General features: G+C 37.5%; 2 protein-coding genes across 4 annotated transcripts; one reads left to right on the top strand and one right to left on the bottom strand.

The window, feature by feature from the left end:
* Positions 1-34,062: 34,062 nt before the first annotated feature.
* On the top strand, positions 34,063-190,217 carry SLC4A10 (solute carrier family 4 member 10; the record flags this gene model as incomplete). Of its 3 annotated transcripts, none has more annotated exons than XM_080346341.1 (25): positions 34,063-34,110; positions 93,007-93,088; positions 102,445-102,591; positions 112,662-112,800; positions 121,054-121,214; positions 131,642-131,830; positions 143,195-143,283; positions 147,772-147,929; positions 150,280-150,367; positions 150,881-151,027; positions 154,527-154,627; positions 156,006-156,180; positions 156,366-156,499; positions 157,507-157,752; positions 168,888-168,993; positions 171,808-171,969; positions 172,216-172,329; positions 172,839-173,000; positions 175,758-176,009; positions 177,240-177,308; positions 179,514-179,687; positions 180,336-180,458; positions 183,410-183,477; positions 185,145-185,261; positions 189,992-190,217. In XM_080346341.1, 25 exons carry the CDS (start codon positions 34,063-34,065, stop codon positions 190,056-190,058), a joined length of 3,318 nt encoding a protein of 1,105 aa, XP_080202467.1. In that variant the 3' UTR covers positions 190,059-190,217. The 3 variants fall into 3 exon arrangements, with proteins under 3 accessions (XP_080202467.1, XP_080202466.1, XP_080202465.1); XM_080346340.1 differs by having other exon boundaries at positions 143,192-143,283; XM_080346339.1 differs by lacking the exon at positions 34,063-34,110 and adding an exon at positions 68,800-68,880 and having other exon boundaries at positions 143,192-143,283.
* Positions 190,218-195,415: 5,198 nt separating this feature from the next.
* On the bottom strand, positions 195,416-235,340 carry DPP4 (dipeptidyl peptidase 4; the record flags this gene model as incomplete). Its single annotated transcript, XM_080346958.1, has 27 exons — positions 195,416-195,514; positions 196,368-196,441; positions 196,684-196,756; positions 201,884-201,948; positions 203,547-203,646; positions 205,681-205,735; positions 206,791-206,985; positions 208,154-208,223; positions 210,215-210,313; positions 210,710-210,757; positions 211,763-211,887; positions 212,351-212,404; positions 212,597-212,664; positions 212,770-212,874; positions 215,519-215,563; positions 215,711-215,846; positions 219,328-219,431; positions 221,312-221,472; positions 221,895-222,015; positions 223,053-223,125; positions 223,227-223,279; positions 225,225-225,299; positions 225,419-225,513; positions 226,072-226,170; positions 234,038-234,122; positions 234,203-234,742; positions 235,254-235,340. The coding sequence occupies 27 exons, from the start codon at positions 235,338-235,340 to the stop codon at positions 195,416-195,418; spliced, it is 2,904 nt and encodes a 967-aa protein (XP_080203084.1).
* Positions 235,341-236,163: the final 823 nt, after the last annotated feature.

Below are 236,163 nucleotides of genomic sequence, written 5' to 3'. Positions count from 1 at the left end.
AATGGTTGTGGGAAATGTGTGTAATAGAATAGTGATAAGGATGGGAGGGTTTTGATTGACAGTATGAGGAAGCAGATGGATGACTAGGTAGGTCAGAGGTAAAGATGCCTTTGACAGCTTTTTAAGTTCCTTTGGCCATTTTGGTCCAATGAATCATGCAAAACATGTGTACATTACCAAACCGATGTCTCTGCATCGTTTACTGTTGGAATCCTCATCTTTTCAAACCCACCCTAACCTTCTTTCATCACCACTTGACGTGCTATGTCTAAACTAGATTGCAAGATCCTAAGAAGGCAAGAATCTGTCTCGTATTACTTGTCAGGGGGAAAAAAAAAAAAGAAAAAGAAAAAAGAAAAAAAAAATCACGTAAACCTATGGAGCTAGAAGAACAACCACGACAGATTGGCAGAATAGGCGTAAGGTGGGACACGTTCTTCTTAATTTTCACTGTCTGGTCATCACTCCCCTCTCCTAGGTAGCGTTCAAGGGAGATGTGTTGAACAATGATTTTTTTTTTCTCCAAACTGCCATAAATCTGAATTTTTATAAGTCTGATAAGAGACCTAATTGCATAATTTTCCTTATAACGTTATGCAGTGAGTGCTGTTGCTATAGTTAAAATGATTTTTGCAGCTTGTGTTTTTAGGTGTTTTGTATGTCCTTCAGAAATTACTTCGTCAACTGGAAATGCTCTGATTTATCCCCGTAAAAGGTTACTGGTTTTGGAAATTGTATTTAAATTACATAGGACAATTTAAAAATTGCTGTGAAACAAACAAAAAAGAAGTGTGTGTATTGGGAAAAGCAGAAAAAAGGATTTTGCATGCAAGTATGCTTTTCAGGTACTGTTTCTGTGCTGAATGGACACAAGTTTTTATTTCAAGCATTAAAACATGTCATGAATATGGTCTCTGGTGGAGAACGTGTCACTTGCTGAGATATGGGGGCCAAGTCAAAGAAAACAAATAGAAATAGTGGAGTGATAAGTAGATGGAAGGCAACAGACTGCGTTCAGTACCCCTGTCTTTCCAGCTAAATAGATGTAATGTATTTGTGGTAGGTCTAGAGAGCCACGCAGCTTAGTGATAACATTGCACGTATTTCTCAGAATGCATATTAATCTGGGAATGCACAAATGAAAGCACCATTTATTTCAGACCATAATCACTGCCCGTTTGTTCAAATACATGTATGTGAAAAAAAATCCATATTGGTTGAAATGTATACATGTATAACTCTCTTGAATTTTTGAGCATATGTAATATTTTCCTCCTTGCAGATATAGAATAATTATTAATTCATAAAGATCCAGGGCTGCTATTGCTGACTAGGTGTAACTTTTAGCCTTATAAAATATACTACACCGTAAAATCTGTGATATTTTATTCATGCTATCACTGCAGTTTTTCATAGCTACAGTATTTCTAACACTAAGAGACTGATACAATTATGAACGATCTTGTTGGTCTTAAGTTGATATTTCAGGTCTCTTTTTTTTTTTTAACTGAAGGCAGAATGGATGAAAAGTTCAGGTACATTTCTTCTGTGTAAAACTATCTATACCATGACATTAGTACTAACGAGCATTTATTTCTTAAGCTTTAAATAAGAAACAGCTGGTAATGACTTTGAATCTGTTTTAAGAGACATTTTAGGTAAAATGTTGATAGCTTGTAAATGTGTATTCCTGCCTTAGTCTCTGATCATGCATGCAAGTTCATATGTGTGAACAACTTAAAGTAAGAGGTCAGTCCTACAAAGACTATTCACTTGTCTAAATATTCACAGACATAAATGTTTTCAGGATCAAGGCCTTTTTCAATAATTGTGATAGTCATGTACCTTGAAGTGACTGACTGATTTAGAATACACTTAATAATTTGAATTTTTTAATATAGTAGAAACACTGCATTGATGATTTACCAAAGCACATCATACAAGCTCCCATTTCAATAATTTTTATATTTTTTTCCTCTTCTCTTATTTGGGTAATATATACATATATATACACACATACGTATATGTGTGTGTATATATATGTATATACATATTAGTGACAGCACTGACACACTATTTAAACTTTCTAAAAGTCACATCTTAGTTTCTAAGTGCCATGCTATGGAAGTGATTTTTGTAAGTAGGCTTCTTCCTTGAATTCTATTTAGTTACACATTGACTGCTTTTGTTTATCTGAGAAATAGATAATATTGGTTGGAGACTGAAAGGTGAGAGAGCAACACTAATATTTTGAAGTGACAGAAATTTTAGATTGCTGAAAGGTGTCCTAGTTTAGATGGAGACACCCACCCACAGAGAATTAAACTGAAATGGTAAACGTAAGCTAACACACTGGTTACAGGTCATTCACCTTTGTGGAAATGTTTGCTGAAGGGCAGGCGTTATTTATTGGGAGTTGACTACAATTAGACTGTCACATCTCTGTCTTCTGTAGACCCACTGCTGGAGACACTGAGCAAATAGGGTGGTTGCTCTCTGGCCCTGCAGAAAGTTGGGGCTTGCCCTGTACCTTCTGGGAATCCCACCCAAGGGCCTGGCAGCAGCAACTCTCACCTCACCTGTTCCTCTAGGACTGGTGCCTACACGTCCCTAAATTAGATCTGTGGTGCAATAACGTGGAGAAGTAATTGTTCCCCACGCTACATCCACTTTCAGCAAACCCTTAAAACATCCCCCCTTCCCCATGTTGCCTCCACCTTACCACTGTACTTCTAAAGCATGATGGTTTTGTACATCAGTATTACTTTAAGCTTGGTGTAAACTCTCTTCTGATAGCTCAGTTTGGTCTTCCACTAAGAGAAGGGAGCATTTCACTTGAATTACGTGCAAGGTATTGAATAAGATGTAAAAGGTTTTGGTTTCTGTTGACAGCTCCTGTATTTCCTATGGATACCGTCATGCATAAATAATGAGTGGTAGAGGCATTTTTCAAAAGTCTCTGAGTGGTTTAGTAGCCCGTGTTTAGAAATGATGACAATCTCACTGAAAAATCTTCAGTGCTCGCAGTTCTAAATTTCCACACTTTTAACAATTTTATTATTGGGCACATTATTGAGCAGTTATTTCAGAGGGCTGATATTTTTTGCAGAGTTGGGGTCAGAATAGTGTGGATTAAACCCCCAACTGGTGTACAATTATGTAATTTCATGTGCTTCAGTGGTTCAGTACTGATTTGTGTCATGTGACTGTTTCCTTTTGTGGTTTAAATACTATCCAAAAGCAGGTGCTGTCCAATGGAATGAATAGGGCCACGTATTAATTTGATATATGTATTTGTTTGTCCTGTGTTAAAATAATTACAAAAATGTTAACCGATAGCTTATTGTGCTTAAATTTTTATTCCTTTCTGTTTAGATTACAAGAATAATTGGAGCTTCATTTCTGCTTATTGTCAAGGTTGATTTTGATGCTTTAATTGTCTTCATAATTTAATCAAAATCAGTTTGGTTGGTGTGTGTTATACAAGAATTTATCCTTTTTTAGGGGCAATATTTAGACCAACTGTATTCCTTTAATACAAAATAAATATTCAGAAGTCGAATAGAAGGAAATTGATCAGATATTTTCAGTCCTTCTTATACATGTCTGAAATTTTGTAATGCCCAAATATTCTTCCACATTCTTCGCAGTCTTATCTAGTGTAGCTCTTTTTCCTTTGTGTTAAATACAATAAAACTCCTGTGATGTCAACATTCAGTATTATATTTTTAAATATTTCAGTGTTTCAGTTGTTGTATTTCCATATATTGTTCACTTATAACTTCTCTCTGATCATTAATACAAAATAAATTTTTAATTTTTTTAAATTGTAAACCGATTTATTAGTATAAGTAGATGTAAACTAAAGTAAAGTAAAGTATAAGGACAGAAATGGAAAATGTGCCTTTAAAAATCAACATAAAAATTTACTGTAGCAACACGGGGATTGTAAGACCACATCTGGAATATATTTCCTTGTGCACCAGTTAGACAGATGTAACCTAGAATGCCATTAGCAGTATATGCTTATTTTCCAAACATGTTATAACTGGAGAAATGACACAAATAATTGTCCTGTGATGGTGTAAAGTTTAGCATATATGTGCACATAAATCTTTGTAGGATCAGGGCCCAAGTCTGTTTTGATTTAGCAGTGTTATCTGTTGTGGGGTTTGGGGTGTTTTTTTCCCTTGGTAATTAAAACGCAGTTCTGTCACTGTGGTCACATTTCCCATCTACAGAGGGACAAGGGCAATGCTTGTGCTAAATACACACTGCACTAAACAGTAATTATATTTCATTTTCACTTTATTTTTGTACCTACAGCTGCCTCAAGATAAGTATCTCGGAGATTTTAAGTGCAGTTTTGTGTACCAAACCCTTTTCACGAGGGTTGGTTTACTGTCAGTTCAGCTCTCTGAAGTCGCTTGGATGGCGATGGTGCCGTTGCACAGGAAAGGCTGCCAGGCTGGTGGGTGTGGGGGCAGGACAGCAGGAGGCTGGTGATCCCTGTCATAGGCAGGTAGGTATGAGATCTGCTCATCTATAACCCGAAACATGCCCTCAAGAAGTTGTGTAGGATAATGCGCACATTGCTGTATTCCTGAGTGACAAAGCAGCAGAGCTCCAAGTTGATGCAAATGCACTAGTAGTCCCCAGGTAGATCTCCCCTGGTAGATCTCCAAAGCCTCCCATGAGCTCCAGCCTCTGCCTTGCTCTCCTCCAGCCTTTTCTGGACCAGAGGGCACTTCACTGGCTCCTCCACAGCTTGTGTTATTCAGAGCCTGAGCATGTAGATGAGTGCTCCCTCCTTAACTCCTTCTGTGGAGGATGCTTAAACAAGGAAAACCTTGCTCAGGATCACTGAAGAGGATGAGATCCGTGGAAGGCTGCTCTCTTTTGTACCATACTTTTAAATTGACATTTACATACAGCTTCTTGCGATGGTAAAAGCTTTAACTCACATAAAATATTCAGCATCACACATTTTTGTAAGAATTGACAATGTAAATATTTTTAGCATTCGTAGTTGCATAACCAGGGTATCTGTTTCTGAGTTTTTTCTTATGTAGCATGTAACAGGTGAAGTCCTAGTTTTATGGGTGTTGCATTATATAATTTGTGGCCTTTTTATTTTTTGTGTGTGTCTTTTACAATTTTAACACCATTTTTAAAGAAGTTTATGAAAGAGCACTGCCCAGAGGATATCTTAATATAACTTGATTAAAATTTATCATTTTATAAAAATATTTAAATTTGTAACAAATTCTAATCTATTCTGTAATTGCAAGAATAAGTATTTCATGTCTAGCCAATATAGATTTAATCTATAGAATTAAATGTTGTCTCAAATAATGTTATGTCTGAATAATAGGAAAACATTCTAGAACTAATATGCGTTTTTTGTGGCTTACACACACACATTGTTTTGCCTGAAAAATACTGAGGTTTATGCTTTTTTTTTGGTTGTTGTTGGTTTTTTTGTTTGTTTGTTTGTGTGTTTTCACAGAAAAGTAGCCAGTGTAATGCAGCTTCAGTCCATTGTCTGTATTTTCCCAGATCTTGGTGTCCTATTTTTCACTAAGATTTAGGAGCAATTCAGCTGGTGCTTTTATTCTATCCCATCACATTTTTCTTCATTTTTTTGTGTGTAAGTTTGGATTATTTTTATATTTGCAGTATCCTTTGCAAAGTTTCATCTTGTATTACAGTGTCTGCAATGACAAACCACAGCTCATCTGAGACCGGGAAGATTTTTCTTGAGCATCTCCACCATCAGACTATGGTGTGTGTATGTCAGTTTTACCGAAAGCTTGGATAGGGTATCAGCTGTCGTTGAATCTTGGCTAGATTTATATTCTAGCTGTAAACCACACAACTGTGTGAAGACTAGCCTCTGCAATCTAGGAGATGCATCTTCTAAATTCTTCCTCACGGCTGTTACTGGTGGCTTTGTTTCTGACAGTTTCTAATCTTCTGTACATAATAAAATCAATTATTTTGCACATATATGCTAAAGCTAGAGGCTGTTTTTTGACTGTGCATGCTACAATTAGTTATGTAAATAGCAGCATATGCTACAAGTTTCCAGTGCTCACCCTGTCTTTATAGAAGTGTTGGCTCAGGCTCTGTGTCAAAGTTAGTTGGCAGAGGTGTTTGGTGCTCTGTGCTCAGGCTCTGAAGACAATGCTTTCTTCATCAGTTCCCTCTTGTGTTTAGTGTTTCCGTCTATATAGTACATGTTTGTACACCAAAGCCAAGATGTGACGTGAGTGCACAGTCAGGCTATTAAGCTTCCCCACGTTTTTCTTGATTAATATATAGAAGTATGCTGTTAATTGAAGGTGTGCTCTTGGACACCTCCTGTCTGCATATCTTAGTCAATCTTCCCCACGGCCCACTTAGGTTATTTCTTTAAGTCTGAATTTGTGTTTCTTCCTAATGATTTTTAAACCATCCCTTTCCAGAGGTTTTTGGGTGTATATAGTTACTTTTTATTCACATATGAAAACTTTATTATTGCAATCTCTTCAATATAATAAAATATTTTGTTGTCTTTTTGCAAAATACTTCAGCTGCAGAGTGTAATCCAAAAGGAAGTTGGTAGAGCAGCAAATTCCAGTAGTGTTTTAAAACTACTCACATGTGAATTGGTTTGTTTTTCATCTTTTCCTAGAAGATCTCATTGGAGCCCCGATCAAGCACCCAGTGTGGAACAGCTTTTGGCACTTTGGCGCTTTGTTTTTCAGCAAGACTTCTGAATCTTAAATCACAAGCTTCCATGAGTCAGAGAAACCAGACAGGTTTGTTGAAGCTTATTATCTGTTACTTTTGTGCTTGCTCCCTGTATAGGAGAGACATTAAAGATGGTTTTGGTTACAAGTGTTTTATATTGCGCCACCTACTAATATAGGATACTTGTTGGATATGCAAGCTCCTCCAGAATTTACCAATAAAGTTAACTTATCTTTTAAGTTAACTTTGTGCTATTATTTTTGAGAATCATGTATTATTTGTAACTATGTGATAACACCTTACTGCTGAGGGCATGTGATAGTAATGTCACAATGTGGTACTGAACAGGAGCTTAATGGCTGGCATGATACCAAATTTAGATACTGTGAAAACCCTTTGAAAAAAGAATTAATACAAAAGTTGCAAGAGAATCCAAGACCCTATTGTGGATTGACCAAAAAAGGCCTTGGATATTTTGAAGACTAGCTGATACACTCATTTCTAAGGAGTAATTAGTTCAGAGTCTGCTGGATGCATAAGGTTAAACATAAAATGTGCTGAGCGACTATATGTCCTCATAGATGAGGAAAGTTCCTAAATATAAGACAGCAAAATAATGATTTCTTTTTTTTTTTTTTTTTAAGCTGGCATAGTCTGGAAGATGGGGAAGGAAAATCCTGTAGCACAGTGTACTTGGTGTGCTGGGTTGGTGGAAACAGAACTGCAAAAGGAAAGACCAATCATAGGTAGGACAATCAACAGTCTTCCATCAAAATCCATCACCTGTTGTCTTCTACCAGGATCAGTAAAAAGTGATTACAGTTATGGGACCTTTTATTTTAGAGAAAGAAAAGGGTTACTTTTTGGGCTGGAAGATTTTGATTCCTGCATGTTGCATTAGGCTTTTCTTTGGATAATGGGGTTCGTTAGCATGCACCTATTTCATCATAAAGTATTAATGTCTTTGTACTTCTGAATATGTATGGTGGCTCAAGAAAGAGTAAATTCCAGTGGCAAAGTGACCTGTTGTTCTAATAGCAGCTACTTTAGTTAAGATGCCAGTGACTATACTTCTTAAAATCAGGTTTTTAGCACTTTGTTCAACTTCAAATTCATGCTTTAAAACCCATTCCATTAAAAATGTGTAACATATATGCCTATGCAAAGACTTGGAAACCAACCATAATCATGCTAATAATATTATTGATATGGTAAATGATAAGTGTAGAAGCAAGTAGGTTCATTTGGCTTGATCAATGGTTCACAATGATGCTTTCATAATTGTTTTTTTTTTAATTTTAAAGTAAACCTATTCTCCAAATGTATTTAAAATGTTAATAAACTATTAAATGAACAAGTAACACTATATTCAACATTTTTACACCATTTCTACAGTGGGTAAAATTGTAGTATAAAGTTGGTGTATACTCGATAACAATTTACATGTTTATTTTACCATCTGGTAAATGTGTAAACGATATTTTGAGAAGCACATTTCAAATTCACTTTAACAACTTATCCCCGACAATATGTATCCTATCTCATGTACTGACTGGAAGGATTTTGAAAACCTCTCAGAGAGAAATGCCGTAACAAAACATATTATTTTTTTTTGGTGATGTTTGAGATCAAGCTTAGTTGGAGGTCTTTCATTATTCAGGAAAGATTTTGTTATGTTAGTGGTGTCAAAGAGAGATTTCAGACTATTTTACACACCACAATATAAAGATATCATAACATCTTCCCTAAAGAAACCATAGGGTGCATAGGTAGTAATAACAAAACAGATACAGTGTGCTATGTTGTTGTATGACTGCATTGTATCATTTCCAGGAGGGCTGAATTTGCTATCTCTTGTGTCTAAATATGGGAAGCTCATTATTAGAAGTGTTACAATGAACCCCAAGTGAATTGCTTTTCTCATGTACTTTAACAGCACTTTGACACTGCAGCCTTCTGCCTTTTTATTTTAGTTTTATGTTTATTGGTCTCTCTGGATTAAATTGCAAGCACTTTCTTAAATATAACTGGAGAATATTCTGTCGTAGCTCAGTTTTTATTCACCCTTTCCTAGCTGTTACTAATCTTAACTGCAAAAAAAAAAAAAAAAAAAAAAGACTTCCGTTTCTCCTCCCCCAACCCCAATAAAATGAAAAAAAACTCTGCCCTGAAAGCAAGTCTGCCTGGAGAACACCTCCACACTAATTACCATCTGGCCAATCTGCAAATGAGGTTTGAGAGCAGATTTCAAATGCAAGCTCCAGCTAGTTTGTGCCTTATATTAGCCCATTAGTATTTACAAGGCTATTTGAAGTCATTTAGGCAACTAGAAAGCAGACAAGTACCTTAACTTTTGGAAATCCAATCAGGAATCTATTTGTTCTTTCCAGGGTCTAAATGCCTTTGACCTGGCACTTGCTCAGTTATGTGGCCTTTAGAGTTTGTGGCAGCCAGCTTTGCTTGAGTATATGTTTTGTAATGGGCAATGGTCTTAAAACATCTTTTAAAATGCATCCGTGAAAAAAATGTGTATTTGTACAAATTCTAGTTCACTCCTGTATCAAAGTTAATGAATTACAACATTCATTTATATTTATTTATGTGCTATTATTTCAGCATGTAGGGAGAAAAACTTGCTTCGTACAGAGTCAAATCCAGATCTTGAGTAAATGGAGAAACCTGTGAGCTGCTCTGATTTTATGTGTGCATCTAAAACCAGGTTTTAGGCCAGTAATAATAATATAAAAAAACAGGTTGTCATTAAACAGCAACTTTAAGCTTTAAAAAAAAAATCTATTTTTGCAAGTTAATTAAGCACAACACATTCAACATTACTCTTTTGTTTCATTTAGATATTAAATGCATTTCACCAATGAATTTCAGGTTTAGAAGCTGTTTTCTCCTCCTCTTCTCCTACAGAGATTAGAAAGAACCTTTCTTGTTTGTAAATCAGTACAATCAAAGACGATAAAATTCTTAGTCGACAGTTAAAGAAATGATTTTGCTTTTCAACTGTCTTCCCTCTGCTGCCTTCTTGATTTGTCTGAGCTCTGTGAGAAGTGCTGTCAACCTTATGTAAACAACAACTTATTATTTTGTTTTTAATGATTAAAAAAACAACCCAGAAACCCTTTCAACAAAAGAGCAGTAGTTGTTTAGGACACCTGCTGCTGTAAAAGATCTTCCTACAGGAGTTAATTAGTTCATAGGTAAAGTCCCAATTGGGAGCACCTGGGAACATGCAAAACTGAATCTGAGTCCTGTAGCGCAAATAACACTTTTAAATATATACTGAAAATGTCTTTCTCTTTAGATTGGCTGCTGATATCTATATTGCAGAAGCAGATTTTCAAGAAATTACTCAGAGGCTTAAAATGGTGTTTAATTGGGATCATCTGGAAAAGTGGGCAACACTTGGAAAATCTACTTGATCGGAATCTGGGGAGGCTTCCTGAAATAAAAGAGATTTGAAGGTAGGTAGATAATAGATTAAGCCTTGAATACTGGGTAGCATTGCTTTTATTGTTTTGTATTAGAATTTTAACATAGCAATTTTTTGATGGAAAATAATTTTGTTCTATAGCTATTTACTGTCAAACATGACAGTTTCATGACAGTCTCATATCATGGTGGATTCCAAGAGGAGGTATCTTGGTTTGCAAAATGTAAGCTGTTTTCCTTTAAGGGAAGAGTAGCCCATTTAAGACAGATTAATAAATAATGACCTTTCAAAAAAGTAAGTTCAAATGATATATTTAGTTCTCATATTGTTAATAACTGCTGCTTGCTGGCCTCAGAAGCTTTCTCCCTCCTCATGCTTTTCTGTGTGTCTGCTCATTTCCAAAAACTGTAAATATCAAACTATGTATTCAGTGTTCCAACTTTTAAAATAAAATTTTAAAATTAAATGTGATATTTTAATAGATTTTGATATTGACTAAAATGGACCTTTTAAAGTGACATAAATATATAAATGGAGATTGATAAGTTTATTTCAGACTACCATATGGGAAGGCTGATTACAAGGGCATGTGGAGCACAAAGAAAATTAAAGATATTCTTACTTCTAACTGTGGACCATCGCTGCCGTCCCCATATTCCCTGGAAGCTAAACTGACTAGCATTTACAAAAACATTAAGCTAAGGGTATCATAATAAATTCTCTCTTTCTGTAGTCCTGTTCTCTGTTGACAGTCAGATTTGCATCATAGAACATGATACCAGTGACTTGCTGGCAGCTTAAGTAATTGGGGAAAAAAGTGGTTATTCATATGGAAACAGGAGTTGGCTCCTTACAGCAAATCACCTGAATAGCAAACAATGTGGTTTCCAATAGATGGAGAAAAAGGCAAGTCTAGTGGAAAACAGGAGCATTTAAAGGCCAAGAAAAGACATATGGCCTGTCTATGCTTGCCTTATATGCCTGGAAATTATAAATTAAGATACAATATAGTCCACCACCTTAATGTGAAAATTCTCCATTTTTTCCCATCTTAAGCTTGAGAAATTTAACAGATTTGGGTAGTAATACTGACTTTGACTTTTGTGTCAGCATTTAAGTTCTATATAAGAATAATGACTGAATCGATTCTTGTTTAATATTTGATTCTGTTGTGGCAATAAAGGATGTACTTTTGAAATAAACTGTTTCATAGTAATTGTAGATGTGGATCTGTTCTGTCCTTGACAGATTTCTGTCTTTTCATGAGGGCAGGCAAGAGAAGAAAACAAATTGTTCTTGGCAGCTACTTTTTATAAGGTAGTCCTGTGATGATGGTATGAAATGACTTGTGTCTTCGAGAACAGCAAATATTTCCATGGATGTCTCTGTCATTTACTGTTATTTGTACTCATAATTTCAATTTATTGTGCTAACGCTCTCTTTTACTCTTTAAGGTATATTGTATTACTCCTGTAATGAAACAACAGTCCAAATCCAAATTGGTCTGCAAGTTTCAAAAGCATGTGGCTTATTGAGGAGGTTACCTGGCCACTTTTCTGGTAGAGCATTAGTAAAAGTTGATAATACATTTTAAAAAAAAATGTACTTGTATTGACACATTTCATTTGAGAGAACAAGTTCTTGAACATCCAAGGGCAGTCTGAATTTTGAAAAGATTTTAGGTGGCTTAAAGACTATGAAGGCTTATAGCCTTTTTCTTCATGAGCTTTTTTTTTTTTTTTAAATAGATTCCTTATTCTAAACCATCCCATGATATGCAGTCATGTGGAGAACAGATGCTGAATTCTGCCCTTTTTAATGTCATGCTCTGAAAGTCAGATGGTTTCTCCTTTTCAGTTAGAAATGCTGATAAAATAACCAACATGGGACCCTAACATAAGCTTCCTGGCCCTTCTCCATTTTATGTACCTGAAAGAGTTACTAAAGCTATTATTTCTGGTTTGCAATCATGTGCTCTGAAAATACAGCATATTTTAGATATTCCAAAATTTATCTGATTGTAGCTGAAAAAAATGAGTCTCTTTTTAGTCTGTAAATAATTTCCAATTTCATCGCAGTGCTATAGGAACAATGAAGCTTAAAACTTTGTTTAGAAGTGAACTTTGGATTTAACGGAGGAACAGCGGATAGCAAAATGGTGTATTATAACTAACATGCATTTAAAATTTGACATCTGATAATGTGAAAGCCATGGAAATTTGAACTGCATAAAAATGTATATATGCTTCTCTGAAATAATTACATCTATAGAGTTTCTAATTTGGTGCAGTTCTAACCAATGTTAGGTCCTTTCACAAGTACTTCTGTTCTCCTCTTTCCTAATGTTTCTTTGCGGGTGAGCGACCTGCTGACTTTGTTTCCCTGACTCATTTCATTTTCAGCACAGGCACAACCAAATCATTCCAACGGGTGACCTTTCTGACAAGGAACTGCAGAAATGAAATTACTTTATCCACTTTGAGTCTGATGTGTGTCCCACAGGGTTATTTTGGGATTTCTGAGGTGCAGGGCAAAGAGAAGTAAATGTTTGCACAATTCTGAAAAAAATGCTGCTGAGAAAAGTTCTTATGAAAATATTACTTTATTTTGGGGTCATCCTATATTTAAAGTAGTACAAACTTCATTTCAAGAAGTTTCATCATAGTGATCTTTTTCATTCAGATCCAAAAATTACCCCATAAGTCTTCAATAAACCCTTACCAGGTAAGACCAGTTTAGGTAACAGAAGCCTTTCCCAACCAGTATATGTGAGCATCACTGTAGCTCCAGTTAATGGCAGTAGAAGTTACTCTTGTATATTTCCCCCATGTGTTAATGAGTGAACAGACCCCCTCCATGTAGTTAACCATCTTCCAGTTACCTGTCTCTTTCCCTATCCCTTGTGAGATCTCAAATATTTAATTAAAGCCTTTTAATATATTTTTTCTTTTTTTCTTTTTTTCTTTTTTTCCACTCCCCCTGCTCTCTTTCATTCAGTTTGTTGAGTTGTAATTCTTGTTGGCCTGATGCCTTGGCAACATTCAGCACTTCTAATTGCCTGTATAGTCTGGCCTAGTCATGGAGCCTTTTAACTTTCATTCAGGCTTCCAGCAATATCAGCCTCACTGGTCACAAGCTTCCCACTCAGGTTCCGTTCACAGCCCTTTTGCTGATTACTTGTTATGTATTTAAAGAGCGCCATACTGTTTATTTCATTTCCTATTTGAGATAGCCTGTTTGCTTAATTTTTTTTCTATGCTAATTTAATTTTAAACATATAGGGCTGTCTTCCTGGTCAAACAAGCCAGAATTTTGCATCCATATGTTACATTAAATAATAATAATGCAACAAATAATAGTTAATGCTTTCTACTTCTATAATGTCTAACATTCAACGATCTCAAAGCATTCTTATTTTACAAGTGGTAAAGTGGTGTCAAGAGACACGAACTACTTGCTAAACATTATGTATGACATCTGTTACAGAGCCAGACATGGGATTGAGTAGCTTGTTTTTCTCTAATAGCAGTTAGTTAAATAGCAGTTAGTTTAATAATTGCAATCTGCTCTAGGAATTATTAGGTTAAAATATACTTTGACTGAATGGGCTGTACCCTTGTAGAAATAGGTATTGTAGAGATTTTTGCTTTCAGAATATCACCTTTATTGGTACAGTATGGACAGTGAAATCCAATGGAAATTCATGTGGACTCTGTAAAGGTTATCAACCCCTGTAATTATAATTTGTGTTGGCTCTGGAGTCACTATTATTCATTACAAATAGCCTGGTGCATTTTTGTCTCATTTTCTGTGTGAAGACCTGGTATTCCCACTTCCCTAGATTTCAGTGAACCTCTGGCTAGCTAAGGCTATGATAACTCTTTTATGTCTCTGCAGTGCCAGCATGCTAATGTTCTGACCTATTCTAATACAATCTGAATAGACCCTCTTTCCCTGTCAGAGACCAGAGACCATACAGAGATTGATCAAAAATAGTCACCACAGTTTTTGGTTTTTAAGGTTGTCCATACCCAGCAGCTAATTGTGGCTCTATGCTGTGAGGGCTACCAGAACTTCATCCATGGCCAAGGTCACATTCCTTTGTATGATCACTCTGCAGGAGTCAATAGCTGATCTTTAATGCCCGCACTTGCCTTTTAGGATGTGAATTCTTATATTTGTTTTCATTACAAGTTTCAAGGAAAATATTACATATGTGTGTTCTTTTTCCCAAGGTCAGTCAGCAGAATGCGAGAGCAATGAAAAACCTATGCAATTGTATTGGTAACATATGTGAGAGGAAGCCAAGCAACTAAAGAGGAGAATTCACTGATGGCTGGGGCAGGTTGCCTAGCATGGTGGTAAGTGTTGTGAAATGATCTTTCATTGTTTTCAGCAGTGAAATTAGCTTAATCCCTGTGGTGTTACAAAGATTACTAGGGACTGCATAGGAATAACAAGGTGGACTGGAATGCTAACAGCTTTTGTGGAAGTGCAAGGTTATACAATATCCTTGAAGAAAAATTCTTAAAATGGAATCTAGTTGTTTTCATAAGAACAACTCAAAGTGTGATTGTGTCTAAAAAGCAACAATATAAACCCCAGTTAGCTAAAGATACAGGATTTCATTTCTGAAATAATAGAATTATTTTAATATTTTTCCTTGTTTGACTGGGGTGTATTCTGAGCTCAGTGATATGCATAACTTGGTGCCCATAGATGCGTTTGGGCTTCTCTTGGATAAGGACTGTGTGGGCTTTTGAACAATAGTCTGCCAAGCAGTGCAGCATGAATCCTAATTGTTTTAGAAAACAGTTGTTCTTTTTTTCAGCAAATACTGTTATATCCACATTATTAACATAGATATGTATAGGCATTTTGAAAATCATTCTTGGTTTTGAAGAATTCTAATGCTTCAAACAGCAATTATGCAAAAGTCTCATGTATAAGCAATACCGATGTTACTGGAAGCGCCTCATACAGAGTCCAAATATAGCAGATCAAATCAAAACTGTGCTACATCTTAAGCAACTGTTGACCCATTTCCATATCAAATTGGTTTCTGTCATAGGAGATTTTGCATTTTCTTTTAGATATATTTACTTGTGCTGCGCTAGCGCAAGTACAGTAACAGCACATTTTATTCTGAGGTCATTTAATGATCAGTCAATTGTTTTTCAACTTTGTTTATTAATAACTTTCTATTTAAGAGACTGTCATAATGAAAGGTTTATTCCTGCTCTGTAACATGTGAATGTACCACTGGCCCCTATAAAATCAGTCGCCATGATTCAGCACATGCAGAGAGCCAGTGCTGAGTGCCATGCCATGTGCCTACCAGTTGGCTTGATAAGCTCAGTCTTAAATAATCTAACTTAAACTGTGGGGAAGAAAATGCTATTTTAAAGATTTCACTTTGTCCATTGTTTACCCGACTTTTTTTTTTTGGGTGGTGGGGGGAACAGCAGAATTAAGAGACTGTGGTATATCAGTAAAATTTCAGAGTTCGCTATAAATACCTAGAGTAGGAAGAAGGTGAGTTGTTAGCAGTGTAACTTGTTGTGTCACTTTGTTAGAACATTAACAGTGTCTTAATATAGATTTTTTTTTTTGGCTTCTAATGATACATTTGCCAGGGAGGGAATGCTGTGTTTCTGGCAGCAATTGTTGGAGCCTTCCCGGGCAGTGGCCAGAGCACCCTCAGATGGCTGTGGGCACTCTGGTGGGACCCAGCCTCGCTCCGGCTGCTGCCAGCTTTGGTAGGGGTGTGCCACTGTGTGCAAACATTGGCATAGGTGACGTAGCTGAATAGTAAATCTCAGACCCATTTAGTATTTTGAAGCAGGATTTATTTATTGCACAAAAAGTGTATAGCCCAGGCTGTAGGCAGCAGCCCAGCTGGGGCTGCAGTGGGTCTGCCAGTGCTTGTGCTCCAAATAATCCGTTGTGTTGCATACTATCAAGCCACGCCTACAAAATTAATTACATCATATCAACAATATTTGAACATTTTGACTTCGCAATTTCAAATACTTTTTTTTTTCCCAATGGTTGGTATTTGTTTTGCCTTTTGTTGTCTAAAATGTAAGCGTCATTCATAGTATAAATGTTATAGAAAATTATCCTATTTGAAGAATACATATAATAGATCGTTTAGATTATTTAAATACCTTAACAGCAGTTCTGTGCTGAGGTCATACATTTTTTTTTTGTCACCAGTGACTATACTGATGATTCAAATGTACAGGAATACAGTTTGTAAACTTCATATATTTGTACTTTTGCAGTCTCTCCTTTGAAAAGTCGGTTCTAGTTGCTTGGGAGAGCAATGCTGTTAACATCAGAGTTCTCACTGAAAGCTAAACCTCTTTTCTGAGGACATGATTTCACTTGCCACCTCCCAAAAGATGTTTCTCATCTCTGTTAGCAGAAGCTACTGTTTCCTCCCCAAATTCATGATCGTTATGTCACATATAGAAACAAAAACATGTGGTTTTACGTCTCATGTCAAAGATGATGCCTTGAGAAAGCACAGCCATTTCCATTATGATGCCAAGGCAGGGTTCAATATTAGCTGACAGGCATGGGATCTTACACTCTGCAGGGCATGTCCTGACAGCAGAACTGGCCTAATTCATTCCCTGCGAGCTGGCAGGTTGCAGCCTGTTCTAGCCACCCTGGAGCTCCTGGTCCTTGGTGGTGTTGAGATCTGTGTCCTCCATCTTTGTGTGTAGCAGATGTCCAGGAGTATGGCGCTGTTCAGGGACTGGTGACCCATAAGACAAGATGCCTGTCCTGACAATAATCTGTAATGGAACATTTTCACATCAGAGAATGCAGATTTTTTGAAAATGGCATTTTTAATGGAGATAGTTTATTTGAAGAAGCAAGAAAAGTCAAGAAACTTCACTGATTCCCAGAGGGTCCCTTGCCAGCCTGGCATTCCAACTTCCACCTTATTGGTAACCTGTGTGTCAGTTTGGTCTCACAACTGCCTCCCTGTCTTACTGATAAGCCTCTTACGGCTGAAGAACACAAGTTTATTGTTGCCTTGCTGCTGTTAGAAGCCCAAGAAGCCTGATGGGAACACAAAAGCTGTGAGGCTTTGAAATTACTGTACCAGCCTGGACTTACAATCTCCTAGTTTTTCAAAGTGGCCTATTATAATTCCCTACACGATTGATTATCAGGCCTGTTTTAACTATGAATGGCTGTGATTAATTCAATTATTGAAACTGTAGTTCTACAATGCCAGAGAAGAAATATCTGCCTTTGTAGTAGTGTTTGAGGTTGTGTCTGGCTGCAGACTGTGAATGTGCTAGATGTATTTAAGAATTTCATGGCAAATACTGGCTAAGAGAAGCCTGACTCCAGGCTTCACTATCAAGTCTTTCATGTCTGTGAATTACAAATCTATTGTATCTGAAAGCAGAGAAAGCAAAACAACCCCTTTCTTAAATCTAAGTGGTATTCTCCAACTGGAATCCTATTACATATCATCAAATACAAATATTGTTTTTAGTGAACTCCTCAAATTAACGTTTTATTTTGCCAAGTGCAGTAGAACATTTCGAAAAGAGAAAAAAAACCCACAACATGTAATTGAAATTTCTTTGGAATAAATAAAGCATAGCTGCTATTCGCATTTAGCCTTGTATATGACAAAAACTATTTGTGTTCAGGTTTGGTAGTGATGCAACTTTGAGTTGTTCTTAAATCAGAGATATAGATCTGAATCGCAATTAAATAAGTCACTTCTTTTTTTTTTTTTCCTTCGGGGATCTTCAGCCTGGCTTTGTTCAATGAAACTGAATATGCCACATTAGAGCACAAGCAGATGATTACCAACAATGTTTATTGATGCTACCACTAAGAGAAAATGGCAGACTGATATAAAATAAAGAGACTTAGCAGATGGGATATTGGCATTTGAATTGGTTAAAATAGATTACTGATTTTACCCCAAACCCGCCCTTTTATGAACACTACAGTATTGTTGCTTGTTGAAGAAATGTAAATTGTATTTGTCCTTACAAAATTATTTATTATTACATATGCAAAGTATGTGTTATTGTCAGGGAAGTCTAAAGTAGTGGTGCCTTGTTACAGCTCCTGTCAGCACTGGCTTTAGACATAAGCTGCTAGCATAGAAAGTTAGAATAAAAGAAACATTTACTGTTTCTAGTCATCCCCTCTTAATATAAAACCAGCAAAACCAGATCTGCAAATATAATTAGGCAATGGGAATTAGGAACAATGTCAAGCAGCCTGCCTTTCACTAAACTCCTGTGCCTGAGCAGTGCTGAGAACTACACGAGCCTGATCAGGGATTCAGAAAGTGCAGCTACGGGGTAGAGCTGTCACCTGCCTCAAGTCTGCTGAAAACTAAATACAGGTGTAGAATGGGCCTTGGATATGTGTAAGAACTTAGTGGAGCTTAGGCTGTCTGAATCTGGCTTTAGACCTAAATCATGTTGTAAGGTCTTGGTCATGGTAACTCCCATAGACTCCAGGCAAGCATGAGGAGGTATGCAATGATTAATCAGTTCTTCGATTTTAATATCTAGTGTTTCATGCTACAATTACCCAGCATGCTCTGCAGGGGCTGTCTTTATTGTTGGTCACCCTTTGTTGTGGGTCAAGGCATGTCCTTCACATGCAGGTCATCAAAACCTCCCTGGCTCACCAATATTTGCTCTTGTGGCTTTTTGTTCTTGATGCATTTGAATTAACAGTGACCCTTAATATCCAGGATGATTCATCACAATTGCCAATGCATATTTATAGCAGCAAAAATTCATTCAGTGCTAGTCAAGGAAATCATGTGTGAATTTAAGTCCAGTTGGCAAGGTAGTACAGTATCTGAAATGTTGGCTGTGCAGCAGCTGTCATTCTATGCCAATCTATTCTATCATACAGTAAGCAGGTGGCTCACACATATTGTTTTTACTACATATCATTTTAATTTTGCAATGTCTCACTGAAATAGGAAATGTGTGCTACTGCTTTCAATAAGATTTTCTTTATTGAAGCCAGGAGAGCATGTTAATAGCATGCAGCAATTTACAGTGTAGTTGGAGTAATACAGCAGCTGGTGAACCTGTTTATTCCCTATGGCTGTAGTTGCATATCAGTCTTAAGTGTAGCTAATTAACTTCTATTCATTAGAGATTTTACATACAATAAATTCAAGAAGAAAAGAAAATACAAGCCCCAAACAGTTTGTGTTCCTTCAGCACCCTTTTGTGATGCTATAATGCAGCAACCCGTCTTCTCTGGAGATATGCGTTGCCCTCAGGCCAGCCGAGGAGGACTCTGTGCTCTTCTGTATTTCTGAGATTGGTAATTTTTTGAGGGCTTATCTGCTGAAGGACATGTCTTTCTTGCAATGTTGCATGCTAGTTGTTTTGTGCAGTAATGATATCTTGATGGATTATTAATAACAGTTTTCACAATATACCACTTTGGTGTTTTCTGCTCATCAGTTAGTGTTTGTGTAGGTTGGGTGAGGCTGGCAGGATCAGGAGTGACAGCATCCAGCTATGGACAGTCTTAGCATCCCTGTGCAAATTGTGATCTGCTTCTGGTATTTGATTATCTTGTTGGCTTGCTTGATTCTCTGTATATGTCTTAGCTTTATCTTTTTCTGTCTGGGCAAATAATATTTTCTTTCAGAATAAGCAGTATCTCCTACTCAATTTTTGTTTCCATTTACATTTTTAATTTTTCTGACATTTGTTGGCATGGGAGGATATTGTTCGGTTTAATTGTAACTTCTATTCATATTATGGAAAGTTCTCCAAAGGTATTTCTGTTTGTGGGAATTATTGTCAATAGAATTGATAACATATTATAGTGGTTTTTTTGTGTGTGCAAGTGGCTTTTTTTTTTTTCCTCTGCAAGTTGAGATAGCAGAGCCCTTATTTTGGCAAGGTACTTCAAAAGTGTATTCTCTGAGAGAGTTTTTACGTTAAAAAATATTAACAAAAATAATTAATTGGAATTAGGAAGGAGAAACTGGGACAATAAAGGAGTATAGTTTATGGGATTGCCTCTCATCCTTTAGGCTGTAATGTGTCTGAATTCAACGTCTTGCATCTAGGTGATGAGTTTTTCCTCAGATGAGCCAAAAGGCCATGACAACCTACATGGCTTAGTTCCTAATTGCTTGTTTCATTGCCCTGTTCTCTTTGGGCTCACTTTGTCCTTATCCCACTTGCACATATTTGCTGGATGTCTCTTCTTGCTCGATCTGACTTTGTCTCGTCTTCTGTGTCCTGCAAACTTCTTTCACTGTCCCTCTCAGTTGTTGATTTATTCTTACAGCTGTGAGAGTTTACCAGTTCGTGTATCATTTTATGCTGAACGTCCAGTTCCTCTGAAAATCCCACTGTGGCTCTTATGTTTTACCCAAACCAGAATTATTAAGGCTGAAGATAAGATCAAATGAAAGATCAAAATCATCCTCTCCTCTAAAATTCAGCCATTTTCTACGCTGTCATGCTACTGGATGCTCTGGTACAGCAGCTCCCTGCAGTTGTGTCATTTGAACACTGAGTGGCACTAAAGCCCATGTCACCGACAACACAAGGTATTCCAAAATACGATCTGTAACTCAGGAGGATGCAGACTAGTATATAACATGTGAGAGGGTTTTTGCATGGCTGGGAAGAGAGGTTTATATATGCAAGCTTATAGGAGGCATTACATAACTTGACATGTTGCCTCTCCAGTTATTTTGAGAAGGAATTTATCTGAAGGACTAGTGGTACAGTTTTGCTTGGGGTCATACCGAAACCACTGAAGAAGTCTGAACATGACATTGACTTTTTTTTTTTTTTTTAAATTTAATTACTTGACTGTAAGTCTTAGCTTCAAGCAGGTTCAATATATTAAAAGCAAGCCATTCTTCCAGAAGTCCTACATCAATATGAAGTTCAAAGAAATTTCTCAGTTTGTTGCTTCAGAGAAGGTGTGGAGAAATGCCCAGTGCTCTAAGTGCTATTGAACAACCTTGATATCATTTCTAAAAATTATTTGCGGGCAGTAATTAATATTTTGCAATACCCTATTGTTCTGGTGAAATTTTGTACAGTTTAAAGTTAGCTGATGCCTACCTCCTACTTATTCAAAACACACAGTTGATCTCCCTCAAAAAAAAACCCAAACAAAACTCAACCCTCCTGATTTTATTGTAGGATCACTGTTTTTGTGACTAGTTCATGACATGAATGTTGCATTCAGTTTTCTTTAAGAGTTCAAGATCATCCATACTTTTCTCGAAGAAAACTCCTGGGATTTGATCTCAGACTTTCTTTGACCATTTTTACAGGAGCTCAAGTCTGGGCCAGATATGGCACATTGGCTTCATTCATCGTGCTGAGGACAGGACTATACACTTGGCTCTGACCTGAAATGCTGGAGGAGTAGCTGTACTATGTGCTTAAAAGTGAAACTCTGTGGAAAACCACCAATTTCAGGCATAGCATAGTGGTCCTGTTTCGAAGTGCGATTGACATGCAGCGAACAAGTCAGACAAATGAAGCTAACTGTAAAAATACCTTCCAGTTCTCTCCTTACTTATTTTACATCTTTCCCTATGACAATACAGCCATTGGAAATTATTTAATCTCAGTGCACTGAATCAATTTCTGAGTTTCCCATAGAACCTGCTTCGGCTTTTAATCCTTTTCAGAGAGTGATAGGACAGAGCATCTTACTGTTTTTCTCACTTGGTCAAAGTTACTTCAGTCACTGAATTGTGAATACAAGTGTCATGCCCAATTTAATTAGTCACTAATCAGATTATGCATTACTATACTGTATTTCTGTTCACAGCTGGCAGATGGTTGCTAGGTACAGAATGATTTTAAGTGGGCAGGGGGGGACTTTAGTGGCATTTTTTGCCACTTTTCGTCTGCACTCTGTGGCACTGCCTTGCTTATTCACACCACTGTGAGGCAGGTAAGAATTTCTTCCAGTTAGGTGAAACTGAGCTAGATGGACAAGGTGTGGCATCACCTAGAAAAGTTAACAACCTATGCTTAGAGCAGAAAAACCTTAACTTCATGTCTGAGCACAACTTAAGTTGGAATTGTAATGATGAAAGTCTACTGTGTCCTGAACTGATTTTTATCAGAGAAAGGTAAATGAGCTTTAATCTACCACAGGGTCGTTCAGCTCTGTGGTTTGCATTAAATTTCTCACTGGCTCTGTATTTGAGATATGAGAAGGTGAGACTGCCAGCATTATCATAGTTTAGTAATTCAGGCATGGCTCAGATACGAACCTATGTACTGCAATGATAGAAATATAGTTATATTCTCTGAAATAACATCAAGAAATACAGGATGTTTCAAAAAGATGAACCAAATTTCAAAGCAGTAGTGATTTCAAATTGGGTCTGTCTTTTGAAACACCCCATATAATAAGCATAAATTATCTCCAATGTCAGGATCATTGACATGCAAAAAAGTGCTCTTTCCCCAAACAGGTTAAACTCTTGACAATCCTGAATACAATTCAAGTGATTTAATGTATTCCAGTTGTGTAGTTGCAGCTTGGCCTGAGGACGTGAGAAAAACCAAAGTCTGTATGGAAAGGAAATCTCTCTCTTAATGTGGTGGGGAAAAATGGATGTACTTCTGAACTTTTTCACTAGATCTAGCAAGAGGCAGCACAATTCAAGCAAAATGTAGGTTTTACAAAGTGATCCAGGTATCATGCCAGATATTTGAGATGTGAATTTTTTGTAGCTGAGACCTGTAGCATTATCCTGTCTTGGGGCAGGGCAGAGCAATTTGTTCTTACGAGAAGGCTCTAGACTCTATGCCTTTTCCAGTCCCTCTGTTTTGAGTGCTTCACAGGGTACCTGGGACAAACCCTGCACTCCTGGTGTCCCCCTTGTCTTGGCTGCAGCCCACTGCAGCTTCCCCATGTCTTAGTTTCCTCTTTGTGGGAACCAGTAAAATGGTAATGTTTTGATATGGGTATATCAGAGTGGGAACCACAGTAGATGAGAAGCAGTCTTTGGTCCTTTCAACAGTTTAGACATTAGTATCACACACTCTAAGTAGTTTGATAACTTGAGCACAGTTTGACATCATTTTGGTCAAGGTTTTAATCAGTCCATCATTGTTTTCAAGACACAAAACCTGACATCAATGTCAAATTATGCAGCAGCGCCCCAAGGTACGTCTCCAGCAGTGCAGTTCAGTCAGAGTGATATTTATCTGTGATGTTTCATGTGATCCTGATAAGCTCACACTTTCACTCTAGTGTGTTTTCATGTGTTCATTGAGAGTACTAGACAAATTGTGGAAACTTTGTCAGTTTCTGGTCCTGCCTGCAGATGGTAACATATTTTACCTGTATCAACACGTTGCTTGTGTTTTTTTAGGAACAAGTGACAATTCCTCAGACTAGAGCACTAATACAGGCATTGCTGGGCATAATGCAATTGCTAGGGAGTGGATTTACATCCCTGGCCTTACACTCACAAATCTACAAATAACGTGGTATTTGCAGAAATGGCAACGTTGCACTAAATGGCTTGTGTGTCTTTTTAAAATCTCTTAATGGGCTTAAAGACCCTATAAATAGATGAGATACAGAAACCCCACACTCACTGTCTTAGAGATACACAGACATGCAGATAAGATTGTTCGAGAACTCTGGTAAGAGTATGTACAAACAATTTTATCTGTGTGTTTAATGTTACAAAAGTAATCCCTGTAATATTGCTGTATTAGTACCTCTCAGTTTTATCTTTATATCTAGAATTTTAATCTTCTGTTTTTTCATCTCAAGGAGGAAAGTACAATTGTATTTGAGCTTATTTTTTTCTGTTTTTCCCAAGCAAAAATTTCCAGCTCAGTTCTATGGTTGCTGTGTTTAATTTTGGTCAAAATCAGATAAGAAGTGGATTTCAGACTTTTTGCTGACATTTACTCTGTAAGTGATCTCTCTTCTTTCATGTGAAATGCAAGACACCTTAGGGTCTAACACTCTGAAAGTGTTAGATGGGTCAAATGTGGCTATTGGTATCTGAGCAATTTGTGTGAAATCCTTTTGAAGTCATTGGAGAGGAGCAGGTACCCTAGATCACAAATCACCTTAGCTGGTTACCTTAAGGTGAAATTAATTATGCTGAGAAATGCTTTTTTTTCTCTCTATAAACTATAAAGTTAGCCTGGATTGCTCATGGAGATTCAGGCTGTCAATGTTGCAAGTATGTAATTTGAACAGACTCCAGTTTGCTGATCTTCCTCTGTGTATTGGGGCCCCACATTGTTTTAGATGTGCCTTTGTGAGCGCCAAGCAGAGGGGAGTAATCACATCTCTGTACATGCTGGCTGTGATCTTACTAATCCAGTATATAGAGCTGACCCATCCCAGGTAGATGACTCTGCACTTCTTGTTAAACTTCATGAGGTTTCTGTCAGCCCACTGCTTCAGTTTGCTGAGATCTTATTGAATGGCTGCCAGGTCCTCCAGTGTATCAACCACTTCCCTTAGCTGAGTGACTCTCCATGGGCTTTGGGAGGACTTGTTCTGTCCCATTATCTGGGTCATTGATATTAAACACTTAAGGCACTAGACAGGATGAGCCTCAAAATTGACTGCCTGGAGTTAAATTACTGCACTACTGCAGTTACATTTTGAATCATTGACCACTAGCCTTTGGGCCAAAAGGCCCATGCAGCTTCTCACTGATTTTATGGTTCACCCATCCAGTTCATATCTCCTCAGTTTCTCTGCAAGGATGCTATGGGGGACTACACTGAAAGCCTTGCTAGTGTCATGGGAGATGATAGTGCTTGCCCTCCCCTTGCCCACAAATACAGCCATTTCATTATGGAAGACAAACAGGTTGGTTAGGCCAAACATGCTTGGTTTAGTTTTGAGCTTTAGGAGAAATGCTTTGAAGTATGCTTGCAGCTTATGAAATATAGGACACTAACAGTCCTGTATTGGAATACCCAATCTATTTTTATATCACTATTATTACTATCAAATATAATGAAACAGGGCTCTACCACATATTGTGTAGCCTTCCTAAGGGAAATCTAATGTGGTGAAATTCTTACAAAACTAAGGAATCCTTATTGACTTCAGTGAGGCCAGAAATTCAGTAAAGGTTTAATTTTCTCTGTCCTATTTACCTTCTTATTGGGAAACATGGATGAATTTGTTCTCTTTGCAGATCTTAAAAGCACAATGTTTCTCTTTAAAGATGCTTTACCTTGCAGTAACTATTGCAGTATATATGAAAGGAAGCAATTACAATTCAGTGGAAAATCTTTCCAAATCCTTGTTTTTGACTGGAGTTGGCTATGTCAGTAAGGAACACACTTTCATCTGACATAGCCCATTTGACTGTACTGGAGCTGTGCCAGTTTATACGATGCTGCTGGTCTTGTGAACATGCAAGCCAGTCAGGATCTTGGATTCTGGATCTCAGGTAAGATATTTTTTGGGGAAATGTAGTAAAGGACACGTATTCCTGTTTCACTAGTAGGTCAGTATTATTATTTTACAGGCAAGAAAACTGAACCACAGCAAATGTTTTTCTTGTACATAGTGGACAGAGCAGCAAAACTGACAAAGGTGATATTTTGAAACACAGGAAGCACTTTAATGGCAACACTGTAATCTTTGTCAATAGTCGGGTTATAGGTTTTGTGAGAAGCGAGCAGAGAGCTAGAAATTACGAAGCTAGTAAAACAAGCTTACAGTGAACACTACTCATGTTATATTATTTTTAAAGTATTTGTAAGAATAACTTCATGTATGGCAAGAAGGTTGCTCAGGCTGGAAGGAATGTGTGATTAGCAAATACAGTGAGAGTTCGTGTTTATTCGTTTTTATTTGATCACTCAGAGTATGGTCTCGGAGGAGGAAAAAATAATTGCATCTGTTAAAAGAACTCCATGATAGTAGGGACAGGTTCCTACCAAAGGTGATGAGTAGGGAGAGAGCTAGATTGCCAGCTCCATAAATTATCTCTACCACTGGTTTGATCACCAAGGAACTTCAGTGTTACAAACAATCTAGAGTGGGATTTTTACTGAAATATTTGGAACTTTAGTAGCTTTTTTTTTAGAATTTTAATTAAGAAATGACATTCTTTATGTGTGGGTATTTTTTTTTCTCTTTAGATTTGACCTATGTTGAATGAACTTTGTATTCAGAAAACTTGAGGAGGAGGTGGGTGTGCTTTTTCTGCCAAGAGTAATTGATTTAGCCAAAGTGGTGTTGCAAACAAACCCCTGGGTTGCCTGCAAATCAAGACACAGTTGAGAATCCCAGCAGTTGGGATAATGCTTCTTACCCAAGCTGTAATGAGAAAAATGGATTTTTCATTTGTCCAATAATATTTCCTCCCCTCTTGTAGGGACTGTTCAGTATCTGATAAGTGGAATATGTTGGAAAGTTACTTAATGATTTGGGGAAATACCATAATAGTATATGAAGTTCTAAGCTTATTAGTGGCATAATCAGAAAAAAACCCACAACCTCCTGAGTTGCAGTTTGATCTTGTACAGCTGGGTCAAAAAGTATCTTCATTAACATATGACCAGGCTACAAAAGCTGCATGTCTGCAGCCCTTTGATTAAATGTGAGTTCAGCTGGTTCATCAACATTGCAAGGAAAGAAAAAAAAAATTGGACTTTACTTGATTTCTGTACCAGAGCACATATCATACTGTATTTTACAAAATGTAACAGGAAAAATATAACCAGTACAAACTTCAATAGATAAAAGGTTTGAGGTGATAAGGTGATATCTTACTGCTACAGAAGCTGATAGTAGAGTTTCCATTGACATCATGGAGTCCAGACTTCATCTTTTGTTTGCTATTATTAGGCTTGTCTGGGTTTACATCAATGTAAGTACATATTACAGAAATATTTTTTATTCTTTTCTTGTTTCTGAAAAGTTTGCATTTTTACTTGAAATACAAATACCAGTAAAAGGTTGCAAATAAACCACCTTTTAAAGGTTTTATTTATGAAAGGATTATTTTTCTGATAAATTTGTGCTAAGCCTAGTCCTCTCATTGTCTGGTTTTGAATATTGTGTGAAATTGTTCATTCTGCTGCTAAAATCTGTTGGCAACCTTTTGAGTGCCTTTTTTTTTTTTTTTTTAAATTATGAAGATGGAGAGAGCATCAGAGAGACAAAAATTACTCAATTAGGTAGATCTAAAACATTTCTACTACCGGGACACTTCAAAATGCATCAGCACTTTTGTTCAGTTTTGTAACTAAGAAAGCTTAGCTCTGAATATCAGACACATTTTTGAGAATCGGATCTCAACTGGAAGAATTAATTTGGATACCTTTTTTGCTGAAACTCTGTGGAAATCTAGAGGTTACTCTTGTGTACAGAAGCTACTAACTGTGCCTTTGGTGTGAATCTCATTGTTAATTCTGTGCTAAACTGATTTTGGAGCAAAGACTGGAGACTCTGGCCTGGGACCATGCTAAGGTGAAGGATAGGGTAGGAAGGGTGAGAAGAGCCAATGCTTGAGACTCCCTGAAGGGGACTGTGACACCACATTAACTAAATACCATTCTAGTATTCCTTTCCTATGCAGTTTTAATTCTCTAGGTGGCTGCAACAAAGCCAAATATCTGTGTAAATTCTCAGTTCAAATCTAACGGCTCAGATGTGACATCATGCACACTGCACTGCTTCAAGGAGCCATGTGGTTTGGGTGCAGATGAGTCCAGTTCTCATGGCTTTGTCCTTCTGTTTCTGGGTTTAACACAGAGAGCTTTGGTGTTCTAGACATGTGTGCAAAAAAGTACTGTTCATAAACTGTACACATCTCAAGGCATAGTTCTTCTGATAGCGGGATGAGTACCTACAGAGAAGCTTCTGGCTGAAGTTTTGTGTCTTTTGCTCCATCACAGTAAAGGCCATGTGATGAGTGTGCTCTGTTACAGACCCCCTGATGAACTGCTTAGAGTTGAAGGCAAGAGACAGACAAAGGATATGATTAGGATTTAAAAGGTGAAAGTAGATACATGCCCTTCATGATACTTTCTTTAGTATGTATTTACAACTTTTAAATATTGCAAACAAATAAAACCACAGACAGCCTCGTCCATTGTTCCCTGTAGGTGGCCCTATTAGGAACTCTCCTTGAGGTGCAATGCTTACAGGAATGATCATGTTCCATGTTGTGTAAAACGGGATGATCCAGAGGTCAAAGGTGTATAGTCTGGCTTCCCAACAATATATTGTTAAGCCAAGTTTTGGAATAGGTCAGAGGAGCTATGACAATAATGCAAAGTCTGATCTTGCAGTAAGGAATGAGAAGCACTATAAAGGAAGAGAAATATTAACACAATACCTGCCTGTATAAAGAAAATGTTCCCGATGTTAGAGGACTTCTTGACCTAGAAATAGGAGATGTAGCAAGATCCAGTGACTTGAAGCTCAATCTAGACAAAGGTTGTCTTACATCTGTAAGATAGATGTTTAGTTTCAGTTTGCTCTTAGAGTAACTGAGCAAGAAACTGTGTATTATCCCACCCTTGCAGGTTTTAAATTACGCTAACCTCATCTTTCTGAAGGATTATTTAGGTCAGTGACTAATCAGGGCTTGATTCAACATATTTTATGTGGAAAGTCAGATTAAATGGATGATATGTCTCAGGAATTTCTTTCACTTGAAAATAACCCTAGAAGGGTAGCTATCTTAGTAATTAGCAAGCTGATGTATTGATTCATTTTATGTATTATTTTATTAGGTAGTGAGTCTTTAAAGCCTCTTGATTTTATTTTAGATTTTAAAATATTTTTCTCTAATATTAACTTAGCAAATAGCAAAAATCAAAGGTCGAGGTTAGAATCAGAATACCATAAAAATCATAACCTTTGGTAGATGATCCATTTTGGGCAAAATTAAGAAAGTAACAAATATTTGATGCTCTTTATCAACACAGATTGTTTCACTGTGTTACAGGAGTTGCAGGATTGGGCTTGTGGACACAGACGTATTTCATTGGCATTACATTTTGGCTGAAGAATGTGAGAAGTATTAGTGAGACAATTATTAGAATACTTTTTTTTTTTTCTGTTTCTGATGCTAATAGAAAAAAAAGATATTATGTCACAATGGAAGAATACATCCCAGTCAGCTCTGAACCTTTTTGGATCATATTTCAAATAAATTAACTTAGAGTCAAATAATTTCAGACAGGGTATATTAGTAAAAGAAAGAACTATTACTGTTTTCCAATGAAATGAGAAACACAACTGAGTACCACCTGTCACAAAGACAGTACAATGATCCAGATGGTTATTTATTTTCAGATAGGGAGGGAGAATGGAGAGAGGACAAACTGATGCCAGAATTATTATTTTTTTTTTTCTTTTCTCCTCCCCTCCCATTTGTTACCTTCTTGTCAGAATCGTTTCTCTAATTGCAGGGGAAAAAATTTCTTAGGAATAGGTTATATTGATGGGATGTTCCTTTTGATATCTAAAGGTAGTTCACCTTTTTTTTTTTTTTTATTACCATGAAATGCAGTTTGAGAGGTCCACCCATTACTATTTCATCTTGTGCAATCTCTAAGACAAAAATAGAACGAAAAGGATTTTGGCTGCTTGGTAGAGATTTCTTTTCCCCTTGAAGCTTAGAGATTATTTTGCAATTTTACTTGAAATAGAAACACCTGCAGCAAGTTCATTTTGGTTCAATTTCATTAAAGAAATATTTTTATGGTAAATATGCACAGTATGAGAATTTGAACTAAGGTGTATCGTGTGTGTATTTTATTTACCAGTGTATTTGAGGCTTGAGCTTAGGAAGGAATCAAGAGAGGGCAAACTGATCTAACTCTAGTCTTTTCTGATTTTGAATATTGTGTGAAATTGTTCACTGTGCTGCTAAAATCTACTGGCAACCTTGTTAGGTCTGACAGAGTGCAGGTTCTTTTTGGAATGAAGAACATGGTGAGAGTATTGGACATAGCTGTAAATGAGTGATTCAGGATTTAAGCATTTCTACCATGGAGAGATTTTAGAGCAAGTAGTTCTCATATTGGGTTTTGTAACTATCAGCTATGTGGAAATCAAGAGTTTGCTCTTGCTTAGTAGCAATTCCCACCCTTCCTCCATCCTGGTAGAGTAACATATTTTATGACTAAACTGGGAGAAGATTCGGATAAATGGTTTAAATAAAGCATTTGTTTTAAATTATAGCTATATTTTGAATCACAAAATGAAAACTGACAGAAAGGTATGACAGTAAAGATGTGAGTGGTACTGGGCCTATAAGTGATAGCAGGCTTCTGTGACAGCTTTTATGCATATATAAAAATATACATATACAAATAGCATTGCTTATTACATGAGAATACCTTTTTAGGACTTAGGTGGAGGAAGTACCTGTCACTTGATAATTAAGGAGTATTCTTTAGGTAGAAAACCAGACCTTTTATTATGAAGACTTAGTAGGAGAAGTCTTGCAAGCCCTCTCATGAGCTTGAATTCTGTGATTTTTAGGTCTTCATTTTGGAGCTGCATCTTATCACACATCTATGTTTGTATATACAGAGCTATGTCCCCAATGTACAAGTCAGTGGGAATTATTTACATCCTTGACCACTTCTATGTCAAGCCCAGATAAGTAGGCATATGCCCCCCAAATCTATGCTATATACCTCCAAAGTACTTTGAGAAGGGGCTGAGCCTCCTGAGTGTATTTGCCCTTCTATATACAATACAGCCCTTGTGAACAGTTTTTAAAGAATGAAACCTATGAGTTACTGGCTGGCTAAAGACCAAAGGGGTAAGAAGTAGTTTTAGGAAAGAGAAGAATAAAAGTCAAATTTCACTGTCTTTATTTCCTTCTGAGAGATGACAGCAGGCAAGGATCAGGTCAGTTTCTGACCTAAATTCAGAATGTTATTGAACAAGAAAAATGTTTCCCCTTTTCCAATTGAAGTTGGCTTTAGGAGCTTTATCATTGTAAAACTATATGTAGAAGCCCTTGCTGTTTCATTTATGTAATGCATTAGAAATGCATATAAAGACAAAATTAGAGTCTGACATAAATATGTCACAAAACTAGTTATTTCAATAGCATATCTTAGGTATTCTTAAAATCTTAAAACTGAAGTGTATCTGCATCTCGTGATTTCACAACATCTGCTCTTCTTGTGTTCAAGTTTCTCAGATTATTGATGACTTAGGAACATCCTCTGACATTTTTTTCCTTTGCCTTTCTGTACAAAAGCTTGAAAATATCACCCAGTTGTGTACTAGAAGTTCAAACTTGATATCGAAGCCTGCTCTATCTCATGATTTTAAAGCTAATTCTTTTGAGATGAAAAGTGACATCACTGCTGTCATAAAGTAATACTGCAAAAGAGAAAATTGGTGGACCTGCCTGCGAGTATGGCTCATATCACACACAATAGTGAAAGAAGCCAATTTTGAGAAAGGGAAAACAGAATTCAAATTCTATTATAAAGCAATTAGAGAATAAATATTATTTTCTCTCTTTGGTGTGATGTGCTACTAGGTTGTTACTAAAAACAAATAGTATCTTAGTTATGTTTGTTTAAAAATAGAACTTTCAGCTTAGTCCTCTATGTTCTACCACTTGTTTGTGGAAAGCCTTTGGCTTTGGAGCTTTTGCATTCAACATTTTGGATCTTCCTATTGAAGCATGTTTGTTACAGCTGTTGAAGGAATGACTTGCACTTCGGCTATTAATTTTGTGGCTTTTTAGCTATAGAGGTCTGTCATATTTTTCTGTGAGTGGAGCAGGACGATATAGAATGATTTGGGGAGGTTTGTTATTTAATGGAGTTTTTCCATATTCCATGTATTGTTCATAAAGGTGAACTGTCTGCAAAGTGCTCTGATGAGATCTTAACTCATGATCTTTGCAAAATCTGATTTTCTCTTGGGCTTTGCTTTTACATGTGTGTATTTTGGGGAGTGAAAAGCGTAAATGCCATTGAACTTGATATATTGCAGTACCTTATTAAAAATGCCCTTGAACAAGCTTGAGATATTTAGGCAGAGAAGACTAAGAATATTTATACTGATGTTCATTGAAATAGCTACCTGTAGACTGAAAGTTTTTGGTCATCCCAGTTTCACAAGTGGTATATTCACTTCAAATCCTTTTTCTTTAAAGAAGGAAAATCTCTTTTAAACACATTCCTTTCTCAGCTTCATCATGACTTTTATAGCTTAATTATAAGCTCCTACAAATAGGGTTTTACTGCACAACTGCTGACACGGCCTTACCTCCAGTGACCTGAATGGCCTCCTATGTTAATTACTGTAGATCAGTCATTATGTTATAAAAATATGCATCTGGATTCTTTTCTAGAATCTGGACCACAGTGTTGCCTATCTGTACAGTGTTACACGTGTATATCACTTTGTACAAAGACCAAATTTCTCAGTTGTGGCTCAGAAAAATAGCCCCTTTCTTTATATGAACCAGCTTTGACACTTCCTGTCCTTTACAGTACCCCCTCAGCTCTGTGTCTTGCTTTCGCTGATGTACAAATAAATCAACCTGGAAGATCTCTAGGAGACTTGAAGAACATATCTCATGGCAGCTGAAATTAAATCAGATTTAGTGAAACTATTTATTGATCTACTTTTAGACTGCAAAGGGTATCCAAAACACAGAGAATGGCCTGCTGCTTTGGCAAGGAAATCAATGTTAACATTAGCAATGTTAACATAACATTAACAGCAACAGGGAGACAGAGGTTTATTTGTTAGCTTATTTTTCCGAGTCTTGTCTCTGTTCATTTTGATTCTTATGCACACAGGTTTAGATGGGCATATTTTTGGGGGAGATGTGCTGGGAAGTGATGAATATGAGAACTTCTCCGGCTCAGCTGTCTTAGCAAGCAGCATCATACTCGTGTACTTAATAATACAGGTGTTGTGGGGGCTCAACTATCCTTATGCTTTCTTGGATATCCAAATTTAGACCTTGACAATTGTTTGTGTAGCTTCCTGGAGTTTTGGTATGTCCAAATGTAACCGTTGAGTTGTAGAGGCACCTAGACTAGAAGCTACATGTGTAGCAGGCTCAAATGATAAAACTGAGTAAAAAAGGGGTAAGGCTCCTATTAACTGTATTCAGAAGGATATGGTAATCGGATATGTGTTTATAACTTGTGAGTAAAAGGGGATGGTGCGGTTATTTTAGCGGAGAATGGGACAGACCTCAATTTTGAAGATGCTGTGTGGGTTTAAAGGTGAAAGCCTGGTGGGACCGAGCAGAAGATCTCTGTTTTTCAGTGCTCTTCTGATGCTGATGAAATGAAAATGAATCTTGGCCCAAAACCGCACTGAAGCCACAATCTCAGGGAGACTGTGTCTCAAGCCTGGCTTAAAGTTGTAACTCCCGGGCCATGTCTTGATGTTTGCAATAGTGTCACTCGCAGGTCTGCGTTTGCGGTCCGGTCCCTCCCGCCGCTCTTTCCTCTCGGGACACGGAGCGCGCTCCGCTATTGGCGGCGCGGACTGGACAGCGCCCGCCGAAGGAAAGGGCCGGCGTGAGGAACCGATGCCACCGGCATGCTCGGGCGCTGGTTTGCAGGCGCAGCCGTGCAGCGGCGAGGTCCGCCCGCCTTTACCGGCCCGCCGGGGGCTGGCGGCGGCGGTTGGATCCGGCCGCATCCCGCAGGTGGATCCGGCTCCTGTCTCCCCCCGCACTGGGGCTGGCGGTGCGCGGGGCCATGTGACTGGTGCGCGCTTCCTGCCTCCGCGCCACCTGATCCGCGGAGGGAGCGCGGCGGCGCGCGGAGCCCGGCGCAGCCCAGCGGCTCCCGGGGAGCGCGGGCGGGCGGGCGGCGGGGAGGGCGCCGCCGCGGCCCCGCCGCCGCATGGAGACCCAGGACCAAGGGGCGCAGATGGAGCCGCTGCTGCCCACGGTACGGCTGCCGCAGCGCGGCCGCGGCGGGTGCGACGCGCCCCGCGGGGAGGCAGCCGGGGAGGGGGGCGTGGGGGGCCGTCTTCCTGCCCGCCTGCGCTGGGGTTCGGAGCCGGTTTCTCGGTGCGTGGGGGAATAGGCTGGCTCGCTCTGGTGCCGGGCGATGCAGCGGGGGTGTCTGGGCACCAGGGCGCTCGGGGATGGAGCGGTGTGTGTTTGTGCGTGTGTGTACGTGTGTTCTGTCGGGACAAGCACCCTGTCCTCCGGCTCCTCCCGCTCTAGGCATCCCCTTTTCTTCGGTACTCCCTCTCTCCGCAGCCCCCTGCCTCCGACATCTGCTTCCTCAGCCTCCCGCTTGCCCCTCTGCTTCCCGGCGGTGGAGCAGTGGGGGAGCGAGCACCTGTAGGCTCCTCTGTGGGGATCCCGCTGGGCGCCGGGGCTGGCTCTGCCGGTCCCTGCCCCCGACTCTTTGCAGACCGCCGAGAGATCAGCTGAGGTCTGGCACTTGCATGGCAGCGTCTGTCTCCCTCCACATCCCGGTCTCTGCTTCGTGCCGCGATGTCGCAGTTTCTTGTGCTCAGACGCGGAGCTGCTAATCCCTGGGGTTGTTGACATCTGGGGGAGTATGCGGTGCGCCCTTGCCTCCGAGCACAGGGTGATTACACGGCTATGGCTGGGCAGTGTTTCTTCAGCAAATATGAAAGGAGTCAGTTGGTGGGGGACCTTTTACACTGTTAGATCAGCGGGAACCCTCTTTCCTGTCTGGCATTCCCCGAACACAGGGTTTGCAGACACACAAAAGGTGTAAGTGTGGGTGTCAGTCTTGATCTTATACTGAAATTCTGTTTGTGAATGGTGGTTACTGCCTTGTGCTGGAAATCAGACAGTCTGGGGCAGGGAGAAGTCTCTCATGTGCATACACAAGCATTTGACTGTATGCACACATCTCTGTGAACACACCGCATAAGTCTGCAGAGGCTTTGCTGGCTCCTGAAATGGCTCTGTGTTAGCACAACGTTGACAAAGCTTGAAAGAGACAAGTCTCAGCTGCTGCAGGTTGATGAGATGCACTTGTGGCAATTCTGTTTTTTGTAGGATCTGTTTTTCCATCATCTGTTGATGTTGCCCATTTTTCAATCAGGTCGCAGGTTGCTACACAGTGTGAGGTTATCTCTGGCATCTCGTTTCTCCTTGTGGCACAGGCAGATTTCCCTGTTGCTCTCTGGATACCTTTTATGAATCCTAATTCGTATTACTTGCTGCTCTTGCAGTTTCTGACACTGGAGTAGAAGAAGGTCCTGTCTTTTACACTGACAGACTGGCTGTCCAGTTCCTTTCCTTAGAGAGACAATTCAGAGTAAATCTGGTTTCCATCTGTAGTTCATGATCACCGATTCTGTGGAAGTCTTAGTCATCAGTGTTTCACACCAGTGCAGTAGTCTGCAGTTGGTAGCAGTCTCACTCTTGCTTGTACCTTGTGAGTCTACATGCTGGTCTTGCTTTGGCAGTTTGTGTTGTCTCTGCTTGTGCGATGGCCGCTGTGCAGGGAGTCTGAGGAGTCAGCTTTCAGAGGGTGCAACGCACAGGATTGCCTTGTGCTGTCTGGTTTTAACTTTGTTCCACCAGGGCTGTGCACAGAAAAAAAAAAGGCTGTTGCTGTGGTTGAGAAGACCAAAGATTGTATTTCTTGTCTGCGGATGAGAGGAGAATTGTCCCTGCTTCCCTCTGCAGCCCTGCTCTGTTGCAGTACCTGTCTGCAGAGCTGCAGGTCCCCATCAGTGCTGTTGCTCATTAGGTTTGTGGCCTGGTTCCCACCTCCATTTACTACAGCTGACTAGTTCAGCAGCTGTTATGTTTGCTTCAGGTAGGGAAGGGACACTTCTGTATTCCATGTAATATTTATTGTCGCTCATCCTCCTCCTCAGTCCTCTCTTACACTTGCTGTTTCTGGTAGAGCCTCTGCAGGTCAACAAGGCAATGTTGCTTTCCTGCCACAATGATGGCAAAGGCACAACTCCTTCAGTCTTCAAGATTTCTCTGTCCTGGTGGCATTTTCTCTGTGCTTCAAGCAATAAAGTGTGTGTGTGTGTGTGTGTGCTCTGGCACTCGGACGCTGGCCAATGTCTAGAGCTCTACATGCGGTAAGGCAGAGGTGGCTTTTGCATGGTGGGAGTCTTGTTCCTGGAGTCATAGCAGAGTTTAAGGAGCGGGAATCAGTGCTAACTCCTGTGCTGTTGGCTTGGGAGGTCACACCGTGACGTAGAAGTACCTTTGGAGTACTTCTCTTTTCAGGATCAATCTTCATCTTGACTGGAAACAAACGGAACAGGAATGCAAGCTGTAAAATGGATATAGTTCTCTTCCCAAACATTAACCCAGTTCGATGGACTCTGGGTATGAAGAAAAAGGTTCCTAGCTGAAGGAACTTGTTTCCTTCAAGAGCTTAGTCTAATGGCTGTAGTATATGCAGCAGACTATTTTTAAACAAAACTGTAACACGTACATTTTAATTGTTATTTATAGTAAAAAGAGAGCGATTGTAGTCCTTGATTAGTTTAATCTAATGGTGCTCAGAGATTGTGAAGCCTCAATGTAATGTCCCACCCAAATCCCACAGTCTGTATGAAGTAGAGTCTATTTTTATTGTAGTGTTAGTCGTATATTGTTATTGATTTATTATACAAGCTTTTAATCAAAACCCCCAATCCCTAGCAATTTGCAAAATGATGAAATACATTATTGCTTGTGGTTTTGAGGAGTGTAATACTTCCTTATCAGTCTCTTTTCACAAACACCTTTTGGAAGCAGTTCTTCCACAGCAACAGCACCTTCGTTAGCGGTTAGGCTACTGCTTCTTGATATTTTTGCAGTGTGGGCAAATTTCTGTGAAAATTATTAGAAATCTATTGCAAATTGCCTGTAAGTGCAATATTGTAGAAATAAATGAAAAAGGAAATTGTTCAATTGGAAACAATTTGTTCAAACTGCTCTTTTTATTGTTCAATACATATACTAATATGGTAAAAAAAAAAGCAGACTTGTATGCTTTCTGTATCATCTAATGTTTTATTTACCAGTCATCAAGTGTATTTTTTCAGTATGATGGTTCAGCGTGCGTTCAGTTACTCACAACTATTTTAAAGATTGCCAAGGAGTCATCATTTGTTTACAGCATGGGACAAACAATCTGCAGATCACGTGTACAAAGATATTTATTGATTTCTAATCAAAGGACCAGATATTGTTAATTTGCCTGTATACATGTATACCTCATTGAATGTAAATTATTTTGCAAATTGTCACTTAAGGCAGTGTATTCATAGCTAAAGTATTTATTCCTGTCTGTTCTGGATCTCTATTGTATTCAAGCAGAAATTGACTTTCAGCATTGTTATCTGACAGAGGGTTGATGCTGCAGATATACGGAGCATATATAGACAAAGTGCAGATATTTTTGTTACCTGTATTTATGCTTAGCATGTTGTTTTCCTGTGTTTTCTGAAGGTAACAGTAAAAGTCATGTATGTAAAGCCAAATTGACTCTTCCTTTCTAATTTTATATTCTCTCACCTTCCTCATTCAGTCTTACAATTCAAAAGCTGTTTCGTTTTATTTATTTGTTTATTTATTTTAAAAATCTGGTAAATACAAGACCTTGAAGCATGATGTTGCTGATATACACACTATGGTGTGATATGGTACATATGCACTAGGTAGATACCGTTTTTTATCGAGTACTGTTGTCGCTGCTGCAAATGGCACGCGGTTATTACTACTTAGGCCTGTGTATGTGGGAGAACGGTATAGCGAGATCTTGGATAGTAACTATTTTTAATGTGGCAGGTGAGTGTGGGAAGCTGCTCACAGTAACAGGCCAAATTCTTTTGCTTTTGTTAATGCTGAGTGGGACCTCCGGCAAGGCGTGCAGATGAGATGTATTGCTCATTGTGAGAATGGAGGGCAGAGCCTGACCCCACAGTTTGTATAACAGCACTAATTCCCAGTTCACGTCACCAAAATTTAGTATTAAAGCAACAGTTAAGGCAAGTTTATAGAGACTACAGGAATGTTGTGATTCCTTCAGAAAAATACAGAGGCAGTATTACATTTTCAAGACGAGTACTGAGATAATGGCACCACTGAAAATAAACCCCCAAACTTAATTATAAGTATAAATTTAACATTGAATTGCTGCTTTGGGTATTTTCTTTTTTACTGCCTGATTGCAAGTTCTGACTGAAAAGAACAAAACCCCTTTTTCCCCAGGAAAATGCTGGAATGAAATTAAGTAACAACAGAGGTACATATTTCTTTAAAAAAACCCAGCTCCCTCCCTCTTGGATTTGCCAGTGTCATTATTAAAAAAGATTTTCCTGGATCATATTGTATGCTGTGGTGTTACTGTTTAAGAATAATTGACAGCCTGATATATATTTGTGCAAAAATAAGAAAAAGTATTAACGCTGTGTAGAAATCATCCCACTTTAATTAATCTATGTCTGGTTTGAGTTCATCCCACTAATTTTAGTTGTTAAATATATGCTTTCAATTTCCTCTGCTAATAATTGCCTCTTCCCTTTCTACTTTTTCCTTTGGCAAAAAATAATAGAGTCAATTCTAAACCAAAATACTTCCACTGACATCTTTTAGTGCTTCTTAAATAAGTAATGTTTACAGTCTCAGTGGATGAAAGGATTTAAGCAGGTAAAGAAACACTTAATCCACTGTAAATCATCTTGAACAATTAGTTGTGTGTCTGATATGAGAAGAGAAAGCCATAGGAACAGCATGTTCCTTTCATTTCTGTAATATGCTGTAACGTATGTGTTCAGGTCTGCCTTTTGAAATACCTGAACTTTTGAAGAACCGTGCCATTGCGACTCCCTTTTCAATAATAATGACATTTTCATGTTGTCCAAATTAATGGAGAACTGAATGTGTTCAACACAATTTTCAGCATTGTTGAAGTTGAAAAGTTACTCTCATGAAATGAAAAATAATCTTTGCATATTTAAGTATGATTAAAATCCACCCGACTCCTACAAGGTTGTTGACTAGGATAGGCAAGGTAAAAGCTGGAATAGATGATAAAGGAAATTTTTAAAAATAGAAGGAAGGAGGTATCTTGGGGGGACAGAAAACAGAAGTTGCAGGGTGAGATGGGGGTAAAATTGAGAGTGTGGAGGGATTCGTGCTAAGTTGGAGAATTGCGGACATGATGGCTGAGGGAGCTGATTAAGTTGTGGGGTGAAGAATTGATTTGGTTACAGCACAGGAAAGGAAATGGAGGAACCAAAGCAGAAAATACAGCTCATGCCCTTGTATAGCTTGGGCAAAACAGGATCTTGAATACTGATTCTTCCATATCTTTGCTGAATTCCCTGCCCAGCTCCTGGAGCCTTTTCACTCTTTTTCATTAGCTGTTTACGAGACATCGAGAAGCTGATTATACATAGGTTTTGGAATTCAGTGGAGATGTGAAAGATATGCCAAGATTTGCAAGTTCTCCATTTTAATCAAGCAGAGCAGGAACTTGGTGCAAGGAAACAGACACATTAGCGTATTTAGGAGAAATGAGGTCATCAAGGTACATGAGGTAATATTTGGCATTTGTAAGGTATTAGCTGATTAGTACAGTACTAAGTGCTGGGTTTCAAGAAAAGAACAGCAACTGTAGAGCAATTCAGGAAGAAAACCAAAATCAGCATGGGCCTAGAAAATATGGAAGATTTGAAGAAACTGAGATTCTTTAGCCTGACCATGGAGACACACACCTTTAGTGTGTAAAAGGCTGCTGCTGCAAAATAGACCAGTTTCTTACTTATATCCCGTCTGAATAGGAAAAGAAGAAAGGGTTATGAGACAAAAGGATGTTAAAAAACTCCATCTAATGCTAAAGACAATACAGCAGTGGAACAAACTGTCTAGTGTATTTGTGGAATCTCCATTATCCATCTGCAAGATGAATATGTGACAGGAAAGACACATATACAGTTAGTGCTGCTTTAGGGCTGAGTGATGGACTAGAAGACCTCCTGAGATCTGTTGCAATCCTATCATTCTGTGACAAGGGCTCACTCATCTTTTTGCAAAGACTATTTTATAGATGGATGATATATTGTGTGCAAAATGAGGAGAAAGGAGCAGTTTATCTAGATTATAAATGTTGATACCTTCAGATAACTTAAGTCCACCTGAATCGTGAATTTACTGTAAACATTTGCATTTACTATAAACACATTACACATTAAAAAGATAGATGCTGACCATTCATCTAATGTTGTGATTGCAAGCAGGTTTTAAAACCACACAAAAATATAAAATGTAACGTTTATGAATTTGTGTCCATGATATGCTAATCCTAAATGTAGAGTTTTAAGCCTTCCTGAAGTCCTGTTGATTTTTACGAGAATGTGTGAGGCTGCAAGACCTTCTAGGATAATTTCACTGGGAGCAATCACTTTGTAGCTGTCACACCCCAAAATGCCAGGAAGTATTGTACCTTGTGTTGCTTTTTGCAGAGATAGTGAAATGTTTTTGCACTTTTTTTTCCCCTGGAAACTTGTATTAAAAGTTTGAAATGTATTAAAAAGCTTAAATGGTATTAAAATGCTATAAATTGAGAAAAACTGATCTGAAACCACTATTCTGAGGAATTATTCCAGATATCAGACACTAACATTTGCACTAGATTCTCTCTAGAGGCATTCATAGTCACTGAAACTATGGAAGGATGGAAAAAAACCCAAACCCTGCTATTAGATTCTGGCAAAAATAGAAAATAGATACTTAAACTGTAATTAGTCTAGCAAACTATGTCATTAAATAGCAAAATGCCATGTCATTTCTGGAGAGGAAGGTCATGTATGCATGTCAACTTCCATGTACAAGGGTTTTATCTTAGAAGTAAGCAGCCATCAGGAAGATTGTGATTTCATGTCAAATATTGCCCAACAAAACACTGAAAATTCTGTGGTGATTGTGTGGCATTAAAGGTGTTTATGATATTATAAGCATAAATAGGAAATAAATGTGCAATCAGGGAGATTGTGTATCAAATCATAAGGGCTTTGGATATTTTTATGGGTACTGAGTAGTAGTTTTCATATTTTTTTGTTATAGAATCAAATAATAGAATACACAGGGGAATAAAAATAACTTCAAGGTTGCAGGATTTTTCTTCTCAAGCATTTTGTTTTTGGGGTTCAGGAACATGCTACTGGTAAATTGGAATAATTGGATTTATGATTGTAGAATACAAATCAGAAATAAAAATGCCTGCATTATATTGATGTGCCCAGTATTTGTAAGATTTAGTAAAATTTTCAACTTTGTGTTTTGTTAGTGGACTGAAACATCAAGTTTCTGAACACTAAGGTGGAACTATTTCCTTCTGCAAAGCTATATGCCTGTTGTAAAATGAAGCACAAAAAAAAAGAGAATAATTCCAGGATAAGATCCTGCAGTCTCTCCTAGATCTGGTTGGACCAAAGATCCAATCATTAAATCTGTCCTGAGTGTATTTCTAGAAAGAGGATTTTGCTTCCAACATCCATCCATCCATCCATCCATCCATATTTTTGACAGTTTTCCAATAACCAAACAGGAGCCCTATCAGTCATATTGCTAAAATTCAACTGTGAAAAATATTGCTGTCTTTCCTCAGAAATTAATTTTTTTTTTTTTTTTTTTTTTTTTTTTTTTTTTTTTACTCTATACTGAAAACTTAGAGAAGAAATATGTAAGCTTTCTATTTTTCTATTTGGAATTAAGCAGTGTAATGATGTCTAAAATCAGCTTGAGGAAGTTGCCAAAATTCCCATATGACAATCAGTAAAGTGTAACTGCAGCTCTAGAAATGTTCATCTTTTTTTCAACTCTGTAGAGTTGAAGATGTCGTTCTCATTCTTATTTAATTATTTCATTTACTTGCAAGACAAAGCCTGTTACAACAGCTGTAAAACAAAAGTGAATCTTGAGCTTTTAGCTAAACCCATAATTATATGCTCTGCTAAATGCAGGGAGTTGATATTTTTCATTTGAACTGCAGCTAAGTGAGGATAGTGATGAGAATGTGAAAGGCAAGTATTAGCCACTCATTTGCTCTGGAAGTTTGTTCAAGGTTGAGCTTATAGATGCACTGTTCCCAAGGGCTGCTAAATAGCTAGGCAGCAGTGGCTGAAACACATTCACAAAAAAATTCTCACCCTGTTCTGCCCAAGTGGGAAATAGATGGAGTTTGATGTAATCTCCTGAGAATGTAGAGCTGTGTGTTGTGAGATTGCACTACCAGCATCTTAAGTATATTGATGCAAAATTGAAAAGATTGGAAGTTTATGATCTGAAAATTCATAAGGAAAAGGATATATTCTGCTGGTATTCTCTATAGTATGAAGAATGTAACAAAATTATAATTTCATGTTGCCTGTGAAGGAGTGGTGGATATTCTTCTACGTTTGATTTAATAAAAATGTGGATAACCTGTATTCTTTCTCAGAAAAGAGAGTATTGCTTTAAGAATTTATTTTAATAATTTTGGTGACCTGTTATATTTAGGCAAGTACTGAAATAGAACCAGAGTGTCCCAGAACAGTACATTATTGTGCCGACAGAAGAGATATTATATGTATTGGTGTATTAAATGAACTTACAGAATAAAAATAGCGTTCCCTTCACCCCCAGCAGTTGCTGACAGCCATCTGAATGCTGTCCTCAGAAACAACCTAAAGTTCCCAGTTCTTTTGAGCTTACTGCTACCTTGTTTGAGACTTGTGTAAATTCTATAAGGCTGGTTTGTTCTGAGACTCTAAGATACTTTTTCTTAGAAAATTTTATAACTTAGGTTGTAACCCATATTATTGATGTCCTTAAATCACTGTAATCCTTTCCCTTTTATTTGAAGAGAAGATAGAAATGCTCAAACATTAGACTTGACTGACTATATAATTATCTTTTAGAAACCTTCTACTTTATTGTGTTTTTCCTCTTAATTATTTTGTTATACTGAAATACTTAACTATGTCCACTTGTTTTTATTGCAACTTTATAATAGCTTTTGAAATTAAATATTGCAATGCAATGAGCTGTAAAAGCAGTCATAAAGCTGTGTTTCAAGCTGTTTCATACTCCTCCATGAGTCTTCTCATGTGAAAATTCCCCCCCCCCCCCCCTTTTTTTTTTTATTGAGAGAAGTATCTGGATGAATCCAGAATTGGTGAACGTGCTCTTAAAATAATATTAAGCTGTAGAAAAGCCTCCATGCTTATCTTCACTAGTTTCATAGAAAGGAGGGTTTTTTGTAGCCATCCAGCTGGCTTCATTGAAATCAAATGTGCCTCTTGCTTGTGGAATAACCCTCAACAGTCCTCATCTTCTGGGGCATGGATTGAGAAAACCCCTGCTATGGAGTACCCATTGAAACCTCATGTAGCTCACAGGACTTTGTTCTAAAATGATGTTAGAAGAAACAGTTAAAGACACTTAAAGTAACTTTTAAAGAAAAAGCCATAATCAGTTTTAGAGAGGATGAAATGTTTTTCAGTGGTTCATAGTTTGTGTAGCTTGATTGTTTTTTCACTTCATCTTGCCTGAAAGTTTAGGATTCTATCCACTGGATCTGAATTTATTTACTTTGTTCAGCCAGCATATACGTGAAATTTTTTTCTATTCAGCCAGCCATAGCTAAGCATAGATGAGAGGTTTCTAAATGCAAGCCAGTATTGCCCAGAGTGACAGAAAACTGCAGTTACCTTTCGAGTGGAGAAGACCCATTGAAGAGGAACTTGAGAAATAAATGTGCAAAAACCTACTTTCTATTGAATATTTGTGAACTATCATTTTTTCCACTTCTCTGTCCAGTGCTTCTACGTTGGCCACATTTGGGCAAAAATAATGAGCAGCAAAACCCTTTTTGCCTTTTAAAGTATTAAGTCCCTAAAGGCTGTGCATGCATTAACAAGGCCTGCAGCTGACAGAGGCAGATTTGCGGAGGAAAAACAGTTGGTTCTGAGAACTGGAGACCTTTGCTGCGCCCATGATGGGGGATTTGCTGTGGGCTTGCTTCTGCTGCAGAACCTGTGTTCCCGTTAACAGTTACAATGAGATGTACATGGTAACAGGATTAGAGCTCGCAAGCCCCAATACATTACAGCCCAAACCCCTAAACCCTAAAGCTACCTTACCCTGCCTCTTTCCCTCAAATTTCTCCATAAACATGAAACTTGTTAGTGTAAGTATGTCTAAGAGAAGAATTATGCTAGAGAGAACAGATAGAACATAAAGGAATCTTTGAAAGAAAGATATAGAAAAAACATTAAAGTGAGGACATCTAGTGAAAGTTATTACCAAAACATGTAAACATATACATGTGTAAAACTTGGCTAAATGTGGGGGGTTTTATGTTTGACTTTTGTTTGTTCTTGTGGTAATGACTCAGACCTGTATGATCCAGTCTCGTGCACATTCACACCACTTACGTGTCTTGGGTAGGAGTGGTGGGAAAGTAGTGTTCTTGTCCTGAATTTTTTTTTTTCTTAAATCCTAGATATTATGATTCCAGAAGTGGTCTGGTATTTAGAGCAACTTGTCACATAAAAATTCTGAGTAGTGTTTCACTAACAATATTAGAAAAAGGTAATCGCTACAAAAGCAGTTACTGGTGATGGTTAGGCTATTAAAATTGCCAGCTGTGGCACTCATCAGAAGTTACTAGTGATTTCATGTTTGTTTGTTGTGTTTATCTTTTCTCCCTTGACTTGCATACACAGAAAATCTGCTGCAAGGTAGGTAGCATGCAGTCCTTCTCTTCTAATTCCTTAGTTGCATGTGCTGACCTTACATAAACGCGAGGCAGGTTTACCCTTGATAAAATTGGGGTAATCTGCTTTGTGCTTGGCATCACATAAGAATAAACACAGTAGTTTATTACAGCGTGGATAAGGTGCTGTAAATGAGCCAAGTTTAGGTGGTTGTATTTTTTGTTTATGTGTTTAAGCAAAAACTTGAGTGAACTTTTTGGGATGAGGACTGTATATTTGTTCTGGGTGGATACATGGTCCATCACAAAGGCGTCCTGGTTCATGACTGGCCAAATCAGGAGCTAGGACAGTACACATACGAATAATGAACTTATTTATTGTCTTGATTACAAACAAATAGATTTCTGGCAATGCAAAAATAGTAGAATCTACTTATTTTCTCTAGTTTGTTATTCTCCTCATTGCTCACAGAAATTACTGAGCTATTGCAGCATGACCATTATGGCTGTAATCCCATAAAGAGCTTGCTGTAAGAGTGCAAATAAGAATAGTTATAAATTGTGAATGGACAGAATTAAAAATATCTCTTAGTTTGTGCTTTAATTTATCAATTTTTTAAAGACTAATAAAACTTGATTTTCTTCACACAACAAACAGAAAACTTTCAGGATTAGGGAAGCACTGTTTTATAGATATGAAGTTAAAAATTCTAGGGGATTTTATTAATCTCGTTCAAATACTGTAATCCAGAGACTGTTATTCTGCTGTCTGCTACACTTCAATCTGAGTCTCAAGATTTTCATTTCACAGTGGTTGCAGAATAACTGCTTGTATAGTACTTCCATTATGAATACTCATTAAAAAGTAAAAAATGTCATTAAAATAAGTCTGGCAAGATTGTCTTGAGCAAAAGCAAGATAATTGATGAACAGTCTGTGTAAACTGGAATACAGTATTGTTAATGCTTTACAGTTATAGTACAGGTTTTAATAACTTATTACCAAGAGTGGGTTTATGTCTGCTTACTGATATATTTTATACAGGAAAATAATATTAATTTATAATTACCAAGTATCAAATAATTATTGTTAATTTTTGTGGTTTTGCTATAGTCTTGCTATCTTGTAGCTTCAACCGTAAGAAAACACCTACATTCTAGATTTTTTTTTTTTTAAGGGTAAAAATAAAATAGTCAGGATTTTAGCTCTATGGTGGAGATGGAAAATGCGAAAACAGTCTTGTTGATAATCCAGAAGGGAAAAAGCATCCTAGATGCCCTTCTTTTTAAATCTTGTCTTTTGACCCAGACTCTTTATTCTTAGGTGCTACTGCTGGCTTTCAGTGTCCTTTTTCTGTAAAAAATTCCGTCTCTCTCTAGGATGGTTTTCCCTCTGCTGTCCAGGATACTCGTTCAGGTTGTGCTCCTCTTCCATGCTATGCTCCACTGGCGCTTTTCATCCTGCCCTTGTTGCTTCTGCTTCACGCAAGGTTTAAGGGGTGGTAAGAGTTAAATGGCTGCTGATGTGGACACAATATAAAAAAACCTTGCATTTTTTTTTTATTTCTTCAAGAAAAAATGTGGAACACTAAATGTTATCAGACCCGTACACAGCTTTCAAGTGGTAGTGACTGTTACTGTCCGGAATGGTCGAAGGTAATGTCATTGATGATAGCCCTGAGTGCTGGCAATGGGAGACTGGGCTTTTCCTGAGCTTTCATTTTCAGGACTGTAAAGTCCGGATCATATTTTGAGGTTGTGTCATTCTGCGCTTCTTGACTAGTGAGGAAATAGTTTCTGTTCAAATTGAAGCCATGTAGATAGGAGCTGTTCTGAAAATGAAGCAATCCAGGGCACAAAGGATGTGATACTGGGAAAAATTAAAGGTGAATACAGAATAAACCCAAAGTATTTCATTAGAACAGAAATAGTGAATTTCAAGAAAATTCTCAATGACTAAGTTAAAAACAAGAGACACTTTTTCCATTAAGTACCAAGCTCAATTGCAAAACTTGGTGTGATGTGGGATATGGTGGAGGCTGTAAGTGTAAATAAATTAAAAATGAGTTAGGCAATTAAGCACAGTGATCCTAATTCAACAGGTGCAATCACCAATTTAGGAAAACTTTAAACTGCTGATTACCAGAACCTGGGACTGAATACCAGAGGAAAGACCATTTGTTAGTTCCCTTTTTTTCTTGTACTATAAGAACCAGGTAGTGGGGCAGTTGAGATGAGGGATTGGATTTCAAAGTTTTCTGTAGTTCTGCTTTTACTTTCCTTCCTGGGGTATATAAAATAGGGATTGTCATTGTTAGCTTGGCAGTGATGGGTTATGTCTTGGATGTATTTTGTGGAAAGAGAAATAATTCTCTTTGGTCTTACCAATGATTTGTTCATCTGTAGATGAGATGATTTAAAAATAGCAGCTGATCCAAAATGAGTTGGGCTTTCCTGTGCACTGTCTTTACTTTCTTGTGCCAGAGAGTTCTTTCTCATCGGTTATGTTTTTTGGGGGGGTTGGATGTTTCAGGAGAAAGATTTTCCTGATTGAGGGGTCCCAAATGTAGGAAAATGTAGCATTTGCCAAATGTTTGCTTTTAGCAGTGGGCAACGGTGACCTGAGGGAGAGGTCTGTCAGACTATGTTCTTACTGAATTCAGTAGAAAAGAAAAAGGAACCTTGTTCTGATCTTCTTATGCCTTCTCATTTTCTTGCAAGCAAACAAGCTCTCTAAATGTGGACATCTTCACAGGCTTGTGAACTGCTGTCCTTCTTCCCCAAAGCAACTCTCCTGGCTAAATTTTTTGAATTTTTTTAAATGTCATTGCTCTGGCTGTCATCACAGATCTGATTTTTTTAATCCAGATTGCTTTAAAGCAGTTTCAACAATTACTGCAAGTGTGTTACCCAGCAATTTATAAGCTACAACTTGGCAGGACATGCCAAATACTTGCTTTTTACAATGGGCAAATAGTTGTGTGTTCTTTCATAGATTCAATTATGAACTTAAAAGGAGGGCACAAAGCTGCCACTGAGCCAGGGAGAGTCACTGAAGGAGCTGATGATGGATGGCAAGTGCTTTCACTTTAATTGTATTAATGACAGACTATTATGTTGGATTTTGCTTGGTTGATTGGTTTGGTTCCCAGCTGTGTGTAATCCAGCTGATGGGCCCTAGATGGCATCTAGTCTGTCTCTTTGTTGCTGCTCTGCACATTCTCTTTGTGTCTTCATTGCGTGCTTTACTTAGGCAGGCAAAGAGAGCTTATTGCGTGGATGACGACAACACATCACTGTTGTGACGGGAAAACAACATTGAGTGTTTCTGGCAGGTACAAAATTTGTTGGTTTCAAAGGTTCCCGCTAGTTTTGCTGCTTCAGTCTTTGGATACTGAAATTGAGATAAGTTTTTGGTCTCCATTTACTCTGTAGTTTCGCATAAGAGGATCCTGCTCTCTAGAATCAAGCAACATAGGCATGCATGCTCTTAGTAAGATCTGTTCTTCAGATGCATAAATATTCAATATGTTGGAAAATCAGCATTTTTTCTGATTCTTTTGGCAGTACAACTGCATGCAAAAATCATTTCATTGTTTCACGTATATCTTCAGATGTATCAGGAGAGACACAAAATTAAGTTTCTAATTTACACCACTGCAAATATTTAGAAAAAACGTTTAAAACACTGTGCAGGGATGCTAGAATAAAAACTGAAAGCAAAGATCTGTAGAAAAGCTATGTTTGTGAAACGTTTTCCTTGCAGGACTGGCTAAGACTAGAAATGTTGTTGTAACATTTGTAAGAAGGAAATCTAAGAAAATATTCTCTGTGTCAGGATTAAGGAATTATGTTCTCAGTTTTGGATTGTATTTTGTTGAGAAACTAAGCTCAGGTTAATGCTCAGGTTTACAATTTACAATTGTAAATTGATTTACAATTTTTACCTCTATTCCAATCTCAATCTTTAGGTTTGGATCTGATCTATAATGAAGAAATATCCAGATACAAAAGCTTTTCCGTGCATGGTTTTTGTTTATTTGGATGGTAAGACTTGGCCAAATTTTGTTCAGGAGTTGTCCAAGATTAATATTAAAGTTGAAAATGGGATTTCCCTCTCAAGATATTTCTATAGTAGTTTTACAGTTTTCACAAACATGTAATAGCACCCTGTTTTCATATGCTAATATCTTTGTTCTTTTCATTTTGTTTTCTGTTTTTCTCATCTTCTTTGGTTCTGTCTTTGTCCATTGTGCCCCACCATCAGGAGCAGGTTATCACTTGGTGTGATTGTGCATATGGTTCTGCACAATTTTGGTTTTCTGATCCTGGCAGCTGAAAGCTGCAACAGCAGTCTGAAATTAACTTAGAAACTCAGAATCCTAATCACTGGGTTTTGTGCTGCTTCAGCTGTCTGCACTTTCAGCCAGCTAAACCAAGACTGTATTATTTGCAGATGTGTAAGTGTGATAGAGCTGATTGATGGGTCAATTCAGGATTTATTCAAAGTTGAAAATCCAGCTGGGAGTTGAAAAAGCAAGAAAGCCTTTGTTCCACACATATACGTGGAAATATAGGAGAAGATGAGATCTAACTTTTGAAATTTATAGGATGTGTACACAAATGTTCAAAGCTATTTAGGCATAAAAAATACATGAACGTTCCTACTGAGGTTGCAAAAAAAAAAAAAAAACCAAAATGTGTAACTAGATCTGGCCTAGTTTTTTCACTGAATTAGACTCTTGGGCAAATTACCTGATTAAAATAAAACCAACAACAGAAAAACAACTAGCAATGAAATGCCTTAATTTTCTGACAAAATAATGCAAAATTAACACTGGACAAATAACATGTTAATAAATATACAGTGACCTAAGGAATTATGTAAACATACATTGAATCCTCCTAGGTTTTAGAAAATGACCAGATCTAATATATCGTGGTTTCCACTTCAGTATGTTTGCAGTCTTATACTAAGGAATGAGAATAGATTTCTTTTTTGGAATATATCTAAAGAACATACTGCAAAACAAGATTAAAATAGATTATAAAATGTCCTACCAGCTCATTTAAATAGTGCTTTTATCAGTTTTCTTTTAAATTGATCTGCTTTGCTCAGGACATACAGTGCTAAGGGGCAGAACCTGGAGAGAGCTACACAGGCAAGATGCCTGTGGCGAAGTCTGCTGTACATTTGGTTAGTCAAATGCTTAAAGATGCTTGTTTCTCTAGGTACCTTTTAGCTTTCATCCCCTTCAGCAGTGATGAGTCTGTTCTCAGACTGTATTTTCTTTGTGATCCCTCTAATGGGATACTTTCTGCTGACTGGTTTTCATCTGGGGGAAAAAAAAATACTGTTCTCTCATTTACTTCTTTGTATGTTAAGAGGTTTAAGTCAGAGGTAGCGAAGATGAGCACAGACTAAAATAGGAGTACATTCTTGAGTGTTCATTTGTTGCTTGAGAACATCTACTGGATCACTATATCCAGAATAGATCCATATGACAGACTTAAAATTCTATATAATTAGTATCTGTATTTCATAATTCTTATTCTTTACAGAGTGTAGGGAAATTTCAGGTCATATTGCTGAAATATAGTATCTGAATTGCTGCTATAATTTGTACTGGTGTTTCCAAAATGTCTTATTTTGGGGACTTCTAAAACAAACAGCAAAAAAGTAGAGGGACTCTCTTTTTTACCTTCCACATGGGTGACCTGGTCTCAGTTTCTTCCCAGCAGCTGTGAGAGCTCTTGAACATGTATCTCCCACTTCCAAGGTGAATAATGGATCCACCTCAGTGAATGGCATCTGGACCCGCTAGTGGACCTTTATGGTACCATGCAGAAGATGGGGATAACTGGTGCATTGCAGAGGTTTCATGTTGTTGCATAATGCATTGAAAAAGTTGCATAATGGATTACATGAGAGTTGAGTTTTTTCTGTGTTAATTTGCCTATTTATAATTCACAGAGCTTCATCTAGTTACTATAGTAATTGATCGAATCTTCCCTCACTGAAGCCTTACAGCATAATTGAGTGTTTTCTGTAGGTATCAGCCTGTAAGGTTGGTTTGTTGTGTGTGAGGTGTGGTGTGTTTTTTTTTTTTTTTGTGGTTTTTTTTTTTTTAAATAATGTTTTAGTATGTTCCTTAGTTGGGTTTTATTACATAAGGGAGGATCATTTTTAGAGAAGAGAGGCTTTAGTTAAACAAGACCACTTTGCAGAATTTCCTAATGGTGCATGATTTGGCTGATCTACTGTGGGAGTTTGTTCTAGTGGTGGATTCTCTCCAGCCACAATTATTTTTCCACCCCTTCCTCAAATACTTTTTGATCAGCGTTAGGAGAGCACAGTGAAGCCTTTGCACTGTACGCAGACTGCTGTTTAGTCCTTGATCTACATATACTTGATTTGATAAGGATCCCAGTCTTCAGTTAGAGTTGACTGCAAATATTTTGAAGAACTTGATAATGGGCCAGGGATGCACAGGTATCTAAATGAGGATAATCAGAGACAGCTGGCAAAAAAATGGGATCGCACCTGTGCATCATCAGTTATGTTAAATTACAGTACAGTATATAGTGCATCTACAGTCTAGATGGAGAAAATGTAACACTTTGATTGTAGTCAAATTTTGAAATGGAAGGAAGTGGTAGCATTTCCAGGTTGCTAGTACATAACTCTTTACATGCTTATCATGTTTGTTTTTTTTTTTTTAAGCTGGTGTAGTTTTTTTGCTGTTCACTATTTGACACCAGTAGCTCCAAAATAGGAACGAAATATTGGGTTAATTATTATTTAGATGGGAAAAATATGGTCATTTTCCTAGCATAAATGCCAAGGCTTTGAAAGAAAAAAATCTTCACATACCAAAGAATTATATTCACTTCAGGAGCCACCAACTAGTTATGATTGGAAAATGGATTGAATAGTCTTTGCTTCCTCTGGAAAAGACTTGATAAGGCTGAATGATATAAAGTTTCTGAAAATAGGGCAACTGTTATTAGAATAAATGACAAAAAATGTAGTGAAAGACATAATCTGAATAATGCATATTTGCTTGGAGGCTTACTTATATTTAGTCTCTATGTTATAAGTATCACAGTTGTAATTTTTTGGTAGAAAAATCACAGCAGTAATTGTTCTGTTACACTAGTGACAGAGATTTTGGCATATTCCTCAGCACCCCATTATAAAATTTAGATGCTGAAATAAGAAGATGGAGATTGATTTTGAATATTGCCTAAGTGATTTTGATGCTTATTGATTTTTAATGACATCAGAAAATATCCTGAATATTTAACTTTATGCCCATATTTTTACATTTTATTTATGACCATTCAAAAATACTTCCCAATTTAATTTTCTTGCTTAAGTTTTAGAGCCTCATATAAATCCTTGCAGACGTCTCTTTTTTATTTCCATTTTCTTGTCTTGCTGACAAGATTAGGTTGATTTTCTGAATTGTGTCACCTATCAAGGAAGGTTTTTCTCTCCTTATGTTATCTCCTGCTAAGGCATAAAAAAAGAAACATCTGTTTGATTATTATTTGATTGAGTCTCTTTACCTGATTCCTTTAGGCCAGAAGTGTTCTTACCCTTTGCAATTAAAAGCTCATTTACCTGTGAGCCATTATCTGGGAAAGGGATAAGATTAGTGAAGATCTTTACTTCTTGACAATGCAGATGATTTCTTTATTGTTTCTAGTGATTTTTCTAGGGAAGAGTCAGCTGTTACCTTGTATTTGTTCAGTCTAGCCCTTCTGGGTGTCTGGAAAGTTGAGTGTTCAATTTAGTTTCATTTGTTGAGTTCCGGAGTCTAATCATCTCATTGTTTGAAAGTTCTTGCTGAAGTTTAACTTGAATTTTACAATGGAAAACTTATGTTGTTTTGAATTATGCCTGCTCAAACCATTCTAAATCATTCTTCTCAACCTTCAGTTTAAATAGTACTTGTTGTCATCTCTCTTTAAACCATTTAAGCTTTATGTTTGTCATCTCTTCTTTTTAAAATGAACACATTTATTGACCACGTAGCTGTCTGGAGTTCGTGAACCTTTTGGGGAGCATTTGAATATAGCTGTCTGTACCTGTTTAGGCTCTTTAAACTAAATTCAAAAGGTGAATTTTAAGAAACCAAATCCTAGCCTACAGCCTTAATTATCCAGATTTGTAAGATGCTTTTAAGAGACTTTAAAAGTTAGCTGTCAGAGCACAGGCATTGGTTGAACATGAACAGAAATAGAACTGGGAATTATCCATCCTTTCCCTAAAAGATTACTTGTTACATTTTTAATTTTTTAAGAAGTATTGTAATGCTTATCATCGTAATACCTGAGCTTCTCTCAAGGATGATGCTATATTACTGTCTGTTGAAAACAGAACCATCATTGTTTTAATCTGTTTAACTTATACCAGGAAGAATGCTATGTAATAGTGATGAGAGACTCGTTGGATTTCCTTGGTTCTTGTTGTTAAGGTGATTTTAAAAATTTAAACAAAAATATCTTGCAGTTACTTTGCACAGCTGAGCAGTAAGTAATACAGTCACTCATTGCATTTTAGTTTATATATCATGGAAAATGCACTAGGAAAATACATCCCATGGAATTGGTTCAAGTTCTACTTTTTGTGTACCTACATGGCTTCATTAAGTCAGTGCCCTTGTTTGAAAATAACTATATGCATAATTGAACTAATTTATAATAAATCTTTTGCAGGTAACTATATTTAGGAGTAGACTAAAGTGCAGAAAGGACCACAAAAGGTGAATGTGCTGAGGGAAACATTCGACCAGTAGAGATACATGAACTCTTGGTAGAATCGTTGATGACGTTTCGTGCGATTGATGCGTTACGGAAATGTGTTACCGGAAATGTTGCAAGTTTCTCTTGACAAAAGCTCTGCAGTTCCAATGCCAGGAATTCTTCTGGATGACAAACCTGAACCAAAAAAAGCTGTTTCTTTAGAAACCTCAGGTAATTTTTAGGGTAAGAAATTTTGCACAACAGTTGTGGATCTTGTGAATTTGAGTTTAACTCATGTTAATATGGTCTGCCCTGCATACTTTGTGTGTTATCCTAAGTAGGAATTTGTTAGTGCTGGGCAGTGGTGTGGTATATGGAAGGAGATTTACTTGAGACTAAATTTTCTCAGAAAGGTCATAACTAGGGGGACATGAAAGACCTTGCAACTGAGCGCTCAGAAGTCGGTGTTAATAGGCTTACACTTAAGCAGTGAGCATTAGGGATAATAACGTTTGTGAACCTCGCAGCCTGTTGTGAGTTTGAGCTGGTTCCAGCAGTTCTTTTAAGGCCTTGCCTGAAGGACAACTGCCATCTTGGTGCAGAAAAACCTGCTGGGGCAAAATTTGCAAATGTTATTTGCATGTTTTTGACTGTGCATTGATGCCAGTGCAGCAGCTCACCTGAAGTCACTCAGGTGTCTGACATTGACAGGACTAAAGCTTTTAAGTTTCCTGGGCATTTATGGAGGTTTTGGCTTTCATTTTCAGGTGCAGATTCCTGAGCTCAGTGTAGGTGTTGGTGCTCAATGGGAGGCTCTGGGTTAGGTGCCTCAGCAGCATGCCCAAGGGGTGGCCTCTTCCCACATATCCCTGTCCCTCTCTTGTGGGAGAATAGTGGCCATGCTTATGGCATTCCTTGTATCAGTGGTTAATATAATTATGCAGGACGTAGGGAGACCTGGGTTCAACTCCTTTCCATTTTTTAAAAGGATAAACCCCTGTTTCTGTTGTCCCTAAGAAGTGTTGCAACCATGAAGCAGCTCTCACCTCCCTCTCCTCTTGGGGCCATTTTCTAGAGGTGTGGGAAGAAAGTGCCTGAATCATTTCAGGCAGAAAAGAGAAGCAGACCTATATCTCCCATATTCAAGTGCAATTTACAAAGGTAGATGGTGTTACAGTATTGCTAGAAAACAAAGCAGTGGTCATCTCTGTATTTTAGGTGGCATGGGATGTGTGTTTTTCAGAGAACAACAGAGAAAGGTGAGCAGACATGGGAGGAAGAGCAGCACCAGAGCCCAGGCTCTGGTTGGCTTTAGGCTCTGCTTAGGCACTGAGTTGAGTATCTTTGCCCTCTTGAGACCGAGATGTCTCACAGCAGAATTTTAGCCACAAATGCAACTTCAGTTATATGTAAAAAAGAGGGCTTCTAGGCCTAGGTAGCTGCCTATCAGTCTGGATTATATTGTTTCTGTTTGTATGTTTGTCTGTGGTGTTTTTATTTTTTTAATATATTTTTTTTTAAGCTTAAGACTTGCTTTGAATTAATCTAAATTATATCCAGATTTCATTGTGAATACAAGGTTCCCTTTCTGAATTTTTCTTAGTCTTTTATACTAGGATTCACTTTTTAGTGACTGGGTAATAATATAAAAAATGTGTGCTGCTGAGCTTAACAAAGAAATTAAGTACTTTGCTTTTGTCCTGAGTAGTTTACTACTGCCAACTTCTATTGTCTTTGTTACTGTAATTATTCCAATTGTCTTCTGAAGAAAGTATAGACCTTTGTTTTATTGAGAGCACTAGCTGGATTTTTTTTTTTTCTTTCTAATAACAGTATATCAAAATGCTTTCTGGGTTTGGTTATGACCTTTAAAATCAAGTGAAAAACAGGGTTAAGATATGGAATGCAAAAAGAAAAAAACCAAAATCCCATGCTTTAACATAAGCCTGGAGTATGTTTTAATTGCATATAGAACAGCACGTGGGCTTTATTCCCAGTGCCAGGCATATGTATGTATATTTCCCGCCACCATTTGCCCCGTGTGAGCTGGAGTTTAATTAATAATTTTTTGCTTCTCAGTTGTTTTTCTATTCAAAGCATTTCATATGTAAGCCTTAATCTCAACTTTCATGAAGTAAAAGACTGGGGAAAATGTTTTCTAGTGCAGGGAGAACAGATAACTTGCGCAAGTAAAATCAGATTTTTGCCATTTTATTAACAGCAGCAACAATTAAATATTGCTTTCTAGAATCTGAATATGTAAAATTCCCAGTGACAGCATGTTGTTTATGGGCTTTGAAATGATACTTTCTTTGTTAGGGTGCCAGTTTCTTTGGTATGTATTTCCTCTGTCACCTGAGGCTATTTTTCCAACACGTAACATGTGATTTTTTTTTTCTACTTTCTGAATAATCAGCTTTTTCTTTTGCTCATTAAGCATAAAAATACGGCCAAGGTATTAACAGAATACAAGGTATTAACAGTGACCAGTCCCTACCAAATACCAAGTTCTTTTTGTCTATTACCTAATTAACATACTTTAATGAATTCACTACATTTAATGAACCTGTTATGTAAAACTCAACATTTTCTACCTTCAGGATAACCATGACATTCAGTCTAATGTGTCAGACTGGACTGTATGAATAATTCATATGGTCTATATTTATTATTTTAATATACAAACTAGCTTGACAGGCTGGGTGGCGGGTGGTGCTCAGTGTGGGGTAAGGCAATAGCCTGCTGGAGGGGGCAGGAGGGGCACCCTGGTGGGGGCTCTGCCTGAGGGAGGAAAGAAAGGATGAACCTGAACAGAAATCGGGACCCCACTGGCACCAGGTGTCTCTGAGCCTGCCTGGGGTCCCCCACTGGGAGGAAGCAAAAGAAATCATTGGCTCTGTCCTCTGCTTTTTGTGCCTTTTGCCTCCTTTCATTGCTTCTCTGGTAGCACTGGTTCAAACCAGAAGTGCTTAATAATAATAATTCATATAAAATGCAATACATGTATTTCTTTAAATAGAGCCTGCACTTGGGCTATTAAAATCAGGAAGATAGTTGTTGAATACTAATTTTTTAAGCTGCTTGAAAAATGAATTTTAAAAAGAACCTGCTATTTTAATAGGTCTGATAGATGCCTGAACTTCAGTATGTCTTGGGTTATGAGAAATGAAATAATGTACAAGAAAAACTATGAAACTGCAAAACAAGTTGAACTATGGAGAAACAGGCCTTTCTTTTGTTATGTCAATGTGTTTTCTGTTTTTTCTGACCAGAGTGGCCTGTTGTGCTTGGTAGCATATGAGAATTTGTGGCTTTCTGAACATCTGAGAGGCTAGTGCTCAGTCAGCCTTTGGCATTGCCTTGTGCACCATCTGGGGGGAGCGCTCAATGCTCCATAATATCCCGTAGGATAAAGTCATCTGAAGATGTGTCTACAAAGCTTGAAGTTGCCTAGAACTTCTTAGAAGACCTAAAGTCTTTGCTTACCTTACCAGTAGCAAAAGTGATAAACAGTGTAAGTTTCCATGTGGGCATAACACCATCTAGCTATAAACACCGGTGGCTGTAAGGCTTTGCACAAAGGTCAGTCTGATGACCTGGAAAATAGGCTTAGACTCAGGAATGTCAAGGTGGTACAGGAGCTTGAGAGCATGAGCAAGGGAAAGCAGTGCCTTTTTCTTGAAATAGATTATGATGGTGCTAGGGATGAGCGGCTCAGACTTTTACTTACAATGCATTTTTCAGCATTGTATTCTTGGGAGAGGTAACGAGGTGAGTATGTGGAGGATCTGCTTTAATAGAAAACTCATTTCTTCTAGTCAGACTAATTCTGTTTCTCCTGATGATGAAAGATGTTTTTTGGGTTTCAAGGTAAGAAAGAGGCAACAGGCCTAGATATAAACTCAAGCACTGATTTGGTTTCCCTAGCCACATTTCTTCCTTGTCAAGTTGATGAGTGGTTTCTGATGAGTTAGAATAGGCTGTGTGTAAGCCCATGGTCTATCGACTGCTGGAGGCTAAGTGGAGTAAGAAAGTAATTTAAAAAAAAATGAAACATTCATGAGAATTTTCTTGTTATGATATGGTCTGAACTCCTTTTCTTGGCTCATGAGGCAAAGCACTGTTTTCTACATTAGCATGAATTATTTCTGTTGCATTTAGTCTAAATACTTCTGCTGTCATTGAGTGAATTTTGTAAGAATTTATTGCTAATTACTTTCGTGAATGAGTTATTTATAGGGATTCATGTTATAGCTGTGGTATTTAAAATGATTTATGGTAAATTGGCTTTTGCATCAGTTGTGTAAGAACTTCAATAATGAGGAAGAATTTAGGAAATAATAGATGGAGGTCTCTCATCACCTTGCTACCAAGTGGGTGCTGGCTGCTGTATTTGTTTTCAAAATAAGTTTGTTTTCTTTGGAGGGTAAGGAAGAGGCTGCAATTGAGATTTGCATTGTCTCTGGCCAGCAATTGGAAAATGCTGTAGATAGTGGAAATGATCAAAACTTTTGCTAGTAGTGCATGTCAGGTACCATATTTGAATGATTCTTTTGATGATTCTCTGTTTACATTACTATTCTCCTTTGAGTTTGCATGCAACACTGAGCATGTTAAACTGTAGAACTTATCCTTAAAAACAAAAATTGTGTTAGTGACTTGATGAAGAGTCATTATGTAGAACTACTTTCTGGGGATTTGCAAATAATCAGACTATTGAAATAACACAGTTGTTCTTGGATTATATCCAAGGTGGAATTAGTGGTGTTGTATGTTATCTTGAAAGGTAATCAAGAAATTACTTAAAAATAGGTTTGGGAGGAACTAACAAAAATATTATCCCTTACATGTACTTAATGAAGTTAGAATATCAGTTATTTAAAACTAAAGTTTTCATGTGTTTTTTAAAGTCTTCTGCTTCACTTCTGAAAAACATAGATTTTAGTAATTTATCTGAAAACTCTTCAAATTTATGAGTGTCTTTGACATTCCATTACTTTTTGTTTTTACGTAATAAAAGTAGAAATAAATCCAAAACTTGGAGGTCATCTGTTAGAATTCAAAGAATTTGTATAAAACAAGCTTCATAATTACAATATTACATGCCACTGTGACTAATGCCTTCATGATGTTACTATGTCATTATAAAATTGCAAACAGCAGGCAATTATAATTTGTATTAGTTTCCCAAAAGTTATTTCATGCATTTCTTATTTTTACCTAAAAGACTTTTTACCTTAAGCCAATCCAAGAACCAAAATAATTTAAAGAATTACCTGGGTTAGTAGTGTTACAGCGATGCAACCCCATATTGACGTAAGGTATTTAAGTTGCCTGATATTTGAGACTTCAGCTATGGCGTGATGTGGCTAAACAAATCATAAAGTGTGACACTATCAACAATTATTTAGTGCATTGATAACAAGAGATTGCTTTATGCAGGAGATTTACAGCATCTTATCCAGCTGAGTTTTGAAAGTCCCAGATAGTAAAGCCAGCACTGTTTCCCATCTGAGACTGGTCTACAGGTGACATAGATCAAAGTCAGTTTTTAACCATGTACTTTTGTGAATTTCACAGCCTTAAGTGTCAGCATTTGTTCTAACAAAGAAAAATTGCATAATATTTTGGAATCAAATTTGGAAACATTTTTTGGAATGATGAGAGCATTTGTGTCTCAGTGACCTGCATGTTAAAGAGGATATTGGAGAATGAGGGAGAGAAGGGAAATCCTGGCTCTGAGTATTTCTCTGACAGTCTGATGTGACATCTTTTGATCAATACAAATTCAGTGTTGCTGTGGGCCTTCATTTAGTTCCTGAGTCTGGTTTGAGAACTTGGTGATCAGGTTTCAGTCCACGTATGTGTGGTCTTTTGAAACCCTGGAGATAGCACAAGTTGAAGCCGTGTACCCTGAGAGGGAGTATAGTGAGGCTGCTAGACAACTGTGTTGTGGTGAGAATGCCCTGGCTTTATAGTTACCCTTTCCTCTGAAATTAGTATGGAAATTGGCTCACGGCTGTAACCCAAGAGGAAGTTTTAATAAGGGTCTTGAGCAGGGGAGATTATGAGGCAGTTTAATAACTGCATGCTCGCAGAAGTGGACTGACGTATTATCTTTCTCACTTAGCCTTGGATTTCTTTCCAAATTCATCTGTTTTTTTTTTTTTCTTACCAACTTAGAAAACACTAAGTCTTTAAGAGAGCAGGAGGGACTGAAACAGGGCTGTGGATCTATGGTGGTGCTACTGGTGGTCACTGGAGGGAGATGAGAGTAGACAAGAAATTGCCTCATTCTGGAGTCTTGCATCTGGCATTGCCACTCTCTGGAGTGGTGGTCGCACAGTTGTTTTTCACCCTCTCCAAGGGAGAAGAGAAAGAAAAGGTGAAATTTGCTGCTACTGAATTTATCTTGGAGGTCAAAGCGGGGGGTTTATTGTTCTGTGTGTATTTAGTCATGATAGATCTGATCATTTAGATTTTTTTAGACTGTCAAAACAATAACTTCATTTTGTGTGTAATGCATACAAAGGCTGTCAGGCAGGCCAAGCTCATGCAACAGTTTAGAGTGAGAGATGGTACACTTTACTCATGTGTCTGTATACGGTAAATATATACCTAGGAGAGAATGACTATGAAGAACCATGGAAATAAAAGCCTTAGCACTTTTGTGAAAAACAAACAAACAAAACCAGAAAAAAACAAAAAACCAAAACCAACCAACCAAAAACAAAACAAAAAACCAACCAAACAAAAAGAAACCCAAACAGTTGACAGTTATACAGCACAGCAGTTAGTATTTTTATTTAAGGGTAAAGAGTCTTTACAGTGGAGTTATTCCAGAAGACCGGCTATTGCACTCCAGGTTTTATAATTTCACTGTGGTGTTTGCAATATTCTCTTTACTTATAATGGGAAACAGTGTTAAACAGAACTAGCATTCAAAATAATTGACTAATTTTATTTTATTTTTACTGTTACTTATCATTGTAAGGCAAGCATATATAAAGTCACCAACCCCTCCTCAAAATCAGCAATGCCTCTATGACTAGAATGTATCTAAGTATTACATTTTCTTCATTTCAGTGTTCTTTATCTTTGTCCTTTACACTTTTACCCTTTCACAAGTGTCTTGTGCTGAAGTAGTTAGCTGAAAGGCAGTTTAGATATAAAAGCAGCAGAGTCTGACTTCTGAAGCTCCTATGGGAGACTCTGTATGTTCCAATGGGCATTTTGTCCTGGTTTTCTATCCTTGAAGCACTCATTGGCTTTTTTTCCTTACTGTCTTAACATTTTTATCTATGTCCTTGCATTATTGGGTGTAAAACTGTGTTTTAAAAGTGTGGGGGGTTTTTGGTGTTTTTTTTTTTGTGTGTTTTTTTTTTTTTTTAAAATATGTGGTCAATTAGATTTTTAAAGCGTTTTGAATTGTTATAGGAAATATCTTCTTCCCAGTTTTATACATAAATATCTATTAATTGGTCTAGTTTATGTAGTTTACATCTCTAATTTTATAATTTAATCTAGAGTATACCAACATCAGCTTTGGGGCCCACTGCTAGTTTGGAGGGACTTTTCATTCTTATTCCCTTTCTGTGTTCTTCCTACATCAACCAGAGGGGGGCTGCCCCCTGCCCAGTGCCGGTTTAGCCTGTGAGTGTCTGGCCCTGCACAGTCATGAAGAAGATGTTTAGTTTGCAGTGCAGTGTGTGCTGCTTGAATAGCTTTTCTAGATCCCCACCCCAGGAATGGATGGCAAAACAAAGCTGGTGCGGTTCATCTTAGCCTGTTTGCTCTCCATGTGCAGCGTTTTGTGAATTTCAGAAGAAAGCAAATGTTTGTGTCAGAGCTCACACTTGGGAATCAATTCTGGAATAAAGTACTTGCTGATTTTATTTATTATTTATTTTTTGTAGCTGCAGGAGTGATAAAATTAGGAAGTAATCTGTCTGATACATTGCATATTTATGTGATAAATTGCATTTATAAAGTACTTTTTGCTGTCTTGCCTTCTTCCTGTCATAAGAATTTTGTCAAGACTACTAACTTAATCTGAATCTATACTCTTTTAACAGCTGTTTTTGCCCATTGCCTTCCTTCAAAGCAGTGGCTTTCCCTCCCAGCCTTTGAAATTCTCATCCCACATCTTTGAAGACTCCAGAGGGCATTTTGCATAGGACCAATGTTAGGTTGTGCTCTGATATTTAAGCACACAAACCCACTTGTTTTACATGACTGAAATAAGCATTTAAACGGCGTGGAAAATTTTGGGTTAACTGATGTATCCAGCAGTTTTATTTTTTTTATGAGCTTTGACTGTGCAATATTGGCTAAAGTTGGTCTTTATCTATTATCATTCTCATTTAGAATCAGTGTATTTTATAGCACATGAGAAAATTTTAAGTGTATGCCTGGGTAGATGGATTTTATAAATATCTATATTTACATCTTTCTATCTTGCTTGTCTGTATTTTCTTGATTAAACTTTCAAAGGACTGTGATGCACAACTGATGTACAATTGCTTAGAAGTCTAGGTAAGCTAATGAGGAGTGCACAGCTGAGTTTGTATTCAAAGTAACAGTACGCTGATTTTTTTATATACAGTGAAGGAACTTGCCTAAACCTGTCATTTGCCTTTTTGCTCCTTTTTTGAACTGAAGCAGGGCTTTATCTGATCTAGAACTAGTTTTGAATATGTTGTAACTGGACAGAATCTTTTTAGAGTTCTTCCTTTAAGAAAAATAGCTGGGTTCTATGCTCACAATGGGTGTATCGGTCTCGAAGCTCTGCAGTGTGTCAGGGTAATTCTTTAAAGCTCTACACAGATCGAAAAGATTATTGAAGAATGCGCAGACACCTTTTTGTGCTGAGTCTGAAATAGAAGAGGCTAAATCCCCGGTGGGTAGAAGTTATATAATTTGGTGATGCTATTTTGATTTATGCCTCTTGAGAGTTTGCCTGCAGCAGAAGCTGGAGGTGATGAGAAGAGATTGGATGAGAGAAAGACCATCCAGGAAAAATTCATCAAATTTGACATTCTTGAAAGGACCATCATAACATATGGTAAGGCATATCATTTACCTCAGGCTCAGAGGAAAAAGATTTCTGCTAGGAGAATATTAATTTTATTTCTTACAGAATCATCTGACAGGGTAGGCTTTCTCCTGGCTGGTCTTCCCCTTCTATTTTCTCTGAAGGGAAGGATGGAAGCTTGGAAATGCCTTATCCACAGCAGACAAGCAATTTGGCAATTTGCCATCATTTTCTGCTAGCAAAGAAGATAATGGTAATTATATGCCAAAATTTAACATTTCTCTTCTTTGAAAGAGAACTTTTAAATGCAAAATATTTAGAAAAGTCAGATCTATTCTGAGTCAGATGAGAAGCTAGGATTAGTGAACTGTCAATTTTTTCTTAAGAAAAAGGAGTTTTTCTTCCTCTTCAGGGACAAGGGAAAGATGAAAAGAATCAAAAGAGAGAAAAGAATGAGGTGTGCAATATAATTAGGTTGCAACTTCAGTACTGTGTAATATTTGGGAGGTACCCAGAGCAGCAATGCCTGTCATGCTGTTACTTATGTGGAAAGGCTGGTAGCACTTACTTTGCTAACAGGTTCCAGCCTTTTTGATTAAATTGTTATTTCTTCATTTATCATGAAAATAAATTTCTGTTGTGCTGTACAACGTGGAGTCCGAATTCCATCATAACATTTTTGAGGAGGGGAAAATGTTTTCTTATAATCAGTTCTAGCATCCCCAGTGGTTGCAAGTTAAGTTCTTAGTCAATCATGTCCTTAGTTAATAAAAGGAGAAAGGTTTTCCCAGGTCTTGGTGTAAGTTACAGTTCTTTTGAGATGCTTAAAAAGGTGGAAAGCTTTACTTTCATTAAAGGTAGAAAAGGCAGGCATGGTATTTTTAAATAGAACCTATTCACCTTCTGGATACACATTTAAAATTCATCATTTCAATCTGATTTTACAACTAATTTTCTAGAATACATGAGTTATCTGAATTTGAATTAGCTAGGAGAATACATGTACAATTGCAAACTTTGAGGAGATTTTGTACTCTTTCTTTTCTGTATTTTTGCAAGAACTAATATAAGTGGCCATCTCGTATATACAGTGTAAGTATAGGATTGCTCCTCAGCGGTCTGAGAGACAGGATGTGTCTGCCTTCTCCTATGTTATCTTACTGGAAATGGGATGCTGGACATTTAAAATTTGTTTTTGAGGGTAAAACACTGGATAGAAATCTTCCTTTCTTTTCATTGTCTTAAAACTGTTTATTATTCTAAATTGTTGGCAACATGTGGTGCAGTGATCTACATCATCAGGGACAAACCTGAGATACGAGCTCGAGTTTTTGTACTAGGATACAGCCACACTGCCAGTGGGTATCTGGAAAGGTAGGTTTGATACGACTATATTATCTGTTAGGCAGAATTGGAACCAAGCAGTTCATTTGCAAATCTTGATTCTGCAGCCATGGTTCAGGTCTGCCTCTGCTTGTTTCCTGGTTTGTTTTACGAAGGTTTTGAGTTTCCTTTACCCACAGTCATGGTTGTCCACAGATGAACTGATTAGACTTACATAACCCCTGTTGAAATAATCACAAAAGGAGAGTCTTTGAATAATATCTCATTTGAGAGAGCATAGAAAGTATGTCCATAAAATAGTAACAAGCTTTTACTGAGTTAATAAATTTAAACTTGTATTTTCTAAATGATTTTCCTTTTTGTCTAGAGAAGGATATTTACACTTTATAAGAAAAAAACCCCAATAATTTAATGAGGGAATTAAATAGGAGATATATATGTAAACTAGTGGAAGGTAATAGAAACAGTCCTGTCATTAGGATTAAAGGGGAATGGGCTATCATTAATTACTTTTGAGCTTATTCCACTCAAGTACAAAGTTATTTTTTAATCTGTGTTGATCTGAGCAATCAGCAGAAACTTAAGAACTGCTGAATTATTTTGGTTAAGAGAAATTGCTGAGCTATTTATATTGTTAATATCATTCTACATATTGAGACAAAAGCTCAGTGTCTTCAGTATAGGATAAACCAACTGTTACTGAGTAGAGTTTTTTCCACTTTTTTTGATTCTGGGTTCTAAACTGATTTCTGATCAGTGTTGGGCCCCAGGGCAATCTCCTGTTTTTTCTTAATACCAGTTCTGCTGTACCTTAAGCTTCTGCTTTTTTCTTCACTTGTCTGCTTTTTCATGATAGTCTCTTGTAGAAACATAGGAGTGAAAGGCACACTCTTGGTCTTTGAGTTTGATTTCCTGCTCTTACAGACCTTCAACCTCTGATAGTTAAAAACCCCCAAACATTAATGAGAACTGTGTATGGCTTTATTCTTATTCCAAAATTATTCTTTCACTCAAATGTGTGGTTTTTTTTTTTAACTTGGCACTTCGGTCTTGACACCTGCACGGATCTCCCCCTTAGTCTTTAGTTTAAGCTAAACTAAGCAAGTGTTTTGAGTTTATTCTCAAAATTTCCCTGACCATTGTAGAAGCCTTTATCTCTTGCAGTTTGAATTTCTTTTTTAGGCATGAATGACCAGAATCAAAGGCAATACAATTTTAATAGAGTTTCATGTTATTGCATTAATGTTGATGTCTATGTACTAGAAGTGTCTTCCCTGATAATTTTAAAATTTCATTTTCGTTTCCATAGGGACATAGTGTTGGTAGCTCTTAATTACTCTGTGATCAGCTTTGTCCCCACAGTTTCATCCACTGTAATTTTCAACTGCCAAGCTCTCAATTCTTAGCAGAAACTTCATAATCTATTAAGTCCACATCTTTGCATTTGGCATTATTAAACTTTACCCCAGTTTTATTCTTGGGATCTTAAAGGTAATCCATGTCTTCCTGGTGATGTTCCGTTCTTCTCATTTTAGCAGTTCTTTCCAGTATCAGAAATTTTTGAACAAACACAAGCTGTGATTTTGCTATCGTTCGTATTACTTATGCTCTTGTCATTAATAAAAATATATAGTAAAATTGATCCCCCAAAATGCTGCTGAGCAATATGTATTAGTATTGTTCTTCCAGCTCTTTTGATACAGTGCTACATCATTTCACCTTACTTTTACCATCAGCAATGCCTTTCATTGACCTCAGATGTTCTCTTCATGATCATTAGTACTAGAAAATGTGATTTAATTTAAAAAGTTGAGTGACAGAGCTTTTATTTGCTCATGGCTTGCGTCAGATCTTTTTGACATGAAGCCGATTTGTGATAAATTCAAAGTAACCATTATTTCACCTTGCATAATCCACAGGAACTCTAAATTTGCTTTTTTCTTTTTATATTTCTTTCTCTTTTCCTGTGAAGAAAATGAAATAAAAGCAAACTATATCTGCAAGTAGTGCTTTTGTAGGTATAAAGTGATACTTGTTGAAATTCTAAAGGGAATGGATTACCAAATTTTTGCTTTAACATGTTTCAGAATAAATATCTATACCAAATAGTATTGTATTTATACCTTCTCTCTGTTACAGCATTGCTAGCAAAATGTTAAAATTTTCACTTTTGCAAAATAGTAATTTTATTGCCATGAGAAAAAGCATGGAATAACTTCTGGGAAAAGATTCACCTAGCTGGGATAATATGCATGAAGAAATAAATGTGTATTTCTCAGTGCATTCATAATTTGTGCTGAGATCTTAATGTAACTCAGAACTGTAGTCTTCTGTCTTTTGCTCTTGAATTCTTCAGATGTCCAGCTGGAGGAGACGTAATGTACTCCTTGTGAGCAGGAACTCTGAAGTGATGTTTCTGACAGCTGTGGTTACAGCTCCTAGCCTTGTGTTTTTTGCTCTTTGAGTGGAGATCAACTTGCAGTACAAGCTTTGCACAGAGAGAGCCTACATAATATTTATGAAAGGTGGCTTGGCAACATACATTTTTTGTTTGGTCACTTCTTACCATCTTCCTGTCCTTTGTATCCTAGTTAGGTGGCTTGTTGGCACTTGGAAGTGGCTGCCAGCAACTTACAGATGAAGGGTTGTACTCACTTACATAGTTGTAAGCCGCTACTGATGGGAATGTAGCATTCCAGACTAAGTGTTTTCATAGGAGTAAATAACTTAATATGTAATGCTGATGTATTTTTTTTAATTAGCTTTGGAAATAAAAATATCACCTTGGGAGATAATCACGTTTCATACTGATGTGGGAAGCTATTTTTCCCTTCTTTTACTGCTGAATCACTCTTACCTGTTTTTTGAAGGGCCTTTTTCTTCCTTGTGTTTATATCCTGTGCACACAGATTTAGCATTATTTTCTTTGTTGAAAGTGAATTAATCAGTTATTGTGGAAAGACTTTAAAAGTGGCAGCTTTCAAGAACATTCACAATCTTTGAAGTGGCACCTTGACCACTGCTGTCATCAGCAGTAAAAAGACAGTGTGAGATTGTTGGGCCTCAAGATGGACTGTCTTGGAGGATCTAAAAAATGGCATCAAGTCCGGCCTGATCTGGTTCCCTGCTGCATCTCAAAGCCTCTGAGGGCTTCACTGATGAAGTCTCTGCTGGGCTGCTGGACACGGCACTGGAGACCTGTAGGAATGTGGGGCTGAGTTCCCTTTCCCTGTAGATGTAGCATCCTTATGTTGAGGCAGTTGCACACTATATGAAGCAAATCAATTAAAAATTGATAGCAGATATTTTCTTTCTCTAAAGGGAAATACCTGGTATTCATGGATGAGACCAGTTTGCTTTTATCAGCTGTATAATGTGAATGATTATAAGCCAAATTTGATTAAGTTACTCAAAAGAGCAATTACTGTAACTGTATAATAATAATGTTAAAATAACAGAATAGGATCTAGGTGAATTAATTTGGAACCACTTACTTCTAGTTTCAGCTTCTGCTTATATTTCAAAGTAAAGTAGGACATCAACATTAATTTGAATAACATGCAAACTGTAGTAAAATCAAGGAAGATTTTTTCCTCCACGTATTATTTGTCTGTAAAGTTTGACGAGTAGGAATATATTTCAATATGCATTGAGAAGATGTTCTATATGTTTAAGAATATGGACTAAGTACCTCAATGGGACTTTCTCACTGTGTGAATGAGTGATTTTTCTGTGGGTCTAGAATTCAGAGGAGTTATTAATAACTTTTTCTGGTTTGATGACACCGTTTTGTCTTAGTTCTGTGATTTTTTTTTTTTTTTTAAATAAGTTTGCCATAATGATAGAAACAATAAATATAAATAATGATTTTTAATACTAACTTTCACTTGCATCAGGTATGTGTTTTCATAAAAAGTCTGATTATTACTTTGTAGTCTTAACAGTTTAAAAATGATGAAGGAGGATACTGTACATTTGTTAGCTTGAAAGGTCTCCATATCAGAGAAAACCCATGCATGATTGTTTTGTTTGATATCAAAACACATTTTTGCTGTCATAATACTGGCACATTTTCAAGGCATGCTGTTTTCTGGCTGCTAGCAGGGAGTAATGGAAACAATGCAGTGATCATGCAATTTATTGAAAATAAACACTAAAAATACTTAGGCAAGCAATGCTTTCAATTTAATAGGGACTAGGATTCATAAAGCTGCATAAAATAGCTGTTTCAGTACCACAGAGGTATTTAAATGCCTTGCTGCCTCTGAATTGTTTGTAATTTATTTCTGATAATTTTCCTTTGGATCAGATTGTGATGCTGCTTCTGAATGGTGATAGTCCTTGTCGAGGAGTGGTCATGCAAACAAAATGTGATAACCTCGATATGTCACTTCATCTGCTGTTTTTCCTTTGTTAGTGCAAAGCTGGTTGCATAATATCTAATTTCTCCTTTAGCTGACCACAGATGAAAACGAAATCTATAATGGCAGCGCTAGGTTTCATAAAAAACGCAAGTGAGGAATTGAAGGATGTGGCTTGTTCTGTTTGGATGATGCAGGATTGCTTTAAGCAGTAAGCTTACTGTTTTCAGATGGCATTAGCAGCATCAGTGATATAGCTGTGTCAGCCTCCTTGACTACTGCATGTCTGTAGGCACACGGAGGAAACTGTATTTAAGATCTGATATCTTGAGGGTAATGACTCCAGCACTTGCTCATGGACAGAATGGCTGCTAATGCTTTCTCTACTAACCCAGAAGATTTTGAAAGATAAATATGTCTGTGATGTACTTTTGTAAGACAGGAAATGGAATTTTTGGGGGTCTCTGGAAATAGAAAGGTCATGCAGCTTGGAACCGGTGAGACATTACAGTCTCTAAGTCATCAGGTATGACCTCATAGTTTATACTAATATTTCTAACACAGGGGTTTGTTTTACATTTTTAGGTCATTTATGATCTCTTTGTCTGTGTAATTGCTTCATGCTGGATTTGCTACAGGATTTATAGGGTAGACTGTTTATATAAGCAGAGCAATGTTTATCTTGGAAATCTACTGTCTTGTTAATTGCTATTTGAACAATGTAAGGTTATTCCATATATTTTTTTCAACCTGTTTTAATTGTGAATAGGATTTCTTTTAACTAATTCATGATAAGAGGTTATACCTTTGCTGCAAAGTAAAATGACAAGATTGTGTTGCATTTTTATTTTGCTTTCTCTTTACATAGCACACAGAGCTATTGTGTGAACGTGTGTTTGTCGTATGGAGTGCAGTATAAGGCAACTGTTTACCTACAGTGGCAGGTTGTTTAAAACAACGTTTCACATTGTATAACAGGACGGAGCTATTCTGCAGGCACAGATCTTGCTTCATTTTGCAGTAGTAGGTTTTTTTTTTTTTTTTTTGTTCCCTTCATTTCAAATCAGTTTTAAAAATAGCTCACTGAATGTAAGAGTGAAAGTTTGGCAAGATAACTCCCCTTTTTAATTATTACACTCAGTGACACATACTAATACTAATGGGTTGCAAAAGAGCAGATTAATGACTTAAATATTTAGAGTGTTGTTTAAAACCTAATTCATTTTACTAAAGCACGTCTCATCCTTTTTGTTTTTAATTTGCCAACTTTATTGCAAGGCTGATAATTTTGTATCTGCCACTGTATTGTGGTGATGGGTAGGAAAGTCAGAGTACATAAAACGTGTACAGGTATTTTACATAGGAAGATAGTGGCCTAATTTAATGTATGGAGCACAAAATGGAACTGGAGATACTGTTATAAATGCTACGTAGTAGCCATTGTTTCCCTTGAACACAGCATAGGACAATTATATTTGAAATTGTTGGAGAAGTTTATTTTTAAAAATGATATTCAGCTCCATCTTAAGAAATTCTAGATGTATTTGCAGTACATTTCCATGGCAACGTGTTTGGCCATGTGTTTTAAAAGCTGAGCCGAAGCCTGAAAGTAGTGTGCAATTTTTCTGTCGCTTGCTTTACCCTTGTGAAACAACAATTTCCACATGTAACTGGAGTGCAGATTGGCAGGGGTGAGTGGTATTTCCTGACCCCAAAGCACAGGATTCAGTGATCAAGATTTAAAAATATTTTTGTATTTCCACCTAGAAATGTAGACATGTAAAACATGGATTTGATTTGCATTTAGAACTGTATTCCAGTTTTACCTTCATTTAATAACATTTTGTTGGAAATGTATGTGTGTGGGAGACCGCAGAAGACCAAACTTAAGAATGCGAAGCAAATTGCTTCACTAAATAGTCTGTCTTTTCATTTTTTATTAATAACATGTTTGTAAAAAAAATGTTGTATTACTTTTACTGGCCATAATTTGTTATTTCCCAGTCTACTTATCCAGCTTACATTCTTATTAATAATGGGGAAAGACTGCCCTGCTTTAAGCTTGATTAGGTTTGGAATGATTTAACTATACCTTTCACTTGCTACAAGATCTTTTTAATCTGTTAGAATTTATTTTCAGTATTTTAATGTATTAGTCACAATGAGTACATTCTGTTTCTTGGCATTGGAATGAAATTCCTGAAAGTATTGGTTTCATGGTATTTTGTTGCTTTGCAGGGTATTCATGGACTGTTTTTAAGAGGACCAACCCTTTCCTCATCTTCTTTGTTTTCCTTATTCAAGTTTAATTTAAAATCTTGACCTACCTGTATTTTGAAGTTATCCCTGAAGTCTCCTTTGCTCATTTAAAATAATTAGATCTCCATGGAATTTTGTGTAACTGGAAGCTAGAGCAGCATGCTGTGTGCTTTTCCTGGACTCTGTTTCATCATTCATGTTAATTCTGCAAACTGTGGTCTGTAGATGTTTTTGAAATGCAACATTAATAATAATCTCCAAATAGTGCAATAGGCATCCATTGTGGCCTTTTAAGGGTAGAAACTGTATCTAAAGAGGAAAATAAATTGATGAGATACACTTGCCTGAGGAAGTGTCTGTGTAGGTCATTCAGTTTTGAAACAATGATATCACTGACTATTGCAAGTAAATTTGAATATGGTTTTTCACTTGAAGGACACAGTCCCATTATAGTTTCTTCTTCAACTAGAGTAATTAGAGAATAATACCTCAAAGGAATGTGTTGAGGAAGTGAAGTCCTTTTGTAGGAGGAGGAGTTGCTGCAAGGTAGAGATATACACATGAGGGCAGGGAATTGGACTGAAGTGATCTGAAAACTTTAAACTGCAAACTATTTTGCTTGTTTAACCATCCCTGCTCTGCCACCGAGAAAAAAGAGACAATTAAAATATCTCTTTTTTAAAATATACTTGCTGATATTGGAACCTGTTACACAAATTTGGAGTAATTGAATCCAGATGCAGGAGTTTTTTTAATGCCTTCTTTAAAACTATACCATCCCTCTTCAAACCAAACTGAATGCAAGTGCCAGTACTTGAGGAATGCTGTGTAGAGAAGGATCTCTTTAACTAAAGAATTCTTTCCCTTTGGCTGTGCATAACAAATACATATCTGTATGTTTCCCTATCTTTAAAAATTCCTGTTTACAGAACTTGGAGATAAAGATCTTATAAAGAAACAAAACTCTGTATGGATGTTTTAGGAACAGTGTTAACTAGCAAGTTGGGCAAGAAGCCAAATATTTGTGTCATTTACCAATTCTAAACATACTGAGTTGTGTAGTTCTTTTACTTATTACTGATTGCTGTTCTGACTCCACACTACTGACTTTTTTCATATGTTTTAGTGCCAGTTTTTAAGGTAATGGCAATACTAGGACAAATAGGAGGTCGTGGCAAAACATTCACAAATAGGAAAATAGCGCTAGAAGCAAAACATACTTTCAGTGTGAGTTGAAGGAATTCAAGTCCTTTTGTCCTACATTAGTCTCCCTCCCAAGAGGTGATCCTGTTCTCTGGTAAAATTCTTTGTGTTTAGTACTTTAATTCGTATAGCAAGTCATTGGACCTAATGACCTGAATTAGGGAAGGCTTAGTATAAGCATGGCAGAAAGTCTAAAACATAAAGTAACATAGCATAAATATGTAATAGCTAACTGCAGGGTCACAAAATGTATGGCTAAATGACTAGTGTTTCTAGAATGGTCTATTCCATTTAGTGTTCCAAGAATATCACCATGTGATCATTCTGAATAAAGGAAGGACTTTTGCTAGGATGCAATATGAAATTGTGAATAAATCCCAACAATAATACCACAGTAATCTGTTAAAAAAAAAATAGAGTCATAGTTCATCCCAACTGATGCCTGTAGAAGTGGGACCACCTAAGAGGGGGGAGTAGGGAAGGTGTCCCTATTAAGGCAGTAAAAGAAAACAGTTTTGTATTACTTAGAATGGCATTTTGGAGAGAAGCAGCAATCTCAGCTGTAGTTCATTCTCTCTCTTGCTCCCACTCTCTTGTTATGAGGCTTATAAATAATGTGACTTCTTCATATTGTTTCGTGTTTTCTTGCAAGACTGTATTTATTTTGCCTTACTCAACTTTTCAATGAAAGTTATTAATAGGAAAAAAACACATTAACATGAGTGATATTACACTACTGTGGTGAGGGACTTTGATCTCACGATGATTTCTTTCAGTAGAAGCTAAATATAAGCTGATCCATAATTCTGATAAATTCCAATAGATTTCTTAATTAGTAAAATCAACGTAGACTACACAGTAAGCTACATAATGCTTTCCATCCATCCATCCATCCATACTGATTTCACCGTGACCCTAAAAGGGAGAGCAGCACTTTCTTGAATACCTTTAAAAAATATATATACCTGATGAAGTTTAAGTGACACTTCTCCTATTTTAATTTGTGCCCATTTCCTTGTGCCCTGTTGCTGGCCAGCCCTGAGGAGCATCTGGCTGAGCCTGTGCTGCTTCCCCCCAGTCAGGCACTTAGATGCTCTGCTAAGGCCCCTCTGAGCCTTCCCTTCTCCAGGCTGAACACTCTACCGCTTTCAGCCACTCCTTCTGGGACCTTTGTAGCACTTTGCTGGGCTTACTTCAGTATGTCTATGTCGCTCTTATAAGAAGGGAGCCCAGAACTGGACAGAATGTTCCAGTTCTGTCTCAGCAGTGCTGAGTAGATGGGCAGAATTACATTCTCTGGGAAGGAAATATGGTTTGTCTGTTAACTATCAATCACATATGGGCAACTGTGGACAGGAGTCCATGAAAAATGAGGTCTGAATGCAGTGAAAATTACAAATACTTATGTTTGGTGGTAATCTTACGGAGAGGAAAAGCTTTGAAAAGAGCTTTGCTTAATTCATAGCAGTTGTTTTACTGAGGAAACCTCCTGTTGGTTTGAAATGTCTTATGTGGAATCTGTGTCCTTCAATGCCAATTGATATAAACAGAAACTAACTCCTAAAGGGAAAGGTTAAGCTTTAATATTTTGAATTAAGTAAATTTTAAAGTAACTGAAAAAAAATACATATCATCTGGTATGATTTCACTGGTTAAAAAAGAACAAAACAGGTGAACTATGGGTAACATGAACTCCAGGGATTCACAAGTTCTGTGTTTAGTCAACTCACCAAAAAATATTTGTTAATTACTAGTGGAAGCTCAGAGTGTGCTCAGAGCTTTCAGATGTTCCCAGCTGATGCAGCAACCATCAACTGATACAAAATATTCAGTTTGGTGCATTGAAGGAAAATGCAAAACAGACATTAAGTGACTTGCGGGTGTGTTGAGGTATTGTACAAATTGCCTCATTTTTATAATAGCTTTCCCCTTTTCCCCTGGGCTGCTCAAATAAAACAAAAATGTATATAGAAGCCTTCAGTGGTTCAAGATCAATCTGTTTCTCTCCTGGTAACATAATGAGTTCACTTGTTTAAATTTTCTTTATTAAAGATTTTATGAAGGCACACAGAGTCATTAAAATATGTGCAAGAAATCATACCCATATGGTTTGCATCCACATTTAATGCAATTAAAAGTATTCTATCAAAAGCAATATCAGGTTTATGTCCCAATCCCACGATTAAAAATTTCCAGGAAAAGCAGTGTCACTTTTATGCCTGAACCCTGCAAATGAAATGACAGAGAAATACCTTATCCTTGCATTAGTGAGTGAAGCTGCAATTGAGCAGTTCCATTCAGGTGTGAAGTGTGTTTGCAGATAGGAATTTGCATGGTGGAGGCCTGATGTCAACCTTATTAGGTGAGGGGATTAACTATGCTTTAAGGCACAGGTGTCAAACTCATTTTCACTGGGGGCCACATCAGCATCACAGTTGCCTTCAAAGCACCAAATGTAATTTTAGGACTGTATAAATGTAGGAGTAGCCTCTGGTGAAAATGAGTTTGACACCCCTGCTTTAGGGGCTTTCTGAGAGTTAGCCATGCAGGTCAGTTGTAGCAGCTGATGTCATCCTTTAGTTCAGTTTTTAAAGGTATTTAAGTGTTTATTTTCTATTTTCCTGCTAAGTTTATCTGAAACACTTCAAACATGGGAAAGTTCCTGTTCCAGAAATAAATTTTGGTCAATATATAAATTTTAGACTTCATGTGTGTATGTGTGTCTTGAATAGGAGTTGTGCAGATAACAACTTAAAACGTAAATTTTGTCAACTCTTAGTATATAAGAACGTGGAGGTTGGTTGGTGTTAGCTGAGTCTTGACTGCCATGTAACGGTTTGAATGGAGTACACTGTATGATCATTAGAAAAGTCTAATACATATGGAAAATACAAAACAATAGGTTTGTAACAATGACAGTACTATAGTGATTTCTTATGGCATTGTATATTCTGTTGAGGATTATTCCTGAGTGCTTAGATTTCACATGACAAGAATAGACCTAGTTCTGTGAGCAATCAGAAAGATGAAGCTCAGTGTCTGGTAATTGTGACTGGATCTTCTCTTCAGAACAACAGTTGTGGTAATTGTGCTAATACATGTCAAAAATACCACTTCTTAGATCACCAGGGCACAGGATTTATTGGAGATGGCTGGATATTGCCAGTAAAGTTTACCTAACACGCGAAATGTGAAACATATGTAAATGAAAAGCTGTCTTGGAATTCTTTTGTTCTGGAAGGAAGTGATGACCTCTTTCTCCAGGAGCTTGGTTGCCTTGTTGCCTTTGCCAGACTTGTCCCCTCTGCCAGATCTCAGTGTTCTGTCACTAGTCCTTCTGCCTGTAGTCAGGAGTGGGTTTCTTATTGCTGCTAGTGAGTGTCTTGTAATGACTCACTGGGCTTGGTTATTGCCCAGTCTGCCTTCTGCTCTCCTCCGCCTCTTTCCTGAGTGCTTTTCTGTTTTGTAGGGTTTAGATATGGCTCTCACCTCTCTAATTTATAAAGCAAAGATGCATATTTGCTGTGGATGCCAAGGAGAGATGTAATCTGTGCTGTCAAAAGTATTTACTAGCACTGTGTTTTGTCCTGAACATCTACAGTAGCAGCAACCTCAGCACAGATCCAAGACATGCTCTAGGTCCTTTTCTTGACTGCTTCAACAGATAAGATGTGTTAAATTGTTTCCTTTTTAGTATCCTTTGCAATTGCGAAGACAGGGATTAAGTTTACATTTTTAGCAACGTCTGTATCATCAGCTATAAACAAATTTCCCTGGTAATCACTTAGACTTTATTTCCCTCGTGGGCCTCTTTTTATGTTCATAAAAATGTCACTAACAATTTCTACTTTAATTTCCTTTTAATTTTCCTGTCTTTGCATGGCTACACTTACACACCTGTAGATCTCTAATTTAATATATGAATGTAAAGAATAGCACCTTTATCTTCCACTATCCACAGCATAAAATTCATTCAGGTGAACTGAAGAATCTCTTTTGCTGTTAATTCACTCATAGCCAAGATGATACAGGCTCTCTGGCATTGGACACTTTTGGCACCTGCTTCTATACAGAGCTAGGCAGCAGGATCCTATAAATTGGCTGAGACCTGGAGGTGATGCTGTTCCAATAATGGATTCTGCTGCCTTCCCAGCATGTTCATCACCATGTATCTTCCCCTCTGTGTCTGCAGTTTGCCTGTTCGGGATAGGTGCAGTGGTGTACGCTGACGTAGCAAACGATTATGGAACAACACTGATCTCAGAAAACAGCAGGGAGTTATATAATTTCCAAAAGAAGTGCCCCATGCTCAGTAACCCTCACTTTGGGAGGTTGTCCATGTTAATGAAGGCAGGATTTTCTTTGCTTTATCAGGTTCCTAGTGCAATTCTGCTGTATTTATAGCTTCCTAGTCTCTTGTCAGAGGACCCCTTGATCAATCTCAGCATGGGTCTGCAGATTTCCTTCAGACACCTCAGTTGCCATGTCTTTCCCTGGAATATAGGAACATAAAAACTGTTGGGCTGTGCCAGACTAAAAGTCCGTCTAGCTCGGTATCTTGTCTCTCTAATACTGGTCAAAAGCCTAGGAACATGTGTGATAGTGGGGCTGGTGCACAATTATAGATCCCCTGAGTAATCTCTTGAGAACCTCAGTTCATGCCTCTAGGACTTTTTGTCATTTTGGATTTGGTAACTTTGACAGATTTGTCTTCCCTGAATATGTCCTCACATTTCTTGAACTCAGGTAAACTTTTAGTATCCACTGGAGTTCCATACCTTGCCAATACACTGTGTGAAGAACTATGTCTTTTTATTTGTTTTGAACCTGGCTCCAGCTGTATTCATTTAATACTACTCTCCTCAGTACTATGTTGGAAAAGACAGTGAAGAGTAATTTCCCTACTCAGCCTCTGAATACCCATCATGTTTTTATAGACTTCTACTATATGTACTTCATACAGTGGATATTCTTGTTGGCTATCTCTGTATCTTTCCAATTTCAGCTCTATCCTTTTTGGCAAGTAGGAACCAATTACACTTAATATTCAGGCTGCAGGGAAATGTAAGATGTGTACAGCGGACATAAGGATATCCTTGTTTTGGTCGCTGTTCATTTTCTGATTTGGAGTTGGTGTTCCACCAGCTCCTGCCTCCGCCCCAGATACTGAACTTTGCTGTTTTTAAGCAAAACAGTAGCTGTATTGGGAGGATGTGCAAATTTAATACCTCTTTACTTCTAGGCTGGCTGAGTCTTCACAGAAAGGTAATGCAGCATAACAGTAACAAGAAAACTGAGGAAGCAGGAACATTCAGAAAGTGTTTAAAATACAAGATAATAGTGTCTCATAGAGTGTCCATTTTTTCATGGACAGATTTAAAAAGTCGTTACGCCTTTACTAATATTTTACAATTCTTTGGCATGAGTGTTACTTTTGTGATTCAGGGTGATGAAAAATGAACAAGAATGAGAATAATCATGAATAACATTTTCAAGGAAATAATAGAAGTATCTATTAATGAAGCTATGCACAGATTTTATTGACTTGATCTTTATGGTATTGAATAGGAGACATTTCTTATTTTTTACTTACTAATTAAATATGTCACTTGCTACTTTCCCCCACCCCTTATTATTTTTTAGCAGATGAATAATCAAGGGGCATAGACAGTGCCAGTTAAGCTAAACTGGCCGTTCCCAGGATTGTGAGGTGAATGGGCAGTATCCTGGCTGCCCTGTGCAAGTCAGATCCACTGCTCAAGGGAGAAGTGGGGACATTTGCTTTTTCTGGTTCTCTCTTCTTTTTTCCATTCCCAGAAAAATTCAGTTTAAGTGTAAGCTGTACAGGGAGACACAATTTTAGTCTTCAGTGGTCTTATAAAGACTTTGGGCATTTTTTGTTTGAAGGATAGACAAAGGTCCAAGGGAGATTTCGGTTCTGTTCTTCTGACTTCCTGTTATTGCTTCTGGTCTTTCATTGACCTTTTCTGTGCTCTGTACCAGTTTAAAATCTGCTTATTCTGTTTCTAAGCAGAGGAAAGCTCTTCTGAGATGTACTTTGTAAAGTGTCCTGTTGCAGTCCATGACAATGCTATGGTTTAAAATAAAAATTACCTGGAATCTTATCTAGCTCTCATCCTGCTAGGTTCCTGTTGACTACACAGGAATTTTGAAGGTGGAAGTTAATGTAAGATTTCACATACATTTTGCGGAGTAACATCTTTGTTTGTCATGATCCAGTCTACTGAGAATTCCACTGCTTGGAAATGGATTTGTAATCCTGATGTACTACAAACCTGCTTCCTTGAGTTTTGAATTCTGCCATGTTTACATCAGGAGATGAGCTTATACTCAAGCATAAATGTTTCAAAGAAAATAAAATTATTACAGGTAACTCTTAATCCTTTTCTAACTGTTGGTGCCCCTTTGTTTTTTAAGTGTTTGTATTTGTGACTTTTGTAGAATATCAGAGTGACAGGAAAGGAGTGAATTTAAATTCAGTTTTTTTCTTTTTATTTTTTTATTTTTTTTTTTTTCTTCTGAGGCAGATCAACTCCTAGAGCTTTAGTGTGTTAACTGAAATCTGTGGTTCACATATATAACAGAGCTGATTGCACCCTTATCTGGGGACTAAAAGCACTCTGTAACTTCCTGGTATAGGTATTGCTGAAAATACATTGGCTAGTCTCATTCTGTTTGCAGGCCTTTGCCTTCAGAAATCTTCAATTTGAAAGTAATTGTTGGTGAAGTTAAGTATCAGACATATTAGCGAAGTATCAGATATATTAGCTGTGATATTAAGCTTGGAAAAGAGTAAGTAGGCTTAAAATAACAAAATAAGCTCCTTAAAAAAACCCTGCCATTCCCTCCCCAAGAACCCAGACAGATGCATGTCCAAGAATGCAGAAGAACACTTAACCAGTGATATTATTTACTCTCTTGTTTACTGTATCTTGAGAAGAACTGAACAATCAGTATGCTATTCTGGGAAACGATCCATAAATACGATTAAAATTCCTGGGAGAATATGGCTCAGATTAGTCCAGTTCTACATTACAAAAGATTTATTAGTGTATATTTGCATGAACTTCTAATGTAGTTACAGAGTTTACAAGTATAAAGCACCCCGAATGGTGCTGATTATATGTATGGACCTGGCATGCAATAAGCTTCAGTAGATTAAATATTTTCCTAGTACAACTGTGTCATAGCAAATGGTCCTTATCAACTACTATTTTAAATCACCATGTAATTTGTTAAAACAGCTACTATATGTCAGAGAGAGTATGTGTAACAGCTTCAGATAACAGAAGTTTAAGGTTAGATGAAAAGGCAACAATCAGTATAGTAGTTTCCTTTCTCCTGTTATTTTTCATTGCTTTATTGGTGCTTGTTTAGCTCTGTGCTTTCTGATGCTTTTCATGCTCTTATATCTACCCATGTCCAGATTAAGCTTCTTTTGATATTCTCTGTCCTTTCCATCTTCCCTTAAACTATATCCGCCTCTGGTTCAGCCTCCTCTCTGTGCCATTCCTGTCACTTCCTTTTTTCCTTCAGGTGCAAATCTCCTCATTTCCTCCATTATCTGCTCTTCCTTTTATTTTCGTGATCTTTCTGGAATGTTACTGGTCTCAAAGAACTCCTGCTATTCTCTCCAGCTCACAGAACTTTGTTCCCTTGTTTCTTAACATTGCCTCATATACAGTCTTTTCCGCAGGCAATGTTACCTCCAACAATATCCACTCTGAATTTGGGTTAAAGAAGTTGATACTTCTGTGCTCTTGTTCCTAAGCTGTCCCTGCTCCTAGTACTTTTTTTTTTTTTTTTTTTTTTTTTCCCCAGTAGAATTTCCTTCTGCCTGCCTTTCTGACACTTTTACAGTCTGCATGCACACAACTGCCTATTCCCATCTCCCTCTCTGACTTGACTTGCAACTTTCTTCCATTTGTAATTTCTCACCCTTCAGTTTCCATACAGATAACCATCTGACTCTTTAGCTGTCCTGGTGCTGTTTCTCATTTGAATTGTATCCCGTGTGCCAAATCAGCACACCCTTGAGTTGGTCATCTCTGAGCATCGTATTCTTTAAGTTCCTTTTCTGTGATAACTATTTGAACTTTTTCAACATTTTGATTCTTCCTCCAAGAATGAGACTTCTGTAAAAACTCTGTTTTGTCAATCTTGAGTACTTGTTTTCTACTCTTATTTCCTTTATTCCTCTGTACTTTTCCTCTGTCAGCTTATCAGTTCCCTTTAGGCTCTATGCTTTTGTTCTTATACAGTTCCAAAACCTTCTGACAATTCATGGTCCTGACTGACTCTCAGTCGTGACTTTCTCAGTTCCTTATGCCATCTGCCATGCTTCAGAGATGCTGCTGACTAACTCTGGTGAAAAATCTTTTTATTCTGCTGATTTACTGTAGTTCTGTAATCTCTGGGATTTTTGTCGTCCGAGTATTTTTACTTGCAGTTTTGTCTGTTCTGTATTTTTTATTAATCATATAGCCCTTCATTCAGCTCATCTATTCCCCCCTTTCTCCAGGTGAACTTCTTAAAACTAACTAACTAAGGTCAAAATTCAAGCTTCCTCCTTGTTTTCTGAAACATATTAAGATTTTTATTTGTAGTCTCTGAACCTGTTCCAACCAACCTGTCCCTGTCCCATTACACCTTCTGACTTTCTGCTGTTCTTTTTTATTAATTTGTTTCTCTCCTTGAATTGCTTTTCATACACAAGAAATATGTCCAAGTCTCCAACATTAAGAAAAAAACAACACAAACCAACCCTTAACTTCAGAAGTTTCTTTTAACCAGATTCATGTCCTATCCCTAGACCTCTCTCATCTCCCTACCTCCTTGCTATGCTTTGTACAATTGTCTTCATTTCTTGTCTTCCAATGCCTCTCCAGAGCTGTGCACTTCTGGTTTCTGTCTTTTACTCTGAAATTTAGCTCCCTAATGTTCCACTTCTTCCTGGAGTAATTCCAGGCTAGTTCTTTATTCTCCTCCACTCCATCTGTCATCTCTCTCCAATGCTATGTTATAGCCTTCACTAAATTTTATTGTTCTTAGACATTTGTCATTTTGTCCTTGTTGTTTCTCTTTCTCTTCAGACTCAGTTTCTTATTGGGTGGGTCTTCCTCTCCCCCTCCTCCTCTTTCTGTATGTAGGTGTGTGTTCAGATCTCTGAGGAATCCATCTTCAGCCTTTGCATCCTCCTCCACACCTTACTTCAGATGATGATCTTTTTGAAGGTATCAGTCACTGTTTTATTTTTTCAGTGGTCTTCCCCCATTCCAGTTAAACTCTACCTATCTCAGAAAATGTTCTTGGTCTTCAGTGGTATCCAGAAAGAGTTTCTACATTTTATTTTCTTTTTTTTTTTTTTTCTTCCCTGATGTGCACTTCTTGCTCTATGCAGTCCTGAGGTCTGACAGTTCCTATTTGTCCACGTAGCCATAAATCAGATTGAAGCCCTGCTCATCTCAACACCATGACTCCTATGATCTCACCTGCCTGTCTGACTTTAGTACTTCGAGCTTTGCTTCACTTGATTACTGGTGTTAATATCATCTTGGCTTATCACCTGCTGTCTGTTCGCTGATCTTCTCAAATACAAACTCCTAGTCTTTCTTTTAAAAGCTTTACAACTTGTCTTTTCCTTTCCAAGAGAGGTATTTTACCACAAAGTTGAATTTTGTATTTACTCTACTGGCAGTATCGATTTTGATTTCCCAGTTGCTATTTATCATATTGTCAATTGTGCACTTTCTCCTACTGCACCCATCTTTGTTGAAGCTTCTCCTCAAAAGTCCTTCTGTAGTCCATGAAGTTAATTATAACCTGTTAATGACTGGGCAGGTGTGTTGTGTGCATCTTCTTATATCTAGGTTGCCAAGTATTCTTAACCTGAGGATATTTATTGTTTGTATACCTACAAGCTATAACATGTCTTTTAAATTATGACTATTGAAATAGTTATACAGTCATATATTTGAATTATTGACAAATATTGTCATGCATATATTTCCAGCTTGTATGTCAATGGAGTTCACAGGCACTATTTTTCTTTCTCCACACATGCATACACATATGTATTTAATAACAATGCTAGTTGAAAGAAAGGTAGGCAGAATTTGCAGGCATATGAAGGATGCTTATGAGACGCAATACAGATCAGCAAATTATTATGATTTGTTTAGTACACTGCAAGATTGTGTCCAGAAGAGAAGCCTATTCTACTAAGCCTGCTACAAACTTGTAATAAATGAAAGACTGATCCAAGTAACTAATGGCATAATGTTCAAATGATAGGGATTTTTTTTTAGTGTTCACCACAAAATTTTCCATTCTTTAATAAAAGGAAGTGGTGTTTTGGCAAGGAAGGGTATGAAGACCATCTGCTGGATATTGTTTTTCATCATGGTGTTTGTAATTGTTTTCACTTTAGAGCAGTATAGTGAAATACAGGTAATGATGTGTAATTAAAAAATTTCATTACTTATGTTGTGCCAGTAAAACTTGATATCTAGTAATTTCTGCCATTTTCTTAAAATACTGAACACTGACATTTAGACCAAGGAGATGGAGTTTGAAAGGTGAAATTTAATGTGATACTAGTTATCTAGTAAATACATAAATAAACAGGTAAATAGTATGCTTATGGGAAAGGTTAAAAAAAATTTTGCTTTGGAAAAGTTTCCCTACCAAAATAGGAATATAGTCCTGAAAATGGACAATGAACATGGAACACTCTTTTCTAACAGTAAAATCCTTTCATATAGAAGCACCAACAAAACTCGTATAAACTGGTAATGCTGTGATCACATTTACTTCCTACTTTATAGTAATGCTTGTCCCTTTCCAGAAGTTATGTTCTGTAATTTCAATATAAAGCACACTGTTAAAGTCATGTCAGTTGTTTCTAACATTTAGTTTGATTCTGTTGTCAAATATCTGGACTAGTCTAGAACAACAAGGTCATGGAAATAATGTTTAAAGCTTCCAGATTACAGCGGACAAGCAGTTTGTAAAAGTCTAGTTTTTAGATCTCTGAGAGGTAGAAAGACCTGTTGAACCACTATTTATATTTCATACTTACCTTAGATTCTTTTCAGTACATTTCAAATTCCTTTAATGTGTATCTTGAGCACTTCTGCTCTCTAGACTTTTAAACTATACAAATCCCCCGTTATCTAGTTCATTGTCATGATCACTTTCCCAATATATTTTGAGTGCATCTTTGACATGAAAATTCTCTTTACAGTGCAGTATCTTATTGCCTGGGCAGAAGTGATATACAAGTAACTGCAAACTTGGAATCTGAAATCTGTTATTTCTCACAATACGTTATCAATTTCCTTATCTCACTTATTTCTTATTTCTTTTCTGCTCTTTCTTCCCCCAACACCCCCTGCCAGCTTCTGGACTATTTACTGCTTTTTTTAATCCCTGTGTGAATTAATTAGACTATCTGAACTTTCAAATAGCTGGTCATATAATCAGTGGCTTGCACAACATAATTATTTTTTATCTTTGTGAATAGAGTGGCTCCTAACTCTTTTCTCTGGCATTGCCCTCCCTGGTCACCATGGTTTACTTGATGACCTGAGACAGATTAAAAGATAAAAATGCCATTGTCTAATTATGAGATGGAGAGTGTTTATTTTCTAATACTGTGACTATATGGACAGTGCAAAAGGTCTCTTCATTTCCATTATGATAACTGTTCATTTGCATGCAACAGAACATTTTGAGTGATACAGATCTGTGTTTTTCAATCATGTCCTGTTAACAAAATCCCTCATGTCAACAAAATCATGTAGGTCACACTAAATCTTCGGAGGTGAGAAGTACTGGCTCACCTGTTCTGGATTTTCTGTTGAAGTTACTCTCTGAGGATGTAGATGATGTGGGAACTCTTCAGACTAAACTCTACATTTAAAGTTATACATTTTGGCAAAGAAAGACTTGTCAGTTGTCTTCAAGGAAGTTATTTACAAGTTTCAGTTAAAAAAAACCACAAGCAAATCAAACACAATCTTTTTTTCTCTTCTGAAGGATAATAGATCGCATAGAAGACAACTCGCAAGGACCGCAAGGAATCTAATTTAATTTTTGGGCATGCAACAGAATGATTTTTTTTTTTTAAGGGATTCTAGTGATATTCTAAGTTATTTTTTTCCTGACAATGGATGACAAAAAGGCCATACTATTTTTTAACTCCTCAGTTAGATTTGGTTCAGTCAGGCTACCTTCACTGCTAGTAAAGCAACAATATTACTAGTGTTGGCAAAATTGTTTGAAAGGTTAGTGATGAGCTTGGCTACGTAGGAATGGTTACAATCAAACTAACAGTCCATCTAGTTTTCTCTCTCTGGATAGTCCTAATTGGACTCTCCTAAGTCTCAACAATTTTCAACCCATCTTCAGTGATGCTCACTCTACTTAAGATCTTGCTTATCCTGTGGAAATGCCCACTTCCTATCTATTAGAAAAGTTGATGATGATGTCATCTCTAGTCAAAGCAATTCAGATAGGTGACAAGAGTCTTATGGAATTAATCAGAGTTTACCTGGAACATCCTTCCTGTTGCCTTGATTAATCCTTGGATTGTGCTTGTAGAGAGTCTTTGTCAAATACAACTGAAAATTGTGGGTAGGTCTGAGACTGAACATTATATTTGTTATTCTGAGTGAGTGAGTTATTGATCATGCTGGCTTGTGATGTCCAAAAAATGGTGATGTTTTCAACTATGTTTGGCATACATGTGTATGTAAAAGATGCAGACTCCAGACCACATCCTTTTTGTGGCTGTAAAGGAAGAGAAAATCTCCTCTCTCTTGTGTTGTAGCTGCTGTTAAAACAGGTTCTGATAAGTTGGTCATGACCTCTTCTTTGCACTTGCTACTTCCACATGAGTAGCTGCTGCAAGAAGACTGCCTTGTGTGATTCTTCTCCCTGACCCTGTTTCTAGGTAGAGAAATCTGAAAACATGTCACCTTTTCTGGGCTGAAGCAGATCCTTTGAGATGGCAGTTGTATCCACTTTAAACCAAATATATCCTACTGTTAAGAAACTAGCAATTAACATAACTTACTTTTTTCGATTTGCTGCCCAGCAGCTAATATCCTCTTGCATACTGGGATAAATCCAGCTCGTTTAACTTCTAACTACACCTAAATAATACTGTTATCCTGGATCTATCCTCACCTGGCATTGGGCCAAGAGAGAGCACAGACAAGCTAAAAGTAAATCTCATTTGGGCTTTGGAAAAAGTTTTCACATCCATCTTCATGCTGTTGGGCTTCTCTGTAGCAGTTGACATAGCTATTGCTAGGAGGCAAGAAAAGAGGATTTCAGCTAATGGGACTGCACTAGCATGACATAAGACATTCAAATAATAACCACAGAAGAAAGTACAACCATGCCTCAGCTTGAAATCTGTGCTGTTCTGGTCTCCATAACTTTGAAGTATTTGACAGTGTAGTAAAGAAAAATATGAAGGAAAGGAAATAAAATCTCAGTCATACAGATGTGACCCAACTTCATCCCTTGATGATCAGCAAGGAACACTGCCTTTTATTTATTCAGAAGTCTGTCTGAGACAAGCAATTGAATAAATATTAGCTTAAAAATCCAGCAGATGTGGTATAGTAGGAAGGAAGGGGAGAAGTTATAAGATTCTCAACGTGACTGAAAATGTTCAAAGAAAAACAATGACCTAAGTTCACTGCTCAGGTTTTGTAAGGCACTCACCTCATTTAGGCATTTCTGATAATTTTACTGAGGCATTCAATACATGACAAACACTGCTGCAATTAAATGCAGGTGCTAAAAGAGGTACCAGAAAGAATTTAAAAGTTCATTATTTCATTATTATATCCAATGCTCCAACAGGTTTATCCAGCCTTTGGGTGGGAACTTTCCCTCCTCCCCCATTTTTTTTCTATCTTGTTTAAATAGAAATCTTGTCTTCATTTCGATAGGTGTATGAATAATAGCTAACGTAACGTAGTTTCCTTGCAAATGTGAGTCATGTTTCTACCTAAAATGGCTAGTCTAAGAAAGAAGATTCTGTATCATATAATAAGGAAATATTTTAGTGTTTATGTATTCATTTATGCATCAGTTCATAGTGACTGTATTGTACATGAAGGTATAGAACCAGCACAGGATGCCTCAGTGTAGATAAACACAGGAATTACATGTATTAGTGAGAATTTACTTGTCTGTAAAACTGCTTTGTTTTATTTGTGTGTGCGTTTTCTGCTTGTTTCATCTCATTAAATTTGTAACAGTAGCATGTGTGTAGATTTAATGTCTGCAATGTTTATATGTTACAGGCATTGCATTATAACATACAATGTGGGCTCAGTTCCGGGTCAGTAGCAAATCAGTTCTTTGGAGCCAGTGCTGATTAGTACAATTTTTAGCAGCATTGCAGAGAATGGTATTTCTTTATTGAGTCATGCTAAACAGTATCTTGGCTTTTGCTATAAAAAGAGAGAAGAGGGAAAAAGAGACAGAGAAGGAGGTTTTTATGCATATGACATGCAGCCCTGGGGAAGATGCAAATCTGGAATGAAAACTAATTGCTTTCTACTTTGTTGCATAGCCTGAACTATGTGGAGCAGAGCTGACCAAAAGGAAAAAGTGCTTCACCTTAACTAGTAGTGATAACCGCAGAAAGGTGCCACAAAAACAGTACAGTCAAAGGGACATTTTAAAAAAACAGTTATTCAGACTTTACAGAACAGACTTTATTGCAATATAAATATGTTTTGATGGGTCTTCCTTGACAGGTGGATAGAGGGGAAAAAGATGATACAGTGTAGATAGTAGAATGGAAAAGCAATTATATATCAGAATGATTTCATCAGAAAGATAAAATTTACTGCACTTGTCACCTCAAAAGATTGCTAAATATGACTGTATGTAGCACAAGCAATTAAACACAATAATATTAAAAAAAAAAAAAAAAGAAAAAAAAAGAAAAAAAAAGGTTTGTTTTGTTTTGGTTTTGTTCCCTCCCCCTGTGCTTGCCTTCAGAAAGAGAAAAGAATTGTAGCATCTAACTTGTGCATTAAACAGATTGTGCATTAAATCAGTTTCGTGTGACTGTGTCTGCTCAAGGACATTTTAAAGGACAAGGCTGAACATGGCAGTCACCAGTGATTTGCCTCCTGCAACAGGGAGGCATCCTTCTACAGAGAACAGCTTTTTAGCCATTTAGGTTAATTGTCTTTACAAAATATTTCCAGTATGCTCTTGGCAGCTTCTGAGTTCAAGTAACTCACTTTTCTATATTTTTAATCACGCCATCTTTATGAAATGTCAAGCTGAACTTAACCAAAATGATCTGAAAAATATAATGTTGTGTAATAGGTCTGTGAAATAAATACTGCACAAAGCAATAATGCTGGAATATCTTTGGACTGAGAAGGTGATCACGGTCTGGATGTGATGTCTGGATAAACATTTAGAATTTCATTACAGACCATTTGAATAGTGAATACACAAGGTTTCTCCCACTAACTTTAAGATCTGTAAACTGAAATGAATATATTACAGAGTTCCATTTTTAAGTATATGTAATTGTTGATAATCTAAAATAACTAAAAGAATTCTATAATACAGTTTTATATTTTTAAAGGAATGCAGTATTGAATGTTTTATGCTGACAGGCGTTCCTTAGTTCCAGATGGCATTTGAGAATTATGTAGGTTGTCTAATCAAGTGGCTTATATGACGAAGTAATTAATACCATGATTATTTTCCTTATGAGTCAGCAGGTGTGTCATATGCATAATTTCTAGCATGGAAAAAATAAAAATGGCTTCTGCTCTGTTACATATTTTACAGAAAAGAATATGCTGAAAAAGGATTCTTTTTGGTTATGTTGTGATTCATGCTCTGGATGCATTAAGACTGTAATTAAAAAGGGAAAGGATTTTACCTGAAGGTTTAAAAACCCTGAAAAATTGTTTTGAATATTAATACTCCTTGTAGATGTTTTTTTTGGTTGTATTTCAAAGAAAAGCAATCATCGTCTTTATTGAAAACACTCATCAAATATCTGAGGCAGAAAATAAAAGTAGCCAAATATGAAGAAAATTAGATAGAAGGGATTAAGAAAAGAAATAATTTCTAGTTTTCCTTGTAAAATGAAAATTTTAGTGTTATCCATTTTGACTTGTCTGTTAAAAATATATTAGCACCAAATATCTTACCAGTGGAGCAGAGTACCTACCAAGAGAAGGACAGAGCCATATTAATTGCAACTATTTAATAATTTCCTATTGTCCTAACAATTTCCTGTTTCCCAATGTATATTTATTGCTATACTATTATATATTATTCATTTACTGTAGCGATCAGCACAGATGATCTTCAGTAAATGTTTGTACAGTATTCTGGTAGCTTTTATGATATATGCAACAGTGTCTTTTAAGATTATGTATTGGTTTTCCTTTTTTTTAGTGAATACCTATAATAAATGTATAGATAACTTCAAATCTGTGTATTGTCACCTAGACTTTAATCCACCTCCTTGTCATCCAGTAAATGGGAGTATGTCCTAATTCCACTGAGAAATATACCGAAGTTCTTCAAGTGTATGTGTCTATGTTAGCACATAGTATTTAAAAATATGCGTCATATGCCTTTGTACAGATCTGCCTTTGAAAGGGGTTACTTTTCTCTTCTTTCCACTTTATCATCTACCCATGATGAAAGCATAGGCAGTTTATAAGCACTGTAACTAAAAGCACACCAAAACATCTGTCATAAAATGACATTTCTTAGCTTTTCTAAATGTATAGTTTCTCAGTTAATTAAATTTATCCGAGGTGTGGAAGGGCAGCGCGCAGTTCTGGGAAGTGACAGGTTTAAGGTACAACATCTTTGCAACAGGTTATGAGTTGAAGTTAGGGCTGTATCATAGCTAAAGAGGGTCAATTTGGGAAGCTTTCCAGAGATCATGTATCTACTGTTGGAATATCCTGAGTAGCAAGATTTAGGAATAAGTAGGTGGAAAGGGCACTTGAGACACTTGTTTTCAGTTTCTAAACCATGGGCCTTTTTTTTTTTTTTTTGTTTGAACCTACATAATTACAGTTCCTGGCTACAGCTGCAGCATCACTTTATACTCTGATAAGCAGGTTGTTGATCTAAGGATTGAAAAGCGGTACCCCTAGAACTCATGGTGACCTTCTTCCTTCTTGACTGCATGCCAAAAAGTAGATGCCAAATGTCTTTGAAGGCAATTTATTTCCTTTTAATTTTGTTCAACTTCAAATACATGTTTCACTGTTAAAACCTGTGGTTGCGCCCTAAAGGATGCAGAGGATGACTCTAGTGTCTGCTTTTCTATTGTCATCAATGCGTTTAAACTTCTAGTACGAAGAGACAAAAATAGTAACAACTGTATTTATAAGACTCTTTCATAAAAATAGATTTTCCTGTGAAATATGTGCAGCAGATGCTGCTGTGTGGTGAAGGTAATTTCACCATTCATTTGGAAAATGCAAGAGGTGAAATCCTGGACTGAGCAGAAGAGTTGCTGAGCCCTAGTCTCTAAGGAGCTTGTGGTTTCCACGTGAAAGCCTCAGCTTTTTCTTACTCTTTTATCCCAGATGCATTATTTAGTCTACTGTGCTTGCTGATACTTTATTGCTTTAGGGAAATAGTTTTGTGCCTACATTTTAGGTAAACCATTGTGTGATAACTATATAAAACCATAAAATATTAACAAATATAATTAAAAAGAGAGCGAAAAAGAGGTTGTTTATAAATATATGGCAAGTTTATGGCACTCTATTTACAGCTTCACAGAAGTGTAGTTCCACTGGCTTCTGTGGCATTGGTCTTGAATTAGGCCAACAGAAACAAGCCCAGTATAATTATTTTTGTGTAAACTTTGTCAAGTTGTCAAGGCTGTGCACCGTAAAACTATTACAAGGTTTTAATGTATGTTGGTTTGATGTAAAAAAAACACTTTATGCCTCAGTGTTGTTTTTTATCAATCTGTTGTTTCCTATCATAATCTCTTCACATGGGTAACTGCGCAATTTCCTAAATCAAATGACTTAGCACTTCTGTAGTGCTTTACACTTCTGAAATGCTGTGTGAATATTAATTGTGGCACAGAGCAGCCTGGTGAGGAAGGTAGTTAAGTAAGTGTTGTTATCCCTATTTTACAGATGGGGAAGCTGAGGCACAGAGATTAAGTGACTTTCCCAAGGCCAGACAGCGAGTCAGTGGCAGAGCCAGGATTAGCACTCGGGGACTGCCTGGATCCCTCTCCCATGCTCTGAGCAGTAGAGCACAGTGTTCACTGGACTCAGCGAGCAACTCATTGCAATAATGGACAGTTCCAAGGACTCGTACCTGGTCAGTGTGTCCACACATTTGTTTGCAGACTGCTCTGCTATGCCAGTATGGTTTGAATACCTCAGTCCTAGCAGATTTATGTACTATGTAACATTTTTGACCTTCATCATCTTCAGATGGGGTGAAAGGAAGAAGTGGTAGAATTCTGGCATAAGCATGGTGTGGCTGTGAAAAACATTTAGTTTTCATGCCTTATTCTGCTCCTGCTGAAACTGATGGGCAAAACTGCAGTGGATTCATGGCTTTGAGGATGTTAGTGTGGAGGTTCATGGCTGCTTAGTACATTAAAAGTCATCCAGAGCATTAATTCTGTCTTCCATGACTGTCTTATGGTTAGTCTTGCTTATACTTTCAGTTTCAAACTCTCATTTATTGCAACATAGTTTGTGTGATGTGCTAATAAGAATCAGAACATTACCAACTGAAATTAAGTTTCTAGTCTTTAGTCACCATGGGAGAGTGGAGTGAATCTGCCACTATTTTTACTTGTATTGTGATAACGCTTACCTCCAAATTGACCTAATGGCACTGAACTGCTAGTGAGCCCTTCCTTCCCTTCTCCGAGGAGGCAGTACAGGAGTCACTGAGATTACTTCTAGACTAAATGCAGTGTGACTCTTGTACTGCTAAGTGCAAGGTGGCTTTCATAGTGCTCCCTGGGAAATGAGTGTATGGTGCAAAGCCTGTTTAATTGGACTTTGCTCAGAGTTTGACAAGTGAATTGGCAGCAACACAATACTCCCAATTAAGCTGTTTTTCCCTGTAATATTAATGAAATAAGCCCACTTCTGAGAATGAGGCAAGGCTGAGACTTGCTGTGACATTACACGAAGAGGAGGCAGGGAAGAAAAATATTGCCAGAAGCTGAAAACTGAACACATGGGAAAGGAGAAGTCAAAGTGTATGAGCATATTTTGATAAATATTAATGAATTAATTTGTACTTAGTTTACTTAGATGATCTGTAAAGGCTTTAAACTGTCCAGCAATTTAGTATTTTTCCCATTGTAGAATTTCCCCTAACATTGCTTCCATAAGGCCTTTTCAGGATCAGTAAAATGCTGATGGCTATGCCTAATGCTAGAGTAGCGCTACATCTGATGTGGCTGTAATACTTGGCCTTTGGCATCCTGCCTGACTATGCACCCAGGAGCCTGGCATCACGCCAGTGTGACAAACACACATCCAACTCCTTAAAATAATGGATTCGTTTTACCTAAGATGATCGAATGGTTTGTGCGAAATGATACTGCCCTGGTACATCTTAACAGATTATTAGCTAATTCCAAATTATTTAAAAGACAAAACAGTTTGACATTGTCAGATTTTAGTTACATACTAGTATCTGTGGGAAAGATCTAATAAAGACACTGTAGCACTCTCAGTCTTTCTTTAACAGCCCACATGCTTGGTGCTGGCATGTTCCTAGGATTTTTCTGTGTAAGATAGCTACGGCATAATGGCTATTTTTAAAAAGAGAGGAGCCTGAAACAAAAACTTACATCCAGAATATACGACATCCAGCCCTAGATGTGAACCTTGTTGCCTGGGGCATCTGCTCTTTAAGAAGAGGTGCTCATGTAATATAATTTCCTGTTATATTCTATTGTATTCTATATCTAGCTATATATTTACTGTGTAGCACCAGTATTCAAGTCCTCTTGCTTCAGACTTCCATTAAAAAACAATTTTTAATATTGAAATCAAGCAGTTCTAGTTCTAATATCACTCACTAAAACCCTTTCAATAATGACAGTATATATTCATGACATCATGATTAATTGATGTTTTTGTACAACTCATCCTTTTTTCTTCATCATCATTTACTGGAAACCACTCTAAATCATGTTGTGAAATATAGGCTGCATTTAGCAACTCTTCTTTTTACAGTTGGTGATGTCAAACTCCTAATGAAGCCAATATTTGTTTTAGCCCAACATCCAGTGCCCTGTTGCTGAACTCCCAAAAGATTTCTCTACTTTGGGAAATGTGATTTTTTTTTTTTTTTTTTTTTCTTGTCAGAAATTACCAAAATCATTAAGTTCTGTAGCTTTTTTAGCCTGAGGACAATACACTAATTTGTCACATTTACAGTGCAGTAGAATGCAGTTAAAATGCATGTATGACTACAGAATAGAATTAAACATGAACTATATGTTGCTAAGGAAGAACAGCTTTTCTGTTTTCTGCTATTACTCTGTACTATCTGCCTTTATTTTAATTACAGCATGGTGTTTGTAAAGAAAAACATAAACTTTGTGATTCACCAGTAGGTGAATCCAATTATTTTAACAGTATTAAAGTTTTATTTCTTACCATGTTGTCACTGAATATTATTCTCTAGCTCTGCCAAAGTACAAGGATTGTTAGTGCTAATAATTTGGGAATTCTGCATGTAGCTCAGGATCCTGGTCTAAAGACAAAAATACATGTGCAGTCCCTTTCTTAAAGAGTACGAGAATAAAGCTGCCTCAACCAGACATTTCTTCTCTCATTTCATTGTCTATTGACTCATGTTTTTCTCAGTTCCCAGTAACCAGTGCTCACTCATCATCTTGTGGGTTTTAACAGGAGAATGTCTTCATGTTGAAGTTGGCTATAATCATACCTCAATAAAAATGGACGCATAAGAAATAGTTCTAAATAAGGAAAATTAAACTCTTAGAAACTTTTTCATTCCTCAGTAGGAGGAGTAAATAAATAACTATTAAAAGCATGTTTGTTTCATAGTACTATACAATCTTGCCAATAGTTTCCAAATGAGAAGCAGCTTACCTGTCCCTTGTTCTGTTTTGCAGAGAAATGATGAAGAGGCTGTTGTGGACAGAGGTGGAACTCGCTCCATTCTCAAAACACATTTTGAAAAGGAAGATCTAGAAGGTGAGAGATTATTTTTCTCTGCATTATGTTCTCTCTTTCTTCTGAAAGTACTGAAATGCAATTCCACTGTGTAAACTTACGGATTTGAGCAGGGATGCAGAAGTGAACAAGATAGTAGAATCTCATAATTTATTTTAAAAAGAGAGATATTACACCTTTCTGACAGCCCTGCTCAGATGTAGATGATGGTGGAAAGAGTTTGCCAGTTTTTAGTAATCTAAATTCAAGTCCCGTAAATGTGCATGTATGACTTCAGATAAGTCTTTCAACCTTTATGTTTCCAAATATGTAAATGCAAACAGGACTGATGATTTATTACTTATAATGGCTTCTACACTTGCTTTACAATCCTCATGTAGTTGCTTAGCCACATCTTCAGCTGAACAAAAACATTCTGGAGTATCAGAGACTGGTCAGATACCTGATGATATACACTGCAGGAAACACCTAAAGTCACCATGTAGAAGAAAGTAAGAAGTTTTAAGAACTGTTTCATGATAGTGACCTAATAATTCAGATGGTGTCTGAAAAGAGTAACATTTCGGTTTGTTTGGTAGATCCCAAACTAATTCTGGTTACTACTGTACTTACACTCTTGCATTGAGGTGTGTGACCGCCCACATCACAACTATTGGATAAAACTGAATTTCTGTTGCACATGTGATGTGTCATCCCTGACACTGGAAATGCTGATTTTAATTGTTAGCGTCTTGTGGTGGGACATAGAAAGTTCTTTGTCATACAGAGTCACAGGAACCAGCCTTCCTCTCTTCTTTCTGGCTGAATTTTGTATTATGTGCTGTGTGATGGCCATATTGACAATTTAGTGTGAATGTCAACATGATGATACACAGCAACTCCCTGTTACTGCTCCCCTCAGCAGTGCCTCAAAAAGCAGACACGACTGCATTTAGAGAAGGGCCTGGCTGTCAGTCTGTAAGAGTTACTCTCTCACAGAAGGATGGAAAATGCCATACATTGTAGCATGTGTGAGGTAGGTAGCTCTCCACTCAGTCTGGGGCAAGTCTGAGCACACGGAAGTGTTGATCTCAGGTAAGATGTTTCCAGGGTGGCATTTAGGGTTTCGGTGTCTCCATGGTTAAGTGTCTGCCAGTGGATCAGGCTGCCAGACAATTTTGGACTTAGGCATACAACCCTCTTTTTGAATCTTGTACTTGGTCTTCTGTAGTCTTCAGTCCCTTGATCACATCCTTGGACAAAGGGAAAGTATTGTATTTGGTGTCCTTAGAAAAACACCTGAGAGAAGAATGGGAGCTCCCTTCCTTCTGTTCTCCATGATACTGATTCACAGAGATTTTTGTGGGGTGAGCCTGCCCCCAAAAATGGCCTTTTGCTGAGTCATTTTACTGATAATGGCAAGGTGACACATCATTATAAAAACAGACTACTTTCTGGAGAGTGACATCTGCAAGTTCAGTCACATTCAAGTATTAAGGCAATCAGAATTACAACGATATTCCTAGGATGTTATAAATAGAAATTGGAACGTGACAGTGACCCCCAATCTGTCCATCAATTTAAATTGTTAGAACACTGAACAATTCTGTAGCTAGCCAATGAGCCTGCTTTTCTTTAAAATAAAATCACGCTGCTTCATAATGTTCTGACAAAACAATTATTCAATGTAGAATCCTTCATAATGCAGTTAGCTTTCTCAGATAAATTTCATGTCCACTCCAAGATCAGATCAGTGTCTTTAAATATATAATCACTGCATCCAGAAATACCAAGTGACATAAAAAGATTTGAAGAGATTGTAAATTTTAATATCCTGTTGCTGTTAATAGCTTTTCCATTTGTTTCACAGCACATCCAGGCACTTTTCCATCTGGAAACAGTGGATATGACTCACAAATGTCACTGTCTTATTCTTATCCGGTGTTGAGTTTTGCTGAAAACTTACCTTTTTCCTAATGACATAACTATAAAATATGAAATTATCTAATCAAGTGTTAATTGCGTAGCTTAGTAAAAACCATATCAGATAATTAATATGTATTATATAACTAGCTTTGACAGACATTTAATAGGGTTTATGTTTAAAAAATATTAATAGCTAACTACTGAATATTTTAGCAAAACCTAGTTTTGACAGGGCTTAAGTTTCAATAGCACCATATCAGCAACATTTCAAAAATTGCAATTCATACAAAGAAATAAAAGCTGTTTAAGTCTGAAAATCAGTATTCATTTTTTTCTGATGAAATCTTAAAATCGTAAGTATTTTGCTGTTTTTTAATTTTAGACTCTCAGCATTCAAATATCAGAAATGCTGATTTAAATCTGTACCAGAATTTCCATCTGAAATTTCTTGGTCCAGCAAATACTTGTATTTGCCTATTTTGGGGCAGCAATTCTGCAAATATATAGCAAGGACATATCTTGTTGAAAGCATGAAAATATCATGGTGATTAATGCTGCCTGGAAGAACATCCACAAGACCAGAGTTTGCCTCAGTCTCTCTAGATTAGTGTTTTCTTTCCCTGAGCAGTGTAATAAAAATCTGTGGAGACAGGACAGGAACTGCAGTATGTACGGGAACAGAAGAGATGTGGTGCTCATCTTAGTGCCAGTAGTGATACTTGAAATGTGTACTTCAAATTGTATCCTTTTGCTTAAGCTTTGTAGTGCCTCAGAGGTGAATTGTTTGCAGACCTTTGGGATTGAGATTTTCAGCATGAATGATTTTTGCACATAATTCATTTTTCCTGAGTGGTAAGGTCCAGGTCAGTCACTGATGCAAAACAGGTCATTTGTCCAACTGTTGCATTAATGAAAGGACAGAGAAAGCATTTCTAAAAGCAAAACAAGAACCCTGTCTCCCGTGATTATAGTCACATACATTGTGTGTTACCTTTCAATGTATGTACAGACAAAATTCCTACTGAAATAAATATGCTCTTACTTTTATCAGTGCTGGAATTCCTAAATGAGAATTGGGCACTGATTCTGGATACTAAAGTACCTAATTGCAAAAGGACAGGTTGTACCTGTACTGGGAGCAGTTACGCACCTTCTTATAAACAGACATGCACATCAACAAACAGTAGCACTCAGCTTACTCCCTGTTGTCATGTCTGGCTGTCTACAATTGCTTCAATGCATGTTCAGTAGTAACGCTTTCCTGACAAAATGGGTATATACCTACTTTTTCTCTCATAGATTAGAAGTATTTGAATTCATCTGTATGTGTTTGGAGATCTCTGGTTCTCTCAGATCATGTGCTGAGACCTTTGGACCATACAGATAATGCAAAAGGTTTGGCACTGAGTGCACTCTAAGGTCATTTGCTTATTCCCATCATATCAGCTGAGAGTGAAAATGACTGTTCTGGGCTGTTCTTGGTAGAGATGGTCAGCTGCAGATCCTGGATTCTTGTGGCAGGATTTCAGAGCTGCTGTGACCAGGTTTGAGAAGCAGCTTCAGTAGGGAGATGGCTGGAGAGAGGATCAATAGGTGGAGGTCCAGGCATGAATCAGGGATGAATTCTGGGTCTTTTGGAGGAAATTGCAAAATGATCCTTGATTCAGAGAAGCCAAGATTTTGCTTAAGCTTTTTATGTTTCATACATTTTATCTGCCTAAGTAGTGTGGGAAAAAATTTGCCTTGTGGGAAATCAAGTTTACCATCTTTAATGTCTCTCAGGACACATAAAACACCATATCCAACAGAGAAATCATTGCACCTCAGAATATGCATTCTGATGCCTTTGACAGAGTTTACATTACATGGACTGATTACTGAAAGTCACAAAAGACTTCAAGCTAAATTAGGAAGTGAACATCACTAGTACAACGCTGAATATGATGCAGCAGCTGGGCATTTAAACTTACTAAACCAAAAATAAATTGAAATGTGTTTGTAGAGATGTTTTGTGTTTAACAACCTGCAAGAAGATTAGTTTTGCTAGTAGATGTCCTGCTGACCCAAAAAGGATAAATCCTAGAGTATTTAATTATTCTCTTTTACAAATGATTATTTTAGTTATTATTTCTTTTTAGATTTGTTCTAGCTTGTGACAATAATATAAAAATTATTTTAGTGGAATTTTGATTATATACAGTTAGCATTAATATAGGAAAAACTTATTGTGATTGAACTCTTACCTCCATTTTTATTTATTAAAAGTCTGATTATCTCCAGATACTGAAGTAGGCTTTTATTCTGAGACGTGACATTTTTAATGGAAATAACATAAAAGTGAACCTGTCTGCCACTGACATTATTTACCTGAAGATTAATAGGATCTAGCAGCTCACAGGACTCAAAAAGCATAAATCTTATTAACCTGCTGGCCTTGATTCAGCCTTTCCCTCATGTGGAAGCAAGTCAGCTGCTAATTCTGCTTGGTCAGACAGGAGCACCAACCAAGATCTCCCCTCCCTTTGGCTGCCAGGATGCTACAGCTGATTGCAAATAATTTTTTACCTCATCAGTACAGATCTCCTGCTCCAAGCTTCCTTGCCTTGCTTTCCCTTGGGGGCCCTGTTTTTCCTGATGTTCACTGTGACCTACCTCATGCTCCTTGTGGCAATGTTCATTAAATTTAGAGCAGTGGAATATCAGCTGTGGAAGTAAAGAGTTGGAGAGAAATTCGGGTTAGTCTATGGCTGTAATGTTGGGTGTGATTGTATAACTGAGGTCTTTCCAAAAAGTTATCTTAAAAAGAACCATTTTTGCTTTACAAGAAAAGAATTCTTCCCTTTTATTGCCTACCAAGCATTACATACTCTAGCTTGTTCCATTTGTCATTTCTAAACCACATCTTTCTGTAGTGCCTCTAATTTAGTTTTGTCTCTCTTTTCCCATATCTCTCAATATTCCTTTGGATCTCACTTTTCTCTTGAGCTGCACTTGCACTCTTGGTTGGCAGTCGCATGGTTCATCCCTTCGCATGGGTCTCTTGTCCCTTCCCAGGTGTTCCCATGTTTATGGGAAGGTGGTTCACCTTGAAGATTCATGAATAACTCTACAGGACATTTTTACAAAAATCTCTTTGAAAGTTCACATGAAGAAGAATGAAATAATGAAAGCAAACAAGTTATCACCTAGCGTTGGCTGAACACCACGTTCTTATGTTTATCATAAGCTTTGGGTTTTGATGTTTGACTTTGCTCTGAGCTTCACTGACAGAAAACCTTTTCATTATTTGTGGGGACTAGTATTTCCAAATAGTTCACCTTGTGAAATTCTGATTAATTAAATTGGCATAAACTAACTTGCCATAATTGGTGAAAGCTGCAAAATTACAGCATCAGAAGACGGAAACATTCAGTTTTTCATATACAGTTGTGCTAGTACTGAGTTGGCAATTTTTTTGCTTGTTGCTAATTTAGAAATATAGGTCAAATTCTTCCCTTCAATAACCACAGCTTCACTTTCCATCACTGGAAAGTGTACGTGTGTCTAAGAGAGTCCTTTTGCATTCTGTGTCTGCTCACTCTTTTTTTCTGTTGTCTGGCAAGGCCTGAGACCATACACACAATCCCTCTGGACTCCCCAGGAGCGTTGTAGGAAAATCGGGAATGAACACAAGTGCAAATAAAAAAACTTTTCAGCCCAAACACAACCTGGAAAAATGTTTTCTTAAAAGGAGAGATGTGTTGGGAGGGCAGTGATTGATCAGGGCTCTTTAAAAGGTCCTTAACTTTAATGACTTCAGTGAGATGCTCTTATCCTCCATGTTCAATATGTCCTTAAAGCTTTCTTGGGCCAGAATTTTGTTTTAATTTTTTCTATATAATTTCTGTTGTATTTTAACCTAGGACATAAGTTACATGTGGAGGCTTTCCTGTCAGTTCCTCCAAATTATAGCATGGCAAAAAGGTGAAAAATGTCACTTGAGCAAACCATAGCCACAAACAGCAATGTAAACTGTTGTTTTAGGGAGCATTGCTTTTGTCCTTTCTGCTTTCTGTTCAGCTCTGCATCCCTGCTGCACCACAATAACGGATCATGAGTCATGTACTCTCTACTCCTACACAATTCACTGTAAGCCCTTTTTCTCCTGTAAGGAAAAAGGCAATTTTTTTAACTCTATGTGGACTGCTGGTTTTCTGTCTCTACCTCACTGTTCATTTGTGAGAGGATGGAAAATTGCATTTGTTTCAGCTGTAGCTGGCAATACATGAAAGAGGCTTCAGGGCACACTCTGTTTTCCAGAGGAGGGAGAAACCCCTCCAGTCCTGCTGAGATCAGTGGTCATTTGAGAATTGGTTCAAACCACTGGCAAAATATTCTCTCTCAAGATGTCTTGACTTTGCAGTGTGTTTCCTTAGTAGGTCAAAGAAGCCTGTCTTTGCTCCTTCAGGAGATGTTTCAAGACCTGTCTGTTCCCGTATCTGCTCCTTCCCGTCCTGCCAGTGAGCCTTGTCCGAGAGCCTTGCTCTCAGCAGGTGCCCAAGGCAGATTCAGCTCATTCCATGTGGATGGCAGTACAGGCAGAGGCACCACCGGCGTCTGGCGCTCAGGGATGTTCAGACGTTATTGCCATCTACAACTACCTGAAAGGAGGTTGTAGCATGGAAGGTGTTGGTCTCTTCTCTCAAGTAGCAAGTGATAGGACAAGAGGAAATGGCCTCAAGTTGTGTCGGAGGAGGTTTAGATTGGATATTAGGAAAAAATTCTTCATGGAAAAGGTTGTCAGGCATTGGAACAGGCTGCCAAAGGAGGTGGTGGATTCACCATCCCTGGAGGTGTTTAAAAGGCATTTAGATGAGGTTCTTAGGGACGTGGTTTAGTGCTAGAGTTAGGTTAGGCTATGGTTGGACTCGATCCTGAGATCTCTTCCAACTGAAATGATTCTATGATACTGTGATCCAGGAGAGTCAGTTTTTATACATAAGGCAACTTGGCTGGTTTACTCAGGAGCTCTTAAAATACCCGCTTGAGTCCCACACGCCTGGTGTAACATCGGGGCCTGTGGAGCGGATGGGGAGGTGAACGTGCATATGTGTGTTCCTCCTACCAAATAAGTGTGTTTTCTTTACTAAAATTGTGTTTGGAAGGAGAATGGGAGTCACTGGGGCAAAAATATCTGTACTCTTAGTGTTCTATTAAAAGGATCTTTATTCCTCTAAATTAAGGGAAACATTTACAATTCCTTTTCCTCCATCTCCATTTTCCCTTGCAATGTCACATCAATTCAGACCATTCTAATGGGATTTTCAGAAGTTCATAAGTTAAGTTGTCAAGCACCATAAATTATACTGGAATGCATTTTTTGAAAGCTGTAGAAATCCCACTACATTTGTCTTCCTTTCCGTTTATTTAATAAATAAGATAGAGCTAGGACAAGCTTCTGTTTTAAAGACCCACAATGCCAGGTTCTGAAAATCATTTTTAGATGTTACATCTGTCATTTTCAAGGGCTATGCAGAACATATTTGCTTTTCTGATGTTGTCTTTTTAGATGGTTAATTTGCTGTTGGGTTCTTAAAATAAAATTTAGGTGTAAGGAAGAATTTCTTCTTTGGAATGCAGTAACCCCAAACAACCCTTCTACTTAGATATTATTCTGAGAAATGTCTCTGCAAGATGTATTCACATTAATAATGTATATTTCATATCTGTCTTTTCTAGGGCAAAGAATTCATACCACAGACTCTGTCTGTATAGGGAAAATTGTTGTGGTGTTCAGACACACATGAATGTTGTGGTGTTTTAGAGCCTCTTTCCCAGTCTGTTGAATAAAGAACAGTCTGGACTCAGGTCCTGGATTCAGCCCTGGACAATAATTGAAGTGTGAACCTGAATCTTCATTTCCTGATGCAGGTACAACCTGAGCATTGAAGTGGCTCAAAACTAAGATAAGCATGCCCACTTCTATTGCAAAGCAACAGGAACGTGTTAAATTACTAAATTAAAAAAGCAATCTATTTGTACCTCTGGAAATGATTGAAATCTTATGGAAATTATTGAAATCTTAGGAAGGGTAAGCCCTCCCCCCCCCCTTATTTTTCCTACCCAAGGGAAGGGACAAGGAAGTGCTGAGTGCTACATTAATGCTGTCTTTCAGTATCTTTTTAATGAATTCTTTTAATGGAATATATTTTTCATTGTTTCATGCACCAGTGGTTGCAAAATATCTCATGAGTCTCTAAGAACAGTCTCCCAAGACCCGATGCTCAGCTTTCTAGTCTCTTCTGAATCAAAGCTGGGGAAGTAATTCGTGTGGTGTCCAGAGCCTTTTCTCCAGCTTTTTAGCCCTGCCTCTGCAGATAATTCCTGTCAGCCTTGAATTGCTTTGATGTATTGTGACAATTGCTGCCTTGCTGTGTTTTCTGCCCCTGCTGGAGTCTCCGTGGGATTAGAGATCACGTGCTACCTTAGCTTAATATTCTTGACCTTTTTCAGATGATTGACACTGCTGAATGATTACAGCAAGCAGCAATTATCCACTAGCTGTGTTATGCTCATTTCAAGGAGAAAATAGATGTTATTTGAGATGAGTAATCTGGACTGTGTCTTTCTGCTGAGTAAATGTAGCAGACCTGCATGTAGTGAGTCATGATTCCTTTCTCATTTGTTCTATTTTGTGGTATTTTCTGTACATTTACCCTGTGCCCTCCCCGTTCTAAATGATTTACTGTGCCCTGATCCTGTTAGTACACATAACTAAGAGAGCTAAATCTTTTGGGCTTGATCAGCAAGATAAAATTCCTCAGGCTCAAAGGTGGTGGCAGGCATGGCAACATGTGCCTTCTTATGTATTTAAACAAAATAAACTAGAAGAAATGAAAGCACCCTAAGCTACCAGTGATGTGTTTATGATGTGAAGTTGTGTAGGGATTTTGCAGTCCAGCTTCTGTCATATTCTATTGTTTTATCAATCTCTCTCTCTCTTTTTTTTTTTCTTTCCTCTCTCCCTTCAGTGAATTTCCCACAAGCATTCTGTCAAGTTTTCGCCCATAAATAGCAATGAGTTTTGTAAAGTTCCCGTATACACAAAGCAAACAGCAACTTTACCAAATGTTCAATGCAAAGAGGTCCATGTGTCTCTTCATGTTAGTGTTTTGGAAGACATTTTACAGAACACCTGTCTGGCTTTAATGAAAGTTCACACACAGAGATGCAAATTGGAAGAAAAAAAAATACAAATCTGGCACTACATCATAAGGACTTCAATACTGCAGTTTTGTCCTTTATCAAGAAGTTGTACATCTGTGATGATACAACATCATTATTGTACTCAATAATTTTACAACTATTAGCATTAGAATAACCAATATTATATAATGACACAATTATAATAATTATTATACAATTAATGTGATTATGGTTAATACTATGTTGCCACAGCCCTTTTTTAAAAGGTAATTTTTTTGTACCTGTAGGCCATCGAACTTTGTTCATTGGAGTTCACGTGCCACTAGGTGGAAGAAAAAGTCACCGACGCCATAGGCACCGTGGACATAAACACAGAAAGAGAGACAGAGAGCGAGATTCAGGATTAGAAGATGGGAGAGAGTCTCCTCCTTTTGGTAAGTTGAATATTATTTTTGCATAAATCTTTTAATAATAAACAACAGTATGATTATGCATGCTCTGTCTTGTTATAGTTTAGACACAATTACCAGCAGGGTTTTGGAGAACCCACCAGAGCCACTCCAGTCTCTGCTGGAGAGCCAGGATTTGTTCCTCTGGAGAAGGGCAGCAGCAAGTGGCAGTCAGTACATGAGAAACCTCAGTAATTTCTGCCACTGCAGGAGCCTGTCCATGTGTGTTCTAATAACGGTAGACTGCACCACCACTGAGAGGGGGCGAGTGCTTTATGGCACCAGCAGAGACTGGAGAGGCTCTGGAGTATTTGCCCCTAAAACGTTAACGTAGATGAATTGTGGTTCTTTACAATTAGTTTTGTAACAACGCTGATGTTACTGAAGCTGCGGTGTTTGATCAGATATGAACTGTGATCCAGATTGTGCTTGTCTTTGTCCTTACATGGCACTGTAATGTGCCATTGTGAGATGAGTCTTCGAGGACTTGGGAGCACAGAAACGAGTACCTTTCAGTAAATGAATGTGATGCAAACTCCCTGAAACGCTCAAAATTTTAAATTAAATAACATTACAGAGAACAGAAAAAGGTAGTAATGAATAAATTAGTCAAGCTTTGTCTCAAAACATGACACTATTATTTGCTGTTCAAAAATAAAAAGCACGTGTGCTGGAATGTCTAAGGCTCTAGTAAGTGTTGAAAATATATTGGAAGCATGTATAGAAAACAGCTAGTCAGTGTACAACAGAAGAATGTTTTTAAATCAGGAGAGAAATGTGCCAATGTAATTTCAGGTTATACAATATTAATTATAAGACTTCTTTTTAATCCAAAGTTTGTATTATATATGTAGAAATCTTTGAAGCAAGCAGATTTTAAGTGTTGATGGCTAAGTATATTGTAAAGAGTTTGAAACACTCATTTTTTCACAATGAATTATATTGAGAATGAAACAAAGTCAAGATTTTTTCAAACTTAGATATGAGTTATGTTTTGAACACTGAACAGTGAAGAAAAAATTGGCTGTGGTGGTTCTGTCTGTAATGTATTTCAAATGTACAAAGACCCAATACGATATTGAAACCAGTTTCTTGGAAAACAACAAAGTTCATAAATTATTAAAATATTTTTCAAAAAGAATATGCATATATACATATAATGTCAGATTAAAAAGAAACAATTGAAAGTTACATCAGCCAAGAAGTGAGATATCTTAAACTATGAAGCAATGTCTTCTGTTGAGTCATCTGGTTTTATTTAAGTGCCAGTATATGACACATTTTGGCTGAGAACTTAGCTCTGTTCTTTGAACTTCTGGAGATCTAGGCTTGTGTCCTTCCTAATGTCAAAAGTAAAGGGGAAAAAAAAAAAGAAGAAGAAATTAGCTGGCTGAATGTGTCCTTAATAGTCTTTGACAGTTGTGCATACAATACAATGTTCAATGCAATTCTGTGTTAAATGAAAACCAGTCTATGTTCAAGAGAGCTCCAAGAGTGGAATAGCAGTAATATTAAAAAGATGGTTTTGAAGTGCATTTGTAAGTTGCATTTGTAAGTTGGTGTTCAAAGCACCTGTCTACAGGTGTACTTGTTTGAAATAAGTATAGGATTGCCCTTTTGTGAATCACATTATCACTTGTAAAGGTATTATACCTACCACTGAAAGGATTTGTAGGTCACATCACATAATTATTACTTTTGTAAAGTCCAGGACAGACAGGATGTGGGCCAGAAACACACAAGTCTTCTCTGGATCCAAAATCCTGAAGATCCTCTTCAAAATGCTTCAGTGATAACAATTCAGAAGGACCCAAAGACAGAACTACCAAACATTCAGAAAAATCTGGAAATATCTGATTTTTCTACCCTGAAATAATATCAAAGTAGTAAAATGTGAGGATTCTTCCCCTTGGGTATCTGACTCCTGGAAGTTTGGTGAGAGAACCAGAGTTTGACTGAGCTTTGACATCTGTCCATCCAGGCAGAAATGTGGTATCACATAGATAACAGTGAAAAGGATTTTCCTTGTGAAGGTGAATATGAGAATTATACAGTGATGGAGAGGTTAAGTACAGTCAGAGCAGGCAGGCAAAAGTATACAGGGATTAATTGTAGTCCACATCCACATCCTTCCTTTTATTATGCATTTTCCTCATAGGAGTTTCAGACAGGTTGTTGTGCTGCTGGGAGAAAAGCGTTGCCTTTAGAGAGAATGTAAGCATAGCTTTTCTATGCTTTATTTACACAGAGGGAGCAACAGATACTTCCCACACTAAATCTGAATCCACTCAACCTCAACAACACCTCATAACTCCCATTCCCCATGACCGCAGGCTTGTAACAGCACCCAGAGACTGAAGGAGGTTGCAAAGAAGACAGACATGCTTCCTGCTCTGGATGTGTAACTCAGTGTGAGGGACTCTGCTACCTAAGAGAGCAGATGCAAAATAGTCCCTTAATTTATGAATCATTCTGATTTAATTGAACACTCAGAAATGCTTAACTCCCTCTCTTCATAGACACCTTTTAATGCATTTCTGCTGAACAGGAGGAGACTGTATTCTTGGGAACTGGGGGGGAGGAGGGGAAAGAAAAAACATTTCAACGAGCAGGTGCAAGAATAAAGATAGAGAAAATAAGCACTGTGAGACCAGCTGACAGAAAACAGTGCTCTGATGTAAGTAAGAAAAATACATTAGGATTTTTGTGATACAAGAGAATAAATTAGCAGTGTTTTGAAGCAGTGAAGTATGAAAGGAGGTATAAGAAAACCCAAGGATGCAACAACTGAATAACAGATGCTGGAAGTAAAGGCCTGAAATACTCAGACATGAAGTGCTACAGACTGCTGAGTTAACCAAGCATGGGATGAAGCATTATTTTTTGTCCTAATTTATAACTGTATGGTTTATAACTTCATCTGTGAAGTTCCTTTAGGTGCAGATCTTGTTCTGCTATCACTGCATTCAAGGAGCTGCATGATGCACGTAGTACTGCGGGGCTTTGCAGGTGCCACCTGGTTCCTATCCAGTGAAAAACAATTATTTCTTAAACTGTTTTCTTTGTATCAACATGGCTAGAAACACACCTGTATTAAACTGTAATGCCCGTGGCTGGAAGCTTCCTGGTAATCCCTTTGAACCCTGGCTGGGAAAGCTGTACCAACTACTTGCTGAGGCAAAGTTTCTGCAGATAATAGATTTTTTTTAGAACATTCTGATGGCAGCTCATGAGCTTTTTTTTTGATCTCCTACTGTCACTTTTCAAAAATAACCCAAGTGTTCTCAGTATGCAGATTCAGAGTTTGTAGACAAATAACATGTAGAATATGTAGTTAGTGGAATAAAAAGTAGTCCTGTCATTTTGGGGGCACAGATCAGTTACTCATGTTTCATTTTCGTTTTACCACACCTCATTCTCGCTGTCTTTCTGTTGCCTCTTCATGAGATGGAGTTGTACAAGATGTTTCCATTTTGCCATAATGATGTGCCTGTGAATTGCATAATTTGCAGATTACTTGGCTTGCTCATGGAGAGGCTTTTTTTGGGTAGTAAAAATTGTGAGCTAAATGATTTCAAGATCTAGTTTTCCACCATCTTGCCTCATATTTTTGTGGAAGAAAAGGAGAAATCCAGTGAAATTATCCACTCTAGTTAAAAATGCAGTAATACTATTTGCTTTATTGAAGAGGTTTACTGTTCCCAGCTGAAATGCTGTTGTTATTAAGACCCTAGTTTCATGCCCCCTTTAAACTCCTCTTCTCCACAGCTTTCCTTGTGGGCAAGTATTGTGGCTGGTCTGTGAATTAAATTAGGGAACTGATGCAAGTTAAAACTAGTTTGGCAAGTTAAAACTAGCCTCGAGCAGCTCCCTGGTGCTGTTTGCTGGGAGGGCAATGGGTGCCAGTCCCGGAGGGCTGCAGGGCTATAACCTGTCTGGGTCAGCTCCATCAGTGCTGGGGGTCCATAGGGGCACCTTGGCTGACCAGATTGCACTTGCTTGGTATGTACATGGATTTTAGTGGCAATTTTCAGGGTTTTTTTGATGTCTGTTTTTTGCCTGTAACTAGTGAAAAAGCGCTCTTGTACTTGGACTTATGAGTTAAAAATGTTTATGTTTCTATTTTAAAATGGGGTGGAATAGGAAGACTTCTGCTCTCAGCAGAGTCTCGTTAAGGACAGGTATTATGATGGTGAAGTGAACACAGCTCTGAGGACTGAGGTTTGACTTCAGCCTCCTGTGGCATCTTCTAGGACTAGACACTGTTGGGGCTTGTGCAAGGTTTGATTAGTTCTTTTAAGAAATCTGCCTTTAATAATGGCTAGATTTAAAGAGGCTTAAATTTGTGATTCATGATATTGGATGTGGCAAGGAAAACTGAGCAGCCCTGGAGGGGAACCTAACAGAGGACTGTATGCTCAGTTCAGAAAAGGCTGTCTGAAGGTAGTGCAAGCAAAAAAGGGAATTGCAAAGGGGAGTTCTCTGGAACAAAGTATAATGAAAGGACTCATCTGACTATATTTGGTAGCTAACCTCAGACATTAAAGGGGTATTAATGGGGCAGATTTAATTATTTTAAAGAGTACTCCTGTTAAGAGAATTCTCCTTCCCAAAACCCAGCAGCTTTGTCTGCTGAAGGATGAACTTGGAAATCTGAATCTCTGAGCAGCTGTGGAACAGATTACAGCAAATCTGGATTAAAATAATGTATCACAACTGCAGTTTTAAGAGTCTAGCAAAAATAAGAGAATTGAAGCTTCGGAATTGTCCATATTGTCAGATCCAAAAGATAAGATTACTTGTCATAGCCTTGAGGTGATGGAAACAATTAATGTGTAGAAAATGCAGAGAGAGCTTCCTGAAAACAAGATTATACATATAGGGTTAAAGTGCTGGAGGAGCAAATAAGGGAATGCTTTCTCCCAACTGAACACATGGTTTCTAAGGTCTGTGAAGAGATTTTCAGAAGTGTGCTGTGTAGCTGTTTACTATTTTATGTGTACTTTAGTAATGTACATTTTGTTTCCTTTAGTAATGTAAATTGTGTTTTAATTCTTATGATGCTTTCTAATGAAAATAGAGTAGTTTATGATCCTTACCTTTACTGATTCCTGAGCTGAAGGGCAAAGTCCTTGGTGAACACAAACAGGAGGATGATGAATGTTTGTGTGTGAAACGATCCTTTCTTTTCTGTGATCCCTTGCATTTTTCACACCATTTCCCCTTTGTTTGAAAGGATGTCAACTGTATTAAACCAGTTCACTCCCTGTCTGCAGCCTGTCCTGTGCCATGAGCAATCAAAACAAAAATATCATTTTAATGTGAATGTACAAGGGCATAAGGCATGGATTAAATCTTGTCTATGATGTTTACTGTCTTATGTGAGCTTTTGTAATGTAAATTTCATTTTAATGTTTAGCATGTTTTCTAATGTAGAAAAAGTAATTTTTCATCCTTACCTCTCCTGACCCCAGTAAGAAGTATTAGCCTGCTAATACTAAACTTAGATGCAGGTTCTCAGCAGGCTTAGGAACATATAAACCTGTTCTAACAATTCAGCTAACATAGCGTTACCAGAAATATGTTATTGCACCCTTACTAGAGTTTATGTAGTGCAGAAGACAAAGTTTGGAATATGTTTTATATGTATTCAAGGCTGCGTTTCTGCTTGCGGTGTGTTATGGCTTGGACAGATTGCGTGCAGTTCTGCCTGACGACAGGGCAGTGTTTCTCAGGAGAGATCCTGGCATGAACTGAGCAGGAGATGTGGATCACTCTGAATGGTGCAGTGAAGCAGGTTATTTGCTGGGCTGAATTTATGTGGAGAGACTGAGAATGATCCTGCTTTCTTACCTCCCACCCCAACTCTTGATTTCACCTTGTTCGCTTAGACAGGAGGGACCAGTCCTGACCCAGAATTGTAGTTGCACTTGGGGATGGTTTAAATGAGGAAATGGCATTTACAGTTTTTTCCTACATGTGTTTTGCAAGGCGGGATGGTGATGTTGGCCACCATTCCCGCTGCCTGCACTCAGTGCTGTTCCAGGGAGCAGCTTTCCCTGTAGCCGTCAGGGAATTAGGTTATTAGCAGTTCTGGCTTTCAGTTTGCCTGTTTTGGCATGTTTTTGCCCATACCCTGCTTTTGTTTTAGGGATGTTAATGACTTAAGAGTCATAGTGAGCAGTATGTCAGGTTGCTGCAGGGTTGCTTCCTTTCAGCAGCACTGAATCCCAGGGTGAATTTGTGCTTCTGACAATAAGGTGTCCACCAGGTCCTCATTTTTACTCTTTTAGCAGTGCAGTGGTGTCATACAGATTTTAAAACCTGGAATACTCAGGTTTTCCATGTATACAATGAATTTGAGGTATCAGAGGTAGTTTGGATATCTGTGTGAGTGCTGCATGGATGATGTGAACATAAGCCCAGAGAAGATCAGGTATAACACAGAGCTGGGCAGAAGGCTCTTATGGGCTGGTGAAGCCGCAGCGATCAGAAAGCTGCTTCAGCTTGTCCTGGCTGAGATGGCTCATTAGCCAAGCATGGATGGTTGTTCATGGTGCTCCTGCTCCTGTGATGTACCAGACTTTGCCTGGTCCCAGCTGGTCCTGGAGGATTTGCTGAACTGGTTGGTGAGGAGCCACTTACTTGGGAGATTCATCAGCTGCTTATTGTGAAATTTTAAATTCACGTTGCTTCTAATATCTCTGTGCTCTGATATAAAACAACTGCAGTGATAGAAATACTAAAGTAACAAATTAGTCCCACTCATTGTTTTTTTTTTTTTTTTAGCTTAATCTAGATTACTTTCAACTCTTTTTAGAAATAGCAATATGAAGGATTTTTTTTTATGCTGGCCATACTACTTGAAGTAGGGATAGACACATAATATTAAAGCCAATTTCTGTTTTCCTAGACTTCAAAAAACATTGAGTGTCCGAGTTTGCAAACATTATGCTTCTACACTGAGAATTAAGTTATCACAGTTTGACAGTCAGCAATTGAAGTATTCTTTCATACTGTTTTTGAATCACATATTACTCATTTTCCATATAACACATTAATGACATATTTGGTATTTATTACTCCTATGAATAATAGCAAAATCCATCTGGCATTGCTCACATGAGTAATTCTGTTAACTCAGTTTCAGAAGTAGAACCAACAGAGCTGGTGTGTGGGGAGTGGTATTGCTTGTTTGGTTTCGTTTGTGTGTGTGTTTTTTTTTTTTTTTTTTTTTTTTTAATGTGTTACTATTTAATTCTCATAGGGTTTTGTCCTTGAAGTAAAACAATAACTTTTTTTTTTTCTACTTTCCAGCTTGAGGTGGATTGCAGGTCTCAGACAGCAATAAAAATTATTGCAGCAAACAAAGATGGCCAGAATCTGGCAGCTAGTTTTACGGGAGTGTTAATAAGGAAGAAGAGAATTTAGTGCATATTTTGTCACTTACATAGATTCTTCACATTCGTCAGTCAAGTAGCTATATGTTACACAGAAGACCCAGTAAGAGCAAATCACAGCCATAAGGTGTTTCCTTACCTGACTTCAACAGGTTTCTGATCCTCCCTGACTTCAAGAGGTTTCTGATCCTCCCCGCTTTCCTTCCTATGCTGAACACATGCATTTGCATGGCTATCAGAACTGTCATAGAACTGCAGCTTTGCTGTGCATCACTACTCATTTATTACTTAACTGTAGCTGTTGCTGTAAATCAGTTCTAGTGCTGATTTTATCAAGAGTACAGGATGTTCCTGGCAATGCTTATTCTCAGATTCTCACTGCAGTCCAGCTCTCTACCAAAGTAGCTTGTTTTCCATATTCTGTTACTAGTCATAATGCACTTGTTCTTTGCAAGTTCATATCTGGCTGAATTTTGTCCTTCTGGGAAATAGTCTTAACAAGTTGAACACTTCTTGACCAGAATGTACTTTCTAGTCTCAGATCAAATCTTGATGTTTGTATTTACTTTATCTTTCTCTAGAATGTACCAACATGTGGAAATGAGAAACATAAAGAGTTAAAAAAAAAAAAAAAAGAAAAGGCTGGAAGGGGTTGAAATGGTCTTAAAGAAAAAAGAGGACTATACACTGAGAGAGAAGAGTAATGAAAGAAAGGATAAAGTGGAGGAGGTTGTTGCTGTTCTTTAATGAGTCGCCGAAAGTAATTTCTGTTCCCTTAGCAGTCCCCTTACATTTCCATTTTCTAGTAGGGGTGTCAAACTCATTTTAATTGACTATAAGTGCAGGAGCAGTTACATTTATACAGTCCTAAAATTACATTTGGCCCTTTGAAGGCAACTGCGAGGCTGGTGTGGCCCCCGGTGAAAATGAGTTTGGCACCCCTGCTGTAGAGCTTAGCAGTACCTGAGCCCATCTCTTTCTCCCCCCTCTCCCATATTTATTCCTGGGTTTCAGTTCCTTTGTGCAGAAGGGTGTAGGCTTCACTGTACCATATCTTTACACTCTGTTTAAGCAAATAGACCTCAGGTGAAAACTGTCCCCTATTGTTTGTGTTTCGTTGCTATGGCAAGTTACTACTACTACTACCAAGAAAAGATATCTCTGCTGCTCAATTTAATCTCTTGTATCAGTGGCCCATTTAATTATTTTTGATCAGTGCTGTATTTGCTCTTTAACTAGCATCCAATGTGTGCAATCTTCTCAGTTTTTTCAAAATTCAGAGAGCTGGAGGATCTTGTGCAGTGATGCTCTTCACTTGCTAGATGGAAAATACTGTAGCTTGTCTTACAAATATGGTTGTGGAACAGAACTTCATTTCAACAATGTTCAAGGAATCACTGAGTCGTTCTACTGGATAATCAATTTTTCAGTTGACTGGCAGCCTGGTCCTTATCAGCTCTCACAAAGGACTTTTGGTTCTTCTCAGAAATCTAAAATACATTAGCAGAAAAAATAACTATGTATTTCCAGAGAGACTGGGTTTCATCTAGAGTTTTTTCATTTGGGGTTTGCATTTAAATAAGAAAATAAGATATTTCCCTTTCCCCCGTTCCCCTTTTCCCCCTTTCCCCCTTTCCCCCTTTCCCCTGTTCCCCTTTTCCCCCCTTTTCCCCCCTTTTCCCCCCTTTTCCCCCCTTTTCCCCCCTTTCTCCCCCTTTCTCCCCCTTTCTCCCCCTTTCCCCCCCCTTTCCCCCCCCTTTCCCCCCCCTTTCCCCCCCCTTTCCCCCCCCTTTCCCCCCCTTTCTTTCCCCCTCTTCTTGCCCTTGCCCTTCTTTTTTTCTTCTCTGCTCTTGTTTTCTTTTTTCAACTTACAACATTTGAGCTATGAACACTGAATATTAAAGTGTTCTATGAGTTCTGGAAATTTTCTGAGTGATATGAGAAAATAATAGTATGCCACCAAAATATATCTAGTGGTCTGCACTGAAAGGTTATGAAGAAAAATAACTGGTAATAGGAATGTAAAGAGAAGACACAACCAGGATGAAGAAAATGGGGGAGTTGGGAGAGATAAAAACTTTGTTCCTCTGGAACAGCCCAACCGTGTAGAAATGGTTGACAAAGGGGCAGGGGGTAGTAGATACTGATGTATTATTTTTGAAGTTTCCCGTTGTATATTGACATTAGAGAGGTTTCTTCTGGTTTCCTTCTCCTGCTATGTGAAGCAGAGAATGCAGATTTGGTATATGAGCTTTGTGAGCTGAGCTGGATCTGTAGGTTTAGACTTATAATGTGGCAAAGTAGTTTTTGTAACACTGGAGCTCTATCTATGCTATTATCTATGCTATTATCTGCACTGCCTTTTTTCTGTGGTACCATTCCAGTTTCCAGTAGTTACTACTTCTGTACATCCCATTCTATCTTTAGATGAGCTTGTTTAATTAGCAGACTAGACAATTACAGTAAATAAAGAGGTCTCAATCTGAAGGTGTTTGTATATAAGTGTTCTTACAGCACAACTATAATAATGTTTTCTGTGTGACAGCAAGTGATATGGATGAAAGAGTCTGGATAATCTCATGAAATTTTAGATATCTGCTTGCTCAGGGAAAAAAAAAATGGTGTTCTGAACTTAAATTTTTTATTTTTCCCCAGATACCCCATCACAACGGGTGCAGTTTATTCTTGGAACAGAAGATGATGATGAAGAACACATTCCTCATGATCTCTTTACTGAGCTTGATGAAATTTGTTGGCGTGAAGGAGAGGATGCGGAGTGGAGGGAGACAGCAAGGTGAGTGTTTTCATGCGTTTCAAAAATTATCTCTAGCTGTTGGTTGCTGGTGTATTGAGGAATGATTTTAAAGCTGCAGAAAGCTCAGGAACAGATTTTGGACATAAAGCTTAAGTAAAACCATAATTTTAATCCTTAGACTGCTAGTATTACAAGAGCATTTGTCATTTCCCAGAGCCAAATGTTTTCATCTGGATTTATGAAATATAGGTCAGAATGAATATCAAGGGAAAAAAATCAAAGCAAACATATGATATATATGAATTAAAAATTGCTGGGTTTATTAATACTTTAGCTCATCATTTTAAGAAAATTTCAAACTTTATGTTCTGTTTGAATCCTCATGAAATTTATAAAATTACTATTCTAAAAAGATTAAAGCAAGAAATGAGATTACTTTTGGAGTAATAAAACTTCTATGTATTCTATCAATGAACAGTTGATTTTGAGGCTTCAAATATTCAGTGTTGGAGTATTTTGTTTCTGCAAAATTAGTGTGAAAAGACTGTTTAGATGGCATTTCTACTGAAAAAAGTTATTATTGGAACTATTGGAACAGAACTTTTTTTTTTTTTAAATATTTATTGCTTAAGCACCAAAATAGGAGATGACTTGTTTAGTCTCATTAAGACTTCACATTTCCCAGCAATCCTTGTTTCATTCTTCTTCTTAGAACCTTAATTCTCTCTTTCCCTGCCAGTGTTTGTTGACAGTGTTCCTCAACGGTGCCCAGAAGTCTGTGGACCATGTCTTTGGTGTCAGTAGGATAAAATCTCTGGAACTTCTGAAAGGATTTTGTGGGGTTTTTGGCATGAATGTGTCCGTTAGCTTTCCCTTTAATTTTGCTGCAAATTCCTGCTTTCCCAGAGGTCCACAGAATTTTCTATGACCTTCCCTTCCTTTATGTGTCCATAGGAGGCATAGACAGATGCTAAATATAGATCTTTACATGTAGAAAATTCTCATATGGGGATTGTGCTGCAAAATGAGTGTAGTGGTGTTCCTAAATAATCTTATTAATATTCATAGAGAGAAAATCTAATCAAGTTAATCATCTGCAGTGTTCTCATACTGATTAGGAATATATAGGACCTCTTCTAGGAAGGGTATCAGCTTCTAGCATCTATTGTGATTTAAAATCTGTGGCTTATGAGATTTTTAAGCAGGGAAACAGCAGCTTCAACTAAAAAAGCCCTTTGCAAATCATTTAAGAACTTGGTTACTGAAAAATTATAACATTTTATTAACATTTTTACTTAATCAAGATAGAATTTGAAAATAATAGGTGAAATAAAGAAATTTCTGTTCAGACTGAGCTTGTCTGTATGTACAGACTTTTCGCTTGTCATTTGGGAACTAAACAATCAAAAGCGTTTAACAGAAACAAAATGAGACTGTTGAAAAAGGGCAGGAAAAATCAGCCAAGAGAACTATATGTTTGGAGCTCAGAAAAAACAGGAGTGAAGTAAAAGTTGCTCATAGTAAAAGTTTCTTTAGCTTTAGAAATCAGATGAAAACAAAGAACAAAGAAAGAGTGGGGCTGCCATGCAGAAAGAACTAGTCAAGATAAATCATCCTTTTCAGTTTGCATCCAAAAATTTCATACAGCATTTGATATGGGGGGGCTGACTCTCAGAAAAGGAGGAGGTGGCAGTGAAAGCACCAAATTAACGATGAAGGCAGGAGTGGAAGTGCTTTATCTGTGGAAGATGGTATGAACATTTCCATCCTAGAAAGCTGAAAGAATCTGCATTTCATGGGTGTGGTAAATTCTGTCTTTCTGTAAATCTGTCAGGAATGTTGTTGTATTATAGCAAACACAGCAACACTATTCAAGAAATGATAAAAATGGTCAGAACAAACAGGGGCCTGATAGATTTCAGAGCTGTGCAAGGTTTAGAACAGTATTTGAAAGAAAGAATAATTGTAGACTTGGAGCTAAGTGGAAAATTGGATAAAATGCAATACAATAATATATCATGTCAGACTAACTTAATAATGCTATTTAATCAGATAATTGATTTTTGTTTTTCTGACAAAGAAAAACTAGTGGATCTAATTTTTTTTTTTTTTTTAAATTGAAGCATTTTATATGATACAGCAGTGGGAATTTATTAAACTGTTCTAGTGTAAAAATTGTATTAGTGGGTAAGAAACTAATTGGAGAGGTGCAGCAGGTCACACTGAAAGATTAAACTACTAGTGTCAAAGGTGCTGACAACTAACTTGTGAAGAACTAGACTTAGTAAATAGCTTTATCATCGAATGAAAAAAATAAGATTATAGTAATAAAACTTTTTGATAAAAAAATCAGGAGGTATTGCTACTGAAGAAATAGATAAGGAGAGCATACACAAAGAATAAGATGACTTTGAGTAGAGTGACAGAAATGGGATGGCATTTAATATGCAAGATCATATACTTACAAACTAATACAATGGATCATTTTCGATATCAGTGGTTGATTCAGGACTTCAAAGATACTGATTTGATTAAAAGCTTAATAAGGAGAGGATACACCCTGAGTTTGTTGCTGTTCCAGCCTTACTATATGTTTTCCATGTGTGGGGAAAATGCCAGTGGAATTATTTGTAAATCTTATTGTCTGCCTTTGGACGTAGTTCCAGGTAGATAATTTTCAATGCAAATGACACAGAGGAGGACTTGGTAATTACTGGAATTTAATGAAAGTGATGGCACTAAGTGGTTCTGTGTTCATTTTGTCAAGCTCTGTGTGGACTGTGACTCTGATGCAGTAAATCTATATCTTTGTATTTTCAGTTTGGTTGAAAGTGCACACACAATGCACAGTTCAGCCTTATTATTATTTTTTTTAATATCTTGAGCAAACTGCGCAAAACTATTTGAGACATTTTGTTCTTGGTTGATCAAAAGAGTAATATATCAAAGGGAGCCATGGATAAGATTTGACTGAAGCTTGGTGTTCTTCAGATAAATCTCCTCTATTCCTGTTTCATTTGTTTGGAAGAGGACTGTTCCAGAGGTTTTTGTTTGTTTGTTTTTTCTTAGTGGTTAGGAGACTCCAAGGATTCCCATTCTTCCTTTTCCATAACATTTCTCATGAGCAAAAGCATTTCTGCAGATTCATCAGGAGGAGCAGGAAAGTGCACTGCTGTTACAGCCTATCCCGTACCAGGATCTGATTTAGGCAGTCACATCCATGGAATTACTTAGCAAACAGAAGGGAATAACTTCATTAGATTGATATAGGGTAAAATTAATTATTTTTTTTCTCTATTAATTGATTTCAAAACAGAAGAAACACAGACCTTTTAAAATCAATAGTCAGTCTTATTATTTTTGTATGTGGCCCAGCTTTACAGTTGTGTAGAGAATGCATGATGTAAAGTTTCTATTAACAAAATATTTGGAATAAGTTTGTGAGGAAGCACACTGAGACATAACAGTTGGGCTTGTTTTATATGCACAATAGTATAGTTGCAAATTGCAGCTATTAGGAAAGCAATTAATGTCCAAATCTATCCTAATAGCCTCTTGTGGTCATTGCTGGAAAGTAGTGCCTGATTTGTAGCAAGTTTTACCCAAACTGTTGGGACTCATTTATCTGCTAATATCAAGTGAAAATCTTGAGAGAATATCACTACATTTCTGGAACAGAAATGAATATGTAGTAATGAGGAAGACAGATGCTTTGGAACCAGCTTTCCTTCTCCTAACCTGTGCTGGTGGCTGGGGTTGTTCCTCCCCAGGTGCAGGACCCTACACTTACACTTATTGAACTTCATTAGGTTCTTCTCTGCCCGGTCTGCCAGCCTGTCCAGGTCTTGCTGAATGGCAGCACAGCCTTCAGGTGTGTCAGCCCTTCCTTCCAGTTTGATATCATCAACAAACTTGCTGAGGGTGCACTCAGTCTCTTCATCCCAGTTATTGATGAACAGGTTGGACAGGACTGGACCTGATACTGACCCCTGGGGAACCCCACTAACTACAGACCTCCAACCAGCCTCTGCACAACTCTCTGAGCTCTGTCATCCAGCCAGTTCATGATCTATCTCACCGTGCATTCATCCAGCCCGCACTTCCTGAGCTTGCCCTCGAGGAGGTTGTGAGACACAGTGTCAAAAGCCTTGCTGATAATAATCAATTAATAATTGATTCTTGAGCAGGTTATGAGTATCTACTCCAGCTCTCTGCTGCAGACATAATAGACTATAAAACGGATCATGTTCAACTCACTTTATGTTGTGCACCAGAATGTTGTAACTGAATCTACCATGGAGTGTGCACACTCTTGCACTGGCTCCTGAAAAAGTGGTGATTTTACAAGATGTAGCATATGTATGTGTGTGTATGTACACACACACACACATCTGAGTAATATTTGCACTCTAATAACACATCTTGCTGAAACTTTGTTGGCATGTTTTGTTCCAGCAAGTATGCTATCAGAGGAACTAAACTGCGTGATTGCCAATACCTGTGCTAGTCTTGACCAGTAAAAGAACACCATATGAATGAAGCTGCTCTTCTCTGTGATCAGACACAACTAATATAGCTCTCAATGTATTCCAAGCCCATGGCGTGTGTGTGACACCTGAACTCAGTATACAAGTGGAGTTGTTGATGTTTTCTGGGAAATTGTGAAATGCTTATGAAATGCTTTTATTTATCAACCATATCAATTTAAGGGATTAAACTGCAAAAGTAAACATATTAAAATTTTTCTTTCTATGGGAAACTAGAAAGAGTAGAAAATTGGGAATCCATGCCTGAATTTGGATTTCAAAACCATTTCTGTCCTTCAATCTTGTACACAAATACAGAGGGTTGTTAAAATGGTATTATCATTTTTAAAACCACTTGAACACTTAGAATTAGATGACTGTGCCTAAGATTAGAGAATTGTTTGTTTTGTTTTCTGCTGCTGTTTTTTATTTGATATGTTAAATATGGGTTATTTGACATAACAGAGGAATGTTTCTGAAAAGATAAAAGGTAATAAACATGATTTTCCTTTGATGAGATGGGTAAACTCATGTAATGCTTATTAAAATCTAAATAGATTTTTATTCTGAATTCAGAATTATCTCAGCTGGGTATGATTTACATTTATGTACTAACCTGTTGGCTCATTAAGTAACAATGTCTGATAATGTGTTTGAACACAGAAGTTTTAGTAACAGTAGGAAATTGGATGCAATCCATAAACTTCTAGTATTCAAATTGTTTGAAACTCAGATGGAGATAATCATAATGGCAAGTATGATTATTTGAGCACTAGCAATAGTTTCCTATGGATTTTTATGTTGTGTGTAAGTTTTGATGTCTGATTGACACCATAAACTCTAATTAAAGCTGTTTTCATGATCTAGAATTTTTTTTGTCCGTGTCCCTAGTAAGTTAGGAGCTCTGGTTGTGAGCCTACCTCTGTCCAGTCACTTGTCTTAATGAAACATTTAAGAATGTGTTTGACTTTTATCACTCATTTAAAATCTCTTTAGAATTCGTCAGTATGTTCAAAACAGGTAATATGAAGGACAGACTGCAGCAGTATAATCAGATGAGTAACATTGAAGACTACATGTACAGAAGTTAATGACAGTATGAGGTTTCTGATGATGTTCTGTAAGAATCTATGCTTGGATCATTTTTTTAGGATACATGTAGCATGATTTTTCATCTTTTCTTGAATCAGCAAGAGATTGGTACATCAGAAATAATTGGGAATACCCAACTGCAAAGATTGTAATCTTGTAAAACTCCTAAAGAGATTAGAAACATGCACAAACAGAAGTGTGAGAAGATAAAAATGTAGATATTTTGTAATCTCAGGAGGCAATAGTTTAAGCAGTACAATTAATGCACCATGTTTGCGATGTTATGGCCACAAATAGGTCTAGCATATTTTTAGCTTGGAATTGTGAGTGCCATGAGTAAGCTCGGAGCAGCCTCTTCTCATGGAGTTCAAGTGCAGCTGCAAAATGAAAAAAAAAAAATATTTTTTTTCCTTTGTACATATTTCTTGGTAACTCACCTGAGTTCTTGCAGCTCATCCCTTTCAAACCAGGGGTTTGAATTTGGTGGGGGTGTGGTGTGTTAATTTGTTTTTGATGTCCATTTGGACATAATTTTGAAAATCCATTTGGAAAACCTCATTTGTATATGCAAATTCAATTTCATGGTTCAGCTCTGTGGCAGCAAATTTTTTGTGTGCTGTGTCTTGCTGCATCGCTTGAAACATGGAAAGATAAAGGAGGTAGCCTGGCTAGAGTAGGAAGAGAGGTTTCAATGAAGGGAGTGGAGAACAGAAATCTGATGGAGAGGAAGTCTACTGGGCAAAGATGAGATAAAGAAACTGGAGACGGCTAGCCACAGGAGATTGGAGATTCTGGAGGAGCCAAAGAGTTGTGGACAAACTGTGTATGCAGATAATGGGAGAGTGATTGGGAGGCAGCTGCTGTGGTTAGAAGAAATGGAATGCATCAGGAAGGGAGCAGATATGCTGGTGACGAGTGGGTCACTGGAGTGGCAGCTGCTCACAGAATGGCATCAGAAGAGGAAGAATCTGGTACACAGGGACTGAAAAGAGGAAACTATCTAAACTATGGGATATACAGGCATATTTTGCAGGTGGGCCAGGAACAGAAGAGGACAACTGTGTTTGCTGTGTTGCTGAGCTGTGAGGCTTGGTAAAACTGGAGACTGCTGAGCTTTAGAGGTCTTAAGGCTCTATGCTTCCCTGCTGTCTGTAATAAATGTGAATGTGTTGTCAAGGTGTGAGGCTCTGCTTGACCACTCTGCTGCCTGGGCCATGGGAAACAGCTGAGGGCTGTGGTGTCGGGGGAGAGGCTTGTGCTGTATCTTCCGCAGCCAGCGGACTACTCACAGCTACATCTGCATGGGCTTGAAAAATGTCATAACTTTAATTTAAAACACTTTTCATATGTCAACAGACTTTTTCCATTTTTTCTTTGCTTAGTATTCTTTTAACATTTTTAGTGTGATTTTTATCAGCAAACAATTAAAAGACAAGCAAGAACATTCTTCCGGCTGGCTAGTAACAAAAGACTCGATCCTCTCACGACAGTTTCATGTATCCTTTTACTTTGCTGAAATCTCCCCAGATTTACACTGATCCTGAGAACAGGCAAATGAGACTCAATGGAGTGAGATGTGATGTAACCGGATTCTGAAGTGCCATTTTGTGTCATTCATGTGATTGTTTTGTCTGAGCAGGGCCCACATTTTGGAGCTTGAAAGACTGTTCACAAATGTTTACACATCGCTCGTTTGTGCATGTATGTGCCTGTGAGGTTTTTCATGTTAACTGATCAAGTTTTAAATCACAAAATCACAGAATGGTTGAATGGTTGGGGTTGGAAGGGACCTCTGGAGATCATCTAGTCCAACTCACCTGCTAAAACAGGTTCACCTGGAGTAGATTGCACAGGTGGGTTTTGAATGTCTCCAGAGATGGAGACTCCACAGCCTCTCTGGGCAGCCTGTTCCAGTGCTGTGGCACCCTCAAAGTCAAGAAGTTTTTCCTCATGCTCAGATGGAACCTCCTGTGCTACAGCCTGTGTCTGTTGCCCCTCATCCTATTGTTGGGCACCACTGAAAGGAGTCTGGTCCCATCCTCTTAACTCCCACCTTTGAGATACTTAAAAACATTGATGAGAAATGAAAAACAGGCTAGATTTTGCAAAACATTTTACTGCCTTTATGAGTAGCTTAGTACAGTTAAGTAACTAACAACTTTAACAAAGCTTGTAAAACTGTGTTTTGTGAAGACTATGCTGGTGATAATGGATGAAGATTCTGTGAAGTGTTACTATGTCAGTACACTTACTTTAAATAAAAAATGTCTCTTTTTTTGTTATGTTTAGTTTGAAATTAAGACTACATGGAGAAAGTTCTCACCTGTGTTCTTATTATGTGTAGCTTCCAAACCACAAATTCTTGTTCTCTGTCGTTTTTGTACTACTTGTTGTTCTATCACAGAAATAGAATTGTACACCAAAGAATTACTCAAAGTTTTTGTGAAGTACAATAAGTGTCTCTTTTCATCTCCATGGTTAGAATTTATCTTCAAAAATTGTCTAATACAGCATATGGGAAGAAGCAGGCAAGGGAATTTTCTGATCTTTCCTACAAAGACAGAATAAAGTGAAATCTGAAGACATGTTTAACAGTGATCTTTCAGTATCCATCGACATGATTTATTTTTCATTCTCATGCACAATGGAGTTATAAAATTGGTTGTTTGTACAGGTGGTTGAAGTTTGAGGAAGATGTAGAGGATGGTGGAGAGAGGTGGAGCAAGCCATATGTTGCCACACTGTCACTTCATAGCTTATTTGAGCTGAGAAGCTGTATCCTGAATGGCACAGTTCTTTTGGACATGAGGGCTAACTCCATAGAAGAAATTGCAGGTATGTATTCTTGTTGCATTTATTAGTTAGGAATATTAATAATAAAATCAAGTACTTACAAAATTTTGTACAAGAAAGATGTTGCGTAATAATCAGTTTGGTTTAGAAACTCCTAGGCAATATTTTACTCCATGTATGACAAAGAAACTAATGTCTGACACAGCTGATAAGTATTTTATTTATATTTTTCATATAGACTTTGCTATTTTCAGAATCAATTTTTATGTAAAGGAGAAAATTAAAATGGAGGAGAGAGGACAGTTTGTATATATATCTCATTAGAACTGGCATGTTCTCTGCTCCTCTGTGCCACCTCACATTGTGATTGACGTGTGTGATAACTTCCACAAACTGAATCTACTGCTAAGCTAATTACAGACAATCTAGCTTAAAAAAAAAAAAAAGTTATGGGGAAGTATTCATCAGAATTATGTAACATGAAAACAGAGCAGTTTAAAAAACATGTTTCTAAGTTGAGAATGAAATCAAGAGCAATAATACTGAGTGTAAGTTTTTCAAAAATTTTGAGATGGGTTACCTTCTTTAACTAAAGTTGAGTGCATATTCTCCAATAAGGCTGTATTTAGTAGTTCCAATTCTAGAGCTTTTGAGAACAGCAGAAACAGAAATCAAGAAACAGCATAATGGATGAGTCTTGTCTCCTAAAAGTGTAAGTGAGATTGAGACTGAATGCCATGTTCTGCATTCCTGGTGTTTCCCATAAAGGCCATAACTAATTACTGCGGGGGAATTCTTGGTAGTGCATTACTGTAATAAAGCAGATTCTTAAGGCACTGGATAGTACAGACCTGTAATGCATGGTCTTAGGAGTCCTAAAACTACAAAGGTTGCTTGGCCATGCTAGAACCATACAGTACAATCTGCTATGTTTATTTCCTGTCCTAAAGATAGACGGTAATTTGAATACGGTAATTTATAAATTTCTTAGTAGACAAGAATTGAAGATAAAGTAATTTTTCTAGTCTAGCAAGAGAGGACAATGTATGTATTATAAATGTATTTACACTGGACTTTTAAACTTGTCATTAAAATGTTAACATCTGGTTCAAGGGCTCACGTGCCCTAGAGAATTTCTAGTGCTGTGTCCTTTGTCCTGTTGTTTAAAAATATCTCTCCCTTCCAGCAGAGAAGACACAGAGCAAAAAGATATACTAATTTGTAATCTGAGGTCCCTGATTTTCTTTTTATTAACCCTTAGTAAGATCTGGTCTCATGCTCATGATAGTTATTGAACTGGTATCTTTGCATATCTCTCATGTTGCCCTGCTTTTACCTTACCTTACTTTTGCCTTACCTCACAACATCTCTGAACATGGTGCTGTGTCTGTAAATAATACAAATTATACAACTATTGCTATTTTATAGAAATATTGTGTTAGATTTTTTGCATTCTCCACATTCCAAACTTTGCTTGAAGATCGAGTGTGATGCAACAGGTGTAAATTTGGGAAAAGAGCACATGCACAGGGAGATAGTGCCATGGGTGGTTGTTGGGGCCTTTTTGTTGCTTAGTGACAGGCACAAAGTAGTGTTTTAACAGAAAATGTAAAATACACAAATAAAAATAGAAAACTTGTGTTTATGTAAAGGTACAGAACACAGAGCAAATAAATTTTCTAACACTCAAGATTATAAAGAAAAGTGCATTATAGGTGACATGTAAGTCTATGTAAGGGCCGGTTAAATTTCATTTTAGTTGTTATTTACATTATCAGGTAAGGGAGATATTGTTCAGTGGGCAGCATTTAACAGTGGAATTAAAATTGGCTTAGACAGTAGCAGCTTTTTGCATTTACCTTTTCCAAATTATGTCAAACTGATGCAAGATATTATTAATCCAAATCTGAAGAAATGTGTGTGGGTTCTTACTGTGTGCCGAGATCTGGTTCTCCCATGAATCATGGTTTGAATCAGAGCTTCAAAATTTGTCTTGATAATGATAAAAGATAATAATGAAGAATAAAAAGCACCTGTTTTGAAAGAACAAAGATGTTTATCAGTATGCTACTTCATTATTTATTTATTTAGCAATTTTTTAAATCATCAAGAAGTACTTAGAACAACTGCTTTATGTTCTTTTATTACTCTTTTGCTTAAATAGTACACTGGAATTTTCAAGCTTGAGCTTTACATTTTTAATCTGGAAATCCCTCGATTTCTTCTATTCGTTAGCCAGCTAAAAGTTCCCTTCCAGAATTGTTTTTGTTTGGGTAGGTAAAAATGTAAGGATTAACACAATAAAAATGACTTCAGCAAACTCCTTTTTTTTCCTGTTTTTGGAAGATATTGTATAGTGAGACCACAATGAATTCCTGTTTCTAATCTCCTTAATCCCTAATTAATTGTAGTCATTGATTTTGTTTGTTTGGTTAACACGTCCAAAGATTCGAGCATTCACAATTCTGATTTTGTTTTGAAACTCATCACACATGTAAGTTGTTTGTCAGTAGAGAATTTGATGAGTTACTGTAACGCTATTCTGAATCAGTCCTGCTTCTGGGATATCTTGATTTGTTGATTAGGGAAACTTGTTTCTTCTGAGAAGAGGCTTTAGGATGACTTTCATGAACTGATATGTACCACTTTCACTTTAAAAGTACCTGTTGTGGCAGATGTGGGTGAATTTCATTTGTGAGTTTATTTGTTTGAACTGGAAGGCATCTCTTTCTGGTGAGGCGACCTGGCACGTGATAAGGTTTGCATGGGTCTTGCTTTGTCTTTGAGAGAGGGTTTTTGTTTTCCTCTTTTCCATCTGCAGATTCAAGAAGCCTTTTTTTATTTTGGTTTAGTTTATTTTTTTTAAACAACTTTGGAGCAGGTTCTTCTGGCAAATGAATCATTCTATAAATCACCCATGTTCTGTGTCAAGTATCTTCAAAGAGGCTTTTTTCCCCTAGAAATAAAATTAATATTCGATTTGCTTATCTCTGTTGTTATTATGATTATGATTATTACTATTATTATTGTTATTGTTATTATTAGTGTTGTAGTAATGCTGTTTCCTCTTCCTTGGTTAAATTCCTTTGTAATTTGTTACTCTAATACTACATGTGTTGTTTCTGCTGTCCGGTGCCTACAAAATGTTACGAAGAGTGTGGCACACATTAGTAGTGGTGAAAAGCACACCACCAAGATCAGTGTACTAGATATGTTAGAAATTTGGTAATATGACAGGCTGCTCTTTTTTTCATATAAACAACTGCTGGACCTGAACATGAGACAGAACTTGAATCTTTTGAGAAAATCCTTTATTGTCATTTCTACTCAGCTGCTGTTCACTGTCAGTGGTTACAATCCTACTTACTGTGGCGATACAATGCAAACATTGTTTTCACCCTGGAGTCAGTATGTATTCCAGTTGTGTCTGACAGTCCTGACACTTTAGAATTTAAAGAAATGGTTGTTCTCACCTATTGGCTTCAAATTTTTTCAACATGTAACTCTCTTCTTATTTTGCTGGCTGGCCATTCTGCTGGGCTAGGCCAGCGATCCTCATGGTCACTTTTGGTTGCTACTGTGTATATTTAATGTAGGAGAATTTGCAGAAATAGACTATATGCCATGGTCTTAAGTGGTACTTCTAAATTTAGCTTTTGTTCTTGTACTTCTGATTAATAGTTTTTTACTGTGGGTTTTGTTTTCTAATGAAATCTGTTGATAATTTTACTGCATTACTATGGTGCATCGTATCTTTGGAGAGGAAATAAACTAATTGTGCACATTTACTTCCTTTTTATGTGCCTAACACTTTGCTAGGGAGAAATGTGTGTTGTGTATTTGTTGGTAATATCTTGCTATCTGGGCTATATTCCAATATCAAATTATATTTCTGTAAACACAGTGCCAGTCTTTGTATCCTTGAAAGAGAGGTATACTTAATCTTCCTTGCTAAATTGAGACAATTCCTATTTGGTTTAGTCAAAGCTTTTACTCTATAAACACTCACTAAGGCATTAAATTCTCAGCACTCAGCTCTTGAAAATTTATTTTATTATAGTCTGTGTTTTAAGACTTTAATGGGCTTATGGTAAAATCTACAGATGAAAACCATCTTTTTTACTGTTTGCATGGCTTTCAGAACATTTTGTATTTCATCCCTGGAAACTCTGATAGTTCTGCATAAAAAATATTTTGGCACCAGTGATGTCGTGAGAATTTTTAAATCATCCTGTCTTCCAGCATGTCCGTTCTCTATTAGATTCTTTTTCATTGCAAATGTGTTATTAAAAAATGACTTCATCTAGAAGACTCTACATTTCTTTTGACAGGCACCCAATTCTCTTTGTTGATAAAGAGCTTATTCATACCTATGATGCTGAATTCACAGGCAATATCTTACTATAATGGAGACTTCTGAGATGAATTTCAAACATTGTCATCATGCAGTGAAACAGCATATTCATTCCTGAAATTTCTTGAATTGTTCTTAAATTTTGCAAGATGGATTTTACGTTTCCCTTGAAAGGTGCTCAATACCTCTGCTGAACTTCATGCTGTTTAAAAATGCATTTTTTGATTAAACACATTTTAGTTTTTGGTTTGGGTTTTTTACTGTTTTTAACATATGCATTCTTTTTTTCACATCTTTGCAGTGGCTCCTGTATCAGGAAGCTAACACTCCATGCACAAGGAATTCCTTTGAACATTTGATGTAGTAATATTTTATCGATCACTTCTGTATAGAACATATGCTAAAAGGAAGTCTGAAAAATCTATGTAATCACAACAATTTATTTTGGAACTTGTCTCTTGAGGAGATATTTGCCAGAATCTGGCTGCACCATTAGAGAGCAGCTTCACTGTGTTGTTCAAGTTGGCAAATGAAAATGTTCTCTTTTGATATTTTCATTTAGTTCCTTTGAAACCATGTAGATTCTCAGATTACCATCTGTTTTTTTTGATTCTAACCACTGAACAGGACCCAGAAGGTTCTTCTGCTTAATATATGATGCCATTTTCTGTTGTTTCGTTCAAAAACTGTTCAGTCCAGCCTTTAATGGCAATACTTTCTTTACAACATGAGTCACATCTTGCATTTTATTGTACTTGTGCAGAGTGTACTGTGAACAAATGTCAAACCTTGTCAAATATGAACTGTGGCCTCAGCGTTGCACAGTGGTGCTTTGGTGATGTGCACATTTGAAATATTTGATAGTACCATTTATTTTAAACAGCTTAAATGTAATAGTGGTTTATTTTTTTTTTTAATTCAATTTTAAATATTTCCATGCTTTCCAACCCAGAGATGTGACTCCTTTTTTTTCCCCAAACAGTTTCGTATGTTGCTCACGATCGAACTTTCAATCTGTGTAACAGCTTAATCTCGTGATTGAGGTCACTGGACTCTGTGCTCAACAGCTCAGGGCATTACATCCCAAGTGTGCAATTTTATTGATTTCAGTAATATCATGTTAAGCTTTCAATCTGAACAAGTCTTCTGTTGCCTTGGTATGCTTTAAGTTATATTAGTCCATAATAATGATATATTTAAACTGGCTCCAGTTTAGATTTTATTTCACTAGAGGATTTTGTTTTGGCTGTGACACTCACATTGTATCATGTTTCTGACAGTGCTTTTTATGGTAAATTTAACTTTTATTACAAACACGATAACAGAGAATGGGATTGCCTATGAGCAATCTTCTTCTCTGTTTGACCCTATACCTGTCTTTTGTTCAGCTTCTACACCCAGGTCTTTGCTTTTCTTTGCTTTATTTAGAGCTTATCATGTGGTGATTAGCTCTACAGGGAAACCTTTATCAAGTTTTGTTCATTTGTCTGTGAGTAAATTGTGAATCTCATACCAACATCTAAGTAGTTTGGCATTTTGTTTTGGTTTGCATTTTCCCATGTTAACCATGAATGTGGGAATTTTTTAAATTGCACAGGTAAATCACAGCTTTCATTTTGTGTGTAGGCACAGAACCAATGTCCCTCATGGCTCTTCTTCTGTTTAGAGATGCAAAATGTATTGGTTTATGATGTCTCTATTCTTTTGATAGCATCCACTGTGGCGTGTTAGCATAGCTCTGACTACAACTGTGCTTGCTCTCTGAGCTGCAACCTGGGAATTTTAGCCTAATCTCTACTGTTTACAGTTTTGTGAAATTCTTGCTCTTGTTTTTCAGCAAAATTGCGTGGTATTACTTTAAAAAGCAGACATTTTTCACTCTCCGTCTTTCCTTTTCAAGTAATTCAACTGAGAAGTTGAACAAAATTATTTCAGGTAGATCTGGAAATAGAATCCATCTCTCAGTGCAGTGGAACACTCTGCCTCCTTGCATCAGTGGGCTAAATCCACTGGCTTAGATAGCTTGTTTATAATCACTGTTGTAAATGGGTCTTGGTTCACAAATGCAGCCCAAGAATCCGAATTGCTAGTTTGCTGTTGCTCCTCGTGCCTCACTCACTGCGGAAGTGTATATTCGGCTTCCTGTTAGAGCCAGGTTGAGATGAAGAACGGCATTTCAGCTGGATGTCTTCCATAAGGCACTGCTTTAGAGTTGCTTCTGTGTTCTTCTGTTTTTAAGGGAAAAAAATCAACCACAAACCAAACAAACCTTATCTTTTAAATTAGGTTTTGTAGTCAGCTGTCACTGCAGGCGTGATGCACGCAAAAGCCCATGTGTTCTATTTTTTGTCATTAATCTTTCGTTTTGTCCTGTAATTGCACAGTTATAAAAGTTGGAAGATTGAGAGATGTAAATACCAGCAACTTTGCTGATATCTACTGAGTTGGATCTTGGTTCTTTACTTAGCACTGCAGAAGTAAGGCCCAGTTTAGCTTGTTTACCTCTTAGTAATTTCTCTTTGGACTTTGACAGGTATTTTGATGTAAATGCAGTGTATCTTCTATAAACTTATTCTGTGCTTCATCTGGGAGTTTCCTGTAGTATTGTATGTGGAGTTACATTTGAGTTACTACAATAGCTTTTTAAAGTATTCACATTGCACATTTTCTTTTAGAATAAATTTTATGTACATTATGTATTGTAACTGAGTCTGAATGAAGAAAACATCATTGAAATTATATGAAACCCCATTTTCTTTGAATCTTTTAAAATTACCAGGGCATGAAGTATGTCTGTCTTTAACACCTTGAAAAAATGATTTCGTGGTTCCAGTATGAATAAAGATTCATTTCTGAAGAAACATTCTACTTCAGTATTCCTTATGTCAGCAGAAGTGGTATGGTGTGAGAAATTAATAGAATGGGTAACCCTGTGCTGGTGGATATTCCACACATTGCATCTTGCTGAAAGCTCCATATGGTTGTGAAGCATCCTTGAAAAATGTAATGATAAGCAGTGTCTCTGGCTACAAGGGGGCTTTTCAGCATTTCAAAGGTCATTCAAGAGGAAAATTCTTTAAAACAAACAAACAAAAATATCCTCAGACCTTTGTTGCTGAGCATAAAAACCCTGGGGAGTCTCTTTTTTGTTACACAGGAATGTAGCTGAGATACAGTGCTGTGAAGTTTCAGGTCTGTATTCTTTACTCTGTTTTGTCATATGGAGTTTGGAGAAATGGCCACGTGCTCTAGATACAAAAGTGAGAAAGAGGGCTTTGGAAAGTAGGTGCAGCTTCAGCTGGTGGGACCATATAGGATCATCTTCTCACAGGATTATTTTGAAAATGAGATGTTTAAAACAGTCCTTTTTGCCATTGGACCTTAAACCATGTTGCTCTTGGTTTTAAGCTTATCTTTGCAATCAAGAGTGCTATCACTGCCATTGCAGGGGCTTGGGCTTTTAAAAGGTATGTTGAAAAACTTGGGAAGAAACTGAGGTGGAATACCATTATGATAGGTGCTGATGGAGACAGTCTTTCTTACTGCTCTTCAAATCTGTTCACCTTTTGAGAAAATGGTCAAAATAGAGCAATCTGTCAGTATTTTGGTTGCTACAGCTGCTACTGCAAGTGGGTCTGTATTAAAAGAATGACAACTGGAAGGGAGCATCAAAGCAAGAAAGCACATCTTCAACCTTTCCAAATCTGAATGTATCTTCCATTTTTACGTGGAGTAGAGGTGCAAGGGAGATTGTTGTAAAAAACCCCTCCAGGTAAGCCACTCCCTTCTCAGTTTGGCAGGAAGCAGAAATTGTTCATAACTGCCCTGGCACTAACTTGATGGCTTGTATGACTGTTCTAGCAGAGCATCTAGGCCAGGAAGAGGATAAGGATAAGAGGATATGATTTTCTTGACATTTTTCTCTCCTCAAGTGGATCATCTTAAATATTAACACCATCCTCAGTAGTTAATCTATTTTAATGTTTATTGTGGAAAATACTGTAATTCCAGGAGTGACACCGTACAAGTGAAGTTCCACTGATCTGTAAGCAATGTGGTGACCGCAACCCTAAATTTGCCTGTTCTAGAAGAGTCCTTTTTTTCAGCTCTTCCTTTTGATTTCTTAGAGCAACTCAAATAAGGTAATCTTTGTTTTTGCGTCTTCTACAGTTTGTCATTTGGTCAGCAGAATTAAAAAGCAGGAAAGGGGGGCAGAGGATCAGTTCAGTTGTGCTGTAGCACAGATGCCCTGAGTTATATATTTATTATGTATTGTTTTCCTTTGAAGATCTCTTGTTATTTTACAGAAGATCTCACGTTTCTTGAAGCTGGAGCTTTTTCTTCTTCTTGTGTGTTGCAAATTCTTGGCTCCTTATGTAAACATTCTACTAAAGGCTTTCTCTTGAACTTGTATTACCTTCTCTTTTGCCTGTCACTCATCTTGCTGCTATGCCTCTCTATCTCTTCCATGAGAGTGTGGAGTTATTGAAAAACTCTGTTCCTCCAGGCTGGAAGTGCAGAGATAACTGACCTGGTGGTGTTTGAGTCAACCCTGGAGATCAGTTCTCTTCAGAGTCAGATGAAGCACGCCAAAGACAGGTTTTATGAATTTAGGCACAGCACCAGTCAACATCAGTCTTTGGTGTGAGCTCTTCAGTCAAAGGCAATGTTGAAAACCTCTGCATCACTCTTCATTGCGAGATGTGGATGCATTTCTCATGTTTGCAGCTGTTGGCGGTTGTGTTTATCTGTGGACCTAGCTTTGTCTTTTTGTGTGTCATCATGTTTGTTGGTAGCCTCTTCACAGTAAGAGAAACACGCAGATAATTTGTTGTTCAGCTCTTCAAGCAGCTATGTATGTGATACACTGGCTTGTTATCTGGATATTGAGAACTTCAGAAAACCTGTTGTGATTTTAAAATGTATATACTATGTGTAGTTGACTGTTAGCAATTAAACTCTGCATTTAACCTGCATAATTATTTAATGCCTTTTATTATCTCCTCTTGCTCTTGGCAATTATTGAAGACCTGACAAACTATGTCTCTACTCACGATGCATCTGCTTTTTATTTTTTCTGCTCTGCTTGCTTTTCCACTAAGTTTACTGGTAGATGTGAATCTGTTGCCAGCACATAATCATGAGCTGTCTGAATTTTCAGTACAAGGAGTTTTTGAGTCAGCTTGTTGTATCACTGCTTTTATGCAGTACAGTTTCTCCTAGTGGATGTATGAAGACAATGTGTACTGAAATGGTGTTTTACTTGCTTCAATACACAATTTCTTTTGTTCCTTTCTTTTTCTGTTAAGTGTTATTACTGCTGCTAGCAGGATTTCCCAAAATAATAATTAAAAAATCCCCAGAATTCTCATTCCCATTTGAAATACATAATGCACGTATTTACAAACAGTTTTGAGTATGAATATGTAAGAGTATTTTTGGCCAGTGGACTGCAAAAATGGTTGTAATTTCTTAGCAGGGCATCAGTTTCACTCACACCTCCAGGTAATGATTCTCTTGCAGGAACATGGACATCAGGCAGCAGAATGAGATCAAGTATTTGCAAATAATGCAGCAAATTTTCCTGTACTGTCTTATCTGAAATTTCTTTATATTGTACTGAAAGTATTGTAATTATAGTTATAAGAAATAAAGACCTAGACAGTGATCTCCTGTGGTAAGTATAAAGGGAATTAAAAAGTTGTTTCATCACATCATGCTAATTCTTTGTAGCAAATAGGGTAGGGGTTATTTGAAAAAAAAAAAAAAAAAAGACAACTTATATACATCATAATCCTGGGTTTAAATGTATTATGTATGGGAGTGCTTAGGGTCTGACTTCAAAGTTACATAGATGACCTTAATTTGGGAACTGCGTATTATTGTAGGGATTGACTTTGTTACATTAATAGCATCCTTTTTGATTTTTTTTTTTTTTTTTTAACCTGAAGGTGAAGCACTTTTAAATAAAACATACAATTTAATTCTATTGCATTAAAGGAACTGATACCTTTCATTTGTAATCCTGTAGAGTAGTAATTCTTATTACTGCAATTTAAAAGATAAAGTAATTCTTCTTTCCCTTATTTTAGTATGTTTATGTATATATTTTCAGATATGATTCTGGACCAGCAGGTGGGTTCTGGGCAGCTCAGTGAGGATGTTCGTCACAGAGTGCATGAGGCCTTACTGAAACAGCATCACCATCAGAACCAGAAAAAGCTGAGCAACAGGATCCCAATTGTGAGATCCTTCGCTGATATTGGAAAGAAGCAGTCTGAGCCCCATTCCATGGATAAAAATGGTAACGCGTTGCTTTATTTTGCATTTTGAGCTTTCAATAACATCTGCCTGTTCAGTATCACGTGCTTGAACCCCCAGCTTAAACTCAGTGTGACTCTGCTCTGAAAAGGCACTGTGTAAAAGTGGTACCTTTTACATGAGTGGTTCCTCTTATGCATTCTGTTTAAATTTGGAATTTGGGTGTCTCGCACAGTTCAGGGCTGTGTTATTCAAGGGGAGGAGCTCAGGTGTTGCAAGCAGGTTAACTGTGTTCGTGCGGTACTCTGCCCTGATTAACTGCCATGGCACGCTATCCCTGGCACAGCACAGCTCAAGGACACTTGTGGTGTTTTAGGCACCCTGGGCCAGCCTTTAGACGGAGCTTGAGCATCTTTGCGCAGTGTTGCTCTGAACTGCTGACATGCTCCATTAGTGCCAGAAATGTGATTTGACTATTTTTTACTTCTGTTGACTATCCAGGGCCTATTTGGTTAAAATGTAATGGAATCTTACTGTAGTTTCTAAGTCTATGATACTGTATGCATTAGCTAGTGTTCAGCTGGTGCTTCAGATTTCATAGCTGAGCTCAAGAAGTTGGAAAATGAGAACAACATTTTCAAGATGACACTGTTGGAGACATGCCGCAAGAACTATACCTTATTCTTTCAGAAAACCACTTTTTGGAAAATCATACTAATGAAAATGAGAGAGCATATTTTCAGAGTTGTTCTGCAGTAAAATAGTGGATTAATTTTTTTTTTTATTGGTTTCACAGAAGTCTTTATAAGCTGTACTGTTGTTATAGGTTAATCATAATGAAAGATCATTTCTTATTGCCTCTTCCTTATTTACATAGACGCAGGCCTGTGTTATGAAAAAATGCAGCCAGATTTTGCAAATATTTACAATTAATTCACTAGATTTGTACGTTGCAGAATTACCAAGCCTCTGTATCCAGTATCATCACTATACCCACAACATTTTTGTCTGGACACCACTGCACTGTAGTGACTCTTATTCCCCAAATCACGTCAGCTTTAGAGAAATCTCAGTCCCTTCTGTTGCTGTGTCTGTTTAAGGGCCCTGCTGAGCTCCCCTGTCACCCTGGGATGTGTGGCATGAGGGAACACCCGTGGCACAGGGAAGGTGCAAGGGGCAGCTGGTTGATGTGAGGGAAGAGAGCAGTGGTGCAGCTGATCTGCCAAGATAGGCATGTTGGTATAAAAACTGGCTTTGGTTTCAAGGAAGGAACCTTTGTTTTGATTATTGCCATATAAACTTTTAATAAGTACTTCTAAATCTAGCTGCTTCCCTGGGACAGTCTCTCAGACCTAGAAGGCAACATCAAATTTAATCTGAAGAGGATAGTAAATAGAAACATATAAATTATACCAAAATAGCATTTTAAGAGTAAGGAAAATGTAGTATTGACTAAGATGTGTGTGAGTACACATGTGGATGCACAAGAGCAAAAGTAGGATGATTGTTCATCCTTTTTAAGGCAACTTTCCTGTTGATATGTGCAACTCTTGCTAAAGACTTTAAACAAATATTCAGGAAGCACTTAAGAAAGTCAGTGCTATAATGTTTATATTCCTGAGTTTCCACAAAGCACAAGATGGCCACTTGCATTCCATAAGCTTTTTTCACTCCGTCTTATATAACAAATAAGCAGTAGGTCTACTTAAAAAGACCCCTCAGGGCAAGCTGTGAAAAGTATCATAAGCTCAATTTCAGTAACTTTCTCTAGCTGTTAGTGGAACTGATGCAGCAATTCACTCCAGAAACATCTCACTTTTGCCGAAGTTTCTTGTGGGAACCTTCATATCTCAAATTCCCCCCAAAATAGATTCTGATCAGGACAGCATCTAAGTCCATATTAAACACACTAATTTTATATACTCAGTGGTTAAGTGATTCTGCGAGTAGGGAGACACATCCTTAGAGATTTTCCTTTGTCTGTGTTTATTTTTCAAGATGAAAAACTACTGAATTCCCGTTCATGTCTTTATGTAGAGATGCATCAGAGACCTCTAACACCTGGTAAAAAAATCACTGTCACTTTCACTGTGTTAGTTTAAATTAAATGTACTATAACCAATACAAATCTAAATAATTCTAGGAACATTTATACGTCTATAAAAACATTTTAACATTTAACATTTTAACATATACATTATAAAAACATTTAAACATTTATAAAAAGTAAATCAACTTTTTATTTAAATTACAGTGAAGACTTCCAAACTGAATCTTTTTGGACACGTGTCTTCTAATCATTTTTAAGCATTATTCTTCTACTTGCATCCTTCAAGTGCTAATGCACATTTGGCAGACTCCTGTACTGACCTCTTCAAAATAGATGATGGCCCTGTGATAAAGCAAAAAAAAGTCCAAATATATATATTTATATTTTTTTATTGCATGAATTGTACTAAAATTAGTGTTAGCTTTAGAAGAGGAAAATTCTGTCTTAAGTTTTTGGTTTTCAAAGGAATCACAATTTTTTCCCTTTTCAAGGCAACAGTAAATAAACAGTTCACGGCCTTGAGTGGCAACTGTTGCCCCAATACTCTGGGAGTAATGGAGTGGGGAAAGAGGTGATTCTGGAGAGCTACCTAATTTTAGACACACTGACTGCTACCTATGCTGGCATACTCTTAGTTATTTTTTTACTGTGGGTAACTTGCAATAGTATGCGGTGTGTAAATTATACAGGAATCTATGCTGAAATGCTCAGCTTTCAGGAAATGAGGAGCCCTTGGAAGCTTGACCAGGGGTAGCAGCGAGGTTTCTGATCATTATCTGCTGCCATTGCCTCATGACCCAAATGCTGGAGTTCAGCTACAGTCTTATGCTCACTGCAGCTCTATATTTCTTTTTAGAATGCAATGGAGTATCTGTACAAGCTTCTCATAATAAGAGTAAGGTGAAAGCAAAAGAACAGGCCGATAAATATGTGTAAAAGAAAGGAAAATTAAGAGACATAAGCACCTTGAATTATTGTCAAAAGTGTCTTGTGAGACATATCTTTCTTTCCTGAGAGCAAACTGGTAAAATGCAGTCAAGGCATCATTTTAGGCTGATTATTCTCATTAAGCACAAACATTGTGTAGAATGTATGAACGCAGAATGTTTCATATATAGCAAACTGTAGCAGTATTTTGCTCTGTTTAATAGAAAAATGCATTAAAATAGTAAAACATTTTATTATTACTTTTACTTTCTGGATGAGAAGCTGAATTCATAGAAGAGTGCAGGGAGAAAACCAGATCATCTCAGGTAATACTGATGAGCTTACAGCTCAGATCAGACTTTTCAGTAACAGCAATTGCCAGGAACTTTAGAAGGGCCACTTATTTGCCCCTGTTGAAATGAGGCAGAGGAAAGTGGATGCTTTTTCTGCACAAAAGGGAATTCTTAGTTTGGTTGAATTTGGGTTTAATCTAGGCAGTTTAACTGATAACAATCCTTAGCAGTCTGTAATTTGTAAAATAAGTGATTCATAGCCATAAGTCCTTGCCTTCTGGGTTACATGGTACAGCTGAGGATGCAAAATTCCTTTGACCAAGTTCTTGACTACGTTAGCTTATCAATGTGTCCATTTCCAGATATTCCAGAGCTAAGTGTGAAAATGAAGACAGAACCTTAAATTCAATGTATGGCTATGCAGCTGACAGACCACTGTGATATCTTTGCTCGAAGATAGTTGTACATATGTTCTCCCTCCATTTTTTCTTTGTTTAAGAGTCTGTCAGACCATCTAATTAATTTGCTTTGTATTTAGTAGTATTATCTTTTGTTTACAATGGCTTTTCTTCACATCCTCTGCAGGGCTAAGATGTCAGGGTGCTATGGATTTACCATGCATTTTTAATGCTGCCATGCTGTGTTTAAATCTCACTTTTCATTAACCATCAAAACTGTGAGAATTAAAAGCCTGCTTTTGATGTTCCAATAAAAACGGCAGTCAAATTTGGCATGAGAGCAGGAAAAATGACTTTTTTTTTCTTAAGTCCAATTTGACACCCAATACCCCAAATAGAAGGTCACAAATAATTTTAGCATAAATAATGTAATGGCAGGTAAAAATATGACTCTTTGTCATTAGTAAACAATTTATAGAAAGTTTGATTTGTAAAGCAATTTAACTTATTTTTATTGAGATCAATAGGTTTTTCACTCTACCTGAAAACTGTCTGTAAATTTCTATAGCGTGGTCTAAAAAGCCACAGACATTGCAAATACACAACACCTTTCTATTGTTACAGGAATGCTAAAATAAATTCATAAGCCTCTCCCCTTTTAAAGGGTTCTCCAAGTCAGAATTTGAGCATGCGTGACATGGGAAGGTAGAGAATTTGACAAATATATAGTTAGGAAAATAAGTTTTTATCACATCAGTTTAAGTTTTTTTGACTGGCTATTTCATTTTTAGTCTCAACTTCAAATTATGTGTGTGTGTGTGTGTGTGTGTGTGTATGTAATGAGTTCTAACAGACCTTTTACTGATTAAAATCAAAGAGGAAGGAACTAGAGGATAGGAGCATGGCAGGATAAGTGACTTGTAAACTGTATTTCCAAGCACCTTCCTGAAGTGTTCTTTATCTATAACAATGTTATCTTATGCCTGTTTTCTATTCCATATCTATGACATTTATAGCTGCTTCTTCTCCCTTGATGTCAGAATAGACACTTTATTAGCATAAAAATTGCATTATGCCACACATTATGTCTAATTTTGAGAAATTCTGAAGTTCCAAGGAGAAGTTTATCAATATGCCAAAGAGCTTGAAGAAGGTGATGGCACATTAAGTTGTGGATCTTCAGAACTAACAGCATGAACTGCTGGAGCAGTTCATTTTGACGTGTTCTTTTTCAAGCCTTTTTCAGTTAGTTAGTGTGATGGACTGGTTTGGGCTTCATTATTTTACGGCAGTATGAGCACACACAGAGGTGTTTAAGTCTATGCTTGGATGTCTAAGGACAGTATGCTTTAACATCCCAGTAAGTCTAAATTACCGGTTATGTGATGGTGTTTGTTACTTTCCTTGGTTTCCTGAACTCTCCTAAGCATCAGTTCAGGCATTTATGCTGTAACTCAGAGCTAGCTTACAACATCTGATGTCAGTACTGCCACATGGAGAGAGACAGATGTTACTTGGAAGCCCAATGAAAATGATAGGGAGGAATGCCTAGGTATGTGGCCATGTTCCTTCATTTTGGAAATAAGTCACAACAAATGTCATATACATACCCAAGTTTTCTGGCAGTATTGCATCTAGATCAGATGGATTGCTTCTGCTTTCCTCGAAGAGAAGGCAAACCCAAAAGATAGTTAATTCTGGCTTAAAATTAAATTAAATTAGCTAATGCGCTATTTCTTGTTTTATATTCTTCTCAAATGTATATATTTAGATCAAGTTGTATTATCCACAGGTTTTTATATTATTAAAATATAACTTGTATTTATGAAAATTTTCACCTGATATTTATTCTTTCTTTTTCCACTTTTCCTTGTATCCATGATAAAATGTGTAATCTATATGTATAAAGCGTTATCATTCATCTGTGTATTGCTTTATTTTGCTCTTTGTTGTGTCTGTCTCTAACAGGCTCATCTCATCTCTGTATCTTCCTCATCTCCTATCCTTTGGGTTCTGTAAACTCCCTGAAGGTTCAGAGGTAGTATAAATACCTGTTCTTGCTTGGGCTTCAAATAATTTCAAATTTCAAATGTGCACCCGTGTCTTCATCTCAGTTTCTTGACAGCATGCAACTTCTTGCTATAGTGATTAAAAAATACCTCAGACCTTTGTCAGCAGTTCTGACACACTTATGAGAAGCTTGTGTGGAATTATGTTTTTTTGGGGAAAAAAACCCCAACAACAGTGATTTCTTTGTACGTTCATTTCCTTACGTCAATTTGTAAAACTGCAAATCATAGCATTTTAGTTAAAATTGCATGACTTTGTGTGAATTATGCTTGTGATTCAGGCGTAGTGTTAGAAAAACAGGTAAAGTATCTTTGTCCTCATCCTTTAAATAATGTATCATTAGCAAGCACCAAATCTGCATACAGTCACGCAGGTACAATGGGAGTGACATGGTTCTCCACCAACTGAAAATATTATGCATCAAGAGGTCTAAGAGCACATACACAATTCTGTCTGCAAAGTTGGTATCACTGCTCTGTTATATTAGAATTTTACTGCATACTAAAGAAAACTTTTTATATTTGAAAAATTGGTAACTAGATGCAGTAGAAAGCCTGTAGATTGTTATATCTGGCTTCCTACTCAGATTTTTTTTTTTTTCCTGAATGGATAGAAATCTGTATTGTCTAGAAAAATAAGCAATTTACTTTCTGATTCAGTTTCCTTTGATGTGTCAGTTCCATCCAGTTTCTTTCCATTAACTGTGATTTGTATCTGTAGACATTGTTCTTGGGTTTTGTCATTCGTATTTTAGAGACCTCTTTGATTTTGATTAATAAATGCAATACACATAGTTAAATGTCTCAAGCTTTAAATTTTAGGGAGTAAGAATATGTTGCATGAGACATTTATTTACTGGGATTTTTTTTTTTTTAGTTTGGCAGGGCTGAGTCTTAAAACGCTGAGTTCTATTTGCAAATGCAAACATCTATTAATGTAACAAATATGGATTTAAATGTTTTGATGGATTTTGATTTTTAAGATGCTTGGCTTTTGCATGACATAATATGTTTTGTGTGAATTCTTGCTCTATCCAAAGCTCTGGCAATTTCACATTATCTGAAAAAACACTCATTTTTTATGTATGCCAACTTAAAATATAATTTTGAAAACTGTGTTGATATTGGCTTTCTAATACATAGGTAAGCCTTAACACCCATTTTAGTGTGGTTTTGTCTGTTAGGTATTAAGTTCCTTTGTATGTAGGCTGGATATTTCAATGATGTGCATTTGTTTGATACTTTAAAAAATCCGAATGGCACTCTGAGTTCTTAAAGAATGCAACTTTTCAGGTGCTTTATGTAGATGGACTGCAGGATGAATCGAAGCTTTTAAACTTCAGATTTATAAGGACTCAAAGTACTACATTGCACTCTTAAAAAATAAAATATTTACCCCATATGATGTGTAAATAAACATTTTACTTGAGAGAGCTGAAACGGAACTGGTAAGAACAGGCAATGGAAGAGCTGAATAAATGGCAAGTCTTTTGCTGCTTTGATTCCCTGTTATTGATGTTTTATGCCCTTACCATTCTTACCAGCCTAAACCCCACACTGCCAACTCAAAGAAGTAATAAACCATTGCAAGTGTTTTCAAGTGTTTTTCTCGGACATTTAAAGCCTGGTTAGAGTTTGGTGTGTTGTGGTTTTTTTTTTTTTTTTTTTTGTGTTTTTGTTTTTGTTTTTGTTTTTTTGCACATAGTAACTTTGAAAGATCCCATATTATAAAGATAAAATTTGGAGAACACTTGGATTTAGTGTAACTGTATTCCAGAGACAATATGATCCAGTGGTGACTGTTGATGATTTGGTGGAAATCAGAGAAGAAATGCATTTGTTTGTTTGTTTGTTTTCTTTTAGTCTAGGTATGGTGTGACATCTCCTCTCTTCATTCATATAGCTCTTTAATTGCTTTTTGCTTCATGGGACCATCATGGTGCCAGTAACTATTTCCTTCATTGAGGGAAAACAATCAGTTGCTGAAATTAAGTGACTTGAGGATAAAGCACTTATGTAGCAGTGAACAGGCTTCAACAAACTGAATATTTGTAATGACGTTGGAAAACCAGTGTGACATGGTGATACAAATGTTCACTAGGTTGCCATCAGTATGTTTTTGGTGCTACCTCATTGGGAATTACTCATGTATTAAACAGTATTCCCCCAAAAGACACCTCCTTTAAGTCAACATGAACTTATACACTAAATTAATTTAATATTTGCATTTTTTTGTGGTTTCATATCTCAGAAGTAGAAAAAGCTACCGAATATAAAAATAACCATGTAGCATTGCAGTCCTGCTCTAAGAGGGCCACCATAGCATTGCATCTACCCACTATTTAGTACAAAATATACAGGTATTTAACAAACTAATCATGCATAGGAGCAAAGATCTATCCAAACCCCAGTACTTTTTATCTTTTCTGTTGAAGGGCCACACAGAGACCAAGTTCGAGATTTTACCAACTGCATCGTTGCCTAACAAACATGCATTCCTGTCGTGTGTTTAAAATGCTCTTTAAAAAACTTTCCTCATGACTATCATGTGAAAAGTGGAATTATCTACCTTTTCTACCTTGTTATCTTCAATTGTTATTCAGTACAGTAAACTCCCCCCTAACTTGTTGTTCCAAGATCCAGCAAGCTGTAGTAAATTGCAGAGCTATTTAAATGTCCCTTACTGCCTCAAGGTGAAACTTGTGTTCTTTCAGATTACTCCAGCATATGGGTAAATCAAAGTTTGAGGTGTTCTGTTGGCACAGAAAAAGAACATATGCTATTCTTATAAACTTCACATACTTAGTTGTTGTGGCTTTTATTTCCTACTGTGTATGTTTTTACATGGTTTTTCTCCTAAAAAAAAAGTGGAGAAATATGTAAAAGTTAGCTTTTGGACTGTAATGCTAATTGCTTGGAGGCTTTTGACATGTCCCATTATAATGTTAAAACTTCAGTATTTTTATTATTTTATAATGTATTATTCAGTATATTTAATGGGTGGTCCATGCTCTGACTCCTTTGTTGGTCAATATTTTTATCTCCCTGGCAGATATCCCTGCTCTTATTTTGTTGAATTTTGGGGTACAGAAAAAAAGAAGTGTAACTGCAAATCTCTGATTAGCAACAGAAAGATAATGAAGTAATATTTCTGTTGCTTTCCTGTAACATCTTTATAATATGGTATGCATATTGATATAAGTAATTATTACAAGTATTTCCCTTTATATAGATCCTAGAATATAGAGGAGTGTCTAAAATAAAGAAATTTGAGTTAAAAAGGTCTACTATTACTAGATTTAAAGTTTTCTGGCAGTAAGTTAGGGCAGAAATTTCCCCTGAGCATTTTATGGCTTCTCTGTTAGAATTAGTGGAAGCTTTTAAAATTATGCTATTAAAATCTCAAAAATAGTAGAGAAATCAAATCTATATATTAATTGTTTTTAATAGTTATTATACTATAGGATGATTCCTTGAAAAATAATTCTAAGACTGCTAAATAAACAATACAGAAAAATTTGCCTTGTGGAGCAGTGTGTGGCTAGTAGCGTACACAGTGTCAGGGTGGTGGTTTAATGAAGATGGAACTCAGAGTATTTCCTTTAAATTCTAATTAAAACAAACAAAAAATGAATAGCTGTTTATAAGCATCTTGCATATTTAATATCTGGCTTCTGATTTGCAAAAGTTGTCTCTTGTGACATTTAGGAATTAATAATACTTTTTGATGCGAATTCCTTTAAGTTACATTAGTATGTTGCTTTCTGAAATCAACCCTTTATTCTTGTCATATGAGATTTCTAATCCAGACTTATTTTTACTCACTTGGTTAGGTTAACATGCTTGTCATGTCTGTTTTTTTGCTACTCTGTTTATTTCACTATAGTGCTGAGCAAAAGCCCTGATTTCTGTTTGTGTTTTGATCTGTCCTTGTCCTGAATCAGAGAGAAAAGGGAAATATTTATGTATTTAAGACTGATACACTTAATAAGAAGATTTTTAGCAATACATATTAAAACATTTTGTTCCTGTACTTTCTGATCAGAGTGAAATCTCTCTGGCTATGCTACCAGGACCCAGCGCAGGAGTCTAAAAACTGTTTTGATCATGGGAGATTTGGCTAGTGGAAAATGAGACGTTGATTTTCATGAAAACAAACCTTTTCCTTGAGCAAGTGTTTCAGCTGGGAATTCATGACCCAAATTAGCCAGGGATACTGTGATGCTCAGCTGTTACAGAAGCTGGATATTTCAGTATTTTGGCAACGGCTGAGATACTCTTGCAAGTCCCCTGTCCTGGTCAGCTGGACGCTGTGAAGCGCTCTGTTTCCTGGCTGTGACTGAGGACATGCTGGGACTGCAAGTGTGTGTAACAGCGGCACGAGGGGACACACTGTGGCTTTTGGAATTGCCCAGAACATGTACCTAGCTTAGGGCTTTCTGTCTTAATCTTCAAGTATTGTGAACATATGGTCCTTGTTACTGTGTAAATTTAGGTTGATTTTCACCAGAACCAATGTTTTCACATTATCATTTCTCAGTCATATGAGAGACTTTATTTGCTATGGAAACAAATATATGCTGGGCACGAGATGCTGACTCTGGGCCAGCTGGACTCTGTAGTTATTCCTGGGTATGTGTTAGGGCAGTAAGAGATAGTTGGCTCATACATTTGGTACTTTTTTCCTGTACTTTGTTGTGTTGTTCAGAGCTGTGTGTGGCTCCTGCTGTGCTAGGGAGGGAGGAGGAGGGAGGGCAGGTGGGAATGACCCGTCCCTCCGGGGTGCTGGTGTGCTGCCGCACTGCCAGCCCTGCTCCCTCAGACTGTGCACGCTGGCTTCTGGCTGTGCACAGGGGCAATGTTGGCATTAAGTAGAAATATACTTTATGGGACATATACTTGTTACTTAATCCTGGTTTTGTTTTGTTTTTGAGATTTTGTTGGCAAAATTTTGTTGGTCACAAGGCTTACTGTTTGCTTACATGAGACTGAGGCATGTTTAAATGCTGCTTCTCATCTTGAGATACTTTAAAAACTTCTATAAAATACTTTACTAAATCTTCACTGGAATTTTTTGAAAATGTGTTTGCTGAAACATGTGTTTTACACATGTCAACCATCACATTGTTCAAAACCGAGTTGTTAAATCATCTTAATTTCCAATACATCTATTTTTATAGCAGTCTACTTTTGTGCTGGGTTTTGTAGTAGTTGTTATAATCAGAACATTCTTATAGACATGAGTACATTTATGGAAATTAGTAATCCTGTTTTATTCAGTGAGGAGTATTCTTGTAGACAGATATTGCCCAAAATTGGCAGCTCCTCAACTTACTTACAAAATCTATATGAATACAGGACTTTTCTCAACTGTAATATCTTTAAAATCTTAAGCTTTAATTGGCATATAAAGTTTGTCTTCCAATATTCGAGAATATCTTTTACATTTTCTAAATTATGTTCTCCCATTCCTAACTGCACATGATAAATGTTCTGTCTTTCGAGAATGTGTTATTCTAAATAAGTCTTTAATTAAAATGCCATGTTTAGATGCTTCACATACATAGGAAATGAGATGTATGTAGTTATTTAACAACTATTTCATTAGATGTTGCTTTATCTATAGAAGTAATTGTTAGTATTCTGTAATAATGGTACTTTTTTTAGCAGGTCAGATTGTTTCCCCACAGTCTGCTCCAGCCTGTATTGAAAACAAAAATGATGTGAGCAGAGAAAACAGCACTGTTGACTTTAGCAAGGTGAGTATTCACTGATGGTGAAGAGAGTTTCCTTACTACCAAATAGATCTTTTAAATTAAATACAATGAATTCATGTGAGTCAGGAAAAGCTATGAAGTGCAATGTTTACTTCAGCATTAAAATTTAGTGTGCACTGCAACACAGTTTGTTTATTAAAAAAAAAGCATTTTTTGTTTTCTTGATAAATTACTAGTAAGAGGAAATTACAGTTTAGGAACACGGATAAAATTATTGCATGTCAATATCATAGGTGTATATATAGGAGGACTTTTTACAAATTAACAGAAAATTATCTAAGTAGGAAAGTAATTCAGAATTCTTATAATTCAGATTTACCTCTCAGATTTTTACTTTTTGTAGAAGTAATGCATGAATGCAAACTACATTTTTTATAACCTGAACTTGTGGATTCCAGATGTCTTAAACAGAATGTGTTTCTGTAAACCTATAACTTACTTCTTCTGGCAAGCCAAGATATTTCAGTACACTTCACAAAAGTTGTTAACTGTTCAGTAGTGGAGATTGCAATGACAGTTCAATGTTAGATAGCAAAGAAAAGCAAACAGCTTCTCAGCTTTAATGTAAAGGAGAATCCTAATTTGTTTAAGAAGTCTGTATGTACCTAAAACAAACTGTCACATTAGATACAGATGACAGACCTGACAGGGATAGATGACTTCAGCTGACACGTTAATACAACCAAGGTTGAGTAAGTGAAAAAAGGTGATTTAAACCAAAATTCTGAAGAACAGCGCTTTGAGTCTGTTGAATCTTAATGTAAGTGCAACTGAGCTAAATGTAGAGTTATGTGATTGCTCCATCTGGTGCCAGACTTATTTCCTAGCAGCAGTAGCTATGTGCATCATTTGAATTCATGATTGAACATGCCAGACTAGGAATGTTGTATAGCCGAAATAAAGGTAGGAAACAGATCTTTTTGTCAAAGACAGCGAGGAGAAAGGAGGCTCACTGGAGATGTATTGTGGACCATGTTTCTGCAGAGGTAGCAAGGAGATCTATAAACAGTGACAAATTGTTAAAAATTTAATGCTAATACTTTAAAATTAAGATTACAGTGCTTTAAAAAGTCATGTATGGTTTTGGTTTCCTGAAATTTTTTATTTAAAGTGTTAACTAAAACTAATTGCTTTGGCAAGTCTTCTAATATCAAGATGTAAAATTTTGTAAAGGATATAAAATATAGATAAAGCTATCTATGTAAAATTAAGCTGTGCGGAAGTGAAGCACATAACATCCCAAAGCAAATGACGTGACTTCTAGTAGTGCTTTTCTTGCATGTTTCCCCGGTTGCTCTGAGTGTAGGATCAAAATCCCAGTCTGTTATCTAGCTGCATGGTGTCTGTATTGAACAAGAATCGAGGCTGCATTATTTGATCCTTCAGTCACTCTTTTTTGGTAATGCTGCAGCTTTGCTGATCAAAAGAGCTCTTCCTTTTTAAACTGGCCTGAGAAGAGATCAAGGTGTCATCTTTTGACTAGCCTCAGCAGTGTTAGATACAAACAAGGGAATATGAAAGGAACAGCTTTTGTTTGCAGTAGAAGATGGTAATCTAAATACCTATTTTGGGTGCCTTTAGATAGATCTATTTATCCTTTTGAAGATCCGTAAGTAAAACAGAATATCCCCTTAAAATGTACTATTGCAATAGCTCCCAATGGTTATAATTGGAATTGTATGCACAGACTGAGGGGAAAGTAGAGCAGTGCACTGATTTTCTCTTGAGTACTGTGATTTCTTGCTCTATTTTTGTTCCACATATTAATTTCATTTATCTTCTACAAAAAAGCACCTTTGACTACCTCACATATTCTCCCCTTGCTAATCCATCTCCCTTGGGCTGCTTCTAATATTTCGAATTTTGGAGTTGATTCAAAAAGCTGACAATCCGAATACAACACTGAGACTGTTGATTGTATTGGTACCTGTTTGTGAATAGTGTGAGACACAGCACTAAAAGCTGTCTTAAATGTTACTTCAGCAACAGAGAGGGAGACATAGTTTCTGATGTTCGTACTTGTAAATGTGTCACTCCTCTTCCTTTGGGGACACCACAAGGACTTTGTATTCCCAAGGCAATGTGAGGTGATCTGTCACAGCACCACTTTATCCCATGTCCGAGCAGGGTGGGGATGACAGTTTAACAACTGCATCTGGCTGATTTCCGCTTCTTATGCCAGAGGCTGAAGGGAACCCTGGTTGTCCTGAAATACGAAATGCATGAAGAGACTGCACCCGCGTTCCTTCTCATGGTAACCTTCCTGTGTTCCACATGGAAGCAGTATTTCTGAATCAAACCCCTGTCCCATACTGACAGAGTTTGGTCTTTCAAATACCATGTGAAATAATTGACTTGTTTTTGAATATTGGTTGGCCCTGCTTATAAATAAATTTGATTAATATGTGTCAGGGCTTTCCTGAGAAGTGATATTGGCTATTTTCTGTTTGTCTTGATGTCAGTTTATGTTTGGTTCTGTGGGAGGCCCTCACCACTGTTTTCAGTCCTTGAGTTGCCCTGGAGGGAATCAGCCTCCACATTAGTTGTTTAGTTTTATGTTTAATTGGAGCTTGCTGTGACTGTTTAGTGCCAGGTCATAAATGTGGCTCTGGTTAGGGTGAAGACGAAGATGCACATGAGGTCTATCAGGCTGAATAACTCTTGGGATAAGAGAGGTATGATGGATAGGTTAGATGAAGCATTTGAATGATGTAGCTTCTGCCGTTGCCCAGAACCCTCCAGGGCCACCTCTGCTCTTGTTATGTAGTTGAAGAAACACCTAGGGCTTGGGTGTATTTGCCCAGTTTGATGCTTCTCTGCCAGCTACTTCCCTTTTAACCAGGGCTCTGTTCACTATCTAAAAGATTTTGGAATGTCAAGCTGATAAGTAGTACAGGAAACACATCTGGAATAGTTTGTGGTAGATGGGAGACTGAATGTTTATTTCAGATTTGAATCTTGATCCTGTGATGTGTGTGTTAGTGGAAGCATAAGGTGGCAACTGTACCATGTTTTACATGAGACACTAGTTATTAAATGTTAAATCCACTCACAAGTTAAAAACATTACAGAATGCACATTGCTCTGTGCCTGAAAGACTGCTTCCTTTCTCTCACCTATAAATGACTTATGACACCAAAATTAGGTGCAAAGTGAATCTGTTTGGTTTTTGTATTTTACCCTAAGGAGGTTTTTTTTTTTGTGATTTGAGTGGGGAATAGATTTTACCTTCCTGATACTTTACCTTGAAAAAGGACTTAGCCTCCAACCTTCCAGGTTGGTTTCATGCTTGTTTAACTTTGTGAGGTGTTTGATCATCATTCTAGATTAGTTTAGGCTTAGACATCTCTTTGTGATCTCAGGGAAATAAGATTTCATTACACATGCAACTGTGTGATATCTGAATTCTGATTTAATGCCAGAGCCATTTGCAAGAAAACAATTTTCTAAATATTACCAAAAGCTATGCAAACTAGTACTGACAGATGGCTGTAAGATAGACATTGAAATGGTCCACTTTAACAGTTTATATTGGATTTGGTTGCTGTTGTTGTGTTTAGATTAATAAAAGGAAAGCAAATGAAAAAATTCATGCATTTTGAAATGTAGACAATACTGGTGCATAATGAAATCAAACATATATTATATACTCTACTACTCCATGTTGATCTTTGTTACAGAGTAAACTCTAGACTGATACTGAGGATATAAATACAAATGAACACATTTTTAGGCAAATACCTTGAGTTTATATAGCAGTGTCATGATGAAGCTGTTTCTGTCTTTTTGGACCTTCCCTATAAAAGTCAACATCACTTCCTTAAAACTCCAAAGTTTTTATTCTGCTTTGCTCTTTCCATTTACTCTTGAGACAATCATGGTCATGGCTTATTTTCTGTCACTTTCAGTGGAAAAGCAACTGTCTTCCATTAAATCTGAAAACCAAAATACATCTGACTTAGAGTAGTAGAAGGAAAATTATGAGTAGTGGAACCTGTTCTTCTCATAGAGATTGTAATACAGCAACTATGAACTATGAATTCATGATTTCCAGAATTGTTATGATGGAAAAATAAGGTGTCTTGGTTTCTTCTACTATTATGAATTATTGATTCTGTTATGAGTTATTGATGCTGTTATGTTTATTGATAAAATGTAGTAGTAGTAAATTAATACTATATTCTTAACAAGATTTTGAATGTTTTATTGTCTTTATAAATTAATTCTGCAGCACTTTAACTGTGTTTCCAAAAAAAAAAAGTCAAATAATCAAAGACCAGTTGTTTATTTTTGAGAAATATTTTTATTAAAAAAAAAAAAAAAAAAATCAGCAGACAAGAATAGTAGAAACCGTATAATTGAAATAACTAACATTATAGTATAGTGCCCAGAAAGTCTCTGTCAACAAATCAGGGGAAAAAAAATCCCTGTTAATACATTTTAGATTGTAATTTGATATACATTTCCCAGGTTGACCTACACTTCATGAAAAAAATACCACCTGGAGCTGAAGCGTCAAACATCTTAGTAGGTGAACTGGAGTTCCTGGACCGTGCAGTTGTTGCTTTTGTCAGGTTATCTCCTGCAGTGCTGCTTACAGGACTGGCAGAAGTTCCAATTCCAACAAGGTACAGTTGGATTTGTTTCTTTTCATGTTTTTCTGACTACCTTGTGGAGAGAGAGTAATGCAACTTTCAATTTTGTCATATATTGGGTTACAAATTTGGTTCTTTCTTCAACAAAGACATCTTTTTACCCATCCATCCTTTAAATGGTACAAGGGTATATTCAGAACTATACTGTTTGTGCATGCAGATAATCATTCTTTGCAGAAGTAGAAATGATAGCTTGTTAGGGTACAAGACAGTTTTTTCTATGCAAACTGGTAATACTGCAGATGAAATACTAAGGTGAAATATGCAGCTTCATAGAATCATAGAATGTTCTGTGTTGGAAGGGACCCACAAGGATCATCGAGTCCAGCTCCTGTCCCTGCATATGACAACCCCACAGTTCACACCATGTGTCTGAGGGCGTTGTCCAGTCTCTTCTTGAACACTGTCAGGCTTGGAGCCGTGATAACTCCCTGGGGAGCCCGTTCCAGTGTTCTACCACCCTCTGGGTGAAGAACCTTTTCCTCATGTCCAACCTAAACCTCCCCTGGCACATCTTCCTGCCATTCCCTTGGGTTTTGTCATTGGTCACCAGAGAGAGGAGTTTGGTGCCTGCCCCTCCGTCTCCCCTTGTGAAGAAACTGTAGACCACGATGGGGTCTCCTCTTAATCTCCTCTTCTCCAGGCTGAACAAACCAAGTGACTTTAGCCACTCCTCATACGGCTTCTCCTCCAAACCCTTCACCAACTTCATAGTCCTCTTCTGGACACTCTATAGCAGCCTCATATCTTTTTTATCCTGTGGCGCCCAGAACTGCACACAGTGCTCCAGGTGAGGCTGCACCTGGAGAGCGGGACAGATCAGGCAGAGCAGAGTGGGACAATCACCTGAATGATCATCTGGAACTGAAACTAATGTGATACTTCATAATTATGTCCAGAAGAAAAAAAATAAGAAGGAATTGAGTAAAGGGAAAAAACAAACTATGTGATTTGATCGACTAGAGAAAGTGAGTAGGTGATGTACATGCTGTAAATATCATGCTTCTCTAAAAGTTACTTTGGAGATACTTCCTTGGTAGTGAATGTGACTTTTAATCACAAATTTTCAATAGATTCATGTTTTCTAAGTTGAAACTTTTTCTAATGAAGAACTTTGGTTCTGAGAACAAATTATGAGGAATTTAAAACAAAATGTCAAAACCAGACTTCTTAGTCAGATAGAAAGCATTTAAATGGATCTGCAGATATATTGTTTCCAGCTAGGGTTGATTCAGGTAAAAACTCTAGAGTGATTCTCTCATATCAGAATTCACTGACTTAAGTATTACTGCAGTCTCTCACCTTTTTTTTTTTTTTTGCATTTGTGCATATGTTTGTAGACAGATTCTGTCCCTCTTTCCCCTTTCCTCTTGTAGTTTCTATAAAAGTAGAACTCTGATAGAAGGCAGTAGTTTGTGACACTCAGGGTGGAGTGTTATGCTATGAAATGCTGAGACTCAGGTCTTTGCTACTGGTCAGATAAACAGTATAACATTAAGTTGTAGTTACTTTTTTGTCTTTTCTAGTTTTTGCATGTCTATAAGGGACATTGAGGGACTGGGCAGGCTTTGAAAAAACCTCCTGAGGCCTTTCCTCATAATCTCCCCCAGCTTTCCCCAAACAAACAAACAAACCACCAAAAGGAAAACAACAGATTTATTGACTTTTTGTCCAAAAGAAAATGATTAAAAATTAGGATAATTAAGAACTTCTGAACAATAAAAAAAAAAAGGTTAGTAAAAAAATTTGTATTTTGCATTTTAGCAAAACTGAGAATTTCAGTTATTTCATTTGAACCCGTCCTCTGCATTTTATAGAACCTTACTAGCCCCAAGCCTAGATTAGAGGCTGTCTAGAGCCTTAATGGGAGAAGGAACGATTTAAAAATGATCTTTATTCAAGGGTAATTTAACTTCCCCGATATTGCAATAATACTACTACCATCAAGTAGTTGATTCTGTTGAATTAACAGAATTAAATAAATTAATGTAGATGTGAAATAAATGAATGTAAATGTGTTCTGTACCTAGACTATACTTGCATATATTTATTATGTAAGATAAGGTTTGTTATGTAAGGAGGTTTTGATATTCTCCAAGTCTGGCTGTGAAGCTTATAATATATTTTTGGAAGTTATTTCAACATCTTTTCTAACCAGAGCTTCATGTTTAAATGCATGTGTGAAGATCTTGAAGGAGTTTATATATAATATTTGTCTTAGAGGTCCTTTTAGTCCAATTTTAAAATAAGTATTTCTGCAGTATGTATAGCTACTTTCAACCATCTATCCTTTACAATTTTTTAAGTTATCTTCTGTTTGCAGATTTTTGTTTATTCTCCTTGGACCGCTGGGTAAAGGGCAACAATACCATGAGATTGGAAGATCAATTGCAACACTAATGACAGATGAGGTATTTTTATTCATGACTTTGCTTTTGTCATTTTGTACTGACTGAAGATGCGTGGTACAGAATCTCCAATGTGGTGTCGTCCATATGAAACGTGGCTAATCATTCCGATGATGCACAAATAGTATTGTAGTTTATTTCATGATCCTGTAACAGCCCAGATTTTGCTGCCATAAGGAGATAACAAAATGAGAAACAATATTCACATGCAAGGATATCTTAACTGAGAAGATTCCATTTTATGCAGTTACTTTCCAGTGTAACTAATAGTGTTTTAAACTGTAAAATATCTAGAACATTTAGCACCCATAAAAATGTCTTTCTGTAGCAGCTGGAACTTCAATTAAAGCTATGTACCAGAAAATCTAGTCATTTGAAGCTGCGATTATTTATTTGGTGGGAACGGCATGAAGTGCATTCTATTTCAGAGAAAATGGGCCGTCATGGAAAATATTATGAGAGAGTTCCTTTCCTCACCTCCTTTCCTTACCACAAACTCTTCTCCATTTTTCACAGGTGTTCCATGATGTTGCTTACAAAGCAAAAGACCGCAATGACTTGGTGTCTGGAATTGATGAGTTTCTCGATCAGGTTACTGTTCTCCCTCCTGGGGAGTGGGACCCAACAATTAGAATAGAACCACCTAAAAATGTTCCCTCTCAGGTTTGTACACTGTAAAACTCAGACACTTTTAAACATTGTGATGAAATTTTGCTAGGTAGAATTAAGTCTCAATTTAGCATTGAGCAGAGTCACTATATAGACATGTTGCATACTCCTTTGTTGCTGTTAGTTTACTTTAAGACAACCCTTGTCTTGCCAACATACAGTATAGTGGTGACATTTCTTGTAGTTCAATACTAGTTCTCTCCTGAATAAGAAATAGTCATATCTAAAGATGTTAAATTCTAGGGTAATTGGTAATAAGAATCTTTGATTATTCCAAACAGCCATGGTTTGCTTTTGTTTTATGCTTGTTGCAAGAATTGATCAAAGCAACCTGGCTTGCTACTCATTAAAATGTTTTCTGATACAGGATTTTCTGTGATAAATTCTTTAAATTCCTTCTGAAGCTGGGCTTGTCCCAGTGGGGCAGAATTCTAGAACCGATGAGGACCAGGTGGCCTCCTGTACCCCTAGGGAGAAATCGGTGTGCTCGGCATGCTCCCTGAAATGCCTGTACACCAAGGCACGCAGCATGGAGAATAAGCAGGAGTTAGAATCTTGTGTTCGATCAGAAGGTTATGATCTAGTGGCAATTACAGAAACATGGTGGGATAGCTCACATGACTGGAATGTGGTCATGGATGGCTATGTCCTTTTCAGGAAAGACAGGCCAGCCAGGTGTGGTGGTGGAGTTGTTCTCTATGTGAGAGGGCAGCTACAATGTACTGAATTCTGCCCAGGAGCGGATGAGGGGCGAGTTGAGAGTGTATGGGTCAGAATTAAGGGGCAGGCTGGCAGGGGTGATACTGTTGTAGGTGTCTATTGCAGGCCACCGGATCAGGCTGAGGAAGTTGATGAGGCCTTCTATGGGCAGCTGAGAGTGGCCTCACAGTCACATACCCTGGTTGTTGTGGGGGATTTTAACTTCTCTGATGTTTGTTGGAAGGACTGTTCAGCCAGCCAGCCACAGTCCAGGAGGTTCCTCCAGTGCATTGACAATAACTTTCTCATGCAAATGGTGGAGGAGCCGACCAGGAGAGGAGTGCTGCTCGATCTTATCCTCACTAACAAGGAGGGTCTGGTCGAAGCAGTAAAGGTTGAGGGCTGCCTGGGTTGCAGTGACCACGAGATGGTGGAGTTCAGCATCTTGTGTGGCAGGCCCAGGGCAATAAGTAGAATTGCAACCCTGGACTTTAGCAGGGCTAATTTTGGCCTTTTCAAGCAATTGCTGGGGGAAATCCCATGGGCAAGACTGCTTGAAGGTAAAGGGGCCCAAGATAGCTGGATTGCATTCAGAGATTGCTTCTTCCTCGCCCAGGATCAGAGCATCCCCACACGTAGGAAGTCAAGGAAGGGAGCCAGGAGACCTGTGTGGTTAAATAGGGATCTGTTGGGTATGCTCAAGCAGAAGAGGCGAGTTTGCAGGTCATGGAAGCAGGGGCTGGCCACTTGGGAGGAATATAAGGCTGCTGTTAGAGGATGTAGGAAGGCAGCTAGGATAGCCAAGGCCTCCTTAGAATTAAACCTGGCGAAAGGGGTCAAGGACAACAAAAAGGGCTTTTTCAAATATATACACCAGAGGCAATGTAGGCCCACTGATGAATGGGGTGGGTGCCCTGGTGACAGAAGATACAGAGAAGGCAGAATTACTGAATGCCTTCTTTGTCTCTGTCTACTCTGCCGGAGGCTGTCCTGAGGAGCCTTGTACCCCTGAGACCCCGGATGAAGCCAGGTCAATGGAGGAGTTTGCTTTAGTCGATGGGGACTGGGTTAGGGAGCAGTTAAGTAGTCTGGACATCCATAAATCCATGGGTCCAGATGAGATGCACCCGCGGGTGCTGGGGGAGCTGGCTGAAGTCATTGCTGGACCGCTCTCCATCATCTTTGCCAAGTCTTGGGAAATGGGAGAGGTGCCTGAGGATTGGAGGAAATCAAATATCACTCCAGTCTTCAAAAAGGGCAAGAGGGAGGACCTGGGTAATTATAGACTGGTCAGCCTCACCTCCATCCCTGGGAAGGTAATGGAATGGCTTGTCCTTGGTGCCATCTCAAGGCATTTCAAGGATAAGAGGGTTATTAGGGGCAGTCAGCATGGCTTTAATAAGGGTAAGTCATGCTTGACCAACCTCATAGCTTTTTATGAGAATGTAACAAGGTGTATGGATGATGGCAGAGTGGTGGATGTGGTCTATCTTGACTTCAGCAAAGCATTTGACACACTCTCCCATAGCATCCTAGTTGCTAAGTTGACGAGGTGTGGTCTGGACAATAGAGTAGTGAGGTGGATTGCAAACTGGCTTAAGGAGAGAAGCCAGAGAGTGGTAGTCAATGTTGCGGAGTCTAGTTGAAGGCCTGTATCTAGTGGAGTGCCTCAGGGGTCAGTACTGGGGCCAATATTATTCAATATATTCATTAACGATTTGGACGAGGGAATTGAGTGTACTATCAGCAAGTTTGCTGATGACACTAAGCTGGGAGGAGTGTCTGACACGCCAGAAGGCTGTGCTGCCATCCAGCAGGATCTGGACAGGCTGGAGAGTTGGGTGGGGAATAACCTGATGAAATTTAACAAGGGAAAGTGTAGAGTCTTGCATCTGGGCAGGAACAACCCCAGGTTCCAGTATAGGCTGGGGAATGACCTATTAGAGATCAGTGTAGGGGAAAGGGACCTGGGGGTCCTGGTGGACAACAGGATGACCATGAGCCAGCACTGTGCCCTTGTGGCCAGGAAGGCCAATGGCATCCTGGGGTGTATTAGAAGGAGGATGGTTAGTAGATTGAGAGAGGTTCTCCTTCCCTTCTGCTCTGCCCTGGTGAGACCCCATCTGGAATATTGTGTCCAGTTCTGGGCCCCTCAGTTCAAGGACAGGGAACTGCTGGAGAGAGTCCAGCGCAAGGCAACAAAGATGATTAAGGGAGTGGAGCATCTCCCTTATGAAGAAAGGCTGAGGGAGCTGGGTCTCTTTAGTTTGGAGAAGAGGAGACTGAGGGCTGACCTTATTAATGTTTATAAATATGTAAAGGGTGAGTGCCATGAGGATGGAGCCAGGCTCTTCTCAGTGGCGAACGATAGGACAAGGGGTAATGGGATCAGGCTGGAACACAAGAGGTTCTACTTAAATTTGAGAAGAAACTTCTTCCAGTGGAGGTGACGGAGCACTGGAACAGGCTGCCCAGGCGGGTTGTGGAGTCTCCTTCTCTGGAGACATTCAAAACCCACCTGGACATGTTCCTGTGTGACCTCACCTAGGCGTTCCTGCTCTGGCAGGGAGATTGGGCTAGATGATCTTCTGAGGTCCCTTCCAATCCCAAACATACTGTGATACTGTGGTATTTCCTGTTATAGAACTCATATACAGCTTATGAAGAAGTTGTGTTGATGAATCTTACCATAAAATTTGCATGTTTAGTCTTTCAACACTCAAAGCCTGTTTCCTCTGTTAAAATTATGTTTTGCTTGCTAAGACCCATGAGAAGTATCTTTTCCTTTTGGTAGGAGAAGCGTAAGATCCCAGGAGTGCCAAATGGGACTGCAGCCCATGGGGACGCAGAACAACCTGGAGGACACTCTGGCCCAGAACTGCAACGCACTGGAAAGTTAGTGAAAACATACACAAAATCTGAAGTGTTCTAAGTGCTGTACTTCCAAGGGAATCATAATGGTTTGGTTCTCTCTCAAATGACTGGCTTGACATATGATTTTTTTCAGGCATTTTTCCTGATTTGTACCACATAGCTGAAAAGGACAATGCGTGCTAATTTGCAGAGAGGGGGAGAGGGCAAGAGGGTTTGAGTTTTCACATTGTATTTGTTGCAAGCTCGTTTCTCTATTGTTTATAAAGGTCAGACCTCTGTTAAACTTGATTAATGTTTCTTGGTTTTGGGTAGCACAAAGGAAAAGTTGGGAGTGGCCTTGTGCCATTTATTATGTGTGTGTGCAACTATTCTCTAGTTGAAGTTTCTGAGTTTTGCAGCTCTAGCTTTTTTTTTTTTTTTTAAATCTCAGCAAGCCATGATATGTGCTGGTACATGAGGCTATGATTAGCACCGTGGCAACAATACACACACACCAGAAAGAAGAATTGCCCCAAGGAATACTTATGCTCTCTATTTTAATGTGGTGTGGTGCAAGTGCATCAACTGTCAGTGGTTGCCTTACTGCAGTGTAGTTGTGCAATAGACTTTTCTTTTACCTTGCTGCCTCTTGATATTTCAGCATCATTCCTACCTGCATAAGGCTAAAGATTCAGCTACAGTGTTAGGGTAGACAGTGGGGCAGAGGAGATGATGGCCAGGCTGGCTGTAAGCCATTCTTTCACTGGTGAACCTGGTAATTGACAGCCCAAAGGGTTGTCCTAATATTTAGCATTTCATCCTCTGATACTTTGGGTGCCTGTGAGAAAAAGAGCATTGTGGGGATATTTACTTTAACTGTAGGGTATATTGTATGGGAGCATCTGTTCCTAAATATTTTATTATATTTAGCATAGTGTAAATGACAAAAGATGACAGTTCTTTTCCTTGGAGAATTGTGGCCTATATTCAGTTCTATCATCAAGTGTATTGAGAAACAGGTTCTCAAATAAAGAATATGAAGCTCTATATGTAGACGTGTGGGAAAATGGGCACTGTGGTAGCTCTCTGATCAAACAAAAGCAAATAATTATTTCACGTAATAAATAATAGCATTTTATGCGTGGGAGCTAACAACTGTTCAGAAGTTTTGCGTCTGGATGATAAGATGAAGATTTTATAAAAGAAACATGCAAATTAGTTTTTTTTAAACATACAATTTCCTAACTGAAGTTATCAAGGCAGGGTTCCCAGAAACATTTTTCTGGGAAGAATGAATTATAAGAGTACGTATCATTTGATCAAGTAAGAATACCTTCTCTGCAGTATATTTAAAGCAATACTGTGGAATAAAGTTTGGTATGCCTTTTTCATTAATTTGATCTCTTCTATTTTTTTTTAGATTTTTTGGAGGATTGATTTTAGATATAAAAAGAAAAGCTCCTTTCTTCTGGAGTGACTTCAGGGATGCTCTCAGTCTGCAGTGTCTGGCATCATTTTTGTTTCTCTACTGTGCTTGCATGTCTCCTGTCATCACATTTGGTGGTCTGCTGGGAGAAGCAACTGAAGGTCGTATAGTATGTGTTAAATCTGAACTTTTAAAACAAACTTACATTCCTAGGTTTGTGTTTAGTATTTTCTTACTGCTGCATGAATCACCTTTAAATATTGGTGTTTCTATGTTTAGAAGGCTACAGACTAAGATATTACAAAAAGAACCTGTGTGAAAATTCATGGACACTTTTCTCTGTATCACATTCAGAGTGCAATAGAATCGCTGTTCGGAGCATCCATGACTGGGATTGCCTACTCTCTCTTTGGTGGACAGCCTCTCACTATACTTGGCAGCACAGGACCAGTTTTAGTGTTTGAGAAGATCTTATTCAAATTTTGCAAGTAAGTGAAGGTCAGAATATGCATCATGCCTCAGGTGTTGTTAGGTAAAAGTAGACACTGATCCCAAAGTGTGTGTGGTTTGTTTGTTGTTTTTTTTTAAAGCTGTTTTGAAGGGAATGCGAGCTTCGGGATTTTTTTTTTTTTCAATTGTATCATTTTCTACTCTGAAATAATAAATTTAGATCAGTGGTTTATCTCATCCCTAAATCATGCAAAAGGTGTTACATCTCACCCAGGAAGTGCATGCAGTGGCAGTGGTGCCATCTTTCAATAAGTGCTAATATAGACCCTGCCCTTCCTCCACCTGAACAGAGAAGGGGTGAGGCATCTTGCCAGAACAGCATATCCCCACTTTTATGTGAATGCGCTATGCATGACATGTCTCTGCCACAGGGTGGGTAAAAATTGTGTCTGCATCTTGGCAAACGTATTGTGCTTCTCTGTGAACGTCTCTACTTTTCTGCTGTGATAGGGACTTCGGCACCAAGATCTCCTGAACAATATACAGTAGATGCCTCTGCTTATCTGCTCTAAAAGCTTTTATCACTTTCATGTAGACCTTCCAGCTCTCTGTGTTAATGTCACCGAGCGTGTTTGGAGCTCTATCATCATATACAACAGGCATACAGGATTTTCATGGAACTCTTTAATATAGCTATTCTTGCAGCTTAAGAAGAAATTGGCAGGTGTTGACTGTTCACAAGGCAGGATATGGGATAAAAAGTGGGTGGATCATATACACTTCATGTTGTGACTAATCTCAAAGCTGCTCACTCACTGCAGTAGAGAAAGAGCTCCTTGTGTCCCGTTAGTTGGGAGGAGAGCTCAGGTCAAGAGGTGACTTGACAGTATCTTGAGTTCACAATAGGTAAATAATTTCTGATTCACACTGTCCCCAGAATTGCACATCCCTAGGCAAAGGAAATTTTGGAGCTTCCTCTCTTCTCTATTTACTGTACCTGGACAAAAGATAAACTCTTTTGGTTTTTTGTTTGTTTGTTTTTTAGAGAGTATGGGTTGTCATACCTTTCTCTGAGAGCCAGCATTGGACTGTGGACTGCAATCCTGTGCATCATCCTTGTTGCAACTGATGCAAGCTCCCTAGTCTGCTACATTACCCGATTTACTGAAGAAGCTTTTGCTTCTCTTATCTGCATCATTTTCATTTATGAGGCCTTAGAGAAGCTCTTTCATCTCAGTGAGACATATCCAATCAACATGCATAATAATTTGGATCTGCTGACAAAGTACTCGTAAGTAAGATTTCTTCTGTTAACACTGTGGTTTCTTTTCATAGGTTATGTTTCCTCTGTGAGGAAGGGAAACCAGTGTGCAGCAGGAAAAGTTTGCAGTAGTTGCAGTCTTAACATGTGGAAGCTATTGAGTTAAGCATGATGCTTGCATGTCGAAGTAGTAGTTACTGGAGATATGTGTACAAGAAGTACACGTTTACTTAAGATAGGTAAAAAATATCTTGACTTGGAGTTTGGAAAAGCTTACACACATGCAACTTAAAATTCATAGAATAAAAATTATGACTTGAAGGGAACTCAACTTTAGGTCTTTGTTCACATTTTTACTTAAAGAAGTGTAACTCAATGATCTTTTACTATAACCTTGTACTGATAATAAAAAGGACATAATTTGATGTGCCTCCTCTCTTTTAACCTCTCTGGCAGTTAAGGTTGAAGCTCCAAGAACTGAAGTAGATTTGGAAATATTAGATGCTGCTTAGCAGTGATAGATTTTGTCATAATCAATTTGTTCTTAATAACAAGATTTTTAATATGGCTTCATTTAGGTAGCTTTACTTTATTGTGGAATTTTGACCTGGAGAATAAAAAAGTGAATGGTTTTAATCAATATGTAAAGGACAAGATCCTAGTCTGTCAATCTACGCCTGGTCACCTCAGAAACTAAAATGTCATCAAAAAGCATTTTCAGAGAAGATCCCCCTCCAGAAATGTCTGTTTTATTTCACTGAACCCATCTGAACCCTTTCCATGAGCAGGGTGGGGCCCAAATGGAACAATGCTTGAACAGAGCCACATCTTCTGTTCACTGGAAAAACAGGACTGTTTCATCCAAATGTCTCATTTGCATTTTAAGCTCGGAAAAACAAAATGCAGCAACAGAGAAAACATTTGAGCTTTGTGTATGTTATCGCCAGAAAAATAGTTAGCAAATCCTGAATATGAATGCATATTATCTACCTTAATACACAGAACAAGATAAATTATAGGCACTGTAGTTCTTCTGTGACATACTCTCTCATCATGCTGGAAAAAAAAATCTCTCTAGTATTTTAATCAGTAGACAAAGGAATATTAATTTTAAGAAAAAGCAATAAAGAATGGACTATGCATGCGGCTGAGGTTATATCCTGGTCTTATTCAACTTTGGTTAATCAGTGTTTTCCTCTAAAGAGCCTTGTATTGTGTAGTCTTTGTGGATTTTGTTTTCCTTTACCACTTTGAAGTAGTTGTCTCGAAGGGAAAGAAAATATTATGTTCTCATATGGTTTTGAAAAACAGATGTTGAAATCCAGGCAAATACAAAAGAATTATTCAGAAACCATTTAGCAGGTGAAGCGGAGCTGTTAAAATATTTAATGAATAGCATAAACACAAATAGAAATACGGCCTCCTGGGTAGCTAGCTTTATTCACGGATAGCTGAATCCTGTGATATTGCTTGAGATTTCAGAGAAATAAGATTAATAGTCTTGCATGTATAGGGGCACAGTGATAGGTATCTCTATTTTATTATAGTGTTTTAATATCATAGTCCCTATGTTTAGAAATAAATGTTCCTCATTTTACTTAAAATTCCATTCATTAATCAGAATCCCCAATTGATTTTTGAAGGGTGTTGCTTGCTCGCTGCCTGCCCTTAGTAACTGTCTTTGTTGAATGTAGAATGTGCAGAGCACGTGGAAGGGTAGAAGCAGCACCTGCATCCTCCAGTGACAGCTGTTGACCTCTCCTGTCCGGTTGGAATACCAGCATGAAAGTTTTAGATTTTTCCAAACACAATTCCTGAAGGACAAGTGTCTTCCAGATGTTTGGAAGAAAGATTTGACTGCTGCATGGTGATTTCCAACACATATATAGCTATAAAAATTATTTTATGTAATGGTTTTGTAGTTACTTATGAGGTCATCATTTCATACATATATTCTCAGTTATTCTCTATCTGTGTAGATAATACAATAAATAGTGTGTAGAAAGCACGTATAAAAAGACTTATAAACTCTTGCATTACATTTAACTTTCAGCATTTATGTTGTATCTTCTATTTGCTGTGATATCCTATTTATTATCAATATCATGTCCATGGCAACTGACCCTACTAATAGCAAAATGACTAACTGTAGATATAGGCAACATAGTTCTTATGGGATGTAGCTTATATTTTTTTAACCTTAAAACTGAAAGCACCAGGATGCATATTTATTATCTTGTAAGAGCACATCTGCCGATTCCAAGGATCTGTGCTCTGGACACAACAGAGCGGTAATTCCAGCCTCCTCTGTTCTCTCCGCTCCTTTCTACTTCATCTGAGTTTTTCTTAGTTCTTCAGAACCTGCCAGAACTAGTCGGGACAACAGAAAGATGTGCTCTGTTGGAGCAACTCCACATCAGCTGCCCAGATGACCAGTGCTTTCAGAGCACGCTTGTGCTACCTCAACTCCATGGGTTTGCTGTGCAGATATGCACATACTACTCTGTCCAGACAGAGTGGCCATGTGCCCAGAACATGAAGGTATCACAATTATCATCCCCACAGGATCATCACAAGACATTTCAAATAACCTTCACTCCCTTCTCAAATAGCTGCATGTGTCTCAGTTCCAGAAAGATCAGACACTAGACGGTGAATAAGCATAACAGCTACTTGAATTAAAAATCTCATTTTTTGTGTACTTGAAGTTGTGGTATTTTGCTTTCACAAGGAATTAGAAGCATCTGACCCCAGTCCTTCTACATCTAGTTTAAGTGGGTAATAAACTTGGGCTGAAACTGGTCCTGTCCTTAAAGGACCAGCATACTCTGTTACAGAAGCTAATTAGTATCTGCTGTTTTGCTAATTAAAACAGCTGTTTGCATTTTCCTCTTTGGGGATTTTAAAGACAAGTTTTTAATTGTTAGTAAAGTCTTGGCAGTTCTTTAATTAGCAATGGGTGAACTTCAAAAGGTTGAGCAACTCATTTCTCTTTGAATGCTCAGCCAAAGCTTATGTAAAACTTTATCTTGGATCTGCAATTTTATTCTAGAAAACTCAGGTTATACTGTAAAATTTCTGTGTTTTCTGTATTCTGCCTGTTGCCCACTCAAAAAACTCATGATAAATAGGTCAGGACTCTGTACACAGCTGTCAGTGTGTGCTGTGGCCCAGCCCTCTTTGCTTCTTTTCTCCCATGGGCTGTCCGAGGAGGCTCTAATGTCCGCAGGTATTCGTCTACATCCCAGTGCTCTTGCCTTTGCCCTGGTGCAGGAGTTTGACTTGGGAAAAGTCATTGACATGTGGCTAGCACTGTCCTTTGGACTACTAGAAAGATGTAGAAAATAGTAATTGAAAATGGGTGATATTTCAACCAGATTGGAACCATATTTAGAGTGAGAAAGAAAACTCATTCTGTATTTTGGGTGGGTTTGAATTCTGTCATAAACAGTCTCTGTTGCAGGAGTTTGATGTAAAAGACTGTACTGCATGCATTTCTTCTTATATTTAAGTATCTGCTGTAACAAACCTTGAAAGACTATAGAAAGAATGCTTAGAAATCAAGAAGACCCAAATATTTGAAAATCAGCTGAATGTCTCTCTAAAAGATTTCTTAAAAAATTGTATATACCATTTTACCATTTAGGTAGAAGATAGAAGTTTGAGCTTGTTACAAAATTCTGTCTCAGAAAGACAAAAGTATCATTTGTTGCGTATTCTAATTAATGCAGAACTAGTCTTAATGCACTTTTAGCTCATTTTCTTTATTGTACTTGTTCGTTTCTCTGTGTTGAAATATTAGCCCTAATTGTCAGGTGAAGTACTTGTAGGCAAATCCTTTCAGCATTCATGTGTAGCTTTTTCTTGAAACACCATCTTTATGGTATGAATGATAAAGAGTAAGGGATTTAAGAGCTAAATCCTAAGGACAAAGACAACCTGATTTTCAGTATGCTACTGTACTGCATTTTTTTCTTTTTAAACGGCATTGTTTTGAAGGAAGTTAAATACAGTAGTTGCATTGTTTATTAAATCAAATACACATACTTTTTGATCTGGGATTTTATTTCTTGCCTTTTTTTTTTTTGTTTTACTGTGACCTTTTTGTATTTCTCATGCCATTAGCATTTGTAGGTTGGCATAGCAACTCTCTTATTTCTGCACTCTCCTCCTCCTGCTTTTTCCTACCCCTGTAGCAAATATATCTTCAGTTAGTGAATTCTGCCTGAAACACTGGTGCACATCAGTTTTAATGTGTATATTAAATACTAGGATATAATTTTTGCTAGGAAAGGAGAACCTTACAACTGGGTGGATTAAAAACAGAGGTTCTCAAAAGGAAAACAAGTATTGTAGATGAAAGGAACATGATTTAGAAAGCAATCCAATATTTTTTAAAACACAAGCATTTTAAGATAGTTATCTTAGAATACAGAAGATCAATTATTTCTCAGCGTGAGGTTGCTTAGATCTTGGGGCCTTATATACCTTTTGTTTTTTATTAATTCTTTTTCCAGAGTGATGAATTAATGTTGTTTTTAATAATTCTTTACCAGAAGTTACTCAATTATTAACAGATTACATTGAATAATTTTAAAGTGATTTCTTGGCATGGTAATATGCATATTGCAATCTGTCTTGGTATTGACATGCACTTAAGCATTAGGAGTAGAAAATCCCACTCTGATGTAATTAAGGAGCCAAGATCATGTCAATCTCAGTATCTTTTGCAGGCTATAGAAACCATTGCTTCTAGGCAGCATTCTGAGAATTGGTTTTGTACACACCACTATTTGCACAAGCAAGTTTTAAATCTTTCATTATCTACATAACTTAATCTAAATGCATTATTATTGGATTCAAATTATATTTTATGCCCTGTATTCCTTAACCTGCAAGTGGAATGAGAAGAGCCAGTGATGATGAGCACAGAATTTCTCATTGGGATCTGAGGCATGTAATTGAATTCCAGATTCTGTAATGATTTATTTGAATGGAGATATGAATATAGATTTTCTTTTCCTCTTCTTTATAGATTTTTTTTTTTCCCCAGCAGTTAAGTAACTGTGCCAAATCCTGTGTGTCTTTCCTTAAGAATGTCCCTCTTCTTCCCAAAACCATGCAATAGCCATCATTGAGTTTAACTGCTGGTTCCATTTTCCTTTGTGGCAAACCCAGGAATCTAGAAATTATTTTTCTATATTCCATTTATTCTAGGACTCCCCTATGTCTGCCCAACCCAACTGACTCTTTTCTCTTTCTCCCTCTTTTGAGCCCAGGCAGTGCCCACGTTGCTTCATTCTTTCCTATTACTCATCTGCTCCACTTTGGAAACAGATCTCCTTGTTCAGCAATTCTCCACAGCATTCAGTTTGTAGTTGACACCTAGTCTACACAATGCCTTCAAATCTAGAAATGCTTACATATAATCCTTGGGTGGTTTTGTTACAGTACATGTAAGTGTATTGATATACTACACCTAAACAATCTAAACTTAAGCTGACCATATAGCATTATAGTGTATTACAGTATATTATTTCTGAATGATCATCGTACTGAAGCTCTTCTCAAGTGTATTCTTTTTTAACTTTGGAAGCAGGGTAAAGTGACATCCTAAAACTATTTCTCAGTGAAAGCTTTCAGATGAATTGTCAATATCCCACGTAATTACACTACTTTTCAGCAAATTAGCTTCTGTGTATGGCAGTTACAAACCATAGTACTGCTAAGAATGCACAGAATGCATTAGTGGCACCAGGCAGCCCATAAAGGTCAACATTTATGAGTGACAGTCAAGGTTAACAAAACTACAGTATGATTATAGATCTATTTTCTAGACTTTCCCCTTGACAGAACAGCATTTTCCTCCTGATGTGCTCTCCAAAGAAACCCGATTCTTTGAGATTTCTTCACTGTAACGTCAGTTCCACCACTCCTACCTTGATTTATCTCTCTGTTTCTATGTGGGTGTGAAATTCTTGTGCTGCTGAGTGCATTGTCTAGGTACTTCTATAGGCTTTTCTGTTTTCCCTCTCAGCTTCAATGACTAAACTATGTAGACTTCCAACTTTAGAGAATATACATGGATGCCTACTGATGTTCGTGATTGTCAGAGGTGGGCTACTTAACTTAATGACTCAATGGTCTAATTCAGGCTGACAGATCTCATGAATAAATGAAGAAAAAGTCTTGTCTTGCCATGGCAGCTGTGCTTTGAAAGGGTTTCGTGATACTGAGAATAGAACTTAACTGACAAATCCATTTCTCATCAGTATTAATTATTCGGTTTCCAGTCTCTTCTCCATTGAGACTTTGATTTTGTCATTATGAATGTTGACATGGGAAGCAATATGGTAAATATAATGCCAGGCATATACAGATGTTGTAGGTATGGGACAGCAGAGAAGACATTATGCTATTGTCGTTATCCCCTTCTTATAGCAGTTAGACAAACAGAAGAACTATGCAAGTGCCCGTAATTCACATGAAAATGGTATATTTGGAGACAACCTAAACATACATAGCATTCTGCTATTCATGTGTGTTCCTTCAACCTTGTAAATGCAACATGAAGAAGACATGCATATATTCTAATAGCTTACTTTTAAAACAGAATTAATGATCTTACCTTCCATTTCATATCATCTTCTTATTCTCTGTTACATGATGGCAACTTACTCCTTATACTACCAAATATGTGCTCTGAAATTCAGGGAGACATATTGTTTAAATGAGAACATTTTGTAACTTATCTGTCATACTTGCCTGTTGTATTTTTAAAATAATAATACAAATATTCATATTGAGCAAATCTCATTTGTCTTAAGTGAGCCAGAAAGAGATTTTGTCCTTCTAGGAAGAGGAAATGGTATGTTGGCTAATCATTAAGAAGCTGTGGTTGCATCTTGTATAGATCAGATCCTTAGCTAGTATAAATAGGTGTAGCTTGCAATATGTACATGCTGAAAAATAGGAGCTACAAAAGAGTGCCTTCAGAGTTGGTTAACACATCAATAGTAAGTGCCTCCTAGTTTTGCAAACAATATACTGAAAAATCCCAAACATACTGTGATACTGTGAAAAATGGCAACTGCCTTGGGATGAATGGCCATGATGCTTTCAAAGAATCTGCACCATTTAAGTGTTTTATTTACTCACAGAAAACACTGTGCAAGGCTCTTGTTTGAAGATTTTATTCTGGCTGTAATGGGGATCATATGAACAGTCTTTTTTGGTGCTGTTAAGGACAGTAATGACTATTCCTTTTGGGGAACAAAGACCGTTTCTAGTTGCCTGAGATGGCCTGAAGCTGCAGTTGTCAAATCCTACCTCTGTTCTTTGAGAACAAGTTGTAGGAAATGTTGCATGCAGTGAAGTTATGATGGCTGCCTCAAGTTAATGAAATTGAGACTACGAAACAGAGGCAAAAAGAGCTAGGAAAAATGTGGGGAGCTGGGAGGACAAAGAAGGGAAGCGTGGACCAGCAGTGACCGATACCACCTGTACCATTATGGTCAGATTGGTGGTGAAGATTTTAGCTGAAGTCTTGATCCTTCTGTACAAAGGAAAAGAGGTACAGGCTCCAGGAGATACTGGTTAACCAGTCCTAAAATTTATTATTTCTAATCTACCTTTGTTGCCCATCCTGATTTGCCAGAGATTTCTTGAGCACCTTGGAAGATGTAAATGCAATAAAGACTCCTTGCTCTGGTTATTTTTCTAGCTAGCCGGGGCCATTATTTTTCTGTTATTCTCTCCTTTTGTCAGTTCTGATCTTACATTAGTTTTCCTGCAGTTTCTTGAAAACTGTCTTGTCTGAAACAGTTTATTATTCTGCCTCAGATTTATAAGCCACTTCATGATAGGCTGTGTTAGATGTTTAAACACCTTAGAAAAAAGCGAACTCCACTGATTCTGCCTAGTTGCAAAATATGGACCTTTTAAATATAGAAGGGAGTGACCTGTGACTGAGGATCTAGTGCCATTTTAGATCTCTTATCCTCCAGCTGCTGCAGAAACCAAGGCGTGAGTCACCGTAGACCCTCTCACATATGTGCCAACCTATAATGGATGTCACAAGTACCATGGGGTACGTAGGCACCCATGTTTAGATATCTGAATTGCTCCCAGGAGATCAGAACATCTTGCAGTAGCGAAATGTGTAAAGACTCAGGAAGACTTGTTCTGTTACCAGTGTGATGAAATTGGTATATTGTGAGATTGGCAGCAGAGATTTTTTAAATTTTCCTTATAGTGACACCTATGCATTTGCCCCCACAAACCAGTGCCATGAAAAAAAGCAGTTTCTTCCAAGCTATGATAAAAGAGGATCAAATGAATCATCCTGTATCTCTTAGCATTAGAAAGATGATTGCTGACTCCTTATCACTGAAAGACATGAGTCTGTTGCTTAGTACTATATTTGGAGGAGAATATGTTGCTTGGAAAATACAGGTGTATGTATAGTCTATTGCTCATTGGTAATGGCATAAACTCCAAATAGATCTTTTGTACAGGGCTCAGCAATTTAAACAATTTTACAAGAATGTTAGAGTATTATTTGAACCTCCAAGAGGTGATAACATTTTTACTATTCCAGTCTTCTGAGTAATATTTCATCAAGAGAAGAGAAAGATGAGTTAGTGGTTAACAATTCAGAGTATTTTACTTTTTCTCCTGAGAGCTGACCTCTCAGAGTAAAAAATGACAATGAAAGAGACTAAAAGTTTTAAAAGATTAAAGTAGAAAGCCTTATTTCACTCATGTGAGTTTCTCCTTGCAATTCAGTTGTTTTGGGAAATAGTCATCATTGAAGTAACTACATCTGTAACGAACTGTCATGTTTTGGTAGATAATCCTTTATGTTCTGGCACCGAATGGTACCTCCAATTGTCTTCTGTGCTGGTCAGGCTGTTTCTTACTATCTCACATTTCTCTAATGGTAAGTGATTAGTGGGGTACTGGAAGACAGTTATACTGTGATACAATCTCACATCAAAATTTCAGTGTTGTCAAAAGGCATAAAATATTAAAACCAATATAATGTTATAATAATGATCTTCTCAGTAGAAAGCAGCATCTGATCTTTGCAGTTAGGGCCTAGTTCTGCACCCATTCAGTGACAAAAGCTGGGTGAAGGGTGATTTTGGTCAGCATGAGTGCAGTTTGCACAACTGACTTGCTTGCTGATGGACAATTGGTAAATTTACATTTACGTCGGTAAATGCCTGTGAAACTTGGTAAAGGCCAGACTGGAATGCTCTAAGGGAAGTGGTATTGATAGAGAAATAAAGAGGGTGATGATCTCATCTGAAGTTGACTTACCTGAGCTGTATTAAGCTATAGCTTCAAATGTTGTGTTTCTGGCTACGGAAACAGAAATTTTGGCTTCTCTAACTTTTAAATGTAATTTTGCAGTTTGCAGCAAGTGTAGCTGTGCCACGTAGTGTTGGTGACATGCACAGTCTTCCCTTCTAGTGAGAAAGTGACTGTGATTGAACAACTGTAATCAAACCCCAATGGGCCATCGCCCAGCATCTGGCCAGTCTGCGATCAGCGATGGACATCAGGGGCTGGGAGCTCCTGTGCTCACAGGAAACACTCGTAACCTGAAATAGCCACTTCTGTATTGTTGCATGAACATCAAATACTCCCTTGCAATAACATAGACATACTGTTGTTTGACTTTATTATGCTGCTGTAGCTCACTAGTAGTGATGCGCTTCATTTAACCCATTTTATAATACTTTAAACTACACATTGAACACGCATTCATTCTGCACTTGGGGCCTGATCCAAAGCATATTAAATATGTTTGAAAGATCTAGTCTACTTCAATGACTTTTGGCTCAGGCCCTCTATTTCTCTGAATGCTGTTGCGCCTTTTTTTTTTTTTTTTTAAATTTATTTTTGTTCATGAGCTGTAAGGGCTTTTTTATTTCTTTTATAAATAGCTGCATTTCAAGTAAAAACAAGGAGTTGCACAAAGACAACCTGCATCTCTATGTATGTATTAAATGCAGCTGTTGTCACATGTATAGTATTGTAATCAAAATATAGTGGCACTATTCTTTACTCATAATGTAGATGGTAGAATGTCTTGTATAGAAGATACTACAAATCTAGATGAGAATTGTAATTTTGTGGAAAGATAAATAGTCGTGGAGAAAATAGATGGCATAGCTAAGCGAATAAACGGATACTCTTCTAGAAATGGAGTGCAAATGTATGCTCTCCACTCTATTGTCAGACATTATCCTGTTCCCAGTTACTCCTGAAAACTTTATCAGAAAGGAGAGTACAGAATTTATTTACAGCCATCATAAGCACATTAAAATACTAGCAGGATAGATAGTACTATAGATTTTTAAAAGTAGAATTAATTTAAAGAGAACTGCAAAGCATACTTGCCATCTTGGAACCTACAGAGTATCCTGCATGTTTTGAAGGCTTTCTCAAAGAAAAAGTCCCTCACTGTTGCTTCAGAGGCTTTAAAGACTTAATTTTGATTTTAAATTTCCTATTTGCAGTATTGCCCTCCCACAGTGGCTTGTCATATTTTGTATGTTAAAATGCACAACTGAAAATGAAAAGGATGCTTTTAAAGCAGCTGTGGGGAAAGGAAAAACCATGGAGGCAGAAGTTCCCTGAGCCTTTGGTGCTGGGGATCTTGCAGAGCCCTGACAGTCGATCGGGCAGTTTGGCTGCTTAGCACACGAAGGCCTCTGGTAGAGAGGAACAAAGAGGACACAGACAATTTGCATTTGGGAAGTGGATCAGCCTGGAACTGTGCATGGCATCTAATACCTGTGTAGGCAAGCGTTAGATGTAAGGGGGTGGGACAGGACTGGCATGTTCTCAGTATTACAAACTGTGCTTAAAAGTATCAATAGAACAGGACAAAACAGATGGGAAAACTTTCTGTGGACAGTCGTTTAAATATGTCACATTACGTACTATATATGCACATGCACCTCACGGCAAATTATACTCTAGTAATAGCACTAGCTACTGAACTATGAACTGCTTCAAAGCATGAATTCATTTGAAGTAAAATTATCTGGCAAAGTAGATCACAATTCCAATATGTCATGAACTTGATAATTTGGATTAATATATGACACTTCTTTTGTTAATAAGGAAAAAGTATTATTTTGTCTTTTCAGATGCAATTGTGTGGAACCAGAACATCCTAGCAATAAAACCTTACGATACTGGCAGGACTACAATATATCTGCATCTGATGTGCCATGGGGGAACCTAACTGTGTCAGTAAGTGAAATATTGGAACTTAATAAATAAAGGCATAAGCATAAATAATTTTTTCTCTCCTACTGCAGCAAATATATTGAAAAAATTACCATGTTTTTTTCTGATCATATTAGTTCAAATAAAGCATAAAATATACTTAACTGAACAAAGGTTAACATAGACTTTGAAGCATTATCTCCTTTTGTAAGCATTTTGCAGCCTTTGATAGTACACATTAAAGCAAGTATGTGCATTTTGTGCCCTGCTTTGGAAACCTGACACACTAGCACAAGAGTTTGACTGAGATTAAGTCTAAACATGTCAAATGACAACGGATTTGTCCTAAATTCTGCCAGATGGCAAAACCAAAGTTTCCTTGTGTAGAAAGACTCTGCAAGCATTTATTTCCTCTAAAACATTCTTATGGCTCTTCAGGCTATAAAGGAGAGGAAGGGGAGAAATTCTGTAACAGTTACTGCTCAGTGACCAAATTTTTCTTATGTGTAATTTTTTTTCTTTTCTTTTTTCTTTTTTTTTTTTTTTTCCTGGGGGGTGGGGGAGCTACAAACTGTTTGGGGAATTTGCGTAGGTACACTTGTCTAGATGTAAAGGATTTATTACTTCAGGTTTGCCTTCTTTAAAGCAGCATTTACGATGATTAAAATGCCATACTGAGATCAGACCACTGCTTTCTCACAAATGGATCATTTCATTACACAGTCAAAGAGAAGTGAGTGCAAAAGACACAAAACTGAAGGGTTCTCTCAAAAATATAACTGAATTAACCCCATCATAGACATAACCAAATGAAATGCTTAAAAGCTGATCCAGTGGACCGTCTCCAGCACAGTTTTTTCTTTCAAAGGCGCAGAAATGCAGAACTGGTGTCCTCCCATCATGTGTTAAGCAAGAGCTGCCTTCCATGGCTGCTCTGTCTGGATAGAGCAGGGGCTGCTCCTCAACTCTGTTGGTGTGGCAACAGCAGAGAAAAAGTTGAGAACTGCTGGCCTGAGGGATTCCAGCAATCCAGAATGAATATTCTCAAAATTGCAGCACACTCTATGAGCATCTGTGCAGGGGCAGACTCCTCCTCTCACTTTCTCAGATCCCTGACAGTGTTTTTCAGAGTACATTTGCAGCTGAGGAGATTTAAAATAACAGATTTTGTTTTAACTATAAATGTAAAAGACAGGCTGCATTATATAAAACCCTTTAAAACTTCTGTAAAAGCTTGTTACTGAAACTTGAGTTTACATGGGTGGCAGTAAAACTGATGGACTTTTCCCATTAGCCCCTGTAGTTGTCAAAGAAATAACTAAAATTTTTCACACTTTCATGTATTTATATCTTGAAAGCATCATCAGAAACCTTCAATTCTCCTGTTCTGGAGAGATGGAGTAAAAGACTAGACCTAGTTTCCTATAAATATTTGGTCAGTCTCACACCGCTGTCATCTTCACTGCTCATTTCTTCCTGTTGTTTCTTGTGTATGATCTAGAAGTTTCAAGTTTCTGAAGATCTAGGCTGGCACTCTCTAAAAACCAACAGTAGGACCAACAAGTTGTTTTGCTATCCAGGACTAAACAAATGTGAGCAAAGTGTTTATCGTGATGGTAACAAAATCCTTTTCAGTAGGTGTATGATGAAATTCATCCCTGTGCTGTGCCAACATCAAGGTCTAGCTCAGGCCAGGACAAGTTTTCTACATGATGTCCCAAAATCTTGCCAATTTCTTCTGTATTTCCTGATATTTTTTTTTTTTTTTTTAATCTCCCCCCTTCCATTTTGTAGGTCAGAAGTGCATCATCGTTATCCCAGGTTTACTGCTATACCACTATAAAAAGTTTTGCACTCTTCTGTCTCACAGTTAATCAAATAGCAACTGTGGTTTTTTTCAAGCCAGCCATTGTTTAAGGCCAAAGTTTCTCATAACATGTCAAGCCACAGTGTTGTGATGGGAGTCTGATGAGCCAGTGACCCAGTTCATTCGATACTAAAAGATTCTGATCTGGCAGGACATCGCTGGCTGGAATCTCTGATTCTGGGTGCTGTGTTTCTTTTTGCTTAATATCTGTGGAGGAATTTGGGAAGGAGAAGGAATGGGGTGCAAGTCCGGAGCTTGTAGCTCACATTTTGAGAGCTACTCATTATTTCTCTGCCTGGAACAATTATGATTTTAAGCAACTGAGGATGGTATTGGAGAGTTACTAGATACATTTTCTAGTGTGTCTGAGTATTTGATCATATTTTATATTGGATAGAATGAATGTTATGGATTTTGAATTTTGCTGCATTTTATCAGATCGTTTTAAGAAAAAGATAATTTGTGAGATGTGCTGCCCCCATGTGGTATTAAATGTATTGTTCTGCTTTTAGGCTAATATTGTACATGCTAAGTAGCTTTTTCTTGAATTGGTTGGCCTGTGAAATTAAAACAAAAAAACCAGTTTTTGAGAGTGCACTAGGAGCAGCCTTTCTCTTCGTAGCTTTTGAACTTCACTTGCCTGTCTTGGACGGAATTAGGAAGTGCAAATCTCTGTTTGTAAACAGAAAACAAATAAGTGTATTTGTTCAGTTTGAAATAAATCTGGGCTTATATTAATGACTTTATTTATGGTCTTAATCTCTCTTAGGAGTTTATTTTGAGGGTTTTAGAGTTTTCCATGCAGACAAACATTAGTGAGTTTTAATTTTTACAATAATAAATAGTTAAAAATTATTTTAACTATTTCTAGTAGTACAGTCTGGTTGCAATTTAGGAAAGTAATTGGAAAGAAAATACCAGTGTACGCACGTATATCTTTCAGAACAATAATGCTTTGCTCTCTCTGATAGGAATGTAAGAAATTTCATGGAGAGTTTGTTGGACGAGCCTGTGGTCATCATGGCCCTTATGTTCCAGATGTCCTCTTCTGGTCTGTCATCTTATTCTTTTCTACAGTAACTCTATCATCCACACTGAAGCAGTTCAAAACTAGCCGATACTTCCCAACAAAGGTATGTGCTATTTTTTTAATTCAAAAGTTGTCAGTAGTCATGTGTAAGCATGAATTTCGTCTGCATTGCAAATTCAATTAACTGCTGGTGAAGCGGACACTACATCTTTTCACTGTTGGAAGATCACGTCAGAATAAGCACAGTTTTAGCTTTAAGCACAAAAAGGTTTTAAAAAGTGAAGAAAATAAATCCTAAATCACACATTAATGTTTCAGTTAAAATTGTTGTTTCTCTCAATACTCATAGGTACGATCTGTTGTCAGCGATTTTGCTGTCTTTCTCACTATTTTGTCCATGGTTTTAATTGACTATGCCATTGGGATTCCATCACCGAAACTTCAGGTTCCAAATGCTTTCAAGGTAATTTGTTAATAAATTGCACTGCCTTATATTTTTGACCAAGTAGTGTGCTATAGTGGGTTTATTATACTTTTTTAATCATCAGGGAGTAGTGACACTATTTTGAATTTTTCATGTTCACCAAGTACTGTGCAACCTCTCTGACTAGTGGCCCATGTAAGTGAGCCTCTGCTATCAGGCCCCTTAATGTTTCCTAATGTCTTCTGTGTGGGAACTCATCTGGCTCAAATTGCCCAAATCCTACACTACTGTAATGTTCTGGGGCTCCTTGCTAGGCTTATTTTATCAAATTTTATCAAATACGACCAAGTCTGTAATATCCCAGATGATTTTATTATATGTAACTTCTCTTTTTGGTATCATAGAAAGTTTAGCATTTTTCTGTGCTCATACATAGATTGATTTTAAAGGAAATCATATCCTAGTAATGTTTTTGTATGTATTCTTGTGAAGTTAAAATGTGAATAATCCTTAGAGTTCTGACTGGTCATGCATGACTGTTTTTATAGCCCACCAGAGATGATCGTGGCTGGTTTATTTCTCCTTTGGGGCCTAATCCTTGGTGGACAGTGATAGCTGCTGTAATTCCAGCCCTGCTTTGTACTATCCTTATCTTTATGGACCAGCAGATCACAGCTGTCATTATCAATAGAAAAGAACACAAACTAAAGGTATTCAGTCAAATAGTTATATTTTCACTGTTGTTTTCTGCTTCAGGCTATGTAATGTGCCTTCATCTACTTGAGTATGCTAATTTATTTTATGTTAAATAGTGCCTCTTTAAATTGTTATGCGTTTTCTCTGTCAGTCTCCGTAGTACCTGTGCCCTGTGTCAGTGATTTGCTGCCTTGCAGAAGTCTTTATGGATGTGATTTGGAACAGAGATTCTGAATCAAGAAAACGCTGTCCTCTGTGATTTATTAGAAGTACGATACCTATTCACCTAAAAAACCAAACTGGACATTAACAATTTCCTTAAGTACCGTAATTTTAATCGTATCTTCAGATACTGACAGTGTTGTTCTACTGGATTGGATTTTGAAAAACTATTTAGGGGTTGTTTTGTAATATAGGATTTTTTTTTTCCTCTCTTCATCCTTCTCTGTGGTTCTACCCATCCAGTTTTTTATGCCCTTCCTATCTTAAAAAAGAAGAATAAAACTGAGCTTTGGAGGCACAATGGGTTCTTAAAACAACATAGGACAACTTCCTGCTCTGTTCTCTAACACTTTAGTTGCCTACAGATGGAGAGAGAAAAAGGGACATCACCCCTCTGAAAAACTGTTGGGCAAAATGTAGCAGCAGGTTTCTGTACATGTATATGCAGCAAGCTTAGGCTCTTTTTTTGACATACTTTTAATAAGCAGCAATCCAATCCTAAGTTGCTTTAGCAAATGCATTTGCAACCTTCACTTTGCACTGCCTCTTCTTGGATGATTGTGACATTTGATATGTTCTTTTTTTGCCCTCTTTGTCAGCCTGGCTCTTCATGTCAATCCATAGCATTGCATGTGGTTAACTTGACAGATGCAGGAATTTGCTGCCAAGCTTTGGAATGTGTTTTTTCAGCACTGGCATCTGGGAGTCAGATGGTCCTCCTGGCTGCCCCCTTGTCTTGCTGCATTTTAGTTTTGCTGGGGTCTGGTGTAGCATCACCTGTTGCTACGCTTCCTTTTCTTCCCATATGTCAGGTTCCTCAGATCATGTATGAATGTGAGGAAATGCTCTCGGATTCTGTATGCATTAGCAGATACGTTCCTCATAAATGTGTCAGAAGGTAAAAAAAGGTGTCTCTGTTAGGATTTAGAATTAAACTCTTTCTTTGAGTGTCTTGTGCGTGTAACTAATAGCTGTGTTTAACACATCTCTGAATTTGTCAAGATGTGTCTTGGAGAAAAGACTCATAAGCACTTTTGGGGAGTGAGGGAAGCTTGCTAGAGTTGATTCTTTTCATTTTCTTTACTTTATATGAATCCCCCTTTTTAAATAATGTAAGCAAATAAGATGGCATTTTCACTTCGATATGTGGCTTACATTTTCATAAACCCAGACGCTTCCCATTTTAGAAGTAAAAGTTGTCTTCAGAAAGAAATGATTTGTTTGCTTCCAGCTCATTTTCCCCTCTTTTTTTATACTTCCCATAGCAAATTCTGAATAGTGCGCATTTCAGCTTTTGGCAGTCTCTGTAGCAAACCCTTCCAAGTTTAGTTTAGTTACTTTTTTTATGTCAAAAGACATTTGCATGGGTTTACAGGCAAAATTATGGTTCAACATATTCACACTGTTTGCATGAACATCACTGTTTCCTCAGACCATGACACTGGATTTGTTGCCATATTGCAAAATTTTGTGGAGATAACTACCTACCTGACTTTCTAAAGGGATGTAGCTTGAGCTCCTGCTTGCAGCTGCATGGTCATCCTGGGTGCTTGGTAAAAATGAAAAGAAACATCCCTCTCAGCTATGGTAACAGATATCTATACAACCAAGCTTGATGCAGACCATTGGGCATTTTCAAGTGAAGGTTGTATTTGCAGGTTTTTAAATGTATCTCAGATTTGCCCAAAGATTTTTATCCACTACTGCCAAAACAAAGCAACATGCTCCTGTTGGTAAATTTACAGAGTGTTTCACTACTAGAGATGATTCAAAATCAAAGGTTTTGTACTGACGTCTCACATCAATGTTTATGACAGTATTTTAAGTATTGAATAGGGAAACGAGCAAAACAGTATGAATATCATGTTATAGTTTAATTTAATGTATAGCGTAATGATAGTTTATCTTGATGTACAGGTATCTGCTCTTAGATAAGATAAAAGTACGTTAGTGAAAACTTCTTACTATCACATGCTTACCATCTATAAAAACTTTATATTATGTGGTTTTATGGCCCTTTATAGCATAAGCTTACTTTGCAAATGTTAATCTAAGAATTTTTGTGTAGGAAAGAATCAAAATACATATTTTCCTGCCTCCTATGTAAGGATGGCTGGGGGGTGTATTAAGATTAGTGAAGTTGAAAGCTGGCGGTGGAGCTTGATGTTCTGCTCACTGTTCTCCACAGCAGAGACTGAGTTTAAACCCAAATGTATCTATTTTCCATTATCCTATTAGTATCTCTTTTATAACCAGGAAAGGTGTTTGCCCATTGTAAAGTGGATTTATGACATGTACACTTAATTCATAACTGAAATGAGTGTAATAACAGCATTTCTTGTGAACTAGTAGCAGTTCCCCTTAGATAACCAGTTTTCCATCACCACTGACCCAACCTGGGTAACACATAGACGAAAACTATTCTTTCTCACAAGTCACAAATTTTTTAATTGTCTCTAACTGTTCACTAGAAATGCCTGCCAGAAGTGTTCTCCTTAATTCGGATGTCATTTTACATCTTCTTGCTGTCACTACTTTTTTTTCCACAGAAAGGATGTGGATACCATCTCGACCTACTCATGGTGGCAGTCATGCTTGGAGTTTGCTCTATTATGGGATTGCCGTGGTTTGTTGCAGCCACTGTCCTCTCTATTTCCCACGTGAATAGCTTAAAACTGGAATCAGAGTGCTCTGCTCCTGGGGAACAGCCAAAATTTCTTGGAATCCGTGAGCAAAGAGTCACAGGGCTCATGATTTTTGTCCTTATGGGCTCATCTGTCTTCTTGACAAGCATCCTGAAGGTAATTTGGGGAAGTAAGGGAAAGCTAAAGAATACTGCACTGAACTGAACATTTCACTGTTGTGTTCCAGGCACATTACTAACATAATGTTATACAATGATGATCTAAAGTGGAATTCTAATTTTGCATAATAAAAAGGCTAGGGACATCTAACATCTAACAAAAACCTTGTAATGAAAATCTGGCCTGACTGAAGTCAGAGGGAATTCTACCATTGAACTGTAGTATATGAAGATTCACCCTTTGTCTCTGCTTCGGGCCTGTGGCAAATAATCATTAAACAGTCTTGCTAAATTATACCAATAAGTGCATTTATTTAGAAACTTTAAAAACATTTTGTGATTTCTGGATAATTTAAAAGTATTTTTGCAGTTGCAAGAGAAGTTGTATGGTTCATTTATTGGAAATGAACGTGAAGATTCTCTCATGCTGCCTGCATACTCAGCTCAGCTCACAGGTGTCCTGAAACTGCTGTCTAGTTATATGCATATATAATATCATCAACATACAGAATACTTACTGTTTTTAGGAATTATCGAGCCTCTGTGAAATCAGTGAGACTTTTGCCATTGACTTCAGTAAGACCAGAATTTAGATTTGTGTGTTGTCACAGCCCTTAGAACTTGTACTTTCCACTGATATTTTATTAAGTATATCATAAAGCCTTCACTTTGAATATATAGAGAACGTGAGTTTTGTGTATTTAGTATTTAAAATGGACACTTATCTATGGAAATATCCCTTCACCTACACAGTGTATACTGAAAGCCTGAATATTTAAAATATTAAAAATCATCCCACAAGAGTCATTCACCCGTTTTTAAATGTTCACAGCACAGAACATTTCTTTTTTTTTTCTTGAACATTTTTCTGAGGATTATAGCTTTACTATCCAGATGCTCCCCTGAACAGTATTTTAAGTAAATAATTTAAGTATCTATCACTTTCATTTTTTGTGTAGTTCTGTTAATTTTATTAATAATGAATAAAGTATATTGTAATGACTGGCTGTGAGAGGAAAATAAAACTGTAGAGACAGATTCTTCTTTTGCTTTATACTCTGAGAAACATTATTAATTTGTAATTGAGTGACTCTGATTTACAACTTGTCTGATTAATGCAGGCATATGGCACTTTGAATTTCAACTGTTTCAGATGTCTTTCTAGGAGCATTAAAAGTTGTTAAATGGTATTTAATATGCTCTTCCTCTTCTCTGCTTGTTTGTCTAGTTTATTCCTATGCCAGTACTTTATGGAGTATTTCTTTACATGGGTGCCTCATCTCTAAAGGGAATTCAGGTAAAATGGATTTATGAAGAGTGTGTTACTGATGATGTTTTCTATAAAATGTGTAGCTATTCTTATTACATTATTTTATTATCATTTGTGTACAATCTTAAAGGAGTGTTGCGAACCTTGAAAGTGACTCAATTATAAAGGAAAGTGGATTCTTTCTACATAGAGTGTTCCCTCTAAGTAATGTGCCCCACTTATTTTATTTTTTTAGGTGTGGGTTTTTCTGTTCACCCTTGTTAACTGAGTAACAACTATCAGGATCTCTTCTTCTCCCCTGCCTCTCATTCACCTGCTTGCCTGCTGCCTTTTCAGCCTCCACATTAGTGCCTTCCTAGTGGTACGCTTCATCTTGAACTTTGTCTGTATGAGGCTTTTGGCAAAGTTACCCTAAAACTAACACAGGTGACATTTTGAAGATATTTCCTGTGCAAATAAATTTCCCAGGCCAGGGAGTGGAACTGTTGCAAGTCCCATGCTACTCAATTTTTGGCCTCACAGGTGAAGGGCAAGTCTAGTGGACGGGCAGCATTACTCCTGGATGACTGCAGCATTCAGTGCCGTGGTGTCACATCTTTTAACCCATCTGACACAAACACTCAAATTCTCAAGTGTGCCTTTGTTATTGAAAGTTGAGGTACTGATACACATTTCGAGACAACTGAGAGAGAACAGTCACATATGAAAATGTGAATTATTCTGTGCAAAAGTTTGTCAAATACATAATTGTTTCTTTCATTATATTTAAATTTTTTGATTGTGAGTTAAAAGTTTCTTGCTTTTTTATCTACTAGTTATGAGCAAAGCTGGCTCTTGTTTTTGAGTGGTGTTTTCTATTCAGAGTCTTTTCTTTTATACCTTTGCCTAGCCCTTATCATTTGGGTTGGTATTCTAAGAAGTGCAGTTTGGCTTTCACTGAGGTTTAGATAATTTCAACTTCATATGGTTCGGCTGTTTCCCAGAACAAGGGTATGAGAAAGTACACCATTGAGAAGTGGTTTTTAAGGCGTGCTAAAATCTGGCTATCTTTTCTTGGAAAAGTGGTGGCATCACCCTACTTTACTCCCTCCCCCAAGCTGGGTCAAGGAATTGAGATTTGATAAGATGTTTTTTGTGGGAGGATGTGCTTTTTGCTGTTTCTGTGAAAAAGAAAAATGCTCAAATCTAGCCAAATTATAAGCCTTTAAAAAATGCAGTTTATGCATGCTCAATGAAAATTCCTGAAACTTGAAATTCCTGAAGACTGTGTGAATATAGGATGGCTCATCCATGCAGGGAGAAAGGGTGCATTACCATCATCACTTCGCCATAGCAGCAGACACAAGTCTCCAGGCAGTTTGGGGCCTAATAGTTCTGAGACACAAGACCTTCCCATGTGCATTCCTAATGTCGTGGCAGTTGGCTTTTGGCCTGGCCTTTTGGGTTTTTTTCTTTTTTTTTTTTTTTTTTTTTCTTTTCCCCTTTGCTGTTGTTCCTGGTCTTGTGAAGAGAGTGCAACGGGAAAAATAAAGCAGCCCGGGATAAAGTGTCTGGTGCAGTAAACTGAGTGAAGAAAAACAAAGGGAGTTTCATCCACGTGAGATAAAAGACTGAGGGAGATCCCTCCATGATGAGATTTTTGTGTGCTAAAGGAAGCAGAGCTCAGTTGTTGAAAAACAACTTCCAATCAGTTTGATTTGCAGTTGATTCACATCTACTTTGTAGTTTGGCTTTGCCTAACTTTAAGAGTTCTTGACTTGAAATCTTTGCAGTACTGTTTTAAAGTAACTATTTTACTTGTGTGGAACACATTATGCAGTTATGAGCAGGATGGTTCCTGGAGTGTGACTGTGCAGAATGTCTTTCAGCAGAATGCAATATCTCAGCACATCTGCAATAGAAATACCTAGGGAGACAATTCTGTATGAAAATTGAAATGAACTTAAGAAGTATGACTAATGAAATAATTAAACTTTACTTAAATAATACAATTCTCATTCTTACTCTGGTGACTCAACTGGAGAGAAGATGAGTCCTTTACCACCATTGGACTGGTGAGGATTGTAAACCGAGATAGTCCTTTTTCATGCCCCTAAACTTCCACACAGTTTTTGCCTTTAGAATAACAAGCCAGATTCTTAGGATATTCAGGGTCCCTTAGGCAGTGTGTAAATGTCCACATTAATGATCCTATAGGTCATTTTGATCCAAACTTTAAAAAATTTCTTTCAGCTTTTTGACAGGATAAAGTTATTCTGGATGCCTGCAAAACATCAGCCAGATTTTATTTATCTGAGGCATGTTCCTCTTAGAAAGGTCCATCTCTTCACTGTAATTCAGCTGAGTTGTCTTGTGCTTCTGTGGATTATAAAAGTCTCAAGAGCTGCCATTGTCTTTCCTATGATGGTATGAAATATTTTTTATTTCTTCTAAAAATCCCTTGTCTTTTCACTTGTCGATAATTGTTATTGAAGAAAAATAATAATTTGGGGGCTGGTAATTACAATATTGCTTTGATTCAGTATTCAAGGAGAATTCATACTGTATTAAGTAAGAAAAACTTCTGCATATAACCTCTGGTTTGAGTCTAGGATGCACTCTATTTATATGTGTGGATAGGCCAGCTCTGTATTCTTCTATGCAAAATTAGTCACTTAAAAATTTTTAAAATGTATTTTATGTTTTTATTTAAGGAGAGGTGCTTAATGATTTTACAGAGAGAACATTCACTCATTAAGAAAGATTACTGATTGTGCTGAGGAGCTTTACTGTGTCTTGCTGGGAGTAAAAGAAAAATCTATTCTGCTGCTTAAGTGAGCTCTCTCTGATTATTTCACTAGTTGAAAATAAAAGATGTCTCCTGACCACAGTGATTTTTATATGCTTCATGCCAAACTTCTTCTGAACAAAGTAAGACCAGCTGTTGGCGTATCCAAATTAAAGAATAAAATTGTAGATGTAAACTGTGGTCACTTTTGAAAGTATCCCTCTACAAGTGTGTTTGTCAGTTTTACTTGCTTAATTTCCTGATTCTTTAAATTAATACCTTTACAGGTCCTAGCCTTGGTATTTGTCCGAAAACTCATGGATTTCTTTTTTACTAAACGGGAGCTCAGTTGGTTAGATGATTTGATGCCTGAGAGCAAAAAAAAGAAACTGGAGGATGCTGAGAAAGAGGTGGGTTGTGATTTCAGGTTCTTTTTGTGTGTAGTCATAACCCTACACAGTGTCCCTCTTACTTTCTGGGCCAGCAGTTTCCTCCTGCTACTGCAGAAACAGTTTACTTCCACTTGCTAATGCAAAGGTCGGTGATGCTGCTTTCCCCTCCTAATCAGCCCCCCCCGACTTTTCCTTACAGCCATAGGTACTACCACCCAGTTCACTGTTTCAGATCTGGACTCCTTGTCTTCTTTCAAAGAACACACATTTCAGATAATTTCTTACAAATACAGGACAGATTCTTACACATTTCCACTTAGAACATTCCTATATTTTGACAGCAAAATGCTGATCTTTCTCATGTAGCTTTCTAACCAATTTTGCATCTATTTTATAGAATTTCATCCAGCTGCTTCTTCAAGAATGACTTGTTTGAATATCATACAAAACTCTGGGAGTAGGAAGTCACTTTATGTGTAGGGGATAGAGGTCTTTGTCCTTTGTCCCTGGTATCAGCCACATGATCAATGTCAACTGTTACTGGACATCAATACTGGGCCCAAATAAATGAGGAACAAGTCTCAATGAGAAACACTACCTGCAGGAGCAGTAGGTAGAATAGATTAGTGCTGGATTATTTTAAGTGGTAGTCTCCAGCACATTTTAATAGCATGGTGTGAGGCTCTGGTGGCAGTGGCAGGTGAAGGTGCAGATGATGCCACATGGTTTTGGCAGGCTGTGGTCACTTCTAGGCAGGAGTGCACATATGGCCTCTAAGGTGCCCTGAAGACCTCTGCAAAGCCCGGGACCAGTGAGACATAGCCTTTTGGTGGTAAAAGTGTACTGCACAAACTAGGCAACGTGCATGGGTAAATCAGGAATTTATCCTTAGGGATGCCCTGACACGTGATCTGAGACCAGTGAAATGGTGTGTGTGTTTAAGGATTCCCATTGGTAAGTCTATTTGTAGAAATAGGACGAGCTAATAATTTGAACATGTAACTATGAAAACTAGATTTCTTTGCCTTTAGGATTCTTCTGTGACCTTTGACAACTCACTGCTTCAGCTGAAACCTGAGAACTCTAACTTTGCTTTCTTTGTCACATTCAACATACTTTCATAGGATATTATTGGGGGGAGAAATTTTACCTAAGTAATAAACATTATCATGATTATTTACTATTTTGTATGTGCCTGTAAAGCTACCAGTCTGAAATTAAAATATGTGAGTCATTGTTTTCCCCCTTGAATCAAAGCAGACCAGAGAGTTGTTTCATCACAATATCTGTTTTCGTCTGAATTGAGAGTAACAAAAAGTAACCAAGGTAGCTCCCTCTCTTCTTGTGGGTCTGCTTGTCGGAAACAATTCCTTGTTATCCTTATGTTTTGGTTATATGTCGCTTTCCTTCCCATGCTTGATAGGATGGCATTAGAAAACAAAACTGGGAACATCTACTGGTGTTACTTTATTTCATTCACCGTCTATTTTGAGAGGTTATTTTTACATATTTTGGCATTTCTAAATATTTGGAGCTATTATTAAAACTGTTCAACTGTCAAAAACTTAGGAAGCTGTGAAGCCTGGAAATGACAAAATTAACTAGTAATAAAACTTCTGACATGTAGCCTAAGGAATTAATTGGAGAGTTGCTATCACACGGCTTTTAAAAATAGAAATATTCTACCCACAAGAATATTCAGAAATATAGTTGACAAGATCTGAAACTTATTTGATTGGATCCTAATTTCATCACTTAAGTTGTTTTTTATATTTTTAGGCCATGTTTTTCCAAGGCTTTGTACATTTATAGTGGATATTATATATGCCTTTCTCTCACAGACCCCCCTTTGGAAGCCACTTTGATGTTAATCAATTAAGTCTTTCTGAGACAGGAATGAACAAAGTGACTTCTTTGGAGAAAAAAAAATGGTGTGAGTTTTAAAATGCTTGTAACAGTAAAACATAGAAGAAATAAACTTCTGTGCAGAGAGGACTTAAATTCTACTACTTTGGAAAATTGTACTGGCTCTTCCAGCTAATACCAGCTCACCAACGTGTGTGATGCATGTGGGTTTTGGGTGATCTGCCAAAGAATGGTAAGCTGCTCTTTTTGGGAGAGCCAACTCACACTTCCTAACAGGCACCAGGGTAAACTGTTACAAAGGGAAGAAACATGTGGAGGTCCGTGGGTGTCTGTTATGCTCATACGCACACAGTGCAGCAGTTGGGGGCAGGATTTGATGGATACATTCATGTGAAGGCACCTCAACCTCCTGGCTGCCGATTTCCTGACCTAACAGGGGTGGAAGCCTTGAGAATCCTCCCGTGGAGCCTTGAGCTGATGACTGAGAGACACAGACTTGTTTTGCTTTGTGCTTGCAGGCAGGACATGGTGCTAGAGGGGTGTTGTTTTGTTCTTCTCTCCCCTTAAGACAGGTCTTCTAAATTAGTAAATAACTGACAAAAAGATTTTTGGTACATGTGTATCCTAGTTCGCGTCACTTCCTGTTACTCACAGATGATTTTTCCCTTTTCAAGTGAAAACTAATTTTGGTGTCTTGTTTCACTACTTTTCACTGCAGTAAAACTATCAGTGTTACAACTGTGAGTGAAAACTTAACTTCTGGCTTCCTTAATTTTTGAATGTTAACATTGCAATGTATATATCTTGTTATGCATGATATTTAAAATTCACTGTACAGTTGCTCGCTCATTGTTACTAATTTTTCTCTTTCTTTAGTGTTAAAAAGTGTCTCCTCTATTTGACATTGAAGAATAAAATTAAGTGAAGATACATATTTTAAAATAGAGGGTTTGGAACGTCAAATATTTAAATTAAGTGTCGAAAAGTATCTAAGAACTTCAAATAAATACTTAATTTTTAAGAAAAGAGGGAAAAAGATTAAAGTATATACATTTCAATTTTCACAGTACATCCTGTCTCACATCTATATTCTTTCCTTCTAGGAAGAACAAAGTATGTTAGCAATGGAAGAGGAAGGGACTGTTCAGTTACCACTAGAAGGACATTACAGGTAAAATATACCTTTCCTCTTTTAGGTGAGTTGCAATTAAATAAAATAAACATGCCACAATATTTATCCTTAATGTGTACTGAATGTTGGGAGGATGTTTGTGTGGTAGTAGAGCACAGACAGGTGAACTGAACCACATACTGCAGCATTTAACAAGCTCAGCCATCTTCTAGTCTTTCCAGGTGATCCCACAGTCCCCAGGAAAAGGACACAGTAGCTCAAGTTTTCCTTGGGCAGGATGGCAGGATCAGGTCATTCATAATGAACCTTGGCTTCTGACATGCACAGTGTGAAAAGGAAGATGTAGAGCAGGTTAAACTCTTTACCCTGATGCTAGCAAGGAGCCAGGAAACACTCTAATTTAAAACATTCTAATTGATGTCCTATCTATGTGAGGTACTAAGTGATTCAAAAGCTGTGCAGGGTAGGTAAAGCATAAGGAAGGGTTGACACAACTTAAAAAGCATGAAAACCTGTGTTGTAGATAGTAATACATGTGGCCAGCCCACAAGGACTCATTCACAGTTTTCAGGAAGTTTATTCTTAATAAAGATTTGAAATACCTACTGATAGTAGCCTCTGCATTAATGCTGAGTTCTGGGAACACATCTCAGTGGCCTCCTCTTATATTTCAGCACAAAGTTACCTTGCTGTCTCCTACAGCAAATACCTGTGTCTCTGAAAAATCCCAGGCTGTTTCTTACTTTCAATTCACCAGGCTTCTAAGAGTCTGGGTTTTTTTTCTTTTGTTTTTGTTTGTTTGTTTGTTTGTTTGTGGTTTTTTTGTTTTGTTTTGTTTTTTGTTTTTTTTTTCCCTTCTTTTCTTATTTTGCCCATCCCTTTTTGTTCTATTTTGTATTAGCAATACTTAGCTTAATTTATCTTGAGGTGTGTTCTGTACTGATCTGTGGCATGTTTACTTGGGTAGAGTTGCCTGGATAATAACTGATTTTCTGTACTGTAAGGGTCACAGTCCTACAGCTAAAAAGAAGACTCAAGACATTGGTTGATAAAGTGGTTCCCCAAAACACTGTGAAAACAAGTTTACTGAGGGCTTACTGGATGTCAAGACAGACGTAAACCATGAAGTCAGGAATAATGTACAGGCAGGCCCTTAAAATATTTGGAGCAGTCTGGGTAAAGCTAAGGGCATAATGGCTACAAAGTGCTGCTTAAAGTTACTGATTAGCTTGTTTAATTGGGCCATTTTTATTAAATCTCTTGAATATTTGACTTTGTCAAGGTTTTTGATTGCTTTTAAAACAGTTGGAAAAGCAGGTGGAGTTTCAGAGCATAAGTATTTGGAGAACTCTTAGGAGCTCTTAGGATTATTGTTTAACCCAACTATGCCACTGCAATGCTGTGGTATCTTGGGCAATATTTAATTTCACAGTTCCTTATTTTTCTCTGTGTCTTAGTTGGAAGTGACAATATATTTTATTGCTGTTACTGTGATTAATGCTGTTGGAGAAGGAAAATACTAGAAAAGTGCTAAGATGTTTTAAGAGAACATGTAAATCACTGTTCAAGATTTTTGAAGTTTAACATAATTTCTTAACTTACATTGCACTTATTGCTATCAGTTTTCAAGGACATTTGTAGTATTAATAAGTAACAAAGATTGATTGCTCATTGTTTTATTGTGTATTTACTTTGCTTTTCCCTAGAGATGACCCATCTGTGATAAACATTTCTGATGAAATGGCAAAAACTGCTGTGTGGAAGACATTATTGATATCTTCAGAGAATGCAAAAGATAAAGAGTCAAGCTTTCCTTCTAAAAGGTTTTGATCTTTTTTTTAAATTGCATTGTACTTTATATATTGGTGTTAAACCAATATCAGAATATTTTGCTAGGTATTAGAACGATTTCTAGTGTCTTGCAGTTTTATTTCTTGAGGTTTCCTTTTATTAATATCCAGTCACAATATTCTGAGCTCTAAACAAAAATTCACTATGTATGTTTATCCAAAAAAAAAAAAAAATCACAAATATTTGCATGCTACTTAGTTACGCTACAGTGGAAAATGAAGTTGAGCATGTCTGATGCTTGTGTAATGAACCACCAGCCTACACCTGGATATTGCACAACAGCTGTTTGTGTTTTGCTTGCTTTTGTTCTTTCCTCTTGGAAAAGAAGTGGTCATCACTGCTCTGGAAAAATCTGTATGAAGAGCCCAGTACTCTGAATGCAATCTACTAATAATTGGAGTGAAAATAATTTTAAGATTGCATCACTTCTTTTCATTTTTCTGCCTACTTCACTTGTACTCAGAACAGTTAAACACGTAAATTTTGGTCCAGACAGATGTAAAATGAAACAATGACGTTTTTTATCTGTGCTATAGAGTTGTTTGGGAAATAAGAAAATATTAAATACAAGCACAGTGTGATTGTAAGAGAAATTTTCCTGTGTTTCCATACATTTTTAATTTAACTACTTTCTACTTAATTGTTTCATATCGCATTTTTGTCATAAACTCTACCCTTCCTAATCACTGTAGAAGCTGATTCCCCAAAGGTAAGGCCCTGTCCCCTAGTATTTTCCTGGACTGTGTCTTCCAATTCAAAATGGTGTCACTTAGGTACCCGAACGACTTAGAAACGTAGCATGGTTTAGATTTGAAGTGACCTTAAAGATCATCTAGTCCCAACTACCCTGCTATGGAGAAGGACATCTTCCAGCAGACCAGGTTACTCAAAGCCCCATCCAGACTGGCCTTGAACACTTTCAGGGATGGGGAATCCACAGGTTCTCTGGGCAGCCTGTTCCAATGCCTCACCACCCTCATGGGGAAGAATTTCTTCCTTTCATGTGATCTAAATCTACCCTCTTTCAGTTTAAAGCCATTGCCCCTTGTCCTAGCACTACATGCCCTTGTAAAAAGTCCCTCTCCAGGTTTCCTGTAGGCCCCATTTAGGTACTGGAAGGCTGCTGTGAAGTCTACCCAGAGCCTTCTCTAGGCTAAAACAATCCCAACTCTCTCAGCTTGTCTCCATAGGAGAGTTGCTCCAGCCCTCTGATCATCTTTGTGACCCTCCTCTGGAGTCACTCCAGCAGGTCCATGTCCTCCTTATCCTGGGAGTCTCAGAGCTGCGTGCAGTACCACAGGTGTCACAAGAGTGGAGCAGAGGGGGAGAATCACCTCCCTTGACCTGCTGGTGATGCCTCTTTTGATGCATTCCGGGTTACAGTTGGCTTTCTGGGCTGCACGTACACATTGCTGGATCACGTTAAGCTTCTCATCAACCCACAACCCCAAGTCTTTCTCCTCAGGGCTGCTCTCTAATCCATTCTTCATCCATCCTGTTATTTGTGCTTGGGATTGCCCTGACCCATGCACAGGACCTTGCACTTGGCCTTGTTGAAATTCATGAGGTTTGCACAGGCCCACCTGTCAAGACTTGACTTGTTTTTGGGGAGACAGAATGAAAAGACATTTCAAATAGGAATGTAAAATGTCTTAATTAGAGTCCTTAATATTAAAATTTGAAATTTCTGTGTTAAAATACCTGAAATTTTCAAAGATCCTTTGAGCAAAGAGCATCCATGTAGGCTGCGGCTCAGACAGCATTGACAAATATGATTTGACCTTTCCACTGCAGGAAAATAGAAACTCATTTTCTAATGAGCTCATTTACAATGTGTTCTTGTATCTTTGCTCATGAAAACAAAGACTCAGGTGAAAAGGAACTGAGGGATCACAAGTTTCATGGTTTTGAGTGCGAGTGTCATGTTCTAAAGGAACAACCTCTTAAACAGTCTGAAATCCTGCTTTTTCATGTGCTGTAGCTTCTCTCAGGTGCCCAGACAGAAGCAGATTCAAAGAACTTTAAACCTGGAAGGCTTGCTTTCTCATAAGCAAAACCATAGACAATGTTAACCTTAAATCATATTAGAGACAGAGCTAAAGAAACATTATATTCTTAAATGCGTGTATCATTCATGAAGATTTAATTCAATCCTAGGTAAGTACTGAGAAAATACAAAGCTTGGAATGGTTGCAGATATAAGGCTAATTTTTGCAAATGATCACCAATATCACATCACACAATTCTTTTCAGTGAAGGGTATCTTACCATAGGGGAAAGAAAAAATCAGGTTGTTTTGAAATTAATTTTACTGATGCCTTTTGAAGTTCAACTACAAAAGCGTTTAGTACTCCTTTTCCTGTGTCAGGTCTACTTTCTTGTACTAATGTCCCAAAATATTCTTAAATGGGGATAATGAAATTGTGATACTGTACTATGATTTCATGTAATGATTTTTATGTAAGGCACTGATCAATTAACAACATAGAGTGATTTCTGGAACACATAAAATCTGGAGGTTCTTCATACTAATTAAATACTGAGTTGATCTCACTGATGAAAGACTGACCAATAATAAACTAAGATCATCTCCGAAGAGAGATCTTAGGCAGGAAGGGTTTATACAAGTGACTTCTCAGCCTTATGCATGGATAATACCTATTATATGCTCTGCCCTGCCCCTGGGTCTGTGAATATAGTGTGTGACAGTTCATACATTCCAGACTCATAAGGGTATTTAAGTGTTTAAAGAGGGGACTTAAATGAGATTTACTTCATCAACTGCTGCCTAACCATAGAGGCACCTGAACGTTACAATTTTCCAACCTTAATTTTTTGTTACTAAAATTCCTAGGGACCTAAAGGTCTCCTTTTGAGCCTGTCTGCTAGAAGGGAACACCATGGCACCTCTCTGAAACACAGCCCTCCATGTCTTTGCTTGAAATATTAAGTGCTTCAGATAGAAATCTCAAAATCTATGCAGAAGATCTGACCATGTATAGAAAGTAGTCCTAGCTGGTCTTTTTAAGTATGGGAGAAAGAGGCATCTATCAATTTGCAGATGGTGTGAATTCCCTTCTCTATCTGAATATATGTGAATCCTGCATCCCAAGCCTTTCTTCTCAGGCTTGTTAGACTACTCCCTTGGTAGGGAGGAAGAGAGCTCCAAGTCCCTTACAGATCCAACAGTTATGTGTTTTACTGGAAAAACTGCACTTGTCCTTTTTTCCTCTCCCCCCTAATTTCTCAAGGCATTAGAGCCCACATCTGCAGGAGATGCTCAGAGATGTGGATCCTAAATAGAAAGAAGAATTTCCTGGTATCACAGAGGCACCTAAAACGTGGAAATATTATAGACTGTAAGGCATACAACATATCCTCAGTGTTTGCTTTTACTAAGAACAGGTAACTCTCTGCCTGCTGTACTGCTGCACTTTAAATTCACCCCCCAGGAATTTGTTTGCATACCCTTTGTGTGCAGAAACTGTAACATACCCAATTCTATCACTTCTACAGAAGGTGACGGATTTGGCAGTTGAAGTGGCAGAAGTTGGTATTCTTTAGCTATTTCCATTAACACCTCTGGAAACTGCCATAGGCATGGAAGTAAGATTTGGCTGAACTGAATTGTATCCTTAAAACAATTTTTATGTGAAGAAAAATGTCAGTTGATTATAAAATTGTGCATGAATCACCTTAAGAATTTGAGAATTGCTCTTGCTTTCTTTAAGTGTTATGTAACTCAGCCTATTTCTCATTCATTCTAGTTAAGGAATTACTCCCATGAAACCTGGTAGGTTATGTGCTTGATACAGGTTTGTTCTCGGAACCATCTTTTTTTAGATACCCTGCCACTCTTTGTTGAAGGCTTGATTTGCCCGTGTTGTGGAAGCCTCTGCATTTTCATACTGTGATTGAAACTCATTGCAAGAACATGGCTTTTTATTTATTTACGCTGTTGTAAATTAGGACACTCCTCACAAAAAAAAAAAAATCATCTGCTTTGCACATGTATTGCTTTCTGTAGGCAAACCAACAGTGTTTTAACTGGAAAAAAGCTGAATCCAAATTTGAGATCTGCTTGAGAGTTCTTAGCTTGGCTTTTGTGTGATCTTTCAGGCTTTTTTTCTTTTTTTTTTAAGTTAGCTCCTTATAATGTATGCATGAGGAAGTATGTATTAAGCTCCAAATGGGGAATGTTGTCACTCCCCATCCCCCCAGCCTCCACCTGCTCTCCCCATACAAGACTGAAAGCCAAACAATAGTTGGAAACTGGCTTCAGAAACATTCCTTCTAAATGTACAATGAGCAACAGAATGCATTTTAAAGATAAGAAATACTTATTGTGACCTCATTTGTCTCATTAAGAAAACGCTGGTATTGTCCGAGAACTGTCCCATTACCATTATTTAATCAATTAACAGTTGTATTTGCCAAAAAAAAATTTGGCTATCTTTGCTTGCATGCTGGCTGACTTGTCTGTCTGTGTATCTTCAGTTCTTTACCTGCCTCGTCACTAAAATGCTGGCTGATGTCTTCTGCATCATGCAGCACAGAAACTTTCACTTGCTTCCCAGTTTGTGCTATGCAGCATGAAAAATTAAGTAAAGTATCAGTGCAATGTTGGGTTTTCAGGCAAGTCATTAATATATATGATAGTTCTGCTGTGACTCTTTTTTTTTTTTTTTCCTTCTTTTCCTAGTTCTGAAATCAGAAAAGAGAAGAAAGCTGACTCAGGGAAAGGTGTTGACCGGGAGACTTGTCTATGACTTGTTCTTCAATTGATTTTTTTACAAAAGAATGACAGGAGTGCCACAACCACTAAAAATAAATGATTTGACATTGTAACTTTTGTCTTTCATCTCAAACTAGCACAGGTAATGTAGTGCAATATTTGTCTCATTTCACCTTGTCTAAATGTCTACATTGTCTAGTGTCTGTGTAAAAGTCTGCAGTAGCCAATGCAAAAAACCTTCATATTCTTTGCTGATATTGGCCATTTATCAGTATTCATATCATAAATTTAGCAAGCAGTTTCTTTCAAATTCAACTTTCCTGTTAATAGGTTTGTACTGTATTTTGCTACCTTTTCTGTGTGAGAATAGTCTTCATTCAAGATGAACTTGAAAAACGTGTTCCAATTTTTTTTTTTTAAATATGATCTAACTCGAGTAAATTATTTCAGGAGACCCAAACTGACAAGCAAACATTAAAGAAGTTTTTAAAGTAACAACTGATCTGACCCTGTGAACAAACTAACAAGGATAATCCTTTCCTCCACAAGCTGTCCTTTTGAAGTCATGGATTACGCTTGCAATGAGGATTGCAGGGTCAGATTTTGTATTTGTGAAGTTTCCCTTGATTTAATACAGTGTATTTAATATTCAAATTTTTATGTAACTGGAACAGTCATATATATATATATATATATATACACAAATATATGTTAAAAATATATATTAAAACATTCTCTCAACTTAGTTGAAAAAACACCACCACATCCTTTGATGTGAAACATGGGTATGGTATTTCTTAAAATGCAATCTGTGATTACAGTACCTTGTCTGGTATTGTATGAATGTTGCTGTGGTAGGCCAAACAACTGCATTGTGCCCTTAATTGAGCTACTATTTTATGACAGGGAAAATGTGTAGATACAAACTCTGCCTCACATGCAGTTATACCACCTGCCCAGCGATTTTCCTCTTTATTGCCTAAAATACAGCCACATAAAGGGCATATTTATATTGTCCTCTCTCTACTAACAACTCTAAACCTGATTTCAGAGATCAATTGTGTCTAATACTTAAATGGCTATCCTGCTGTTGGTTTTGTTACAGCTCTTCACTATTCCATCAAGTACATATTGATCAAAAGATAAAAACAATATTGCAAAGTAAAATATGGCTCTGAAGCCATTACAAAGAAATTTTTCATAATGGATTTTGTTACTGCCTGATCCCTCAGGCTGGTCTTTTGTGTAAAACAAGGACTGCAAGATTAGGTATTGTAAATGGAGATGTAGAGCAAAAGTTTTATTGCATTTTTTGAAATTCATTGATTTTAAGATTTTTTTTTAAGATAAAGTTTTAAATGAGAACTCTCATTATTACACTATTACTTAGAATCCTACAAAGTCTTGTAATCTTTGTAACAACTTATCTACAGGGCTCTAACATTCCCCATCTTTCCAGAATATGATAATCTTTCCATAGACCTCATGCGAACAACTTTTCATTTCCAGCGCATTTAAAGTATTCCTTCTAATGTTTTTGTGCGTGTGTGTATGTTTTACTACTTTAGCCATAAATTATAAGTGTATTTTGCTGCAAACTTATAGGGCCACTGTTCTAAATTTGACTTGGCATTATCAAAGCCCATTGAAGGCCATTTTTATGAAAGAAAAATAATCTAATGGACACAAAGAAGGATTTACATTTAATTCAATGTTTGTATTTGTAAATTTAGGAAAAAATTGCTGATGCATTAAGGTTAAATGCTTTGTTTTGTGTACTTGATGATAAATTGTAAGATTCCAATTGTTTTAAGGTTACTATAGAAGTTCAATACTGGTTTGTCCTGAAAGCAGCCTGGTGGTGTTTTAATATGTTGCTGACTTTGTTACAGATCATGTATACAATCAAAATGTATTAGTTTCACTTGACCAACTCTTAGAATATTAAGAAATCAGTGTATTCAATGGCATTCTGTATTTCCGTTCAGTATTTCAGAGTGGTTTTATTTTAAAACAGTCACTCTGTTCTTGTGTGAATTTAAATGCTATTCCAACGTTAATCTTAACATTCTGAAATCACACACAATATAAAGCAAATGTAGTGCTATATTTACTTCTAATTTCATATTCCTAGTCAAAATTACTCAATTTCTTGGATGTAATTTATTACAAAAAAGTTTATGTGTACATGTGAATAGACTATTGTGTTTTTCACAATTAAGAAATGTTATGTGAAAATAAATATTTATCCTAACTAATTTTCAATGTTACTTTTGCACTGCAAAACTCAGAACAAACTTGCACTATGGTACAGATTTTAAATGTCTACCCAACAGTTGAATATATTGCACAAATTAATTGTAGAGCCCTGTCCTGCTCCATTTTCAATGAGAATCTCATGGAAACGTGCAATGCTACTGCTGTGTGCTGCCTGTGGTTGATGGTGGTGCCAACAGCACACCACTGACCTGTGCCAGGAAGAGAGTGGGAAATAAATTCTGCTTTACTGGTCCCGAGTTGGTTCCCCTCGCTCCTAGAAGAGATGATGCAGGCCAGGCAGCAGTAGTTGGACCTTTTTACAGATCAATAGGTAAGGTCATACAATTTAAACTTCCTCAATGCTACAGTATTTTAAATGTCTAAGAGTTGAACAACAGCTCAGCCTTCTGCTGTCGTGGGAGCTTCTGCTATTCTCAGGACCCTAGATTTCTGCTACTGAAAAACTTTTAGGCTTTAAAGCCTAGTACTAGTGCCAAAATGCAATATTTAAAGTATCGACTCCATCTTTCCAATATTTAAAGTATTGACTCCATCTTTGCAATATTTAAAGTATTGACTCCATCTTACTAAATCCCTTTGCGCTTTTTCACCACGTTTTAGACCAAAGACTGGAAGCCTCCCAGCCAGAGAACTGCAACAGTTGCGCCTCAGGATTCATCTGTCACTATTTTACATGAAGTGTATTTTACAACAAACTTAAGTATCCATTTCACATGGAAAAAGATTCAGAAAGGTAATGGGTAAATGCCTAACTCTAGCATGTGGCACTACTTCAGCACATTCAGTTCCTAGTGCTGCCTTTGCACACTCACAAGAGGAGCTGCATTTCTTCTGTGGCAGCTGTTGCAGGCATTTACCTGTGCTCATGACTTTCAAGTAAGTTGTCAGTTCCCTGAGGCAGCTCTATTGTCTGCATTACTTTTGGAGCTGAGATCTACCAGAGAGAAAATGAGACACTAAATATGTTTGTTTATATTACTATAGCAATAATTTTTTTACAGTTGCATCATGCTCTGTTAGCAGCATATCTTAGAAGTTGCTTTCCAGACAAAGAACTATAATTGTACTTTGTTATGCCTCAGATAAGATAGTTAAAACATGACTATCTATTGAGAGTACAGAAGAGTTTCCCAGTGAGATGCCAGCATTAGTAAGGTAGGTCAGACACAAAGAACTGCATCCTTAAAGACTTACTTATCCAGACTATATAACCTTTAGTTTTATTTAGAATGTTACTCTGATTACATTGAAGGAATACTTGCAGTTCTTCAATGAGAGCCTAGTTAATGTAGCTTTTGGATTATAGAAATACTTTTTTGTCTTTATGACAGTGTGAGTGATAACATTTAAAAAAACAGCCAAACAAAACACAACACTATTTGCCCCTTGCATATGGAAGCCATCCATAAGTTCTTAATGCTCATCTTTTTTTTATAACCCATCTGCATTGCTGTGATCTACCATTATACTGATTGATGTTTCTTTCCTGTAAGTCAAAAGAATCAGGGCTGTGGATACTATAACCTCTTGGAGACAGCTGACAGCCTCTATCTGATAGAGCTTCAAAAGTGGTGCCTGTGTACATTAGAGCCACTAAAAAATTAAGCCCAAGATTATATTTGTAATATCCATCTCCAGTTTTTTTCCCCCAAAAAAACTTTGCAAGTCCAGGAGTTTTTGGTTTCTTTGTGAAACCAAAACCTTATTCTTCCATCTCAAGCCCCCTTCTCATTTAACAACAACCTGCATAAACTGTCTTGATATTCTCCCTCATCCCTCACTGGTCCATATGGGTACTTTTACATTCACACCTGTTGTCACTAATAACACCCAATACATCCATAATCACATGCTGGCATGTAATGTCAAGAAAGCCTTAGATAATCATGTCACACTCCATTACAGGATACCATTAAACAAAAAAAGAAATTTCACTGTAAGTCTTCATGGACTACTGTAAAATTCTAGTTCATTCCTTGAGCAGCATTTTCAATTATACAGACTATACATCCTTTCATAACTTAGTATCTTTATTACTTCAAAGCAGCACAGTTTGTCATACAAGTGGGTTGCATCTTTTCTATCTATGCGAGATTAAGAAAACAAATCTTATCTTCAAGCTAGAGAAGCCTACCTGGAGTGCAGAAGATAAAGCTGAAGTTTACTGATAGGCTGCAAGGAAAAGCAGGTTTGCTAAATAGCACGTTCACATGAGTGTTACAGTTCAGCCCTTGCTTTAAGTAACTGCTAGTTTGCATTGTAATGTTTTTAGTGCAAAGAATATATCCTATGCATCACTAAATAAGAAACTTCTAAAAAAAGAAAAAGTATATTTTCTGTCCCACAGAGAAACAATAGAGGGCTGCTAGCATTCCCAGATAAGATTCTAACAGTGCAGCTTCCCACAGTAGCAGCCTTTTTGACTATAAAGTAAGCAAAAAAATCCCCACTACTATGATAGGAAACAAAGAAATTCAGTGTCATTGGTTGGAGTAGGTATCATTCAAAATCTTGTGAAAGCTGGTTACATGCTTACAAGACTTCTATAATTGTAATCCAAAATACTAACTCAAGGAACTACCATAAACAAAGTGTTTCATACTACATAGAAAATACTAATGTTCCAGTATTCCCGACACAAAAATTGATCAAGCATCAGCTAATTTCTGCAAAATCTGTTTTATCAGTATTTTCACATAATAATGTTTAAAAAAAAAATTAACCCTGTGATCATTTATTTTATCCCTGAACTGATCTCCATGTTGGTTCCTCTGTGATGTTTTCATCATTCATTACCCCAACACGGAACCTGGACTGTTACGCTTTTAGACTGAAATATCAGAAGGTACTGATTTAAGCAAGTACTATGCTTTCTAGAAGTCTGCAACATACCTACATTCTGGTGATATCAAGACCTGATTAAACACAATCAATAAAAATGCAACCATTGCTTAGCAACAGAAATAATTTCAAAGATTGGTGTTTCATGGTGTACACGGGTATCCCAAGAGCCGACCCTTATCTTGATTCGTAAAAGTTTATACTAGCTCAGTGTACATTAGGTGGAGCGGTTTGTGGAGAAGTACTGTCACTAACAATGAAATGCTGGTGCTAAGGGAGTGAGAAACACTGCTTTATGAAATGGCTCATATGGGTATAAATATGCTTATGTGCTTGACCGCTGATGCTGTGGTCTTTGTCAGTATACCACTGTGGGAAAGAAAAATACAGAGAATGTTATTTCTAGCTACATCTAAATGATATAAATCAAACATGACAGTCATAAAAACATTTGCAGCCATTTAAAGTTATCCCAGCATGAGGCTAATTCAGCATGGAGGCAAAGACATGATGGTGGTAGGACACTGCTACGATGCTGTTGTCCCTGGCTTTGTGTGTGGGATACACCATCTCTTCCTGCTGAAGTACAAAATGAATATGTGGCGTGTCCACATGGAGGGCAGATGCAGCTCCTCAGTTTAGAGTGGTGCCTGGTCTCTGCACCCTGTAAGGCCTGTAAGTTTGGTTAAAGGACAAACATGCAGTGGTGCGTTTAGCTTCCTTTGATGGGGCTGGGAGAAGGTAGAAAAGGAAGAGCTTGCACCTTAGTCTGAGAGTTTCCATGTACAGCATAAGCAGGGGCAAATAACTACTTGTCTTACAAGTATAATAAAGAAACACCAAATGTGATGGGCAGGTTATTTTGGACTTGGGTGAAGTTAACTTTTCCTTATATCCTATCTGTAAGATACTATTCATTGGACTTTGGATATATGCAAAGACTGGGATTGGCTTGGCTGTGTAGCTGAGAACACCAAAAATTAACAAAGTGAAATATTAGGTAAACAGTGTCAAATAGGAGAAGGAGTTGCTTTACATTGTTTTCTTGTACAGAAGATACATGGGCATGTTATGTTAAAATTTCAGTAACTGAACACGAAATGCCAGTATGTGAACTTTGATTTAAGGTGGCAATTGATTTATACCTAACAACAGGGAGCTTTTGCTATTATTCTCATAATACAAACCCATTTGTATGATAATAAACAAAACAGAGCCCTACCATTGCCTGAAAATCCACTTCAGCATCAACAAGAGCTTTGGAAATTTGTGCTGCTTGCTGAAAGTGAACATTATCTGAAAAGTGGAAGAGAAAAAAGGTAAACAAAATTGCTTCTGTACTACTCCAGGGGAAAAGCAAAACAAAGAACACAGAAGACTCACCAGTACTGCTGACTGAAACACAAATTAGTTGCAGAAAGCAGTATTATTTTATTGATGGAAATGTAACAGCCTTGCCCCTTCGTGCTTTTGTTTTGTTAGTAGTAGAATTGCGAACCTGCCTGTAATACTAAAATGTCTAATTAACTGCAACTCACCATCTGCTGTTCCATGAATAAGGAGATATTCAACTTCCTTGAATTTTTCAGCTCTGGCCATTACTGTTGAATTCTGAAATTAAAGAAAAGGAAAAAAAATAGAAAAAAGGTGCTAGTTATTAGAAGATGATTTGTTACCAACTGACTTTGATTCCTGCTGACAGAGTCTGGGTCCTTCAGCTAAAAACTGCTACTGCTCCCCCATCATCCCTGCACCCCCCAGTAGCACGTTCACATGTCCAACAGCACCGTGCTCGCACTCAAACCCTTCTGAACCAGTCTGCCATTACGACCAAGGGGTACGTCTGCAAAGTAACACACAGTTCCAGAGGGGAAGAGTTTTGTGAGTGAGATACACATTTAATGCGTTGCTAACATGTTGTTAGCCTGCAGCACACCACTTGCCACAGGTTTCCTGTGCGACAGCAGACAAGTTAAAAAATGTTGCCATGGCAACAGTGCACCCTACAGTAGCAAAGAGCAGATATTGCAGAGACTACATGTGTTATCTTCCCCACCAAAATGTACGCTGGTTTACCTGTAGGGAAGTCAACAGAGCTACCATTTCATCAGTCTCAAGTGAAAATGGCTGACAAGAAGTTTAAAACAATTCTCTCCCCCACATACGACAGAGAAATACCTAAAGGGAAAAATCCATAAACCAAATCTACAAGTAGAGGTCAAGCTATATTTTGGGAACTGAAACACAATATCACAATAAAAAAAAAGTACTCAGCAACTAAGATTAATCAAGAAACTTAAAAAACAGTAACAAAATATTCCCTAGAACATACAAACCACCTGACTTGCTACTGTGGCTAGGTACTAAAGGATGAGGCAAGTAAAGATTGCATCTAAGCCCTTCAATGTGGACAAGGAACTGGAACAGGACAGTGCTCTGCCAGGAGAGTGGGAAGAAGGGACAAGAAACAAGATGTTTTAGGCCTGATAAGGCAGGAAGTATAATGGGGCAAAAATACATTGGGTTAGATTTCCTCCTTTAGCAACATTACAGGGGTTCTCTGCTGAATCCCTGCAGAAGTTTTCTCTGTATTACAGCAACTTAAAAGCTACTATGGCAAGGAAAAAAACCCAGTAAAACTAGAAACAAAATAACGTGGTGTTTTTCTTCCCCACCTTGTATTAAGGCTGGATCATTGCACTGTGATTTCCATTTAGTACCCCCAAAAAGTCCAATACATGGTATTACCAAGACACAAATGTTCTAGTTTCCTTATGTCTCTTGTACACTCATGAATCTTTAAAGCAAGAATAAATATTAAATTCCTTTTGTCATGGCAGAATAGTGTAACACAAGCCTCTCATAAGTGACATGAGTTATTTGTAGTTATTGAACCAAATTTACAAAACGAGTTCAGTAGAGAGAAAAACACAACCTCTAATCCATAACATTGCAATTACCCTCCCTTTCATAGTGAAAAGCTGCAGAGCACCAGAAATCCCATCTAATATACAAAACCCCATGCACACTGGAAAAATCAACTCTATCCATTGAAACAAGTTTGTAATAGAGTGAGAACAGATAGTTACGAGTGCCAAAATCTGGAGAGAGGACTTTGATTCAGTGAGGAGCGCTGGTATAGCAGCCAATAGGAGAGGGGGGGAAAAAGAAAAAAGGAACCAAGCAATATCCTTTGAGTGCAGCATTTGCTACATGTACAGAGGGAAACTTGACAGGTGGGCACCATAAGCTTTCTTCCAGCAAATCAGTGCTGGTTTAAGGGACAGCAAACTTTGTTTGAGTTGAAGCCTGACCTGAGCTACACTTCTGAGAACCTGACTTTCCAAAAGCAATTTTAGACAAATGGTGTCACTATTCTGTCCTTCCAAGCATTAAACAAAGTAGTGCTATTTGTAAAATACTTCGGAAAGAAGGAACACACAAACGAGATACTTTCTCTTTTTTTTTTTTTTTTTTTTTTTTCATACTTGCAAGTGACGTCTCACTTGCTGTACCCATACTCAAGATGAAAAGACTCTTCCCTAAAACAGGCTTTAGGGACACTGTACTTCTGCCAAAAAAAAGAAGGTTGCAAGATAAGGAGCAATCTCAAGTTAGGCACAGTGAAAGCACAAAGCAACAGCTATGTTAGCTCAACAAACCTCAAGTGGACACCAAATAAATACAACTTAATTTCCCCCTTCTGTTTCATAGTTATACCACCAGGACAAAGGTTCTGAATAGGCAACGTGTGCAAGGACTGAGAATTAGACCCTGCTGAGTGTAACTGGCTTTTCTAAAGATCACACAGCAGTCAACATTTTATCAGCACTCCACAAACAAGTTGAAGTTTGGCTGAAACTGAAGGTCTCTCTCCCTTTAGCATATTCTCAGATAATAGAACAAATGTCAAATCAGTACAAGATGGCATATTTACAAAATTGTACCCTGTTTTGCATAACCTAATGATGCAGCAGTTCTTAAGGACTGAACATTTCAAATCTGCTAGAAAAAGATTGCCAAATCTATGACTGTTTCAAACACTTGCCAAAGGCATATCAAATTCAGAGTGAACTGCAAAATAATCTTCTCAACAAGTTGAACAGTCTCTTCAGTCTGCTTTACATGGCTACTGCATCTGACCTCTAGAGCTCTGCTCCGATTTAGTCTCAAGTCTTTTACATCAGAGACATTTCTTTGCGGGCAACTTCTCTGCCATTCAAGTCTAGGATCGCCATGCAATTACTTATATTGGGAGCACCACCCATGCTTGCTCCTTTCTTTTAAAGCTCTAATTTTTATTAGTTCACAACTACCTTAAAAGGCACTGATCACACCTAATCAGCCTAACTTTGGGGAGTGTGATTCATCCCTCAGATTTGACTCTTGAGAAAGAGTATTTAATGTCACAGTAATAAAAAGATAGGGTGTACCCACCTTGCCAAAATATATAGTTTCTTGAGACTATATATTCAGTTGTTAAGAATACTCTAGGCATTAGGAAGGGACCAGGCAGCATGTATCTTCTCTAAGCAGGTGTGTGCGCAGCGCCATTTCTTTTAAATTAGGGCACACAGTACAGAATTTATGCAACCTTTCACTTTTCAAGCCAGCATTATAGCGGATGCAGTAGGACAGAGAATATATTACGTAGCATGCAAACCTGACAGCACAAAGTTAACTATTCAAAAATGCTTTAACAGCTTCAGTTAGGAGAGCTTTCAGTACATGCTTTGCATCTACTTGCTAAAAAACATTTAGTTCAGAAAACAGCTCTCACCAGCAGTGAGGGGCCAGGAGGCTGACTACTGGGACTGGGACACTGAAGAAAGGGGCTGTAAGCCAGGAACATGCTGGGCTGAAGTCAGTATGGGTCTTCAGCAACCCTTCCACTGATGCTACATGAAAAGCAACAAACTCCATTCTCGAGCTGCCCTGCCCCTCCAGGTTTATGCAGAAAAGTGATTTCAGAGTAATACATTATTTGGGGCTTCTAACTATGAATGATGAATTAAATTGCATTTTCCAATCTCTAGAAGCAGCAGTGAAGTGTGACAATCTGATCTGTGTAATTACCCCTCCTCCATCTAGCTACCATTCTCCCCAATTAGTCCGCCGAGTAACACATTTGAAACCTTTAGCTCTTTGGTACTGGCAGTTTCAACGTGGCCATTGCCAGCAATGGATACTATGCCAAGAAAATACGACTCCTGGCTTGAAAGGATTAAACAGTCCTCTGTTGCCATCTGTGCCGTGAAGCTGGTGAATGACTTTGTGCACCCAGAGCGTTAACGTTCGTTCTGCACGACGACAGTAACTTCTATTTACACTGCTACCTCACAGACCTCCTACTGTTCCCACTGCCTTAAAGAAACACATTGGGAAAGAGGCAGGCGGGTGGCTGCTGGTCAGTCCCTGCTGGGCCCAAGCAGCTCACTGGGTAGAACAGGCAGGCGCCCTACCAAGTCTGCCAGCAGTCACTCTCATTGTCCTCAATTTTGACCACAACATCTGATACAGCAGTTGACAAAACTAGATTACTGTAGTGATATGTCAAAACAGATGTTTCAGTACATATATGTATGTATTTATGTCTTACCATACTTCTAAATCAATGCAAAAACCCTCACTCTGTTTTCAACCCCATGAAACTTAGTTTAATACTGATTGTGTCTTGATGCATTAAAAAATGTCTTCTAGCCTGCTTACCAACCCAAACATAGAGAACGTCCCATCTCTTTTCCTCTGACACCCATGTTTGGCTCTGGCATCACCACGGCTGAACATGCCAATAACCAGGGCACAAAGCACCCCTCAGATCCCTCACAGTTCTCCAGCCGCCACTGTATTTCCTCCCAGATCTGAAATTTATCAAAACCTTACAGAAGGCCTGGGCTGCTCTGTCGTACCCCAATACCTGTGACTTCAAACAGCCCTTGAGGAAACCAAAAACAGCTGGTACACAGAAGAGTAGGTCCAAACAATTTGATATGTTGTAATGAGGACAAATAATCTACAGGTATTTTGCTCCCATTAGAACACCTGGAAATCTCCTCACTTTAGTCATTTTAGACCAAACCCTGGACACACTGTGTTTGTGGAGATGAGGCCAGAACTCCAGCCCTGACACTGCTGGTTCTCAGTTGCTCTGCAATTTGTTTGGTATGATCACAGTACAGACAGACTTATTAGGAAACCCTAGCAGGCCAGTATTTAGGAGACTTTGCCTCCCCTGAAAAAAGCTTGCAGATTCCTAAAGCAAGAAGGTTCACACAATATTACTTTTGTTAAATTACATTTCAGATAGAACTGGAATACATTTGTTTTGGTGGAAATGCTGTTTGAGATGAAGCATAGTTTGCCCACGAGTGTATTAAATTTTAAAACAAATTTGTTTCTTGGTGATTAAAATAAAACAGTTTTTACAGCTTGTTTTACAGTCTGCAAAGTAGCCAAATGGAGCTCAATGTAAAAAAAAAACCCCACCAAACAAAAAAAACCCAACACACCCAACAAACAACAGAAAACCCACACCATACAGCAAGGAGTGACTGCCTCATGCCAATCCAAACACATGAGACTACAGCCTCTAAAAGCACAATGCGACAGTCGTGGCTGGAAAGAAGAAACAAACTTATTTCTTCCCATGGGGAAAGAACTAGACTGCATAAAGAAATAAAGAGTGGTGTAGAAAAGAAAAAACACACTTCAAAAAAATAAAAGTTCTTTCTTTCTTACATTATAGTTTTCCAGATTATCAGTTGCTACAGGAAGGCCCATGTATCGCTCTGTGTATATTGAATCTGTAATAAAAAAAAAAAAACAACCAGAATATGCTACTTAATTTTCAGTCTGTCTGTCTACCAGAAATCTCACCCAGTGATACAAACAATAAGAATGCAGACTGGAAATTGAAAAGACAAAAAAAGATGAAAGCAGGTTTTCCACAATGAGGCATGTAGGTAACCATCATTATTCAGAGTATTTAATATTCTTGTTGCCATGGCCACCTGAATGCTGAATATTAATAAAGTTCTTTGTGTCAATGTTACCTTTTTGTTATGCTTTCAGTAATCCTAAGAAAATTACTGAAAATCTTGCAGTAAATGACTAGCATTTGAGAAAAATCTTATCTGTATTATCTACGTATTTACTGCTAAACAAATCTATAACATGAAAATATAAGAGTGGATTAGGATTCAGCTTGGCTCTGTTATATTTAGTCAAAATTAAGTACCTCTGATTTTCGACTGATTTTTCAGCAAATTACTTTATTTTTTAAGGTTTACTGCTTTATTTTAAGCCATACAAATCAATGCTCTGTTGCCATATTCTAATGTCCATTTGACTCTTCTTCAGCATTATTGCACTGCCTTTTTTTTTTTAATGTTGAGTATGCATGCCTTTATGCCTTTATAACCCTTTCCTTTATCTAATCAAATAAAAGTGGAATTTTTAGGGATCCTGATCTTAATTTAAAAATATTTTCTGCCATATTGTAATAGTAACGTCCAAAATATTATGAAAACATCCCTGTATCCTCGGGGGACTATTGCTAATACCTGGCAGTATGATTTGATCTGTTGAATTAGCCAGAGCACATAATTGCTATTATACAGCTTCTGTGCTAAATGCAGAATGGTAAATTATGCTTATTTAGCAGAAGTTTGTCAGGGAAAGCTTTCCTTTGAATGTTTTTGGACAAATTCGAACCAGAAAAATGTCAAAATGTGGTCACATTGTACCAGTACTTATATAATGTTTTTAATCTGGGAGGAGGGCTTCTATAAACTGTATTTACAGCATCATGCAACTACAATCTTATGCACTATAAGCTTGAAGCACGTACAGACTTGTTCACTTGTTCAGGTTTTCCTCACATCAAGCTATTCTTAACATTAATTAGATTTATAAAATCAAAATTTTACACTCTAAAAGGAAAAAAGAAATTAAGGCAATTCAAATTCTATTCTGTTACTTTGAGAGAGTATATTACAATGCAAGTTCCATGTAAGCCTTACAGTTCATTCTTGTAAGTGAACCAGCATTTTGAAGAAGCAAAATCTAATAGCAATGAATTTCTGACACAATACTGGTCTCAGAACATGTGGCAGCTTTGAAAAGCAAACACAGACACATTACAGTAATAATACAAGTATTACAATAATTTAACCTTCAGCGAAGCTTAAAGAGATTACCTGGAATTGTGAATCTGGCTTTTTAAAATGGGAAATAAGATTTAGGGAATTGGTTTAATTCTGAAATGCAATACCCGTGAGTTCACAAAAACAGACCAAGTGGCATTTACATGGCATAAAGTTCTACACTATGAATCAACACTTTGCAGCATGTGCACTGCAAGACATATGGGAATCCTTGTAACGAGGAAGCCATCACATACCATAATACTGCCAACGTGACACGGGGGCAACCGCTATTCCACACTTGAACACGCCGCTTCCAGAGCCAAGCACCATGGAGGTCACATATCCCCCATAAGACTGAGAAGAAAACATTGCTGTTATTTTAGTCGGAAAGAAAAGGATGGGGCCCATCTGCTAAATGGTTCATCAGACGTTTATAGGCTCAACGTTTTTCATATTAATGAACTGAATTCTGAATTTGGGTCAGATCTCACCCAGCCTGCTCAGTGGGGGAAACAGGCACCAAACAGCGCGTGGCAGCTGTGGTGCTGATGAATGAGAACTCGCTGGGGAAAAGGGGTGCGAGTGCCACTGAACTGTGACTCAGCTGAGGATGACGGCGTTTGGTGGCACCGTGGGCAGCAGCGAAAGACAGGAAGCAAGACACTGCCGAACCACCGGGGCCCCTCTGCATGGGGGAGTGGGTGGAAGCAGAGCTCGGGCCCACGATGTGCCTGATGAGCAGTGCACCAGGGCATGTGAAAACTTACGGCTCCCTGCGAGCAGGTCTACAGCAGCTCACTTGCTAACTCTCCTCCAAAGTGTCAAGACTGACTGGGGAGCAAAGAATCTTCTGCTTAGTCTGTGGGAGGGACTGTGCAGTAACACACTCCTTACAATGCACAGAAAATCCACTTGCAAGTCTAGTCTGATACACAACAAGTAAATATCTGACACACTTGAGCATCCAGGCAGCAAGATACCTAAACAATATCAACGACCGCCCAAATGGCTGCCCTCACTATAGTTTGAAGGGGTTACATAGGAAAATGTGCCCACCCACATTCAAAGAGAAGAGCAATTTTTGGATCTCATTCCTGTTGTAAAACCAGATTACACGCAAATGGAACCGTATGTTAGTTCAAAGCCCTTAAACGTTTGATGCACCTTCAGTACTTGGGTTCTTCCAATGAGATCTGCAAAGTAACACATGTACTTATAAATACATGGGTTTAATTACTATGTTGCCTAACCTGGTAACAGTAAAGACATTTTACTGCCGAATCTATGGCAAAAAAAATTAACATATGCAGTGACAGGCTGACAATGAGACACTGACAGTCTGAAAATTCAAGAGATATAGAAAATGTTTGCCCACAGGTTCAGTATACACAGCCTAGTGTTCTTCAGCTATTCATCCAGAGGCTCATAAGGTGTAAGGGGGGAATGCATTAAGTTCTCTATTTCTGCAGAAAGAACTCCCTTCCACTAAAGTTAATATTACTACACTTGACTTCATACAACACAGAGATGTAGACCATCAGAAGAAAAGCTACTGAAGGCACCACGATCTTCATCTTGCCATCAAGCAATTTATTCACTGGTACCTGTCACCAGTAGTGATCAGATTTCAGCTAGCAACTTAATTCAAGACCGTGCATGCAATCCTGCATATACTTAATCAGAGTATGCTTAAACAGAGTACACAAGAATAGTCCCCCTGACACCAGGACAAGTCATATAGCAGCCCGGGACAGAGAAATGTTTGGAGTGAATCAAATAGTTATCACTAACACTGCATATGCACTTAGCCTTGCAGCTGAGGGCGTGTGTACATGCTATGGAACACTCCCCTCTACTGTCACAGGTTTTAAAGGCACATCAAAGTCACAGAAATCTGGCCTCCGGTTGGACGTAATGCTGAAATAAAATATAGCCAAGCACAACAATATAGCAGATTGAGATATTTTCAAGCTACTAGTAAAAACATAACAACCGTGCCACACAGCTGGTTCATATGTAATTTTATATCTTTTTAAAACAAATTAGAGCAATCCAACTAATATAAAAATACATCAGTAAATGCATACTTGGATTTTAAAAAAAAAATCTTGGTTCATCTTGTACACAGGAACTTGGCAGTAGCCCTTAAAATTGTTTTTAATCCATTTAGTAATCCTTATTTCTGTTTTGAAAGCTCCTGAACTCTTGCAAAGGGACAATATACATGGGCACTTATAAAACGTGCTTCAGTTCAGTTACTGGACTGTGCCATGACCCCAGAGATGCCTCCTTATTAAGCACCCCGGCACCTCACACACACAGCAGCACAAAAAATACTTGTTACATTTAAATAATAAGCCAGCCAAACTTAAATATTTGAGTACTTACCCAACCCCAAATAGCTATTCTGTCTTTATCAACAAAGCTCATTTCAGAAAATTTTCTAAAAGCAAACAGAATAATTAGATGTTTAATGGATCACATTGTACAGACATGCCTAGTTTTCCATCAAGTCTGCCTCTTTCTATTGTACAAACATTTCCCATGTCATCACAGTGACTGTATAGGAAAACATACAACACTTCAGGCACATGTATCTCTAAGAAATTCAGAAAAACATCTGCATATGTGAAAAAAAAAGAATGCTCTGTAAAAGCCCTTGAGCCACACTCACTGACATTTGTACTGTATTTGGATCGATTTCACCACTTGCCTTGCCTGGTTTTTCTTCATCAAAAAAACCCACACAAACAAACAGCAAAAAAAAAAAACCAACCACCACACAACAAAAACACCCCAACAACAACAAAACAAACACCCCCCTAAACAAACAAAAACACAACCAAAAAAAGAAAAGAGAAGCAACACTCAAATTGCCACAATAAAGGAAAGGACCTGTAAATCCAGTCAGGATTATTAAAAAAAAAAAACAAAAAACCCAAAAAACAAAAACCAACCAAAAACCCAAAAAGACTCTAAAATGCTATTTGTTTCAACTCCTTAACATTTTAAAATCCAAAAAAAAATACCCTTGGTAAGATCACTTTGTTGTGATTCTGAGGCATTCATACTGACATCACTTGGTTTAGGGAGATTCTACAAGCATAAACCAACTGATGAACACAAACTATGACATAATGGTTGAGGAAATCATGCAAATAACTCAGCCACAACAGAAACTCTCATAAAAAGCTTGGAGTAAAACTTCTAGCTCCAAGTTCCTTAGTCATATGCTCTTCTACCAATGTGACACTATCACCTCTATAAAACCAGAGGTATGGTAAATTTGTATTACAGAATTAACTTTTCTCTTTTTAAGCATAAAATGATGACCTGCCTATAAATGACACACTTCAGCATACAAAATTAATGTAGAATTTAATTACGTTTTTGACAGTAATTTCAAGATGACTATTCATAACCTTCACCTTTTTTTTCCCCTACACAATAAATAAGCACAAAAAAGGAGCAGTTGCTGACTACTTCACTGTAGCTCACCTGGCTGCTTCTATCTGGTCTTCCACTTCGTATGTTCCCAGTCTTCGGTTTATTGCATGCATAATCTCATCCCCTTGGTAGCCGCTTCCTCTGCCATCGAAGCTGGCCACAATGATCTGCTCGGTGCTTGCAAGGTATGTAGCCCAGTTGATCCGGAAGATGTAATCTACTTTCTGACTACAGGGTCCTGCATAGCTGGGAGAAAAGTGCCACAGAATTCAGGCATTTACTCTTCATGTATTCTCAAGAATTTGAAATACAAGTATTGATGCCTATTTCCAGCCACTAAAGAAAAGTAAAGTTTTACGTAAAACTGAGCAAACAAGAACAACATCACTCACTGACTCCAAACTGCTGCTTTGCCTGGACACTAAAAGCAATATGCTTTGTAAAATGCCAGCTGTTAATCAAGAGCGCAGACTGGAATTTATTTGTTTTATTGCTTTCTGCTCTAATAAGAAACTTTAAGTGGCTTATCAGAAATGCAAACCAAATTTTTTTTTTGTGCTGGCATATGTAGTCATCTGAGTTTCAAATCGATGTTCTTTTAACTATTTCATCCCATTTACCCATTATTTATTTTAGAGTCTGAAATAAAAAAATAGCCTTCATTTAGGAAAATGAAAAAGGTATTTTTCTGCATTTTTAGTGTCTCAGTGTTCCCTGTAGTCGAAACAATTTCTTATGAAGGCTGAGGAACAGCAAGCAGAACTGTAATTATAACTTTTTATTTTAAAATACTTGGAAGCAATTGAGCACTATGAAATCACACTCAGTGAGTGCCTGAATGGTAAAATTCTGTTTGCAGTGCACTTCTCTAGTCACTGTTCAACACAGTAAGAAATGGAAGAGTGGCTCTTATCACTCTATAACCCAGTTTTCAAAGCAAAGAAAAAACGACTAGGAATTCTCTATATCAAGCTTTGTTTCTATACGCTATGGATCCTGACACTTCCAAAGGAATTTCTAATATCAGGATCACCATGAAGCAGAGGTGATCCTGACAAAGGCCCAGGTAAGTCAATAAAAATAGAATCAAAGCCAAAATAAGTCTTAAGAAGTACAGAACACTGACTGCTCATTAAAACATTCAACAGGCATACTAAAGAGTATGACAGTACTATCAAATTACATTATATAAGGACGTATCTAACAGTTAACCATCAGTTAAGCATTACATCATTTTATATACAGGAATCTATCATTAATTGGGATACATCTAATTTTCTTATTCCATCTTAAAACTACTTCAAGAAGTAATTAGAAAACATGACAGTTATGTGTTTCCTGATCTTATTAAGAGCATTTGAAGTAGATGAAAGTGATTATTAACACAACATTGCCATGTAACTTGAAGACTCACACATCAAGGAGCAGAGGGTACTTCTTTGATGAATCGAAATGGGGAGGCAATATCATTTGATACCATAGGTCTAAAAGTGAAAAGAGTTCAACTTAGGTCAGTTTTCCAGTGAAATAATTGCAATTAATACAAGAGCACATTTGAATCACCCCCTAAAAATAAAGAAGTAGTTTCACCTGAACTGTCCTAATATATACAGGTAAAAGTTCCCAGCTAATTTGATTTTTTTTTTCTAATCCTCTAGAGCTAAGTTAGCAGAAAGTCTGGAACTGGAATGCCTATAGTGATTACAATACTTGCCATGCTTTCTTGCAACATTACATTATAAGCTTACATGTAAGACTTCATGAGTCTCTACAGTGCTAAATCTAACACTAGCGCAAAAATGTTTCTCTACTCAAATTTCTCCCCCAACACTAAAAAGAAATTTTAAATATTTTGAACCTGCCATATAGGCTTTGCATGGCAGTTTGTAAAGAACCCCAGAAACATATGCAAATATCTATTATTTCTCAAGCAACATTGAATACAGTTCCATCCACGTCACTCCTTCCACCCAAGCTGGCTGAGAGCTGAACATTTTAAACGCACACCATGTAAGTTTTGCAAACCGATTATCTTGACTGTTCACTCATGAGCTTCAAAAGACCTGATGCTGCAAAGGAAGCATGAGGCAATGCTGATGGACTGCACTGCAGTAACAGCCAGAGTGCAAGTCTTACAGAAATTTGTCCAGGTATGAACATGCAAGACATTCAAACACTGAGAAAATTAACAATCTAAATTGAACACATGAAAATTCTAGTTTTAATTTTTTTGCATTATCTGTGCACTCCATGGTCACACGAGCAGATTTCTTCTTTGATAACATACATAGAATTGTGACCCATCTTGGAACTTGAAGCAGGGCTACATAAAGGGATTTATTTCTCGTATTTGTGACATTAAAAATAGATTCCCCTTACCCAAAAGCTTTTACCCTGAAGAGATGAAGGTGTAAGAACAAAGAGGAATAAAAAGATGAATATACAACTGATAGCATGAAGAACATCTTTAAACCTCCTCTTTTCTGGAAGATTTCATCTTTAGCCCTAGTAAAAATGTGACAGAAATAAGACAGAAAACACAAAGATAAAGAGAGTTATTATATAAATAAGGTAAGAGTGGAAGGAGGGAGGCATCAAAAAGATCAGTTAACAATGACTGACAGAACTCAATACAGTTTGTAAAATAAAATTCAGTTAAGAATATTCATTCATTTTATGAAGAGGAAGTTTGTAATGAAGAGAAAAGCAGGTAGCAAAGGCTGGAGCAAGAACAGTTTAGATGAGTACCAGGCTGACCACAGCCAGTCTATCTGATGTTCCATGCCAAGAAGGCCTCTGTACCCAGATGTGCAAATTCAGAGCAGCACCACTAGCCAAGAGGTTTAGGTAGTCTTGGAGCGTGAACGTACTTTTAAGAATGTGACTATTCCATCAAAACACTCCCTTACACAAAGCCAAAGGTGATCTTGTCAAAAGGTAGCTTCAATGATTTCACAAGCTTTTCCATTTAGATTGTGTCCATATTTTGATAATTACTGAACAATCACTCCACTGTCCCAATCTACTAACACCAACAAAAAGTACTTGTATCTGTAAATTAAAACCTACTTGAATTTATTATTTAATTTAAATTCAACAATGCTTATGAGCTTTGTGCCCCACCCCCAATTTATCTTATTTATTTATTTAACATGGTGTTAGGGACTTCTGTTTTTCAGGTAATTATCAAGGAAAAACTGAGTTAAGCCACTTCATTGTGAAAGCATCAAGATACCACACTTTGGAAAAAGCGCATTTTAGGTAAGAATATTTTGAGATTTCAGGAATAAACAGAATGTTTGTCGATGTAAAAAAAAAAATAAAAATAAAATAAAATATCTTGTCTTGCTTCTAAGTGCTGAATAACTGCAATAAACCCAACTACACCCAACTTTTCTGTCACGTTTTTCAGCACAAGACCTTGAAGCACTTGGTAAAAAGGGGAGAGAAAGGTAAAACATGTTTTTGAACTTACCATATTTACCAATAGTAATGGAGCCAAATTTTTTTGAAGGCATCTGAATATCTTTCAATGAATTTTCCAGTTCAGTGTTATTTTCTAAGTATCTGAGGACTAAATAACAGAGTTAGAGTCAAAGATTACATACATTATTTTCAAATGCATTACTCTTTAATGATGAACAATTCAATCTGAGTTTCCACATTTTTAATCTAAATACAATTTCAGAAAAACTGTACAATTATCCAGAAAATAAGTCAGACATTCTAATTGGTTTTTTTTTAGGACAATGTAAAATAATGTTAAATAAACTATGAATAAAGGTATGCCAAGCTATATAATTTATTCTTCTGGTTAACTACTAATTAGAAAAGCAATTATCTGAAATTAAACTTTCTCTTTATAACTGACATTTTCATTATTATACTCAGCAATGAGAACAAAATTTAAAGAAATTTGCAGTGCAATTTTCTGGCTCAACACAAATTAAATTTTAAGACAATCCTGTACCTTGGTCATCACTGCTTCTGTGCAGAGTAGATACAGGCAGGCCAGGACCTGTTAACAGAGCACGAAACCTTCATTTTTGCACGCTGTCTCAAAATACAACCCCCAAAGTAATTGGAAGTGAGTGACTCATAGAAGCTCAAAACTCATTTCCGTCTAGTTTGCACAAGCCGGATTTTAAGTTGGTAGGGCCCAAACTCAAGTCACAGGATCCCGTAAAATATTCAGACTGCCCTGCAGGCAAACCACATGATTGAGAGGTACTGAAGAATTAAACTTCCACTCTTCAGCAAATTCTACGTGTTGACTGTGGACCATGGTTTGGAAATTGGTAAGCCTTGTCACACAGACCACAGCAGCCTTCTTCAACCAACCATTTTTATGACCTAACAGAACAATTCCCTGTCTTCTCTCTGTATGTCCTTCTAGCCCATAGATCAAGTAAGATCTTGGCATCTTAGAAGACAACATACATTTCAATTTAAGGGAAATCTTAGAGAAGATTTTATCTTTTCCATTCTCTGATTAATTTATGCCTTGTACTATCTAGCACAAGCACTTATAGGTCAGAGACAGACTACAGTCCCACTGCATAACTGATGTTAATTTGAGATATATATATATAGATATAGATATATATATACATATATATATTTTTTTTTTTTTTTAACAGCACTACCTACCTTAATCTTATTTCTACACATAGAGCACTTCTCTTGACCCAACCGACTACTTGTCTTGCTCCCTGAGCCTCCAAATTACAATTCTTCTATAGACAGAGCTCCCCGTGCAGCTCTTGAGGAGATGTACAGCAGACGGGAATGTTTTGCACCTCTTTTGGGTCCACCAACAGAACCATCAAATTTCATCCTGTAATTTTTGTCAGGGTGCTTTTAAGCCTAGGAGGGAACATATTCTTTCCACTGCCAATGCATTTATCAAACTATATCACCACACATTGTTATGCAGTGCATATCAAGATCTTGATGAAATGAACTTCCCCACCCAACTAATCAGTGAGTCATGTTTATGTCAGTTAATTCCAGATATACTCACCATGACAATGTAGCTGATAATACTGTGAGTCTTTGCTGAAGGACACAGAATAATACTGGCATCTTTCTTGATTCAGATCACAGCTAACACATTTAGTAGATTTTGGACTGTTTTCCAAGAGCACTCTGCAACGTAGATGAGCTTCATTTCAGAGATGAAAGACTTTTTTTTTTTTACACTATGCTAAACAAATGTATGCTTTTCAATAAGACGACCAAATGATATATGATAAAATTCAGGAGTAAAGTCCCTATTGATTTAAAAAGTAGAGAAAGCAGACTTTAAACTTTTGAGTTCAATTAATACTGGAATTACAGTCATAGCAAAAAAACCCACAGATGTTTTCTTTAGGGGTTTGCTGCTACAAGATTGGTTGTTTTTTGTCACAATTTCCCTTTATTAACTAAATTTACAGAAAATTATTTTAGCTTTTTTAACAGTTTATACTCCTACATAGATTTTAATTAAATATCTTACATAGAATCCCACATTAGACTATAAACATCCTAATCTTTTTATTTTGCAATGCTTTTTTTTAACATTTCCTCTTCATTATTTCACTCATATGGCATAAAAAAAAAATCTTACTTATAAAGATTTCTTCCTCCTGGCATGCCACCGTTTTCATTACTAATGTAGTATCTATAAAAGCAAAACATACTGGTTTTGGTAAAGTGTTTACAGTATCTTACAATATTAAAAGGATTCTCTTACATGTTTAGATCAGATTTTGAATGAATTAAATGACACCACCTTCTTCTTCTTCCCTGCTTGCTTAAGGCAACTGTTACAAGCCCTCCCGATAGGAATCAATATCTTAATTACAATACTTACAAAGAGTTATTGGTGACAGCTTCTATGCTGATTACTTCCCATTCTCCTTCAGTGATAGGTACTGGAGCCTGGAGGCGGAGGAAAAAAGGAAGGCAAAAAAGTAGAATGTGAAATTCCTCAACTACCAGGAGAAACGCAGGTTAGCAGGGACTGTCCTACACCTCATTACTTACCTGTGAGCTATTTATGTAATGGATGTGCTTGTAACCAAACGTATTGCTGATGACTCTGTAGTAGGTAGTGTTGTCAGGTGCAAAGTGAGGGTCAGATGGCTGAAACTTGAACACAAGAGAGAAATGTCTATTAAAGCAAATAACAAAACTCCAAACCTAAAATGATAAGTATTGGAACTTCTGTTTAGACATATCAAAACCTAAATTTAAAACAATCCATCACTGAACATACTGTAAAGTTTTGCCTGCTGACTTAATAGGTAGAACCTATAGCCACTACCCTACAAATAAAGACACTTAAAATATTTTCTTGCTCTTTAAGCAGCAGAGCTTTTTGTGTATCCTCCCTGGAAGTGACTGATGTCACCCTCCGCCACCCTCCCTGAATTTGAAATCCTATAGGTCTTCCTAGTTTCCTACCATTTTAGGAAAAAATATGTGCATCTGCTTTTAAAGTCACTGCTTTATTCTGTCCAATACCAACATGCAGCTGTAACCACTGCATTACACTGTAACCAGTGTAAACATTGCTAATACATGTCTTCCCATTTAAAACATGTATTTGTAAACAAATTCTTTCAACTCTTATCTTTTTAGCTTGACAGCGAAAAATGTCTGCCTTTATTCACAGAAAATAAGCTGCTTTCCAAGAGGAAATTTTGCTACTAAGTAGGTGATTATAGAATGCCAGAGAACCCAAACCAGGATAATATTTTCATGAAAGAACTATCCATTTATCTATTGAGAGTTATGGAAATTAATGGATTCCTTCTACTGACTTTTGATGCGCTCCACGTGGTACAGAGAAAAACAGAGGAATGAAACGGAGCAAAACGAAATAAAAGTTATTTCTGTGACGCCTGCCAAAAACATCTAAATCTCCATTAAACAATTGACACAACACAATTACCTCTGAAATATTATACCCATTTTTGAAATGGAAAGTGAAACAGAAAGATGTACTGACTCACCTCTGGTCACTCAGTAAGCAATGACAGAACTTGAGTCTCCCTAACCCATGTGCTCCCGATATTCTTTCCTTCTTCCCTACCAATATTTTTGAAAAAAATAACCTGGCAAATACCTTCTTAGCTTCCCCCTTATCGCAGTCTTGCTTTTTTGAAGTGTTTCCTTGAACTCAACTGGCAAGTTCTAACTCAGCTCATGACCTGGAAGCCTTACGCAGTAACACATGCTGTTCTGAGCATTCTTAGATTAAGTATAATTTCATCTCTGTTCTTGAAAAACAAAACCAAACCAACCCAACACCACTATTGATATATACAAAAAGAGAAGTATATGCCTATATTTTACACACATATGTAATTTACATAAGTTTGTAAATGCACTTACATGAACTGTATATACATAGATGTGTGTGTATACATATATATCATATATAAAAAATATCCCTTATCAGTCAAGTGCCATTTTATCATCCCTAAGTAGATAAGAATGTAAGGAATAAATATATATTTCCTATCCCCTCTTCAATCCTCCCTAATTTCCACTCCTTTCTCAAAGCCAAGAATTAAACAGTGAGATTCTCTTTTTCTTCCAACAGCTCCTAAGATGTGGGTTGTCTCTTTAAAAGAAACAAAAAACCAACAACCTAGTTTAATGGCACAGACTCACATTTTGCCCTCTCATTTTGCACAACTGTTTACAAAGTCTGCAGTTTGATCATCACATTGTCTAATTGTGAAGCCTTTGCTGCAGAGAAGCAAAATGTGTCAGCGTTAAGGCCTTCCTTTCCATATCAAATTTGACAGCAGGTGGGTTGATCTCTCATCTTCATACTGCGGATGATTTCATCCCTGCTGTTGCCTCCCTCTTTGCATTTCTTTAAACTTTCATTTTTTACTTCAGAAGTGAATTAGTGACTAAAGCATAACCAGTGTGTGGAAAATGCGGGAGTGGAAAGTGTACTCTGTGTTCTCATCAAAAACTCTGAAACTCATTTCTCCCTCCAAGTCTGAACTTTGCATCTCTGCTTCACTTCCCCCAGATCTTCTGTGTAGTTCATTAGGTGCCTACTCTCTATCATATACAAAAGGGCTGAGAGGCAGCTTGGAAAGCATCATCCAGACAGTAATGGTTGGTTTGGCAGAAGTCTATGAAAATGTTAATCTGGTCAGTTACATGCATCTTGTCCCTAGTTGTCTCCAATGGACATTTTGGGTGGGGGAAAAATAAAAACATTTTTAAAACTCCAAGGAGAACCTGAAATACTAAAAATGACTTTTGTCCTCTATGGTTTTTCTCCCATACAATTCAAAGGTCATGGGACACATTTCTTAATAGATTTTATCCCCTAGATCATTCTGGAGGTGGTAGGAATAGCTGACAACTCCCTTAGAACAGAGGCAATTCTGAATCCCATGGTTCCCCACCTATTGCTACCAAACCAGTAGGTCAAAATTAAAAAGGGGGCTGGAAGGAGCACTCTGGTTTTTGCAAGCTGAACACAATGCACGGGTCACAGCAGACGCAGTCACAGCCCCAGCCCACGCTGCACCATCAGCCTGCCCTGGAGTCCAGAAACACACACCCACAACAGCTCAAAACCACCAGCAGGGTGGCACAGCAGCTCCACTGGAGACCACTTGTTCCTGTACATGTTTAATGTGAAAAACGAATGGGTCAGACCTGCACAAAAGAGGCAGTGTGACTGGCAAGAGGCTCATGTGAAATTGTCTTAATTATCAGTGTTACTTAGCATGTGGCAGTTTAGAAATTGAACACTCACTCTGCCAATCCAGCCAGTTGTACTTTCTTCGGTATGTTGTTTTTCCTAAGAAAGAAAAAACAAACAATCCCACAACAATTATGTTTATTTTACATCAGGCTATGTTTCTACAAAGATAAACACGCAGAGATACTCTACTGCTTCCTAGTCTCATTTATGAAACATTGCAGCTCCCCGCCTCATTTTTCTTACCTGTGGACACAACCAATTTTGAGTAGCATTTTCAAAGTCACAGATTGTGAGGACTGAAAAATTCTGAATTCTTCTCAGCCACTGCAGACAGATCCTTTCATCTGTCACCCATGTTACAACACTCAAATAATGATCCCTGAAAAAAGCAATAACATTAGATATTTAAAATCCTCTCTGTAATATTATACTATACAACAGCATTCAGCAATTAACTGAACGAGACTCATCTGGCTATTTCAATTTCAATTTACTCTTCAACAACAAACAGTGATGCAAACCTAATTGTGCCATATTTTTGCAATTGTTCTTGCTGCTAGTAGATGCCTTGGTTATATTCATTCATACAGTAAAGAATTAGATAGTTTGTACATACTGACTTCCAGAAAGACTGCAATAAAATTCTGAAAGCCAAATCACTATCCTCTAATACATAAAATAATAGCTACTCCAGACTGCTCATAAATCTTGTATTACGTGCATCTACAGAAAATTGTTCTGAATATTAAGTTGTATGTGCCTTATATTTTGGAATTTTATCCTCAGCTGCATGGAACTGGTTGCTTGTATGCACTGAGTGATACATGTTTGTTCAATTTAGTATCTATTTCCATTAGTTATAATAGAAGGAGTGATGAGCGATCATACCAAGAACAGGTATTATAGTATTTGAATTTTTTTGCTTTCATCTTCAAAATACCAACTAGTGGACATGAAGAATTGGAGTATCTGAAAAAAATATCATTTTCATGAATATTCCTGGATATTAATTTTAAAAAGGCACCACACAAAATTTAGTGGTTTTGTTTACCATTACAATCTGTTGAGATGTACTTATCTTCTTACTTTAGATCTTTCCTATCTCCTAGAAGCCTTACGAACTAAAATATAACAACCCTCCCCTCCAAGGCAAGTATGCATTTTAACTGGAATTTGCACATTTGACTTAGTTCCAAGTTCATGTTCCCTTTTTCCCGTATTTAGTTAACAAAAAAAGTGTGGGAAGTTTTGTGATGAGAATGAATACTTTGTGATCACTGGGGGGTGGGGAGACAGAAAAAAAGAAAAAGAAAACACTACAATGAGTGTGGATGGATTAAAAATATATGCCAACTGATTACTGACCACTTTCAGGTTTATTTCTAGACTGCAGTTTAAAATTCATATTTAAAAAAGGACTATTTCCACATTCATACTTGAATGGGAAGCTGGTAGGTCATTAATGGCTACTGTCACTGGCTTCAAGCAGTATCTTTTAGACCACTAATATTACAAAAGCACTCTGCAGGAGCTTCTTTGGAAAAAAAAAAACAATGAAACTGCCATTCTTCATGTACCTGTAATAGTAGTTTCCCTTGTTTTGTAAAAGGGGAATTAGCCCCAAAATTTTTGTTCCTTCAAAGTGAGAGAAGTTAACAATACTGGAGACTATAAATCACCATGAAACAACACAGACAGTAAAATAAAAAACCAAAATATTATTTATTATGCTATTTTTATAACATAATAAATATTTTATTATTATTATAGAGACTGGGAATACACATCAGTTTTCAACAACTCATGAAATGTTAACTAAGCTGCAATTAACTCAGGTATAGAGTACAGTAGTTTTGCACTGCCCTTCTGCATTTGCTGCTGAGAAATGATATTCCTGCAATCACCATTCAGAGCTCTCTACTTGGCAGAGAACTTAATTTTAGGATGGACCATTTCAGACAAGCAGCATCCATTGCCTTCATCCTCCTGTTAGCCAGCTGGAGCCCCCTGGACCCACGATGCTAGAAGTGGTATTCAAACACTGTATGGATCTCATGTTGCTCACTTGTGCAAGAAGTGTCAGGTTCCACCTACCATCTTAGGTGGTAAAGCACTGCCATGCCAGATTTTGGCGGCTTTCATTGACAAATAATATAACTTTCCCTCTGAAACAGAAGTGTGCTGTGTCCTCTTCAAATGTGGGGGTACAACTGCTGCACATAAAACAATATGCAGCAGGCAACAATTTGCAGGGGCACTGCTCCTCAAAATTGCCATCCAGGTGAGTGGGGTGAGGTTAGTTGAGAACTTACTTCTAATCAGGAGGAAGTAAAAATATAATTTCCACCACAAAAAAGATAACCCTTCCTGTCATATAGCAGTATGAACATACATACGGTGGAAATATTCATTACTTTATGCCTCCAGGAGCAAAACTGCCTGACAGTAACATTGCATATCACTTGCATTTTCCTGCTCTTGCAAAATTCCCCAAGACTTGTTCTGGTCACCTCAATGTCTGCAAGATGCACATGCTGAGGCTTAACCACTATTTGGATTGGCCATTGGGAGAAGAGTAAGTTTTGATCCTTGTACTCATAATTCAAGACTTGATTTATCTTTGTATTAATCCTGATTTACAGAGGGTTACATTCATTTAAAAATGGATTAAGTCCATATAACTCAAGCCTGCGTCAGCCAGAGGGACACAAGGCTGGAAGTCAGACCACGGTTATTCTCCCCAGGTCACACAGCAGCGTTATTCAGCTTTCATTAAGTGTTAACAAAGCATGAAACCTAACACTTAAGACAGCAGAGATCTTGACCAAAACATAAAAGGCTCATTATATCAAGTCACCAAAATTCTGGAGAAAATCAGCACACAACATCTGGCTACTGCAGTGTTACTGTAGAGAAGGAAAATAGAACAACATCTTCATAAAAACTTGCATATCTCTGTTAACACAGGGATGTTAGTAACACCATGATGAGGACAAACACAGTAACACTGGTATTTCAGTTATTGTTTTTAGGCCACCACGTAATAAATTCTAGGTTCAAACGTGAGCTAACAGACCTCTTTTGGTTGTGGTGGGTTTTTTTGTTTTTGTTTTTTTCCCTGAAGTTTATCGGTATAACCTGTGCTTCCGCATCCATCATGCTTTAAAGTGCAAACCTCTAAAAATTTCCACAACACTGTTAAAAGGAAAAAACATAATCCAAAATCCTCAAAATCTGGGATACCAAATCATGTGTGCATGCATCTTAACTCAATTTAGCTGCTCTTCACAAAATACATTTATATCATGTTGTACATTTCCATTGACATTTTGAGAAATACAATTTTCCATTCACTGTGAGAGGTGCTGATTTTCACCATGGTTCCAAAGAAAACAAACACTTTAAGTATAAATCTGAAGGCAACCAGGATACCTTGCCTCAGCAAGGAGTCTGCTTGCAATGAAATCACATCTTCATTTACCATTAAGGTTTTGTTTTGTTTGTGTGGGTTTTTTTTTTCTTTCCCCAGTGAACTGGAATACATATTATAATTTGATTATACCAAAACTTGCTCATATTAAAGTTGTACTGTGAAATGACTTCACCGTAGTTAGACTCCACTGAATGTGATGAGCCAAGAACTTGTCACATTCTGAATATAACATACATGGAATATGCCATCTATATATAATCACTAGGAGGATAATCTCTGTGCAGATTTTCTCTGATAAATCTTGTTGCTACCAGAGCCATCTAACTGGGAAAAACTGCTATATTCACTGACTATAGTGTGGTCACACATAAAAGCTCCTCCTCTCCCACCAAAAGAAACAAGCAAATATTTAACCAAAATTTCTTACCTTGATTTTATTTCTGCAGGTGGAGAAATTTCGGCAGAGTGGAAACTAGGAAGTGATCTGGTATCCACAACAAAGAATCGCACAGTTGGATTTGTAGCTCCAGCCTAAAAATAACATTTTTTTAATTGTACTTTTGAAGACAGAATATTCTTGGTAGAATAAATGTTTGAAACTATAGACATAGAAATTACTACAGACAGTCAGGAAGAACCAGCCAACTTCAGACATATGAAAAGACAAGTTCCTAAAGGCAGTTCTTAAGACTGATACCTAACTTACCCTTTGTATTCTTTTAATATGAAAGTGTTAGTTATGCTTTTCTAGATAAGAAAGACTACTGCATTTGGAAATGTTCATAATTACATAGCAGTATTTGGCCACATGCTACATACAGTATGTAACTCAATTAAATTCATTACTAACAGACAGAAAATTACTTCTTCATGGAAACTGATACCTTACATTAAGTGACCATATAATAGCTGTCTATACCACAATCAAATCTGTGACTGCAGCATGTACCTCACTATTTTTAATGTAGTGCTACTGACAGCAATACAACTGTGGGGGACGGGGAGCTTGTTCTCCAGAAGTTAACTAGCCAAGTCCATATCATAACGGTTAGGTAGCTGACCCATCTCCAGAAGTCAGCGATATTCCAAACAAAAGGGGTTTGTCATAAAAGGCCCAATTTAAATTAGCAGTTCATTCCACACCTACATCTTTGAGCATGTGGCACACCCAGGGCAGAGCACCTGCAACTGCCTGAGAGCACCCTGGTCACCATCAGTATCCATGACCCCTCCGGGGGAGGCTCCAAGGGGACAGACAAAGGCCACATGCTCCTGAAGCCTTGGGAAGGGTAGGGAGTGACCGACCCTGGCTGCTGCAGAGAAAGCTGCACTTGGTGCAGAGGACGAGAAGGCAGTTTTTACATCAAACATCTCTCTCAGTTGAGCAATCAGCTAGCTGTATCAGCTGTTACACCCCAGTTAATCAAAAGAGCAAAAGTATCTTTCTGAGCTAGCCAGATCATCATGGGGTGGATATATGGGTGCCTCAGCCCAACAGAGTATAAAAACAAATGATGAACAAAAAGAATCAAAGGAAGTGATGGGCTTGAGGTGGTTTCAATCCATGTATTCTTCCCCAGCAATGGGAATGTCCAGCATTTTGGCGGTGAGCATATGATGGAGATGAGCAATGAGAACAAGGTCTGTATTGTGATTCAGCAGTATAGTGCAATTATTGTACTCCAAGTCTAATTTGTACTTGTATTTTGTTTTAAGTGCATTGATGTATTGCTCTGCTAAATCAAAATCCCATGTAATGTCAGGTAACATCACACAAGTAAATCTTGCATTAAACATTAAACCCTCAATGTGTGCAGTATTTGAAAGAACCTGTGTGTAGTGTATTGGGCTCTGACTCTCACACAATTTAGTCCAGTGCCAACTGTGCAATGAGCAATAGGCACAAAGCCATGTGGAGAAGAAGGGAGAGGAGAAGGAGCCGCATGCACTAAAATCTTCACTTTCACAGTTAAAGAAACTCCATCAGCAAATTCCTCCCCTTCATCCCAATAAAGGAAGCACCCAACAACTAAAAATACAGCATCAGTTGAAGAAGATTCCATTATCAATACCATGCACAACCCTAACATAATGTACATCTGTCAAATGCTTTGTACCAACTTTAGTTTCCCAAGAGCTTTTTTATCTCAAGACCTACTCACTACCTCAAAATTTTCTGGTGAAAACAAACCCTTAAATCATACTTCCCTCCCCCCTACCCCCCCCTTTTTGCTTTCCCCTGGAGATAATAAAATACTTTAACATTGCCAGATGCTGTTGACTTCAGAAAGAATAATCACAGCAAGCTGTTGAGGAGAGACAGACAATATTTTCATTATCAGAAACTGATTAAATGAGACTACTCTCTTAATGAAACTGCAGAACAACCATGTTTAATAAATAATACAGACCTTGGGATATGGGATTCTAATGGTCTTTGGGTACTGCAAGGTGTCCTCAGAATAAAAGGAATACTCTATAACAGAAACTTCTGTATCATTAAATGCTGCATATGCCACAAAATTGCCATTTGGAGACCACCACAGAGCATAATGGGTGCCAAACATTTCCTCTGAAAGAGATGCAAATGCATTTAAGTTATAATTGGCTCTTTTATCTTAGGTACTCTTATCATTTGTTTTTAATGGGATTTTTTTTTCAAATTGAAGTTCAGATACCAAAGTGCAGACTGTTTATCAGGTTCTGAAATAAGACATTAGATCAATGCTTATAAACTATCGTATGAAGTTAATTCACACACTATAATTTCCAGTGATGCATTGCAAGTTAGGCAAACTCATTTCCATTCTTAGATCCTCATGCTAGCCAGGTATTAAGCTTCGATAAAGATGCATGCTTCTGTTAAAATTGAGATTTACAATTATTTTAAACTTTTGAATGACAGGAAATGAGACAATGGTAATAATAAAATAATTACAACAAAAGAAAATTTTTACATCATCATGCAAAATAAAACATGCTTGATATAGTTACCTTCATAAACCCAATCTGGTATTCCATTGAAAATTTTATTTTCTTCTCCATTTTTAGTGATTTGCACAGCTTCTGCTGTTGGTGAAGCTTTTATATAAACATTATTATTCCAAACATATGCCTGGAAAACATTGTGGTTACAATTACTGTTACAGTGAAAGCTACTTCTTTCCTTCACCACACCTAGTGGGAAACTTACATCAGATGACAAAAACTGTCTTTGAACGTTGCATTTCACCAAACATCACTGGAACTTCACAAACCTCAACTGCTAACACAAATCAGGTATAGCAACCTAACTTCAGGCCTAGATGCAAAAAACAATCAACTATGATAAATGACACAATTACCATATCAAGCTTTGGAAACCTTGCTAGTCATTTTCTGCTGAGATACAAGCTTATTTTCCTTCATTAGGGGCTGTTTTTCATTAATTTGTCCTTCAAGGAAAACTCTCAGTACTTTGGTAAAACATTGCTGGGGGGTCTCAGCATTGCTAATAGATCTGCAATGCAGAAAGGTCTTTTCAACATTCCTTGCTTCTGCGTTTGGGCTCTATAATCCCTACAGTACAAGCAATAAGAATAAACAAACACCACATTCTCCTGTGATAGATCTCCCATCAGATCCAACACTCACCATGGGGAATGCACGAGCCTTGCAAACACAGTGGCTGTCACATTTGCCATGGACTAGGTGGGGAGACGAGGAAGAAAAGGACAGTGGGAACAAGTGCAAGAGATATTTTTGTTCCTCCTTTCCTTGTTACATGCGTTCATCAACACTTCATTGCTTATGGTGTAATTAGGAAATAAAAATCACAGTGAAGAGTAAGTAGACAATTGTAATGTTGTTGCCTTTGAAAGGGATGAACTACTGTCTGCGACTAGTAAAAACACAAAATTCCTGTGCATTTGTGGATTATATGACTACTGGGGTCACTATTACTGTCAGGAATGTCTTTTCATTAAAGAACAAAACAAAACATGCAGAGGGATTTTGGAGTCTTTCCAGCAACAGTAGTCAATTTAGAAACTAGATCTACTACTTCACCTAGCAGCAGGAAAGTCCCAAAACCTCAGGGGTACATACAATGTCAGTTTCCATGACATGTGTATGAAAAAGACTCTTTATATAATTTCACTTTTCTTTACTAACCAGTTTGTGACCAACAGGTGACCAGGATATATATTGTGTATCATTAGGTAGTAGGCTTCCATCCAGGATAGAACTAGAAAAACAAAACCAAAATGCAGCTAAGATAAATCAGTGAAACTTCATTTCATTGCAAAATAATGTTAAAACTACATATCATATGCAAAAATTACTGACCTGCTATTAAAATCATAAATGTGAAAAGAAGCTGTGTAGGAGTGCCTCCACAACTGCAAAAGAATTATTTTAATATTCAAAAAAAAGTCACCAGGATTCATGTCTCTTTAGAGTTCAAATTACCTCTTAAATGGTTTTGTGTGACAGACAGAACACAACAATCATACAAGGGTAACGAATCTCTGCAAGGTTTAAGAAAAGACTAATGAATTGCCAATCGTCTGGGCTCATCACTTAAATACTATGACAGAGGCCACTGACTGATTGAGGCCAGAACTGCTGCAGATTTTCAGAAATCCTTGTAGCTACATGGCAGATTATTGTAGTTATGCAGTTAATCTTCCTCCTTCTGTCTTACTGGCACACTTGCTATTTTCTGTCTCATCTTCCATACTGCATTATTTAACCTGACATCGTACTGTTCAGTAGCCCTCCTAAGTCCCAGCAGTATTTCTGTAGCAGGTCCTCTAGATCCAGGGTGACCTATTGCCATTCATATTGTCACAAACTCTTTCTCTTAGAAACTCGCTCCTTAAACTACATATCACTCTGCGGGCATTTACAGAGAGAAAGATGATGATGATAATGAAGACATGTTCAAATGTCTTCACTACACGGGCCTGAAGAGGTTTGATTCAGCCCATAGTGTTGACATGCTATAGTAATGCTACCTTCTATGATGCTTCTTGAAGATTTGTATGAAGATACAAAACAATAACAGTAATACACAACCAGATGGCTATTACATAAGAAGTGTCTACATCCTCATGATTCACTTTGTTACTCTGTTTTTGTGCAATTAAGATTAATAATAACATAACTTTCAATCACACTATTATATAAAGGTTAAAAGATCTTGCTTCAGCATTAAACTAACATTAACTCTTATGACTGCAATAAATAAAATACTGTAGAGCAATAAATCACAAGTAGAGAGGATGTCTGGGGTGGCTGGAAAAAAAGAAGGCATTTTGTGGCTGCCAATGATGCTATGAAAAGCCAAACAGTTCTGAACAATTCAGAAAGACAAAAGGCAACTGGCTTAGTAGTACCTAGCAAGGAATCTAAAACTGCAACCAAGTGACGACTGAGTGCATGGATTGTGGCTGGTGCAGTGGGAGAGGCACTCTTGGACTGCAAAGCCAGAACATGTAGACAGAGCTCAGTGACACAGTGCTCAAGCATTCAAGCACTGCACAAGTCAGCACTGAGCTTCTTACAAAGAAAACAAGCAGCTCTTTAGAGGGGGGAAAAAAAGGAAACAACAACAAAGTTACCGGCTTCTCAGTGCACACACTGTAGGGCAAATTAGCACCTTCATTAGGTTTCTGTAACTGTCCTCAAGTGGCACACATGGCCAGGTTTTCATGCCAGCTGGCACAAACTTACATTGACCTTCGTTGCATGGTTCAGCACCAAGCCAGGATGAGGCATCATGCTGCAAGATTTTTGTGTGCTTGCTGACAGTAGGGAACAAAGACACCAAGGTTCACTCCAAGCACAAGAGAACAGCATTCCTTTGTAAACACATGATGCTTTTCATTCATCTCAGCTTTAAATTCTTATGTCCTAACACTACAATGTAATAATTATATGTATACATGGCATGTATGTAGAAGTGTATCTCCTCATCACTTCTTACCCACACAATTCCTTGGACAGTTGTGCCTATCTACTCTTCTAGCTTGTCTACCCAAATAAACCATCCAGCCTCACTCTCCTTGTGACATCGCTCCATCCACTTTTTATCCAGCTTCTTTTCTCAGGCAGCCATATCTCTTCCGGCAAGCTCACAGACCCCACCAGCCTCTGTTCTCCTCCTGCTGCCTGTTCAGCTTCACTGTTCCCGTGCAGACATCTCATTCATGGATCCTCCTGCATTTACCTCACATGCTCTCAGCTTCTGCCAACCGTACTTTCAGGACCACCTTCTTTCTGAGTTGTACCCAAATCTTTATTTCCCAGCTTCATCCTCAAAGAATCAAAGAGTACTTGTACCTTTGTATAGCTGTACTGCAGAAGAGCAAACTTTTGGTCAGGAGACAACAGAACCGTGGTTGCCTTGTATTTATCCTGCAAACAAAGGATGAAAGGGACACATAAAGCACTGATTCCAAAGAAACATGCAGAACAAAACATTCAATTTAATTACTTTCCCAACATATGCATATATTATATAGAAGTCAACATACTAATGTTGTATTTGCCAAGATCACTGAGGATGTTCCGGTGTCAGCATTGATACGTAGGATGTCCCCATTATCTGTCTTGTGAAGATACTGATTTCCTAGAAGAACAAGAGAGCTGCTATAATAATAAACAATAGGTAAGATGCTCATCAGACTCTTTTTTTTTTTTTCCTCTTTTTAAGCAGGAAATAAAATTTAAGATCTGGTCAATGTTGTGTTTCCCGCTTCTGCAATGAAAGGATGCTTATAGCACAAGAACATTCACAAAATGTAGTCCTGAGGCTCACAGCTTCCACCTTCTGGCATCTCTTTTCCTTGGGGCACTAGGCATATTCAAAAGGAAAAGCACCCTATAGAAGCAGACATACTTCTGAGTAAAAACATGCTTCTACAAAAAAACCCAAACATTAAAGCAACTATGCTGTTTTAGCAGTAGGAGAATATAGCTTGCCATGAACATGAACATGTATCTAAGGGGAAAACGAAAGTAAAAATCACAACTCTTTGAGCTACATGCCTTTCTATAATGGTGCAAATAAATAATTAAATGTGGGGGTTTTTTTGCAGGACACAGTAGTCACCTCAGCATGAAGATACGAGTTTACTGAAGGTAGTACTATTTCTTGACGTTCATGCTTTACACAGAAATGAATTACCTGAAATCCACTCCAGATTATATGTTCTGTACTTATAGTCATCGTTCAAGTAATTCTGTAGAGTATATGTTCTTCGTGAATCAGGCTCAGAGATACTTTCTGAAAGAAAGAGGCAGAAGTGATACTGACATATTTTAGCTAACCAGCTCATAAACACTAGTAGTGAGAAGGCGCTAAAGCTTTACTGGAAGAGAAATTCAGCAAACATAAAATAAAGGAGTATCAGTGAGATCACTCAAACTGATGTAAAAATCACAGATGCCTTTTCTCTGCTGTTTTTTTACTTTAAGATACATAAGAGCTGTTATCTTTTGAGTAAATGTAAATACCTTTTTGCAGACACAAAAATAAACAGAAGACCTCCAGCCCATTTACCTCATGAAATGCTTACTTGTACTCCCCAAAAACTGAAGAGATCTTAGTGCCTTTCCCTCCTATGATCACTGTGAACTTCACTGCAGAACCCTGACTGCTAATATTTGCAGAAGACATCAGTTATGGTGTCGATCGTGCAAAGCAGAGATGTATATGCTCATGTTTGAGAGTGGTGGATGGTCAAGGCTGTCCAGATGAACGAAATGTGGCACCCACATGAGTAGATGTACAAACCTTGAAAGATACCTTAAAATTAAAGCAGCTGCTGTGATTGATCACATATTCCTTAATACTGCTGTTTTTCTTCATGCACCCTTCAACTGTGAATCATCTGATTATTACTCACATTTCAGAAATGTCTCAAAAAATATCTGAAGAGCAGTAAAATTTCAGGGAAGCTCTAATTTAAAAAACAAACAAACAAACAAAAAAATCACAAATGCTTACTGATAAACTTATGATGAAATAACTGGTTAAATATTTATTCCTCTCGTGATGTGTTTTTCACCAAGGTATCTTAATGTTTACTGCAACATTATTATTTTGACTGCAAAATTAAAGCCAAATAACTGGGTTTCAGTGAAAAGACTAAGTGAAACTTTAAACCCCGTTACACTAATGAGTTTGGTCATCAGCTCCAATGCACTACAATCAACTTCTATGAAAAATATTTCTTTCTGACTGGCTACAGCGCACAAGCTACTCTTTCCAAATCTGAAAGGTTCAAATAATAATAAAAATAATTTAAAAGCTAGTTTGTGAGTCTTTGTGATCTTTTTACTCTGAAAACAAAGACTACAATTTTTGAATTCAGGTGTGCAATTTCCTCCCTGCTTTCTCCTCTGCCTTCTCTTTTTCTAACAGAAACCTACACAGTCCAGAGGCAAAGTAATTTTTATTTCAACTGGCTAAGTAATTTCCTTTTTATTACTACCAGTACAAATCAAAAGACCGAGGATACAAACAATTGATAAAAATGCTCAAGTACAGATGCCGTGACTGATCAGCCAAGGCAATAACTTGCCCCATCAATCCTCAGAGTTCCAGTCTTTGAGATACTCGTAAACAAACAGCCTTCTCTTTCATTATGGTGAAAAAAAGTGCAAAGTCCTTGGCGACACAGGCAGAGAAAAGCACCACACAATAATTTTTGCAGGCTATCTTTCTGCAGGTTAAATACATGTAACATCAGGAACACAACAGGAAGATAGATATATTAGCTATTACTATTTTACTCTTGTTTCCAAAGAATAGGCACATTGGATATATACAGCACAAACTGTACAGTCATTGCTGCTATAAAAGTCAAGAGCCATAGCAAACAATTATTTTAGTCTAAGATGCTCAGCAAGGGTTTAAAAAATTTCTTCCTCAATTCCATCTGAAATTTTACTCTTCTAAAATATTACCAGTCTAGATTTCTTGCGCACGAAGTTTCTGTGAGAATATTAATTTCTCAGGTTAATTATTCTACATTAACTGAGTATTTAATTTGATGGATTAGGAACAAGAGTGCATTTGATATTCATGCACAGTCGTCTAGTTGGGAATATCACTTCTCCCCTTCCTAATTGAGTAAATGTCATTTTCAATTAAAGGGCTTCAGAAAGCAACAGAATTCTCTCTTGGAAAAGCAGGAACAATTTAAGACAGGTGGCTGATGAACAGGTTTAGGGATTTTTCCAAACTGATGAACGTTTTTTCCCCTGGTGACATACATATTTTGCTGAGGTCTCATTACTAAAAATCAGGCCACTATTAAGATTTGTTGGCTGTGTATAAAATTAAAATTTCATTTTCTGTCAACACCTTCCACATAGTAACTGAATATGAAAACATAAGCCAAGCTGTAAGGGTACAGTCATGAAAGTTGTAGTTGAAGTATTTTCTTAATTTGCAAGATGGGCTACTTCCAGTAAATGCTTATTTATCCACATTATGCCACCGACCAAAGATACTCGACGTACATTGAATTCTCCATTTGAGTTCTTTTGTTCAGATTTGATTTGAAAAAAAGTATCAAACATGTTTATTTTGACAAAATAAAGTAGGTATTTACATTCAAGAGCACTTTATTGGCTTTGAAGATTGGATACAGGTCAATGTATGTTCATATTTTAGCAAAAGAGCTTCTTTCACTCTTTGGCTCCTCAGAGAGGCTGTGAATGCTGAATTTTCTTGATATTTTTCCTTTTTTGACTATTCCAGATACAGACTTATTTTTCTAAATTCAAAATGACTAGCTCTTCATCTCTACCCTATTCTCACCTCCAGAAGCACATACATATTTCCACGATCATAATGATATACTGGAAATATTTACATCATAATACCCCTGTTACAACAGCAAAAACTTAAGTAAGTCTGCCTGGGAAGAAGGCTCTTAACCTTTTATGTAAGTACCACTCATATGAAGTTGATAAACAGATTTGTTTCAAATTTGGATTTTTTTTTTTTTTAATATATCACACCTTCTCGAGAAAAATTGAGTTGGTTTCTGTAGGTGTAAGGTGTAAAGTAAACAAGAAGTTAACTATTGTGTAAGGTTTGTGGTATGACACATCACCATACCAAAATCTAAAGTTGTTGACAAATTACTTTTGATATAGGTATTGTTTATTACCCAGTGTCAAGGCACATTTTACTAATTTCCATATGTCATAAAAAAGAGCAAGAAATTTTGAAGCCAATTTAAAAGAGACAGTAAACTATAAAGCCCGTAATAACAGAAGCTATACTGCATGTTCACCACAGGAGAAAGACAAGTACAAGCATGATGCTCAGCAATAATGAGAACGAAAGGGATAGAGAAACTACAAAACCCAAGAAAGGTGAAGGAGTATTACCACTTTTAAATGACAGCAGAAACAAGTGTGAGAATCATCTGTAATCTAAGAGTGTAATTTAGGAGCAGCATGAGAGATGCAAGAAGGGAAACCTGACTGATTCAATATAGTCAGAAAAGCAATTGACATTTCAGGCTCTTTTTCCAAACCTTCCTTCTTCCCTGTTCCTCTTCCAATGTGTGTAAAAAAGCACTCAAAAACCTCCTCCCCTATATTCGAGCCCCCAGTCAACTGCCTGAGGTAAGGTAACAGAGTACAGAAATGGATTTCCAGCAAAGAAGAAAGTAAATCTGACTTTGCTGGGTCAGGCCAAAGGTTCGCTGAGCCCAGAACACCATTTGATGCCCAGTGACTGCAATGTGGCACCCAGGAGAGACCATAAACAACAGATGAGCGCATGACACCACCTGGAGCAGCTCACCCAGGCATCACTCTCTGGGGCTGAAGAAACATCACCAGAGGGAGGTAATCATTAACCTTGTAATCAACAGCTCTGGAGTCCCTATCAAATTTGCCCCATCTCATGCAAAGCAAGGAAATAAAAATAGCAGGTGTTCTACAGATACCAATCCACTGCTGGTATTTTTTTTTTTAATATATTACTCAACATTTGAATTGTGGTAGATAACTGAGTTAAATGACAGTTACAGATATCAAAGACATACAGCAGGAAAACATTTCCATCCTCCATCTTTTCCTTCACTAGCTAGAAATGTAATATATCCACACATAACACAGAAACTACAAGGATCCTGTAATGGAGTGCAAGGTGCATGAATGCACAGGGAAAAGAGAATAGTTAGCACAATCGGATTCAAGCCAAAGGACTCTTTGGTCAGACAAGTCTACAGCATACTCACAACATAGTAATTAACCTGCTGTATCTCCCATATAACTTTGGAGACAACAACAACCATGACTTTTATGAAAGTCCTCTGAAGCTAGGTTACTGGAATTAATTACTGCTCACTGTTCATATAAATGTTCTCTAAAAATACCACACAGAGTCAAGATTCTTATCTAAACCTTCATTTTTGAGTCTAGATTAAAGGGATTCTACTTCAAAGATCAATTTCTAATCCATAGATTTAAATTCCCCTACAAATTTTCTAGCTTTCTCCTTAAACATTCTTAAACCTAATGCCTTTGAGAAACTGGAATAACACAGGACCCCTTATTCCCAAAAAAACTGTGACAAATAACAGCTGCCAGATTCATTCATCTTGTGGCACAGGTCATCCAATGCAAGCATTGCATATCAGCCAGAAGCCTCTCAGTATTTTAAACATACTGTTCAGTTGCAAGCAGGGTGTTGACATCAGTAATAGATACTCCTCCGCACCACCCAGTCACAAATTTGCTTAGCTCAGGACACAATGTAGATACAATAAACAGGGGAAGATTGCAGATAGACCATCCCCAACAGAACAATAATGAGAGCTATTTGGAGACTTCTTTTTCCTTTTCTTATCAGTTATACATTAACAAGGCTGTGGGGAAGATCTGCAACCTCACCTCTCTCGAGTCCTTGGAGCACTAAGCTGTCTCAGCATTCTTCAACTTCAAATCCAGGATGACAACATGAACTTACTGGACTCCTGCTGCCAGTAATCCTTATGTATGGTAGCTTCCTACCTGCCACTAGTAATACCCAACACATCAGTCAGGCATCAGGCTCACAAAGTACCCTCAGGCACCTGAAGGTCATTAACTTCCCAGTACCTGCTGTGCTTTTCCAGCCTCTTTTAGGCATGTTTTTATCACAAGACCACAGAAGCCCATGCACAGTATCATCTAACCATTACATTGATGAGCCTTCTCATTTAGTGAGTATCTCATCCTTGGAGAATTAGACCTCTGGGTGAAGCAACAGGATTCATAACCAGGTGGTTGTATAGGAACCCCTACTATAAAGCTATTCATGACTTAATCATGGCAGCCAAAGAATAGTAGATATCACAGTGTCTCCTTTCTGCTCTCAGCACAGGTTACTTTTGCTCTCACTCCTGGCCCTCTGCCCAGCTGGCCATAACAAGAACTGGTGTTAAAGAAATAATGGTGTATGACCACTGCATGTTTCCATCTGCCTTCTACATGGAAAGTTATAGGAGACAAAAAAAAAAAGCAAACAACAATGGAAGAAGCGTAAGTGGATAAGTAATTCATGAGCAGACAAACCATAAAGTTTTAGAAAATACTCATGCTTAAAGGATAACTACTTACTCCTGTAGTCACCTCTTGAATAGCTCCCCAAAGCACAACAATGCTTTCATTGACAGACTCCAAATACAACCCCAAGACTGTTTTGAGATTGAACTGTTTCATGCAAGTAGCCTCACGTGATTATTAAATATAAAATATGGTGGCAAAATAGGTAGTGGGTATAAACAAAACGTATAGACTTTTGTACACAGATCTGGCTGAAGACCCTCAAAGTAAATACTGAAAGGCTGCACTCAAAATTGGGCAACTCTTTTGCAAATTTAAGTCTGCAGTTTTTGCCCATGCTACAAGAAAATCAGCTCTAGTTCCACTTGCTAAGCCCACAAGCCAGAACTCCTCCGGAGTTTCAAAATTTCACAACCTTTCACAGCACTAGAGCCCATTTATCAAATTAGTTCTGTGCTGCAGGACTACTAAGCTTATCAAATGAAAGCACATTGCAAAGTGTGGCAGAGAGAAGAACAGCAAGCCAAAGGTAAGAAATCCAAACTCAAAATTATCGGTTTATATCAATAATCATAATTTTCCCTCCCTGCATAATGCTTGGGCCATTGGGATGGAATAAAAACTTCATTGCTATTACAAAGAATTTTACCAGAACAGACTTTGAGTTCATATAGTCACATGAGCTGCTCCTCCTGTGCAACACCCCTCTATTTTGCCACCTTTCATTTTGTACTCAGTCTAGCACCTGAATTGCCCCAGGAGGCAACCTCAGCTGAATCACATGCCCTGAGGTCGTTCACAAAAGCCATATAATCAAACTGTCTGTGATCAGGTGTTTTAACCTATAATGAGATAATTATATGTGTACCACCTGTACATAATCAGCTAACAGAAAACATTTGTTTAGCACCTTTCAGTCAAAAATTCAAAATCACCGTGCAGTTCCTGAGCTATAATGGTCACAGATGTTATTCAGACATTATTGCTGGCCTGATTTGGGAAAAAACAGAAGTTCAAGTTTTGAACCAGGATGTCTCCACCTCTATCCTTATTTTATGCAGAGGAACTTAGTGAACTACCTAGGTATGCTAGATAATTTCCCACGTGTTAATTTGTAAACAGTAAAAAAACTGATACGTTGTCGTACTCTTTTACAAACAAAATGACACAAGCCAAGGCTGAAAACATGGTTATATTCTATATCATCCAACAGAAGTGTTTCTTTAAAGCAAAATCTTTTTACTCTATACTTAATGACTGAATCTAAATTGCAGCCACTTCTACAGCAAAAGGATTCCTATACTTTGATTTATGAAAGAAGAAAACCAATTTGATTTCCACTACGACATAGCACTGGCATTATGCTAGACAAGCACCAACTCTTCAGCAGAGTTCAGGCCAGCATTCTGAATTCTTTCACTAGGTGTTACGTGCACGCGCATGTATCTGATAGGCTATTAATACCCTTTCTCTTGCTCTTCTCAGCTTCTGAAACTAAGAGTATTTTTGGTCACCTCAAAAATCTGCTTTTTTCAGATAAATGGTAAAAAATTGTCCAAAAATAACAGAAAGGAGAGTCAGTATCCACTGATGCAAGTTTTAGCCCAGAAGAATATAATTACGAGATATGGAATTTGAAAATCTAGTTTTGAATGACTATTAATAATGACAGAGCTGAATTTCAAAATTTTAATGTAAATTATGCCTTATGAACACTAATGACACAAGCTTGCCTCTTTAACTGATATATCAAAAAAACCCCATAACTTTCTGTGCAAATAAGCAATTGCTGTGTTCATTTCTGAACGCATTGTCAAGATCAATATGCACATTTTCACACTTCTCGAGGTGCACCTCACAAACAGAAGTCCTCCAAAGCTGTAATCTAGAAAATACTGTGTTTCCTTAGACTCTGCAGTGCTGAATATCACTACTGCTCAGCTGTTAATCCTAAGAACCCCAGAAGACCTGCAGCTCTGTCCTACCAGCTGGAAGCAATGCATTGCTTGATGAGGATTTGTTAATGTTTTACATTAACATCCTGAGCTACAAGGACAACCTGGAAAGTACAGACCGATCAGAGTCCAAAAATGCATTCCAGATCTTTTCTGATGTCTGTAACTGTGCTGTGTATATAATTTTACTCAATGACGTTAACAAAAGTTGTGCAAACAAAGCAAATTAGAGAGATTATGATTTTAGCTCTCAATGCACCCTAGAAAACTGACCAAGTGGCATTTTACTACTGGTTCTACAGCCTTTAGCTGCAATAGGAAAGGAAAATATTGAGAACGATAATGCTTACTAGTATTTTCTCAGGTCACATGGGACTCAAGGGACTTTTTAACTCCCCACCTGCCGCATCCCCCATCCTCCCAGGTAAGACACCTTCTTGAGAAAGTACATCCCAGTGTCCCAAGACCTCCAGCTCTTTCAACCTTGCTCCCTAACACACAAACTTGCAGCAAAACTTTTCCCCGCTGCAGTGGGCGTTGCAGCTGCGGATCCCCCGAGCCCCGTTGGCCGCAGGAAGCCCCCGCCGCCCGCCTCCCCTCTCGGCCCCGCTGCGGACTTACTGCCGGTGAGCAGAGCCAGGGGCACGGCGATGGCCGTCACGACGACAGCGACCCCCAAGATCCCCAGCAACCACTTCAGGACGGTCTGCAAGGAGAAGTGCTGTCAGACGGCATCCGCGGCCACGCAAGGCCCGCGGGCGCTACCGCCCTCTCTCCCCGACCCACCTTCATGGCGCGGAGCGGCTGCCCACGGCGCAGAAGGCGAGCGGAGCGCAGCCCAGCCGGCGGCGGGTGCCGCTGTGATCCCGCCGCTGCCCGCGGGGACGTTCCCTGGGAGCGGCACTGGACGCCTGGGCGGGGGGCTGGGGGCGGCTGCCGCTTGCAGGAGGCAAGGAGCGCCCGGCACCCGGGTTTTTGAGAGGTGGCGGTTTTACTGCTGGCTTTGCAGTTTCGCGTGTTCCTTTTTTTTTTGAGCTGCGGTTTCTCTTTCAGTTCAAACACTTGGAGCGCGGTGACAAAGCTGTACATTAAAGAGGAGGGACCTTTGACACCGAAAGGATTTATGTAGGAAATCAGATAACGGCCACACAGAAGTCCCAGAAGGGAAATGCCTTCAAACGCTAATGGCAAAGCTCCCGATTCTTTGATAACACAAACATTTCTTGTAAAGTTTCTGCTCTTTGAACTTCTTTCTCTGGCAATCAAGGAATAGAAAGATGGATAAAATTGCAGGAAGGGCTTATATTTATTTCTTTGGCACTGGTTCTTGGAATAAAAGAGAGATGGATGTGTTAAGTCTGCAAAGTGGAATTTTAAATCAAGACAAGAAAATGGAAGTATAGGATACAAGTTTAAAATTTCGCTCTGAAGATGGTTTATCACATCAGACAATTCAATTTCCAAGGGGAATTTTGAGTATGTGCTGAGGTAGTAGGACTAATTGGTGCAAAAGACTGAGAATAACCTCTAAATCAAAACTATAAAGCATTTGATTGTTTAAAAAGCTGAGCATTACCCAGTAGTCAGAAAGCTGTGGGAGTTTCTGGAATTATTTTAAGAAATCTAGCCTCAAAAAATTAGTTATTTACTGGTGTGGTTTGTGCTTTTGATTTTGTTCACCTTAGCTTTTTTCCCCCTCTATTTGCTGAACACTAGCAGTTATCATAGAGAGACACAGTTGCATTTTGCAACTGGAGAAATGGAATAGAAAAAGTATGTGATCCACTAAAGCAAGAGGAAGAGACTTGAACCCAAGGGATATAGCAAATGTTCTTGCCTTCGAAAGACTTGTCAGAGGTTTCAGTAAAGTTGTGCTGCTTGTTTCTTCATACCAGTTCTGCAGGTTGAGCACAGCATTTAGCATTTTGCTGCTGTTTCTTGAGTAATCTGTATCTGGAAGTGTGTTAGTAATTTTTTATGATAGATATATGTCCTTTAGAGTAACCCAAAGTATTTACAAACATTAAGGGTTTGTCTATATGGAAAGTAATAGACTTCATCTAGATATAAACTTATGCTCTGCTCATTGTTGTATACTATGCTCCTTCAAGGTAGTGGTTACAACTAGTTAGAATTTACACTGTGCTAGCTGTATCGGTTTACCTTAGGAAACCATTAATGTGCCCTCACAGTGGTTCCATGCTGCTCATTTACAATGAAGGATCTAATGTGTTGCAGATTAACAGCTTGTGTAACATTAATTTCTGTATATAGATAGGTCCAATCTTATAAAGCAAAATCGCAGTGGAATGGCAGTCTTTTACATTACTTTTCAAACTACTATGCCCTATATGCGGTGAGATAGATGAACAGAGTTTCAGAACGTCTTATAGCTCCATTTAAGTATTGATCTGGTATTCTGTGCACTTGCTCATCTTACCAACAACAATAAAAACCAAAACCAAAACAAACCCCACCCCTGGGATGAATTTTCCTTTTCCAAGTGAGCAGGAATCACAAGGTATAATTCAGCCAATCTGTGCTTTGTTTTCTAAATATTTAAGTAGTGATCATAACTGTGTCTCAAGTGCAGTACACTCAAATTATGTCTTGTGATAATGTCTTTTGATAAAATGTACCTGAATGTTACCAAGCTTTTCATGGCCAATTCAAAGTTTAATAATGTTTTGAACGATTATCTGCAAGGTTTTAATGCTTCTCAGTGGTTAATTATAAGAAGAAAAAAT

This window comes from Nesoenas mayeri (genome assembly GCF_963082525.1).
Source record: "Nesoenas mayeri genome assembly, chromosome: 6".
Lineage (NCBI taxonomy): Eukaryota > Metazoa > Chordata > Aves > Columbiformes > Columbidae > Nesoenas > Nesoenas mayeri.
The sequence above is the reverse complement of the archived record's forward strand: the minus strand, read 5'-3'. Positions and strand labels throughout refer to the sequence as shown.